This window comes from Ixodes scapularis, unplaced genomic scaffold, assembly GCF_016920785.2.
Source record: "Ixodes scapularis isolate PalLabHiFi unplaced genomic scaffold, ASM1692078v2 PGA_scaffold1__304_contigs__length_218370807, whole genome shotgun sequence".
In the NCBI taxonomy this organism is placed as follows: Eukaryota; Metazoa; Arthropoda; class Arachnida; order Ixodida; family Ixodidae; genus Ixodes; species Ixodes scapularis.
The window spans coordinates 139173318-139461675 of NW_024609846.1; the positions used below are offsets into that span (position 1 = coordinate 139173318).

Below are 288358 nucleotides of genomic sequence, written 5' to 3' on the forward strand. Positions count from 1 at the left end.
GATGAGTGTGGTCGCTTCATTTCGAGTGATTTCTTTTTGTTTAACCGTGACTGGCGGGTGATATGCGTGTACGCGCCCAACAGGGCTAGCGAAAGAAAAGTTTTTTGTTTTTTTTTAACATGTTTACAGTGCGACAAGGTTTTCGTAGTAATAGGGAACTTTAATTGCGTCTGCAGCCCGAAAGACAGAGTACCGCCCAGAAAAAATCGCGATAACAGCGCGGAGGTGCTAACCGAAGCGTTGGAACAGCATTTCCTGGAAGATGTAGCGCGCCCCAGGGCGAGACGAAACAGGCTCCAGTTTACATATTTTCAAGGGGCGTCCCATTCGCGATTATACCGAATTTACGTCTCCACCGTAGCTATCAGCAGTACGACAGATTATTTCTAGACACCGCTTTTTTATACCGATCACTGCCTAGTGAGCGTGACGCTGGGAAAAAAGGAACCGCGCAGAAAGAAATTTAATTGGCAGCTCTGGAAAATAAACAACACTTTGCTGAAAAACAATGATTTTGCCAAGGCCGTTTTAGAAATATTAAAAAAAAATAATCGCGATGCAAGAGAGCTGTTTTCTCGAAAAGTGGGAATATTTTAAAGAAGCAAAGCAAGCCGCAATCGAAAGGTCGTCTCAATTAAAGCGCGAGGCGCGCCGCGAGGAGAACGAATTACAGAAGTATTGGCGCGAACTTTTCAGCATTGAAAGTGCTAACTCGGCCACGATGGGGGAGGAAATAAAGGAAGTTAGAACGAAACTAGATGGCTTTCACCAACAGCGCTACCGGGGAGCAGTTGTGCGAGCGCGGGCAGAGAAGATTTTGTTAGGCGAACAGCTCACGCGGAGGGCTTTGGCCGATAAAAAGAAATACGCGACAACAAAAAAGATTCTCGCTATTTATCATGAAGGCGTTACGAGCAGCGATAAGGATTTTATTGAACACGTTTTTGTGGGTTATTACTCGGAGCTATTTGGCGGCGTAAATAAGTCTTTAAGGAAAGCTGACCTCGAAACGTTGTTGGAAAGAATCCCTAGGCTCGCTGACGACAAAAAAAGAGTGGTTGGAAGAGCCGGTGACGCTCGAAGAGATTGAGCGCGCCGTACACGGTTTGTCGTCCCACAAGACGCCGGGGCCTGACGGCCTTACCGCTCATTCACGCTGGAAGCAAGATCCGCGTTCGCAAATCGGTGGCGAGCGCGGTTTTATAAAGATCCAGTGCAATTGCACGCGACCTTGATGTCAACGACTGCGCGTGCAATTGTACTGGATCTTTATACAACCGCGTTTGTAACCGCTTTGCGAACGCGGATCCGCTTCGAGTGTGAATGAGCGGCTAGTGGAGAGTTTTATAAAACATTCAAGGATCCGTTGTCCTCTTTCATTTTAGAAGTGGTTCGCGAGGCTTACTCTTTCAATGCGTTACCGCCTTCCATTTTACAAACGCACACCGTTCTCATCCCAAAGACGCCTGACACGATACAGGCGAGATGCGTCACCGAATGTCGACCAATCACTTTGTGCAACGGTGATTATAAAATATTTGCGCGAGTTTCGACCAGCAGATTGCAGCATGTTGTCAGAGAGCTAGTTGGTGAACACCAAACCTGTGGGATCCGGGGACGATCCATTCAAACAAACATTCATATTGCAAGTACTATTTTAGAATCTGTCGAAAACGAAGCAGGCCAAGTAGCCATAATCCAAATCGATTTGCAGAAAACATTCGACCGCGTGTAGCATGATGTGCTTTGGGCTGTTTTAAAGCGGGTAAATGTAGGTAATATTATTTCTGACGGGATCTGTAAGGCGTACAGTGGGTGCACCACCAAGTTAGTACTGAATCATTCTTTAACATCGAAAATACCCGTATCGGCCTCTGTGAGGCAGGGTTGTCCCTTGTCCCCGTTGTTGTTCGCTTTGTATTTGGAGCCCTTATGTTTAAGCATAATTCAAAGCAAGAATGTGAGAGGTTTTTTAATGGTTTCTGTAGAAACAAAAGTTTTGTCTTACGCGGACGATATCGCGCTGTTTTGTGCCGACAAAAAGAGTGTCGTAGAAGCTCTAAGACTTTGCATGTCTTTCTGCGCCGCAACAGGGGCTGCGGTTAATCTAGACAAATGTGTTGGTCTATGGGTGGCCAAGATGCGGCTCGCGAGCCTCATGCGGCTCTTCGCGTGTTAAAGTGCGGCTCGCGGCCCCCTCCCCTTCCACTCCCCCCCCCCCCCCCCCCCCCTTTCCGCCTCCCTCCCGGTCACGTCAGCACTTCCCGAAAAGGAGAAATGGAACGCGTTTTAAATCGAAAGCAAGTTGCGGTTTGGTAGTCTTGTGCTACTGCTACCTTAGGTGCAGTTGGACAGCTTTTGACTCGGATAGGTTTAAAGTAGTCAGAGTTTCGTTTATTGCTGTAGAAAAAAGTTTAAGCCCCCCCCCCCCCCCCCCCCTGCGGCTCTTGGGAGTCGCGTGGTTTTGTTTTCGGCTCTTAGGCCGCGTCAGCCTGGCCACCCCTGGTTTATGGCATGGGGCGTGGGCTACAACACCAGAAGTGTACGAAGGGATACGATGAGACACTACCCCGTGCAAATACCTCGGGGCCCGGTTGCAGCACATGAAAAGCACAACACCCTGCTGGGAGTGTGTAGTACAGAAACTTAGGAAAAGCACATCCATTTAGCGCAAACGCAATTTGTCTATTTTCGCTCGTGTAACCGTATGTAATGTGTTTTTAACTGCCAAGCTATGGTATGCCCTCCAAGTCTTATGGTGTACGCGAAGCTGCATCAAGAAGATGCGTCGAGTCTTCGCGCTCTTTGTTTGGTTGTCGGAGAGCGAACCGGATGTGCCGAGACACTCTTTTTCGCCGTGTCTCCAAAGGAGGGGTAGGGCTCGCCCATTTCTTTGTTTGAAAGCCCTGTTTCTCGTTTTCTTTTCTTACGCGATCAACAGAATCCACTGTTGCAGGTTATGATCCAAACACGCTTAGCTCAATTTATGATGTCCTTCCTTGTGTCTTCAGAGGTGGGTCCGCCCGCAAAAATGGATGGGCTTATAAAAGAAGTTGTAGACTCCTTTCAATTTTTGGTAGTCAGATTTTCAATGGACTATTTGTCGAGTGTAACGCGCAAAAGATTGACTCGCGACTTTCTTGACGTACTTTTTCCGGTGCCACTTTACCGATTGCCGTATGTGGCAGGTCCTGGACAGGATGTCCTGGCCCGTGTGAAGAAAATGTGTGAGCCGCCGGCGGGTAAAAACGTTTTTCTTCCGTTCACATACTGCCACCTTGCCAGTGAAGGTATGGCTTCAGGAGCGGGGCATGTACGTTCCTTGGGGTGTCAATTGTTTGTTGTGTCGACAGCCTGAGACTACTGAGCACGCGTTCCTGCATTGCTGGGAAGCGGTCTTCTTTTGGGATGTCTTACAACGGACGCTGAAAAAAAGATATGTGCATTGATGAATACACCATTCGTTTTCTTCCCGTGGAGAAAGGTGAAACTGTGGCTTACGATCTGTTTATGGCCCTTGGATTGTACGGTTTGTGGAGTTCCCGTATGGCGGTGCGGCATGCCGTAGTCCGTCCAAAGTCAGCGCGTTTGTTTTTTATTGAAGTTGTTTTGCAGGTCAAGAGTATTTTAGAAAGGAGTGAGACCCCGCCCGAGTGGGTCGGCCTGTTAGATGGCTTAATAAGTATGAAGGCCTATTAAGCGCCACGTGCCCCCAATGAGGGCACGTGGCACTTTAGCCCCAGTTTCTTGTGAGTGTTTTGTGTGTATTGCGTGTTTTGTGCAAAATGACGAAAAAAAATTTGAGTGTAGCGTAAGCAAGCGGTCCTGAGTTCGAACCCCCATGCAAGCGTACGTTTTTTTTTTTTTTTTTTTTTTAAAGTGGGTCGATCCTGGAGGCAGTGCAATCGATGTGGGCACGGACGCCGGACGGACAAGGCTAGACCCTAAGGAACATCACCACTAAAACCAAATAAAACTCTTTCACTAACTAAAATAATCAGTCTGCTTTGTTCTACTCTGGTGGGGCTTTATAAAATAAGTGTTTAATAAAGCTCTACTTCAAATTTATTGGGTTTTTTTTTTCTTCTGCATTGTTTTCAGTGATTGGACGCATTTCATTTCATTTCATTTATTGTTCCCTCAAAGCGCCCGGAGGCATTACATGAGGGGGGGAGAGACAAAAGAAAAAGATCGCTGCAAAAACAAGAAAACACTAACATTGAAAACAGCACGCGACAGATCGCGCACACATACACAGCATACTATATACACAACAGCTACACACCAGAAAGCGTATAAAATTAAACTGACTTAAATAATTCTTCACACACACTCCTAAACTGTGCACAGTCTGAGATATCAACCACACTTTCAGGGAGGTCATTCCATTCATGAATAGCCAAGATCAAGGGCGACTCTGAAAAATGCTTAGTGCGACGTAAGGGTAGCCTAATTTTATAACGGTGATCATGCCGAGGAAAAATCCTATGGGGTGGAAGTAAAAGTTGACTTTTAAGGTCAGCGTTGTAATAATACACGCGATGAAGAAAAGCCAGTCGTGATACTTTGCGTCTATTACATAAAGGAACAAGGTCAGCTCTTGTTTTTAGTGCTGTCACACTCGACGTAAAAGAATAATCTCTAAGAATAAAACGTACGGCTCTGTTCTGAACAGACTCTATTTTTTTAATTAAATAATCTTGCCATGGGCTCCAAATAATGCTCGCATATTCTAGTTTTGAAAGAATAAAAGATTTGTAAGCTAACAATCGAACGTCACTTGGTGCTAAGAACAAGTTCCTCCTAAGATCCCCTAGAGATCGATTCGCTTTGCTCACAATATGATGAATATGCATTTTCCAGTCGAGATTATCCGTTAAAAATAGTCCGAGGTATTTGTAATGAGTTACATTTTCAAGAATTGCGCCATTAACTTTATAATCAAAGGCAGACTTAGACTTAATTGTAGCAAAAGTAAGAAGCTTGGTCTTTGTAATATTGATATCCATTTGCCATTTAACGCACCATAACCATAGCGAATCAAGGTCACGCTGGAGGGCGAAGCTATCTTCGTTCGAGATAATGCGCCTATATATTAGGGATGCCGCGAACTTTTTTCGAATCGAAGTTTCGATGATCGAATCAAGCGGTTCGAAAGGTTCGAACGATTTCGATTTTTCGAATTGTCTATATCGTAAAATTCGACGGAGGTCAAATTTTCGAACTTGTTAAGCTAAGAAGTTCGACGCTTTTCGAACCGTCGAACTTATTACGCTAAAAAATTCGATCTTTTTCGAACTTTCGAACTTATTGCGCTGCAAGGTTCGATGCTTGTCGAACTTTCGAACTTGACTGACCAAAAAATTCGATAAATTTCGAACTTTCGAACTTATTTATCAAGAAAATTCGAAAAGTGTCGAACTTTCGAATTCTGAAAAGTCAGAAGTTCGACGAACTTCGAACTTATAGGGTAAAAGTTCGACGTTCGTCGAACTTCGAAAGACCGGCGGACGGTTTCATTTGATTTCAAGTAGTGGGGTACATTCGTAATTTTTTTTCTCGAACTTTTACACGCGGTGCTGCGTTCCTTACGAAAGACGATGTCATTTATTTTAATGTTCTGGCATGCTTAATTTTAAAGAAATAAATCCCCGAAGGGGCGAGGACGGACGACGGGTTTTTGACGATTATCGTTTGTGCCAGATTTAAAGCACGCTGCAGCCGGAGCTATTTATGGTAGATATGTTATACTTTTTTTAAGAATGATCTATGTATAGCGTAGGTAAGTGCCGTCTTAAGATGTGATTATTGTTATTCAACGTGAGTTTCGAAGAAATGCCCAAACATGTCTATCGGCACAGGTGTTTAGGTCGAAAAGACAGCTTTGAACTTCCGAACCACTAAGCATGTGACGAGCAGTGCCTTCTGACAACGAGTTTCTAACAATGACCATCTACGCAACCTTTTATGCAGTGAAGAGCTACAGTAGCTATACATATGCATAAATAATTTCAGATTAAAATAAGCTCGACCACGCCCTCTTTCCCCGTATTGTTTTCTTTAACAGTCCGAAATACTTGCAAGGGGGAGAAGGAGGCTGAAGCCCCCCCCCCCCCCCCCCCCCCTAACCTCTTTCCCCCCGTTTTTCCTCTTCCAACGCCACTTGTATGGTAGAACGCTCCTCGACCTCGAGTTGTGTCGGCTTTTGTGCTTTTTGCGAGGCGATTCCTCCGTCCCAGAAAATAAACCTCCAGTACAATTATAAACTTCACCGGATCGGATTACTACCAGCGTGCAAGGGGTGGCGAGCTAGTTTGCCAGGTCGCTTCAAGGTTTCTGTGAGCCTCAAACTCTTGCTCGCTCCTGGCCGTTTCGAACTGGATGAGTCTCGTAAAACAGTGTGTTCGTGCAATCACTACTGCGTGATAAAGACCCCCCCCCCCTCCCCCCGGGGGGCTGGCGGTCACAATTCTGCACTGGCAAATATTCTAGCACGTCCGGGACACTCGTCGTCTCATTTAATCGCCTTACCAACTTCGCAGAATCTAGATATCACACCCTAACTTTTCTAAACTTGATTTTGTGAAAACGAGTGAGTCGTGAAAACGTTATTTGAAACTGAAACTGTAGAAAAACTTGAAAATCGGACTTCAAACTTTGAAAACTTGGATTAAAAAAAATTCAAAATCTTCAAAGTTTTTTTGTTTTTTTTTTTGAATTTAGCGTTAAAATAGAATCGAAACTTTCGAACTTTTCGAACTTTATGCCAAAAGAAATTCGAAATCTTCGAATTGTTCGAACTTCATGTCTATAAAAATTCGAAGCGTTCGAAGTTTTCGAATTTTTGTTACAAAGAATTTCGAAATCTTCGAATTTATCGAACCTGAAGTAAAAATATATTCGAAATATTCGAATTCGAAATTTTAGAAACCGTGAAAGCTTCGAAATTTTCGAATTCGAAACTCCGCTGTGGACAAAAGTTGCGAATTTTTCGAAATCGAACCTCGGTCGGTACGAAAATATCGAAATTTTTCGAAATCGAACATCAGTTCGCTTCTCAAATATCGAAACCTTTCGAAATCGAACCTAGGGTGGTTCGCGACATCCCTACTATATATTACGCAGTCGTCAGCGTATAGCCGAATTTTTGAACAAATTAAGTTAGGTAGATCATTCATGTAAATTAAAAAGAGAAGAGGGCCGAGGACGTACGGAGCCTTGCGGGACACCGGATTTTACTGAGATACTTCGAGATGGGTCGTTATGGATCGAGACTGATTGAGTTCTTTCAGAGAGGATTTCTTTGATCCAGTCTACAAGAGACTGATGCATATTAAGTGACTTAAGTTTACTTATCAAACGCTGGTGCGGGACCCGATCAAACACTTTCGAAAGATCGATAAAGATAGCGTCAGTATGTGTTTGTGAATGAATGTTGTCATGGATATCAGTGATAAATTCAAATCACTGAGTTTCACATGACTTCTCTTTACGGAAGCCGTGTTGGTTAGAAAAAAAGAAATTAATTTTTGTAAGGTAATTCACAATATGGCTGTAGATCACATGTTCCAGAAGTTTACAGGGTATGCTAGTTAGGGAAATGGGACGGTAGTTATTGGCGGACGTAGCATCACCGGATTTAAAAATAGGGGTAACTTTTGCATGTTTCCAGTCCTTAGGTAAGTATCCTTGGTCCAGACTTTGTTGAAATAAAAGTTGCAGAAGAATACTCGAGACCGGCAACGCGAGTTTGAGCAGTTTAGACGTAAGTCCGTCACTACCCGGGCTAGTTGAATTGGAAAGTATGAGGATAAGCTGCCTTATCCCATCAGAATCAACAAAGATGCGATCAAGGAAAGAATTATTATAAATGTTATCACAGGCAGGTAAAGGAAATGACTCATCAGTGAAAACCCCTCCAAAGAATTGTTTAAAAGTAATCGCACTTTCTAAATCGGACAACGTATCCCCATGGATGTCAGAAAGACCGCTCGGGGCATTTTGACTTTTCGGAGGGCTGATGATTTTCCAAAATTTTTAAGGATTTGAACTTAGTAGTTGTTTCAGAGTGCCACCAAAGAATCGTTGTTTGGCATCTTCAATTGCCTGCTTACAGAGTTTAGAATGGTTTAAATATTTGTCCCAAGAGGTCGTACTATTATGCTTCTTTGCACTTAAAAAAAGTCGTTTTTTGGTGTTAAGGAGGCCTTTTAGTTACCTCGAAAACCATGGCTTTTGTGTATTGGATGGTATTTTGATTTTAGGCACAAATAGATGCATAAGCTCTAAAAGCCTGTCCTTGATTAGAGTCCAGTTATCTTCAACTGATCTGAGACTAAAAGAACCCTGAAATTCGATAAGGAATGGCTCGAGTGCCGAAGTAATCTCCTATAGGTTTGCCCTGGCATAATCAAAAATGACTTTATGCTCGCAACACTTTTTGTGAACAGCAATGTTAGCGTCGATCACTACCATTCGGTGATCACTGATAGCGTCAACAGCATTTACAGATAAAATTAACTCCGGAATAGACGTAAAAAATAAATCAAGAATCGCATTGTTTCGCGTAGGCACCAAGACAACCTGGTCAAGAGAACAAGATTTACAAATATCAATGAAGTCCCTACACTGCGAAGAACTTCTGCAACTACTCTCAGGCACACAATCAATCCAGTCAATTCCGGGATAATTGAAATCCCCACCAAGAAATACAAGACACTGCGGGTAACGTAGTGTAACAAAATTCAAAACTTTATACAATTCCTGGAGAAACACAGCTTGCGAGTCTGGAGGCCTATAACAAACTCCAGCTAAGATATGAGAAAATGCACACTTAACTTTGACAAAGCATACCTCAATATCGGCATCTAGTTCCACAACTACCGAGGAGAAACACTTTTGGATTGCAACAAGAACACCACCTCCCCTAGACAATGAACGACCTTTTCTATGGATGGTAAAATCACTGTGAATTAAAAGTTCTTCATTAGGTATACTACTAGAGAGCCATGTTTCGCTTCCCAAAATGGCGTGGGGGCTGCATGCTTCAATAGTGCTACTCAACTCATCTTGTTTTAACAACAAGCTTCTAAAATTAGCAACAAGGAAAGTTAACTGATTGACCTCACTTTCTGTGGTAGACCGTCATTCTCGTTCTTGAGAGATTGGGAGCTCAGGGTTGGAGGGAGCGTTTTGCAATTCAACCACCAGGTTCAAAGTGGAGTCGTAAACAAACACTTTGTCGTCGATGAACAGTTTGTCGAAACCAAATCGAACTTTTTTCTGCGCATCACGATGCGGTTTTCCGAATTCTCTGAGTTTCCTACGAGCCTCCTGAATACGTGGCGAGAAATCGTCGTCAATCTATACTTTTAAGGATGGAACATTCCTTAAGGCCGGGGCCTTACTAAGCACTTCTTGTTTTTTTCTTAAAACTTTGGAACTTAACAACAATCATATGGTGAAACCTTCACGTTTCCTACCTATACGATGTGCCCTTTCAATTTCACCCGGGTCAACGTTTAGGTAAGTTTTAACAAAGTCAATCACTATCTGTTCAGTACGATTCAAAGTCTCACCGTGTTCCTCCGGAATTCTTTTGAAGATAAGATTATTTCGTCGAGAGCGATTATCCAGAGCATCTACGTGCCGCGCTACCATGTCAACATTATCACAGGTTAGAGATAATTTCCGTAAATTGCTTTCCAGTGAGCTTATATCCTGTTCCATTGAAATCACGTCCTCCTGGCAGCTCGATTGAGCGTCCACTTTTTTTTCAAGTTCCGTCACCCTTCCTCTTAGGCTCGAAATGCCGGCTTGAATAGCATTTAATTTGTCCGTATTGTCTTTCTGATAGCTTTCGGTATTCTGCAGGAGCCTGTCTAGAATGGTCTGGAGCTTTTCGAGCTGCGTGGGATCGGTTTTAGGTCCAGGATTAGTCTCGACACCACCCGCAAGAATCAGTAGAGCGCAAACGCACACTGAGACGAATACCAGGCGGAACTTTGGCAAAGACAAGTTCAGAGTGGGTAACAACAATCGATGCCGTCCTTTAGTGGAACGAGATCAAAAAAAACGTCCAATGCGAGCACGATAGGCAGCAAGGCAGATGCCCATGCTCACAAAGTAGACGTACACGATACACTCGCGCTGGGATTTGCGGCCAGAGTAACACAGCTAAGTGAAAACGGTGCAGTGTTCTTACCTGCGAGACGAAACAGACGAGCGATAAGCTTTTCAGCCAAGAAGGCCGCAAATCCCAACGGAGTGCAGCTCAACCGCCCGTTTTATAGCGCCGACCAAAGCGAAGCTCGCTGGTGTCGCCGCCGTGTAGCAGATTTCACGACGCAAGATGGCGAAGTCGGAAACTTGAGCGGCGGTGAAACGATGTATGAACCATGCAGGAGTGATAGCCGTCGTGCTCTGCTTTGCTGATCAAATCGGGCGGACGAAAAGCTGCGAGACGAAGCAGACGAGCGATAAGCTTTTCAGCCAAGAAGGCCGAAACAATTTTTTTTAAATTTAAACATGAAAGATAAACCAATCTTTCATGTTTAAATATACATATAGTGATTAAGAAGCACTATTATATAGCTACAGAGATTTAAATAAAATGATTCTGATTTAACTGAAATCATTCTGATATCAGTTCTGAATCAATACATAAAAACGTATTGATTAAAATGTCAAGACATTTTTATTTCATTTAAATCCAATAAATCGTGTTTAGTTTTTTTTCAATAATGTTTCCAATACTAAATATAATAAACCTTGTATGAAAAAATTGCCCTGTTTTGACCTAACAACACGCCACCGCACAATCACGGAACCTTTAGTAAATCTGTAAAGAGTAAATTGCCTGGTATGGTTGCTGGAATACAAAACCTTTTTACTTTTCCGGGATAGCGTGTAACCAAGGTGCATCACGTATCTCAATGAACGGCTGTAAAAATTTGCAGTAGTTCATCTTACTGGTCCTCCCTCAGAACTACGTCCAAGATGAAGACAGACGCGTGGAAAAGAGGAGATATCTTAATTTTCACTCGATCAAGCGTTTGCAAATTATTTATCGCTTCAAAATTATATATGCGTGCTTCACGTGATTTATTTCACTCAAACCAACAAAAACTTTTCAATAGAATGTCGGCCATAATTATATGGTGCTCAACTTGGGAGCATATTAGAAGGGATAATATTTCCCTCCCTCTCCTGCACAGCGATTTGGGATTGTGTCACATCCTTGAACGCCAGTTGATTTTCCCTTTCTTTTTTAAATAGTCACATTTTCCTTAAAGTCAGGCTTCAATCAAATCTTGCTGAGTTGAAGCGATCTTATGGTTTAAAACGGCTGAACTTTCCAGGGTAAGCCTTGGGAGCTTTTCAAGGGGGGTTTTCTTAAAGCTCGGTTTTCGCTGAAATACTTGTTTAGTGTATCAAGAAAGACGTTGTCAAGGAGCATTACAGGAAGCAGTTTTTTTCTGCCACTTTATCAACTCGATTTACCCTCAACGATGCTTTCAAAAAAGACAGGAGAATGGCGGTTACCCCTCTACCATGATGTTATTCTTCAAACTACGCTCTTCTTGGCGCTTTAATACGCTTGGTGCACTCAAATATTTTAACAGTGATGCTCGGCCCTCAGGAAATAGCCTAATTGTGTATAGTGCTCACCAAACATATCCGAAACACACGAACAGTGTCTTATCTCGATGGAGCGCTATCCTGGCGTTAGCGTAAGAACTTGTCTGTGCCGTAGCGCTCAACGGAGTAGCCCTAGAGCGGATATTTTGCCGGTCGGTCCATCTATACTTTTTTGCCATTTCTTTGCACGAAGATTCATAGGAAACCTTCAAAACAGACAGTGACTGTATGATTTAATCAGTATGTATTTTGTGCTTCTGTTAAATGAGGCAAAAATCCTAGATATCCTCATAAACAAAATTCATGTTCTGAAATAATTAAAAGCGCAAAAAAAAAAAACACCGTCGAGGAAGATACACGTACAACATAGACTGGCGCTATGTGTCTCTTCCTCGTCCATGTTTTCTGCACTTTTACGTCATCCAGGTTATAATGAACCAACTAGCCCAATCCCAAAGTTTTAAATTTAACGTATTGTCGCCGGTTCAGTGATTTCGGTCTTGAGGGATCGTCCTTCTCGGCTCGAACTGTTCCACCGAGAGCTAGGTTGTGGAGCAGCTCTTCGGCTGCTAGGATAGCGCTCCCATCAGATAAGAGGCCGTTTGTGTGTTCCGGGTGAGTTTGGTAGGCACTGTAAGCTGACGACTGAAGCATATTTTGAGGGCTACGGCAAAGATTTTGTTCAAAGACTTTGAAAGAAATCAAAAGAAAAGAGAATGCACAATTTTTTAACTCGGTAAATAAACGAGATCATGGTTGCATTAACATAAAATTCAAAAACACGATACTGCAACGAGCTAGCGAGCTTAAAGTTTTTGCTGTACGCTCGTAGTGAACTGCAATCTCTCGAAACTGTCACAAGGGAACACAGACAGATCACAATTAACCCCAAAAAAACGATAATCTACAATTTTCAGGTCAGTAAATAAAGCAGATCTTGGTCGCATTAACGCAGATTCGAAAACAAAACACTATAACTAGGGAGTGAGCGAAATACGTCTTGGTATATGCCTGCTTAGTGAATAACAATCATAGAGAGTACCCATATTACCAGGTTATAAATGACCTACGTAAAAATAGTGATATTATAATTTTAAGAACATTATCCAGCCAAACATTAAAACATGGCCTCTATGTTTCGAAAACGAATTTTGACTCCTTCCACGAGGGTTACTAACTTGTCCCGAAACAGCAGTGTACGTTCCCTTCAGTGGCGGTCTTTTGTTGTATTTCTTGGCCACCTGACGTAGCCCGTCGACGTACAAGGAAGGTTAGACACCTCGGGATTGCCTTATGTTTCCTGGCGCGTTTATGGATGTGACAGGATTCCGCGGAAAACCTCTTCCGGGTACCAGGCACACGTTCTCGAAGTCGATGCGATTGTCGAGGACCTCGCAGTGTTCGGCGACAGCACGGCTCTCAAGGTCGAACGTGCGCACGTCGTTGTTGTCGTTTTTTTTTTAGCTGGCGTTGTTTTTTCTGGGACTCCGGTTTTATTATTTTCTTTCTTTTCTTCAATGCAGGAAGCAGAGCACTCTGCAACGCGAGGAATTTTGTAGATAACTCCTCGTGCTTTTTTTCCTTCGGGAGGGCGGGAGGGAATCTTCCGGTCCTGGCATGAATCTTCGTAGTGTTCAACACTGGTTTCTTGACCTAACCGAAGTCTTCCACTTTTTTTTTTTTTTCAATACGCGCGCTAGCGATTCGCCGGTGTCCTTTCTGCAGGGTGTTCTGCGAAGGGAAGGGGTCGCTCATGGCGTCTGGCGGCTTCTCACCGGCGCAGCCTTTACCAAATTTCGCGTTAAGACCGAATGCAGCCGAGGCTACCATCGGACTAAGCCAATCGTGCAGCACCAAAAACTGCATCGCTATGGCGCTTGTCGTTTTTGCATGTTTGCTTTCACCGGAATTGGTTGGCATACTTTATGTTCCTCTCACCATATGCGCATTCTTCTACTGTACGTGCGAACGCGATCGCTCTACATGTATCACCTAGATGAAAGGCCCCGTTCACACGCTAACGCGCTTCACTACGTTTGATCACGTTGTCGGGACTTAACGTCCCCAAGGCTTGTCCTCTCTTTCACCCAGCTCCTCCCGTGGCAGCGTCCGGCCGCGGATCGCACGGTCCGAGTTTGATTCGCACTGAGCCTCTCGGTACATCTTGCATGTTACGAATTATCGAGAGTACGTATAATTAATTATAACTAAGAATGCCTTCTCTCTGAACGCTTGTGCATTGCCTACTGTGGGCTGTGTATTCTTTGCGTTGCCCCGGCCCGCGTGGAACTCTTTTTCGTCACATTCGAGCAGGACACTTTTTGCGCAAAGTCCAACCCATTAACAGTCTGTGTTAATTGTTTTTGAAAGAAAGCCTTAAATTTTTACATTTCTAGACACTTTGAAGCCGTATTTAGTCTGTATGTTCGAACGGCGAACGCTGGCGTCCGGCGTTTGGCATTCGTGTTCGAATGCCTTCGAGCAGCGAGTACAATTCAAGACGGGAACGCGACAGAACAGCACACGACAAAACAGCACTCAACAAAACAGCACGGTCAAAACAGCACGCGACAAAACAGCACGCGTCAAAATAGCACGCGACAAAGCAGCACAGCGACAAAACGGCACAGCGACAGAAGAGCACGTGCCAAAACAGCACGGCGTCAAAACAGCACAACGACAAAACAGCACGCATGTAGCAACTTCGAGCGCGCTCTTCACCTCTCTCCGCGGGAATAATTTCGAACCTCCTTGACCCTTTCGCTAAGTTATAAGGAATAATTTGCCTATTTCAGTGCTTACCAAACTCCGCAACCCGGAGCCCACCTCCACAAAATATAGAATATCGCGTCACGACCCCGCTTGAGCTTTTCACGAGTCTACAAGACTGAGTTTCAATGAGTACTAGTAGCAGTCCACATAATAAAATATATGCTGAAGCTAAAATTCATAACGAAGAACAAGAACTACTGATGGCAGCATTGCTTCCCCCACTGAATCTGTCGGACCCGCAAACCTCCTTTTGCAGCGAAGTTGTAGTTGGTACGTCTGTCGGATTTTTCCTTGTCGTTGATAGTAAGCAGAAAAAAAAGGTCAAAGGTCAAATGTACCCACAACATCATTTGCCGTGATGTTCAACAGCTTCGCTGGCCAAACATGTCGCAAAGGACGAGTTTCAATCAAGTTTCGTGTCTTCATTCAAATGTAGTAGGGATGAGTGTATCTTATTTGGCAACCTTTTCGTTTTACAGCCGCAATTAACTGTAAGCCTGATGGACGATTACATTTATAGTGGAAGGTGCGAAGTGAGTGAAGACATATGTCTGACAGCTCCTTAAAGTTAGAGATTAATCGTACGCGGTTTACCTGCAATAAATTACTTATTGAATCAATCGCAAGCCGTGCGATTGATTCATGTATTGTAGGCAACATCACCAGCAAACTTCTGCGTCAAAATTAGCAGTACTGCGCGAGAAATAGCCAGAATACGTATTACCGCGCGCGTACTCCGCTCACAAAAGCACGGATTCGACAAATTGGCCGTCGGCGAGTTGGCTTTCGACGAGTTGGCCTAGATCCTCCATTCCTTTACAGTGCCTACCTTGAGACATGCGTTTTTTAACTCCATGCTTTGCCGGCTTACACGGAATAAAACTGGCAAAAGTATGCCGGATTCGTTTTTTCCAAATTCGATTTTAACTGAAAAAGGTCAGTATTTTCGAGGGCGTTTGGGGAGGTGGGTAGGGGGAGGGTGGGGGTGACTTATTACTGACCGTATGACAACTTCCTTTCGCAGTTTTCATCTTGTCTCCGAAGTCGGTTCAACTTTCAACAAAAGCTACAGGGGCGCAGCGGTCTTCAAAACGAAATCTGGGTTTTCCCCTGATAGGTATTTTTGTGCCGAATTCTTTGGTCAAAGAAGATAGTTTAATCGTGAAATGAACAATGGAAATCAAAGGCGTCCGTAAATGCCGCACATTTCTTAATACCCCTAGCATCTGTCTACACTCTAAAAAAAGCCCGTGCGTCCACTTTCCCGCAAAAAACCCTCGGAGAGCCATTTACCGCAACTTACGGATGCAGCTCAGCGAATGGCAATGCCGAAACATATGTTTAGACCAAAAAACGCAGTCTGAGTTCTGACATTAAGCAATGCAAGCGTGACGTTTTGCATTGCTTAATGTCACAACTCAGACTGCGTTTTTTGGTCTAAACATATGTTTCGGCATTGCCATTCGCTGAGCTGCATCCGTAAGTTGCGGTAAATGGCTCTCCGAGGGTTTTTTGCGGGAAAGTGGACGCACGGGCTTTTTTTAGATTGTATTACACTCTAAAAAATGCCTGCGCGTCTACTTACGTGCAAAACACTCGAAGAGCCAATCTCTGCGATCTACGAAATCAGCTCAGCTAGTGATGAGGCGGAACATCCGTTTAGACCTCAAAATTTAGCCTGCCCTGTGGCATGACGCAATACAAGCATGACACTTTGCATTGCGTAATGCCACAGCGCAGACTACATTTTTAGGTCTAAGCGGATATTCCGCCTCATCATTCGCTGAGCTGATTTTGTAGATCTCAGAGACTGGCTCTTTGAGTGTTTTTCGGATAAGTAGACGCGCAAAAATTTCTTAGACTTAGAGTGTAGAGGAGGGCGTAAATACGATTATTCTATTGTCGTTTCTGTGGTCGGCGCAAATTTACCACCTCTCGCAGTCGTGAAAATGGCGAAGAAACGCATTGAGTACAATGCTTGCCTTTCTGGATTTTGATATTTGCCTCTCCGACCGAAGTGGTAGTGAAGCTCATGTTCGCTCTGTGTACAAACGCGAGCACACGACGATGATGTCAGATCACGATAGGGCCCCAGTGCGCCTTGCAGAACAGGTCGCGTCGGCTGCCACAGACAGCAACAAATAAAAAAGAACAGTACTTCGTTTACTCACTATACATTCTAAATAAACGCTTTTATGTATTGCATTTTCGTCAGTATACTGGATTTCGTCAATAAACCGAAAAGAATTGAGAAGTTTATAAGTCTACAAATATTCACCGCAATACACCGAAAACTTCTGTATGGAATAAAAACCGAAAAAATACGCCGAATCTTAAAATAATAAACACCTAAAACGCCAAACCTTAGCTATATTTTTAATGTCCTGTTTTGACGCTGTGCTGTTTTGTCGCTGCGCTGTTTTGACGTTGTGCTGTTTTGACGCCGTGCTGTTTTGGCACGTGCTTTTCTGTCGCTGTGCCGTTTTGACGCTGTGCTGTTTTGTCGCGTGATATTTTGACGCGTGCTGTTTTGTCGCCGAGCTGTTTTGACGCTGTGCTGTTTTGACGCGTGCTGTTTTTATCGTGCTGTTTTGTCGCGTGCTGTTCCGTCATGGTGCCATTCAAGACAGCTAGCTTCAAGTCTACTCACTAGTCATTTCAACCAGAGCTCGGTGTTCCGACGTCTTCGAGCGCTCTCGACTCCTCCTCTCCCTCAGTTTGTACCCACGTAGCTAGGCTGTCATGCGTGTTTTATGGCATGCGGCTGAGCCGGCAGTTTAAACTTGCACAGGGATGCAAGCAAATTTATGTGACAAAAGAAATGTTTTTTTTATTATTTTTTTATTTTTAATGGCTTCCTAATAACTGTGATGTCCTTTATCTCGGAGAGCAAGTCGTATGCTTCTTACGCAGGGGTTGCGGTGACGTCAAAATGACGCCGAGCTCTAAGATTGGCTCTGATTAAAGAATAGTGGGTAGACCCCAATGCTCTGATGCATCAAAGTCTACCCACTATTTTTTTTTTTCGATCAACTACTAAGAGCTAGGCGTTCTGACATCATCGGGCAACCCCTGTGCAAGAAGCAGACGAACTTGCGCTCCGCATAGTAAATGACGGCGATGAACCGCGCTATTAAATGTGATCAGATTGTTCACGAGTCTCTCAGAGCTCAATCCGACGTGTGCGAATGCCGCATTAAAATACGTCCGCTAACCCTCTGCGTGGCGAATTCATAATTTTTGGCTATGGTGCCTGGAACGCACCTCTGACTGGTATGTTTACCCCGGCCTCAAAAGTGGTCCCTCGATGTCCGCCTGATGACCCCCGTCGATATATTGTCATACTCTCGCCTGTCGCCATCCTGCTGGTGTCACAACAGCGGGGGCTGATGTTGCAGGCGCCCGTTGTGCTGCAAGCCGCTCTCCAGCCCACGGAAGCTTCGGCAGCCGGGAAATTCCGTGACGACAACGACATTCCCGTTCGCTCGTACTTTAGGCCCAGGATCGCGACATCCAACGACATGACATGCCGGCTTCTGTAACATTGTTCGTTGCTACTTCGGTACTTTTCTTTTTTTATTTAGGGGCGGAATTTGACACTGAACACATTCGTTGAAGTTACATTCCAGGAAACATAGTTTGGGCTCCACTTTATGCGTTTCCTATAGTTCACAATAATACTTCGTCGATTATTTCAATAAAAGAAAAATAATCTTGTACCAAGGTTAGTAATCTAATCTAACTCGCCACAGGCAGTGATTAGAGGTGACCTTGGTAAACCGAAGTTCTTTGTTCTCGACCTTGGTAAACCGAGGTGCTTTATTTCAAATGTAGCAGAGAACGCATCGCGCTAAAGCCGACCAATAACGTTGCGGTGAAGCCAGCGTTACTCAGAAAAATACTGAAAGTCATGGCAGAAAGCGACTTGTGTATGTGGTCGTCCCGAGAATACAGAAAAAAGAGAAACGAGTCACCGAAAAGAATATACCCAATTATTTTAAACTGTGTAAAAGGATCATTGAAAAATATATTTTAAAAAATATTACCTTAAATATAATTTAAAAAATTCATTTTTACAAGTTTAGGGAAATAAAGCAGTTCATTTTAATCGTTGTGTCGGGAATACAGCAAGAAAAGTCGACCAATATTTATATTCGGTGATAGCCAATCTTATGAACGGTCAATATAAAAAATTAAACAAATATAAAAATTATCTTTCTTTAATTACTCTCAAAAAGCTGACATGTCGAGATTTCTGACAAGCCTGCAGCAGAATATATATATATATATATATATATATATATATTAGATGCTGACACAAACAATGTATCATAATAGCTTATATTTTCAATATGATGGTAATTGTCTCAAGTGATAGAGCTTAATCGTAATGATTGCTTTTTTTTAAATAATTAAGGTGCCTTTACTAGACGTAGCCCGTAATAGTCCCCGCTGTATAAGGGCACCATTTGGTAAATAATAAGCACATTTGTAATCGAATCGAAATGACATTTGCAATCAAATCGAATTGTCACGTCACGTGGGATTTAACCACGTGAGATTGCATGGTGTGTGAAATAATTTTTTTTTCTTTTTTTTCTTCTTTTTTTTTATGTATGATGCTTTCTTTTCCCAAAATATAAAGTGCTTCAGTTATGTGCTTTTTTTTCTTGAGGGACAATTTGCTTCAAGCATGCTCTTGGGTTGGGCTTTGTTCTTGTTTTCAAAAGCTCACGGATGTATTCTTTGTGACCGTTTCCACTTTATAAAGCTTTTTTATACAAAATGATTTGCTTTCATATGAAATGCTGAAATTATCTATAATTCAGGTCTGGTTTAGGTTCTGGCCCGCATCGTTGAATTATATATGTAACACAGTAAGTTTTTACTTATTGTAAATAATGGCATGCGTTTCCGCGTGTTATTACTCTACAGTTTGTATCCTACGCCATCTAAAGCCAGCGACATAAGCCAAATGAAAAAAAAGTAGCTGCAGCATCTATTTGGCACTTCAGCACTTAAGCACGACACTTAAGCCATCTTGATGCCTCTAATCCTGGTTGCCAGTTATCTGAAACTTCATCTAAAATTGCAGGAAAAGCTTTCCCGTTCTCTCTAGAAATGTTGCGACAGTCCGCGATACAGCAAAACGATATCGCCCGAGTCTCCTGGCGCCGTATCTGAAGGTCAAGACGTGGCGTTTCTTGAAGGTAACCACCTCCGATTGCGCCCGATCTGCACTTTGCACCGAATGTACCAAGGGAAGTCTGTAGATGATTGGTGGATTTATATTAACAACTAGTGATGTAATTTCTGCGTATAGTCACTTTTGGATAGAACAGTGCATAGACTCTGGTCGTCCTATACCAACGTTACTAGAACACTCAGTTGGGAAACTCTCCTTTGAAACTTCGGCCGCTGGCGTCCACCGAGACCGAGCTAAATACGATAACAGCGCCACCCTTTAGCGACGAATTGCAACATGAAAGTTTCCTTATATGGTTACTGCCAGAGTCACTAAATTTTCCCGTAATACCGAAACTCACACACTCAAAATGCCAAAATAGCGGCTCAATCTTTTTTTTTTTTTTAGTGTGGTTGTATTGAGTTTTTAGAAAGCATATTTTTGCGTAACAACAAACGGAAAAAATCTTTTTGTCGGAACTTTTATTGGAGAGCAGTACAAAGTAACGGGCATGTGATGTTTTCTCAAATCTTTAGTTTACAAGGTTTTGCGACACCATTAATATTGTTCTTGTACGGCCATGCCTTTTCGGTGATTACAGATAGCGCGTCCCGACCTGGGCGCGTCCTATCTTCGGTAGTAATTCACGGCGCATCCGCTCAGGGGTCGGGGCTTGGCATCCCTGAAACACCTTCCACTGTATACGCCTCGGCGCCAAAATGGACGATTAGAGCCAAAATAGAACCGTCAAAGCGGACGCTATTGAATGCGATAATCCCGAACCAATAGAAGCAGTCGTGCAGTTCCCCGAGTGGTCGCTGCGGGAAAAATGGCTGCGTTGGGATCGACATTGGCTCGGTTCTCGAGTACGGATCGGTGTCACTTTTTTCAAAGCAGGCTCTATGGCAGCTTCCACACTGAGTTGTTCTAGTAGCGTTGCTTGATACAAAGAGAATAGTCTCCAAGATCCAATCCAATCCAATTCACTAGGTAAAAAAGATGGCGGCGCCCACAGGATAATCGGCGAATGGGTTTCGATACTTGAGGTACAGCCTATTGAGCGGCTGTAGCAGTATTGAAGTGGATGTGCCTAAATATATTTAGCGAAAAATCTACCGGCAAACGCAGTAAAAGTACAGGGAGCTCTCGAGAAAAGAGAGCCGTGCTTTTCGGCCCCGATAAATAAACTAAGCATCACGGAAAGCTCAAATTCTGTGAGAATGCGACGCAAGCAGTTTGGATTGAACGCGAAATTTTGGTAACATGACGTCCCAGGAGCAAAAAATACTTGAAAAAAACGAAAATACGAAACTTTTTTTATATTTTTCGACGCGTACCTAAGCCTAATATTGTCAAAACAAATAATTATACAGTGAACACTTGAACGATTTATATCAGTGAAAAACACTTAGCAACGAGAAAAAAACTGTTACTTCTTGCTGATCAGTTTTTTGTTTTGTTTTCACTCAAATGGGTGTTACAGGGGCCCACAATGTCGCTTCTTCTTTTGACGATATATGCTTAGGTGGACATTGGCTCAAACATTTTTTTTCTCAGTTATCTTTTGATGAAAGTAACATCATATTCTCTCACTTTCGCGTTCTTTCCCAACCGCTAGCGCCACGTTCTCACGGAGTTCGAGCTTTCTGCAATGTATAGTTTATTCATCGGGGCCTAGGAACACAGTTCTATTTCCTCGAGAACTCCCTGTATTGCGCCCTCTTTTCGCACCTCCAGGTTTTGGCCGCTGGCCGTGCTACAAAATCTTAGACCATCGCGAGTGAACGACATTTTTATTGCTTTGTGCTCTGACCATGTAATGCTGCCATGGCTCTGTGCTAATACGCCCAAATGCGAAACTCGATAAATAAATACGCCCTACATGAAAGCAATAAACTCCACATAGAGCGCGAAACAGTGTCGCTGTATACTTAGCAGTCGGCTTGGTGCCACCCTTCTACTATATAAATTTGTCATCTGCAAACTGACCGAGAATCATAGTTGAAGACCCGGGCGTGCATATTCAAAATGAAGTGAGGAACAAACTTACACGAGACAGCGCGCAAAAGCAAACATTTCCAAAGTGAGCACACAGAATCATGGAGGCGGCGCTTTTTGACCGGTTTTCTACTCGTTTACCCCTTCCTTGACATGCATTGATATTTACTTAGTAGACTTTTCTCTCGTTTCCTGAATTCGGCTGCGTAAGATCTTGGATGCAAAATATATTTCTGTGAGGCATTAACGTGGAGTGTGTCCCCGAAAAAAAAAAAAAAAAAAGTACAGTTAATTGGCACCGAAAGAATTATTCCGGATTTTTTTTTTTAATATGTGGATATTAATAGAGAAGTTTGCATTGTCTTGACATATGCGGTTACTCCGTACCAATCGAAAAAAAAAAACTGTATTTACCAAAGTAAATGTGTATTCTGAGCACTAAAAAAACACGAGAATTTATCTATGCATAATAAGGGTAACGAACGTGTTGAGAAATAAAAAAAAAAAGTCGCTAGCAAAATGCCGCCGTAGCACTGTCAATGCCAAGAGCTTGTGCCTGGAGACGTGTTCCCTCGCGCTCAGGAACAAAAAAGAAACAGAAGTGCCGGGAAAAAACTTATCAGATGTCATCACCCTAAGCAAAGTGCAGATATGAAGGCACCCGAGCCTGACGTGTCGTTACCTAAAGCTTAAAGGCAGAGCCAGCTGGATATGTCTTGGAAAGCTGAGCGAGCACCTGTAGCCGAACTCGGTGACGAGTTTCTGTGCCAACGCAGTCAAAGATAGAGGAGAGCGTGCGCTCGCGCAACTTGAGCGCCGATTAAAGCACCGCACGCGCTCTTCGAAAGACCACATAAAGAAGATGACCAAAAGATCAGGGCTGACTGGAACTTGGATTGCGCTAGTCAATAGGATGTCCAACACTTTTATTTCCGTTAGGTCTAGACGCCACGCTGGAGCTCGCAATGAAAATAACAAAGACTACCTCGAAAGCTAGGCAGTATTCTTAGTCCTGTTCCAATGCATGCACTTTTTTTCTATCCTGATATATCCTTGAATCATAAGGACAGATATTACTTTACTTTTTAATGGGTCAGCATTAGAACGCTCGTTTTTGAAAAAACCTGCCGGTTTCGGTCCGTTTGTCACCACCTTGCGCGACGTCGCGAGGAGAGTGGGGCGGTGAGGAGGTATCGTGTTGACAGATTCATTGTCTTACTACGGCGACGGGGAGGAAGCGAGAAGGTGACGCGTGCTGACGTCAGCGCTTCGGACCCGTACGAGCGTCGCACAGCTAGCACGGAGCCAGATATGAGTAGGCGCCGCGCCGCTTTGGAATACGGCCCAGCTCAGTTGCCGCTCTGATGATGGACATGGTGCTTTCCACGAGTGATATGGCTGAACCTATTTAAGAGTGACGACAGAAGAAAGCCGAGGCCACGCGTTTAATGAATAGAATCCTATGGAAATGCTAACGCATTTCCATCGGATGGATCCCCTTGATCGTCGAACCAATTTATTTATTAACACGACCAGCACGAGGAGCGTTCATAAAGTTTGTGTTATTTGCGGCAAATAAAGAAAGTATCGCCAAAGTTTGCGTTGCGGGACAAGCCCACGTCCCCGTAGTTTCGAAGCACGTTAAAAATGTTTATCTCACAATGCCCAATAATTTGCCCAGGATAAAGGTCCCTTCCCTTTGTCATCCGACCCCACGACTGCTGCCGCCCGTGCATAAACGAAGGTGACGATTAATGATTTTGGAACTGCAATATGGTCTGCTCCTGACTAAGTATGCATGTAAGGGCATAACCTGTCAGGAGCACATTATTCTGGTCCGTTCCCACGAGAAAATATTTTACCGGGACTTTCTGACTAGGTTGCAGCAGGTCATTAAAAGTGCGTTTACTCCACCACAACGCTCCGGTGACGCAAGCGGCTGCTTTAGTCTACAATCAAGTCTACAAAGTCTGTCTTGGTTTCCGTATTCACCCGCCCTGGCACCCGGTGAACTCTGCCTTCTTCCTAACACGAACAACTTATTTAGGCGCAAATGTATTCAGGGCGATGACAAGGTGATTGATTATCAAGGGGGAACACTCCCTCGTACCCCAAATCTAAACTTCTACAATCAGCCGCCAGCTTATCAGTTGGCATATGTCTGTCGCCTCGTGTAGTGTATATGTGGAGACAGACTAATCTCACCATCGACACTTGGGATCGCAGCTATATCTTTTTTCATGGTAGTGATTCAGACGTTATGAACACCCCTCGTACATGTGCCGGAGCTAAATGCGAAAGTAACAAGTTGACCAATTTTACGATCTTTTATTTAAATATATTTTCTCGTTTTCTTCTTCTTTCAAGGGCGGCTACGAGCATGAAAGAAAATTCAGCAGGCATGCGTACAAAACAGAACGGTAACCGATTTCGTGTACAAGTTCGGTGAATGAACCGTGATCTAGCGCGAGCAATAGCAAGCACATCGGAATATCCGCGGAGAAGATAGACTGGATAGTGCGCCGCCTCGGGACAGCATGCATGCATCTATAGACTAACCAAAAAAATTTTTTTTCTTTCGTGGCTTTTTTGTTGTTTGTGTTCTAATCCTCAGTGTGACCGAAAACCGCCGAGCATTCATAACTGCTTTGCGCGACTCATATCGTCGAAGCCAAATCAAAGAAAGCGCAGTCTCTCAACGCACCCGCCGAGAGTTCGCCTCCTCTGCGAGCAGAACCAATTTAGGACAAAATCTCAAGAAACAAATGTAAAAAAAAAAAAAAAAGAAAACAAAATGAACGTACGTCACGTCGTACTCGGTTGAAACAGATATCGATAAAAAAGAAACTCTGGCAGCAGCAGGAGCGGCGTTCAGAGCGCTCTGCGGTGCGTACAGGTCCGACGTGAGTGAGGCAGGTATAAGGCAATCGAAGGCACCTCGGCGTTCGTCCTCCTCCTCCGTAACAGGTTTGCCTTCTCGGCCGGACGCCCTCCCCAACCCTCTCTCCCCGCGAGGAAACCGGACCGACCGAACCAACGCTCACTCCTCCGCGTGTCCCCGCAGCCGCGGCGACGAGAACGCCGAAAAACGTATCCGCCGAGGCAGGGGCGCGGCAGTCTTGAGGCCCGCGCCTGCGCGCGACATCGAACGCCGAGGCAAAGGGGCGCCCAAAGTTGGTGCGCTTCGTCAGGTGCCCAGTTGCACCGATCGCCGCCGGAAAACGTGTGCTGTCCCCAGCTCCGCTTTTCTTCAGTGAGAATTGTGACCAATCATCGCTAACGGTTCGTTCGACCACAGTGCTGGAGTGAACGTCGCTTCTTGGATTTGCCTTCGCGAGCATCGGACGCATCGAAAATTCCCCGTAGTCGGCGGCGTCGCTCTTTCGAAGAAAAGCCGCTCGGTGAGTCCTCGTTGCTACTCCGGCGTAGATCCTTAGCATTTCTGAATGGGCCGGGCGACAGCCGCGGCCGCGCGGATACTCCTCCTACGAGGAACCCATGTGCATGCGAATGCATAGGTGGATTCTTTTTCTCCATGCATCTGCTTCTCCCTCGTGTGTGTTCTTTCCCGTATAGGGTTCGAACCAAAATGTTAAAAAGTTGTGCAGGAAGCAGGCTCGAACGAAGTCAAAACTGAAGTTGGTAGACATAGGAAGCTATCCAGATAGGCAGAGATCCGTTCACAGATTCAGTTCGTATTTTCTCTTTCTCGGTGCAATCAAGAAACAACGTTACGTTCATATATCACGTCGCGGGCAAGCAACATCGCTTGACCGATACACGGTCAAGCGATATCGTGTAAACCTGTTCCACAAACTCGTTGTCTTGCGGGCTATTTAAATATGGCGTTTATGCCGATTGCCTTCGGGCGAGCAGCGAATCAGCTTAAGATCCCGGCTAAGCGTGTGCCAAAAAGGCGTGCGCTCGTTCTGCCGTTCGCTCATTTCGTAAACTACCATCGCATTTCTATGACAACATTATTTAGCGAAGTGTCTGTCGTCGAGAACGTCTTATCGAGAACATCGAGATGGAGCAGGAGATTGCCGCGCAAAAGAGATGCGGGGAAGGAGCTTTCCGCGCGGCGACGATCGCGAATCGAAACTTGGGGACAACAGCCGATTACTTATGTCGCTAATAATGTCACTGAGAACGCACGCACAGCTTAGCACATATATGTCGACTGTTCTTTTCGACAACATGGGCATCCTATGTTTGTACCAATACTCGAGGATTTAAGGATTCATTCAGAAGTTGGGAAGCTTGTAACAGGTGTCGTGCCCAAAGCATCACGCGTATACAAATGCCAGCGATCGCGTCAGCGTCCCACACAATCGCCGAGGCACCTGCATCTTTGCATTGAAAAACCTGCCTATTTTGCCGCATCCCGGCCCAGAAACATAAATGGGGACGCAATAATAACCCAATAACAAAAATATTTGCGCAAGAAAAAAGAAACAACGGTTTTGCCGTTTTCGTGGAAGAGTTGGCAGCTCACGCAGCCTCCACAAGGGGTACTCGGTTCGAACCGCGCCATACGAGTTTTATCCACTTTCGGGTGCCTTTCTAAGACACTCCAGTTGTATCTCAAAACTGACTGCCGGTTTTTGTCTAGAATTTTCTAACATAACCTGTATAAAAGCAACCGTAGCAGGCAACATCGAGTAAATTGGCTTTTCGTCATCGTTGTAAGATGCATGGTTCCCTTTGTGTTTTGGCTCCCCCGTGATCCCCCATGAAACATTTGTCTTTGCAGTCCCATCTACTGATTTTTTTTATTATTCTTGACATAACATCGCCAGAGCTGCGCGTTGACGAATCGAACGTAAATGGTTGATTGAGCGTTATAGCCAGAGAAACTCAACTGCTCATAGAGAAAGGTGATTCGACAAAGAATCAGCGACATTCGACCTCACGTTCGCATTAAAGATCTCCTTGAATTTGGCTAGAAGAACGGGAAAAGCTCGTTTAAGTAGTCCTTGTGCTAAAACCTTTTAACTAGTTCTAGTACTAGTAAAAAGCTTTGGTTACAGCTTTCCTTAATGTGTGATTGCCACCAGGTTCCAACGAGAAGTGCTATTCAATTTTCAGTTATTACCGTACTGTGCCAGGAAAACCAGAATACTAGACACAGTGGTTTCATGACACTCCTCCTCAATGGCGGCTTGGAAGCAATTATGCTGGAATGCACTTCCGACGGAACCTTTTCCAGTCGACTGAAACAACCGTATGCATGTAATTTGCTGCGAGTTTCACGTGGTAGCCAATGTTTTCCCGGAAAAAGACAGGCCATACTTAAAAAAAAAAAATAAACCTAGAGGCAAGAGAAACAAAAATGAGCACAAACACAACGCCTCAATGACTGACTTTAAAACGGTGTCGTGGGTGTTTTGTTTTTTTTCTTTTTCTCTAGTTTTGTGGGGTTTTTTTTTTTTTTTTTCTTTTCAGTATGACCCTGCCCTCACTACAGGCACTGTATCCACGATACACCACGTTCTGAGAGCTAAATGTTGCCGAACATATTCATTATAAATTCCAGTGCTTCACAGATGACAACTGGCAGCAGCGCGCAAAAACACGAGGACAAAGGGGTACGAGACGAGCGCCGAAGTCAGCGCTCCTCTTGTGCATTCCTCCCTTTGTCCTTGTGGTCTTGCGCGCTGCTACCAGTTGTAATGATGAACCAGCTCCCCGGCATCGCCATATTGATCTTTCACAGATAGTTTCCGGTCCTTGTTACATCGAATGTCTCACTTAATACCTTTTGTTGAAAACAAAACAAAAAATTTCGCAAAATAGCACGCGGGAGCAACACGCATAGCCCACAAGAGCATATATATTCGCCAATTCATTGCGTACACAACGTTACAATTAAAAGTCTTTTAAAACACTTTAATAAAACAATGTAGCGTTCATACAAAACATATATCGTCGCGTGCGCGACATTCAAATAGTGTGTGCATATACTCAACAGCTATAGTACAGCGAAAGCTTTGCAACAGGGCACATATTCATTTTCAGTTCCTTTACATGGACAACGTCTAACTTTTCAACAATACCAATAAATCTATTTTATAGTCCACAGGTGATAGCCTGGCCAGAACGGGGTCAGATCCTGTGTACACCAGTCGTTTTTTTAAGTCCTACTGGTGCGGAACTTGACAAGAATAGCTGGTCTAATTATAACGTTACGTAAGTTGGATGTTCGTCGTTAAGTCTTTACTTTGTCTGCTGCGACAACTTGATATTTTTTTCAATATCGTAACTGACTTACGCAGCTTCTTTCTATTAAATGTCAGATCAAGGGCAGGGTCACGCCCACACAAGAGGTAAAAGGGTGGAGTGCGAACTGCATCGCATTATCCGATCTTATAGCCCCCACGTAAGGCAGTGTATTGGAACACTTTCCTTCAGATGCAGGATGATAAGCGGTTGATTGTTGCCGGACGTACACCGCTCTACTTAATATAGGTTTGTAACTAGTGCAAGGGGGCCCCCGGGCTTGAGGATAATTCTCCTCTTAATGTCAATGAACCTCGTCATAGTGGAAGTCTTGATTTTAAAGGGAACCTGAAACACTTCTGGGAAGAAACGCGGTAGAGGTGAATTCGGGCGTATTTTTATCCCGTGAATCTGAAATCACGTTCGTTTACCCCGAAAAACCTCTGATCAGTCCTGACGTCACACTCGGATCTTTGGACCGTCAAGCGCGTGTAGCTCGTGTGCACAGCGCGTGCAATTGCAAGGTTGCCAGGTATATTCCTTCGCACAATCGTGACGTTTCTTTCCGACCTTTTTTTTTTATAAAAATAGCAGGAGTGCGCGCGCTTAGCTTTACAGGCGCTGAAGATGCGCGAGAGCAGAGATTGTGTAAACTCCTATGCTCTGTTTCATGCTTAGCGTGTAACGCTCTCAACGCTACTGGCGCGACAGCGTGGCTTTATCTATGGTGTTGTTTGCGCGAGAATGCGTGCAAATTATCAACGAGATCATGCCCCACGCTCGCGCTAGTAGATTTGACAGCGTTGCACACTAAGTATGAAACAGAGTATAATGTGATGTTACGTCCTGGGATGGAGGGGCTTCAGCGGTACACTCTAAAAAAAGTCTGTGCGTCTACTTTCACGCACAAAAATCGGAGAGCCAATCGGCGCAACTTACGGAGGCAGCTCAGCAAACGACGATGCCGAAACATATGTTTAGACCAAAAAACGCAGTCTGAGTTGTGACATTAAGCAATGCAAAACGTCACGCTTGCATTGCTTAATGTCACAACTCAGACTGCGCTTTTTGGTCTAAACATATGTTTCGGCATCGTCGTTTGCTGAGCTGCCTCCGTAAGTTGCGCCGATTGGCTCTCCGATTTTTGTGCGTGAAAGTAGACGCACAGACTTTTTTTAGTGCACTATGAAAGTTAATTTATGCAGCCTCCGTGCACCAAATTGAAAACAAAAATCTCGATATTCGTAATCCTGGAGGCCAATTTAGGTGGCTTTCCTCAAACTCAGGACCGCTTCAGTTTCCCTTCAAGCAGAGCTTTTGACACAAAACTATTGGTTGAATAGTCTACGGCTACTATAAGAATCTTGTACAGCTAGGTCATCGGGAAAATCCAAATTTGTCGAGTTTGACTGTAATATGCTTACATTTTCTGCAGGGGTCCGTAAGGGGACCTTGAAGTCATTTTAACACGTTAACAAATGCCAAAAGTATTTACTAACCGTTGGACGTCTAGGCCAGTCTAAACCATAAATAGTTGCTATAAATATCGCCTTGGTGCTTGAAAAGAAATAATCATCTCTTAATGGGAATTGAAAATGGAGATACCTCTCAATTTGCACTTTGAAATATGAAAACAAATACTGTACGAAAATTGTGTCCCGATAAAAGCAAAGTTTTCTTTTGGAATACTATCGTAATACCTTTTTATGGTTTACCTCAGATGGTAACTCACACCATACACCGCCCACTCGCCATTTGTCCGCGAAATCATGCCGACTACCAAGCGAACATAAATTGAGCTCTGCCTAAATGTGTCCTACTAAGAGAAAACATCACCCTGACTGAAACCCGCACGTTAAGGAATGGTAATTATTTCCGGTACTTTGACATATTTTTTCGGGTTCAATAATGGACTTTATAAATTATAATTCGCCGATTCTATCAATGTGACGAATAATGGCGGTGTAACCCCAAGTGGTGAATTAGGAAGCACGAGCTACCAACCTTCACAAGCCACTCGTCATGCACCGTTCTTCAAACTTTGCTAACAACCGCTGGTATTCTGTTCACATGCGAGCAAGATACCTACGCTGGTGATGCTCTCAAGGACAGCCCTTTGCTGCTCAAATTGGGAGCTTTTAATAAAGCAAGATACTATAATTTATATTAGTGTATTGATATCTATGTTTGGTATAACTTGTTTTATAACTAAATCTAATAATCATCAAGCAAGAAAGATGTATATAAGGCTGAACAGAAGCAAAAATAAGTGCTCTTTTCACCAACTCGGAGCGTAGTATATAGTATAGTACCCATGTACGCTCGAAACTAGAATTTGCATCTGTAGTCTGGAACTGCATATCTATAACAGCAAGTGAAAGTATAGAACATGTACAAAAGCGATTTGTGCGCATCATTTACGACCGATATTTTGGAAGAAAGTGTTTTTATGAATATAATTCGATTTTAGCAAAATTAACATTGGGCACCTTAGGTAAAAGAAGGTCCATTCGGGATGTTCAGTTTTTACATAGGCTAATTCATAATGCAATAGACAGCCCTACTCTCCTCACCTGTGTTCACTTTCGAATACCACTTAGAACGAACTCTAGAAATCCTAGAGTCTTTTACCCAGACCTCATTCGAAACGCATCACCGGTTTCGCGTATCCAACATGTTTTAAACACGCAATTTAGTGACGTCGATATTTTTAGTACAAACCTGTCTTTTGGAGAATGATCATTTTGATGCATGTGTTTTTAATTAACATATATACACGTTTGTGTGCTTGCATGTTTTTTTTTCTTTTTTTTTTCACAACTCTTTATTTTGTTTACTCTGTATTTTGGGTGTATTTCAATTGTGTGTGCTTAACCCAGTAGGCTTTCGAGCTGTTGGTTAGCACAAGAGAAAAATAAACATTGATTGATTGATTGTAGAGCTCGCTTTCTAGATTCAACTTAGTTTGCCAGCTGCGTAACGCCTTAATGCAACAAAATTAAAACGGGAAAAAAAAATGAAAAGCAAGCAATTTAATGTTCAATTGCATTTAAGTCAAAACGCGAAACAGTAAACTAAATATTTTTTAACTAGTTAAATAATCATTCTGTATTCGTCTATTCGGCTAGGTTTACATCAATAGGAAGGTGTTAACTAAACTTTGCAATACGTTTACAGTGACTCTTTATTCCGCATTGTTATCAATGATGTCAAATCTATCTATTAATCTGCCAGGTTGAAAAATACATCTAGTGGTAATCACTATTTTCTAGCTACAATGATTTAATTAAAATTATCTTACTTAAATAAAACTAATCTAAAAAAACACAACTAAATCTGACTTGTTTAATTTGAAACATATATTATATTTCTTTTCTTCTTTTTTCTTACTCTTGTTCGTGTTTTGCATGACATAGGGTGACAAGGTTTTGTTTCACCAGACATATGGAAGTTGGAGATGTTTGTTGGCAGGTGGAACGTAAGGAACTTTGAAGTGCAGTTTCTACAAAACATAGTTTGGGTGACTTAGAAATTCAATGAATAGAGACTTGAGCCTATTTACTAAGACGGTTTCAATTCGAAAATATTTGTTGTGCCGGTCAGTGGCACAAAACAATCCATCACACACACTAATCATTGTAACTCCGTGAAGGGCAACAACATTTCAGATCGCCAGCACTTCTTTGTTTTTAGGTTGAAAAACTTCAGAAAAGATTTCGGATAAACCCAGCAACGGCTTGCGACCACCCTGCGTTCCAGCACTCCACACGGCCACGTAAACTACTTAAGCCTGATTAAAATGTTGTGATTATGCTTGTGCTTTCGCAGCTGCGACGTTCAGAATTGCGCATTCCACTACGCTTTTTCTGTCGCATGAGCCGCGTCGCAACTGCGAAATCGCAAGCGAAATTGCAACTTGTAAATCGGGCTTTACAAGCAACAAGTTTAACATACATAAGCAGAAACAGCAAATACAAACACCCTAAGGCCGACACGAGATCGATATCACGACTTTGTTGAGTGCTCCATTGCCAAATATGCTTGGAAATTAAAGGCGCTCATTTGCTAAGAACTGCCTATGCAATAAAAGGCTATACCTCTATCTCACGTAAATTTCAAGGGCCTTTGAAGTCTTACGTAATTTTAATTAAAAGTTCTTACATCGTGCCGTATGCTAGCTGAAGCCGGCATTCGTGCCAAGTGACATTTACTATCAAGGGGGTTTTGGAAACTCCTTCATCCATTTACGAGAGTATACAAGTGGATACTTTAAGTTCCCAGTTTATGTGCGTCGGGTGAATGAGCATCAAAGGAGAAAGCATAGCTATATCTCACAAAATATTGTCCTACACCCATCTACAAGCTTTAAGACGTACCTGAGAAAAGAGCAGTTGAAACATTACCGTTTGTACAAAATAAAGTCGCTCTGCATCTGAGGTTTTGCAACACTGGTTCAGGATCTAGATGAGAAATTTAGCCTTTGCAGCATCACCACCAGCCTGGGGTCTTGAACATGCACCATGCTGTAGCGATATACATACGCAAACGCAAGCGGGTACGACGATCATTCAGATTGAAATGGGCAGAGGTATTTCTTCAAGACGTGTTGTCTTGAAAACCTTTGGCACTTACCCAACGAAGGGATCGGTGCAGAAAGACGTAGATGGCGAAGTCATATCCAACGTTGTCAGATCAACAGGTGACGATGAATGTCTCGCCGCCATTTCGAAATTGGGCGTGAACTCAAGCAAAGGGATGCTTCAAATCAGATGAATTATACAGTAGAGATCTGGGCGCTTTATGTACTTTCTACGTATTTGTAGAAGCTGCTATTTCACAATCGTCCCTTCGCCGCCGGCGTACGAGGTATCAGCCACTTGCCATTCTTCGACGCTCTGGCCCTCTTGAATCGTAAAAAAAAATAATAATAATATTGTACTATTGATAACTCGGGAATCGTCGTTGTGTTACTGCCGTTAAAGCAATGTCAGTTGAAAATGTCGTATGAGAGCAGAATCGTGATTGATAATTACTAATCTCAAAAGCCTTCGCTTTTCTAGATTCGTAGATTAAAATTGCAAAACGTTCGTTTTTTTTGTTTTTTTTTTTGGTTTTAAAGTTTGGTTTTACATATATTTGTTTTTATCATGCATGGGCCACACTTGCTTCTTTACTTTGTATAACTTCGTTCTCGTTTATGTACAGTGCTATTCCTTTTTGTGATGTTGCCAAGGGGTCCCTTCAACTTGCATAAAAAAAATATGATTTTACTTGACTTTGTTAAATGTCCGTAAAACGGTAATCACACACATGCTTATTCTTGCTCGTTCATATTTTATGAAACAAACATATAGTCTCTCGGGGTTTGAGGAATTTATTTTTTGGTACGGGCAAACATTATCCGACATTGCCGCAAACACAACTTCCGCCATAGCTGTTTGAATGGTCATATTGTGGCTTCGCCGCACTGCACCGCAGCACCCTCTAAGGCATTTGTCCACCTTTTTTTACATCTTCCAAGAAATAAAAGGTATTCCGTACAGCAGCACTTTCCGTTACAAATATGATCAGTGTATTACTCGAAATAAGGGTGCTAAAAGCGCGTCCCCATGGGTGTAAATCTGCGTGCCACCCTTTTTATACACGGGTGTTAACATTTTAATGCCTAAGACGTCTCTAAACGTTTTCGAACTGCGTCGCGTCGTGGGTGAAGCCTACGGGGTCGTCAGAAATGTAAAAGGGGCGACGGGCAAGGAATGCGATGTAAAGGGCACCAACCGAGAAGCCCAAAGTTGGGTCTCAATGCTGGTAGGATCGCCTTTGGAGATTTGTGGACGGAGCTGAATTCCTGTCCCCAGAGGCGAAGCTTGTCTGCATAGACCAGCTGAGCTGGCGTACGTACAATCGATGTCCGTACGTTTCACGCGTTGCGCGGAGGTCGAGAAGCAGCATATGATGTAGGGCGCTCATGTGGACGCGACCGTCGTGAGCCTTGACTGAAGCATTGAGGGTGCGGTGAAAATACCTGACGACCCCGCTGCTGATGGAATGGTACACAGTCGTACAAACTTCAATGGTTCTGAAAGGTGTGGCAAGTTATCGAGACAAGCCAGGCTCGACAGTAACGACACTTCTGTCACCTTGGTGCTCAAAATCATTATTTTCAAGTATTTGAGGCTACCTCTGAAATCGCAGGAGACACAGTTCCGTACGTCATAAATATTAAAGCAGTCTACGATAGAAGAAACTAATATTACCTTAGCTTTCTGACATCATACCTGAGGCTAAAAAAATATCTCATCATTTAATTTTAATTATTAACAATTTTGACCGCTTTCCTGCGCTAAGCTCAAGAATGGCCTTGCCCACAACAAAGTACCTCTATCCATGATTACAGACGACGGAACTCTAAAACAGGCATCCAACCAGTGGCTTAGGTTTTCGCCTTCGTTTCAACAGTGACGTGTGATGTTGGTATCGCTTCCGGCCAGCGGGTAAACATGTCAGTGCATGTCAGCAGGTATTTGCGCCCGTCAAATGGTAGCAGCGGACACACAGCGATCAGATGGGTTGTGATCAAAAATAATTACGTTCCCATAATTGAAGATGAAAGATATTGTAGTCTTTATTGATACTTGGTTAAACAATCTGCTCCTTTCAGAGGCATTGTTTCGCTCGGATTCCAGGATCTGCCAGAGCAGTTGCAACGTGATTTCAAGATATGTAGAATACGTTATAAACAAGTAATATTGAGAAATAGCGCGATGAAACAACAATGTTAACGATCATGTTGATAAATCTAGAGGGCCATCGGTGGTTAACGGACCGCAACTTGGAGTGTGTGGAGCGAAAACTCGCGCTGCAGAACCCAGGGATCCATGGGCTCAATTATCACCCTCGCTCGTTTCAATATGGATGAGCATCGCACCGGCTTGCGGTTGTGTATCAGCACTGCGCAACGTGCGTTAAATACCCGAGGCCAACAGTGACGCCGCACTCGCTAGGTTTCTCCTCTGCAGCGGAAATACCAGACAACCATTAGGGCTGACTAGCTTCCCTTGTCTAAACACACACACACAACAACGTTTATATAAAAAGGGAGTTTCAAACGGTTGCTGCGTGTGAACGTGGAAGACCCGTGTCGCAGGAGTTACATGACGTTGGGAGAAGTTTCTCCGTGCGGAGCCTGTCTTAGCAGATATTGAAAAAGAAAAAAAGGGCTATTCACTATTATGAGCTTCCAATTATAAAAGACCCCTGAAAAGAAAAAAGAATTTTTTTTTTAACACTTTGGGTGGGACACACGCGAGGAAAGTAAGTTTTACGAGAAAAAAAAACGTTTTAGAGCAATATTGACGGCGAGAGATTTATTTGAAATTCTGCGCTCGAAGTCCATGGCGTCACGGGTCATTCCGGAATGACCATCTCGGTCGTGAAGGCGAAGCCGATCCACCTCTCCTCCAAGCGCCAGAAATGCCGAGAGAGAACACAAGTGGAAAGGAGGTGAATGCCGACTAAATCGCGTCTCGCGCCCTTATTGCTCTAAAAAATTTAAAAAATAAATAAAAATATTTTTCGTCAAATTATGTTGTTTTTTTTTTTTTTCATGCATGTTCAAACTAGACTGTCATTTTTTTTTTCATGGGCTTTTTTAAGGGGCGATGCAACGATTTTTGTACTTTGCGCAAATACCGCTAAAAACGGATCTCTGGGGGTGACCCCCCCCCCCCCCCCCCCCCCCCCCTCGAAACGAAATCCTGGCTACGTGTCTGCTTGACGTTAATGGCCTGTAAAACAACCGCTAGTTTTTCACCCCACGCAGTCAAAGTCGCAAAAAAAAATTAAAGAAAAACCACCAGCGTTCACCTCCTCAACTCGCAGCCAGAACAAGCGGCCACGTGATCTGGAGCCGATTATATGCCGTCAATGTTGATCATGGCCACGCGCTGGGGTTGGCAAGGCACAGGACACGCGCCTAGTTCCAGACATTGTTACGGTTCGGCTATTGTCGTCATTGCAGCGATTAGACACGGGCCGAATTCTTCTCGATATATCGGTTATCACGAGCCCAAATCGAGTGCCCAAGCAATGCTAGGGTCCAAGCAACCCATGAGCCGCGTTCAAATATCGTCACTGGGCGGTACTGCGACCGCCCAGCAACGTCATCAGGTTTCGCGAAGGAGAGATTGAATGAAAACGCTCGCTTTTTTTCATTGAAATGAGACCGCAGCAAAGGCATTTCTTGGCCAGTGGCGTTGCGTGCGAATATCCTTGAGTCCCACGTGCCAGTAAGCTCGTGTAAAGTGAAAAACATCCCAAGCGAATATCGTCGCCACTGATCATTTCAAATAGAGCTCGTCGTTCTGACGTTCCCGCGCGCTCCGGTTTCCTCATTTCCCTCAGTTTCTATGCGATATGACAACTATACAGCAGCCGGCTACGCGGCTTGTGAAACAATTGAAGCAGGAAACAACGGGAGCTGTTGCATTAATATGCACATTTAAAATAAGTGTACACGTTTACGGAAAGCTTCATTTTTTTTATTAAACAGCGAATAGTGTCAACTGTGCGTACTCAGCGACTTTCAAAAAAAAAAATGAAAACGCACGCCAGGACTTTTTTTTCTCGCTAATAACACTATTTGTTATGACGGTGATTAGGCGCTGTAGCCTTCACACTCTAAAGAAATGGTATCAGCTTGCAGCCTTTGGTCTCATATAATGCACACCAAAACTCCAGTTCCACCTACCGCGCCCTATAGTCGAACAGACGGCCCCAAATACTGCGAGTGGCTTGATAACGGTGCGATATAACTTATTAAATAGCTAAAGTACGTATCAAAGACCACAGAAAGAAAGCACTGAGGGTTTTCAATAGGCCCAAGAAGACCCAGACTTTTGTTTATATAACCAGTAACACGTACACTATACTCGGCGACAACTTTTTTTGGCAATGCAGTGGAGGGTACAGGCACGTGTTCCCTATCCAATTTTGAGCGCTGGATAAGGCTGTGCGCAGGCTCTCCTCAACTTCGACTGTATTGCCAAGAAAAGTTGTCGCCGAGTATAGCTATTTGAATAAGTTGTACCACACAGCTATTAAGCCGCTCGTAAAAATTGGTACATTCCCTTTGACGTCAGTGCGCTGTACGTCAAACTGAAGTTTTGGGGTGTCTTATATGGGACAAGAGGTGTAAGAATACACCCGTTTTTTATTGTTTTTTTCTAAGATTGCACCATTTGATCAAGTTGTGCTAAAACAAACCACATGTGTCACAATTTTTGAAAGTGAACTTGTGCACCAAGTTAAGCTTTCTCCAATGAACCTCTTGCGGTCATCGGTAGCCGTTTTATCGAGAAAGGGGACGTTCCATCGAACACAATGTTGACGAACGCCGTTCCATGCATCGAGCTGCTCCCGTTTCATAAAACATTTTTATCGCTACTTCTTCTTTTAACGCCACTGTGATGGCGCATTATGAAAACGTGTAGAATGCCTGGCTACACAAAGATTTTTTTTTTTTTTTTTTTGCAGGGTGATGTTAGATTTTACAGTTCCTTGCCCATTTTTTTTAAATATACGCGCATTGCGCCACGATGGGTGAGCGCGTACCTTTTACTTGCCCATTGGTACCGTTCTACAGCCCGAAGGCTCTTTCCATGCTTGCTGAAACCCGCGTTTGTGAATCTCAATGTAACGAAGGATATCTCCACCCTGGGGCATGCAAACATACGCTTAGTTGAGGCAGGCAGCAGCTGTGTCCAGGCCTAGAAATGGCCCATTCCTTGTTCCCATTATTTATCCTATAATGCCCTGCAAATAATAAATTATGTATTGCCACGGTCACCATTGAAATCGTCGACCAGATTCCCTCAATTCCGAGTATGGGTTACCTCCACGAATCTCCAGCGGAAAAAATAACGAAAAAAGGAAACGACGTATGATATCTTTTGACCTCTCGTCCTATTTTCCGGCTTTTGTGGATCTCTTTTTTTTTTTTTTTCTACGGTTGCCCGTGGCGATTGGTGCCATCTTTTGGTCCGGATTGATTCCAATTCAGCTACGCAGTTACGTATCTAAAGCTGTGGCGTATCCTTTGACGTGACTGTGAAGCGCTTGTCGACCTCTGCGAAAGCAAATTGAAATCTAGTTCAATCTTATGTGCGGAATTCAAGTAATCAAAATACAGATGGCCAACTTTGTTGGTGCCAGTTATTCTAGTTTCTGTAAACCGTTTTCTGTCTCTCGAGGTAATATATAGTATGTTGCTTCTTTTAAGTTACTAAATAACACTCCAAAACAGCTTCAAAGGGCACTCAATAAAAATACTTCGATCAAAAGGAGTTCGATGAAACGGCTTCGATAAAACAGTGTTTGAGGAAATGGCGTTTGATGAAATGTCTTTTCCCATTTGGCGCCAACTGCCCGTTGATCTCTCCCATCCACTCTCTCACCCCTGTATTGTTTCGCCGATATTTTTGCTAAAACATAAACGGCAGAGCAGAGCTTTAGTAGATCGTTCCGTTATCTCCAGTAACGATCTCCCCACGCCTTTGCGTATGCATCGTAGCTGTTGAGTCCCCAGCACGCTGTAAGATAGACAGTGGTCCCCGCGGTTTAGGGGGACGTGGTGATCGAACGAACATTCCAACCGAACTTCGCAGGTCAAAACTTTTAATGATGGCGTAAGAGAATATAATAACGAAAATGCTGAGTTATGATAACTGAGGACACAAAGAGAGAAGTTTAAAGAAATCGGTTGAATGCCACAGTATCGGTTCAGGTAATTGTCCCCCCCCCCCCCCCCCCCCCAATCGCGGTACTTTACATTTCGTTTAGTAAGTATAGAACGTTTTCAAGTTACGTCAGTCTGCCATTTTGTTGTTATACGTCAGCACAATAAAACCTATAAGCTTCTATGTACTACATACTACGTACTTGATAGTGTTTGGAGCATCAAGTTGAAACACTTGCCTTTGGCACGCTCTAAAGTCACCGCATAGTGTGCTCCAATGACTTCAGCACGCTCCACATAGGCTGCTCAGAAGAACAAAATGGCGGACTTAGTGACGTCAATAAAAAACATCCTATAGGTGGATTCTCAAGGAACTCGAGTATTACCAACTGCTTGGAATTTGCATTTCTGCCTTCTGAGCAATTGACCGTGTTTTGGTTATCTGCCTTGCAAGCTACGCGCTCCAGGATAAACGAATACCCTATAGATATTCTGCGCATTACTGCTTGCCTTCTTGTGTAGGACGATGAAAATGTAGTCGTTCGACGGGGGCTATCTCCGGCACAACCCACTTCTAATTTGTACGCTGGTCGTTACACAACGTGGCCGACGAAAACGGCGGAAGTATAACCATGGTAACGAGGTTGACGACGCTGGTTTGACTGCCACTGGTATACCAAAAAGTGGGACCGCTCTAAGCGATGCGCGCAAATAAAGGCACCCGAAGGCTGGTTCAAACATTTTCGTTTGAGTGTATCAACCGCGTTACGAGCTTCCTCAGTGGCTCCGAAGCAAAGCGGCGGTCTACGGATCCCCAGTTGATGGCTTCGAATCTCGGCCGAGGTGCCCGCAATCTGACGGAGGTTCATTGCGGAGAAGGCGACGTGTAAACCGAGATTTCGGTTCAGCGTCAAAAGATCCCCAGGTGGTCCAAATTAATCCTCAGTCGTTCGCTGCGGTGAGCCAGATACTGCCCGCCTTTTGGCGCGCAAAAAGCCCCAAATATGAAGTGCGTTACGAGAGTGTTGCTATGGCAGTGGAAGTTCACGCGACGTGTTGTCGTGGAATTCATGAAGCAGTGTTGGAATAACGCGTTACTACTAGTTAGGACGTTACAGGCAACTGGTTCCTATTTTTCAGTAACGCGCTGATACGTTGTATTTCTAAATGAATAAGAATAAATTGTTTGCGTTACTATTTTACTGTGTCGTTTATCAAACTATTTTAGTCGCTAATCGTCACACTGAGTCAATCTTGTTTTTTGTTTTGTTTTTGCTTAAAAAGAAATTGTTCAAATTCTGTAAACTGCGCAGAAAAGTGAAGATTATATTTAACATGATGGACTATAACCCTGAGACTAGGAAGAAACAAAGCAAAGTGAATCTAATTAGAATGTAGACAAGAAAATAATAAATTTCTATAAGTTGAATAAACAAATGAATGAAATCATGAAATATACGATATAAAGATATGACATAAAATGGCCCCCTAAATTGCAATTCTTATCAGTGCTCGTATGTGCGGCTCATCCCTACCAGATAATATCGAAATCTAAGGTAACGCTCGTTAGATCTTCGAAGTAACGATAGCGTTACGGTAGCAGTAAACGAACAAAATCGCGAATGACATATGTAAAGAAATGACATGAAATAGCCCTGTCAAGTTTAATTGTTATTAATGTTCGTATCCACGGCTTATCGCTACCATATATAATACTAATATATAAAGTAACGTTCGTTAGCTTTTGCAAGTAACGGTAACGGTATTTCACTACGCTCTCCGAAGAGTTTTTCTTCCTTGTATGACGGTCCTGACACATTGGATATACATCAACTGTCTAGAGACATGATCGGAGCATGAAACACATAAGCTTCCAACCTGCTTGGGCGTGTCCGCAGATACTTTTGACACCATGTTTGTCGGGAACATCGTGTCTCTTGTACGTTGTACGAGCAGTAGTTGGCCGGCCATCGTCGGCGTTTTCTACAGCAGCAGAGACTCGGCGGACGACGGGCACGGGGCAGGCCGCACACCGGCGACCGCGAGTTCCTGTTTGGCAGCGCACGGAGGCCTTCTCTTTGTTTTCCGTCGGAAGCCGGTGTTCCCGCTTAAGAGCAAGGCCGTCCAGGTACGGGTAGTGCGAGGAGGGGAGAGGAGGCGGCCCGCCCGCTTTGTGGGTCGCGCTGCGTGGGGGTATCCGCCGCACCCGAACCTCAAAAGGAAGCGCGCCGCTTTCTCGGATCCCGAACACTTTCGCTCGACGCCCACATTAAGCGCCCGCGACGTTGTGGAGTCCAGATATGGCGCGTCACTGATTTTGTCACACTCACTTCCTCCGCGGGACCACTGGCGGGCGCAACCACTGGCGGGCGCAGGACGCGACGAGAACAGCCGCGCCACTATACTGAATTTCTGGCGCCACCTTGAGAAGGCCAGCGCGGATTGGACACGATTAGTGCGACAGCGTTCGGCTGACACCGTGTATCCAACCAGCGAGAAGACGAGCCGTACCCGAATGATGACACAGCGGTGTGTCCAACCCATACGCCGGCCGTGTTAGCCTACTTCCGATCGGCCCTTTTCAAAAGTCCGCACCAACGCCTGCCCGCCATTGCTCGATCACGTACTCTGAGCATGGATTGGACACGAGGCCTGGGTGGTCAGCGTTCGGCGCGAACTCGGCTCAGCTCGCATTGGATGCGAGTGTAACGTCAGCGTTCGGCGAAGACTCGGATCCAATCACGCGCTTTGTGTCGAAGCAATGGCGGCTGCCAGCTTTGCTCGGTGTACTGTTGGAAAGGGACTATTGGAGCCGAGAATTCGGCACTGTAATTTTGTTATCTAGGTGCTGTCTTTTTATGAATAATACTAATATTTATTTGAGGATTTTTGTAGGTTGGTTACAAGCGCAGATGTAAAACCGCAACAAGATACAAAGAATGGCGTGGGTACATTAAAAGCTTTTGAACCTCGCTGATAAAACTTGAGAGCGGGTTAGTGTGGACAACATGTTTTGGCTAACTGTTCCGTTCATCAACACGTTGTTCACTGATTAATACATTAGTTTTAACGTTGGTAGCTTAGCTCTGTTCCTTAGTAGCTCGATACCCAGATTCTGACTGAGTTCTGGGGGTGTGTCACGCGGGCTAAATTTATTGACTAAAACCTGACAGCAAGCTCCTGTATCTTTTCTAAGCAGGGCTAGCGTATTCATGCACTGCCAGAATTGGGGTTGCATGGGCTAGAAGTTTAGTGTCGCGCGATGTATAAATTTAGCCGTCTTCCTATACGCCATAATTTTGTTTGTGCTTTTTTTTTTTTTTTTTTGCAGGGGCATCGGTGTGCACGGTCCAGTTAATCTCGCTTGAGAGTAACCGGTTTTTCGGTTGTAAATCATGTGATAGGACTGAGGTCTCCACGTTTGTGTTTATTTTAGACCTTATTCATGGAAAAGCCGGGAGAACCATTCCTGCGACACAAAGGGAGGAAATATTCCTCTCACGTCTCTTCGTTATTTGTTGTTTTGAAGGCGCACCAGTTATTGTGTAAGGTATTTGTTTGAACAGAGGGAAGTTATAATCGGCACGAAAAGCGTTCTGTGTTTCTTCTCTAGATGAGAAATTGATTAAAGTGCAGTAAAACTGCTAGCCTTGCGCCTTTAAAGAGTTTTAGTAAATACTTCCTATACCTCCGATGAAGATATCATGCATGCGCAAAGGCATCAGTAACTTTCGAGAATGGCTATCGTACTTTTCATAACTATCTAATTCTTCGGTAATGTGTATCACGCAGTAGTGATAACACAACCGCACGCCGGTACGATGCTCACCCAGCTCGAAACGGGCAGGAGTGGGGATTGAAATCAGGATATCAGGGTTCGGCAAAGGAAGATTTCGCTCCACGTGCTCTGAGCTGTGGTGCGCTCACACACTCGGCAACCGATCCGTCCCTTTAGTTCTTGACCTTGATCAAGGAAGCAAGGATTTAATCTTCCAGTCGTTCAGGTTAGCTCTGTTACCTAATGGTCTATTTTATCGTGTGTGGTCATTGCACCTCGAACTTTCGCTGAGTGCCTCAAGGTGTTTAAAGGGATACTGAACCGAAATTTGAATTTCGTAAAATAAGGCTCTAGAAGCGTTGAACGGGACTCTACGAACTCCGAAACATTGCTCGTACATCGATATCTCAAACGGATGGCTGCACTTTTCGAAAAGAAGGGCGCAATCAAGCGAGGCCTCTGACATCACTGTCCTCCGGGAGAATTTGAGAATGAGGGGGAGCAGCCTCGCTTCTTTCCTCCTCATTTCGGTTCACCAGCTCGACACGGGACGTAGTGAGGAGGAGAGGGAATAAGAATCGTGACGTCCCTTGCCTTGTCGGCCTCGTCGGCCGGGTTCAGTCGGGCGCTTCTTTTCTAAAAATATGGCGATCCGTTAGAGATATCGCTGTATGAGTGATGTTTTTGGGTTTTGCATCGTCCCGCCTATCTGTCTAGCCTTGTTTTGTGAGTTCGAAATTTCGGTTCAGTATCCCTTTAAGCCAAATTTTTATGGTTCCCTATGAAAGTGTTTTATTAAACTCCGCTTTATTGAAAAAAAGTGGAAGTTTCATCCAATGCTATTTTATTACATGAGCTTTCTTTTTATCGTCATTTCCTTTTTTTAAAGTCACTTCTAAACATGAAGGGTGCCCTCCAACACTCGATTCTTTCCCAGCGTGATACAACTCTACCATTTTTTTCGCCCTTTCCTTTCCTGTGGTTTGAAAATCCTGGTGAGAGCTTGCATCTTTGGTTCGTTCGCTGATAGTGGTTTACCTTTCAACGTTTATTTATGTCCTCTGTGGGACGCGTTTGTACAACTCAATGCAATCGGAAATGTCTCGACGCTGATCGAGGCACGTAAACATCCGCTTAGCTGAGGCGCACGGCGTTCGCTTTCATATTTGAGGAAGCGTCTTTTTAATAGCTAATGGCCAAGCCTAGAAATTAGGGCTGGACATTTGATCGATTAACCTACCGATTAATCGATTAATGCTTTAATCTCGATTAATATTTTTAACCGGTTAATCAATAATATTTTAACGAACCAAAATAAAGTAAAAAGAAAGCGCTTTCACCACGCAGACAAGGACGGGAACACCTCTATGAAGGGCAAACTTTAGGTCAAAATTTAGCCTAAAGTAAACTGTAGGGGGAAGATTTGTAATTCCTGACAAGGTGCAGAAAGTTACACGCCTCCCGGCCACTTCAATAGCGTATGAGGGTTCGTTTAGCGCAGCAGAGACAGACTATAGTGTGAACAATCAAAGGAGGTTGCTCTTGCCGGATAATATCACCGAACCTTTTGCCTCATGCAGCTGAAGTAATAATGTGTCAGTGACTTCGAACTGTTCTTAACTACACATCAAGGTTGGTTAATAATAAAACTTGTGTATTAGGCCCTTTACCTCATGTTCAGCAAGGGCAAAAACAGAAAACAAATATTATTTTTTGACTTATTAAAAATATTATGCATGGCAATTAACAAGACCGATTAATCGATTAATTAATCGATTAAAAGGTGGCGATTAATCGGGTTAAAACTTTTAATCGACGCCCAGCCCTACTAGAAATGTCCCCTACCTTGTTTTATTATATCTTAATTAATACGCTCAAAAGAAGAAAAAACTAATATAGCCAAGCTTATCAGTGAAATCGTCGACCATTGCATCTATACTCAGTATGGTGTAATCTCTTGAAGCCCTCAGTATAAAAATAAAAAAGATCGAAAGTGCGGTTTGATATTTGTTGACTTTAGTCTTCCGGCTTTCGTACCGATCTTTTTCTCCACGGTTACGCGTGAAGGTTGGTGGCATCTTTCATCTAGGTTGTTTCCATTTCAGCTACATTGTTACGTAGCTGATGCTGCGACACGTCATGCGGTCATGACAAGCACGTGTTTGTCACTCTCTACCGAAGCCCAATAAACTCTGCTTGCGGAGTTGCAGACTTCAAGTGATCAAAGTATATATATATATATATATATATATATATATATATATATATATATATATATATATGTGTGTATATATGTGTGCAATTTCAGTTGTGCCATCTATTTTATTTGCATTAACCTATTTACTGTCTCGAGCGAATAAAAAGTAACATAAACACGGTTATCTATCTTAAAATACTAAGGAACTATCCAACGCTGCTTCAAATTATATTCAATGAAACGGTGTCGATAATATGGCATTCCATGAAACACCATTCGATAAAAAGGCGATTGATAACATTTTTGGTTCCAGACATTTCGCCTTAACGCCAGGTGGTTCACATATCCGGCAAACTAGACAAAAAGAAACGACACGATATACGGAAGAAACCAAACAAGAATAAGTGATAGTCGCCATTTAAATATGAACACCTTCCTGTGGCGCGGCGACAGGAAAACGAAGTTTTCCTGCATACCGGAAGTTCCGTGAATCGTGATAGCGACGCCCGCGTGGAGAATTTCTTGTTTCCCTTCATACAATGTTTCACTCGCTTCAGGTTGTAATGTCTTCCTTTTTTTTTCCTACCGCATGTCGGATATGTGCTAAGGTAGCGAGTTGAGCGAGTGGATGAACGGTATACAAGATGAAAACAGCCCAAACGACGAAGACGACACTGAGCCTTCATGAATATTGGAGTTGGGAATATGCCTTCGAGAGGGCATTCTTACAGTCACTTTGCTTCCTGAGAGCCAAGCTGTAGGAAGGCAATTTCATGCTGTTTAGGTCTTTCAGTGAGTTCGAACTATAATTGCTTGGCTCAAAACCCCAAACGTCACGACGAAATACTGAACATGTAAAAATATTTACATTCCTTTTATCGGATGACTTTTGCTAATAGCCGTTTAAACATTAGATGCTCCAAATAATTAAATGGTATTGGTAAAAAAAAAACTGAAAGTACGATTCTTGACTTTTTGAAAAGTGCGTCCGAAACAGCCGGGTCATTACCAACTTGAAATTACGTATACACTATGAAAAAGCAAAAATTGAGTGTGCACTAGGTATCAAAGCTAATTTAAAATTCACTATACTCGTTGTCGCATAAAAAATTATGTTTTTCGCCTGATACATGCTCTGCACGAAGTAGTTCTTACAAGTTTTTTTTTTTTTTTTAAGTTTAAAGAAGAAACTAGTTTTTTTTTTTTTTTTTCCTGTTTTTTTTTTTTTTTTTGGCGTTTCAAACGTGTACGTCTTGATAAAATAACGGCGAGCTAATTTTAAAATTCACCCGCGTATATCCTAATTCCCACATCGAGGAGTAAATCACTAATGCTCTGAAAGAAGCCGGCCTTTTTTTTCGATACGGCTATTGAGTTACATACGAGTATAGTTACGCGCTGCGTTACCAAAGGCACAAGGGCGAGAATAGCGTTTTCAGCCGTTGAAGAGCAGGGAAAGGAGGAACTCCCCTCTTGCCCGGACCCTCCTTTCTGTACCCCGTCCCCACTTTGCCTTTCTCCCCCTCGAAGATTAGCCCGTCAATCGAAATTCCTACAAAAGCGGCTCTGCTACCCCCTTGACTGGCTGCGCCCAACTAGATAGATGCAGCATCGGTTCAGCATGATGCGATCTTGAGAAAGCTATTTCCTTACAATTGGACACCCTTGCATTCAGGTAACGGGGCTAATCTGCCACGGAGACTAGTTTTATACCCTAGGGTTTTTAACACTCCTCAGACGTGTACAGAAGTCATAACGCCAGGTTTTTTTCTTGCTATCTCGCAACTCTTCGACTGCCATGAGGTTTACTCATTCTGCAGTAAATGCCGGTCTTCGTTCCGACCGTCTCGTATCAAAATGCAACCAAAAAGAATCACCAATGTCGTGTTCGCGCTAACTGTATTGACAAGTATCCTTTGGTGTCCAGGGCTTTTGTGTCTGAATATTCAACGAGTCCAAACGTGCAACGGGATGAAAGGTCCACTAATACACATTCAAATTCGTTGGACCTTCGAGCTCGTTAGATCTTCCGAGGCCTCGTCTGTTACGTAATATATTAAATAATCAAACGCTTTTTTTTCTTTCTTCTTTTTTTTTCTGGGAGGGGGGGGGGGGGGGAGGGGGGAGCATACCGAGTTTAGTTGAATTCATTGTTAAGCGTCGAAGAAGGACAACTAAGGAAACAGAGTGTAGGGACAGCTTAGGAAACGGCTGATCATGCTCAGGCATCTTGAGTAGTGATTCGCTCTTTTGTGCTGTGATCGGCTATTCCCGCAATCTGATTGGCTGTGGATGAATGATAAGACAATTGTGAGTCGCCACGCCCCGCCTTTTTCGCTCGCGATGTCATTGATTCATTGATCCAAGACACGTTTTAATCCACGCATTACGCACATGTGGACACTGTTGTGGCCTCGTGAAGGGACGACTACAGCTGTGTATTCGAGGCGCATAGAGTGTCAATCTCCATTTACCTGTCCATTCAATCGTTATATATCACGCTAAACTTGCACCAGCTTTCCTACAACCTACTGCTTTTTTTTCCTTTTTTTTCTTTTTTTTTTTTTTTTTGTAGACAACGCCAGCAATTGCGTATTTGTGCTAAGAGTGTCGCACTGTGTACAGCTAGGCGGAGCGCAAGTTCGTCTGCCACTTTTGCAGGGGTTGATAACGTCAGAACGCTGAGCTCTGATTGGCTCTGATTGAGAGATAGAGGGTAGACCTCGAGGCAGCTTGCTTCGAGGTCTACCCGCTATCGTTCAATCAGAGCCAATCAGAACTCGGCGTTCTGACGTCATCAACCCCTGCAAAAGTAGCAGACGAACTTGCGCTCCGCATAGGAACGCTTAAACCGCGGTCCCACTGCCAATGCGTCATACAAAAGAAAGTCTGTAGACGCTGTCTGACGCGCGTTTCTTCTTCATGGCGGTCCAGTCACATTGGTTGTGCAAAGGCTGTTTATAAACAAGTTCGAAGCACACATATGTACTAAGCAAACATGTTTCGACGAACGATGTTTGGTGCGTAGGCGCAGATAATTTTGTCATAGTGTCTGCAGTGAACATCGTGCATTTACTTTGGTACGATGTCCGAGCTAGGTGACTGTGGCTTTAGGCAGTCTCGTGACTAGACCTAGTCTAAAGATAAGCTAGTCATAACCAAAAGCTTCACTCGGGTATCTGGCTATCTTAAAGACCGACCGACCAGTTCGCGCTTTCCACTTTTCCCCCGCTTCCTCCTCTTTCCCCTTCTACCCTGCCCACCGTTGCATGTTTCCTCCTCCCCCACGATGAGGACTATCTTCTGCCTTGCAGAACCTCGTGTCTGGTCGTTGGCCTTTAAGGTTCACGACGTTCCACCCGAGAGTGCTGTGGCCTCCCGTTGCGAACGTTCGTCAAACGAGGAATCGAAACTACAGCCAAAAGCACACTAAAGGGTCTTACGGGAAACACATACACGCGGCCCGATGCTTTCCTCAAATCGAGCCATTTTTTTCCCCCAGGTGAGTCGGACAAAAGCGTCACTTGATTTCGTTTCCGTGCTCGAGTGTACACGACGTAACACCGTTCTAGTCGCAGACAGAGTAAGAAATGCAGAACTGACTAGCTACCTCCATGCTTCTTGCTTCATGATTCATTCGTCAACGTTCTTATGGTCCAATACAGCAATCTAATAGTTTAAAGAGCGATGATAAGAGTATCAAAACTCAAGTTGCCATGCAATATTTTTTTTTTTTTTTTAGGGCTGTTAGTGGGTATATGCGAAACTGGGAATGGCTATTTTTGTTTTACTTTTTTTTTTTTTTAGGGAGCGGGTGTAGTGTGGTCGAAAGGGCCTATTTGGGGTATCAACCTACGTGGTAAACGTTCGTGCCTACCAATATCCTTTAGAAGTAAATTACTCAAAAGTGACGACGATGTGTTCACGTTAACCGTGTCGCGCAGTGTTCGAAGCTCTCGTGGCCGTTTCGCCTTCTCCCCGCAAAAAGCTCGACAAAAGTTTGAAAATTGCTGCTTACACTTAAAACACTTCTTTTTTTTTAACTTACAAACACGTTACGTCACAAAAACAAATCGGGCTTTCGAGGAAACGCCAAGGATATTGCCCATACAATAGAAGAGGCAATTCAAGCAACGACTTTAAATAATTCCTGAATGGTCACTCTCTTTTCCCTGCCTTATAACATAGGGCGACATATATAGAGGCGACATGACGGTCGGCTTGTCGGCTGACCAGAATAATAAAATAATCTTTGTGCTAAACAAAAACCTCTAGAAACCCGTGTTTTTTTATTTTGTTCCCCATGACCGCGGCGAGTACGTTTATAAGTCTGCAAACCGATCACCTTACCGTAGCGGAGGTCCAACGGAAGGTCAGACAAGTTTCGCGGGCCGTTTCGACCCTCAAACACCCTCTACCCACGCCGTCGTGGGTGCCGTGGGCCGTACCTGGCGGCCGGAACACCCACACCTGAAACAACTGCTCCTTTAGAAGCAATTAAGAATTCATTATATTTCGAAGTCCACAGTTCCCAACACTGATCTCTATGACAATTGCTGGATCGCGTTTGCCCGCTCCGCGAATGCGGTCACTGGCGGCCATCTTTAGGTAGAGTTATATCACCTCTAGCCAATGTAAGCTGCTGCAGCCGCTATCATCCATCCATGGCAGATAGCGTTTTGGCAGGTGGGTTGGCAGGCCGCGGTCAAACTAGCGTGGGTGATATTGCGTGCTTGATTAAAATTATTTGAGGAAACATCTTTTTAAAACCCGGCGTGAACAGTAGTCCAGCTTTTGAGGACCTGGTAAAAGTTTCACAAGGTCGCAGCACCGGGAGAAAAGCTGCACAGCACGTATCGAAAGTCGCATCGAAAGAAGCATCGAAAGCAGACGACGGTACGGAGTCTGCTTTTGATGCGAGCTGCGCTGCTTTCACCCGGTGGTGCGCTTTCGTAGAACTTTTGCCGGGTCCTCAAAGATGAGGCTACCGTTCACGCCGAGTTTCAAGAATCTGCTTCGTCGAACAACTTCAATCAAGCACGAAATGTCACCCACGGTACAGTGTACTAGATCTACGGCTATTTTATGGCAGCCTGCCGCCATTGCGCTGTCCGCCATATTACTATGATGGCTAGAGATGATATAACTCTACCTAAAGATGGCCGCCAGTGACCGCATTCCGGTCCATAGGAGGAGCTGGTCAAACGCGATCCAGCAAATAGACATAGAGATCAGTGGTTCCCAATATTAAACATTCCACTTATATTAAACATTCCACTCTCCTAGCTGGAGATGCAGAAAGGTCTACATCTTCCGTCTAGTTAAACATTGAGACTTATTAGACATTCTATCTAGGTCTTTGTGTATATTTATGTAATCAGGCTCTGGCTACGACATTTATATTTCATCTGGTTGTGCTTATAACGAAAGGACTATTTTTTCACCAAGTGGCTCCGCGCACGCTCCAGCCTACTCTTAGTTGCCATGCCCATCTATGAACTCGATGGGGTGCCAGCGATCATTTCCACATTACTCCGTACCCCACCCGAGAAAATCGACAATTTCAGAATAGTCGGCAGCAACACTTACAGTCCCCGAAATAGCTTGAGGAGTACCACCATTGCGACGTTCCGAGCCGCTCGAGACACCCCAAAGCGCTGGAGTCCCGTATTTTAAAATTCCCTAATGTCCTCGTGGCACTTTTCCACAGTCTACGTGGATAGCCATTCACTGCAAAAGCCGGAGGCAGCGAAGCAAACAAAAAAACGTGCACACAAACGCAATTGGCGTTTGGACATCGATGGCGCGAGGCTTTCAGTTCACTGTCCTTGAATAGATATCGTATTTCTGGGACATTTTCTTTAGCTGGTCATCATAGGGTCATCTAGAGCGACTGGTTAAAAAACGCCAATGGTAGAGAAGTGCGCTTGGCCACACTTCTGTACGGCACGGAAGTTGCACGGTCCGCTCCTTGCGCACATCGTGTCTTTGTTTATACCATCCAAATCCATACACGTGCTTTTTTCTTTCCCCCAGATCCGAACCAAAGACGGCCAGCCCTTGACTGTCTCGTCATCGTGCGTTCTTTAAGCCTTCTCTCTATGTCGCTCGTTGATTGTCGTACCCTTCCTTGCGTTTGTTCCGACGCGCCAGAGACGCGTTTTAAAACACTCGCTCGCCGTATAGTCAACGCGGGTCGCAGCGACTCCGAAGCACTCTAATATCGTTCCGCAGACAACGAGATTGCGGCACTGGCCAATAAGAACGCCAAACGACGAATTTCGAAGCAAGATTCGCGAACACATAGCCTCCTATATACTGACAAAGCCTGGCAGATCGCCACGAGAAGCGGCCGCCGAAAAGGAAAAGGTGGAGCGGCAGACAACGGATGAAAGAAGAGCAACGTGACTGGCGCCCCGCTGTGGCGAGACGCCGAAACAACACGTCTCTTGAGCGAACAAGTGTGTTTCGGGTCCTCGCCGCGGCAAAAGCTGTGTGTTGACGTCCAAGTTCCCTGAGAAATGGATCTTTGATGCTCTGTGCTACCAGATCCTCGCAGTCCAAATCTGCGACCGGGCACTCCATGGCTCCGTCGTCGAACTGCCAGGCTTTGTGAGTAGAGAGAAGGCTTTGCTCGGTTGGCCACGAAGCGATAAGAAAATGCTTGGGAATCGCCAGTTTCTTGAGCAGACTCTATGGCGAGAAAGTGTTCTAACGTGCGTCTCTGGCTCGTCGAAAGGAAGGCAGGGACACGCCAACCAAACGGTCCCGTATATAGCGAACATGCGATCACGATGCAGCCAAACTCGCGCCGCGATTGGTCAAGGCCGGATGGAATCAAACGCACGTGCGCGCTTTTGGGGGTGAACAAACGCAGGAGATGCGAAATGATAAGACGATCTCGCACGCCATGTGGCGACAACGCAATGACGCCACGACTGCAGGCTATTAACCGAAGAAGCTTCCATACAACGCAGAAATCGGAACTTCATTTTTTTCTTTTGTTTAAGGGAGGGCGGGGCGGCTTAATTCGGCAGGTTTGGGCAACTGAGTATATATATATATACATTAAACGATACAAGGAAATCATCCGGAAACCGTAGCCCACGAGGTCCTCCTGTAACACGTAAATGAACGTCAGTGCCCGAGAACAGTAAACCGAGCTCTGCCGATAGCGCTGATCCCGACATATGCGGGCACGATTCAATCTTTACCGCTCTGCACCGATTATCTCTATTTGTTTTCATTATGGCAACCAAGTACCCTGGGGCGGGAGGGGAGCTCGGCTTTACGAGGCTGTAATTCACGTTTTACTGACCGAGAAAAATCACGTCACGGAAGTCCGGTGCGCTCGGGGGAACCTGTAATGCAAATGACGCGATCCGTGAGAAGATTGCGCCGAAGGAACGCCAACAAAGGGAAGTATAGAAACACGGACGAAACTGATTTTGATCGTGATAGGCCGTCAGCTGAGAGAGCTTGTCTGATAATGTCGAACCCCGTCGAAGGGCATGTCGCCATGCATTTGTCCCGGGTTTTTCTCGCCGTTTTATTCGGTTTTGGGACGAAGCGCCGGTCATTAATCTGGGTGAAGATTCGGTAGCCTCTCTATTTCTCTTTCTCTCTCTGCGTCTGTGTGTGTGTGCGCGTGTTTGCTAGCGCGAGCGCGTGTGTGTGCCTGCGTTTGTACGTATTTTCTTATGATATAATATAGTATTAAAAAAACGCGCAAAGCTAACTTTGACTTGTGGCTTTCCTGTAGCAGTCATGAAGCCAGACTCGCTAAACAATCTGACGACAAAATACGTGCGTACGACAAACCCTAAAACCAAATCCGTATTCACAAAGCGAAATTATCGTGACTTTTGCCTAGGTTACGATGAAATCCTGCGACAGCTTCAGAAATGTCGTAAGCATTTTTTAACGATTAAATCACCATGGCGGATAACACCACTCGATTTTCTTCGTCGAAAACGCCGTGGTTGAGTCTGGGCTGGGTGGAAATGCATGCCGCTGCCGCCGCACAACCGCGTCGGCTTCGTCGTTCCCATGGATGCTTTAGTGTCCCGGGACTCAGCTTATTTTGATGATCTAACCCTCGGCTCCTAGCTGGGCTGGTCGTCGTTTTAATCCTTCCGACCGTGCCGCTGCGGCTGTCATACTTGTTGCATTCGCAAAGATTCCTTTTCAAGTTCGTATAAACATGCAGCTTGACGGAGTTTTGCTTCGACAAAGTTCTTTGTGGGATTTTTTTATGATTTTTAATTTGGACTTTCCTATGCTGGCGTTTTTACCGACTGGATCGCCAAACAGACAGAAAGAGTTGATACCTCGTCTTCTTGCCACAAAATATAAGGGTGCGAATTGCGTCACACTCGAGGGTGACAAAAAAGCATCACAGACAGGCTAAGGCAACATCGAGCGTACACAGCCCAGAGTATACAATGCCTAGTCATCCAAAGCGAAGGCATTCTTAGTCGTGGTTAAACATACGCACTTATAATTAGGTGTAATTAATTGTAACAAGCGAGATTTACCAAGCGGCTCAGTTGGAAGTCGAAACCCGGACCGGGCGATCCGCAGCTCGAAGCATTTTCTCGGCACCAGAAGGGGGGATAAAAGAGAGGGTAAAGCGAAGGATTAACTATGGTTCACGGGAGCCTGCTTGAACAAAGGACCGTCGGCTCGCGCAGCAGCTGGCTCCCGAATGACGAAGCGTAGCTAAGCGTAGCTAACGTCCCAACATCGAGGGACTTTAAGCGTAGCTCGTTTGAAGCGCCATCTAGATTTTCGTTTCTAAACTGTGTTCTGGAGAGTACGTAAAGGCGCCACGCTGTACTTCAAAACCAACGTTACATAAACACTCAGTTGGGAAACTCACCGTTGAAATCCGGACCGCTGGCGTCCACCAAGACCAAACTAGGGACGGTAACGGCGCCACCCTTTATCGACGAGTCAGAACATAAAAGTTGCTTTATATAGCTACTGCCAGATGGCCCCGCGAGATGGCGCCACCGGCTGTTGCGCGACTCGACCTGAACCGATATGTGCAGCCGTGCAGTTCACGGAGTGGCAGCTGCGGGAGAAATGGCGGGGATTAAGTTTAGTTTGGTTCTCAAGTACGGACCGGAACCTCTTTTTCAAAGCAGGCTCCTATGGCATTTTCCCAAATGAGTATTCTAGTAACGTTGTGCAAGACATATGTATTCCAAGAAATACACTGCAGTTACCATGGCGACCGCCATCAAAACGGTGGCGCGTCGAAAGACGGGAGGCGAGCCGTAGGGGAAGAGAGGGGGGGGGGGGGGGGGGTTTAATGCTTGTAGAAGCAGCATCTTAGGGCATTTCCGTAACTGAACTAATCTAGTAACGCTAATAAGAACGCATCAAAGAATAGCCCAGCAGGCGTAGAACATCACTGTAAAAACTCCGTGAGTGTGCGCGTCCATGCGTTCCAACTACGGAAGAACCGTCGGCGCCAATGCCATGGAATTTGCGCGGAGTAAAGCATATTCCCTAGTAAAGTACTTGTAGAACCCGGGGAAAAATATCATAAAGCGTACTCCTCACACCCTCCCTTTCTGAATAAATTCAAACTTGTCTCAGTGATTCTGATAAGACCGGTGAGCACATGAGTGTGTCATGTTTGCAACGTATTGAAAACCACCCAAAGCTCCGCGTAACCATAACGACCGCACAATGCGCGGACAACATATTATGTGCTATTGAGTTTTGTGAGAATGACCAAGAACAGTTTATTTTGGTTTGAGTCTCTGCGAGAAACAAAAGCTGCGGCTTCACTTGAAGAGGGGACGGACGGCATGCGGCAAACCCATGCAAGGTAATCTTTTACTTCTCTTCAACTAGCCCCACGCGGCAGTTCATGTATCATTACTCTGCCTCACATTTTAACTCAGCGCTCGAAGCAGTCTATGTGCTTGTCGACTTCTAGTCGCGAGGACAAACCAAAGTGGCAAGCTCCAACAGGCCGTGCTGGAAATCACGGGAACTGAACTCCATGCTGTCGTGTTTCCAGTTAATTTATTTTCCCTCTGTTTCGATTTTCGATTGATTTTCCCTCGGTGTTTGTGGTTTCAAAAGTGACAAATGGACTTGAACCCAATGCGAGCAAATTACAGTAACGCAGAAAATGTACTGCTTTTTCCCCCTACGCTATGAACTCTAATGCTTTAGAGTAGTCAATAAATGGCACTATATCTAAATGTTCTAATTGCCTATAACTTAAGCTAGAATTTTCACACTGGGTAGGTTATGGTCCAAGCGCCTTGAAAATTGTGATCGCTGCAAAGGATTCTGATACACCACACCCCCGAAACGAAGCTAACGGCGTGTAAATCTCTAATATGTCCTTTACTAGAATGTGTTGACATCTTTTAGAATCCTCGTTCACAATCGTTTACAGACGAGTTCGATGGGGCTCAAAAATAATTTTGTAGGTATATTTATAATTTCCTATGACAAAAAAAAATTACATATTTCACCGCTGTACAGCGTGTCTCGACTGCCTGAGTTGTCGTGTGGAAGGAAAGTAAAGCGCTTAAATTTTTACATAGCATAATTCACAACAAAATTTGTTTAAAGTTTGACGACTTTCTTCAGTAACGTGAGCCGTGACACAAGTCAAAAGCATAAGAAACTAATTAATGAGTTTCGTTGCAGGAAAGACGTTATAAAGTATTCATTTTTTTTTCGCCTACAGTTCGCGAGTGGAACGAGCGTCCCCACAGTGTTACTCTGCGGGTTGCCCCTGTCACATATAAGTGCAGGCGAACCTAACTCGGATGCATCCATCTGAAAGACGCAATACTAACGGTATTGTCTCTTCTCCTACATTTTCTAGTGCAATTGGTGAACTTTTCTTCATTAGTATGGACTCCAAAGACTAAACTGCCTACTCGTTTTACTGGATGTTTATGTGTATTTATTTACTTTGCTGACTTTTTTTGTTGTTGTTCTGTCTACACCATACCTTGACCTTCGAGAGGTTAACGGCAGTATCTTCAACAGCAATAAAGAAGAAGCAAAGAGCGAACGTTGCGGCTCCCGTGAGTCAGAGAGAAGGAGAGAAACCATGTGACAACTCTTTGCAGGAAAAGTGCACCCCGACGGTACGTAATCACGTGACGCGCTCCGATGCTCTGAGTAATCCGCTAGGACTATGCGGAGAGCAAATTTGTCTGCTTGTTGCACACGAGTTGCGGTGATGTCAGACCGACGGCGAGTTGATTGGCTTTGATTGAAAGGATAGTGAGTAGACCTCAACGCTATATGCCTTTGAATCTACCCCCTTTTTTTTTTAATCAGCCAGTAAGAGCTTGGCGTTCTGGCATCCTCAAGACCCCTGTGCAAGAAGCAGACAAACTTGCGCTCCGCAAAGCATTCCCCGTTTACGAAACCACGCTAAAACAGAGCAGCACTTCTGTGAAGGACTCACAGTGTTGCCGCGCTACTAAGACTTCACGCATGCGCGTTTGAGTGCGATCAAGTGTGTTCTGTTGGCACGTGACTATTTACGACGACCACACAGGCGCCATCTATGAAGAAGCTCTGGAACACTTTTAATCTGCACCTGCGTGTCCTCACCTTGTACGCGTCATTCTTTCGCCGTAGGCTCTAAATAATTCTGACAATGTTATAGGTGATGATTTCTCGTAGATGGTGCGTAGATTTCATCTCTGAAATACTAAGAAACCTTCAAGCTATAGTTATACATAGAGCGGATCGATGTATTCCACGGCTACACGGTAGATGACGCCAACAGTCATAAGAGGTCGTGATCATCATCGTCATCATCACCATCTTTATTTTCTATTGGATACGGTCGATCACAATGAAACGCAGATGTCTGAACCAGCCTTTAGATGCGCGAACCACCGCACTTCTCCTTTTTCTAATTTGTGTCTTCTCGTAGAGGGATGATAGAAAGTTAGAAACGCGGGCACTTAAGTCAACTTCGCTTTAGAAAATCAACAAGCCATTATTTGAAACGTGTCGAGTAAATATTGATAGTCCGTCGCCCAGGAAGTTTTCTAATTAGGTTACAAGATACACATAAAAAGTATTGGATTAATTACTAAGTTAGAAAAAATAGCGATTTCGTGACTTGTGACGGTTTACATCCACGTCTGCAGAAAAGTTTAGTCATCAAGTTTCCTTTCTTTGTCTCACTTTTTTATTAGCAATCCGCGCGCACGGAGGCACATTACCGAAAATACTAGCAGACAAATGCTCCGGGGTATATACAACGCGCTCGAAAAAATGGCTTCCGGCGAAAAATTCTTTCAATGTTAGGGAAATGTATTCACGATTTTTGATACAAGAAAATATTAATAAATGTAATTCACATAAAGTAAACCTTAGCCAAAGTATCTTGAGTAGAGCATCTTGATTATAGAGTATCTCGAGTATAGTATTTTGAGTATGGGGTATTTTGCGCATAGAACACCTTTGCTAAAGTATCTTGAGTAGAGCATCTTGAGTATACAATATCGTGATTACAGCGTGCCCTTATAGTGTATCTTTGGTATGGTAGCTTTATTAGGGTACTTCGAGTGTCGAGAGATTTGAGTATTGAGCAGAGTATAGGTCGGATCGGCAATACTTCCTTGCCGTCTCGTTCCCAACGAGCACATCTACACGACTAAAGGCTCATGGCTCTCGCACACGGGAGGCGCACCTCTTCCCTCAGTGAAGTTCGGAACGTTTAGGTTGCATAACGTTGTGGACTGCGCGCCACACCGCTCATTCCTTTGTCCTCGACCTCCCGGCATCATCGTATCGGAGATCGTTCCTCTCGGGGCTCAGCTGGGTTTCTCTTTCGAATTATTTTGCCTCGTGGCCGGTTGGTAACGCGCTGCCGTGGACAAAAACTCTCCCTGCCAGTGTGTCGCCACGCCCGTGTGGCGAGACCCGGGCTTCGTCGATATCCCATTGGCCGGCCGCACCTTTGAGCAGGGTAAGCACGCGCGTGACTCGGAGAACTGGGTCTGCGATTAGCGAGGTTCACCCGGGTCCCGTCGAAACGATTTCACGCTTTGCCGTCCGTGCGCCGACGTCTTCCGAACGCGTCGATTTCAAGACGCCTGGCGGATGCAGGCGATCGCTGTAGGCTCCGCCAACGTATAATGACAATAATTTAGAGAACAAATATACAGCGAACAACCAGCGAACTTGGCCAACATAAGTTATAATATTCCAAGCCCCTGCACTAAAACTTTACGTCATCACAGTGAAAACAAGCGTAGGCACAAACGGGAAAAAAAAAAAAAAAATCTGTGTTAGCCTCCGGCTGGTTCTCGCGCCTAATCAGTGCGTCAAAGGACGCTGGGTTCCAGGCTCGGGGCCAATTGCTGAGCTTGTGCCATGCTAGAGTGGTGATGTTCCATGGAGGAAGTGGAGGCTGTTCAAATAAATGCATTATTTAAGTTGTGTGGACTTCACTCGGCGGCACGTTCGCTTTGCGCCTGCCGCAACAACGTCTGTTGTTAAGCCACACGTGGAGCGACCGCCGCCGGTCAAAATTTGTCATTCGTTCGCAGCATACTCGCTCTATGAAATTCAGCCTTTGTGGGTGCAACGTTGCGCGCGCACAGCGGACGCTCAGTGGAGTCGCTCCAAGGGCGTTCACAGAACGTGTATGCTTCACGAAAATAAAATCTTCTATGCCTTGGGTTGTACGGGTGGCAAACCATGAAGTGTGCATTCCTGTTTCGTGTATGCTTCGGGTAATACGCACTTCTCAAATCAAATGATCACCAGAACTTATTGCCGGCAGTTCTTCATTCATAACAGGCGTGTTTGTGAGACGCCATGTTTTGTGCGGTCAACTAGCCGGTAATCAGGCACTCCTTTTAACGTATCTTATATAGTCTACAGCAGAGCTCTTAGAATAGTTATTCTCTTCCATGTCCTTCTCCTCATTAAGCGGATTGCTGAATAGCATATTTCCTCATAGCCGTTCTAGTCACAACAAAACTGGCCACAACAGACCGTTTCGATATTGAAGCGGTGCTGCAAAGGTTTGCTCGCAGTTACAAAATAACGCGTCGGCTCTTTAGAGCTAGGGGACAACGTTACTACGTTTGTTCAGCTCGAGACTGAATTCCGACTTTGTCTCAAGATACTTAACTCCTCCATGACCCTAAGGACGCCCAGTTTTCTAGCAAAACATCGGCTGCCACTCTGAGGATTCCAAAAGACGCACTTAGTATGCAGAAGTGCTGGTCGAAGTTGACCCTAGTTTACCATACGATAGGGGACAGACATCGTTACCTCTTTCCTTTTTCTACGACTGTAAACTTTTCCTATTGAGGAGACATTTTACGCTCCCTATCTTTTGTCTACAACCACCGTAGCCCCATAATTAGAAACGGTCTCCGATTTTTCTTCAACTCTTACGTTTCCCTATTGAGACATTGTCTGTCCCCTCCTTAGTATGATTCCGGAAGGTTCAGTTTCCAAGTCCTTCCTACCAGCTGCGACTATCTTCGAGGTTTCTTCTCACTCGGTTTCGGCCAGACAACTTTCTCGGGGCGTATCGTGACGTGCCCGTGAATCTCGGTCGGACCGCTGGTGAAGGGTCCGTTGTGCAGCTGCTGGAAACCGGGGAGAGGGCGGCCGTGGCTGGGCGTGCGGGAAGGCGAGTGCGGCTTCATTAGCATGGCCTCGATTTGGAGGGCTGCTGGGGCCGTCGACGGCAGGCCTTTTCGCAAGAGTTCTTTGTTGGCATTCCTTTGTCTTAGACCGAAGTCCTTAAGTCACGTCGCGGCCGAGGGGAGATCCGAACGGTACACACGTGCCGACACGTGTCGCGAGTCCCTCGAGCTTATTCTTCTCGGCGGGCATTCGCCACGAAGGTATAGCGTCAAAAGAAAGCGAGCAGGGTGATTTCAAATAAACAATATGGGGAAGGGGGAAAAAAATCTTTCTCCCCTCCCTTCCCCTTTCCGCCGCTATCCCCCCCCCCCCCCCCCCCCCCACACACACACACAGACACACATCTCCCGAATAGTTCCGACGTCTTTCGGGCCTGTGCATATGAAATAAGGCACATACGGCAGGTAAACAAAAAAAAAAATCACAACGACAGAACATAAAAAAAAAAAACACATAATCACAAACGGTGCCGAGGAAGGCTGCGGAAAGGCAATTCTAGCTTAGCAATTGCCTGATGTCCGACAGTGGGGTATGCCTGCTGTATTTTGATGATCGACACACAATGAGACGTAAAATGGTTGCGTTAATAGATAATGACGTAGCGCAGCCTTATGACATATCGTACGAAAGAAACAAAGTCGGGATACTTATCTCGGACGGCAAAGGTCAGGCAAGCTTAGGGTCGTTTCCGCTGCTGTCACGCTAGACGTGCCGTGAAAGTTCGGTGATGGCCAACTTTCCGATGCATTCCCTGGAATAAAACATTTTGAAGGAAATATCAAAATTCTAAATTATTTGCGTTCTAAGATACCCAGGCCATTATAGTCCTCGGGTACATTACAATCTTTTGTGAAAAAAAAATATATAGAAATTTATCATTTTGTGAATGCGGCCTATAGGAATCAACGCCAATAGCTTTGTAGAGCCGTCATCTAAAATATTCCCGAGGAACATTGCATCGCTTGTTGTTATTCCGATAAAATTCTTATTTTAGTGCATTAAGCAGAGAAGCGCCGAGAGAGGAAGGTCCAAGAAAGTGGGGGATGAGCATGAAACGAACATAACGGTTCGACAATGAGAAGCTGTAAAGCTGAACATAGAAAGGAAGAATATCAGAAAAGACAACCGACCGCTGAACTACCAACTATTTTATTGAATCCTCTTTTTCCACTATCGTTTTTCCTTTAATTTTGCTTTCCCTTCATTAATCATTGTTGGCCCCTTCCTTTTGAATGTCGCTAATTCTCTTGCTCAGTAGATATAGGAGGAAGGGGAGGACAAAAAGATTAATGGAAAACAGTTGAAGAAAATAAGCAACGTTAGTAGAAGAGAATAAAATACTTGGTAGTCCAGCGGTCGGCTGTCTTTTCTTATACACTTCCTTCCTATGTTCAGCTGGTTCCACCCGGAAAGCAATATGGCAAGTCGGTTTTGAATTATAAAGGTTATATTATATGATTCCGCGCAACAACACACACCATTAGGATACGCTCGCTTCAAATGCTTTTCTTTTTGCCCATGTCTAGTTATTCGGTGGCTGAAGTTGCGACTATGACACCAGATAATCTCGTCACACGTTAGGGAATTAATTACATTGCGTGTATGTACATACTTCAAGAAGTTAGTGGGCCCCAATGAGCTAAGGGCGTCTCTGCCGTAGATGAGGAATTTAGCCAGTGCCGTACCACTGCTGGCCCGAGGACTTCAACACGCATCACGGAGCTTGTTACACGACCGCATGCTCATCCAAATCAAAACGGGCTGGGGTGTCTGCTAAAGATTTCGCACGCAAGTTTTTGAGCAAACCCAGAAAAACAAAATGATACCTAGCGAACACATTTCGGCCAGAAAAAAAAAAAACAGTAGCTATCTTCTACAACACTTTGATACAAAACAAAAAGGTCATTGTGGACTGCCTATTACGCCAGTTACGCAACTTGTAAATGATTCATTTTGCTCGAGTTTGAGGTGCCACGGAGGATTTATAATCGGAGCCTGTGTGGCCAATCCACACCAACAATAATTCATCAAATATGGGTGATCAATAAAACAACACACAATTCCGGACACATTTTGTTTTTCCTGCACGTGTTGTATTCCACAACGAAAAGGAGAAAATAAATATATAATAGAGCACTTAATTTAATTCAATGTTTGCATAAATGTGCGATTATAGACATTTTCACACTCCGTCGCACGGGCGTTGCCATTTTGAAATAACATGACTCGGCCGCCACGCGGTGGCGCTTCAACTCGTCGGTCCGCTCTTCCCTCTGCGCCTTGGCGAAGCCATTGTATTCGTGTTTTTCTGATCGCGTTTCATGCCTTTTTTTTTGTATTACACTGTGAAATGTCGTCTGTTGTTTATATTTGCTGTGCATAACTTCTGCAGTTAATTTTACGGCATGTTTTGACTATTTTCACCGTTGGTGGGCCGGATACATCTGAGGAGGTTAGAGGGGCACATGAATCAGTACTGACGCAGATTGTGTATGTAGGCGACTCTGGGCCAGCACGAGGGTTGAAAGGTCACCTACTTACATAAGTTACGTTTGCTCAGGAATAATCATCGTGTGAAGTCACTATGTGTGCTTCCTGAAAACATAGTGCTTCGCCCTCATGAGAAATCCAAAAACAGTTACTTTTGATTATATATATATATATATATATATATATATATATATATATATATATATATATATATATATTTATATATATATATATATATATATATATATATATATATATATATATATATATATATATATATATATATATATATATATATATATATATATATATATACTCAACAAAATATTAGCCCTTAAAGGAGTTAGCCGAGGAGGTTGCCAAAAAAGAGATCAATGAAACGTTTCGGGCCTGGTAGGCTCTTCGTCAGTCTTCTCACTTGACTGACGAAGAGCCTACCAGGCCCGAAACGTTTCATTGATCTTTTTTTTGGCAACCTCCTCGGCTAACTCCTTTAAGGGCTAATATTGTGTTGAGCATATTTCTCTCGAGTGCCGTCTTTTGTTCCCAAATGCTGTTCTATATTTATATATATATATATATATATATATATATATATATATAGACCTCTCTATATAAATAGATCTCTCTAGATGTTTATATTTATATATATATATATATAAAGAGAGAGAGAGAGAATATGTAAGGTAGCCGACGAATCTTTAACTTGTATTTTCCTCATGCTCGGAGTAGTGGTAACCAAAACATAAGATGATTTGTTTCTTTACAATATTACACCTAAATGCGTTAGATGTTTATCGTGTTTGCGACAAAAACATTCGCTGCATCGGTTTATTTATAGATTCAAAGGAGCTACACCTACAACTCGGTCACACGTCCACGATCATTCATGTGCTTTAATTATTTTTTAGGATATTAAAATTTAATTAAAGAAATTAATTTTCACAAAAAGTTGGAACTTCCCGTGTGAAATAGACTGTCACAGACAAATTGAGAGCGCCTAAAGCCCAATGTAACGGGAAAAAGAAACAAAAAAAAAAAAAAACGTCTGTGTGGAAATTACTTGTACAACGTTGTTCTCAATGCCGGGTAGGGATTTACTTTCAGCAGATTTCGATGCCGAAATATAAAAAGCGCATCAGTCCAAGTAAATAAAGATTTGTCTACAATTGTCAATAAAGTAATGCTCGGCGTTTGCTGGAGGTCAGCTCTCTTGCGCCGGCATTCGACGAACTGAAGCGACGACTCCAGGCGCCTCCGGTTCTTGGACATTTCGATCAGGATGCGGACACCGAGATTCACACTGACGCAAGTAACGCAGGACTTGGCGCGTTACTAGTTCAAGTACAAGAAGGCACCGAACGAGTCATCGCCTACGCAAGTCGGACACTGTCCAAGGCAGAGAGAAATTACTCCACGACTGAGAAAGAATGCCTTGCGGTCGTCTGGGCAATCACGAAGTTTCGTCCGTACTTGTACGGAAGCCCGTTCCGCGTAGTCACGGACCACCACTCGCTCTGCTGGCTTGCGAACCTCAAGGACCCGTCAGGACGCCTCGCTCGATGGAGCCTCCGGCTAAAAGAGTTCAACATGACTGTGGTTTACAAGTCAGGACACAAGCACAGCGACGCTGACTGCCTGTCCAGGGCCCCTGTCGAAACACCTCACAAAAGGTGCAGCCGTTGGCCACGTCGAGGATCTCCGAAACTCCGCCGAAATCGCCGCCATAACTGATGAATTCTCGCCACCTCAGCAAGACGGTACGTCGCCAGCGCAACTCGACATCGACCCTAAGCTTCCGGACCCGAAACGACGGCAGCTGATTAACCTCCTCGCCGAATACCGAGACTGACTCCGCTCGCCTTGCGGAATCCCTATGTGCCCTCGCGGGTTTCTGGATCGTTCGGCGTAGAAGTTTCGCGCGTGGAACATTCTAACCTCGAATCAGCAAGACGGTTCTCGAATTCACCAGAACCTTACATTACAGTGTCAACAAAAATGCGTCTCCGCGGCCAGGAATCGAACCCTGGCTTTCAGCGTGGGAAGCAAGCGCGATAACCGTTAGGCCACGCGCGCGCTGCCTGCTTGGCCAGCTGCACGCGCGGCAATATTTTCTAGTCTGCAATTCCCTCAAAGTAAACAAGCCTAGACAATATCACTTGATTCCTAGATTATCTGTGTCATTATGAAGCCTTTTCGAGCCTGCTAAATTATCAAATATTTGGTGTCCGCGAAAATAAGACATTGAGCAGTAAACTTGCGAGTTCATCTGTTTTTCCCAATTCAGCACATTGTCCATCAAGGTTGTCGACCTGCTCTTTCACTATGGCCGATATTAACGACGAACATGGCCAGATCCATGATGAGGTGTGCGTAAAAATAGTCCTATTTTTTTACGCGAAACCACTACGTAGTTCTCTCTTACAGTGGCTGTATCACTGTCCCATTGGTTGTGTGCCACAAGTATAAATAACATATTCGTATCACAAAATTAAGCGAAAATAAAAACACACCACCAGAGCTGCGACCGCGCTGAAACCGAAACCAACCAGATGGAAACAAGCCCGTGGCTACAGGTACTTCAACGCCCCCTATCCATAGGCCAGGTAACTACTGAGATGAAAAGCCCGAGAAACTGAGGGAGAGGAGGAGATTACAGGACGCGGAAACGCCGAGCTCTGATTAGAATGATTAGTTGGTAGGCCTAAGGCCTTTGTCTCCACTGCGCTCGTCGAGCGATTTACAACGCGGAACTCCAGCGTCTGGAATTTGGCGGCGTTCAGCATTTGGCTCACGAATTCGAACGCGTTCAACGAATGCAGTGGAGACAGAGGCAGCTAGCCTGAGATTTACCCACTAACCATTCCAATCAGAGCACGGCATTCTGACGTCCTCGCGCGCTGTGGTCTCCTCCTCTCCCCGAATTTCTCGGCGCATAAGAAGGATTACGCAGGCCGACGTTGGTCCGTCCCATCTTGGCCAGGACCTATTTTGTATTCGCTGTCGTTGGACGAACTTAGTTTCTGTTTAAAAAAAAATGTCCCCCCAACTCTACACTGAGCGCTAGCGCTTGACCTATTGGTAATACGTAAACATGTTGCGAGATTGTGGGATTAGCGTCTATCAACACCCGGCTATCCGACCTTGCAATCCTTGACAGCACCGGGCCGCTGCTGGTTGACATTCTTTTCCTTTTTCCGAAAGAATGCATGGTTAGCTGATTCAATCGAGGCTAGTGTAATTACGTTAAGCCAACACGTTCGAACAACTATACATCGTTTCAACATGCAAGTAACGTGCATTCGCTGTACTTGATTGGTGTAGCCAATGATAGAACACGTACAGAAAAGCGACGAACGCCACGAAGTTCCTCTTTTGACCCTGCTTTATCAGCCCCATCGGCTTGCAGCGTTGATTGTGCTCTGACTTCGTGAGGTGAAACGACGTATTAGCTTCAGCACAGCTTCCGAGACAACGCAAGTTGTCCAAAGGTGTGCGCAGAGCTGACTGAATGCGGCGAACCCAGGGTAGACTGAATGACTCTCAATAACAATAGCCCACCCCCTGCCCGGAACGGCAAGGTTGGGAGCCGGATGTTGATGGCCGCTAATCTCGCTACCAGTATAGCCGCTTAGAATGGCTCTTCTCGTCGACGCCATCACGCGAGCACGTAGACCGAGGCCGCACGCACCTCTGGCTTCGTTGGCTTTGTCCACGTCTGTAAGGCCATTGCTATTAAACCGATATATAATTGCATGATGTAATGTAAATTTCGGAAGAGTGGGAAGAATCTTTCAGGTATGGTGGAGAGCTAGCTGCAGTGCCTTCAAATTGTTAACCAATAAACTTTTTTTTTTCGTCAAATCCGTGACAAAATTTTTTCCTTTTTTTCAATACGGGGTGCCACACCTAACATTACTAGGAAGGAAGCCCATTTTTCAAACGTTCATCAAGCAACACTGGTGCTTTTTCTGCAAAGCTTGTGATCGGCTCCGAGTTTAGCCCGATTACTTACGCAGCCCCCCTGTTCAATACGTTCAAACCCGTGTACGCGGCGATCACTGCCGAATGCTTAAAGAGACACTGACACTACCCCCCCCCCCCCCCCCCCCCCGCCCACTTTTTTTAATGTTTTCCCAGGTGATTTAGTATGGTGTCAGAAGACTACCCAATCAACATTTTGCTACAGCGTCACGTATATTTTTAATAAGGTAAAAAAAGGCAACTGCTAGAAACCGAAACCGAAACTGGACTGTGGAAGGAGAAGAAATATAGGGGACGAGAAAGTTACCGGAAGTCACGTGGCTGTGCAACTTTTTATTTCAATCAACGTATTTGTAGTTTTTTAGAAGCCACAAAACATGAGTATCATGTTTTTGTCTATTTTTAGTATTCTGTGTGTGCCTTCGATGGCCCCCGACTTTGAACCAATCATAAACAGAAAAGGCCTAGTGACTTGCGCTTTTGGGGCTGCTTGATTGGTCCCCTTTCCTCGTAGCGTCTGCTGCGTCTGGACTTAAGCTGAAAGGAAGTATAGTGAAAGGAACTTAACAAAAAAAAGAATGACTTTCTTTCTTACTTATATGATAGGTTCATTAAAATAAACGCCACAGGCTCCAACAATACCATTTCTTGAGATGGAGGATTGGACGAGTTGGCTATTCATTTCATACTTATAATTCACAGCGCAGAAAAAGACAATTCACACTGAAATGAGTGGTTCCTTTTGAAGTTTTGACTAGTGTGGTTAATTCAGTGGGAGTTGTTCTTATGCTCCGTGAATTATAACCATTTCTACGTTTGAGGGATATTGGGCCTATACTTCGTCTCACCTTAGCATCAACTAACTGCGAAGGCTGTGCAAGCACGAGCGGGTACCTTTGACTCCCTTGACAGCAGCACTCGTTGCACGAGCGCTCATGCAGCCCCCGAGGCTTCATCAAGAGCGGAAAGCTCGCGCTTTGAGCATGCACGTAACAATAGCCCATGCTAAGAATAGACGAAGCATAGATGAACCTCGCGAGAGCAATTTGTTTTTCTTGTCCTTTGATCCAAGAAAACGTCTCATGCTCAAGCCTCCGCACCTTTTCACCACGGTTGTTGTCACGTTCACACGAAGTTCGAACTCTATACGATGCGCAGTTTATATGGGGAAAAAAAAGAACAAGATTGTTTTATACATATTTTTTATTTGGAACTCTAACTTTTTGTGTCGTCAGGGCCGTAAACTCTACCCAAGCTCCGTTTTACCACAAGAGGGAGCGCGGTCAAAGGACAAAAAGCGCACACGCACACACAAAAATTAAAGGCCACGGCGCGCCTTTTGCCCTTGATTTCTGTAGCCGATCAAAACATCGTACTAAAAAAAAGTGAAAGTCGTTTACCACTCCCTGTAACGCCGAATTGGAGCGCAGCTCTTGAGGAGGAGGAGGGGAGGGTACTGGGGGCCACGTGTTCTCGGGGGGGGGGGGGGTCACGTGACCCCCCCCCCCGAGGGCACGTGACCTTGGTGGGGTCACGTGGGGGCAAACACGTGCCCCCTCAGAGCTCACGTGACCTCGGGAGGGGGTCACGTGACCTCGGGGTGTCACGTGACTCGGGAAATATTGAAATATTGAAATATTGAAAATTTCAATATTTCAAAATTTTTCCGCTAGATTTACCGGGGAAAGTTTTTCCGCTAGATTTAGCGGGGAAAGTTTTCCGCTAGATTTAGCGGGGAACTTTTTTCCGCTAGGTTTAGCGGGGAAATTTTTTCCGCTAGGTTTAGCGGGGAAATTTTTCCGCTAGATTTAGCGGGGAAATTTTTTCCGCTAGATATAGCGGGGAAAGTTTTCCGCTAGATTTAGCGGGGAAATTTTTTCCGCTAGATTTAGCGGGGAAATTTTTTCCGCTAGATTTAGCGGGGAAAGTTTTCCGCTAGATTTAGCGGGGAAATTTTTTCCGCTAGATTTGACGGGGAAATTTTTCCGCTAGATCTAGCAGGGAAATGTTTTCCGCTAGATTTAGCGGGGAAATTTTTTCCGCTAGATTAAGCGGAGAATTTTTTTCCGCTAGATTTAACGGGTAAATGTTTCCGCTAGATTTAGCGGGGAAATTTTTTCCGCTAGATTTAGCGGGGAAATATTTTCCGCCAGATTTAGCGGGGAAATTGTTTCCGCTAGATTTAGCGGGGAAATTTTTCCGCTAAATTTAGCGGGGAAATTTTTTCCGCTAGATTTAGCGGGGAAATTTTCCGCTAGATTTAGCGGGGAAATTTTCCGCTAGATTTAGCGGGGAAATTTACCCATAATGCATCGCGCGGTCACGCCGACGGCGACGCCAACGGCGACGGCGACGGCGACGCCGCTCAAGCCGGAAACGGGCGCCTAAGAGCTGCGCTCTAAAAAATGAAAGCTGCTTACAACTCCCTGTAACGCCGAATTAGAGCGCAGCTCTTGAGGAGGAGGAGGGAAGGGCACTGGGGGGGGGTTAAACTAACCAGGGGGGGGGTCACGTGACCTTGGGGGGTCACGTGACCTTGGGGGTCACGTGACCCCCAATGCCGATGATGTCATCACTGACGTAACTGATGACGTCATCAGTGACGATGACGATGCGGGTACCGATGACGTCATTAGTGACGTCACTGATGACTTCACCAGTGATGATGACGATGACGATGCGAATCTCGGTGACGTCATCAGTGACGTCACTGATGACGTCATCAGTGATGATGACGATGACGATGCGGATGTCGGTAACGTCATCAGTGATGATGACGATGCGGATGCCGGTGACGTCATCAGTGATGATGACGATGCGGATGCCGGTGACGTCATCAGTGACGATGACGATGTGGATGCCGGTGACATCAGTGACGTCACTGATGACGTCATCAGTGATGATGACGATGACGATGCGGATGTCGGTAACGTCATCAGTGATGATGACGATGACGATGCGGATGCCGGTGACGTCATCAGTGATGATGACGATGACGATGTGGATGCCGGTGACGTCATCAGTGATGATGACGATGACGATGTGGATGCCGGTGACGTCATCAGTGATGATGACGTCATCAGTGATGATGACGACGATGCGGGCACGTGACCTCGGGGGGGTCACGTGCCCCCCACGAGGTCACGTGACCCCGGTGGGGGGCTCGCGCGGTGCATTATGGGACATTTCCCATGATGCACCGGGGTCACGTGACTTCAGGGGGGTCACGTGCCCCCCCATGAGGTCACGTGACCCCGGTGGGGGGCTCGCGCGGTGCATTATGGGACATTTCCCATGATGCACCGCGCGGTTACGCCGACGCCGACGGCGACGCCGACGCCGCTCAAGCCGGAAACGGGCCCCTAAGAGCTGCGCTCCCTGTAACGCCGAATCAGAGCGCAGCTCGTGAGGAGGAGGGGGGAAGGGTATTGAGGGTGACGTGTTCTCGGGGGGGGGGGGTCACGTGACGTCGGGGGGGGCGGGTCACGTGACCTGGGGGAGGGGTCACGTGACCCCCCCCCCCGAAATCCTGTCACCTTGGTGGGCTCACGTGAACCCCGCCCCTGAGGTCACGTGACCTCGGGGAGGGGGGTCACGCAACCTGGGGCGTGTCACATGACCTCGGGGGGTCACGTGACCTTGGGGAGGGGGATCACGTGACCCCCCAGAGAAATTTTTCTGCTGCATTTAGCGGGGAAATATTTCCGCTGGATTTTAGCGGGGAAATTTTTCCGCTAGATTTAGCGGGAAATTTGCCCATAATGCACCGCGTGGTTACGCCGACACCAACGGCGACGCCGACGCCACTCAAGCCGGAAACGGGCGCCTAAGAGCTGCGCTCTAAAACAAGAGACGCGACGTTGCGTTTTTGGCGCGGGTTGATTGGGCTCATCGGCTCCTAACGTCGGGCTGCGCCCTGCCTTAAGGTGAAACAAAGTATAGTTATTACAGCGCATAATTACAAATTAAAAACCTGAAGATAAGGAAACAAACACGAGATACACACCATCACCCCAAAGGTTTTCATTTGGTTCCTTGCCCTAATATTTGGTGATATTTGTTTTCTTGTCTAGAGGGTTTCAATTTTTAATTTTGATTGTTCACCAGCTCACCTGCGTCATTATTAGAGCGCGCCCGGAGGTATCGCATTTAGTTGTGCAGTAGAGAGAGTTCCGCGTTGCCTGCGTTCCCTCCGAGGGCTCAGTGTCCGAGCCCCGTTCTTTGATTCTTTTCAGGAGCCGCGGGCGGCGTGAGCGCGATGCCCTCCGAGCGCAGTGACAGCAGCGGCGGACATGGCCACCGGACTCCGGATGCGGGCAAGATGGTCACGCGCAGGTTCATCTCGGACCCGGCCACACTCAACGTGAGCCTCCCTTTCTCTATGCTAACGCCCAATCCACCGGGAGTCTACCAACACCAGCTTAAAGAAGACGACGTATTACGTCATCCTTAGTGGGTACCTGACTCGTCTCAAGCGACGGGCACGCTGAAACTCGATGCGAATACGCGCAAAGCGGCAGTCGCGAAAGTCTTGTGGCATTGCCGCGTTTACTAGGGTCGCGGTTCCCTTCTAGTATTGCGGAAAGCGACCGTCGTTCTTGCAGGAGAAGCGACGGGCACGACGACAGCAGCATCCTCAGCAGCTCGGAAGCATTAGAGGTATTATAATGTACGCTAGATGTTCAGCTGACGGTGTGCTGTTGCAAATTGTACCAGACAGCGAAGTCGCAAATGAACTGCCGCTAATGCATTCCTATTGGAAAAAGACGGGTACATTATTTCTTTCAGCTTAATTATAAAAGGAAATATCACGCATAGATCTAACGTAAAAAAAATAGTTGAATGTTTCTCCATAATGCAAATTAGAACACTGGTACAACAATGTCCTTCGTTAAAATTCGTGGCATTAAGCAAGGTGTTAAAATAGCTTCACTCGTGCATTCATGCGCATTGTTGGACACTGTTTGCGCGAATACGGCGTCGGTACATTTTTCTGCGGGGGAGAGTTACCTGCCAAACGAACGAAGGGCATCAAGAAAATCAAGAGAGACGGCCAAAACTACGCATTAACACTGATCAGTAACCCACCGGTCGTATAGACCAGGGGTGGCCAAACCGCGGCTCCCGAGCCGCATGCGGCTCTTCGCTGGTCCAAGTGCGGCTCGCGGATCCCTCGTAAGCGGACCCCCCCCCCCCCCCCTTCCTCCCCCCTGCCCCCTGCCCCGTTTATGCGTTTCCCCAGGAAAAAAAGACGGGATTTCAGGCAGAATAAAGTACGGCTCGCGGTTTGGCTACTTTATTACGTATTACTTCATTACTTAAGAGTGCACAAGGCAGTACTGCCGTACAGCCTTGTGCACTCATACGTACAGTCAGACTCTAAACAAAAATTAAAATTGCCCCCCCCCCCCCCCTTCCCGGCTCTTAGAAGTTTCGTGGTTTCGTGTGCGGCTCTTAGGCCGGGTGGTATAGACGATCACAATAAAGTGAAAGGGAGCACTTATTGTCCGATGGGCAATAAAGCAGTTTCGCGTTATTCTGCCTGCTCATGCCTATGTGCCAAGGTGCTTGTTCTAGCGTTCAAAACAATATCCGCACGTTCGATTTTTTTTTTTTTTTAATAGGGAGAATTTAGAAATCAGGTATCGTCAAAACTGGTCGCCACATGAAACAATAAAAGAAAAGCCCTTTGTCACCCACTTACTCTTTACGTTTTTGGTGTTTTTAACAGCTCGCAAAGTTGCACGATTGGGGTTATTTTTCTATACACCAACTCATGTTTACAAACAAACCGTAGTGCCCCTAGCGGACGCCACCGGCGCCGCGCATGCGCGATGGGGGTGTGGGCAAAAAGCTCGCCGTCGCCCATAAACAAACCATTGGAACGCGATGTTGTCGGCGTCCGTGTGAGTCCCCCTGCCCTTTTTTGCGTTCGAATCGGTGATTCTACGTCTTCTTGGCGATGTCTGACTACTTGAGCGGCGTCACCGAAATTACCGAGGCTCGTTACACCGCAAAACTTCGCGTGAATAATGTGACATGTGGCGATTCATTCCGCGTGGACGCGGCAGTATGTACGCTACAGCCCGATTCGCATGATGAGATTTCGTTCGCAATTTTCAGTCGCGACGCCGCTCGGGCTGCAAAAGCGTGAACCGTAGCTGAGATGGTCGACGTTGATACTGAAAATCGCAAGCAGAATCGGACCAAGTGAATTAGGCATAACAACTCGGTGATGGCCACTGGTAACAATGAGCAACATCTCCTTGTATCTACTGTTTACATCCAGCCTGCTTACCAACCTTCAAACCTTAGTCTTTTGAGGCCTGCACTTACTTCTTATCGCAAGTACCGGGCCAACAATTGGTCTACGGGCCGGCGTCGTGAGAGCAGACGACAAGCGGAAACGTTTGAAACAGCAGACGACAGTTCGAACGATCCGGCCGCCGTTTGAGATTGAAGACACACTGAACGTAGTCCGCACGTGGTTCGCACAACTTGACGGTTTTCCGGCGTTCATGTTGGAAGAAAACAAATAAATCTGATGACCACAAGCATCCGTGAATTCAATCCAAAGTGCTTCCCGTCTTAGCAATCGTAGTCCGACGGCGTCTGCTTTTCCCTTTTCACGGCACATATCCAGATTCTCGGACGAACCGAGCACGTGAAAACTGACCTTCAAACTTTTCTCCACACTTTTGGTACGGCCCCAGTTCCGGCGTTTTGACGAGAAGGCAGGTTTTTGTCTGGTTCCTTTCAAAACAACGCAGGAACACACGTCTGGCATGGGGACTTCTGCCCACAGCCCCAGACCGGAAGTGCGACCGACGCGCCACCACCGCGCCGTGACGTAACAGAGATGAGTTCGTGTATATTGACGGGGCTGCCACATTGGCAACATATTATCGTCACTAGAATGCTGGCGCACCTTGAACACACTCTACATCTCTTTGGATTGTTACTTTGCTTATAGGCCCGTAGCTCTCAAGTTTTGAGCAGCCCTCCAGGCGAGCAAAATAGAATATTTGGCTCGCGTTTCGAACGTGCGTCATTACGCTTCCCCACTAGAGTTTTTTATACTCCGTTCCATTCTAACCGCCGCGCCAGCGTAGCAGAGGCTACAAGAGCGAGCTCCGATCTTGCATTGTCTTTTCCAAGCACGCGCGCTCGTGCAGTGCAAGCATCGTTCAGGGGAACATGTTTTTGCAAGTAGCTTCAGCTTCACTATCACGTAAAATGAAACATACGGGCTCACGAAAGCGATTAAAGAACGCCATAAAATAATAAAGCTGAATGGGACGCTGAGTCCGCGAGCTGCACAATTCTTTTTTTTTTTTATTTTAGTTTTTCTTTTTTTAGACGTTTTGTTATCGCGCGTCTACAGATGCTGACAGATGCTTGCATTCGAACGTTGCACGTGCAAAATCGAACGTTACAGCGCCGCCTGGATTGTGCTGCCAGCATAACATGGTCGCGTCTTGCAGACGCGCTCACGCCCCCTGCCCGAGAGCAACGGGTCTATATTCGTCGCTTGTCCTTACACGTCAGCTGTGGAACGCACGTCCGAGCCAGAAATATCGCGAAGATCGTTCACTGTTGAAGGAAAATACTGTAAATCAAGCAAACACTTATACAATGTTAATAAAGGTACATTCTATTCGCTACGGCCCGAAATGACAATGGTAGTCCCTGTTATCCTCCGGCGAAGAGACAAAGTGCTCGCGCGTTTCCATATGCGGGTAGAAACATAGAGGAGACCAGAGTGCGAGGGGGCATCAGAACAGCGCGCTCTGGTTGGAATGATTAGATGCAATTCTATCTTTCTTTTCCTCTAGTCACAATTCGGACAGATTGGAACGTTGAAAGCCGGCATTCGGCGTTCGCGTTCGAACGCGTTCAAGTAGTGAGTAGATCCTTGCACCTACCCACTGATCATTCCAGCCAGAGCTCGGCGCTCTGGAATCCCCGCCCGATCTCATCTCACCCTCTACCTCAATTTCTGTCGCTATAGGAATGCGCAGGGACACCGCAAAGGTGGGCTGGTTGCTGTCTGCTTCGATTTGCATCCCGGAAGTCGGGTACACACTGGCGCCAGTTGAACATCTAGCGTACATGGTAACAGCTCCATGCTCGGAAGGTGTCTGCTCCTGTCGCCTGCTGTGTCGGTGTTCCAAAACATCGCCGGTGTTATATATAAAAAAAGGAAAAAGCATTACATTGTTGGTACAAGCAATGTCCCACTAACACGTTTTTTTTTTTTTTTTAATGTATTAATTACCGGTTTTGTGCGCCGGATTTTTTTTTTTTTTTTTGCTTCGAACACGAGTTTGAGGTATCAAACTTCCAAAACTGTCTAATTCGATTACAGGCAAACAATGAACATCAGCCGTTGGAACGTTGCTGTAGTAAAACAACATGCCCGTTAACATTGTTGAACGTGTACTGTATTTTCCCACTAATATGTTTCAATCGGGAACTATGCTTTGTTCCATCATATGTCCGACCTCAGTCGAAGGAACGAACACATACAACACCGAACAAACACGCTAAAAGCACAAGTCACTTGAACTTCTTCGTACATGATTGATTTAGCGACGATTGAACGCGCACAGAATCATAGCGAACACCATGACGTTACGTTTTTGACGCAGCTTCGATTGGTCTCGTTAACTCGTAGCGTCGGCTACGTTTTCACTTAGAAGTGGAACAAAGTATAGTGTGGATGTCCAGACGATGTGACAATGTTAGGTGCTGAAAGTCACGAGAGAAAAAACTGAAAGACGTTTACAATTCTCTGTAATGCCAAATTATAGAGCGCAGCTCTTGAGGAGGAAGAGGGGAGGGTATGCCCCTCCTCCCCTTACGTACCCTCCTCTCTTCCTATTCTGCTCCCCTCGCATTTAGCGGTAAATTTTCGCAAAATTTTCCGCTAAATTTAGTGGGAAAATTTTTCCGCTAAATGTACCGGAGAAACCTTTCCTCTAAATCTGGCAGGGAAGTTTTTCCGCTAAATTTAGCGGGGAAATTTTTTTCGATAAATTTAGCGGCTAAAATTCCCCTCTAAATTTCACGAAAAAATGTTTCCGCTATTTTTTTTTTTTTTCATAATGCAACGCGCGGTTACGTGAGCTTGCCTTTTCTCAAAATGCAATGCGCGCGGTTACGCCGACGGCGACGCCGCTCAAGCCGGAAACGGGCGAATAAGAGCTGCGATCTAAAGGATTGCAAAAAAATAGTGAGGTTGCGGTTACTGTGATAAGACGGAACCGGGGCCATTTTACTCCCAATGAGATCACTCGATTATCACGCCTGCCACATGTGTGCAGACCGTAGATAAATGTACCGCGGTGCCGCTCGCGTCAAACTTTTACCGCCTCCCACCAGCCTGCTCGAGTCGAGTTTCACCGCTTTTCACCGGAGTGCTAGGAGCAGCGGCTGACAAGGCGGAGAGTCCGGGTAAGCGCGATTCGCTTGAAAACTGTGCTCAATACTATTACAGATCGACCTCCCTCGACCTCGATTGCAGTTTGACCTATAAGAGAAGTCGGAAGTTTCCCAATATTTCTCATTAGCCACAGATGCACGAATTCGGCCATCACGCATTGAATCGAGATGTGACGACTGTAACTGGGTAGAAAAAGCAGAGGGACTGGACGAGCGTGAATGCTCCGCTCTCGATTCGACGCGTCGCATCCAAGTAAACGCAGCCGCAACGAAGCCCGCCTGTTCGGGCGGACTTCGTTTTCGCTCTACAGGCTGTCTCAAACAGCGGCCAGGCTCTTTAAATCAACCGCAAAAATCTGCTGCTTAACCGATCGCGCTACGATTTTGTGCAGCGTTGCCCACAGGTGGTGCATTTTTTTTATAAAATGTCCGACACACTATGCACATGAGCCCTCCAGCAATGCCTCCTTTGTGGCTCAGCGACCTGGTAGCGGAGACGGTGCGCCAGCAGCTGGGCATCGGGGTTCATGAACCCATGAAGTAGTAGAGCGGCAGCGCGGCTCCAACAAAGGCGTACTGAAACGTGGAGCTGCGAGGAGGAAACGGAAGAAGCATCACAGGAGCATGACAGTGACAGTAGGGTTTCTCAACCTGCAAGGAGCACTACGGGAGCAAAAGTGGGAGGAACTCTTCAACCAATTGGAGTCTGAAGGAATGGCCATCTTTGGGGTGGCCGAAACGCACCTTAGAGACTTAGAGGAGCCCCCGGTGCGCCCGGGTTGGCACTGGGCTGGGTGCAACCGCCAAGAGGGTTAACGAAGAGGTGGTGGTGTTGGGGTTTTATGGCGGGACACGACAGTGTGGCTCAGGACGCTCGACGAGTGCAGAGATCACATCTGGGTGGAGGGAGAGTTGCTGCAAACCCAAGTGTCTGTGTGTATTGTCTATCTCTCGGTGGGGAGTGCGCGCGACGAAGAGAACGAAGCTACTATGGCGTGTGTCTCCAAAGATATTAAGGCACTGGAGAAAGGCAGGAATGTCTTAATCATGGGGGACTTTAACGGCCATCTCCATGAACTTTACAGATGGGAAGATGCTAACGGGCGTCGGCTACTGAATCTAGCGAACGAGTTTCAACTTGAACTAGTTAACTTACGGGCATCATGCAAGGGTCAATACACGTGGTATGCCAGAGGAAGCAGAACCTGCATAGATTACGCGTTGGTGTCTTCGCGCCTTGGTAAGAGCCAAGTTGGTGTTTACATTGATGAGGAAGGCGAGCACAGCGTCGGCAGCGACCACAATTGCCTGCGACTGGACTTCAGTAAAAACACATGGACAAAGGCGAAAACTTGTCCTCAGTACAAGAGACGAACACATCTGGCTCAGAAGGAGGTGGAAAGGGTCACGAAGAAATTTGAAAGAACCAACATAAGGATACAAGCGTCCGGTTACAGACAGTACATCACAGAGCCCAAGCGTATCATCAAGCAACATGCACCCAGGCAGCCCAGTGGACGGAGAGTGAGGAAGAGGTGGTGGGACACAGAGGTTAAAGAAGCTATACTGGCTAGACAGAAAGCCAACAGGAACATCGACAATCGCTCCGAACTGAATCTGGGAGTGAGGTTGCTAGAAGATGGACCATGTACCACAACTGCAAGTGCTATGCTAAACGACTAGCCCAAGAGAAGATGAGAACAGCGGATCTGGAGACCGTCCGAGATATTAGATCTAGCGGAAGGGACGCAGCGAGAAAGTTCTGGAAGTACCTTGGATCGCTGGAGGGAAAGGACCAAGATGTTACCATAATTGGCGAGAGCACGGGGAATCCGCTAGAAGACCTTGGAACCCACCTCACCAAGTACCTGACGGAGACATTTGCTCCTGAGGAGGTGTCCACACCACAAGAAGGCCGACTTGCCCCGGATCAATCGGACTCCAACCAAGTGGGGGACATCGGCCGAGTGATGGTTGTGCGTGTATTGGCACGCTTGAAAGGGGCTACCTCCCAGGGATTGGACGGGGTCCCGGCGAGCGTTCTCAAGTCCTTGGGAAAAAGATGCAGTGGAGCAGCTGGCGGATATTTTTGGAGCAATCTTATGGGGAGAGGAACCTGTGCCCCAAGACTGGAGGGTCGGCCGCGTGGTTCTGATCCCGAAAAGAGGGGGCGACAAACAGTTCCTCAAGGATTATCGGCCCCTGACCGTGACCTCTACGGTATACCGCACCTTCGCACACATTATCAAGGAACATATGGCAGCATGGGCTGAAGAGAACGAACTGCTCACCGAACTTCAGGGCGGATTTCGGAGGGGTCGAAGGTTGGAAGACAACCTGTTCACTCTCACGCAGTGTATTGAAATTACCGGAAAACAGGAAAGAAGACTGCTATGCTGCATTCTAGATGTCGCAAAAGCATATGACAATGTGCCGCACGCTCAACTCGTGCGACGTTTGGAGGAGCTCCACCTTCCTCATCGGTGGCTAGCTGTCATACGGCGCCTATACTCACGCAATACAGTAATGACACAACTGAAGGGAGTCGACTCAGAGCAAGTCACAGTGACGAGGGGTCTCCGACAGGGATGCCCATTCTCCCCGCTTCTTTATATTCTGTATATGTCAGGGTTGGAGGAACGCCTGATCGAGTCGGAGGTGGGTTTTTCCCTGACACACATGGAAGGAGGCGCAGAGGTGAAGTGGATGCTGCCGGGCCTCACCTATGCGGACGATATTGTATTGACGGCGGAGACGGTGGAGGACCTGCAGCGTCTAATATGTATATGTGAGACGGAGGCGGCTACGTTGGGCCTTCGGTTCAACGCCAGAAATTCGGCACTCCTTCAATTAGCCGGGTCCGATGAGGCTAAATTAAACAGTCTGGTGCTGAACGGCGAGCAAGCACAGGTACAGGAGTCGTACAAATACCTGGTAGTTGTACTGACCAACAAGCCGGAGTACTTGTCCGATCATTATACCCACCTCCGACAGGCAGCCGTGCGAGGTACGAATATACTCCGAAAACGCAAATCTTTGGAGTTGCAATCGTTTTCTGGTGACTCGCGAACTCTGGAAGGCGGTTGTGGTGCCTGGACTAACCTTCGCCAACGCGGTTCTTTGTGTCCCTGGCACAGTGCGGGAAGTAATAGAACGTCGCCAACGAGAGGTCGGGAGGCAGGCTCTGGGCTGTCACGGAATAGTGGCCACCGAAGCTGTCCAGGGAGATCTTGGGTGGTCGTCGTTTGAGGCCAGGGAGGCGACCAGTAAGATAACCTACGACAGTCGTCTTCGTCTCATGAACCGCGGCCTGGGCCAAGAGACTCTTCGTCTACACATATCTCACGGGAATGCAGACTGGCTGGAGGAAGCGGCTCTATCAGTTAGAGAAGAAATACGGCTTCTTTTCAACCCCTGTAACTATTACATCAGACAGGAAGTGGGAAATGGAGATTCGAAACAGGGTGAGAGAGGAGGAGGCAGCTCGGTGGGCAGAAACGGCGAAGTCCAAGTCGACGCTATATATGTACCATCGATATAAGCACAAAATTTCGGCAGAGACTAGGCTATACGACAACAGCCTGGGCAGCCGGCTCCTCTTTGAGTCACGCGCAGGAGGGCTGCGAACGCAGATGTATCGCCGTCGCTTCGACCAGACGATGGAATCTACAGCATGCCGTGTGTGTGGTCAGGCGGATGAGACAATTGAACACCTTGTGCTGTCGTGCACCTGTCTGCAACCAGTTCAACCGGCGGAGTGTGGACAGGCAACCCTGGAGCTCGCACTGGCAGAAGCACTCGGCTTTGGGTCTGCTTCCAGCTCAGTGGCAGACTCTGCGGGTGGGACTAACGGCAACAACAACACCGATGCTACACCGAGAACCAACGGAGGGTGGCGTGAGCAGGTGGAAGCCATGAAAAGAAGATTAGAGAAGTGGTGGGTGCTAGTTCACCAACGGGGATAACCGAATCCCCACTGGCTAGGTCCCAAACTCTACGGGACCGCCCGATTCAAAAGGAAACAGCCGCAAACCATCATCATCATCATCATATGCAATGAGTGAACTTACCTGAGAAAAAAAGAAAAAAAAGACAAAGGCTACACTCCTATGGAAAAGCAGCGAGGCCACCGGTCTTCAAACAATAGGGTGCCCTATTGTTTGAACACCGGTGGCTTCGTTTCCATGGAAGCAAAGCCTTTTTCTTTTTTTTTACTTCCGGATCCCAGATTCAACCCCACCTCTGCCCGCTTCGATCTGGATGAACATCGTACCGGCGTGCGGTCGTGTATCACTACTGCGTGATGCACGTTAAAGACACAAGAATAGCGGTTGTACCGCACTGGCTAAATTTCTCATCTACAGCTGGGACACTCGTCGCCCGTTGAGGCTGACTAAGTTGTAGCCTGTATATAGACATGCACACACCCCAATTTTTTTACGATTATAGCTTCTCGCGAAATGGTTGCCACGTCAGTTGACTGCTGAAGTAAGAGACCGTCGCGTCAAAGCCTACGAGGAACCGTCGCGTCATTTCCAGGTCATGAATGATAGATTTCTGGAAATAATTGTCGGAAAAGCTGAAACCTGGGTGCACTGTCAACAACATGAAACAGAAACATTGGGAAAGGAATGGCGTCATAGGGGTGGTTCGTCGCGATGGGAGGCAAGCATTTCCGCAGCGATCAAGAGGGAAAAATCGCGGTGCTGGACTGGCTACAAATACAACCCAAAAAATTATTCTCACGAGATATCCATATGCTCTTCCGAAGCGGTAGGATACACGCATTGCACGTCATGGGAACTGCGTCAAAAAATTACATATGGATAAGTTTTCTTTATTTCCTCATTTGCCTCATTATATATTTTTAAAGTTTTCTTTTGGATGATTTGAATCATTTGAATCACCCTCGTAGTTCAAAAAACGTTCGCAGTGATGTGATTGGCCAAAGTAATTTTGCAGCACCTTTTGGTACAGCCTAAAGTTCGTTACTGAGCAGCAAAAAGCACGTTTGGGGTACATGCACACATTTATTCTTGATTCATACCACTGCGAACATTATAGCTTAAGACTCGCGTGTTGGCCTATTCAACTAAAAAGCATGCCGGCTCTACATTCACACTTCTGTACAATATTTTGTTAGCTTCAACTGCACGGCGGGCTTCATTCCCTCACACTCATACAGCGTGAACGAAATGGATTGAAGACACTTTAAACTGACCGCATAAAACGGTTTGTTAACTCAACACGCTGGGGTTTACTACAAAGGTGCTCGAAGCTGGTACCTTCATTAATTGAGAGTGTGAATACATAAAACCTTCAGAGTAAAAAAAAAAAAAAAATAGAAAATGGTTTTGTTTATGAAAAAATTATCGCTAAGCCTTTTATCTCAAAATCATCAGAACATCGTTGTGGGCTACTCTGGCGTTTACTACAATTAAAAAATTTGTGAAATGAAAAAAAAAAAGAATTTGCTTATTTATTATTTACTTTATTTGGCCCAAATAAGCGCCAGAATCACAGATATTATTTATTTAGTGTACATGCAAAATATAGGAAAAACATAGTCTCTGATTTTTTTATTTTTTTTTTTATTTACTCAGATGAGCCAATTTTTCCACAAGTTTAGCTAAAGCTTCCACCAACTTCAGGCACCTTTTTAGTGATCCCAGAGCGATAAGTTAAGAAACCGATTTATGCGGTCAGTTTAAAGTGCGTTCAATCCATTTCGCTTACGCTTCAGATGTTTAATTGCACATAGAGGCACTAAGCATTGCAACAAGATGCTGACTGACGAAGGACGGTATGGACTGCTGTAAAAGGTTGTTTTACGTATGAAGTAAAATTTAAATGTAATAGTATAGTCCACTGAAATAATGCTTGAATACTCTTGGACACATAAATTGATATTTCATTCAAGTTCTAAAGCTGATATCCTTAATTCAGGTTTTAAAAAAACGTTTTATAAACAGAAATGGCATTTTTGTATGTGGAACATGATAACAAAGATTGGCATGTTAACGATAAGTATGCCTTCTTCAAAGAGGTAGAGGGCCTTCTTAAACAATTGAGCCAAATTCGGTAAGGTTATTCCCAAGCTCTCTTCCACTGCTTGAACTAAATTAGTTTTCCTTTATTACATTGACTCTGCTTCGAACGTATAAACTCCTTATAAAGATGACAAACAATAAAAATTGAACTCATAGAGCAGTTCATATAAATTTCCTCGGGAGTACCATTGCAAAATCTAGAATTTAGAAAAAGATAACGCCCAAATTTGGCTGCTCTTATATGTTATAGCCGCAGTTTTATTCATGAAATTTTAGTGCAGCTAAGAGCTCTTGAATTAACGCTACCCAAGTTCCTTTTCTTTTATATATATAAACCCGACACTGCTTGTTTAAAGTCCCGCTCTGGGGGAATGCTTTCCCTTTAGCACACGGGTGCGCTGCAGCGAAAAAAGGTAAGCGAAATCGCGTTGCTCACTTCGCGATTGTCGCTTCACTGCAGTACACAAGAGTGCGGGGAGAAGTGCACTCAACAAGGCTAACTTACACGCCAGAGCAGACTACGAACGTAAGAGATATTGCGAAAGTTCCGAGTACCGTCAGTGTTTGACACTGACAGGGAGATAAAATAGAATAGTACGTTATTTGCGGCTATAATCAAAAGCTCTGAAAGTTCCAGCAAACCTACCTGAACGATCCGGACGTGAAGCAGGGCCTGACCCATTATATTTTCAGTATTAATAAAGGGTCATCACGTTTATGCGTAATGTTTGCGCGAAGTCTCCACATATAAGTTAATAATAATTGTGTTGTGTGTATGTTTATAGAGTCGGAAGTTAATCAACTTTAATGAGTGTCTGGTGTCTCAGGAGTAGACGATAAATTTACTTAGTGCAGTCCAACTGCTAGCCTGGAGTCTTTAACGTGCACCACGCAGTAGTGATACACGACTGCACGCCGGTACGGTGCTCACGTTTTGGCTAAATCATCATCATCATCATCATCATCATTTATTATCCCTGGGGGCCCGTCGGGCATTATACAAGGGAGTGGAAATAAAACAAAAAGTAGAACACTAAACACAAATACTACACTGCAAGCTAGTTAGCTACGTTAAATAGAAAAAGGGTAATGTAGCAAGATGGCACAGGGTAAGACATGCCGCAACGACCCTTTGGTCGTTGCGGCATGTCTAGTCTTAGATATAATCGCAATGTTTTTTTTTTTGTTTTTTTTACAAAAAGTTTTTGTTTGTTAAGAAAAGGTAATTGTTTATAAGACTATAAGCCTCGTGTGTTGCTCACATGCCCGATGTTAGGGCCGGGCATCTCGGAGCACGTAAAGTGAAAGCCCGCCCTGCAAAACCTAAGGATGCTGGGCAGAATATCCGTCCCTATCCGTTTTCATCTGGATGAGCATCCGGCCGGCGCGCGTCACGTAAAACTACGAGGTGGTGCTCGTTAAAGATACCAGGCTGGCAGTCGTACTGCACTAGATACATTTTTCGTATACAGAGAACGACCCCTTGGGGTAGACTAACCTGCCGTTCTCTAGACTTACAACTAATTACTTTTGTATATAAAAAAGAAGACAAAGATAACGTTAAGTCACATTTTACAGCAGGGTGTCTCGATGCGAGTTGAAACAATGTGTACATCAATCAGTGAAAACGTATTTTCCTTCTGAATTGCATACCTTAACACTACCTGTTAAAATGGTGGCTTAAGAGAGTGGGGTTTTCTGGTCTTATAGGTCGATCAACTGCCGGGCCTCAACAGGCCAGAAACCGGCGAACATTGCTTCAGTTACTGTAATGACGCAGTTCCTTATTTTTAAAATGTTCTCTATCTCTAACAAACCCCCGAAAAAAAGTCATTGTACTTCACGAAACGCGTGCATACGATTACTTTCCGTTTGGGAAGCACAATCTCATTGCTTATACTTTATTCGTGGGTATTGGTCGCTTATGGGAGTCTCTCACTATACGTGTGGAAATGCTGAACAGCCACGTACGACGGGCACGTTAACTCGAACGCAGCTTGAGTGATTGGTTTAGAGCAGTAACCTTAAACGCACAAAGACGACGAGCCCCATGACGATACATTTTTGGCGCTGCCCGATTAGCTCCATCGGATCATCCACGTTAACCAATAAGAAGCGCACTCGAGGCACGACTACCTTTGCAAGATTGGTTTGTTACTGTCGGGCTGGCATATAGATCAAAAATGGGCGTGTCTGCTTCGTTATATGGCACGAGTGCATCTGTAGCCGTGGATACACGGATGCGACCGTAGCGCATCGAATCGAGATACGACGATTGTGATTGGTCAGAAGAGGACGAAGCAGAGGGACTGGGCGCGTACATGTGATTGATTCCCTCTCAATTCGATGTGGCTATACTGTCACTTCCATGTAAACGCAGATTGTATTGTTTTTGTGTACTTTGCGACTGGAGTATTGTGTTGTCGTATGATTCCTCGTGCGGAGTGAAGTGAGGCAAACTATGGATTTTGGAGTTGATTGAGTTGGCATGCACAGTGTTAGGACGTTGCGTTCGCGCTCTATACCAGGTGTCAGAGACCAAAAAAAAAATATATCGGTAGTCGTGAGTGTTAGCGTACCACAGCTCGGAGCACGTAGAGCGAAAAACCGCCCCGCCGAGCCCGAGGATCATTTCTCGGTTTAATATCCGTCTCTGCCCACTTGGGTACATGTGCCCGATCGTCGTAGCAGCATGTGCAGTCGTTATAATCGGTGCTGCGTGATCTATACATTGAAGGACGGCCAGATCAACAGTGTCGAACTGCGCTGGCTAAATATCTTATTTACAGCATGTAACGATGCCGCAATTAATCGAGGCTTCACCAACCTCGCTTCGTTTATTGATGACGAGATGGGACTATGTAGCCTCCTGAGACCCCAGAAAAAAATATTTTGGAACCAAATGTTTTTACTGAACTCTGTTGAGTACATGGCCCACACATTTTCACGCGCGTTATAACTTTTTATCACACTTGTGATAAATGTGCAACAGATAGCATACCAGGACTAAGTTGATATAAAAAACGTGGGTACATGATAAAAAAGACTGCCTCAAAACGTTTCCCGTGAAGCATAAATTAACATGTTTCTCTCGTCAATTGCACGAATGCGGGTTCCTCGACTATGGTAGTATAGCTTACTTCTAGTGAGAGTTCTTGAAACAGTTTCGAGCGACCGTCAGGCACAAAAATACCTGGCAGGTGCAGCAACGAAACTTTGTTCTCTGCGAACAACCAGGATTTCTGCACTTGCTGGCAGATTTCTGGTCAACGAGTTCAGGAATGTGGGAAGCAGCTAAGCAGCGTACCGACGGTGATGGCAGGGGCACTACTGCAGGCTTTCGAACTTGCCATGTGACACACTCGTCAACACAGAGGGCTTTTGTTTTCTCTGCAGGTAGGAGGTAGTGCGACAGCTGAAACTTGAAGTCCAACAGTTGCATGACCTTCTTTCTTGGAGTGTGTAGTTTAAATTGGTCCGCTTTGTTGAGGAGCCAGGAGTTGACAACTCCTACATCGATCATGAAGATGATGGTCCGAACAGTTTATTTCCTTGTCCGCGTTGTCGTTGGATCGAAACTTTACATTCTGTCACTCAAGTCGACACCTCTCATGAAAGTGTTGTACTGAGCAACAATTGCTGGTCTAGTGACTTTGATTTGCTTTCTGTCTTTCTTTGAGAAGCGTGTCCATTCCTCAGTTGGTTGTATGCCAACATGGGTGGATGCCAACATGATCGGCTTGTTACCATACCACTTCGCGATCGCAATATTTGACGAAGTCCCCACACACTGCGAAAGGGCGCCGCGTCCTTAGGCACGCACGTTTTGGTCACTTTAAAATTTCAGTGACTTCGCCAGCCTCGAATTCATGATAGTTCAAGCGCCTCTCATTTTCTTTTCAGCTAACGATTCAAGAAGGGGAATGCTCGTGAAGTAACGGTCGAAAAACAAAGACGTTCCTTCAGACAAGCTTTCGGTCAGCTTCAAAACTACTGAAGCACCGATGCCGTGCTTTTAGTCTTGCCCAAGGCTACCTTTCCCGGAAATATGTCGAAGTCTAGGATCAGCCCTTCGGGGCTAGCCAGAACAAAGTTCTTGAGGGCAGTGGGATTAGGCTTGACAGGTACAAATCGCTTGATGGAGCAGTGGCCTGTAAATGGAATTATCTGTTCATCAGTGCACACGTTTGGGAGGCGCGGCAGACTCAGACAAGCCATTCTGATGATATCAAGCAGTGGGCGGACCTTCCACAGTAGGTCGACCTTTTTTCCTTCGTCGGTTACTGCAAGATCGTTTACGACCTTCAGGCTGGATCGCAACTGAAAGTAGCGGTTTCTTGTGATTCTATCGACAATCGCAGGAACGCTGGTTTCTTGACTCCGGTAAAGTCTCACTCGAAGGTACCCCAGGCAGCACATGAGCAGTGTTGCACCAAGAAGCACTTTCATTTCCCCGGGAAAAGAATTGAGTGATCGTCCAGTGCGTTGAAGGAAGGTTACTTCTGTCATTTCGTGCAAGGGCTCAAGAGCGTGGTCATTGATGTACCTGGTGAAATGGTCGTTTGCTTGCCAACCTTCCCTTTCATCTGCTGTAGGAGGTGATGGCTGTGGAAGATTGGGCAGGAGAGACCAGTAGTCCTCTTTCAACAACCATTTTTCTCGAGCGACTGGTAACTGCTGGGATGGCATATCGGTTTCGACATCAGTGTCAGGCTCGTAGCGGGTAGCGTCGCCATCTGCATCTGTAAGAAATATCACATTCTTTACTTAAAAACTGTATATAAATTCAAAAGAGCTTATGCAATACAAGAAAATATACTCGCAAACCTGCGAGGGATGCGCAGTTCTGGTTGTCATCAACGGCATCTTCCGTGTCGGGGAGCTCCAAATCAGAATCGTCACCGTTTGACGAAATCTTTTCCAGGAGAGCAGCAGCTGAGGATTCATCAGGATCCAAAAAAGTGAAGTGTTTATGTTCATTTTACCTGATAATGACAGGAAGGCCAATCTGACGCTTAGGCACAACATGAATGTCAACAATGAACGTGGTTCCCATGTGCAACACATTGAACACTGAAGTTAAAGCGGGAATGTTGCAAAAAATAAAGCCATCGATATCCAACCACCCACATCAGAGATGATAGGGACCTTTTATGAGTCCTAAAAACGCAAGGTTAAGCGAAAGGCTACTATTTTACAAAGTCCACAAGCTACTTACCTTGGTGTCGACGATAGACCGACTTCGCCGAGAAAGTCGCCATTTTTGTTGTTCGATTCCAACAATGCCTGCGCCTCTACTTGAATGACGCGCCACCAGACGGCGGCGCCTGAATGTACTCTTCAATGCACAGGCGGCCTTCCTTGTGTTTTTTCTGGAATCCCAATTACTGGGACTGAGAACCTCAATGTGCAATGAATTGTACGCGGGGTCTCAGGAGGATATGGGGGCGCTTTATCCCGCTTGTTTTACACGGCGCTCGATGTTTACCCAGTGCAATTGACATGTCAACTGGATTTGTTTCGTCATCTGTGCCGATCAAATGTGGGGCAGAGGTTAAGCAAAAATGCTGCTTCAGCGTTTGATAGGGACTTGTGTTCGTTCCATTGGTACTTTGCTATGATTTGAAGGCCGACCTACAGAATCATCTTCTACCGGGCAAAAAAACCGGTTCCTAGTTTCCTTCTATCTATTCACTCTCGCCCTCTTCCCTCCCCGCCCCCCCCCCCCCCCCCTCAACAAGAACGGGTCTCCGAGCTACTCTTCGCAGAAAGAAGGATGGTCTCGCTCTTTCTCACATGAAAAGGAAAAATTGAAGGAGAGTTTCCTTCTTTATGCTTGTTCGTCGGCCTTTAACACGAGACGCAGCCCACCGCTGACGAAGCGTCCGACTACGTCAGCCGACCGTTGCGTCAGAAATATGAACTTATAATTTATGTTGTTGTTGTTGTTGTCGTCGTTGTTTTGTGGTTTTAATCCTCAATCTAGACTCTAGGGACGCGACGGTTGGATCTTCTTCCCTGTACAACCAACGTCTAATTTCCCCTTATTTACGGTTGGTAGCTTTGGTCGCCGTAAAATATGAAACGTGCACCATATAGTGCTACTCGTCATTGATCACCCTGAATTCAGAAAGCATGAAGGCTGGTTCACATATCTGCGTTGATTGCGTTCGCATGCTACCGAAACTACCGTAACGGCAAAGTCACCGGGACAAGTGTTCGCCGTACACAGCATGGCGAGCGATGCAAGGGGCAGCTACGCGAAGTAATCTATCAGTCAAGGTTTTTGGCGGTAATTTGGTCGTAAAGATCGTTTCGGTTGCATGCGAACGCAACAGTCGCAAATGTGTGAACCAGCCTTAACCGTTCGCAGTCTCCTCTTGTTCGGCTGAAATATAGATATTTCCAATGTTTACAAAATCACAGTCCAGCTTGCGATCTTCACAGCCGTGGGGCCCTATGTTGCGCTTTTTGGACTCCCACGGCGACTAGGGCGAAGGAAGTGACGTCAACAACGCAGCAAACGCAGATTAGATGCTGATTGGTGAGAGTCGCTGATGACGAATTTCCGCAGAAGGAAACAAAGAAAAAGTGAGCTTTGTTTTCTTCTGCCGAAATTCGTTATCAGCGACTCTCACCAATCAACATCCAATCTGCGTTTGCTGCGTTGTTGACGTCACTTCCTTCTCCCTAGTCGCCGTGGGAGTCCAAAAAGCGCAACATAGGGTCCCAGCACGTGCGTGTTCGTCACTTCGGGAAGCGAGCAAAGCACGCGCCATACGCACGGACACTCAAGATGGCACCGGCCACACGCTCCGTTTTGGAAAGGTCTATAGGACGCTGATTTTGCATTGGCGTGCTGATGATGACCAGTATTATTGTTATTATTATTATTATTATTGCTACTATTATTATTGACAAAAAATAAAGCATACTAATTATTACTCTAAATCTCTTTCGCTTTACAGGATTCCGACGCCATATCGAACACGAAACACGGTAAGTTCAACGGCCGTTTTATCAAACCGCTCGATTGTGTTTGCAGACCCGCACGGTGGCACTCTTTTGTCAGTACCATCAATCTTGACAGTGTGACATTTATCCGTATTCGGTCACCGAAAGCAGAACTAATCCAAGTTCACCTACATTTGGAAAACTGACCAATTTTGGAAAACGACACTTTTGGTCGACGTCGACAATAGGCCTATAGAAAGAAAACAAAAACAGGAAAACTATTTTATCCCCACGAGGAGGGGACAACTGCGTGTTACTACAGCCCGGAGGTGAAACCCGACTGAAGCATTGTTCACATGGTGCTATTTTACATGCGATTTCGCAGTCACAACGTCGCTAACGCGAAAAAAAAATTGGGAGAAGTTGCGGTGCCCGACGTCGCAGCTGCGAATAGACTTCTTGCTATGTTACCAAAGCTCAAGGAGCATGCGCGAGTGAAGTTGCACGCGCTACGCGTACTGCATTCTGCGGCAGTAACTCTTCCGAAGTAAAAATCCAAAATAAATGGCACTTTGCACGCGCGTTCATCAGCGTCTTAATTTTGCTTGCTCACTTCGAAATTCGAATAATTAATATAGATAAGCCGAAAGCGTGCAGCGAGTGTACCTACGTTCCCAGCATTCTTTTTGATGCTTGGTTAATTTAGCAAAAGGTCTATTCGCGAGCAAAATCGCACCGTGCGAATCGGCCTCAAGGCGGAAAACGCTATTCGGCTGGCATTGACTCAGCCGCATCGGGCTACATTTTGATAGTATCCAAAAGGCCGCGAGGCAGGAGAGGAACGTCAGAACGTATTTGAAGAAATCCTGGTTTATCGGAGGAAATGAGAGCAGACAGTCCACTTTCACGGTGTTGATTTTAGAAGGCAATTACCCCAAGCCTCCGTCGTGCGTTTTAGACACCACCAAACATGTTACTCGCAGCTGATGATCATTTCGCGACGTCGCACGTACGAACCACGGTCGCCTCCGCGCGCAGCCTCTTGCTGCTCTTGTTCAGAGCCTAGGGAGTGATAGGCAATTTTCGGCCCTTCAATGCAAAACGTAATGAAGATAAACTGATCTGCAGGCTTGTGAGGGAAGAGAAATTCACTTCAATCTTTCGCCTCCTTCCCAGACTATGCCATAGCACAAATAATATTTTTGTTTGGCGAGACTAGCGACCCAGGTGCGTGCCTCGGATTCTCTGTTGTGCTTTTCAATCTGCAGAACTTTAATAACAATAGTTGGAAATAAGAACTGAACGCAGAAGGCTGATTTTGTCCAGTGCCTAATATTTCGACGAGTCTTACGCGAAAAGCATGTTTTAGCTCAACATTTGGGCTTAATGTCTTTTTCTTCGAAGCAACATGCGCTGAAATGCACGTCGGTAACATGAGCCGATGTCCTGGAAATGCAAGATAGATATTCCTAACGAAAGTGAATAAGAAAAATCTAGAGAAAGCTCATTGTTGTTGGAAACCAGAATGGGATTCTTGCGAGCCAAGATGTACAGGGATAAATACTATAAACGACTTAATTTTCGCGGGCTCCAATATTCGCGAATCGGGCCAAAGCAGAAAATTTGAAATTATTTGCGGGTTCTAATTTTCGCGAATCGAGTGTAGCTTCCGTCGCGTTCACATATTGCCCGAATTATTCGCGGGACATATTTTTCGCGTTTGTAGGCGATTCGCGAAATTCGCGAAAATTAGGTCCCCGTAAAAATTTAGTCGTTTACAGTATCAGGATACAAATAGAGTGTGGGGAGTGTGTGGAGAGAAGAAGGCGGCTGGACACTTGACGCTCCACTTATTGTAAAGGGCGTCTCCGCAGTTGGCGAAGGCGAGAATGAGCTGCTAAGGGCATTGAAAGTAAGGGAGGCAGACTAACCTAGGGTAATTTCAATAATTTCATTTATTATACCTTTAAACCGCCCTTGGGGCTTTACATAAGGGGAGGCAAATAAAATACGACAAATTCAAACCACTCAAAAAGAAACAAAATGTTGCTATGTGTTTAAAAAAGCTGCAAGTACGGCTCTGAAGTCAGATGATTCTTGAATCGTGACGAAGTTATCAGGAAGAGAATTCCATTCAGAAATTGACGATTGAAACGGTAAAAATTTGAAAGAGGCTTGTTCTTGGTGTGACCAATTGAAGTTTTTGAGAACTGCCAGTGCGAGGGGATATTTGGAATGCAGCCGGGCAATACAAATCTCTCTTTGATGGGGAATGGTAATACAAGGTGCGTAGTGAGGCAAATCTCAGGTGTTTCCTTCTCTCCCCGAGAAGAGCAACACCAAATTTGGGCTTCAGTTTGGTGACTGGAGAACGCGGGATGCGGCTTCAATACAGACGCCGTGTACAAATCAAACCGTATACGAAAGCGAAAAAATACGTCACCGGAAATGGGCAAAACGCCATCGCCATCGTTACTAGTCCGTCCGGAACCGGCATCCGCTCGAAGGTTTGGTGTCAACCGACTCAACGAGTCGGCGAGATCCTCGCAGCCGGGCGCTGTTCCGGCGCGCTCGATCAGGAGGACGCTAACGCGAGCGTGTAAAACACCGCGTTCGCATTTCCGACAAACCCGCCAGCACAGCGTGTCCATCGGCGGAGCCACCGGGTGATAAAGGGTCCTTGAGGCGCGGGCCACGGAGGCGTGGCTCCGACAGGTAGACGTACCTGAGCAGGAAACGCCGATGACATTGTTGTCGCATGATTGCATACAATTGCAATTACCCGCCAGTGCGTGACTCCCGCCAAGCACGTTCGCGCGCGCGTCTGTCGGGAGTGTGCGACAGGGCAGGTGACGGGGGCTTGTATACCGATTCACACTGGCTTATTTTTCAGAGGAATGGACGACGTCCAAGAAGGTGGTCAACCACAAGACCCGCCAGGTAAGCTTGACATCGAGGCCGACTCGCTGGAAGGAACAGCTTAACTTATCCTAACTTGAAGTATACCGCGCCCCCGTGGGCCAACTATACAGAGCGAGCGGAACGAAGCGTTTCGTTGGACGGCTCTCCACAGGAGTGAACTCCGACGGTAGTCTGTGTTCGGGCGCTCTCATTTGCCTCGCAGGCGCCTCGGCTTGCGATGTTTATAAATTTATGTTTGAGCCCCTGAGAACTTCAGAAACAAAGGGCGTGCCTCTTTTATTCGCCACGGCCTGCGTTTCTTTATAAAGCTGTCGGCGACTACGGTATCTATTGGTCTTCCTGAAGGCCTGGATAAAACTCCCTCAATCGACACCAAGATCGTCTCTAACATGAATTGCTCGACGTTATGGCCAAAATTTTACATTTTAGACGATCCGAAGGTCACTTTTACGAGTCGTTCTCAAAACGATCTAAGCTAAAATGAAAGATGGTGAACATGAGCGGATATAGAAACTACCGTCTCTCTTTGGAATTTTCAATACGTGTTCGACTTGCGCTGAAGTCACATTAGCTGCCATTATATGGTGGCTTTGTTGCCCAAAGCGTACCTACTGCTGCGTACATTTTACCCGGCGAAATTCGGATTTCTCAGCAAAGAAAGTACGAATGGAGAAGTAAGAGTAGTGGCACATTCTAGCTGGTGAATGGTCATGCCTATAAAATCCCTTGTTTCGGGGGCTTAGAAGTAGGAGTTACGGTTTTCACAGTGCAGTGACGTCACGTTCAAACGCATGTATACTGCAAGTTGAACCGACAATATGCGAGTGCAAGTTCCGCATTAGCCACGATTGGGAATTCATGCTGTAACACTCAAAGTGAAAGACACGTGTTAGAAAGGGCCCTTCGGTGACACCACCAGCTTCCGTTCAAAGATCTCGCATATTCAGAACCTCTGTACGCTAGCTAGTCTATTTACACCGCTGCAATTTTTTTTTTTTTTTTTTTTTTTCACTTTTGGGTCGAGCGGCGACGGTAGCTGTCTCCGTTCGGGTTTCAGAGGATTAGCCAGGAGCATAAACTTCTTCCAGCACAGAGAGTTTCAGAAACGCAAGACGTGCACCCTGTCCCGAGTGTGATATCAAAAATTTTTAGGGAACCGTTTTTGAACATACGATACGGTACGATGGGCCCTCCGGTAAGAACTGAGCACGTGCGAGTCTCCTGCGGTAGCACACGCGCAGTTTGTACCGAAGGGTCCATCGAACCGTATCGGATGAGCAAAAACGGTTCCCTAAAACTCCCTAGTATCGGATGTGCAAAAACGGTTCTCTAAAACTCCCTAATATCGGATGTGCAAAAACGGTTTCCTTAAACTCCCTAGTATCGGATGTGCAAAAACGGTTCCCTAAAACTCCCTAATATCGGAGGTGCAAAAATGGATTCCTAAAACTCCCTGTAGTATCGGATGTGCAGAGCCGGTTACCTAAAACTTCCTAATATCGGATGTGCAAAAGCGGTTCCCTAAAACTCTCTAGTATCGGATGTGCAAAAACGGTTCCCTAAAACTCTCTAATCTCGGATGTGCAAATACGGTTCTCTAAAACTCCCTAGTATCGGAAGTGCAAAAGCGGTTCCCTAGAACTCCCTAATATCGGATGTGCAAAAACGGTTCCCTAAAATTTCCCAATATCGGATGTGCAAAAAAGGTTCCCTAAACCTCCCTAGTATCGAATGTGCGAAAACGGTTCCCTAAAACTCCCTAGTATCGGATGTGCCAGAATGGTTCCCTAAAACTCCCTAGAATCAGATGTGCAAACACGGTTTCCTAAATCTCCCAAGTATGGGATGTGCAAAAACGGTCCATCGTCCGTAGCCAAAGGTATTGCGGCGTTATCCGACGAGAACGCCGAGGAACTAATCACGAAGCGGACACATAATGCGTTTATTAAGCTCTCAGTGGGAGGAAAGTATCAAGCCACGAAATATTTAAAGGGGCACTGAAGTCGATTCTGAGATCGTCCTTTTTGTGGTGACAACTCAATCTAGACGCTCTAAGTATCCCTACAAACCCGAAATCACAATCGTGCGCAGATTATTTTTTCGTTAAAATCGTGTTCAAAGATCGCGACACGCCCTTTTTTGGGAAGAATTTTCTTCCGAGTGAAGTGGTCGACGAAGGGCGCTTGTCGGCGAGTTGCAAGCGATGGCTTCGCCCGCGGTGAAAAAGAGGAGTCTTATCTGATTGTGTACTGATGTCTACCTATCAGATTCTCTTCGAAACGAGTTCTAATGAAATCATTCGGTATCTGCGCGTATTGTAGGGCTCTCCTTGGTCCACACAGTGTAGTCCGCGAGAAAAAAGGGTCCATATGTTTTCCTCTTGCCCAGAGAGGAATAGGCGGTTTTGTAATATAGGACTTGGTAAATATGAGAACTAACACATTTTAAAGAATATAAGATTATAATCGACCTTTTTTAAGAATGACTTCAGTGCCCTTTTAAGGTTTACCAATATCTGCCTGCATCGAGATACATGTTCAGCTAATAGCGGAAACCTAGGGTGGCGTACGCACCGCACTTGCGACTGTTAATAGGGACTTTTAGCAAACCGTTACCGTGTTCCGCGTGCCGCACTAGCGGACCCTTTGAAGCGTGCTTTTAAGCACGCTCGCCCGGGTCATACCGTGACCGCGAAGGCGCGCTTAAAAAGCATGATTCAAAGGCACCGGTAGTGCGATACGCGGAACACGGTAACGGTTTGCTAAGAGTCCCTATTACTGTATTAATATTAAACAAAGGGTTCTGTTCCTATGGCTTTCGTTCGACGGGTCAATGCTAGATCGTTGCTCATATTATTTTGAAAGGTCCGCATGGTTGCATTGACGCTTTCGAATGACCTTTCGCGAGGGTTCATTTTATTTCATTTATTAGCCATTCTAAAGTGGGGTGGCAGGGACAAAAGGTACTTAAATAGCACCTGATCAAGGTCCCAAGTCTCATACAGGTTTCAGATCGGCAACACACATAAAAGCAAAAAAAAAAACAAAAAAAAAACAAGGTTGTTCACACATATTTATGCAATATATTATTCATGCTTCAAAAAATAAGAGTTAATTCTTTTTTTGAACATATCAATTGAATTTCCTCCTTCAGCTATTTCCAGAATCGGAGGATACATGTTTAGAAGTTGGGGAATTTGCTGTGTTAATGTTTGTTCACCATTGCTCCGTACGTGTTTGAACTCTAGCATAATCCAGATGTCTTAGGTTGCAGTGAGTTTCTCTTCAGAAAAATCGGGTATGAGACGACTCCGTGTCAGTTTTGAGATAATGAAATATGACTTTTGTAAGGTTGAGCGTTATTAACTGTTGTATAATAAACCGCGGTGTTTTCTTCTTTTTTTTTAAATAAGCAGATGTGTGATTGTTATAACTTAAACACTCGATGCATTGGATCACTTTTTTCTGTAGCACTAGTAGCTTGTCAAGGTTATTTTTAGTTGTCGTACCCCAAACGATTAAGTAAATGAGAGTGAACAAGTGCAATAATTGGCACTTAAGCCACGTTGGTAATAAATATCTTAACTTGTGTTTTGCGCCAATTGATCTGGAGAATGTTATGGAAAACTTGGGCACATGAATTGTGCAGTACAGGTGTTCATGAAACCATACACACAGGAACTTTAATGATTCAACCTTCTCCAATTTGTAGGAGTTAAACAAGCTGTGCGTACCTGTACCTTTGTACCGGATATATTTCGCGTCGTCCACATTCAACTTCGAGAAGAAAAAAGTAAACTCCAGGTTATTTTAATGATAATGGGCCAATAATAAGTGTACCGATGAGGTCAATGCCTATCAAAAGATCGTTTGCTCGAAACAACACATGACCGACTTTCTAGAGTAAAGACTAAATGCCGTTAATCCACGGGTCTCTGGCCACAACTTGCAGTCGCCACTGATCGAAACGAGGCCACAAAAGCGTGCGACCGAGCGTGAAGCCCGCGCCACCCTCCGGCGGCAGGCAGAAACGCGGGCCCGGCGTGGTGAGCCGGTGGCGAGTGTGACGGCCATCGGCGTACGGTTGATCGACCCTCGCGTGATGACGGCGTTCGCTTTCAAGACGATTCGCCCGCGGGCTCGCGCTGCACGCACGCTTCGCATGATTGCAGAGTCAACGACACAGTTCGGCAGTATCGATGACTTCGAGCCCGTTTCGCGAGGCTGCCTTGTGATTTTCGGTCTCGTGCAGCAGAAAGCGCGACGCCCACTTCGGCTGCCGTTATTTTCTTAAAGGGGCACTGAAGTCGATTTTGAGATCGTCCTTTTGTGGTGATAACTCAATCTAGACGCTATAAATATCCCAACAAACCCGAAGCAAGCCCGTTAGCAGGCAACGAATAAGCATCCAAAGCACATGGATGACATACTTAGCGACAAAAATGCAGAGCAAATTGCTAGGCAATTTCGTAGCACGTGAAACGTGTTGCGTCTGCGCTCTCGGCGTTGTTCATCGATTATTTTAGCGGCTGACTTAATTAACACGTAGCACGTATGCACTCGATAGCAATTCCCGGAATGGAGTTACCGGCGATAACTCGGGTCTTAATGACGTGTGACAGTGTGTCAAGTTGCTATCTATCGGGCGGCATGCAGAGCGGATGGGCTGCAAAGCTTTCCCGCCAAATGACACCTCATCTCACGACGATGTGTCGTGACATGGTTCGCTTCCGGCTTGCGACAAGAGCGGACGGAAAATGCAGCGCTCTGATAAAAGCGCGTTATCGGCTCCTGCGAGCCGAGGAACCAACGATGCCGCGGGCAGTGGTAACGATGAATATCGTGTTCTGTTGCCCCGTTTTCCCAACGGAAAGATGTGCATGAACTCCGTTTTTTTTTTTTTACACGCCGACCTTTCTGGAAGACCGTACCGAGCCGTCGACTTCCGCGACGGCTTAAAAGACATCGTGGATTCCAACGACATGGTGTCACTCGGCCAATATCAGAGGATGGTGACGTTAACAAGCATGGCAGTCACGGAAAAGCTGAAGGCGGCCGGGCAGCTCAAGGTGAAAGGAAAGAAGTGCCTTGTGATTGACCCTCAGTCCAAGGACGTGAAGATGAAACTGCTCTGGCTGCCGACATACCTGGAGGACAGGCGGGTCGTTGAAGCCCTGGAACCCTACGGCCGGGTACAAACCAGCACGAGAGAGAAGTGGCGAGTCCCGGGCATGGAAAACATGGAAACCCTCAACAGGGAAGTATCTCTCACCTTACACGACACGGTGACCTCCGGAGACCTCCCTCACCTGATCAAGGTCTTCGGAGTGCAGTCTCTTCTTCTGGTGCCAGGCAGGCCACCGCTCTGCCTCCGGTGTAAGAAGGTGGCCATATTTGGAGGCAGTGCCGTGCCCCGAAGTGTGCTCGATGCAACCGTTTCGGCCATGAGAGCAGCGACTGCTTTTCAACGTACGCCACTGCGCTGAAAGGCTCCGGGGAGGACACCCGGAAATCACGATAATTCAGTGGACATCTCGGAGGTTGTAGACGTGACTGGCAACATCCCTTTAATGGAGCGCTCCAGCGGTGCTTCCCCGAGTCCTGAGTGCTCAAAGCCAACCGGCGAAGAGTCGCCTGGGGAACCGGCCAGCACCACCGCGTTGTCTGTGAAGCCTGACACCAACCCGAGCGACGGCGGTGAAAACTCGGTGTCGGGTAAAGTACAGGTGTCGATGGCAGCAGCTCCCAAGGACCGCCAAGCGAGCCTCAGAGTACAGGACCAGCGCGACGACGTCCAAGAACCCTCTGACATGGACACCAACATGGCGAAGGAAGGCAAGCGAAAGCGCGGGGAACCGCCCAGCACTTATGAGAGTAAGCGGCTGAACGCAAAGCCGCGCGCTGCGCAAAAGTGCCCCTTGCCTTAAAGAATGATCGTGGCTTACGCTTCGCTACTCTAAACGTTAGAGGGCTTAATTCCAGGAAGCGATAGTACCAATTACGGCGTTTACTCGAGCATACAGAAATTGATATCTTGGCACTGCAGGAAACAAAACTGTCTACCGAGGAGCAGGTTGAGCGCGCTTTGCAGTCCTTTCTGTACATTTATGACGTTTGTGTAACCCATGTAGTAGGCCTTTGAGGGGTGTGTTTTCTTTTCATCAAAAAATCCGTAAATATGTCACAGGTAGCGATCACAAGTGACCTTTGCGGTCGTTTTGTTCTTTGTGACTTCGTAGTGTCAGAATCGAGGTGGAGGGTGATTTGTGTCTATGCTCCGAATTGTGTAAATGAACGAGTAGCATTTTTTAATCATCTTCGGTCGTATGCTGTGTGCGATAGGCGGGTGGTTATCCTCGGAGATTTCAACTCGGTTTGCGACACGGCTGACTGAGCGCCGTCTAGAAGTCGCCTTGACAAAAGCGAGCAGGTATTACTGGATGTGATAGAAGGCGACTTAATTGATGTAGCTTCTTTTCAACCGAAGGGTAGGAACTTACTTTTCACGCATTTTCAACAAGCTTCACACGCGCGGCCAGATAGAATTTACTGCTCCTTAGATCTCATTAACCAACTAAGTGCTTATGTTGTCAACCCAGTGTTTTTCTCCGACCACTGGATGGTCGCTACAATGATTGGGCAAAAGCCGCGAAGAGAAAAGCCAATTAATTGGAAATTATGGAAGCTTAATGCTCAGCTTCTCAAAGACGAAGTTTTTGTGGCGGATACAGGAATGTTGATCCAAGAATTATCCACCCAAAAAGGCCGTTTTCACACGACGTGGGAGCGTTTTAAAGAAGACGTTAAGCAGCTGGCGATCGAAAGATCTAGCATTCTTAGCTTTTATAAGTTGAAAATGGAAAGAAAGCTTCAGAGTGACTTGCGCATTTTATACGAGTACAAAAGTAAATTCCCAGGACAGGGATCTGAAGATATAGCTTGCGTTAATGCCCAGCTTGATAGCCTTTATCAAGAGCATTATCAAGGGGCGGTCGTACGTGCTCGAGCTGAAAAATTTCTTCTAGGAGAGCAACCAACAAGAAAAGCGCTGGAAGACGAAAAATGCCATACTTTAAAAAAGGAAATTTTAGAAATAGAGCATAACCGCAGAATATACACAGATAAACAAGAGATATATAACATTTTCCTTGAGCATTATCGCTCACTTTTTTGCCTAAAAACGGCTCCGCAAGACATGGAAGGACTCGCGAAACTGATCGCATTGCTACCCAGGCTAACAGAAAAGCAGATTGAGACGCTCGAGGAAACCATCACTTTAGCAGAAATCGAGGCCGCGGTTGATGCCCTACCTCAAGGAAAAACGCCGGGACCGGATGGTATTATATCAGAGTTTTATAAATTACACAAATATGCAATTTGTACAATACTACAAAAAGTGATCCAAGACTCATATGATACCAACGGGTTGCCCCCTTCCTTTCTGCGAGCTCACACCGTTCTCATTCCCAAAAGCAAAGATCCCAGCACACTTCGCCGCGTAGAAGGCTACCGCCCTATAACTTAGTGCAACGTTGATTATAAAATCTTCGCAAAGGTTTTAGCAAACCGGCTGCAGACAGTTATTCAGGAGCTGGTTGGAGACCATCAAACATGTGGGATTAGAGGAAGGGCCATACAAACCAATGTGCATGTAGCCCGCTCTGTATTAGAAAACGTATCTAGAAAAGGAGACCAAGTGGCAATGCTTCAAGTTGACCTTGAAAAAGCTTTTGACCGCGTTCAACATCAGGTGCTTTTTAAGGTTGTGTCACATGTTGGTGTTGAAAAAATAATCTCACAGGGGGTTAAGATGTCCTATACGGACTGTCACACAAGCTTAATAGTAAACAATACTGTGTTGGAAAGCATCCCAGTGAATTCTTCGGTACAGCAGAGGTGTCCCTTGTCCCCCTTACTCTTTGCCCTCTACCTGGAGCCGCTTTGTCAAAGTATTATTCAAAGTAATAAGATCAACGGTTACAGCTTGCGGAGCGCGGAAACCAAAGTTTTGGCCTACGCGGACGACATCGCTTACTTGTGCAAGGACAAAGAAAGTATCCGCCATGCTGTTGCGCTTACGCGCGATTTTTTGCGCGGCCACTGGAGCAGAGGTGAACTGGCAAAAGTGCCGGGGTTTCAGGCACGGCTCGTGGGCCGCAACGCCAGCCAAGTACGAAGACATTGAATGGAGTTGCACACCGTGTAACTACCTTGGAGTGCTCCTGCAGCATTACAGGAACAGCACGACCTACTGGTCCGAAGTGGCGACTGACCTCGACAAACGCACAAAGAGCTGGGCACACCGGGATGTGTCGATCTTTACACGGTCGACCATGTGTAATATATTCCCCGTGGCCAAACTCTGGTACGTTCTGCAGGTTCTCCATTGTGCAAGGTGCAACATTCAGAAGTTTCATCGCATATTTGCCGTTTTTATCTGGAAATCCACCTGGGAGCTCATGCGGCGGGAAAACCTCTTCCGTCGCATATCGGACGGCGGTGTTGGTCTTCCGCACTTATTCGTTCGACAGTTGGTATCCAGGTTTCTTTTTCTGAGGGATCAAGAAACTCCTTTGATCCGTGAAACGATTCAGGATGCACTGGCATGCTTTCTTCCAACATTTGTTCTATCATCAGTCGGAGACGCGGACCGACCCACGAGACTAGTGGGCTATCTGAAAGAAGTTGTAAACACTTTTAACTTTTTAGTAGTTAGGTTCTCCAGGGAATACCTTGCAAGTGTTACGAGGAAAAAGCTTTCCCGAGACCTTGTGGACGTTCTTTTTCCAACTCCAATTTATCGAACTGTGTTCAGTTACAGTCCCGGCCAAGATGTATTGTGCCGGGTTAAAAAGATGGGCGTCCCGCCAGCGGTCAGAACGTTTTTCTTTAAGCTGCACTTTTCTGTACTTCCTACCAAAGTCTGGTTAAAAGAAAAAGGTATTTTTGTTCCATAAACAGAGAACTGCTTGTTGTGCAAAGCGCCAGAAACTGTGGAGCATATTTTTATTGATTGTTGGGACGCCTTTCTTTTTTGGGATGTCCTGCAGCGCACGATTAGAAAAGACCTAGACATTTCCGCGCATTCAATTCGTTTTCTGCCTGTCGCGCCGGGTGACACTGTCCCCTATGATCTAATCATGCTCTTAGGTTTATATGGCATCTGGAAATCTCGAATGGATGTAAGAAACGCTATTCACTCACCAAGGACTGTACGTCTGCATTTTATTCAGTTAGTAGCGCAAGTCAAGAGTGTCTACGACATTTCAGACCATGTGCCCGACTGGATGCCTTTATTAGGAAGATTGATAGAACTCGAGGAATTTTAGGATGCTGATGCGGGCAACGCCCTTTGTGCCCTAAATTGTGTGCTGTAATCGCGTTGTTACTTTCCATGCAATAAAGAAAAAAAATGTGTCGTGACATGCTGGAAAGACACTCGCTTGATAATCTGAATGGTGTAGGTTCGACTTTCGCCTTGCGCCAACGCTCTTTTACTGTTTCTACTTTGCTTTTTGCATTTATTAAAGACTCGCCAACAATCTGGGCCTCCGGGATCACAGATGGCTGCCTAGAACTACCGTTCCGATGCGGCCGAAGTGCGTGGGGAGATACCCCCCATACCCTGAAAACACTCCATACAAACTCTACGCGCTTAAGCACGTTGTTTCTTAGTGGTTCGCCTCGCATACCAGGACTGCATGGCAGATGAGCTTGCTTTCATATTTGTTCTTTGCTAGAGTAACTGGACCACTCTTGTCATGTGCAGGTCTGTTACTTGCTTACAGTAGAATGGTCGGCAGTCTCGATGCAAATGTCCACAACGAAACACCTTCCGCTAGTTTGTTAGGGGAGGTGAAGGGAAAGAGAAGCTCGAGGACAGGACGGTTCCGGTTCAAAGTAACGACACTTCAGTCATGAATGGATGGAAGGGTGGGTGGTAACGGCTGTACCCTTTATAACGGGCGGCAGCTATCGCCACCTAGCCTAGAAACCACCTGTTGCTTAAAGCCAATATTGTCAGTTAAGCTTTAATCTTAAGTCATAGGAAACGCTTTTACTTTTTTTCAAAGCTGTTACAAACAGTCCACGACAGAGCTAAACGATATGGCCCGAGCTATCCAAGACCGTTATTAAAAGCACCAAAATGGCGGCGCCCACAAGAGGATCGGGGCATGGAGTACAGGTGTTCTAAGCGCAGCTCTAGTGACTCTAGGCAACTGTATGGTCAAAATAATAAACCTGTGTCGCAGCCTGTGTCATTTTCTGTGCGCTAGCAGGTTACACACATACCTTAGAGTGCATCGACGACACTTGAGTATTCCCCTTGGTTTGTTCCACAGACGGAAACGAGGGTGCAGCGTCAGCTTGTCCTCGAGGATGGCAAGGTGGTGGCGGACACTGGGCCACAGATCACCACCCGCACTACCGTGGACAACAAGATGGAGGAAAGCGAAGACACCCAGGTACGCCGGTTGGGTCATCATCTCACATTAGGCTCCGCTCGTTTAATTCCTTCTTGCCCGAATGTTTTGTTTTCGGGTAACTTCAATGACAATGACGAATAACTTTCAGAAAATTACTAAGGGAGCGGGGCTGATTCTCTCTCTCAGTATGGATTGCTTTCATGTGTCAATTTTCGTGGCTCGTCGTCGGCAGGATGAGCCTTTGGGAGACCAAATTAAACATGACGGCTACCAGACTTCCCTTGAAGCTTCTACGAGGTCCTTTGATAGCAGCGCCGTCGGAAGTCTTTGGAGGATCGGGGAGGATTTCCCTCCCCTTTTTCCCGAATTCGAAGTTATACTTCGTTGCATACGTCAAAAAAAAAATTGAAAGACGTTCACAAATCCCTGTAATGCAAAATTAGAGCGCAGCTCTTGAGATATTTTGATTTAGCGATATATTGTGGTTACGCACCCTCCTCCTCCTCTCCGCTCCTCCCCCTCCTGCGTACCCTCCCATCCTCCTCCTCCTCCACACCCTCCCCTCCTCCCACAGTTTCCCCGCTAAATTTAGCTGAAGAATTCACACCACGTGACCTCAACACCAATTCAGTTTCGCCACTAAATTTAGAGGGCAAAATGACGTCACATGACTTGGTGTCGCGTCACCTATGGACAAATTCAGTTTCTCCACCATATTTAGCAGGAAAATTGACGTCACATGACCTCAACACTAATTCAATTCCCCGCTAGATTTAGCGAGGAAATGCAGTTTTGCTGCATTTCCTGCAGCAAAACTGCATTTTTAGCAGGAACTGAATTTGTCCGCTAGATTTAGCGGACAAATTCAGTTCCTGCGCCAGATTTAGCAAGAAAATTGACGTCACGTGACCTCAACACCAATTCAATTCCCCGAAATAAGCGGGGAATTTTCCCGTTAACTCTAGCGGGGAAAATGAGTTTGTCCACTAGATGTTGCGGAGATACCGAATTTCCCCGCTAAATTTATCGAGGAATTGAATTGGTGTAGAGGTCACGTGACGTCAATTTCCTGCTAAATGTAGCGCGGTTACACCGACGCCGACGCCGCGAAACACGGAAACGGGCGCCTAAGAGCTGCGCTCTAAAAAGCAGCGCAAGCTCTTCTCGCAAAGCCCTCCCTTCTTTCCACTTTATCAGGGCGAACGCCTTCGCCCTGCTAAAGTGGGGAGGGAGGTAGGCTTTGCGCGAGGAGCTTGTCCTGCTTTTCTCAACCTGCAAAACAGACAAAAACAAGTAATCGTGAAATATCAAAAATTCTGCGGGGGTGATATCCTTTCCTCGTCTTTTGACGCCCCTGATGGTTATTGAAAAGCTGGGCTCACGAAGTCTTCCCAACGTCGTCGACTCTTCTCTTTCTTATTTTTTTTAAGATTACGGCGATATGAAAGTTGGCAAATGAGCCACAGAGAAAGTGTCGTGAAAACATCCACCTGCGATTTTTGCCTAGCCGCAAAGCCGCGTGCGTTTTAATTCGTGTTCACGAGCTGAGCTGTCAAGGGGCCCGCAGACCTGCGTGCCCTAACGTCGGACCGATGAGCGCTTGTCCAGAGTCGTGGTGTCCATCCGTGTGCAGCACAAGAAGAGCGGCGACGACTCGGTCCCGGACGGCTACGTCCCGGTGCCGGGCTCCGAGCGGGTCGTGTGTGAGAAGACTGAGTCCCACCAGGTCATGAAGGAGACCAAGGAGGAGAACATGAAGATGCACGACGAGAACTACAAGGAGCTCAGAGGACCCGTGAGTCTCGAAAGAGATCTTTTTTACAGTCATCCTCGCCATTCTAAGTTCTCCGAGAGTGTGCACGCCCGCTAACCATTTACTGTGGGACGGAGTCAGCGCGAGCAAGACATCAGTGCGTTGAGACATTTTACCTAGAGAGGGTATTCACGAGTACCATATTTTTCTGCTTAAATGCCGGCGACCAAACTTGAGACTCTGCAAGGCAGAAGATCTTCCTCGCCATGGGAAGGAGGAAACAGGTGACGGCGGACAGTGTAGAAGGGGGGAAAGAAGGAAGCGAGGGAAAAGCGGAAAGCACGAAGTGGTTGTCGGTCTTTAAACTGGTGTGCCCGGCATGAGCGCTCTGAACTCCGCGTTAACTAATTTGTGCTACGTTATCAAAGCTAGCCTAGCTTCGGCAGTGTTCCAACGCGTCTCCTTCGCACGACAGCGAGTGCAAATGAGACGCAAGACCAAGCTACATGCTCCCGCAGCAGTGCGCGGCTGCAGCAGTGTAGAAGCTGCGCTAACCTTGACATCGTATACAACGTTGACGCCGAGTATGAGTGCAACTGTTAGAATCAAGCCAGAAAAACTGACATTAAGAAATGAATTTGAAAACATGTATTCTCTATTGAAGTTTGTCCACAGGTTACCAGTACTTTATCATGTATAATAACCGTGTAAGAAACACGACAAAAATAGGAAAGCACACGACTAACAAGCGCTATATATTCGATTACTGTCCTTTTTTTTTGTGCGTTTGTAAATCATGATAAAATACAACTGGCCTAACTTTTAACTCGTATGCAACAGTGTTTCACATGTAGACAAGGCTACAATGCGAAATGAACTTGTGATTTGTAAGTGTTTTCCCGGGTGAAAGCTAAGGAGAGCATAATTTAGGCATATCATTAAACTTCTTTCAAATATAACAGATAATACTTCATGCCCGACCACGCGCCACCGATAACCGCGGTAGTTCGCGCGCCACTTACTCATAAATAGCGATGCTCCGAATGCTATATCTCGGTTCTTTGAATGGTCACCATTGACCCACGATCATCGTACAATAAACTAGTCGTTCCTTGGGAACCTGCTTGTTTCATACGCAATACCCGAGCGTACGCCTGTCTTGAAATCTCGGAAAATTAAAAGCTGCTATACAAATTTCAATGAAAGCTAGCAGAGCGGGGTTAGACAACAAATCCGATGTAGGTTAAAATCGTCAGCAGGCTGTACCCATCTCTTATCTCCTTGAAATTGGAATCCGAAAAAGGCGGTCTGTCCAAAACATCACTTTCACGCTTGCCTTTTCTCCATTTCTCGTTGCGGCGCACTACTTCCCGTGCTGTACTTGTCATTTCCGCCTTGCGTGCCAGCAAATCTCTTGATTTTCATACAGCATTGTCTAGCACGGCTGTAAATGTAAGTTACTTTTTTTTTCTTTTTTTTTTCTGCACTGCATTATATACAATATTAGTTTTACTAATCTGTACGCAATCAATAAACCTGGATGGATGGATGGATGTTAATGGCTATACCCTTCGTAACGGCCGGGACCTTGCGCCACCTAGCCTAGGTCTAAAAAGACAAACATATGATTTCTCCCTAAGCCGTAAATGTAGAGAGTTTGGCCATTCGTTGGGAAGTATAGGAGACAAATGAGGAGGCGCCATTGGCCGAAAGCGGGCTGGGCGTGTTCCAGGGCGTCTTCAGAAATTCGAATGTGACCAAACAGAAGCCGGAAATATTACCCTGGCGGTGGTCGCGAGAAACAAACCTGACAACTGCATTGGAGTAACTGTCAATGGCTGAAAATATGGTACACGTGATGTTTCAATCACGTTAATCCAAAATGATGGTGGAAGAGTGCGACTAGCGGAACGTTCGACATGATCCGTACGCCAAGCGCCCAGGGCCGGGAATCTGCCGTCCGAACGGTCACACTCTGTCCGCGCAAAACAGAGTTTCGCGGCGCATTTGTTTCTTACATCTTTCTGCATGATCATGATCAAAACAACACGTGCACCCTATTTTCAACCACGAAGAGTTACTACACTTCACTCTTACGCGTTTATTAAAACCATATACGAACATAGACTTTTGATCAGAACTGTTTGCCGCTACCACCGCTAGGGGATTCTTTTCGGCTTCTGGTTGGTCAAGAGAGCATGCCAAGCCCTCTTTCCGACTCTGCCGCACGCCCTGACTCTGCCCGCGCCTCCCATTGATTAAACTCTCTCAATACACGGCTCTGATTCCTGCCCCCAAACTATTACCAGGCAGTGTGGGATATCACCATATGCAAAATGCACAGTGCCATCTAGTAGTGCACCGGGAACTACGTCCGCCATGTTGGTAGCGGCGAGAAAACTAAATCAGCGACCGGAATGGCGTAGAACACATCTACACAAGCCGCCACGCCTCCTGTGGCAGGTGTGATGCCAACGCAATGCTGCTGCGCTCCGCTTTGTAAGCAGCAAGTGACCACAGATCCTTGCGGAAACAAAGTTCATACTTTTTTGTTGTTGTTGCTGATTTACGCAGCTTTTGACAATAAAAAGCGTAGACAACCGCAAGAACCGTGCGGACGTTCTCATATGACGCATACTAACCTACAACTATTAAACTGAGTTTTACCGGATTAATTTCTGAAGTTCCATTCCTTTCTGGTACACGTAGTAGCGTTTGGCCTGCGTTTTTTTTTTTTTTTTTTTTTTTTTCATGATGCGAAAGCAGCTTTGTGTATGTAAACATGACCCCTAAAACCAATCAATAAAAAGTTGGTTAACGGAATCTAGTTAATAAGCCTACGTACCATGACGATTTTCCTTTCATCTAATGTCCGCCGAGCCCGATGAACACTAGGTGAAAACGGCACTCATCTTTCTTCCCCTTTTTCTAAAAAAAAAAGAAAGAATTGTTCGACGATTAAAATCGCACACCCAAACAGTACATTGTAAGAGCTATAGTACACTATCGATGATATATTCTCGGTTAATACGTTTTCCCAGGTGTTACGTTCACGAACGTCGGTCCCGTCGATAACCCATAGAAACATCAGTATACATTTTCTGTTTGTAGCGTTTGACTTCTCGGTTGCTAGATGAAGAATCTACCATACGACACCGCCGGCGCGACGCGTTCGTAGCTAAAAAAGCCAGAGTATTAGGCCGCCCTCCCCGCTCCTCTTTTTTGCCCCCGCACCGCGCTTCTTGCCGGCTTTTGTTCGGGCGGGCAAGACCCTGAACCAGACTGGGAAGTAAGTGAAGCTCGAGGCTTTCTTAACGGTACCTTGTTGACTTGGTTCCCCTAGTCGTGCTAGTTTCATTTTGCTTGGAGTCGGAACCCATTCAGAATTGCGCCATCGCGAGCGGCGCGCGCTCGTGGCGAGCACAACGATCTTCACCGCATCGCACCGGCGTGCTAGGAGCAGCGGCTGACACGGGGCAGAATCTAGTAGTTAGATCGATCTCGGCTCAGAAAGTTTACTCACTTGTAAAAATCGACATTCTTGGGTTATGATTATTGATCGACACCTAATTTTAAATGACATTTCCCTAGAAAAGCGTAACCCATATTTGAAGAAATTACTTTTTTTTTTTCAGAGTTGTGAAAGTTAACGTCGAATGAAGTGCCGTGTAGACGCCCGTTCAGACGCTTGCCACCTCTTGAGTAGCCGTAGAAAAACTCGGCTGTCCCGTAAAGTTCCTATTTTTTGTTCGCGCATCATTCTTTCTTCTCTGGCACGAATAACTTTTGTGGATGTCATAAGCGACCCTTTATCATATGTAGTAAGTAAATTTGACCTCGAAATGACCGCAAAGCCTTCGCTCTAGTCAAATGCAGTTCTAGGATCACCGCCCTTCTTTTATAAAGTGTTATCCGTTACTTTTTTTCCGAAACATACTTTTTTTTTATTGCAGTACAAGGAGAAGTGTATCAGTAAGGATCTACTTAGCTTTCTTCATACTAAGCATTTGTCCGTGTAAAACTTCATACTCCGACTTTCATGGAACCACGTCTCTAGTATTCATATCTGATGGTGTCGCACTTAGAGGTCCCGTGACAATGTGAACGTTCTAGGATTTCACTAAGAGGTAATTATTTGCATCCTTAGAATTTACCGTTTTTGTTTGTATTGCTATATACCATTTCCCCTCTGGAATGCCCTCGGGCCCAAAGGGTACCTGGAATTAATAAGTAAATCAACACTTTGCCACGAATCTTGTCTTGCTAGTTAGGCGCTTGGTGCGAGGTCCAAATAAGCAGCGAGAGCGGGCTGCAATCTCGAACTGAATCTATCCAGGAAGAGATCCATCGGATGGCGGTCATGGTCCCCAACGAGTCTCCGCTGGTGGGCATCGGACGGTTCCCAGGGAAGCTGACCCACTACAGCAGTCGCTCCAAGAAGGTCACCGACAAAGACGAAGTCAAGGAGATCTCCGAGAAGAAGAACGGAGAAGTCACCACGCAAACCACCAGAACGCATCACCATGAGGAGATGGATGACGATGAGGTAAGTTGCCCCAGCTGGCTACTTTTAGTGGGGGTTACTCTAAAATTATTTAACGCAAAAAAAAAAAAAGTTTTATTTTGGTGTTTTTTACTTGTCAGCAAGAAAAAAAAACACAGTTTCCCGTTTACAAGCTTTTTACCACAGAAATAAAGGCCACAGGCGCCGGCAATGTAATTTCTTGGTTTGATGAATATTAGGCTTGGGTGGACGTCGGCTGATGAGGAATTTGTTTTTCTATTTTCTTTGATCCAGGTAAGGCCAGCTCCTCAAACTTTCGCATTCTAGCGCACAACAGCTAGCGACACATTTATACAGAATTTCAGTTTTTAGTGATGCATATAGTTTATTTATGCGAAAAAAAATAGGTTTTATTTTTTTTTTTACGGACCCGGTAGATCTGTTCGTTCGTACTTCTCAATGTGAAATCACCCAATATTATATATATTTTTTTAATTGAGCAGAGCAGCCGTCTTTGGTGCTTACGGTTGTGGCTGTTGAAGATTTCTTTAGATGAGTGACCATTCAGAAAAAGACAAAGGTGGTTTTATAGTAGAGATATGGCCGTGGCAGTGGAGAAGGGCCGTTTCCAAGAGGTTCGATGCACCCCAGAAACTCTAGAATTGTCCTAGGCGTGACCGAATCAGCCCCAATTATTAAAGGAACACTGATAGGGTATTTATGCTCGTCGAGGTTTTTTGTTCTACGTGCCATCTGAGAGTCCAACTACCCAGAAAGGAATTTGCGGCTCGAAATTCGGTTTCTTTCCGCCCGAAAACTGCCGGTGGAGAACTGTCCGGCTTGAGTCGCACTCACTCTCTTCTCCGTGGTCACGGACCGTTTTCTAAGGTTAAGACACAACCACCATATATAATCAAAGTCGTAGGTCATCGAAGGCACGCACACAATATTAGAAATAGAAAAGAAATATGATACTAATTTTGTGGGGCTTCTAAAAATCTGCAAATGCGTTGTTTGGGGAAAAAACTATCACAGCCACGTGACTTCGGCCACCTCTCTCCTCCTCTATTTTTCTTCTTCCTCCCCAGTCCAGTTTCAGTTTCGAACAGTTGCGTGTTTTTTTTTTTTTTTTTCACTTTATTAAAAATATACGTGACGTAGTAGCAAAATATTGATTGAGTAGTCTTCTGACATCATAATAAATCGCCTGGCAAAAAAAAAAATAAAAAAAAAATTTTGGGCGTTGTCAGTGTCCCTTTAAAAACAAACATTCGGCAACTAAAAGCAATTATTGCAGAATAGAAAATAATGCGGCTTTACATCAGAGAGCGACCAAGGGATCTTTGGAGCAGTGCTCCGAAAATCTCTTGGGAAAGGGACCACAAAGGTTTCAAGAGCTCTTAGCGCTCCGGCGGTCATAATTGGAGACATCTGCTGAAGAAAAAAAAATTACTTGGCATGCCAATAACATATTTACAGAGTGTCTCCAATGTAAACATGTTTACGTTGGAGACACTGTAAATTCTCTCTGAGTCACTAATTTTACAGGCAATTACCACGCATTCAGTGCGAGCATTGAATCATGGCAGATTAAGGGAAAGCGGATGGAAAGTGCGGGAATCGCTCCTTAGGAAATTATCCGAAGTTTGTGTTAATCAGAATTCTGTGTGAATTTCTATGACTCTTGAAAGTGCTGTTTTGCGGGCCATCGTTTCAGGTGCCAGAAGACGAAGCTGAAGGCAAGGACCTGCCTGCCGTCGAGAGAGAAACCAAGCGCAACTTCGAGTACTTGCACGACGGAGCAGACTTCAAGGTGCCCGACCGAATGCGCAAGCAGAAGGATCTGCTCTACCTGCAAGCCACATCCCCCGAGAGGCACGACCCAGTCACACGCAAGGCCCTCAGCGTCGAGGAGGAGGAGGAGATCCGCAACAGTGTGACCAACCGCTGGCTGGAGGACCACTTCGGGTCTGACACCTCGGACGAGGACGCCCAGAGGCCCAAGCACGGTGGGAACGTCATCAACATCAAGATGACGGATGTCAAGAGGACACCCTCACCTCCTCTGAAGGAAGCCAGAGATTCGCCAAGCCCGATTTATGCCAAACCTTACATGAAAACGCCGTCTCCAGCGCCATCCCCAAAGCCGTTTGCAGATTCAACCTTGCAAAGCAACAAGTCGTACCAGAACGTGTCCTACTACAGGGAGCAGAAGAGCGACGAGTCACATCGAAACCGTGCGCCCCTTGGCAGCAACTGGAAGTCAAGTCCTTCTCTCTACCACAATATTGACCGCGCGTCCCCAAGAACTAGAGGAGTTGACTCGTACCGCGATGTCGAGAATAGCTACAGGCCCGTTGAGAAGTCATTCATCGTGGATAACAACATCTTCACCAAGGAAGACCGCAAGCTCAATGACAGCAGGAGGGTCGTCAGCGAATACAGCAGGAAGACCGACTCTTCATTCCAGGAATCTGCAAAGCCTGCCCAGAGGCCCGTACAGAGGTCTCAGTCGAGCAGAGTGGTAGAAAAGCACGTGCAGTCCGGCGCTCCCTTGTGGAGTGCCTACACACTCCCTCGCGATCCCGGGGCTCACAGAACCACCACCCGGATCGAACGCTCCACCACCAAGACCAGCCGCGGCGTCCAGGCAGACCTCGAGGACGAACCAATCGTGCCGATGGCCCGCCACACCGTCCACGCCGTGCGCGAGACGCAGAGCTTGCCCAGGCACCGGCACACCCACGGCAGTCACCACCACCACCGGCACCGCACCCACGAGGAACACACCCATTCGCGCCACAGGGACAAGAGCCCCGTCGAGTCCAATTTTTCTACCGCGTCCCGCCCCTCCAAGACCTTCTACTTCGGCGACAAGACGGACACTAGCTACAACAGCCCCCGGCACAGGGACAACTACTTCAACACCATCGAGAAGGACCGCTACGTCCAGCCGCCCAGGCGGTTCCGTTCGGACCGCGACCGCTACTACTCCGTGGAGGACCTGGCTACCCGGTCCTACTCGGCCACCCCAACGTCTAAGAAGCCCAGCTTCATCGACAGGCAGCGCTACTTCCCGGCCACACCCCCGGTGAGTCCGCCACCGCGGCTGATCAAGATGACCAACGGGCGGTCGACGTCGCCTTCGCCTCCGGAGTCCCCCCGCCCCAGCGGCCTGCTGCTGCCGCCGCCGTCGCCCTACGCCTCACTGCAACGCCGCAGCGCGTCGCCCGTCGTCGACCTGCCCTCCTTTACGCCGCTCCAGAGTCCCGTGGAGATCAAGCAGTCCCTGTCGAGCCGCTACACGACACGGCAGCGCCGTTCCGACACCCCGGTGGAGTACTACGGCTCAAGCAAGCCCGCCGGGGACAAGTCAGGCTACAAGAAGAGCAGCTCTGCTCAAGCTGGGGATTGGGGGAGCCGTTAAAGGCCAGAACGCTTTCCGTTCCTAAGCTGCACACACAGAGGGGTCGCTCGGACGGGGCATCTCAGGTCAGCAGAGAGGGAAGTAGGAATGCTTTCCTGGTCGAGGGATTGAAAATGAGGGATTGCATGGGGAACCCTTAGATCGGTAAGTTGCGAAACAATGAAGCTCTCAAGCATTCCAACTAAACGAAAAGATCGTTTTCGAGGGAAGTTATGCCAAGAGGTTATGCCGGAGTGTAACATTGTAAACGCTGATGCAGCTCGAGTACAGGAAACCACCTTTAGTAACATACATTTGCTCGCCGAGGTTCGGCATTGCGGTACTACCACTACAACAACCTAGGGTTCTGCAACTAGGCAGAGGAATTCAACTGCAATGCTACAAGCTGGTCATGTTAGCGCTTCATATCTCAAGATGTTTCGAGCTTGGTGATCTAGAACTTGTAAACTCTGGTTTTAAAGATGTATGCCTGTTAAGGAGCGAGTGAGGCCTCATGGTGTTGTGTCACGCGTCAAAACCTTGCGAGGCTCACCACCCCGCCAAGCAATGCCTAAGGCAAACCAGTGTAGAATAGGTCTAGAATGTCATATAAATTATCCTATAGTTGCCGACAGTTTAAGAAATGTAGGGCTTATAATGTTCATGCGTCTTGCTTTGTGAGGCGTTCTTATCGGCCGCAGTTCCGTTGGTACCAGAGCTGTAACTAGGGGTGTCGCGAACCGGTCGAGGTTAGAGTTCGACCAAATTCGACTTTTTCTAACTTCTGAAAAATCGACAAAGGTTCGACTCAGGTTTGACTGCTATGCGCATGCACAACAGGCTGGCCAGTTGGCTTTGGATTGAATGGTGATGGCTAAGGAATAAATTAAGGGCAGCACTGATTGGTTATTTCAGTTAATACAGTACAAAAAATTAAGTTATGAACTTCGTCAGTGATGAGAATTAGTTTCTTTTAATTGCAACTGTTCATAAAATTAAAATAACCCTTTGCATAAAAAAAAATTTCTCCAAACCTAGACATGCTTGTAGCAAGGTCTGGCCATACTGTCCACAAAGTTGAACCGGTCAAATCTGGCTAAAAGTTTAAAAGTTTGTCAAACCGGTTCAAAGCAGTCGAAAACCAAACATTCTACCTAAAAATCCGGTTCGACAAAAGCTTGCAACACCCCTAGCTGTAACGAGATGGATTTGCAATGCCCTGGACGGACGGATGCTAACGGCCATTTATAAAGGGCGGTAGCTTGCGCTACCTAGCCCAGCATTTTTTAGCTGTCGATGACTACTATAGAGCAACATATTTTGTGTCAAACGGTTCGCTCTTTAAAAATACACTGCCCAAGCTGTCGAGGAAACAAGAGAAGGACACCTTAAGGGTCCCTGAAATCAATTTCAAGGAGCAACATGCGTCCCTTAGAGTACATGTTGCTCATGGATCAAAGAACAAGCTCCCAAAATAAGCATACTACTTTGTTTTTTTTTCCCCAATTAAGCCAGCCTGCTGTCGTCATATGAATATATGGCATGGTGACAAGTGCACGCACCACCGCGGGTCTAGATATGTTGTGTGCAAACGAAAGAACACAAAAAGCGAAACAAAAAACAAACGTACAGCAAAGACGATAATCCCTCAACCGGTTCTCCCTTTCCTCAAGAGTAATCGAGCAGTGCGATGTCAGCCAAGTGGCTTGGAAAGGCCCACGACTCGCCCTCGTCTTCGGCAGATCAAACATTCGCCTGTAATATCATACAATTTAACTTTTGCATTTGCTAGTAAACTGGATCTGTCTTTACATCCTATAGATGCATTTGCAAGTACGGCCTCTGGGCGCCGCCACCCTGCTGCTAGTGTGGGTAGATCGTCCGATAGTCAAGCATCTCTGAAGTGTACCCGAGGTTTCCAGACTGGTGCCCAAGGCATTTTCCATTCACGGTGGCCAGACTAGCTCTCGAAGTGCGGCTGCTTGCAAACGTCTATTCAATACAAAGTTTGGGAATTTCATTTCTTGTTGCATGTTAGCACTATATTCATAGAATAGTTTCTGTAGATATCTGGAAGCAGCCCAAACATGACTGCCGGGTCCCTTTAACTAATTGAACTTTCGCTCAAATTTTAACTTGTTTCAGACCAACTGTTCAATCAGTTCCTTTTTACTAGCCAATAGAATTTTACACCCTTTACAACCCAAAAATATTATGTGGTTGGGACGTTTGTGGTGGATCTTTGGGTTGAGCGTGCATTTGTCAGTGCTTGGGGGCCTGTCCAATTTTAGGACGTTTAAGACTAGAGAGAGGACCAACTTGCTGTGCACAAAACAGGCCCTTGGCACGCCAAAGTCATACTGTTTTGCTCAGCGATAAAATGCAGAGAGGCTATGACCATAAGCTGCCGGCCTCTAAATGCACCTGCTGCCTGCCCTTTAAAGCTAGCCCTGCCAAGAAATGTGCATCTTTTGCACATTCTCTTAGTACATCCCTCGTTTTAGACAGAAGGTCCCCACATTTAAGTCCAGTCAACATGTGGCCTAGACCTGTCAGCGAGTATAGAGGTGAATAATGTATAAATGAACAACTCGCCGCAAACTGCATTCGGGTTTCCACGACATCACACGAGGGAAATCTAACAAACTAAATGAGGCGTCTGTTACGTCCTAACTTCAATCGAGAATGGTGTATCCGGATTTAGATGGCTAGGAAGCGTCCGACCTTACGTGATACTGCATGAGTAGACACGATCAGTATCTCAAGACTCGTGGCATCAGCCACACAGTGCCAAGCACTGGACAGTGTCGCACACGCGAATGCGTAACAAAAGCAGGATGAGACATTTCTAAGGCATTGAAAGCAGTGAATTCAGAAAGATACCTAGCTGCCCCAAGCTACGGTAGATACCCGCCCCCTTGTGCAACGTGAAACTAATGATGTAATGCTGTCATGCGACAAGAGGCAGAGGAGGTGGTCAGACTCACCTCTACAATGCCATCGTCTGCGGAACTCGATGCTAACCCAGGTGGCTTTTCTGGATTGCCCTTTCTAGGGACGCGGCTTGAGCTTGGAAGTTCCGACCGGGTTACAGAGAGAAATGTGAATGCCGTGGCTGGAAGCCTTTCCGCGAGCCGTGTCGTTGCAGGCTCGCGTTGAGACAGAACAAAGAACGGACCGATGTCTGATGCATGCACTTAGGGTAGCGACTGGTATGTACTAAGTTAGGACTTCTTAACCGGAAAGTTGGCAGGTCAGAAGCCTTCGCTGGAGCGATCCCGACTTGGAGCAGATTGCACCCAGTGAGGGATTCCACTTGTCACCTCTCCCCTCATTGAATGAAAGGTGCATTAAAAGTATGCCCCTGACAAGTCAAGAGTGTTTTGTAGAATAATTTCTCCTCAAGACCAAGTGCATTTTGAAAGCATGTTACGCAAATGTTAGTGAAACAAAACCAGTGCCATTGAGTTGAAAGGATACTTAAGGTTGCAAATAAATATGCCTGTACTAATAAAAGAACCTTTGTCAAGAATGTCTAGGTCAACTAGAAGCTCGCTTTATTAACTGTGTTCCTGTACCAAACTGAAGATTGATATACAAAGGTGCTGCAAAGTTCCTTTCATTTGGTGTATATACTAATGCATGTATTGGGTCAACAAAGTTGGCTATAAAAGCTGACCCATTTCTATTTTTTGTCACAATAAAAACAAATGCATTATATAGTGCGGCAAATTAAAATTACACGGCAGTGTCTTGCGTCCGACTTATTTATAAGAGTGTGTTTGTGCACTACAGTCAGACCCGTTTATAACAAACAGCATGAAACGCTACGATCAGTTTGATATAGCAGGTAGTTCGATATAACAAAAACAATTTACAACGAACTTCCATGATGCATTCGTTGTAAGGCGAGAGCCTTCTCTTTCTTTCTCATCTTTTCACTTCTGCCTTGTAACAACGTGCTGGAAAGCTTTTTTTTTTCATACATGCAGTTTTTTTTTTAGCTGATCTCCTGAATCGCTTTTCTTCGCTCACTTTTGCTCGCAACTAGAGCTTTTGGAATTTTTTTTTCTTTCTTACTTTTTTGGGGGGGAAGGGAGAGGCTTGAAGATGATTGTTTGCGCGTTTTTGGAAGCCTTCGCTGGTGAAACAAGTTCGATATAACCAATATGTTGTTCGTTATAAAAAGTATGTTTTACATGCATTTTTATTTAAATTTTCTGCGAGTTCGATATTGACAATAATTCGCTGTATGTGGGTTCGTTCTAAACGGGTTTCACTGTACGCATGGTGTATCTTGCTGTGGTTGGTAACAATGTTTAAGTAAACATGAGTCATCTAATGTAACAAGCAGGTCTGTCCTCAACTCAGCTTTAATCAGTTTTATTTCCTCACTTCAACACTGCAATGGTTTGTGTACAACAGACTAAAGGGTTTCTTCTTACACCACTGACCATGAATGACTGGGGGAATTATGCCCACAGAAGCCTTATGCACCATTGTCTTTTTGCTAACCTTGGTATGCACTGTACCTTAGCCATAAAACACACGTCTCTCACTTGTATTGATTACTTACTATGACTGAAAAGGGATTCAAACACTGCAATAGCAAACAAAATTTATATCACAAAAGATGGCAGTGCTTTTTCCGAGAAGTCAACAGCAAGCCAAATAATGTTCTAATGCAGACAACCAACGGCTGTAGGAACTTTGTAGCTCTCGTCGTAACATTGTTTTCATCAAATTTTAGACTGCGAGTATGCTAAACTTCTAGCTTCTTGTTACACATCGTTAAAGACAGCAATTCTGGGCTTAGTCACATTTTCCTGCAAGCACTCAATCCCTGCTTCAAAAGCTTGCGGACCTTTAGTACGAAGTTAAACTGGAAAAGATTTTCTAATACAAAAAGAACGCCATGTAAAGTCCAGCTCCGAAAACTGGGTCTGTTCCAAAAGTGCTGCGTCTATACACAACCATAGTTTACATCGGGGCGACTGCTCAGACAAATCGTCTTGTGGGGGTCTATAATTGAAAAGAAGGAGCTGAGGTTCTACAAGGGGGAAAACCACAGGAGGTGCTCCAACCAGTAGGACCTTACTGGCGAGCGTTAATGATCTCGACAAACTCTGGCTTCAGTGAGGCTCCTCCCACCAGGAATCCGTCTACGTCGGGCTTCTTGGCTAGCTCCTGGCAGTTGGCCGCAGTCACCGATCCTGAGAAGGACAATTGGTGGCGGTCAGGTATGGCCCACTTAGGAAGGCATACGTACACAACCAACATGACAGACAAGGATCCACTTTACAATGAACTTTGTTCGGGTCTCCAATCTTTAAGACCACATACCGTAAAATACCGGGCAAGCGCCCACTCAAAATTTTGAGATAATCATGAAAAAAATGGGGGATGGGCGCTTGTCCGGTCATCAATTCTACACATAAATGCACTGTGCATATTTTCGCAGATCTTACAAATTTGGGCATGGGCGCTTAATGTGGTATGGGTGGATGCACGGTATTCTACAGTATACAGTTCTTTTTTTATGCTTTGCAAATTTGTTTAAAAAAGCCGTGAAAGTTACACTTATGTGGTTTGTGCAGGTGAGTTATACGACCAGAGGGACATTATGTGGGTGGTTAATCTTGGTGATAAGTCGACTGATTAACTAAAATTTGTTCAATTAACTTTTAATTAGTGAAAGTAGACATGGTTTTAATTAGAAATTTACTGAGCATCATCGAAAACCACTAAATCGACTCTTTCTAGAACGACTTGAAGCTCGTGGGAAAAAAGTCAAAAGTCAAATTTGGGGGTTTTACGTGCCAAACCAACGACGGGCATCTGGCACGCCCCAGCGGAGGACTGAGGATTAATTTGGACCACCTGGGGATCTTTTGACGTGCAACCGAAAGCTCGGTTACACGGCACCTTCTCCGCAATAAGCCTCCGTCAGATTGCGGGCACCTCGGAAGCTCGTGGGAAACTCGGGGGCGCGCCAAAGTGACCACTCGTGAAGCAGGTGCAAAGCTAGCAGTGGCGGAGCGCGGATGATAATCGATTTAGTGGTTTTCGATGACACTCAGTAAGTTTCTAATTGGAACCATGTCTACTTTCATTAATTAAAGGTTAATTAAATGAATTTTAATTAATCAGTCGACTTATCACCAAGATTAATCAACCATATAATGTCCCCTGGCCGTATAACTCACCTGCAGAAACTGCCTAAGTGTAACTTTCAGGGCTTTTTTTAAACAAATCTATAAAGCTTAAAAAAAAACAAAAAAACACCCTGAATACTGTAAATGATTATTTTTGCGGGCTCAACAATTTCGGGGCACACAATTTTGCAATTTGGTTTGACATGCTACATTTTTGTTGTCATAAGATGACATATTCGCATCATAAACTTTTTGCAATATGTTCTGGGTCACAAAATTTGCGAAAATTGGGACCACATAAAATTTGTTTATAAAAAGAACTACTCATCCTACGTTGCTCAGATTTCCTTCTACCCACCACCTTTCTGGAGATGACATGCCGTCGAGTGCCACGGAGTAACAGTCGTTCAATGAAGACATTTTTAATGACAACCCAGCGAACATGAGGCAAGGACTGTCAATGTGCAGAGAAGGAAAGCACACAGGTTCGCAAAATCTGGTTTCGTCGATACGAGGCGAAATAAAAGGCCCTTTTGTGTCCACCCCTGGCAGACTAAGGACGAGGCAGAAAAGGCAATCGCACTTGTGTGGGAAACATTCACCAATGCCAGCAGCGAACTAAGATACCGTGCAGTCAAGCCAACTTATTAAGAACACGGAAGTAGCGAGACATTGGACAGAACAAATTAGAACTGCTCATTTCATGCCCCTGGTTATACTCTTTCAACACGATCCGAGCCCTTTCTGAAGACAAAAATTCCACACTGGGCCTCAGATATAACAAGAATAAATTAGAAAAAAGCTGGGAAAATCATTGCCAAAAAGGGTCCAAAGTTCTTGTGTACAGTGTGCAGCGCACATGCGTGAAGCTTCACTTTGCACCGGTGTGCTAGCGGCAGCACCCGACTCTGGGGAACGACTGGACTAGCTCGACGGGCTCGGACATTTTGCGCGCTCTTATAGTAGCGGTATTCGCAGAAAGGAGGAATCCAACGGATTCCTTCTTCGTGCAACGAAAACTTTAGGCTCTTGCGACATGGCGTCGCGACGTCTGCTCCGTGGCAGAGGGAGGAAAGAATGCTGGGCGACAAAAAGAAGTCCGGTTTGGCGGCGGATCGTTACGTGTTTGGCGTTACGTGTAGAGACCACGAAATTCATGTGCAGCAGTGTCAAGAGTGTTAACAGCGGACCTGAACTGCAACTGCCGAACCAAATGTTCCGTGGAGTTAGTGGTAAGTTAGTGTAGTGGAGTTAGTGGTACTAACTCCAATAACTCGCGGTTACGCTTTTTGTGGCTTCACTTAAATCTGAAAACCTTGCTTAAAAACATTTCACGTTAAAAATAAAAAAAATCAACCAATACAGTAGTTCTTCATTGAAAGTCCACTCGAAGTAAATTGATCCGAGAGTTGCTTCCTGTCACATCTATGGCATTATGCCCCAAAAGCATTGTATTCTTTTTGTTGTTGTTTTTTTTTCAAATCACAGATTTCTTTATCACGGTCCCACGAACAACATATGAACAAGGTTCTACTACAGTGTAATCTCGTTAATTCAAACTCTTAATTGAAACTCGCAGATAATTCAAACTAACATGCAGGTCCCATTTTATGTGTTTCAAGGAAGGAAACTCCCGGTAATTCAGACTTTGCATTATTCAAACAAAGTTCTGGTCCCCCCCGGGTTCAAATTAACAAGGTTCCACTGTATATACACTTTTCTGTACATAAGGAAGCATGTGTTCACCAAGGGAGGTACTGCGCACGACAAACACCAGCTCTGCGGGAGATAAGGTGCCAGAAGCGCGCATTGGTCCAAAGCTTTGGTAAAGGGAAACTGAAGCGGTTCCGTATTTGAAGAAAAACACCTAAATCGTCTTCATCTGGCCTCGAAGATCACAAATTATTTTTTAGCTTAGCGCACGGAGGCTGCAGAAATTAATTTTCAAAGTACCACTGAAAATTCCTTCCCGGGGCGTGACGTCACATTAGGAGTTTTCGGAATCTCCGCTCTCAGGCATCTTCAGCGCCTGTCAAGGCTATCCACGCGCACTCCCCCTATTTTTAGAAAGGTCAGAAGAACACGTCATGACTGGTGTCAGTGCGGAAAAGTATATACCTGGCAAGCTTGGCATTGCAGGCACTGCCCACACGAGCGACACGCACTTGGGGGCCCAAAAATCTTAGTATGACATCACAACTGGTGGAGGTTTTTCGCGTTTAGTTAAATCTTCGGGGAAAACTAATGTCATATTCAGATTCACGAAATAAAAATACGCCAGAATTCACCTCCAACTCGTTTTTTTGAAGATGGGTTTCAGCTTTTTTTTAAGAGCATGTGGACCCCAATCTGTTTCCTCACTTTCAGAACACAGATGGCTTTCAAGATGGGGCCCGGTCGTCGACTCGTAGCATAGTCGATAAGTCGCTAACTCAACCACGATTGTGCAAGCTGGTCTGCGGTCTCTTAAAAAAATGCGTTTTTTATGAAAAAAAAAAAGCGGACCCCTCAAATGCACGGGAGACCTTTCTTCCTCTCTATTATGCATGTTTGCTGTTTGGTGTGGATTCAAGTGCAACGTGATCTTGGTGCACGCAGGGTGGGGATAAAGCATGTCATAGACCACGCACGTATCATGCGGGGGCAGAGATCGCAGCCACCACACCAGGCAGTTATGCGGGTGGCACTGGTGGCTGTTCAAAGGTAGGGTACCTGCATATCTGTCCGAGAGAGCTGGAAGACATCTCTTTTTGTATTGAGGGCGACTCGGCAAAAAGAAAGATTATTGAGCCGTAAAATGTTACCAGTCACAAAGAGTTGCGTGCGCATGAGGACACTACTCGAAGGCTTCGACACTTTCTGGCCCATCGCACGCAATCCGTGGGCAGGCAATCGTGAATTTTACCAGTTTGGGCATGAGCTTTGGAGTTGCAGAATAGCTGCTGCACGATTTTCCAGAGAAGAAAAAATAAAAGGGTTGTTCCTCCTTTTACGACGTTAGTCTTTTATGAACTCCAGTGATGTACAGTGTTGCATTTTCTGATTCACACTTAGCAGCAAGCGATTGCGAGACAGTTAGGTATTTTATTTTGGTCACTAGCTACTATGCGCTGAATGAGGACATATAGCTCCTTGTGTTCATGATCTTGCTCCTTGAACTGTGTCAAAAGGGTGCAGAAACAAGTTATTTTGGAATGGTCAAAGGTGTCTTCCAAAACCAAGTTATGGATTTTTTGCAGAAGTTCTGGCGTGGTAGCTGTTTTTGGACGTCCTAAACATGGTTCATCACTTGTACCTGTACAACCATGCTTGAATTTGGAAACCCAGAAAATCACGGTGGAAAACGAAGGTGATGAGTCCCCAAAAACATCATTCAACCTGGATTTGATTCCCCCCCCCCCCCCCCCCAATCACAGTTTTTCACTCCAAATAAACAAATTTGGTGACCGGTTGAATTTCTCTTTTATTAATCATTGAAAATGTTGATGGTTGCTCGACTATAATGCTTCTCAAAGCCAGACTTTTTTTGAGATACAGTGTAGACCGCATATAACGTATGTCGCGGGAGTCACGAAAATCCGCACTATAAGCGGTACCGCGTTATAACCGAAACATCAATTTTTCAGGCCAAAATACATGCCATGTGACAACTTACCTTTGTAAAAGAATTTATTTTATGTTAGATGAAAAATAAAGCTTAGTTTGAGGAAAGTCTTTATTTCACCAGACTAGTACACTTCTCTCTCAAGTGTGTCACACATTTTGAAAGAAATGAGCGGCTTTTGCCTGGCGCAGCCTCTTAGCGGCGCCGCGGGTTGCGGACGGATGTTGCGAGCGTTCAGGATTGCTAACCCTAATCACTTTTCTCCGGAGATGAAAACGCGTGAAAATTCGGATCCTTCATACGGTACGCGCCAGTAATACCTTGAACTTGAGCACACGCATGAAATGCGCCAAATAAGAAATCCGGGCGATGTTCGAGAACACAAATGCATAGAAATCACCACTGTAGTCGAAGTAAACAAACACGACGACACGGGCGTTTCTGCCGTCTTGAGAGCGCCGCCACGACATCGCCGCTCGAGTAGGTGGATCTTCCCTTCCAGTACGTGCTGGGTTATTATAGCGACACACAACGAAAATTCACAGTCAAGGATAGCGCTTTTACGCGGAACGATGAGATGAACGCCGTCTACGACGACGATCACAACGTTGATCACAACCGACGCCATGCTCGCGGATAGAAGCAGCCGGCCCGCGACGGGCATGCAACGCGCGCGAACACTTCTCTGCGGTTGTTGGTTTCCAACGCAGCGGAGGGACGCACACACGTGAACGCGTGCGTCCCTCCGTCGCTAGGGCAACTGAAGCCTCTCTCTTCGCTTCTCCCGCTTCTTCGAGCACCCTCCTTGCCCCGCGAGTGCCGCTTGCGCAACGCTTGCGGCTCGCGCCGTCAGCGCCGTTATCTAGTGTCGCACAGGCAAGCGTGCTCGCTGCTCCGGTCGTCGGCGCGGTCGGCGGGCTGTGCCAGAAACCGCACCATAACCGGTATTTCCCTTCGCGCGCCTGCGTTTTAAGCGGTATGTAATTACATGGAGTTCTATGGGAGGCAAACCGGTGGTTTAAAAAAACCGCGTTATACCCGGTCCTGCACTATAAGCGGTTACGTTGTAAGTGGTCTATACTGTATCAATCTGATATTTTGGACATTTCATATGAAAGGGTGGCCAACACAGCTACATAAAAATATTTTGGAAAAACAAGCCCCCTCATGGCGATTTCTGAAACTTTTTAATCTAAAATGGTACAACACCAGGCATGCTGTCCCGTAAAAAAATCCCACAGAGGCTTGAAACTTGGGGACAGCTCTAGTACTTGGAGAGAACAAACAGCGTTGGCCAGACAGGTTTCATCAAACGCCCCACTATATGCTGCAGCCATGTGCTGCTGCAAGCAGATAAAGAGGCAGTGTTTGGCCTTTTTTTAGCGTCAACTGAGGAAGCATCGGCATTCTTTAGCTTTCTCGGGTGCCTTGGCTGCGACACTTTCTTTGACAGGTAGCCCGGAGCATTCGGAAACAGAGCGGGCTCAGCGCCCGGAAAGAGCTCCAGCTTGTTACGGGGACCTCTTCTTTGTTTATAATGTGAACAGAGTGTCGTGTTACAAACGATGGCTCAAAATGAAGTTCACACATCAAGCATATTTCGTCCAGGAGCTTATCCTTGCGATGCAAATTCTGTCCCCAAACTTTTTTCTGTTCAGATTCTGAGAACAGTGACGGCTGCTCACCTTACCACCACTGATAGCCTGACTGGCACCCCAAAGCGAAACAGTGGCAATGCCGTCGTAGATTTGGCATCTAAGTCGGCATGACACTTCATTGGCCACAAATGACAGCAAACACGGGGTAAAGGTAATTTCAGAACGGGAGCCACTTCGCGCTGCCATACGGCCAAACCGCAAGCCGAACCCGCTCGCCGAAGGCCTTTGGAACGCTCGGAACCGGTCAGATCCTCCAGTGCATACGACCGCAGCGCCGCCGCGTACATCCGGGACCTTTCTATGCTCGCTGCTCGTCGGTGCCTGACCCCACTACACCTTTCTAGTTTGTGCCGTCTATTCCACCGCTTGGTGGCGGGCATGTCAACGGGTCATTTCTTGTTTCCGTACTTTCTAAACTGCATTTGTTTCTTTTCTCATCTAAAATACTGAACAAAAGCTACTTTCACAACTAATTGAAACGGTTTGCGCCACTTATAATTTGTATTTCGACTAAAAAAAAAAAAAAAAGCTCTTAGTGGCTCTGATTAGTCATAAGGCAGATGCTGACCAGGACCGACAACGTCACGATTTCGTCACATACCGCACACTTTCGGTACCGCGGGTCACCCCCGTCAGTGGAGGAGGTTTCCACGTCGTCCGGTTAAAATATGACTCACTGATATTTCATTACTCTCTCCGTGCTTGCTGGCTTGCCCGAACCCCAAGAGACGTGGAAACCGCAAAAAAGGTAGACGCTTAATTTAATAGGATTGCAGGGCCCCTTTAAAGTGCCACTGAAAAGTAAAAAAATGTTTTTTTTTTTTTTAAAGTCTGGTTGGGACACGCGTGTCAAAAAATTAATTTTATGCAAACATTTTTTTTAGAGCATTGATGGCAGCATGAGACGCGATTAATCGGTAGTCACCTCCATTTCACTTGTTTCTCTCTTGGCATTTTGGGCCTTGTGGAGGAGACAAGGATCAGCTTGGCCATTACGCTGAGGTGGAGAGAATGTACACAACCATCCCATTGAGGTGGAAAGAGTGTGTGACCATTCCGTGACGTCATAGACTTTGTGAACAGAATTTGAAATGAATCTCGCGCCACCATATCTCTAAAAAAAAAAGTTTTTACTTATAAAAGTACTTTTAGTTTGCAAGTGCATGTGCCAACCCGACTGTTTAAAAAAACCTATTTTTTTCTTTTTACTGGCCCTTTCAAGGGACACTGACAGCCCCCAAAAGTATTTCCTTATTTTTTGTTACGCGATTCATTATGGAGTCAGAAGACTGCCCAATCAATACTTTGCTACAGCTTCACATATATTTTTCATAAAGTAAAAAAACGCAACTGCTCAGATCCGAAACCGGAACTGGACTGGGGAGGAAGAAATAGAGGAGTAGAAAGTTACCAGAAATTAGGTGGCTGTGTAACCTTGTTTTTTTTGTGTTTTGATTAACATTTTTGAAATTTTCTAGAAGCCAGAAAAAATGGGTGTGATATGTTTTCTATTTTTAGTATTGAGCGTGCCCTCGATAACCCACGACTTTGATTATCTTTGGTGGTTGTGCTTAAACCATAGAAACGGCACGTGACTACGGAGAGAGTGAGCGTGACTCAAAATGGCCAGTTCTCAATTGGTGGTTTTAGGGTGGAAATAAAACTAATTTTGAGCAGCAAGTTGTGTTCTGTGTAGCTGGGCTCTCAAATGTCATGTACTAGTAAAATCCTTGGCAAGCATAAATATCCTGTCAGTGTTCTTCTAAAGCACATATGCAAAGAAAAACAAAACGTTTTGTTTTAGACAATTTGGATAAAAAAAGAATATCAAAAATTACATTTATAACGAAACATATTTTTTTTAGAGCTATATTTTTGGTGTGAAACGCATTTGAAGTTGGCGCCCACAGATAAGTGGCCGTTATAGACAAGTGACTGGCCATTAGAGTCACGTGGTGCTTGCACACTTTGGGGAGCTTCCTACGGGCTTTAAAAGTTACTTATTAATCTTCATTTTAAGTGCAACGAAAAAAGAGGAAGATCAATAAGTAACTTTTAGAGCCCATAAGAACCTCCCCAAAGAGCACAAGCGCCACGTGATATAGACCGGTGCGCCGGTCAGAAAACGACGGCAGCGGCGGCGACGTGGAAAAACGCGTTCAACCGGCGGCATGCCACGCTCAGCATGCGGCGGCGAAGTGGGTGTTCTGGGGAGGAAAAAATAGAGGAAAAGAAAGTTATCGAAAGTTACGTGGCTGTGTAACCTTCTTTTTTTTTTTTTTTTTTCAATCAATGTATTTGCAACTTTCTAGAAGTCACAAACAATGGGTGTCATATTTTCAGTCTATTTTTAGCACTGAGTGTGCCTTCGTATTGAGTGTGCCCGGCAGCGGTAGTGACTACAGCGCAACTAGCGGCGGCGCAGCACGGCCATGCATAGGGCTACCATGTGGGTAGCGGTGGCTCCTGCGGGCGCCAACTGCAAATTCGTTTCGCGCCTTAAATATACCTCTACAAGTTTTTTTTCATTGTCAATTTATTTTATAGCATTCTTTTCCCATCCAGGGTGTGTAAAAAGTAGGGTTGCCACCTGCCCAGTTTTTGATCGGCCCGGCCAATTTTTTTGACAGCAGGCCGGTTGCCGGTCTGGAGGTAAACCGGCCGTTATTGGCCGGTTCTTTGACAGGCATCGAAGCTCAATTGCTTTTAGCTTATTTTTTTTGGCGTTTTTTAAGCAACAATTTAACAACACAACAATAAATATTTATCGACAAAAAAAAAGTTTAAAATTACACAAACACTGTGAGGACATGAGATTAGAGAAAGTATGCGTGCGAGCGCGGCAGAACTCCCCGAGACGAAGGGGGGTGGGGGGAAGAGGGGTACAGTCAACACAGAACGAAACGACCACCAAGAGCGCGGTGGAAAGCTGGAAAGCAGAAAAATGAGGGAAAGCGAGAAGACGCCAGCGGGCAACTCGGAGGTAGGCCCTCCCGATAGCTGAGCCTTCTCGGAGATGTTGGCTTTCTTAACGATTGTCTTGTCGGTATCTTGACAAGGACACGCACAGCGCTTCATCTGTCCACTGTGACGGGCGGCGTATGAGCTTTCACCCAGCTTTCCCCTTCCACTACACATGGTGTAATATTATTGTTGTTACTTTAGATCCTCGTCGTTTTTTCCCCTGCCTCTTCGTTCTCCATTTAATTGTTTAAGTGCCAAGACCAGAGAAAGGCGCCGACGATGTCTAGGAAGAGCTGAGCGTCTCTCGCAGCTGTTGTCACTTTGTTAGCTGCCGTGTCCCAAAAGTAACCTTCCCTTCCCTTCAAACTTCTATAGTTGTTTTAGGGGCAAAGCTCCTTAGGGTCTAGCCTTGTCCGTCCGGCATCCCTGCTCACATCGATCTTGCTGGTGCTCGTGCTCGTGACCTCACATGCTCACATGCTCGTGTAGGGCAGAAAAAAGAAAAAATGTTTGCGCAGTCGACAGGATTCGAACCTGTGCGGGGAGACCCCAATGTATTTCTAGTCCATCGCCTTAACCACTCGGCCACAGCTGCGGGACGAGTAGGGGGTTTTGAGATGTGGTAGTAACTCAAGAGCTGGGGATGTCATGGATGAAACATTGCATGTAGCCGCTCAACATCTATACAGGAGAGGGCGCTGCAGTCAAATGCGTATATAATTGCGTTAAACTTTGCATGCATTGGCTCAACGTTTATAGACGACAGGGTGCTGCGGTCAAATGCTCAAATGCGTATACAGTATAGACCACTTACAACGTAACCGCTTATAGTGCAGGACCGGGTATAACGCGGCTTTTTTAAACCACCGGCTCGCCTCCCATAGACCTCTATGTAATTGCATACCGCTTAAAATGCAGGCGCGCGAAGGGAAATACCGGTTATAGTGCGATTTCTGGAGCAGCCCGCCGACCGCGCCGACTACACCCACGCAGCGAGCACACTTCCCCGTGCGACACTAGATAACGGCACAAGCTGCAAGCGGCAATAGCGGAGCAAGGAGGTTGCTCGAAGAAGTGGGGAGAAGCGATAAGGGAGGCTTCAGTTGCCATAGCGATGGAGGGACGCACGCATGTGTCATTCACGTGCATGCTGTGCGTCCCTCCGCTGCATTGGAAACAACCGCAACGACAGACCAATCGCAGGTCGAGGAGAAGTGTTCGCGCGCGTTGCATGACGGTTGCGGGCCGGCTGCTTCTATCTGCAAACATGGCGTCGGTTGTGAATCTTGTGATCGTCGAGGTAGACGGCGTGGTGGACGCTCATCGTTCCCCGTAAAAGCGCTATCCTTGACTGTGAATTTTCTTTGTGTGTCGCTATGATAACCCAGCACGTAGTAGAAGGAAAGATCCACCTATTCGTGCGGCGATGTCGGCGGCACTCTCAAGACGGCAGAAACTCCCGTGTCGTCGTGTTTGTTTACTTCGACTACAGTGGTGCTTTCTAAGCATTTGTGTTTTCGAACATCGCCCGGATTTCTTATTTGGAGCATTTCATGCCTCTGCTCAAGTTGAAGGTATTACTGGCACGTACCATATAAAGGATGCGAATTGTCACGCGTTTTCATCGCCGAAGAAAAGTGATTAGGGTTAGCAATCCTGAACGCTCGCAACGTCCGTCTGCAACCCGCGACGCCGTTAAAAGGCTGCGCCAGGCAAAGGTCACTCATTTCTTTCAAAATGTGTGACACACTTGAGAGAGAAGTGTACTAGTCTGGTGAAGTAAAGACTTTCCTTAAGCTAAGCTTCTTTTACAAAGGTAAGTTGTCTGACGGCATGTATTTTGGCCTGAAAAATTGATGTTTTGGTTATAACGCGGTACCGCTTATAGTGCGGATTTTCGCGACTCCCACGACATACGTTATATGCGGTCCTACACTGTATAACCACGTTCCATACCACACATTCTCTTTCTGACATGGATGAAAATGAACGAAAGGCTCGGCATGCTGCGGCTAAGCGTCTACGCAGACAAGCACCACCAGAGCTTCTCCCCAATCAACATCATTCACCACGTGGAAATGCGGTCATTTCTTGTTTTTCTTTTGTTCTCACTATTCATTCCCCTTCGGAAAGCTTTGCACGAGCATTAGGGGATATTCAAAGTTAATGGCTTGAGTCCCAAGCCAGACACGCGCCGACGATGTCTAGGAAGGGATGTGCAGCTCTCGCAGCTTGGGTTACTTGGTGGCCTGGGTGCGTTCCAAAGTGACAGAGAGTGCTGATTTATTGTCTGTGCTACCGTGCACTGCCAGTGGAGCCATCGCAGAGGATCAAAGGAAGACGCTGGCATTGTTGTTTTTTCGGCACTCTTTCAGAGCATCGATATGGGCTGCTATGTCCAGGCTTGCTTTCTAACTATTTCCAAATGGCTGCCATAAATTAATTACGTGCCGAGAGACGTGTCTGTCTTTTTTCCAAAGGGACGCTAAACACAGAGGAAGTTTGAGGCGGAACCGAGGGCACAGCTCTCCGTTTTCTGCTATATCCTATTGGAGATTGGGTCTTGAAGGGCAGTACCGTGCGCTGCGATGCAATTGGTTTGTACAGAGGCGTCCCTGACGTCAATCACCAAAACTTCCACGCTATTCGACAACCACTTTTTATGTTGTGCCCATAAATACTGGAAGCAAGGTCCCTTCAAGTATACTGATCATTGGGAGAGCGAAGATCTGCATCAGTGGTTACATGCTTCCTTTGCTTGCATCATGAGCGCCAATTCTCCGCCTTCGAAACAGCGAAAATTACGTCAGTGCGTGTTCCCGAAAGACTGGAGATCTTAACCCGAGTACGAGAGTCGGCTCCTGCCCGTGGACGACGATGCCACCGCTGCAAGATGTACTTTATGCGCAAGCACGTTTACGGTGAAATTTGATGGCGTCAGCGCTGCCAAGCATCACGCGTCAACGCAGAAACATAAGCAGAAGAGCCTCGCCTCGAAACAATCGGCTGTGCTCACGAAGTTCTTCACTCCAGCGACTTCTAGTGCAGAAGATAACGTGACTGCTGCAGAACTGGGCACCATATTCCACGGCATGAAGCACAACTACAGTTACCTGTCAATGGATTGTGGCAGCAAGTTAGCGTCAAAAGTCTTCCCAGATTCAGACGTCGCTTGCAGAAAGAGATTTGGAAGAACGAAGATGGAACACCTCGCGAAAGATGTGCTGGCGCCTTACACAGTGGAGTGCATAGTCAAGAAACTTCGCCCAGTAGGCCGCAACTTCCCGTTTGCTCCCTCCACAGACGCTTCCAACAAGGGAAGTAGAAAACTTTTCCCTATCGCCGTGCACTTCTACGACGTGAATGGCGCCGGAATAACGGACGTGAGCAGGCAGACGAGACTTGCGGCGGCATCTGCAAACTCTTGGCAACAAGTTTGGAAAAGATGGGTCTTCCTTTAGAGCGAGCTGTAGCATATAGCGCGGATAACGCTTCTGTGAATTATGGGAAACACAACTTCGTTTTCCAGAAGATGCAAAAAGATCAGCCGCACTTGTTGAAGGCCAATTGTAATTGCCATGTACTGCACAACGCTGCCAAGCACGCAGTGAAGTCTTTAAAGTTTGATGTGGAAACCCTTGTACTAAAGGTCTTCGAAGAGTTTTCTTCTAGTTCGAAATGTGTACAGGAATTGAAAAAGTTTTTTCACTTCTGTGATCAGGAATATAGCAAAGTGCTGGGTCATATTTCTGTCCGTTGGTTAAGCTTGTTTATGGCCTTAAACAGACTGATTAAGAACTGGGCTCCCATCAAGTCCTACTTACTGAGTCAGGGCAAGGAGGAGTGTGAAAAAATAATCTCGATATTTATTGGCAACCAAGCCGATGGACTTTCAGAGTGCATCACGCTTCCGGAGTGCTATCTGCTGCACTCGTTTCTGGCAATGTTTCATTCAACGATCCTCACCCTCGAAATGAGTCATCTTGAGCCGACAGAACATTACGTTGTAATGACTAAGCTCAGGAAGCAGCTGATTAACCGGAAGGATGATATGTTCTTTGGTGTCAAGGCTAATCAGGGACTTGACACCCTTCCGGGCGGACAGGCTGCAACGCTGGACTTCGTGAATGTTTATGACAGGGCCTGCGTACCTTGGAAAGTGGTTTGACTTCGAAAATTCTCCATTTAAGAGGCATGACAAATTTGATCTGTGCAAAGGTACACCCAGCATGTCAGTTGTAATGAATGCGGGAGAGCTTTTTGGCATTTACTTTGAGGAGGAAGGCGATGAATTGTACTCAGAGCTTTGTCTTTTGAGAGATGCTCTCCCTGGGCTTCTAGGACATGATGAGAAATCTATCTCGATCTGGCTCAAATTCTTGAAAGAGGTCAGGTGCCCCCATTTGCAGAACCTAATGGAGCATGTTTTCTCCATTCCCTGCAGCAACGCGTTTGTGGAACGTGTCCATAGCGTAATGGGAAACTTGTGGACGGATGAGAGAAATCAGCTAAGCGTCCCAATGGTTAAAGCGGAGCTCTGTGTGCGGTATATTTGGTGTACAGCTGTGAAGACTTTCTAAAGATGGCAAGAGAAAACAAGCAGCTCATCTGAGCAGCTAAGTCAAATTCGAAATATACATTCAAGTTCCGCACATAGAAAAAGGCGAGCATATAAAATGTTACCTTTTTTGTTTTTCTGCGTTGTTTTGTGTATTGCATATCATTGCGCGTCTATGTATATATGATAATATCCGATACATTGTGGCATAAGCACTGTATACTTTTTAACGGACGTAATATGCCCCTGGTTTGGTGGATTTAGTCGCGAAGAGCATTTTACGGACGAAGTACGTGCGGTTACTTTTCATGCCGCACATGGGGAGCCAGTAATTGCAATTTCTCGAAAGGGGCCTGCAAGTGGCGAGGCAGCATGTTACCTTTTTTTGTGTTGGTAGTACGCTGTTTTTACGGCTGTCATAAGCAGTTATGATAATTTTGTATTTTTGTATCTGTAGTATGTTGTTTCTGTCACAAGACGTTATGTGAATTTTGTATTTTCTTTAAAATAGATTAAGAAATGTTTTATTTCAAAGAGGCGCTTTTGATTATTTGATCACATAGAGTATTCTTCCCTTTGTACATAGCAAATGTGTGCATGTGGTTTTCTGTCGTACTGCCAAACTGGAGACAGAAACCGGACTTTGTCAAGCTGCCTCTGGCAGCTTTTTGTTTGGGGGCACCGTTGGCTCAAGGCCATAAATCATAAATAAAGTTGATTTGATTTGAAGAGACGTGATCTACTTGTTCAAAACCCCAAGCTGGCGACTTTAGAAAAAATATGGATTTGCACTCAGTCTACATGAGCATACCGTAATATCCCGAGTCATCGCCCACCCCCCTACCGCCTGAAATTCATTAAAAAAGTGGGGTGGGCCATGTCTCGGTGGGTGAGCACAAACACTTGAAAAAAAGCGGAAAAAACCGCCTATTTTTTTCTGCGTATCTTGCGCTGATGCACAAGAGATACATCAAACTCAAAACTCGATTTAGTTTCATTGTTTTATAGAAAAAAATGCTCACGAAAGAATATTTTACTATAGCGAAGTTCGTTGCTTGCATACGCGCTAGAAACACCGCCGATCTGCATATAGCGCGAACGTTTGTTCCGTGAAAGAATGTCACCACTATGTTCTCCTAGTTAGTAAAAAAAAAAAAGAAAGAAAAGTCTACAAGAAAATAGGAAAACCGACAAGGCGCAACGAGCGAGCGAGCGAGCGGACCAAAGAAGCGACCAAGAGCAATGCTGGGAACGCGGGAAAGCCGGCGGTCGCGTTGGCAAATACTTTGGCGTCGGGCCAAGTCGGGCGCCTTGTCAATTGCAAGCTCTTGCGCAACTTTCTTGTTTGGTGCGTACATACGTGCGTCCGTGCACGGCGGGCTATCAATGCACGGTTCGGACGCTCTGCAAACGTGTGTGTTGGGCGTTCCAGCAAAGCTTTATTTACGCGTTAGCTTTGCCTAAAATATTGCACAACCGCGGTCGCGACGGGCGGGAAGAAGGAGCGGGTTCGCGGTGACCTTACTTCGGCGGTGACAGACTTTGACCTAACATTCCGCGGTTACATTAACAAACTCTTATTTTGTTATCTCCATCGTTTTCTTTTCGCACGGATACACGACCGCTTTGGGGTCGCTCACGGAGGAAATGCGTAAACAAAAAGAAGTGTCTTTCCCTTCGTTTTACTTTGTCACGGACGTCCTCCAACTGTAAGGTCCGCGGCCGCGTCATTCGGGTAGGATGAGTGTTCGCGGATCGCAGAGTTCGCGCTGAGGTATTTGAAGGGGTGGGCGATGACTCGGTGTTTTTTCGGAAATCGATATTGGCCCAAAAAATGGGGTGGGCGATGGCTCGGGGATGGGCGATGACTCGGGATATTACGTTAATGCTTTCTGAGAGCGACGACAAAAACCTCAGTCACTTTTAGTACAAATGTTATTCCATTCACTGATATTTTTATGCCAACCAGCAGACTAATTGGTTCTCTATCAGCTGTGCGTGGCAAATTAGTCAGAAATGCCTTTATTTTTCACTAAAGAGGGCATATAATTGCACACGGTACTATTGAGCTCAGTGCTGTGTATTTGTGCACATGTACATTATACTAATTCCTCTCCAGGGAATCATTCGTTACAATAAATTGCAGTGCCTGTCAAAGACGAACATGGCATCTTCCTTTCAACACAATTTCAATATAGCCCGCCCCCGCCCGCCCGCCCGCCCCCCCCCCCCTGTGCGAAGGGCCGTTTTTTTTCTGGGAAAGGTAGCAATTCTATTAAAAAGGGCAACTCCGATTCATTTCACATATTAAGAAAACAATGCAATCCTCTCTAGGATTGCCTAGAAAGACCACACACCGAATAGTTAGATCTAATTCCACCTTAAAAATGATGAAACTGGTGAACATTATTACGGTCAGTGCGCAGGCAAGCTGGTGGAAGTTTCCCAAGTTTATTTTAACCCAAGACCGGGGTAGAAAGAGGAAATTTTGTTACAGTTGAAGAGAAAGTAAGAGGGACAGACAGCGTCTGTCCCTTTTATTTTCACTTCAACTGTAACAAAATTCTATAAATTAGATACAGCTTAAGTACAACATGAGCGTGTTGGTAACAGTAGTTAAACATGAGGAAGATGCATCTTCCACATATTTAATTAGATACAACGTCTCTAATTTATAGAATTGTTAACCCAAGTGGTATGTTTTGTACAAGTGGTCTACAAAACACAACAAAGAAACGCACTCGAAATGTTGCGTTTTTTAGACTACTTGCTCAACTTGCAAGTTGCATAACACGCGACGTCGCCCCCCCGCAGAGCACGGGAACGTTTCAATGCCGGTTTTGGCATAACCTTCATTTGCAGTTTTCTCGATAGCTATATCTTGAATTAGATAAAATAAATAGCGTGCCGCGAAGGGCGCAGCCCGGGTATTCCGAAAATGTGTTAAGTTTGGGGAGATCGGAAAACAGTCAGAGCTAAACGGGCAAGCTTGCTCGGGCGCGCTCCGAGGCAGGTTTAAGTTTAGATTTTCTCCCTGCCTCTCCCAACTGGTGCGACGATTTTACTTTTATGTGCAAAGCAATACTTCGTTTCAAGATAACACTGGTTGACGACACGTGGAAAGTTTTGTTCAGGGGACTTCTGTCTCGGTTTGCTCCTTCGATGTTCCGAAAAGGCGAATCTATGGTGCTCAACCTCGCGCTTCATGGCAATTCCCAAGAGCTCGAAATTCGTAATAAGCTAATTTATTAAGAAAAAAATAAATAAGAGAGTCCCAGTTCTGAAAAAAGGAAAACGTCGGCCAAGGCCACTCGAAAAGTGTGACCCCAGGGTGCGAGGCCGGGGTGGCACTTTGCGTGGTACCGCCTTGAAAAGTACAATTTTTGAGGACGTGGATCGGCGTGTCTTTGATAAATAAATGTACTTCACAAGGCACGCTGCAGTTATTTTGCATGGAACCAAAATTTGCGTTCGACATGCGGGGGAAAATTCCCGGTACTCGGAAGGTTAAAGACCGAAGACCAGTTCGCGCTTTCCACTTTTCTCTCGCTTCTTCCTCTCCTCCCTTATACCCTGTCCACCGTTTCCCGTTTCCTCTCCCCCATGGTGAGGAGGATCTTCTGTCTTGCAGAATCTCGAGTCTGGTCGTCGGCCTCTGAGCAAACATACTGTGGCTGTGCCTCTGACTTGTTTCAGAACAGTTCGCGCTTTCCACTTTTCTCTCGCTTCTTCCTCTCCTCCCTTATACCCTGTCCACCGTTTCCCGTTTCCTCTCCCCCATGGTGAGGAGGATCTTCTGTCTTGCAGAATCTCGAGTCTGGTCGTCGGCCTCTGAGCAAACATACTGTGGCTGTGCCTCTGACTTGTTTCAGAACCGCCCAATGGGGATGACGCTTCCTTGGAGTCTCTCACCTCCGTACTGGATTCGAACTTTCTTTGCCACGTCGGGGGACACGTTCTTGCTCAGCCACTGCCTCAGCTGTGCATGCACTTCTTGGGCCTGGCAGGAAAGAGATCGAGAGCAAGCCATGAAGGCGGACAATGACAACAGAGAATGCAGGGTGTTTAGTCCCTTTCAAGCGGTGCAAGGATCGAGTAGTTAAATGGGGAACCTGCGCAACAAACTTGTTTTACCCCAATAGACTATGTTTTCGATTAGGTCACGTTTAGAAGGCAGAAAGTCCATCATAGAGAACTACAGTTTTTTATTAACTCATTTGTTCACCACAAAACAGGGGAGATCACCTTTCTGCACCAAAAGACAGCATAAATTGAAGACAGTCAAAAGTGAAAAAATGCCGTAGCTAATATTGAATAACCAGGAGCCGCTTTACTTTACTAATGTTTTCATTGTATACCTCAATCTGAGCTTGCTGTTGATGCTGACATGTCAAAGGTACGTAAGATTGCATTCTAGTTTTTTTTTTATAGTTGTTTCTGTTTTTGGTTTTTCATGACCAACACTTACTGACATTTATAGTATTTTTTTTTACCAAATGAATGAAGTGTTTATTTTCAATTATTTCTTTGACTTGTTTTTCTTGTTTTATTTTAATTGTATAATTCTTTGGAGAATCTGTTACTATGTAACTATTTAGAGCTGCTAATCTTTAGGGGGCAAAGGCTTTGTCAGGCACCACGCCTTTATCTCTGCCCCTACGCGGCAAACCTACAAAATAAATATATTTAAAAAAATAACAATGACTGCAGTCTCTTACTTCATTACAATAGATTTTAACCACAACTCTCCTAGGCCCTGAAGGTATTAAAATAAATAAATATGTAAACAAACCTTGAGCTAAAGGAGGTAACCAGAATACACAAAAATCTCGTACTAAAGGTGATGTCTGGCGTAATTTTCTTTCTTCCACGTCGCGCCATGTTTAGACCGAACTCACCCACGCAAAACCTGCTGGCCTACGAGTTATGGTAAGGCGACGAGAAATCTTGCTCAAAAGATTGTGAAGCTCGCCGTGAAGCGGACCACGTGACACCTCCCGATGAAGCATTAAAAGGAGGCGACGTGGGAAGAGAAGTTGGGGGAGCACATTTGTCAGGCGGTGGTTGAGTACTTCAGAATCTAAAGGGCTCACTGGTTGAGTCAATATGCTCTGTTCTGCTCATTTCTCCATTTCCAATGCCCCGTTTTCAAAGGAGCCACGAAGTTACTTCTTCCCTTCAGCCAACTATTGTTCACAATAAACACACGACATGGATAAACTGTAGAAAGGAAATCGCTTTGCACTGGCATGCCTGACGAGGAGGAGCAACTGTGTTAGGTTGATTGGGTCAGCAATTTTCCCAACACGGTCAGCATTCTTTGGTCAGGAGTATGGCTCGACCCTTAATTTCAGACAACAGTTTTGAAGAAAAAAATTTAACGAATAATTTTTAAATAAAAAAGTTGGCAGGAACTTTTATCTCCAAAAATTCTATAGAGCATGCAATGCAGTACTATTTAAGGGGCGATCGTTTACATTTCTAGAGGAGACGTCAAGCAGACGTTTTGGCTAAATTCACCTGAAAAATTCACCCCGCTAAATTCACCTGAAAAATTCGCAATCATGTGACATCAATGTCCCCAATAAATTAGGCGGCAAAATTCACGGACAGGAAGTCTGATTTCTAGGATTGAGGTCTCCACATAAAGGGACCATGAAATGATTTTAAAATCGAGTTTCATCCACCGCACGTCGTAAAAGGTGTGAAAAGAAACACAAAAACACAAAAATAGGGAGCCAAAAAAAATTATTGGCTATAGAACTTTAAAAAAAAAACTGGACTCTTTTGCGCCTTCCTTCCTTCGCCTGTTCACTACGATGCATCCGCGGAAATGGAGCACGTCAGCCAAATCCAGGTCGCCTATTGGGTAAGAGCCTACCTCACCAGCACCGCGATCGTAAACAATAAATAGCCGGCGAATGTTTCCTAAAAGTTTTGTTAAATAATATTCAGATCCACATTTTGTAGCATAATTAGAGATGTGTGGCGAAAATTGCCAAATTTGATAATGCTGAGAGCCAAGCGCCATCTATCGTGTGGTAAACGAAGCAACTACTGCGCGTGCGCAGTAGGGCAGGGCCGACAGTTACTTGGGTGGCGGCGACCGACAAACGTTTATTTTCTTTGTTTTCCTTCCTCTCAAAACTCTGACTGACTGAACGTTTATTTTTCTACGTGTTCTTCCCGCGCGTGCCGACTTCAAGCAGCAAGAAAACAGTACTTAAAACAGACCACGACGAACAAGAACGCTGGATCCACCGACTCCGACGAAGCGAGCTGCTCAGAATATAGGCCTAGCAGGCATTCCGACTCGGCGCTGCGTTGCTTCGTCGCAAGACCGTCTGCCTACGACCGGCTGGCGTGCTAAATGGAATATGCCCGCGCGACCCTTGTGGACCCTTCCCGTATTATAGTTTGATCGCTGACCTCAAGTCTAGATTAAGAGGTGAGGTCAATCTCTTCCCCTTGTTTTCCGAGGCAGTGTTGACGAACACTCGTAGAAAAGGGACTCTCGTCGATTCTATCTTCTTGTTTTGTGTGATATAGAGCTGAAATAAACGCCGTATGGATTACCTTCGTAATACGGTATGTACACTTTGTTATTGGTATGCCATTTTTATTCTGACAGACTGCACGTCACTGTCGAGCTATAACAGTTCGTGGGAGGTATACGTACAACCCCGGTCCAACCTTTCTTTGCCGAGTGTCGCGTCAGTATCGAGTTGCAATCGTAAAAGAACGGTCCCGAAGCGCTTACAAACAGCGCGAATACAGCACTTCCATCAAGCGCGCGCGTCCGCTCCGAGTGTAAACAGGTATTTACGTGGCTCTTGCTGACACTCGTAGTTCAAACGTATCTTTTTTAACGTCGGCTCGCTCCTGCATCTCCGAGGCCGCGAAAAACGCCATCTACGTCGCTTTGCAAACGACTGACACGGGCCGGCCCTTCTGCCAACAATGACGGGGTGGTTGACTTCTGGAGTCTTCACCGGAAGACTCGCTGCACTTCCCAACAGGCATACCGGCATATGGGACTAGTCCCATGCTGTCGCTGTAGCGCAACATATCTCATTGAATTTCGCTCAGCTGCGATGCGGCGATGAGAGGCGGCGATGAGAGGCGCCGATTTAGGAAATACGTCGGTGACATCAGCGCAGTAAAACCTACCGGCGCACCCCAACTCGTTGCCGCTAACACTCCCATTCTCCTACTGCCGAGAGAACTTCCGGTTCCGGAAACGGCCTACGTCACGGCTTGTTTTGCGGTCAGTTGGAGAGAATGAAAAAGTCAATATTTCAATAATTTTTTGTGTAGAAGTGAATAAACCGAGACGAAAACGGGTGCCTGTTCGGCATTCAGTGAACATTGACGGTTTAATGTAAAAGTTATCTGGAAAAAGTAAAAAGGTCATTTCATGGTCCCTTTAAAAGCATTTCATGCTTTAGTACACTAGTTACGGCACAACACTAAGATATCCTCACAACACTGAAAGTCGGCAGGAAATGTACTCATATTCACTTTGAGGACCGTAGTAATCAAAGTTCAGCTTTTCACGTAGCATTACTAATCTCCACCTTTAAAAGGTGAATTAAGATATGTATGTAGGTGCATCTTAGATTAGCTTTACGTTATTTTATCAAGACATACACATCTCAAACGCCAAAACCACCATTTCTTTCTTCGACAATCGAACCTTGCAAAAACTACTTCACACGGCGCACAAACAATGTGCAAAACTTCCTCTTTTTCTTTTTTGACAATGAGTATACATAGTGAGAGTGAAAGTTGCTTCCTCAGTGAGATTTGCTTCCTGCACTTCCTCTAGGTCCAACAAGTGCCACCGAGTTGTTACGTTTTCCCATATCACGCGTGCCCTTCGTTGAGGTTCACCGAGAAACGTATCAACTAGGGTTCAACCAGGGACCACAGAGAAATTCTCAACAGCCAAGGAACCTGCCTGTTCGGGGGAAGCAGTCTTGCCCGTTCCAATGGCCCAGACCGGCTCGTAGGCCAGCACCACCCGGTTCCAGTCCGTGACCTTGGCTGAAACAGGGCCAGAAACACCAGACTTCATGATCCCAGCTCAAGTGCAATGACTACTTACAATCACGGAGAGGGGCGCCGCACGTGGCACATGAGTACACAGTGATGCAAGTTCTGTCGAACAACGCGCATGATAGGCAAATTGGCTCGCGATCCACCGCGCGTGGAATGCGATGCACCAGGTGCGGTACGCACCGATTAGCCGACTGCTCAACAGTCGTTTGATAGAACCGAGATGAAATTGCCCGTCTGACGGGGGCATTACACTTGCACCAGCTTTGTGCAGGACCAGCCGCCAGGTGCGCGCTTTAAGAGCAAACGACGCCAAACGGTCGTGGACTACAGCCATTCGTAGGTTGGACCACCCTTGAATCAGCCTAAAAGTAAAAGGCTGAAACAGCCGAGTTAGGAACTAAACATGTGAACCTTTGTGCGGGTAACTTTGCAGCAATGATAAATTATCATCTTGCCCCTCCTGAGCCTCAGCAAAGCTGGGTTCTTTTAAAGTTCATGCATACGGCAGCCTTAGCTGCCAAAGTAGCATCGCGCTTTTCTCATTGGCCAGAAATTACCTCGAGAGTTACCGTAAAGATATTCCGCGATTCAATAAGTTTTCACGACAACGAACTGAAGACGCCTCCAACTTCAGTGCACAAATTTTGTCGTAGGCTTCATCCTTCAACTGCTTCTCCACCTAAGTACAACAATCCACACCTACCACAAAATCCCGTAAGGACGCCCACCCTAAATGAAGAGAGAAATTGGGAAAAACATGGGGTGGGCTATCTTTGGGGATGCGACAGCAAAAATGTATAAAAAAGGCGGTAAGACACTGGGCTATCTGCTACAAACCACAGAAAATGGGAACTGATACCGCGGATTGCGGACATGGCAAATTTGGGTTTTATGACGCGACAAACACGCGGTAATTTGCTACGACATCCTGTGTCATTAGTATAAGAAGTTGCGGACGCAGCAGATTCGCTTTAGGTGTTTGCACGATTCTAACGCGCAGGCAGATTCAGCTTTCAGATAACCAAAAAGTAAATTGTAGCCAATTCTACCACACAGGTAAAATTATGAAGATTCAACACATACCTCATAGAACAGACTTTATAAAACGAACACCGACACAAAAATAAATGCTGTGCACTAGTCGCTGTTGTTAGAGTCTGACGATGGTTCTTCTCCGTTCACAAAGAGGTAATCCCTGTTTTCGTCTAAAGCGTATTAAGTGCTGCGCTTCTTGCGCATGTTCGAGTGCGCGACCGTCGCCATTGGGAGGGTCGTCTTCCAAACAACACCTTGTGAGCTCGTCGGGTCGCTGGGATAGCGAGGCCCCGCAATGCTGCTTCTTTTTTTTTTTTTTCATTTAAATAAAACCTTTCGGTGGATTTTTTATTTTCATCTTAAAATGGCGGACATGACTCTGTAGATGGGAGAATGTGTGCGATACGAATACCAAAATGGCAAATGAAAAAATACAGTTAAGATGGTGATGGGGCTAACTATGATATACCAAGTATTCCGTTTTTCTAAAGTTTCAGTTTTTGGTTTCGATTGTAACGCACATGTAGCTTTGGGCAGCAATTTTGGCAGAAAGAAGTGTACATTAGAACCATGGAAACACAGTACACGGTGCGAAGGCCACGCGGCAACCTGCCGCGAACTTGCACGCAACGGGAACCGATGTCGCGTGCACAGATTGCAGACGAAAAACGCAGGAACCCACTACGAACGCGCATGCCACAGGAACAAATACCGCGGATCGTGGACACAGCAGACTCGTATTTTCTGATGCAATAAACACGCGTGATCAAGTTGCACATCCCATGAACCAATATTTCATGGGCAGATCATGGACAAAAATGCGTGAACCCGCTAGAAACTCCCTGGTTAGACGTACCAAAACTGCAGATCGCGCAGTTGATATGATTCCCGTGGGACATTGCTTGATGTCCGACAAGAGTTGCGGGTGGGCGATACTTCAAAATTTTCACATTTTAGATATTTAGCCAGAAAGAGAAGATGGGCGATATCACGGGGGAGAGTGCCCTCACGGGATTTTACGGTATATTCACACCATCACACCAGATCCCACATGACTGGATGAGGGGAGTGCAGTCGCTAGCCATCCCGCTTCCACGGTGACTTTCGAGCCCACAAGTGGAGACCACCATTGGCGCTTCTAGTGGCACGCGCCAAGTACCTTCAACCGGTGTCCTCACTCCGGCTGCTAGAGCCACAGTACCACAACTGCCCCATCCCGGGCCAAGACGTGCAGAGTGCTCCAAAGAGAGCCGAAGAAGGCGAGAGACCTGCAATGGCCGCTGTCTGCCGGTAGACCACCTCCTCCGTCTTTCCGGCCTCCCGCTCCTCCAGCAGCTCACCGATGCAGGCAATGACGTTCAGGCCGGACTCCAGGGCATGATGCACCTTGTCTCCAATCAGCTGCGCCAAGGGCATGCCGGGCTTAGACAAAGAACTGTTACGGAAATAAACAATGTCATACATTTCTTTACTAAAATTCTAGACAGTAGAGGGCAAATCGACACTATTTTTTTACATTTTAAGAAGGCCCTCAATAAAGTAGAGCATAGAAACTTATTGTGCTAATTACAACCTATGTCAAAGAATGAAATATAGTAAGGATAGACCGAGGCAGTTCTTTCCCATAAAATGTAGTTAATTCTGCCACAAGGCTTAGTTCCAAGACCTTTTTGCTCATTTTTAAAAATGATCTGAAAAAGGGCATGGCGATGCATGCAAGGCTGTTTGCGTGTCGTTGTATTTTGTACACTAAAGTAAGAACTGCATCTGACCAAAAAAATCTAAGTGCCTGTCCTGTCTACATAAAGTTCATGCATGGTGCAGGAAATGAAAAATGTCTCTTTATATAGGAAAAAAATGTCTATGCCATTACAGTCCTTATGATGTTCTTTTGGAAAGAGAATAGATAATTACAAATACCTAGGTGTTACTATGACAAGCAATTTTCGATGGAATGTACATGAAACAAATGTCGCTGAAAATCCAATACAAGACTGGCCTTTTTTTACGGCAGTCTTTAAAATTAGCAACCACGTACTGATACAGTGTAGACCACATATAACGTATGTCGCGGGAGTCGCGAAAATCCGCACTATAAGCGGTACCGCACTATAACCAAAACATCAATTTTTCAGGCCAAAATACGTGCCATGAGACAACTTACCTTTCTAGAAGAATTTATTTCTATGTTAGATGAAAAATAAAGCTTAGTTTGAGGAAAGTCTTTATTTCACCAGACTAGTACAGTTCTGTCTCAAGTGTGTCACACATTTTGAAAGAAATGAGCGGCTTTTGCCTGGCGCAGCCTTTTAACGGCGTCGCGGGTTGCGGACGGACGTTACGAGCGTTCAGGAGTGCTAACCCTAATCACTTTTCTCCGGAGATGAAAACGCGCAAAAATTCGCATCCTTCATATGGTACGCGCCAGTAATACCTTGAACTTGAGCACACGCATGAAATGCGCCAAATAAGAAATCCGGGCGATGTTCGAGAACACAAATGCTTAGAAATCACCACTGTAGTCGAAGTAAACAAACACCACGACACGGGCGTTTCTGCCGTCTTGAGAGCGCCGCCACGACATCGCCGCACGAGCAGGTGGATCTTCCCTTCTAGTACGTGCTGGGTTATCATAGCGACACACAGCGAAAATTCGCAGTCAAGGATAGCGCTTTTACGCGGAACGATGAAATGAACGTCGTCTACGACGACGATCACAACCGACGCCATGTTTGCGGATAAGAAGCAGCCGGCTCGCGACCAGCATGCAACGCGCGCGAACACTTCTCCTCAACCTGCGATTGGTCTGTCGTTGCGGTTGTTTGTTTCCAACGCAGCGGAGGGACGCACGCACGTGAACAACAAGTGCGTGCGTCCCTTTGTCACTATGGCAACTGAAGCCTCTCTCTTCGCTTCTCCACGCTAGTTCAAGCAACCTCCTTGCCCCGCGAGTGCCGCTTGCTTGAGGGTAGGGAGGCTTGCGGCTCGCGCCGTCAGCGCCGTTATCTAGTGTCGCACAGGGAAGCGTGCTCGCTGCTCCGGTCGTCGGCTGTGCCAGAAACCGCACTATAACCGGTATTTCCCTTTGCGCGCCTGCATTTTAAGCGGTATGTAATTACATGGAGTTCTATGGGAGGCGAACCGGTGGTTTAAAAAAGCCGCGTTATACCCGGTCCTGCACTATAAGCGGTTACGTTGTAAGTGGTCTATACTGTAGTAAACTGCTTGCTGGGACTCCCACACAAAGAAGTCTCGTCCTTGGTCTCAAAATGGTGCAATGACTAGCCTTACGTTTTATTGTTTCCAGGTATCATAGATTAGATTCGCCAACACAGCTGAACGCTCTACCTAATCTTCACTCCCTCGAGTATAGACAGAAAAACAAACACTCGAAGCTTCTTTTCCGATTCACTCTTCATTGACCTATCAACTTAAGTAATCTTTCATCAGGTGCGTATCACTCATAACAAGCACTAACATCAGTTGCAAGAATTTCGCATTTCATAATGCTTTTTTATTCTTCTCATGCGAGAATGGAATGTATTACCAGTTCATGTTGTTTCACTCAATGATTCCAAGCTGTTTTCATCCAGTTTTGAAACAGCCCTACTTTTGTACATGATAATATATAACCTTTCTCGTATACTCCCGTCCCCTGCCTTGTTAAGGCTGTAGATCTAGACGCAATCATTTCATAGTCCATCACACAAAGCACACATCGAGCACAGATGAACTCCGAAGCGCAACTTTTGCACACGGTGCTCCAACAGCGACATCACGCTGATGACGTATGATGCCGCTTGATGACACATTTTTACGGCCACAAATTCGGTCACAACGTCGACAACGCTAGTTTTTCACGTAATGTGACAAGTGAGATTGACCTAGAGGTCTAGGACATCTTCTAGGACATTTGCAAGGACGACACCAAGGTAATGAGATAAGTAGGGTCGCCCATTGAGCGGTCCATCGCTCAATTGCATTCTTATGATTGTTTTCTCCTTATTTTCGCTCAATGGGAAAAGCAAGGCCTTAGTAAGCTGGTCACATAAATCTAATTAAATTTAATCCTCTTAAATGCTATGTACCTCACTAAATAGCATCGTTGACAGAAACCAACACTTTACCCATTTTATTTTCGTATGACGCGTAGTTCGTACGCAAGTATTCTGCCCGACGTACGGGGAAACACTTGCCATAATGAGACGTTCGTTGGCAAAGAATGCCGCACTTACTACGGGCCAGCCCTTACCTCGTCGGACTCCTTGAACACGTTCCTCCTTTCCGAATGACCGAGAATCACCCAAGTTGCACCGCAGTCTTTAATCATGGCAGGACTGAAAAAGCAATAGGGTTAAACTCGTAAGACAAGGGTCGCAAAATTCCCCTCCGTGACAAGGAGACATCCGCATGAATGAAGCGGTTAATTGTTACATTCAGTTTTAGGATGACTTGGTAAACCGTGGCGCCCGCGACCCAGTAAGGGCGTCGGAGTGAGGCACGCCACGACACTCCTAAGTCGAGGCCACGGAGGCCCCGTCACCGCCACAACACCAGTGCCGTCCACGAAGAGAAGCAGTTCTAGGATTCTTGTTCTTTTAGTAGTGTTGTGGTCAGACATCTCTGACCAGAACACTACACGACACTGAAGGAAGACGAAGGCATCTTACTTTTCAACAATACTTAATGTGGATCAACACTTTTTCGAGAAGAATGTGACTTTTCAACGATGTCTGAACAATCGCAGCCGTGTAATCGACAGCTTACGCTCAAAACATTGCGCTGGCATTAGCACGCCGCCGCAGATTCCTGTGTAAATTGAGTACATGGTTGTCTCATTAATTGTTCTTGAAGAGCTTGCTACTCTAGTGGACGGCAATGTTACGGCGGTGGGCGTTCATCCGAAGTTGGTTGGTTTTGCAGCAGACGACTCTTGGCCAGCTAACGACAGTCAACCTTCCAGGCCTCACATCTGGCGCAGCAACACGAATGCTCCCGTGACACAAGGGCGCGTGCCTCACTCCAACGCTCTTATTAATCCCTTAAGTGCCAGTTTTTTTTCTTCTTTTTTTCTAAAGTATGCTATATATTTTTTTGAGGAATTTTATTCCTCTAGTATCGCAGGTGAACTTTCAAAATTTTATTGCGTAAAAATCTGAGGCGGCAAAAAAAAGGTGCCAACTAAAACGAGTGTTGACATCTATGATCAGCGCCGCAAACTATTCAGACGAACTAGGCTCGTCCTTGGAATTGAGGGCTACCGAAAAAACCAATTGACGAGCTGAGCTCGTCCACAGCATTCTTAACGAGAAAGTGACCACAGTTCGCCAAGTTATCGTGCCTCCACAGTTCGGAAAGTTATCGTGAAACAGAGTACAGACTCACAACTGTCACAGAGAACTGGACCGTAACAGCCAGCAAACTCGATGCACGCGAAGCAGAACAATGGGAACGAGCAGGCCAGTGCAAGCCGGTGCCCTCGTAAGTCTGTGTAAGGACATAAAAAATCGTATGCCTCTTGCCTAAGCTCTTGGCTGAACGTTTATATATTTTCTCCGACGTTTCGAATGCTGGCAAGAAATGCGAGGCTTTGACATGTGGCAGGACTATGCGAAGAACAACATGGGAAAGGAGCGTGGGAATGGTGCGCTAAAATATGCCAAGTAACTATGCCATGGTCATTTTACCAAAAATGTTCTAAAGGTGCTGAAAAACATTCGTGACTTCCAGAAATAAAAAAAAATGTGTGTATCACGGGAGAGGCTCATTGCCAACACATAGTACCTGTGGCTATTTAAAAAAGAAGCTATATGCAACACTGGTCATAACATTCTGAGCCACCTCAAAGAATGTGCACATTAGTCGGAGCTTCCAAGAAGTGTTTTCCCGCTGGTTGATTTTGACCCCACAAGAGGAAGCCTTGAGGAAGGCGGCGCTGATAGCGGTAAGTCGTCTGCAATCCTGCACAGTCTCAGATTCTGAAGCAAGTGTATCGTCGAAGAACTGCACAGTGGCCTTTTGCTCGTGTCTACAAGACATAAGAACTCACCACCAGCAGGTCAGTGGAAACAGGAGCTCTGTTACAAGTACCATGCCTGACTCTGCTTCGTTCACCCCATTGCAGGTTTGTGAGAATTATTCTTTGTATTCTAAGTGATCCAACAACCTGTCTCAGAGCATACCCATGGCCTTATTACTGAAACCCGTGGACGCGGAGACATATTCAACCCTGCGTACTGAACCACGACATTAACAACTAAAAGATATGTTTTCCCTTCCAGAGAAAATGGGCGTATTCGTCGAGACTGGACAAGGAACAGCAATCTCTCCCCATGTCGCAAAATTTGAGCTGCTCTGCCTTCTCTCTAAAGATTGCCAGTTTCCACTTTCGTTTTACCCATCCCATTATGCTTCTGCAAGACTTCTCGATTCAAGGGCACCTCCGCAGCCCACCAACTTACATGGCCTGCACTGATGTCACATCAGCTGTCATCGTTGTGATCTTGCTATTAAGTGCGTACCTTCTGCACACTCCTTTACATCACCAAATTTGTTCTCCTCGTCAAGAATAAGTAGGAATCACTACCAGCATTGTGTGATCACATCTACTGCAAGCCATATATACATAGCTTCCGATGGCGTCAAATCAGCAGCCCTTACAATAGGGTGTTTTCACTGAGATAATTTTGCCCCTCATTTTATTGTTAAGAGTTGTTTGGTGCGTGCTGAAAGCAAGCATTGTGAAGATTTGCATGACACCCTCTAATCGGGAGTGCAGAAAAGCTTGTAAGTTTCATCACACCTTTTTTTTTTTTTTTTAGTTATGATAAATAAAACATTTTCTGACTCACTCACTCTTAAAGGGCAACTCCGGCCAAAACTCAAAATAAAATCAATTACTGGTATTGCTGCAGTGACACAAAATACGACCCCAGCCAAAATATTACGTCCGTGGGACGCCGCATTCTCAACTAATGCCGATAATAAAAATGCGACCTGCCACGAGCCGCTGCTCCTTAGCGGGCGGCCAGCGGGTTACCGATCGCTAAAGCAACATTGGGTCGTGACGTCAGTGTCGTTCTCTTTTTTTTTCCTCCGGCCCGGGTGTTGCGCGGAATGCGCTTCTTTGAGCTGCTACCACCGCTACTTCAGCTTGTGATTGGCGTGTTTAGTCGTTGCTTTTATCCGTAGCCCGTGTAGCTTCGGTATAGCCTTTTGTTTCTTTGCTTGTGAGGACTCCAAGACTCGTTTTAGCGAGCAACTCGGTGCGCCCAAGACTGCCCAGATGTCCCTCGAAAGATGCCGAGTGCAACTTGTAGCGCTGTGGGCTGCTCAAACAGGCCGCTGCGCAGACACGGAGGTGCTCTTTCACAAGTTTCCAACGGACCGGAAATTGGAGAAGGTGTGGGTGAACGCTGCTCGACGAATGGACTTTGGACTTAGGCTTTTACGCGCCCGAGGAAAGAAAAACAAAAAAACTGATGTGTACAGCCCAGAACACATGTGTTCGGGCGCCGCGACCCGCGCCGGAGAGCCTCAAAGCTTCTTGAGTAGAACGCAGACTGACCCGCAGCGCAAAATCGAGAGGGCCCCCAGTACTGTACGTTAATGGCAGCGCGGCGTAGCACAACGCCGCTCGATCCACGGAGCCCCGATGACAATTTAGGCCTAGCGACGAGTACGGAAGACCGCACACACGGCGACAGCTGCCGAGTACGGCACCGAACGAGTTCACTCGTTTTCCAGTTGCTAGCTTTTGGTATACAAGCGACGAGTATGGCATAGCGCACGCACAGTGGCGGCTGCCGAGTACGGCACCGCACGAGTTCACGGGCTTTCCAGTCGCTAGCTTTTGTGATACGCACTAACTCTTGCTACATATGCTGGATAACTACTATGTATACAGAATTAAAACAAAATCAGCTTACCTCCTATCTTTAGACGGCTAGCGCAACAGAGATAGGTTTCGCTCGGCCTGCATACTCGTTGAACGAGAACGATCCTGACGTCACGTTCACATAGCGGCTGATATCCTGTGTTGCCGGGGCCTCAAGCGGCTAGTTTCGGTTTTGTTGGCCGCGCCCCAAACAGAACTTTGAGGCGTCGATATCTTTAAAACTACGCACAATACCGCGAAAAAAATTACACCCTGCAATTCAGGGACGCTGACTGCACTAAAAACAGTCATAATCCCAAAATCAAAAGTATGGACCGGAGTTGCCCTTTAACAAAAAGGCGGATTGACGTTTTGTGAAAACACCCTATACATAGCTTGCAAACAATGCCATTGCTGGGTACTGATGGTTATTTGTAGTTAGTGGCTTCCTCGAACTACAATTTCTGTGGTGTGAAACTAACACAGCAAACGAAACGTTTGCGGCACAAAAAAGACTGCCATAGTCAGAAGTGACGTCACACGCAAGGTATCTATAGTCTTGCTGATGAGCGTATACCTTCTACAGCATCAGTTTCGCACTGCCGAATTTCCTCTGCTTATGAAGAACAAGTAGGCATGACCACCTACATGGCGGGATGACATCGCATGCAAGCCATGTCTCGTGGACAACCTTCCTGGCAACATAAGGGTCTGTTATACTTTGACGATGAGCGCAGCAAATGTGGTGTGGCGCAGAACTTGGCTTTTCATTGGCTGGGAAGTAGGAACTCGGTATCTACAATTAATCTGCACTTGTGTGCACTGCACTACGCCGCACTTGCTACGCTCGACGTCGGAGTATAGACGCTTTACACACGCGCCAAATTACAGCCGCCATTGCTGACCTTCTCTTGTCTTACCGAGATACCGAACAACTGAAACGGTAGTTGACGATCCCCTACAAGTGCCGATGCTTTAGAAAAGGACACAGTTGAATCTAAAGTCACAATAACCTGGCCTGCTATGGTAATGATGAAGTGAAACAAACGGAATAAGAGGAAACAAAAACTGAAGGTCAGTTATGGCGGCGTCCATGCACAGCTGCTGCAAAGCGTCTATGACAGAGCCTATGCCGAGAGCAAGTCGTCTGCTTCTTTTGCGGGGGTCAACGTTATTAGATTAGCTCAGTTATGGAACTGCTCATAGACGCTGCATGCACGAGCAGTACCCCCCTCACTCACCACGACTCGCCTCCCGTCGTCTGATGCGCCGGACGGCTGCTACGGTAACTGCAGTGCATTCTATGGAATATGTACGCTTTGAAGTGCAGCGTCTATATGGCGTTTCACCGTACTCTATGAAACACACAGTTCGTAAAGGAAAATCTAGATGGCGATTTGAACGACATGAGGCGTACTGAAGTGAGTGAGGGGGGTACCCCCTTCTGCGGGTGTTCCACAACTGAGATAATCTAGTAACGTTGGCGGGGATGGAGGTGACGTCAGAATGATGCCGAGTTCTGATCGACTTTGACTGGAAGGATATAGTGGGTAGACCCCAATGCTAGATGCCTTGAGGTCTACGCACTACTTTTTACTATCAGTCAATAAGAGCTCGGCTTTCTGACATCATCACAACCCCTGTGCAAGAAGCAGACGAACTTGCACTCAGCATAGCCATCACCACCACTGACCACACCAACCCCTCCCCTCCCCGGGGGCTGTAACGCCCGTGGGAGCAGGGACGGCGCCAGGGGGAGGCGAGGGGTGGCGGGCGCCTCCCCTAAAATTTCGTCTGCCACCCCAAGGTGAAGCAGCTTTGTACGCAAATAATTGCCTGCGACGTCGGCTTCAAGACCCAGTGTAACGAGTGCCCAGCCTTTAGAGCCGTTCATGCCTTTTATTCTTTCTTTTTTCTACTAACTTCCATTCACGGGAAGGCGTACCGCGGGCGAGTAAGCTATCAAGCGCTTTAGATAAAGCAGCTCCCCTTTGTGACGCCTACTGGCTATCCTCTCCATATTCCGCTCTGTGGTGCTTATCTTCAGCGGAGACCGGAGACGTGAACGAAGGCGAGCTTAGTTACAGTCAGGGTCATGGGGCATCCCGAAAAGGGAAGCAAAACCTTCTTGTGAGACTGAGCACAGGTGGCAGAGGTCCCTGCTGGCTGTGATACGCCCCCCCCCCCCCCCCCCCCCCCCCCCCCATCTTCCTGCTCGTGTCTCCGCATTTCCCTTTTCAATGAGCACACCGCATAAGCTATCTTTGACAAGCCCGTGGGTGATAGCACCTCAAAGCAACTCACTCCCCCCCCCCCCCCCCCCCCCCCCCCCCCCCCCCCCCGGCCCCATTTGTTTTGCCTCCCCGCTGCCCCCCCCATTATAAAAATCCTGGCGCCGTCCCTGCGTGGGAAATGAAAAACACTGACGGCGCCTCTCGAGACCTGAGCGCAGATCCAAAATCTGCGTCCGATCAAGCGGATATCTGCATGCAGAACACATCGTCAATACCAGCCCACCTGATCTCGCCGGTGAAAGCGCCTTTTTCGACCTTGTAGCAGTTCTGCGCCGACACGGCGATGGCGGCCGGCAGGATCCTCCGGACGTAGTCCAGATACGGGGCCGGACAGCCGAGGACCACCTCTGCGCCAGGGAGAGCGTCGGCACTGCCCATGGCAAGTGCGCCTTCGACTCACCGGTGTTGGGGTCCAGCTTGGCCGTCTTCAGCATATCGCAGATCTCCTTAATGCTGCTCTTGTTTCCGTTCATTTTCCAGTTCCCACCGACGCAGAACTTTCGGCCGGACATGGCTGGCGTCGTGCAAGTCAGCAAGTGCAAAGAAGGAAATACACCCGAGAGTTCAAATGGCTCCGCGCTGATCGGTGACCTCTGCGAGTCCTGAAACCGACCTTCGTGACGACTTCCGACCTCTGCCCCAACGCCCGAACGTCCTCTGCCCGATCGTGGATCGGGAGCCCGACGGTGGCACCACCGGCGGCCATTGCTTGACACGAGGCAATATAATGCAAGATAAAAATTAAATTTTTGAAGCTTATATGAAATGTCTTGTAAATAAAGTTTTATGTTGTTTTGCACGAATAGTAAGACAGATTTTTTTTTTCGTCGGTAACTGCTGAGAAGGTTATTAAATTACACAAACAGCGAGCCAATCTTTGTCGTCTGCTGCCATTGATGCAGTTCATCTGCTCGACTGTTTCGAATCGTTGTCGCAATGGTTCAAAACAACCGTTTTTCGCTTAACTCGCAACACGAACACAGTTTCATATGGAATGTCTTAAAAAGAGAAGTTACTTTAGCGAGCAAGAGTAGACTTTCCGTCAGAAATCGTCTACCTTGACGTGGAAACGAAAATGATTATAGAAATAAGCATGTTATCGAAGCAAACCTTTCTGGCTGCTTGCATGATGTCGTGACCCCCACAGGTTGCTCCTGGGGATCATTGAGGAAGTCAACGGATTATAGAAAAGCAATTTCGGCAATTTCTTCAATAAAACTTCACTGTAAAAGGTATTGACATCACAACACATTTTTTTTTTTCTCTTCCCAGAAAACTTCCCAGACGTTTGGTTGTCAAAAAAAAAAAAAAATACAAATCAGAAAAAACTCACTTTTTTTTCTTTCTTTTTTTTTTTTCATCTACCCTGACGGCGGCGGCGGCGCGCTACGCGCCGCCGCCGCCGTCAGGGTGGGGGCGCCACCTTTTTTGGGGGTAGTAGCAGACGACGCGCCGCGCGTAAAGCAATCGAAAGCAACTGAACGTAGCGTTTTTTAAAGGACTTGAATAGACCGATCTCACTAAGCGTTCGAAGCATGCGTGACGCCATCATAACTTTAGTTCACGGCAAACAGACGGCCGTACATGCGGGGTCTCGTGCTGTCTGGTGCTCACAAGCCCAGAACTCTAGCATGGTTATTGCTGGAGAGATTGCGTAGTCAAGCTAGTCAAGCCTTGGCAATGCAGTGGAAGGTACGTCCCGCGTCCCCTCTCCCATTTTGAGTGTACGCAGGCTCTCCTCCTCTCCCCGGAAATGGGGGAGGAGGAAATCCTGCGTACACTCAAAATGGGAGAGGAGACGCGGGCCTGTACCTTCCACTGCATTGCCAAAAAAAGTTGTCGCCGAGTATAGGTAGATCAACTCAGTTATGGAACTTCCCATAGACGCTGTACATTGGAGGGGGTCGAAACCGTGTCCGATTCTTTTGCGGCGAGGTGGCACTGCCGGCGCATTAATCCGCGCATTTTTGTCTGCTACTGCTCCGCGGCTGCCAACCGCTGCAACTGTTTACGAGTCCCAACCCGACTCCTCGGCGACCAGCAAGGTTTACGGTTGGTTTTTGCGCTTTCGCCAGTAAAAATACAACTTGAGCATGATAAGCGATAGGACTATGATGGCATACGCTTTGTATTATTTCAAAACAGCGCAAAGCGTTTCGATCGAACAACCCAAATTCGTCGGCGCCACAATCCGGTGGCTACAATCAGGGCAAGTTTGTACATACTGTAATAGTAGATGTGCCGTCTTACCAAGGCAATTCCATTGCTGGCCGTGATCTCAGCACACCGATACGAGCGTAAATATCTGAACGCTTCGATTGCGTTGGGGGCATTGCTTTCGTTCTGTCGCCGTAGTCGTCTTCACAGCAGACGACACTTGGAATGTGGTTCAGAGTCAACAGGAACACAGATTCAATGTTTTATTGGTTAAAAAGAAGTATCGGAATTTCTCATATGGGACTACCAACCGCAGCAGAAACAATTTGAAAGTCTTCTGCTACTGTCAGAAAAAGCCCAGGCGAAAACTTTTAACTGGGACCAGTTGGCACCTCAACTGGTTTCAGCTGGGACTAACTGGTACCAACTGGGAATCAACTGGGACCAATAGGAGTCCAACTAGGACCAGCTGAGGGGTCAACTGGTTTGAACCATTCCCAGTTGGGAGTCAACAGGCTTGACTCCCAGTTGGGAATGGAGTGAACTGGGACCAGTTAAAGAAGTAACTGGTTGGAGCGATTCCCAGTCGGACTTCAAATGCCTTTCCCCCCGGTCCCAGTTCACACGGGACAACGTTACTAAAGCACTCAGTTGGGAAACTCCCATAAAGACAGCTTTGAAGAAGTGGCCCCAATCTGTCTCCGAGCACCGAGCTAATGACGAACACGACGCCACCATTTCTCCCGCAGCGGCCTCTCGAAGAACTGCACGTCACATCTATTTTGGCTTTGAGAACAGATACTGCGGTAGAGGTTACAGGGGTGCCACCCCCGTCTCCCCAGCGGACGCGCCGCGATCAACTACCGACGTTAAAATGCACATAGGTCAGGACGTGCTACCTGAAAGGCCCGCTGAGGCATGGTTGTATGAAAACAATATTAATTGTTCCGCAAAACCTTGCGAACTAAAGATGATAAAAACATCACGCGCCCATCATTTGGTACTAAACTCCAATAAATTTCATACAAAAAGAGTCTTTTCCGTTTGTTTTTACGCGAAAACAGGCTTTCAAAAAGCTCGAAGTGACCATAGTACAGACAAACGAAAAAGAGTGGCGCTGTTGTCGCATTTAGCTCGGTCTCGGTGGAAGCCAGCGGCCCAGGTTTCGATGGCGAGTTTCCCAACTGAGTGTTTTAGTAACGTTGACACGGGGCAACAATTTTGACAAGTTGGGGGTGTATCGACCTTTGCTAATGAAGAAAACTACAAATACTTACATTTTTAGAATTTTAATTACTGGGTACATTTATATATTTATAAAAATAATAAAAAACCTTAAATAATTTCTTTTAATTAGAATATATAATTAGTGAAAAAATGTGTTTACCTAAATGAACATTTAGTGCATTATTAAAGTATATTAAAACATTTATTTAAATACATAGAGTTTTTTTTTTCTTTTAATAAATAAATTTATCTTTTGGCCAATCAGAGCTAGCCGGCCGCCGTGGCACGGCTGCGTATTTTCGGCACCGATTTAAAGTACAAGGGGCGTGGCCACTGACGTTACGGACGTCAAAATAAGTTATTTTGACGTCCGTGATGTCACAGTAATTTATATCTGCTCGATTTTTTTTTTTTTTTTTGACAAAAAAAAAAAATGGCGTGCAACGTCGGTCGGGCGCTCGGCGACTCGGCGGTGTCCGCACTGGTGTGTGTTGTCGACGTGCAGCCTGTACTCGTCGCGTTCTCAGGAACATCAGTGGGTAAGCGTCTTTCATTTTCTACAAGCGAGAGCACTTCAACCCGTCGAAACACACTCCAAGTGTGTTAGTGCTACACGGGAAGTGTCACTCCAAAATAATGGCAATAACGATGGGTAAGTAATGGGCACGCAAAATATTAGAGTACATGCGCATTTTCTCATAAATAACTTCGTCGTCTTATTAGAAACACGTTACCACACATTGTTGCGCTAAGTCACGAGCTTTAATCCAAATTTAAATCGAATTTGATCATTACGATCAGCCATTACAAGCTGTGAATGGGCGCCGCCATAACTGACTTTCAGTTTTTCTTTCCCCTTATTACGTTTACTTCACTTCATTATTACCATAGCAGGCTAGGTCTTTGCCATCCTGGATTTTATTCTGTCTTTCTCCCCAGCATTGGCCTTTGTGGAGGCTCGTCCACACCAATTTCAGTGGCTCGGTATCTCGGTAAAACAAGAGAAGCTCAGCAACGGCGGCTGCATTCTGGCACGTGTGTAAAGCGTCTATACTCTGTTTCATCTTATGATGTACCGCAGAAAAGGCTACAAGCGTGAGCTCCTTGCTCTAGGGCACATCAAGGCGGCACAAGCTCTCGTGCGTTTAGAGTAGCTCCCAACGCTATGAGCTCGCGCTTCTAGCCTTGTCTGCGGTACAACATAAAGAGAAAGGGAGTTTAGATCGAAACGAGCAGAAGTAGGGATTGAACCCCAAAAATTGGGTTGTGTGTGTGTTTATATAGAACTTGGTCTGCCTCACAGGGGCGACGAGTCTCCCAGCTGTAGATGAGAAATTTAGCCAGTGCGGTACAGCCGTTAGCCTGGGGTCTTTAACGTGCATCACGCAGTAGTGATACACATACATGGGTAAATTACTTTCAAAATGTAATTTAATTACAATTACAATTACTTAGCTTCCAAAGTAGTTTAACTACAATTACAATTACTACTTCGCAAAAGTAGTTCATTGCAATTACAAATTACTTTTTAAAAGTAATGCAATTACTTTACAATTACTTATTTCTGAGATTTACCCACCTTGGGCCATATAACTGTAAACGAGTTATATGGCCGCTGTATAAATGTATGCATTCTACTTTCCTTTTATGAAATTTGTTAAATGGATTATAGAACTTAATAGTTTGGAGTAATGAACTCCTGCGTTCTTATATTCTCAAAAAATAGAAAAATAAATGGCGACAAAATCCACAGGTGCGAGTTGAATCTCAGAGCTTATGCAAATGGTATCCAAGTCAAACCAACAAAAAATAAACTTAAAATAATACAAGGAAACAAATATGCGACAGTACTGGTATCATGAAACTCACGTAAAAATGGCTAATAAGAGATACTTGTAAATGACGTCAAACATTTAAATATACGACAACTTACGAAAACATTTCAGCCACGATGATTCGCTGCCTCTCCCTATCTGTGGACTTGTAACATGTCGGATGTGGGTAACCGTAGTACGCGAACTGTGGTCGCTTCCACAAAACTAGTGTTGCAATAGCAGCAACTCTATTGCCAGGGATTCTGGGTTAATTCAGTGCACGGTAACACCCAAAAAGCTCCTGAGGTAGATAATAAATTTAGGATCGTCATGTAGCCAATCATTAGGATAGCAATGATTGTATCGATGTTTATGCGTCTCATAAAAAAAGACCGATTTGAATTTAGCATGGCAAGAACAACCTCGAAAAATTATGACACACTGTAAACGACTTCATTTTCGCGAATTTCGCGAATCGCCTACAATTCGCGAAAAATAAGTCCCGCGAGCAATTCCGGTAATTTGTGAACACATTAGAATCTATATTGCGACCCCACCGCGTCGCGAAAATTAGAATCCACGAATTATTTCAAAACTGCGGCCTCTTAGACGCCTCAATTTCATGAGTTACTTGAGCGTGTTTCAGCTGGAAGATATAGACAAGCCATTATTATTTTTTTTTATAACTAAGTATTATTGAAAGTGACAAAAAAGTTGCCTACCTACAAATGTTTCCTTCCGCAAATTGGAGGTCGCCTTTCGGTTTGTTGAATTTGCTTTCAGAGACGGTGCGGAGAGTTTGCACCTCACGATTATATTTTTTACATTGCTGCTAATCCGTTTAAAGAATTTTTGTAACAATGCCCCGGCAGCCTTTCCTTTTCCATTGTAGATAAGACTGTTGCAGGTTCTCAGTGCAAAGCAGCAGTGCGCGCCTCAGGACGGTTCCACAGGCGCAGGACGAGAGGACAACGCGTGGAGGGTCACGATAGAGGTGTAAAAACAAAGTGCCAAGCCAAGCCCTCAGTTAAGTATTTAGGAGTCCTGCTTATTAATTAACGTGTTTTCTTTTGGTTAGGAAAGTTTATCTTTCTAGGGTTGCGTCGGCATTGTGTTTCTTTAGCTTTCTACGTTTGGGTCGGCGGGGCCAGAGCGGCTGCGACGCGGGAGCGGTCCCCCCTGCGGTCGTTAAGAAGCGTCTCGGGTTTCGGGGGTCTGCTCGGACCGGGACCGAAAGAGCCCGCGCTGGAAGATGCTTGTGGCTTATAGCCGAATGTGCGTGTATGCAGGGGGTTTTGCCGCTTTGTATAAAATTGTCGCTTTTTGCCCGATGCAATAACTTAGCGGTTGGCGCCAGTCAGGCTGGGAAAATTGCAGAGAACAACTCTACGAGGAATTTAGGTTTGACCGTTAGGGCGCCAGGATGACAGCTCGCCGACCATTGGAGAACAGTGTACCACGTGTGAGTGGCGGAATTTGAAGAGATTGGTCGGTTCCTGAGGGGAAAGGAGGCCCCTACGGACCTACAAAAAGAGCGCGGAGAGGATTTTGAGGGATTCGGACTTTGGATTTGATGGAGAGAAATTGGGGACGGGGGTCGAGACTTTAGACGAGGCAGGATGGTTTCCCAAGTTGGGACTTGTAACTAGAGTGTAAATAAATGCACATAGTTCTATTCAAGCAGCGAGTCGACCCGTCACTCAGCGACGTTCGTGCCACCACGCTCCAGACCATCGAAGCGGAACCTGCCTCCCCCACACCACCGGGAGGACTTTAACTCCCTCTGTATATAAAAAAGAAGCCTTCAACGAACAACAAATGTAAAGACAAGCACCCTACAGTCTAAGGCCGCGGTTTGTAAGTTTTGGAATCCCATCCAATCATGCTGACAAACGGTTGAAAGGGTTAGGTAGAGCGAACTCTAAATAATGAAGATTTATACAAAAAGGTAGACGAGGATTGGGAGAAGGAAGAGCAGTGTAGCAACAACAGCTGGAAGTAAGGCCTGCAGGGTGAGTCGTGTTAATGAGACCTGCTGCTTCTTTGCTTCTTCGCCTCGATGTTAAAAAGTAGCACGACTTACTGTTAGTGGTACCAACACACGAGATAGAGGAGAAGGGCGTGAAAAACTCATAAAGAAAAGAGAATAATTTCATGAACAAAAAAGACCCCACACTTGACTGAAATATGTAAGCGAATATGCTAGCGGCGAAGACGAGTAAGGAGAACCTCGAACCTCCTCGCCTCGACGCGATGATGTGATCGGAGCCAATTAGCTCGACTTCGACCCTCGATGCCCCCGTGTGGGAATGAGAAATAAGAAAGACCCCTAGAAACAGGAGAAACAGGAAGCGAACGAGACGAAGAGTCAGATTCAACTACGACAGGAACGAAAACGGACGCAAATGTAGCCCTCATTTATCAAATTATTTTTCAAATTCTTCATTAAATCGTTTTACAGACTACAAAATCCTTCATTCCATTCTATCCCAGCCTCTTTTTCCCATCCCTCTTTTCCCTTTTTTGAGCAGGTTGGGAGACACTCTCTCCCCTGTCGCTTTGGCTGTGCTGTCGTTCCGTGGCCAGGGGGGAAAAACGCCGCCTCCGCAAAATCTTGCAAAAGTAATTGTAATTGTGCCTGAAATTTAGCAATTACTGACGCTAGAAAGTAATTAAATTACAATTACAATTCCTTTTAGCCAAAAGTAATTATTGCAATTACAAATTACCAGGAAAAGTAATTAAATTACAGTAATTCAATTACTGTAATTGAATTACTACCCAAGTATGGTGATACACGACCGCACGCCGGTACGATGCTCATCCAGATCGAAACAGGCAGGGGTGGGGCTCGAACCCAGGATCCCTGGGTTCTGCAGCGCGAGCTTTCGCTCCACGTGCTCCGAGCTGGTGTGCGCGAGCCCACTCGGTCACTCGCCACTCGCCACAATAAAACATCATGGAGTGTGTGGAGGACGAGCAGGAGGGCGATATCCGCGATGTTGGACAGTGGAAGCGCGTGGTTGGGGCACTTTTCTTCGTGAGAGCCCAATGCCTTTCAGATAAGAAGCAGCTGGACCTGGATGCCGACACACAAGCAAGAATTTCAAGTGACATCGATCAGCAGCTGCAGGCCAATGCCTTCACCATAGCCGCTCTCATGACCGACAACCTACCCGTGATCAGTCGAGAACGGTTGACTTTCCAGAGGAACGAACGGTAGTTCGAAGACACCTTGCCCCATTCGGGCGAGTTCTATTTCAAGCAAGCCGTTCGTGTCTCTCCTGCCACCTTCAGATTCCTGGTGGAGTCTTGCAGGTGCCTCCTGGCTGTCGCTGGCCGTCACGCAGGGGCCAAGGCTGGAAACTAAATTAGCCGCTTGTTTTTCTATACTTTCATGCCAACAGGAAACAAGTGCGCATTTAGTATTACTCCTATCAAAATAATACTAATTTTACGCAGCGTTAATTTCATCTATTATTTTTACTCCTTGAACACTGCTATCGAGATTACACACTCGGTCTACCGGAGCGAGCGTAGTGTGCTCCCCGAACTCACTTCATTGGAAGTGTGTTCTTCGGGCAGGGCTGGGGATTGAGCTCAGAATCACCGGGTTCTCCAGCGCGAGCTTTCTCTCCACGTAAACCGATCTGGTGGGCGCTAGCCCACTCGGCCACCGATACCCCTTAATAATGACACGTTAAAAAAATTAGACGTTTACAATTCTCCGTAATGCCGAAGTCGAGCGCAGCTCTTGAGGAGAAGGGAGGAAGGGTACGAAGGGGAGGGTATGCCACCTGCTCCCCCTCCGTACCGTCCCAGCCTCATCTCCTATTCCCATCCCACTTAGCTTAAAAATTTTGCTGAATTTCCCGCTAAATTTAGCCGGGAAATTTTCCCGCTGAATTGACGTGTGACGCCATAACACGTCATCTAAAATTTTAAGTGTGACGTCACGTGACGTCACACGGGTAAAATTTTCCTCCAAATTTAGCGGAAAAATTTTCCGCCAAACTTAGCAAAAACTTTTACGTCAAAATTTAGCGGAAAAATTTTAACCTCGTGACGTCATAAGTGATGACACGTGACGTCACGTGTGACGTCACTTCGGGAAACAGTCCTTAATGCAACCCGCGGTTACGCCGACGCCGCTCAACTCAGAAACGGGTGCCTAGAAGCTGTGCTCTAAAACAATGTTACATTAATGAACGATTTTTATGTCAATTGGATGATTCTGATCCATCATCGCAAGCCAAGATGAAGAACGAAGCATATCCAATTTTGGCGTCCCGCTTCGTTCCTCGGAAGTCTACGACGATGCCCTAACACTGCCTATTCATATCATAATTATCGTGTTGTCTCGAATAAATACATGCTAAAACAAAGGTAGGCTTTATCATTCTCTGCTAACCAAGACAGCCGTGAATGACTGACTTCGTCGTCGTCTTTTATCAATTGACCGCTGCGCTAATTTTGATTCAGATCAGCCTAGACTCCAAGTTCACCCCACTATTTTTTTGCAATGCCACTTTCCACATGTAGTCTCGTTCACGAATTTCGTTTTCTATATAAAATAAAACTTACGCCACGCTTTTGGTTTCTGTGTTGTTATGTTTTACTCTTGAAACACTCCTAATGATGCCACGCACTCGATCGAGCGAAGTGAGTTCGTCAAACTCACTCGAAGCCAAGTGTGTTCCTCAGGAAGGAGCCGTGTGGCACACTACAGAAGTGACACTAAGGGCGAAGTGCACTCACTTATAGTGACACTAAACTAGCCCGTCTGACGGGGGTATAATACCCCTGTCAGGACGGGCTAGTCTAGTGTCACTACAAGCGAGTGCGCTTCAACCCGTCGAAACACATTCCAAGTCTGTTGGTGCTAGACGGGAAAACTTAGTGTCATTCCGAAAAGATGGCAATGACGATGGGTAAATAATGGGCAGGCAAAATATTAGAGTGCATACGCATTTTTTTCATAAATAACTTCGGCGTCTTATTAAAAACATGTTACCACACATTGTTGCGCTAAGTCACGAGCTTTAATCCAAATTTAAATCCAATTTAATAATTGGGGTTAGGGGGATATTTATACAGCGTGTAGTTGGTCTGCCATTAAAGTTGCGACGAGTCACACGCTGTAGATGAGCAATTTAGCCAGTGCAGTACAACCGCTAACCTAACGTGCACCACGCAGTAGTGGTACACGACCGCACGCCGGTACGATGCTCATCCAGATCGAAACGGGCAGGGGTGGGGCTCGAACCCAGGATCCCTGGGTTCTGCAGCGCCAGCTTTCGCTCCACGCGCGTCGAGCTGTGTGTGCGCTTCAGCCATTACAAGCCAGTGATACACGTCCGCTCGCCGCTACGATGCTCATCCAGATCGAAACGAGCAGGCGTAGGGATTCAACTGAGGAGGTTATAAGTACTAGGAGGGGGCATGTTGCAATATTGGTGAAGCCTAGTCATAAAAAGTTTAAACGATTTTGTGCCCAGCGTGACCGCGGATCTCTCTGGCGATTGGTGCGCGTGACATGTCACGTGTGAGATGGATGGTTGATTGTAGAAGGACTCCTTGCATGGCTTGCGCGCGCTCCGTCCGGTAGGTTTTATCAGAACTAAGGCTAGACTGTGGTGTATTCTAGTACCCCATAGCAAGACAAAGGCTAGCTACGGTCACGTGATGTGGTCACGTTGGCGTGGTAAGTGAGGAGAGTAGGAACATGAGAAAGAGGCGAGGCGTCAAGGGAGCATGGCTTGTGGAGGCTACGTGGCCGACGTCATGCCCTCTTCTACCCTTCTATCCTCCTTGGATTCAACCCAGGATTCCTGGGTTCTGCAACGGGAGCTTTCGCTTCACGTGCTCCGAGCTTGTGTGTGCGAGCCCACTCGCCACTCGGCACAACGAAACATCATGAAGTGTGTGGAGGACGAGCTGGAGAGCGATATCCGCGGTACTGGACAGTGGAAGCGCGTGGTTGGGGCACTTCTTTCCGTAAGAGCCGAACGCCTTTCAGATGAGAGGCAGCTGGACCTGGATGCCGACGCACAGGCAAGAATTTCAAGTGACATCGATCAGCAGCTGCAGGCCGATGCCTTCACCATGGGCGCTCTCATGACCGACAACCTACCCGTGATCAATCGAGAACGGTGGACTTTCCAGAGGAACGAACGGTGGTTCGAAGACACCTTGCGCCATTTGGGCGAGTTCCATTTCAAGCTAGCCTTTCGCGTCGCTCCTGCCACCTTCAGAATCCTGGTGGAGTCTTGCAGGTGCCTCCTGGCCGTCGCTGGCCATCGCGCAGGCGCCAAGGCTGGAAACTAGTTTAGCCGCTTGTTTTTCTACAAGGCACTACTTTCCCGCCAACAGAAAACAAGTGCGCATCTAATATTACTCCTATCAAAATAATACTAATTTTACGCGGCGTTAATTTCTTCTATTATTTTTACTCCTTGAACACTGCTATCGAGATCACACACTCGGTCTACCGAAGCGAGCGTAGTGTGCTCCCCGAACTCACTTCATTGGAAGTGTGTTCTTCGGGCAGGGCTGGGGATTGAGCTCAGGATCACTGGGTTCTCCAGCACGAGCTTTCTCTCCCGTACTCCGATCTGGTGGGCGCTAGCCCACTCGGCCACCGATACCCCTTAATAAAGACACGATAAAAAAGTGTCCCATGTTACAATTCTCCGTAATGCCGAATGGGAGCGTAGCTTTTGAGGAGGAGGGGGAAGGGTACAAAGGGGAGTGTATGCAGCTGCTACCCCACCGTACCCTTCCATCCTCCTCTCCTGTTCGCATCCCACTTAGCGTAAAACGTTCGGTAAATTTCCCGCTAATTTAAGCAAGAAATTTTCCCGGTGAATTGACGTGTGACGCCAGATGACATGTCACCTGAAATTTTAAGTGTTACGTCACGTGACGTCACACGGGTAAAATTTTTCCTCTAAATTTAGCAGAAAAAATTTCCACCAGACTTAGTAAATGCTTTAACCGCAAAATTTAGCGGGGAAATTTTACCCTCGTGACGTCTCACGTGATGACCCACGTGACGTCACACTTGATGACCCAGTTGGCTTCACGTGTGACGTCATTTTGGGAAACAGCCCTTAATGCAACGCGCGGTTACGCCGACGCTGCTCAACTCAGAAACGGGTTCCTAGGAGCTGTGCTCTAAAACAACGTTACATTAATTAACGATTTTTACGCCAATCGAATGATTCTGATCGACCATCGCAAGCCAATATAAAGAACGAAGCATATCCAACTTTGGCGTTCTGCTTCGTTCCATGGAAGTCTACAAGGAGGCCCTGAAATTGCCTAATTAAATCATAATTATCCTGTTGTCTCGAATAGTTACATGCTGAAACAAAAGTACGCTCCGTCATCCTCTGCTAACCAAGGTAGCCGTTGAATGACTGATTTTGTCGTCGTCTTCTATCGATTCGCGCTGCGCTAATCTTGGTTCAGATCAGCCTAAACTCCAAGTCCACCCCACTATTTTTTGCAATGCCACTCTTCTACATGTCCTCTCTCTCACGACTTTCTCTTTCTTTATAAAATAAAACTTGCGCCACCCTTTTGGTTTCTGTGTTGCTATGTTTTACTGTTGAAACACTCCTGTTGATCGCACGCACTCGATCGAGCGAAGCGAGTTCGTCAAACTCACTCGAAGCCAAGTGTGTTCCTCAGGAAGGAGCCGTGTGTCACACTAGAGAAATGACACTAACGGCGTAGTGCACTCGCTTGTAGTAACACTAAACTAGCCCGTCTGACAGGGGTATAAGTTATGCTATTTGGAAAAGTCAAGAAAGCCACAGGACTGTCTGGCCTTAGAACCCTTTGAATGTCATGTAGGTGAGTAGAGGGAGCACTCTCTCTGAGTGCCGGCTGGCTGTTAGTGGCGATCATCCATTTATCTAACCTGCTCCGTTTCTGCGCCGACATAATCGCCTCAAGTAGCGTTATCTGTGAAGAATTTGCTATATTGAGTGAGCTGAATGTGCAGCACACCCTTAGAAAGCTTGCATGATGATGGTGAGTCATCCAAATGATGTGATGTCTTTAAGCTGTAGGTGAGCAATCTAGCTATATCAAAGTGACCCTTAGCATGTAGTCTTAAATGTGCATCATGCAGTGGTGATACACGAACGTGTGCAGATGCAGTGAGTGGAATAGGCAGGTACGTGGTTTGAATCCAAGATCCATATGTGCTCTGCAGAGCGAGCTTTCGCTCTACATGCTCCTAGCTGCGACGCCTTAGCGCACAGGCTAGAGTGCCTCAATGTTCTTCTGTTTAGGGTGATGCCACCTTTTGTAGTACCCGATGCCGACAGCACGCGCTCACGAGCAAAATACAAAGAAATCAACGAAAACAAAATGTCGCCATAATAGTCAGCGCCGCGAACGTTGCACGAACGCGTGCAGGGACACACTCTTTCACGCGCTTCTAAGGAAGAAAAGGGGGGGGGGGGGGGCATGGGACAAAATGGCGAGATGCCACAACCTTAAGCAAAGTGCACATGAAGGCAACCTAGCGCAGGCAGGCTTACTGTATAGACGCTTTACACACGTGCCAAATTACAGCCGCCATTGCTGACCTTCTCTTGTCTTACCGAGATGCCGAGCAACTGAAACGGTAGTTGACGATCCTCTACAAAGGCCGATGCTTTAGAAAAGGACACAGTTGAATCTAATATGGCAAAAACCTGGCCTGCTATGGTAATGATGAAGTGAAATAAACGAAATAAGAGGAAACAAAAAACTGAAGGTCAGTTATGGCGGCGTCCATGCACAGCTGCTGCAAAGCGTCTATAAACACACACCTTCAATGGGACCTTTCTTAAGAGCGCGAGCCCATCGCTCTCGTGCGTTCCTGCCTTGCATGCGCGCTCGTGCAGTCCATGTAATGTTCCAGGCTACATGCTCGCAAAACGAAGAGATGAAAATAATAAGAGACTGTCTGCCCTTTTCGACTTCGCTTTGCAGGCGCGTATTATTTTCGGATATACGCTCACGCTTGTGGCGCTTTGCTCGCACTAATGTTAAAACAACATTAATATGGTTTAAAAAAAGCGGCCAAGTAAGTTTTCCTTTCGTCAAAACCGCTGACTAATTTTGCAGCTAATTTGTTCGGCGGACGTTGCTAACGCTGGGTCTGCCACGTTCTCAGAATTTCGTATCCTGTCACCACCACTGGCATCATATTCTGGCGGATTATTCATTAAACACGTCCTTAATGAAAAGGCCCTTTGGTTGACAAGACCTCGAGGTCTTTTAGCGTTCTGCGATGCGTAGTTATGCGCGCCAAAAAACATGGTTCCGTTTTCTCAATCACCACGAGGTTCGAAGTAAACCAGCCGACAAAACCAGTGCCTACATGCAGCAAGCCCAAAGTAACGTCAAAGTTGTATTTTAGTGGTGGGCTTTACATCGCGAGAGTTGAAGGCATAGCTCCGTTTATGTAAGAAACTGCGTAGAACGTTATTCAGCATCTCAAAACGACAGGCGCCAATCGGGACGAGAGTCGCTTTTGCACTCCGACCGAGGATGTTGTCCTCATTGTTTCGCAGAAACAGAGCTACACTTCGATATTTAACAACGTAAACTGAACCACCAAATAACATCTTATTAGGAATGAGCTCGCTACGCGCCAACACCGATTGTTAAAACAGTAACCAAAAATAACTTACCTCATTGTAGTCTTTGAGATACTTCTTATATGGACCTGTCTTTCTGTGGCGGTTCATTTCTTTGCGTTCGTCAAAACGGCGAATAACAAGTGCGGACTAAATATAAGTTTATGAAGTTTCAGCGTTTCAGTCAACGTCGGTTTTAAGCACGCGCGTTTGGCTCATTTGGAGTTTCAGCAGTTTCAGTTCACATTCAGTATCAACGTGGCTCAGAGTTGCTCCGATATATATATATATATTATATAAGGTTTTAATAGAAAATATACGTGTAATTAGGAAAAAAGGTCCAACGCCATTAGGAATAAAATGAAACAATAAAATATTTGCAACGAAATAAAGATAACAACTGGGCCAACGCACCATCAATCAAAAACACAAATTGACACCCGCCCCCCCCCCCCCCCCCCCCAAAAAAAAAAGGAAAAATATTGCGAGGAGTCAATTTTTTTTGGTAGGCTATTCCATTCGTTTACAGTTCTAAAAAAAATGCTTATTCACATATATTTATTTTGCTCCTGTACTCGCCGACTTTAAAAAATTATCGCCACGGGGCGACACATAAGTTGAATATTTTAAGTATTGTTCCTTATGAATGCCATTTCGGACAAGGATATGTTGTAAGACAATCTCAGATACTCCTGCCGGTCAGCAAGCAACATAGCCACCCCAACTCCTTACAAAAAGCAGATGAGCTTTTACAAAATCATAGTTACCCGACACATACCGCGCTGCTGGTCTTTGTGTACGCTCTATCTCATCCATATTTGGCCTGGTGTGAAGGTCCAACGCGGTGCAAGCATACTCTAAAATCAGACGTATGTTCATCACATACAACGTTTCTTTAAGTTTTACGGGTGATTGGCTAAAGTTGCGTTTAAGAAAGTTTAATGTGCGGCTAACCTTTGAAAATATATAATTTACATGTGCGTTCCAAAATAACTAGCCGAAAGAAAAAAAAAACGAAATACATTTATTTGTGTACAACAGACAAACTTTACTACCGAGGAAATGATTTATGTTCAGAGGTCGCAGTTTGTTTATAAACCTTACAAAATTACACTTGTTGAAGTTGAGAGGCATTTTTCATGTTTGATACCAAAATAAAATCGAATCAAGGACATTTTGGAAAAGCTCGGAATCCGCTTCACATGAGACGTCACGGTAAACACAGCAATCACCGGCATCTTTCCGCATCGTTTTTGTTTTGACATTTTGTTTCATTTTGGCTTTCTTTACCCCTCCCCTCTACAATGCTTCGGCGCTTGAGGGTACGTGCAATAAATAAATAAAAGCTAAATAAATAAATATAGTTTTAGTTGTCTAAACACTTTCGCAGCAATATCGTTTATAAGGATAAAAAAAAGTAGGGTATCGAAAACGTATCCTTGCGGCACACCCGACAACTCTGCAATATCTGACGAACCTACACCGTCCAGAACCCCCCTTTGCTTTCTTCCAACTCGACAGGCTTCGATCTATTTTAAGAGTGCACCTGGAATATGAACGGTAAATAAGTTTTGCAAAACCAGAGAGTGTGATAGAGAATCAAAATTTTACGGTAGTCGAAAAAACACAATCAACCTGATGGTCGCTGTGTATAGAAGTAGCAATGTCAGGCGGAAATTCCATCAATTATGTATCGCACGAAAATCCCGTCCTGAATTCATGTTGCCTTGGGTTTCAAAATGTTTGCTTGTAGATGGCTGATTAGGCTAAAGTAAATTACGTGCTCTAACGTTTTACAGGAAACACTCGTTAATTAGATGGGCCTGTATTTATAAGTTTTGGTTTTGTCCCTATTTTTGTGCATAGAAACTACATTTGCATTTTTCTATCAAGAGCTAACTCAGCCTGTTCAAGGGACTTGCTAAACAGCACAGTTAAGCATGTAGCATCGGAAGCGGCACAGTTTTTCAAGATGTAATTTTAGATGCGATCTGGTCCTCGCGCTGAATTTATCTTGACTTTGTGTAACCACAATGTGATGCCATGTTCCGAAATATCTACGTTTTTCATGTGCGAAATCCCACTGTAATTTTGGAAACCCTTAACTATACTGACCGGCTTTTTGAATACCATTTGGAAATATAAATTGAAGCTTTCAGCTTTGCCTTCTAAGTTTGAGCAATAATATCATCTTTCACGTCAAAAACTGTGACACCAGGATTTTTCTTGTTTTTTATAGATATTTCGACACTTGCTTGGCGTTCCGTTTCAGTTTTTTCAGATAATGCTTCTTCATAAATATACTGTCACTTGCGCATTTCTTTTGTTATTATAGATAGTTTTTTCATCGAAGATGGATACGAGGGGTGCTCAATAAGTTTTGCCTCCTAGGCTATGACCTCTTTATTGAGTGATGGAATTGAAAGAAGTTACATTCAAAATAATGCCTGGAAGATTCTTTTTCGCAGGAGCACATCAATCTTCAATGTAGTACCCACCGGCGGCGATATACTTCCGTTCCCTTTCCACTACCCTTCGCATCCCGTCGTACATGACCGAGGGAAGTTGTTGACGATACCAACACCGAGCTTGAGGAGCTGCAGTTCCAAAATGTCTTGCCTCATTCACCTTACAGCGCGGACCTCGCGGCATCAAACTTTTGTTTGTTTGTCGGGATAAAGAATCATCTGAAGTGTACACTGTTTGCGTCTGACTACGAGGTTAGTGATGCAGTGCGCCCTTGGTGTCGTCAGCAGTCTCCCTCAGTCATCTACGACGGCATGCGTAGAGTAGTGCACAGATAGCGGAAGTGCATCGCCGCCGGTGGGGTTGTGTGCTCCTCAAAATATAAAGGTTACAAACTTTCGTTCGAATGTAACGTATTTTCTTTCTATCAACGAATAAAAACGTTACAGCTCATAAGGCGAAAGTTAGTGATGACTCATCGTACTATATCCCGTTCTGCAGAGGCTGACCGAGACATTTATTTTTTATAAATAAGGAAGACCAAGCCATAGAAATCAGCGTATTAGATTGTTTTGCTGTTATATTTTCATCAAATTTTTTATGAGCATCGCGGATTTTTAGTTAAAAAATTAGGATCTCTAGTGACATTCTTCATGTATGAGGACACTCCGCTTGTGCGCCAATATCCTGCGACTTCTCCCAGGCTTTCGTTTCTGAGGCACACCCTTGTACCATCTTCTAGCTCAAGAGCAAACAATGCCACGCCCAACTGGAGGTCAGGATACCGCTTCGTGCTCAAGCAGATCTGAAATCAACCAACAGCACCATCACTGTAACAGCGCACGCCAACACTCACGGACTACACTTTCAAACAAAGCCTAGGAGATAAATTTGTTTCTTTGATTCAATAAGTGTTATTTTTTCTTCCTCTAAACGTTTACAAAGACTTGATAAACCTTTTTATCAAAGTGTCTAAGAATCCAGGAGGCCGCCAAGAACATGGGGACACAAGCTACACGCGCTCATCTACGAAGTCACTTACAGCGCAAGAAACGTGTTAGTGGGCCTTCTATTTTGCGAATACACAAACTCTACCACCTGTCGACCATTCCGCACAAGAAACAAGACACGGTGACACATACCACTGTTACACAACAATCCCCATCCAACATACTTCGCCGCAATGTCAGGTTGACATGTCTGACTTAAATGACCACATGCAGGAGGTGGCGGTAGTCCAGACGCAAATTGGCTAGTCCAAAATTATACTAATCACCGCATATTTCAGACCGGGCTCGCAACGCTTCAACGTGGGTTGCGTTAAGAGCACACACAAAGATTACCCGACAGCCAATGTGCTAGTGGGCGGCCATTGTAACGCCCCACATAAAATATCGGATTACTCCAGACTCCAAGCAAGGAAGAGAGCTGATCCAACTATTCCACGTCAACGAACTGCACATCTTGAAAAATGTGCAGACACCAACGCAACTCGGTCAACAACCGACAGAACAAGACACTACTCCTGACCTCAGCTGGGCAACACCGAAACTGAACGCAATAAAGACACTGGTCGTTGACCCTATGGAGCGACCGATTCCCCATAATAATCACTCTCCTGTATCCGCAACAAGTCCAACGCCGGAATGGAACAGAAGATATCACAAGGTGGGACGCCTCTAGAGAAAACACGCTTGATTTTGAGATACCGACAAATGCAGCGGGTCTCAATTAGGTCCATAAGACGTCAAATAGACCACACAAACATAGATCTTTGGAAGCAACTCACCTAGGCCAGACGTGCATCTGCTCAACCTCTGGCAATCGTGCATCGAGGCCATTCGGAAATACCAGACCGGTGGGAAAGCACCGTGGGCTAAGATACACCTCAGCGCATCTACCGCAAAAACGAGAATCTCCGCCCAAGAACTGAGTGCCGAAGACTGGGTCAGACTTAGCAACACACTCAACGAGGAAATGCACACACCTCAAGAATGGAACACTTTGGATAGCGTGAAGGAAAAAAGAAAAGCCAAAAGAGCTGACAAGACACCGCATTAAATCTCAAACTAACACAACACAAACTCGCTCAACATGTAGTAGAGTTTTTTTTCCCTCAGTCTGACACACTATCCTCATAAACATAAATCACACAAAGCAAGATGGCGCCTTTACCACACAGGCGATGGATCTATCATTCAAGCTTCACGAAATGGATATAGCTCGTTTTTGTAGCACTGTAAAGAGCACAGCGGAACCAAATAGAATCTCGTATCAAATGCTCCGCAACTTATATGAGGAGTACACAAAAGCTCTACTCGACGTTATCAACGACATCTGGCAGCAAGAACATCCGCTGGAATAGAAAACATCTTCAATCATTTAAATAGCCAAGCCGTTCAAGCCCCCCAAGCAACTCAGAAATCTAATCTCTCAAATCTCACATTTGAAAAATAACAGAGAGGATGGTGCATTGCAGTATAGAATGGCATCTCGATAATGGACAATACCTGAACTACACACAGACGGCATTAAGGCCCCATCTCAGCAGCCGAGATACGATGCTACGACTATACGAGGAAGTCATCAAGCAGCCAAGCTGCGTGGAGACTCACATGATGGCGGGAATCTACAGAAGGAAGGCCTTGGACGGAATCCCCACGATACCATTATTTATTCAGTAGAATGGGTGAACATAAGGTGAATAAGACTACGCTAAAAGTCTCTCTTAGTAACAGGATATACAAGGTCAAAGTTGGGGAACTTCTTGGGCCGAGTACTCCCAACTTTATTGCAGTCCCGCAGGCGGCTGTCCTGTCCACAACAATATTTAATTGTAATGGCTGGTTGTTATTACACTATAATTGTCATTAAACTACAAATTCGGGCATTACTGGTTGTCATTTGTAATCATTAGAACTGCCCCTATGACTCTACTAAAAAAAAATACTCCTTTTGGAAACATTGAATGCTAGATTGCCAGAATAACAGATGCAAAATCGGTCGTCAGGATGGCAAGTCAATATGATTGGTATGGTCATTGGACCTTTTACAAGAAAATATCACACAAAATCGACATTCTTTAAAAGATAACCGCCCACCTCCATCTGTCTTTTCTTGTTGAATGCTTCCTGTGTGCGTTGAGTATGCTGCCTTCAATGCGTAAAGAGGGTAGGAACGGAATCTTTACGTCTTCGCCCATCTTCTCTGTGATTCACACCTTGTCTTCATGAGCATTGTTTGAGAAATGGGCTAACACTGTGCTCTTAAGCAAAAACATTGTCTTCATTGTGGAGACCCACCGCTTGCAGATTTCGGGGTCGGGAGGAAGCACGTGTAAATAAAATCGCGAGCCACGACAAGCAGCGTTCGAACAGCCGACGACAACGTACAGTGGCCTAGCTAAATTTGTTTTTTTTTGGAGGGAAGGGGGGGGGGGGTGAGCTTTTTAAGCTTTTTCCCTGGTTACGCCACTGGCTACGCAAGACTTCGCCATCGCCTAGCCACCACACTGAAAGCTGCCGGAGGACATGCAAGTATCACCGACACGAGGGCGAGCCATAAAACACAAATATAAACTCCGGTCAAGTACACACTAAGAGCGAACGGGCCAACCGCAACTACTGATCGTGAGAACTCTACGGAAACCTGAGAACCCCGAGGAAACGCAGAGGTGAGGGCGGTAGGGAGCTCTCCTCCAGATGACGTCGCCGAGACGACGCTCTTTCTCTATCTCTCTTTGATATCCTCCTTTCACCCGGTCGGAGGAGGGCAGGGCTTCAAATCTATCTTAAAATTGTTTTTAGGGCACCACAGTGAATGAAATCCAAAATAGTTTTGATATTCCTGATCCTAGTAACGAAATACAGACGTTACAAGTGTTTTTCTAAGTACAGAACCTCTTCAGTTTTTTTTTAAATATTTCCCATGTTCTTTTCACATAAAAGTTATAAGGGTTTTCGGACTAATTAATGTATCTAAAATTGCAATCAGAATGAAAGGGCAGATGAGCTAGGAAAATTTCATACCAATCAGAACATTAATAAAAAAAGAAAACCTGGAAGTATTTGTAGCACTCACCTTCGTATTGATAGTTGCGGGGCTGTCGTAAGCGACGCTGTAGAACGCAGATAAGTTAACACCCAGCATCACATACGCGTCCGGAACGACGCTGCCGCGATATATTTCGTTGTATTGGCACATCTGCGTGTAGAAAAAAATGAGACACATGTATTTTTTCGTGAAGAGAAGACAACTTTCTTCAGAGGCAACCGCAGCAGCTGAGAGTAGTTCAACAATGTGTGTTCATTTTGAGACATTCTGAAGATAATTCTGGAGGTGTGGTCGTAGGGATTCACGGTGTTAAGTGCCTAGGATATATTGGGCCAGATATCAGGGTATTCGTCTCTGCCCACTAGAGCACTGCAGCAGTCTAACTTTCGGGTCCCTACTCGGGAGGTCACGTTGACTCTAAGCCTTATCCGATACGGTCCGGGCCCGATGGGATGCCTGATTCGGCCAGACCCGAACGGGATCCAGCTGGAGGCGCTTCAACAATGGGTGATATTCAAGTAGCACCCAATGGGCTCTAAAACGGGGGCCGACGTGGGTCCTCCTTGGGCAGCAGACGTGAGTTCCACGCCGGTTTTGAAAGTGGAGCCCGTGTGGGACCCATTTGGGCAGCCTACATGGGGTGCTTTCGGGGGAACCACAAGGAATCTTATTGGGAAGCAAACATGGGCTCCTCCCGTGGCACCCACAGCGGGCCTACTTGGGCAACCGACATGAGCCTCTCTCGTGGGCCCAAAGGGGGAGTAGGAGCGCAGCCCACAAGGGCTCCCTTCATAAGACCCAGACTGAGCCTACGTGCGCAGCCCACATGAGGTACATGAGGGAACTTCATCCAGTTCGGGGTCACTTCATCATTCCCCAGATGATTTGAGATATTTTAATATTTCATCAGTCCCCACACAACCTGGGATCTATTATCATTCTCCTACAATGTCAATTTTTGCTTTAAATTCCAAATTGGGCATGCCGGGCTTTCTCCATGTGACTACGAAAAACCAAATCCCACCATTTTTATACTTACATAAATGTGCCTGGCTTGACCTATCAGTAAAACCCACCTCAACGCAAACTCTGCCCCCGCATAGCCGAAGTGTTACTCATGGGGGCATTGCACTGGCAGTCCAAGTTATGCATGCCAACGCGCGGCTCCCGTGGAGCCCTCCTGCGTGCTAAATTGCCCCCCCTCTCCCCCTCCCCCCTCCATAGCCGAGGTTCCCAACATTCCCAACTTGGACACGCAGTCCAAGTTGGGAATGCTCAAGCGTTGCCCCCATGTAGCCCACCTCAGTGTCAAGTCTGACTCCGCAGAGCAGAAGTGGGACCCACACTCTAAAAAAAAAGGGAGTCGAAGGGAGTCGAGCAGGTGCTCAGCACCCCTCACGAGGAGCAGCACCCCTTCCTGGCGCACCTCCTCTCTTATTACGAGGGAATGAGCTGGGGAAGGGAGCAGAGGGGTGCTAAACAAGAACCTTGGAGAACTCCCGTCACGCCAACAATGAAGCAAGAGGGACGCCGGCTCCCCATTGGTTGGTTCTTCTCCTCCTTTCTGCACTTCCAGACGAGCTTCGAACGCCTGCCCACAGGTGGCGTGACCCCTGAACTGTCCCGAAAGATTTCGCGACCTGGCAAAAGATGGCGCTACCATCGTTCCTCCGACTTGATCTCCATCCTTTCATGGGAAAAGCCTTTTTATACAAAGGGGGTGGGCGCCTGCGTTATTCTGTTTGTGAGTCCTTGAGCCTATACGTTTTAGCCGAGCTGCTGAAGGACCACCTAGTAATGTCAAGAAGGATGAAAATAATAACGTTGTGAGTATTTGATACAAGATAAAGAAAGGGGTAGTCTGTTTGAGCTTGCAACGCCACAATCGCTTATTTAAATGTTTGTTGGAACGCGTTTCTTCGATGGTAATTACATATTTAATAAATGCCTAATAAAGTAAGTTTGAACGTATAAAGTGTTCTATTATATTTTTTACATAACTTATAACGACCACCTCTCGATGTAGTACAAATGTAATAGACAATGTGAAGAAGTGCAGACATAACTTTATTTACCCCCTAAACAAGCCCTTCATACATGCTCACTCGCAGATCTACATGCAAAAAAGTGGTCCCGGATTAGATAGCGCATAAATAAAATAAAACTTCGCACCCCGGGGACACATGCGTCCCGAGATACATGTCTAGTCGTTGGCATGAGGCTTCTTTCCCAGGCTCAGGTAGTTCGAACAAGTCTGTTTCAGCAACCTTAAACGAATGAGCATGGCTACAAAACTCTTGTACCCGCACCGTCTTCAAGACAAGAGCGACTCTTTCAGTTGCTGCTTAAATCTGCGCCACCCGCGCAAAGATTGGCGGTTCACCCTTGTGAATTACGAGAATAACTTCCGCTTTGTGCGGGCCGGATACCAGCTCATACAAAGTTATATTATTTATCCAGCTAATATTTATTCATTTTTATTATTGTTAATTATCTAGTTATTTATAAGAAATGTTTATGGTCACCAATGAACGTGGGGGCTTGCTATTGCATTTCCTATTTATATCACATCTGCTTCACAATTAATAGTTTTCTACTAATATTGTCACGAATGACAAGGTAAAACAAAGAATAACTGGGGAAACTGAAAAGTTTAATGGGATGAACTTGTGCCCGAAAATAAAAAGGGAACAGAAGAAAGCAGAACGTCGCGGGCGTCGAAGTGGGAGTGACAGCAGAGCCGAACGCTGGGGCGAAAACTGATCCCGGATCGTCACGCGGAGCGCCTTTTATACCGGCGTGGGTTTCTGGAACATTCCAGAAACCCACGCCGACATGAAATGCTCGTATTCCATCCCTATACCCTGCGGCGCAGGGACAAACGAGGCGCTGCCTCAATGATCATTTCTGAGAACGTGACAATGACGTAGGGAAAGCTGCAGCCCACGCCGCGGAGCAAAATTACCCCCCCATTGTCAAGCACGTTTCGGAATGTGGAACCTGCTCGGACGACTTCCCCTCGAGCACCAGGATCGGTGGACACAGATCGAGGAGAGGAAGTGAAAATATTGAGGTGTTTATCATGTACCCCCTCCCATCAGTGTATCTCGAAAAGAGATTAACTTTCTTAGCCCGGAGCCGGAGCTCGTCGCCGCCGTCGCCGCCGTCTCCCGATCCATGACGTCCGTAAACCGGTCAGCCTTGGGGATGCCCCCCTAACCCACCCGTACTGACCTGACCCTTCCACTTCTTCCCTTCTCTACCACTCCCCTCTCCTTTTCGTCTGCAAGTACAGGCATCAAGGTGAATAAATGTTGCCGGTAATGGGAGCCGTGTTTGACCGTCCATTTATTTCATGTTTCAATCATATCTTAATAGTTTTCTACGCCTGTAAATATATCTCCCATTTCCGCTTATAAAAATTATGCACCCGGCAGAAATTTTCATTATCAGTCTCCCTCAGGTCGTATTCAGAACTACATCAATCATCTAGAATTTTGGTTTTGACTTATGTATTTCAACAAATATTTCAGCCTATTTAAAAAAAGTGCTTGCGATATGTGTGTAGCTAATAGTTATGCCCTGTCATTTTCAAGTTTGCACTTTGGAAAAGGATTAAACGAAAGAAATCAATTTTGGTTTTTATTGTTTTTGTGTATGGCTACTAACATGTGTGCCAATGGAAAGGCGTCGGCCATTATTGACACTTTCAATGAAGAAATGAAATTAAATACGGTTTCCGTCCCAAACGGACGTCAACCACCCATCTGGGACCTGTTTCAATCAGACAAAAAATAGCTTGGTACTTCCCACGCACCCCCCCCCCCCCCCCCCCCCGGATATTCACGATACAGGCAACTCGGCAATATACGTAAACAATTGATAACATTACACAGTGTTTATAAGTTTAATAATGACTCAACGTTGGCTGCTTTGAGTCATGTTTCGCCTGATTACCCTGCTCAAATTGTTCGTCTCTGGCCAAACGTGTTTGCAAAAGCTAATCACAGAGTCACCTATTTTGAAAAGGAAGGCTGCAGGTTCAGTCCCTTTGCATAAACGGCTTGATTTCAAGTCAGCTCAAAACACTAAAAAGCCATTTCCTGTGCTGATGGCAACACAATTGCGACGGGATCGCGTGCACACCCCACGCATTGTAGTTCATATGATTTCTTTATCCCTATCGTTGTACCTTTTTTTTTCTTTGCGAATTTTCGATAAGTACCTTTATATTCCAAAAGCCGGGGGGAAGTCATGTTTCAAAAAGTTTACTCCGGCTCAAAGGGGCTGTGCAACGACATTGGGTAGGAATATTTCTTACTTTACACCAGCTTCCTGGCACTAGTGGGACCCAAGAATACTCGAGCGCAACACCACTGACCAAGAAGCGTCCTCGTCGCGGCGGAATTTAAGCAATGAAAGCGGAGCTTTTATTTCAGTCTCTCCTTTCAAAGCCGCCTCTTGCTCCTTCGCGAAATTTGATGACGGAGCTGTGGGGACAATGGCAACAGTACGATCCCCGGGAATACGTCATCGAGCTTTGCGGTGACGATATTCAAATGCTGCTCAAACAGTGGACGCGAAGGCTGCGTACGCATTCGATCTGGGCTCGTGACAATCGATGCCTCGACATACATTCGGGTAGTGGCCCGTGTCCAATCGCTGCAACGACGACAATAGCCGAGCCATAACAATGTCTGGAACTCAGCGCGTGTCCTGTGCTTTGCCAACCCCAGCGCGTGGCTATGATCAACATTGGCGGCATATAATCGGCTCCAGATCACGTGGCCGCTTGTTGTGGCTGCGAGTTCAGGGGGTGAGCGGTGCTCGTTTTTCTTTAATTCTTTTCTGGAACATCTACTGCGTGGGGTGAAAAACGAACGCGTGTTTCATAGTTCATTAACGTCAGGGATCTCTTTTAAAGGAGCGATGCAACAATTTTTGTACTTTGCGCAAATACCGCTTAAAACGGATCCCTAACGTTAATGACCTATGAAACACGCGTTCGTTTTTCACCCCACGCAATAGAAGTCCCAGAAAAAAATTGAAGACAAACGAGCAGCGTTCTCCCCCTCAACTCGCAGCCAGAACAAGCGGCCACGTGATCTGAAGCCGATTATATGCCGCCACTGTTGATCATAGCCACGCGCTGGGGTTGGCAAAGCGCAGGACACGCGCTGAGTTCCAGACATTGTTATGGCTCGGCTGTTGTCGTCGTTGCAGCGATTGGACACGGGTCACTACCCGAATGCTTCTCGAGGTAGCAATTATCACGAGCCCAAGTCGAGTGCCCACGCAATGCTCGGGTCCAATCTATGAACAGCATTCAAATATCGTCACTTGGGTGTACTGCGATCCCCACGGTACGTCATCAAATTTTGCAAAGGAGAGATTGAATAAGAATGATCGCTTTTGTCCTTGAAATTACACCGCAACAAAGGAGTTTCTTGGCCACTGGCGTTGCGTGCGAGTATCCTTGAGTCCCAGGTGTGCCAGTAAGCTCGTGTCAAGTGAAAAACATTCCAATTGGATATCGTTGCACCGCTCCTTTAAGCCGTATTTGCGCAAAGTAAAAAAAATTGTTGCATCGCAACACAGATCAGTATGCACTGGCTACGATGGAGATGGGCCAGCCAGTACGTCTAACCGTCCGTCGAACAAAGCCGGCGGTACAATGTCTTACCGAGACGTCCTTTAGTCTTTAAAGGGGTCATGAAACGATTTTCCTACTTCTTCCTCCTTAGCTTTAATCCTCAACTCAAATGCGAATTGTGAAATCACGTGGTCGTGACATTCCTTCGGCACCGGTGCGATGACTCCTAGCTTCCACCGTGCTTTTTATGCACACCATAGAACTTGTCATTCCCCAGTGACGATAAGTTCCGTCAGGGCACTCATTGGCCACGAACGCGAATCCAAATATTCGTCAACGAATTGATTGTTGACGAGCGCATACGTCCGAGTGACGCAGTTCTCGTGTCCAATGCGTGAGCTGGGCTCTGCTGACATCAGTTTGGCGCCGGTGACGCGCTTTTGGAACCGCGGATGTATCATAGTGAAAAGGCGGAGAGCTTTCGAAGGCAAGAAGGTACAAAATAGTCCGCTATATTTTCAAATGTTCGTACCGAAAAGCTGGCTTTTGACTTTCTAGCCTCTTTCTTTTGGCCAACAAAACGATATGCGATTAGTAAAGTCTCAATTTAAACTCATTCATTCCAACCCAAAATTCGTTTCATGGGCCCTTTAACGCCCGCAAAGGGTCAACAAGGTGCCTTTCAGACCTCGCCTTTAGATCAAAGCTCAAAGAGACAAAGTGCAAACTATCATTCGAAACCTTGTACATTTTCGCGTTTTCATCTTTCCGGTCTAACAAGACAGTGCCTTTACATTTATCGGCGAATAGGATCACGATAGATCTGTCCAATTTGAGATCACTCAACGCATGCGCGCTCACCACCACTCAGGTTCGTACGAGCGTTTCTGGCGTCCGACAGGGCTGACAATCGGCTCTGCGCCGATGGGCACGAGAGAGATATCAAATGTGACGCAATCTCTCCTGAGCCTCCACAACGATATCCCGTTTCTGAACTTTTTTTTTTTTTTTTTTGAGCTGCAGCAAAATTCCGGACCTTTCATAATAAACTCACGTGACCTAGAGACAGCTTCTTGGAAGGCAAATTGTGCACAGCTGCCACATCGTCGAGTCGTAGCGAGCGATCAGGAAAAAAAAGAAGAGTTTCTGGCGGTAGTTGTGTGTTAGCGTTTTCCTTTCTAGGTCTCCATCTTGTTTCTGTGCTCTGATGATGTAACAAAAATTGTTGGGACGAAGCTTGTTTCAGAGACAACCAGACGGGGATATTTTTGGCGGGTAGACTGGTTACCCCTCCATCCTTGCCAGAGTGTGCTGAAAACGCCACCCGTATAAGTGGCAAAACATCTATGAGCTTTCTTTTTTTTTTTTTTCTGTTTGGGAACCGATATTTTCTCTTTCACGTGTCCCAGTCCCCGAAGTGCTATTTTCAATAAATAACAAATTTCTCAATGTTACGGACTCAAAGAATTGGACGCATTCTTTCTTTCTCATTTGACAGTGTTGGTACCACCACGAGTTACAGGACGGGTGTTCGTCCTAAGCTTATCCACCTGTCGTTGACTTTAATGCAACGCTTCTGTACTCGTTTTGTAAGGCATAAAACTGAATTTGAGCTACAAATCGCAGTTGTGGCAGTGCCTAGCTTTTGTTTTAAAACAACTTTAAATCCATTTTACCGCTAGGCCGCCACGCTCGATCACCACGCTCGGGTGCCACGTTCGAGCGTCACAGACTTGATTCTTTTTCTTCGAGTAATTGCAAACAACTCGTCTAATAATTACTCTTGAGAAGCTGCCTCCTTCTTCTGCAGTTATCACAAGAGCCTCATCCAAGGGCCTGTAAAACTGAACGCTTTGCCCGCACCTCATTTAGAACCAAAATAACTGTAAACATCTTTAAATAGCGGACTCCTCATTTAAAAAAAAAAAGTTTACACTTGTCTTAATCATTCTGATGAACTCGAGGAGGTATAGAATGCGCTGTAAATTATCTAGACACATGTCGTGCACGGCAGGTACCCCGCGACACAGTGATAACAAGCTTGACAAATCCTAGCAGATCAGCAAATTTAACCAATTCCAGCAAATAATGGCTCTCGCAACATAACACGTACAGCCTGTGCCTTGCTCATTCACAACACATTTCGTGCCTCTCTGAGATTATTAGCATAATCAGAGCAGTGTTGTACGGAACGGCGTTCCAAAGAACGGTGTTCCTGGAACGCGTTCCTTTTAGGAGGAACGAAGGAACGCCGCCGCCGCATCTTGCATCGGTGGAACTGGAACTCGTTACACTTTTACAAAAGCTAAGAAAAGAACGGCGTTCCTTTTTTTTTTTTTTGTCCAGTGGGGTAATTTTCATTTCATTTCAAAGAAGAGACCGGGATCTCGTTTACTTTTTGGTTACTTATCTTAGGGTTTAATTTGTGTGGTCCTCGCTTTTTAACAGTCGGGTGCAGGAGAGCTAGTGGACATTGATACTTTTCTAGGTGCCCGAGACCTTGGTACAAAAAGCAAAACTTTTAGTCGAAGGAAAAGCCACAGCAACAGGCAAGTGTCAAACTCGGTTACTTTCTTTGCTTCCACGAATCCTCATACACCCAGAAACCTAAGGCCGACCACATTCATCATTGAACTTCCACAAAAAGACATACAGTTCCAACAAAAGAACAGGTTACCATGACATCGAACACACCCTTGTATCCCGAACATTTGTCACTTAAAATATACACAAAAGTAACCTTTCTTCATTGTTCCTTTTGTCCCCAGCTTTAAACTGAACAACGAATCCAGCCTTTACGAAGAGGGACTTGTATTTTTCAAGACTGACCTTCGAAAAGCCCTACTCTTTTCTTCACTTGCTCGTCCTGCGTGAACAGCAACGTCGAGAAAAAACTGTTGTTAAGTTCGAACAAGGGACTTCGTTAGATTGAAACTTGTGAGGCTGCTGAAAACGGTCGTGGCAGTGTGGGGTAACAGCACATTTGGCTAGTCTGAATCGCCCACCACAAAGATGAATATGACTAAAAGCTGATATTTTTAAAGGTGAATATATCAACGAACGAAACCCTGCTTCCTCTTGTTTTCTTCTCCTGGTGCCCTTCCATCACGGCATTCAGATTCGTTTGCTCCTATTTAATGGGATAGATAAGAAAAAAAAAACACTTTCCTCGATCTAAATAGATGTGGTAATCATCAAAATACAAATGTAACGTATATGTAACGATACGTTCAATTTTTTTAATGTAACGGGAACGAGTTTCTTTTTTACAAATGGAACTTGTAACGGGAACGCGTTCCAAAAGTCGGAAGGAACGAGCTTTCGTTCCTTCTTTTGAGGAACGTGTACAACACTGAATCAGAACATTTAATAAATTGTTTCGCAAACCAACTCACTGATTAGTGTATCTACTTGTCTATTAAAAAGACGCGATCGATCAATAAGGTTAATCTTTACCAATGTGTAGTTTTTCCAGGATTGTGACAGCCACGCTAATCCCACAGAGGCGGCTTTGAGGCGCTTGCTGGCTGCTTCAACGAAATAGAAAAATAAACAACCTCATTCAATGACTGCCCGATCACTTGTCACACTTTTTGTGACTTGTCGCCGGCTCCTAGAAACCTTTCGACCATTCTGTGGAAGGGACAGTTCCCAATGTCCCCCTTTGATTTATTTAAAATCGAAATCCCGTCTTTTTGAATAAGTTCTTAACTCGTACCCACAACAGATATATAATTAGATTATTACTATTTCTTATATAGGGCGTAACCTTTTACCTCTCACAAAAAACATTTTTATTATCCACAATACAATCCCTGTTCATTTTTCAGCAATGGTCAACCGGAAGAGATCAAAGTCCCGACGTATGGGAAATTAGCTCTTAGCATCAGTTGAAATTGAAATTCTACAGCAGCTCACGAACTTTTCAAACATAGACGAAATATTTAGGTAGCTCCTGTTTCAACCTTTCCGTCCCAGCAGTAAGTGATTACGGTCGGAATTCAGGGGAAACAGCGCCGAGACCCCGAGGCCTTCACGAGCAAAAATGTCCGGACATCGGGAGGGCACCCCTCCGGATTCCCGAAGTAAGGTAGTGCACAAAGTAAGTTGTGGAGAGGAGACTCGACGCCACTTAAATCGGTGAGACGGGTAGACGAAGAATCGCCCGTCTCAAGGAACACAAAAGAGAGAGACGCTGCCAATTCGACACGCGCCACAAGGGCGAATCCCAGCTTGTCGGTAATTGCTGCCATCTGGACGACGGACTCCACGGCGTGCAATGTCAACCGCGTCCCCCTACCGGACGTATACGGGGATAATTTGGATGGGTAGACCGGTTGGCCCTCTCCATCGCGGCCAGTGTGTTAAGCCTTAGTAAACGTTTTGAAATACATTTGAACTGAACCAACGCACATGCCAAGTTCTTTGCATGTGTGCGGATACGCCTGGACAGTGCTGTATGTATGACACGATGAGCGAAACAGCTACTTGCTTTGTAACCTATACAACTTCAACTAAGAAGATCATAGTAGAAGATATGCGCAAGGAGAGCGATGTTCACCACGCGCTTCTAGCGTCACCGTTCAAGGACCTCGTGAACGAGGGGCTGCTCATTCAGGCAAGTTACTATATTTCATATCCTGTCTCTGAAAACTTCGTTTAACGGTCAGCAGTTTGCTTATGCTTAGTTTTGAGTTTTGTTCGCGCTTTTCTCAGAAACCCACCAAAGGGGCCATAGCCAAGTTATGTCAAAATGACTGCTGGGTCTGTCGATCGGTCGTACGTTGAATCGAGAGCGTACTTAAAGTCCTAATCACCCGCAAAAAAAAAAAAAAAAAAAAAATGGTAGAGGTCTATGCCACGCACGCTCTGCTTCCACCAACTGACGAAGTAACATTGCTAATATTTAGAATTATGCATGATAAACATAGTAATTGTTTCCTTAAGTTTGCCTTCCTCTGCGTTTATTAATAAAACAGGCAAGAAATATTTTTAGTTAACATTTTTCCCAATTTTGTCTAATTAAATAATCTTATAGAGGCGTTAATTAAACTTGGTCAGTTATGAATTGCCAACTATTTTGCAATTAACGTGCGATTTGATTATATCAACACAGTAGTAGAAAGTAAAGAAGTCAGCAACGCGATACGAAACTTTACATCCGGCGATCGCGTCCCGTTTTGCCGAACGACTTCGTCCTGCTTTGGAACCAAAATTATTAGGTTCAGATAACAAGATATCCGGCTATTCAATTCTGACTTAAAGTGAGGTAGGGTAGACTCGTTCAAAATAAAGCAGCGCAGTTTTATGGGTTTACTATTTAACTTCAAAATCTCTACAGTTTCACTATTATGCCCAGAGACGTCGTCCATAAGGTTTTTCTTTTTTCATTCATGCATTCATTAATTTATTAATTTTATTTTCGACTGTTTGTTCAAATACAGGCGCTAAGGGCGTGAACAAATGACTGACAGTTGATGGTTTGACGAGGCCAACGTCATTTTATGGCAAACGGTAAACAAAAGCAAAACGCGAAAGAGCTCTTTCTAAGTACAGCTTTACCGAAGCTTATATTTCCCTTTGCGCATGTTGAACACGTTACCGCAGCCAAACAATGCTAAAAAAGTTTAAAATTTCAGATAAGCTAATGTACAACGTGTATTCAAAGTGTTTAAAATTAAATTTTACAGATTAAAAAAAGTTTAGGACAGAAACTGAAAATAGGTTTTGAAATCTAGCTAGGTTATACTCCTTGGCGGACACTATGTGCAAGTTTAACCGTAACTGTTAATTTTCTAATTAACAAAAAATAATAACACATTTATGAATTAGTGTAATTAAGGTATAAGTTTATATTGGGAACTTGAAGCCGGCCTGTGTTCCGATATATCCACCTTTTAATTTAGCACTCAATCCTCCTAACTCAATCCCGCAGTGCACGCTTACAAAACCGCGAATATCAGCGCAAGAGCTGTCGTTTTGCACGACATTCCTCATGACAACGGAGCGGAGCTGGTAACAGCTGCGAGCGAGGGCAAAACTTATCAGTTCCGCCGCGTTGTGATACGGAATGTGCACGTAACGACGACGTCACAGCGGAGAAGGCTTTTGCGCTGATCTGCGGGGTTTTGTATGAGACTACGAGAGGTAGGTGAGAAATTCATTAAACGATTTAAAACAATTTTGAAGAAACATGACCGCGACATGACGCGATGGAGACAGAGGGGCAAGTAAAGGGCAAGGCGGACTAGATCTTGAACACATAGTAATAAAAAAAAAACTGTTGCTAATTGCTAGCTACTTTTATTTTAGAACCAGTGTATGAAACCAAAGTTTAATCTGAAATTGTGTAAAAACCTGATGTCGCCCTATGAAGGATTTGTTTAAAACATATTGCATAAGCGCAGTACAAGGCTAGGGAGCGGAAGCACACCCTAGTATAGTTATGACTTTGATGTGCAAGCTTCCGTTTGCTAATCGTATACTTCAAATAGCCTGCAGCACGTAGTTCTTAAATGTTCAGAAGTGCTGGAAAGATAGTAGTGACTTATTTTGTGAAATGCTTATAACCGCGTTTTATTGTTTCAGGTCAAAGATAAGGATCTAGGTTTGTTCGTCGACGCGGAGGGAAGTGTCGAGCCAAACGACATTTGGAACCTGGCTTTGAACCCACTTGTCGGTGAAGGCCAGAGGAGCCAACACAAATCAACTGTTGAAAATGACCTCCTACAACCTCAAATAAACGCTTTTGTAATTTTTTATATATGTTGTCATAATAAAGATTTCAACCATAATTACCTATTTTGTGCATCTTCCTTTCAGCGATGCAAATACCGAGAGCATTAACTGGTGCCTTGGAACGCACCCCTTCTTTACTAAGAAATCTTGTAGCAGAGCCAGCTTCAAAGAAATGTGAGCTGTTGTTTGGGGCATTTGCTTCCCAAAAAGGCTTCCCCCAAAAAGTTTCATCTGACCCCCCGTTTTGTAATGCTAGCATCAACAAACACCGAAAAAAAGCGAAGTCATTGAACTCTCCGGTACTTGAAAATGGTGCCAAGGAACCCCTTATGGGACGAGAGTCCTCTGAATCTCAGGGGGTTGCAAAGGGTGCTTGTGAGCACCGTTGTACGAGCGTGTCTATTAAGTATCCAGGGGAGTTAAAGGAATCCTCAATTTATAAGAGTTTTGCAGCTCCCATGGTGTTGCGAAGCCGCACTGGACTGGGGAGTCTTGCGAGTCCCTAGGAGTAGTAAATGGCGCAATATATCTCCCACAAAATTGGGAGTCATGTGAATACCTGGGAGTTGAAAGGAGCATTAAACAACACCGATAAAAAGACGGGTCACGTGAACCCCCGGGAGTTATAAGGAGTGCCAGACAACACCCCTGTTTAGTGGGATAACTTGACTCCCTAGGTGTTACTTAACGAATTAAGCAGCACCCTTAGTGAGGGGTGTCAGATGAGCACAAGGGGATTCAGATAAGGAGCTAAATGACCCCTGCAAAACGGGGTGTACTATAGCTCTCCGATTTAGGGGGATAACATGACTCGCCCGGGGAGTTATTTCTGAGACATCGCTTGACTCCCCTGAAGGGAGTACCCGTGTACACCCTTTTTTTTAGAGTGCAGGGGGGCATTGCATGGTTAGCCCAAGTTGAGCATGCCCACGCGTTGCCAAGGTAGGACCCAAAGGGGTACTGCGTGGGCAGAGAAAGAGAGTGAAAAATTGGTTTATTCGGAAGGAGAAGAGGTTATCCCGCGAAGGTTGGCAGGCTGACTACTTCACACTTAGGGGAGGGAAAATGGAAGGTATAGAATATATAGAGAGAGAGATTGAAAAAAAAAGAAAAAAGAAAAATGTATGTACACATATATATATACATACTTATTTACATTTATCTATGCACATATATACATGTGTATACATATACACATATATATACACACACACACCTATGTGCATATATATATATACATACACGCACATACATATACATACATATGCATAAAGGAAAAGAAAATTCTGTACGTTAATGTTTGTTCATGTAAAAGTATGCCCTGGATTTAGAGCATTCGGTCGAGTTTTCGTTTTCTGAAGAAAGCGGATGACGGAGGTCGTTGATTTGACCCTTTCCGATGCTGAGTCCCATGGTCCGAGCAGGTGAGTCAGGGAAAGAGCTTCTCCGTTGGGAAGATGGAGAGAGTTTGCCAGTTCATTTCGTTGGCTTGTGTATAAGCTACACTGGCACAGGACATGTTCGAGTGTGTGTATGACGGCACAGTTCTCACAGAGAGGAGAGTCTAGCTGGCCGATGAGGTTGAGATAGAATCCCGTTGAAGCTACGTTGAGTTGTATTCGGTGTAGCGTAGTTTCAGTCCGGCGTTTAAGGCCGCGGGGTTAACGAAAGACAATGAAAGGGTCAATGCTGTGCAGGTGTCTATAACAATAAAGCGGATTTGCCCAGAGGGAACTTATCATAGTTTTAGCAACGCAGTTGATTCTGGCCCTATCATCTGTTCGTGAAAATGGGATTTTTAAACCAGAATTACGTCGGTGAGCATCCTTGGCAGCTAAATCAGCCCTTTCATTGCCTTGGATACCACAGTGGCTTGGAATTCATTGTAGTATCAAACTATGCCCATTTTCGATAGCCTCCTGGTGAAGTTTCAAAATTTGGTGAACAAGCTGTGCATTCACGTTCTTGTTTTTGTGGATTCGAGGCTCTGAAGAGCTGCCCTAGAATCGGTAAAAATTAACCAATCTCGTGAGTCGCATGCAGAAATGAAGCCAAGTGCTTCTCGAATTGCTACTAATTCTGCTGCTGTTGATGATGTCGTGTGACCCAATTTTCTATGAAGTCTCTCATTGATTAATGGTATTACGAATCTGTAAATGTATAGACATGTGTTCGCGAACGGTGATGAACACTAATTATTTCCAAAGAGTGTTGCCTCAATACGGTTAACGGAATGCGTTTTTTTTAATGTAGCCCTGGAATATTTGTCTTTATATTAATTACTGGATAGGTTCATGGGGGAGATGAAGAGAACTCTGCTGGCTCGAAATCTCGTGGAGTGTCTAAGCTGCCAGAATGAATAACTTGAGCAAATCCAGACGCACTTCTGCTATCTGCTATATCTGCAAGATAGTGATCTTTATGTCTGGTAAGATGACGAAGGTGTGTTCGAAGGGTCTCTTGCAGTCTAAGGACATCTTTGGGAATAGCGCCTGCTTCAGCTACAGTTCCAACATTGGAAGTACATTTTGGGAGTCCCAGACAGGCACGTAGGGCTTGAACCTGCATACTCTCCAGCGCTCTTATATTTGTGCGGCACATCCCATGAAGTACGGGCAGACTGTATCGCATAATGCCACAAAAAGAGCGTTATATAGTTGGATAAGTGAAGCTACAGATGCACCCCACGTAGTTCCACTTATGAATCGTAATAGCTGGGTAATGCTAATAACCTTTGTTTTCAGTCGCCTAACGTGTGGTGTCCACGTTAAACCTTTGTCTAGGATAAGACCAAGAAGTCTGTGAGTTTGGGCATATGATATAGGGTGAGCATCAATAGTGAGCTGATGCCTAAGCGTACTTTTTCGTGTAAAAGCTATAGCTGCGAATTTTGATGGGCATAGCGATAGTCCACGGCATTTTAAGTAATTTGAAATTATCTCAAGTGCTTTCTGTAAGCGAATCACATTAAATCGCTGCGTGATTGATGAGGTCCATATGCAGATATCATCCGCGTAGAGAGTTATTCTGACGTTTCGAGGAAGTTTGTTTACAAGTCCTATGAGGGTGATATTGAAAAGTGTGGGACTGAGAACACCACCCTGTGGCACGCCACGAGCAACAATATACTCAGCTGTTTTCCTTTCTGTCGTCACCATATGTACTGTTCTGTTTTCAAGATAGTCTAAAATGCACGCATACAGACGTCCTCCTATCCCGGCATAGCAGAGTGCGTTGCGGATAGCCTTGTGGCTTACAGAGTCAAAAGCGCCCTTAATATCGAGGAACACTGCAGTGGTGATTCTTCGAGATTTCTTTTGTATTTCGATGCTAGTTGTGAGGTCAATCATATTCTCAAGAGAGTTGCGTCTGTGTCGGAAACCGGCCCTAACCTTGGGGTATATGTTATACTGCCCAAGTATGCCCAAGTATGTTAGAAGTTGCCCCAGCATACTTTGCCCGCGTGGGGTCCACGTGGCCCCATATGGTGTGCTTCCTGGGTAACACATGTCTCCGACTTAGGCCTGGCCGGGGCTTGAGAGCAGTGCGTATGTACCCGACCAGCACTTTCGGGTTCGTCCGATCAACTCGTAACTGAGACTGCGGTGAAAGCTACGTCCCCCTTAAACGAGTCACACGCCTCTTTTTCCCCACGCCATCTCGCTCTCGCACCCATGCGCAGAGAGCCGGGTAGGGTAATGAAAGGGAGGCAGCTGATCGATCCGGCATGCACACAGCTCACACCACAGTCTCAGCTTACGTGTGAGCGGTGTATAGTCTTCACTTTCTGCCTCGATGGTGTCGCCACACTATTGATGTCGTTGTGTTTAGAGCAGTTGATGCATGAGCATTGGCTGAGAAAGTGACGAGTCCACAGAAAGAAAACCCTCGGTGTATCGCTTTTTACGTGACATTGACGTCATGTGACACCATGACGTGAAGTTACGCCATGAGGTCACGTCACGTGAGATGGTCGCGTCCTGGTATCAGGTGACTCGGTCCGACGTTGCCTGACACTGACGTTATGGTCCCACGTGACACCATCACTTGGCATCGTGACGTCACGGTACAACGTGATGTCACGTTACGCAGTGACGTCACGTCACCTGACACCATGGCACTTGGTCATGTGACGTAAGATTACGCCACAACGTGAAGTCCCGTGAACTGACATCGCTCAACGTTGTCATGTGAGGTTAGGTTGTCACGTAACGCTGTGGCGTAACGTGTTTCCGGAAAGGTCTATCAGTGAGCGAAGAATATAAGTAGCTTATAATTCGGCGATTTTAATCCAAAAATGGACAGTGCGGAGGGCAAGTTTTAAAAACCCGCAGCAAATTTGTCATTTTGAAAATCTGATGTATTCGGAAAGGTAACGGTTACTTTTCCAAGTAACGGCCAATTACTTTTTTTCTCGAGCAATCAAGCAATCTAATTAAGTACATTTCAACCAAGAGTAATTGTAATTGCAATCGATTACATTTTCCGAGTAACATGTACAATACTGGCGCAGGCACACCGTCGGCCAAGGAAGCTAGAACCTGCTGGCTTTATTGAGCTGCAGTGACCTAATATTGACTTCGCCAAAACTCCTTTCTCCCAAGCTCGCTCGAAAGCTCTTTTTTTATATCCTTCCGAATGCGGACATTGTTTCATCATTAAAACCCACCGACCCAGTTTTCGGCCAGGTGGTGCCAATTATTAAACTGGATTATGTTTCTGGAATCTTGGCTTCGATGCGTCAAGAAGGGTGCGAGCTGGTGCAGAAGCGGGGCGAAGGAATTAATTTTGAAAGCGGTTTCGCGGACACTCTCCTGCGTTTCCATCTTGACCTTCCTAATGGTTTTCACAGATTGAAGGTCCATGTGCTCCTCCTCGCCTCTGCCTGTGGGGACAAAGCACTGGCTGTCGGATGTTGACCAGCAAGAGAGACCGCTGTGCCTGAATCGATGTTTCTCATGAGTGTGCAGGCTTGTCTATAAATCGCGCACTTATCAACAAGTCTGGCTGTCTCATCAACTTCTAGTTCGGCTGTTAGGGATATTCAATTCTGGAATATAGGTGTAAATTTCCCCAAATCGCGATGGGGCATATCACGAACTTATTCCGGAATCGGGTCGACCCTACTACCAAATTAAAGCACGGTAGGTTCCCTTTCTACAATACGTGAGTTCCCTTTGTTGCTGAGATCGTTCAGTACCCAATAGTTTGCCTACACCAAAATATTTGAATGTAAACTTCGATTCCAGGGACTAAGGCGCTTTTTGAAAGTTACAAAAATCACATCAAAAGTGTTAGTTTTAGATAAATTATCACAAGTGTAGCACCCCCTTTTGACTTTTTGCTTTTATATTACCAGCTTTTAGCATAATCGCCAAGTAGCCTCGAGAGTAATTCAATTACTTTATGAAGGTTTTTGTACCGTACTCAATATAGCTCGTGGAAAAAGAGTAACTTGAATACTACTCTAAATACATTTTCAAATGAGTGCTTAGAATCTTTTCTTAGTTACTTTTGTTGAGCATTTGGCATAAAACAAAGCTAGCCTTATTCATGCACAATAAAATCGGAGTGTGTTAGCGTTGATGCGTGTATATTTGTGCCGCATATTAGCGTTGTGTTCCTGCCCTGCCATCGAAACGTGTGTAGTCATAGTGAAGAATCGTATGAGGAATCAAGAATATTATATTCCTGCTCTTTGCTTCGAGATTAATTCCTCGTCCTTTGAATTGCATCATGCCGGTGTCGCATTAATCTTCGACAAAGCGATAATACTAGGCTCGGGACTCGCCACGCCCGGCCTGTCTTTAGCTGTTGGACTCACCTTATGGTGTTAATGCCTTTGGTTATTTTTTTTCTTGTCGATGTTTTGATTTTAGCGGACGCACCACGTGTGAACATTGGCAGCGACCTTTGTCTTTGAAGTGACATAATGCATGCAATGCTGCCATTGAAAAGGGATCGTTTTGACTCTGTGGAAAACATGGAACAGTCGTTCCGGAAGCGAACAACTGATATTTTTTTCTTAATTTCGGGGAAACTGATGTGGTGTGCCATGTGACAAGGCAGAGAAGAGAGGGAAATAAGGTAAATGGGAAGGGAGGGCACTGTAGGAAATTGAGGAAATGAAAAGGGGAAAAAAGGGGGACGGGAGAGGCGACTCGAGTGTCACGTGATGCGAATTTCACAGCTAAATTCAGCAGTGAAACTGGATTCGTTTGTCCGGTGACAGGGGAGGGGTAAAACGGAGGAAGGGAAGGCGGGAAGGGATAGGAGGGCACCGTGGAAGAAAGGGGAAAGGAGAGGGGGGGAGCAAGCGGTAGAAAATTACAGGCAGGTGGGGAAGGACGAGAGATAAAGACTAAAAAGGTGTTGGAAGGCGCACGGGGAGGACACCCTAGGAGGCGCGTATTGGCAGAGGAAATTTGTGTCATGTGACGGATGGAACTTTTTCGTTTATCCTCTTCTTCAGCCACGCATTTGTCAAATTCGGCATGCGGGATGACTAAAGGCAAGGCAATACAACCTGGAACAAGTTCCAGGTTGTATTGCCATGAGAACAATACAACCTGGAATACAACCTGGAAAAGGCAAAACATGAATTATTACAGTCGCGATTACAACGCGAGATTTTTTCAGTGGTGTGGCTAGACCGAAACGATATTTTTGACGATCCGGAAGCTCCGCAATTCAAAGTGGCGTGGACCGTGTAGAAAAGGTATGCATGTGTCCGCTAAATATAGCGGGGAAAGTATATTTGTGTAGAAGTCACGTGGCGTCGTCTCGACAACGTCCCCGTTAAACGTAACAGGAAAACTGATTTCCTTTTTAGGTCACGTCAATCTTTCTGCTATATGTACCGGGTAAACTGTATTGACGTCAAGGTCGTGTAACGTCGATGTTCCCACTTAGTAATCGTAAAAAAAACAGCGCACAAAAAGTTACTTCAGATTACCATGAACCAACTTGCCTACATCACAACTCTAATCCCACTCGGTGCTTGGGTCACGTGACGCTATATCAATTGAAGTTTATCTTCCCCGCCAGATTTGGCGGATAATGCACAGACGGCCGGCCGAGCGGACTGATGAATTGATAAATGGGACGGATGGACAGACGGAGAGAACTTAAAATCGCAAAAAGGGGTTTATTAAAAAAAAAAAAGAAAAAGATTATGCCAAAAAAAAATTGAAAATACAATCATGGCATTCACCATTTGGACTTTTGGCCGAGCTCACAAGCCAACCGTTGAATTGTGGTGCTTAAAATTAAACACCCTCACAAATGAGCAGGTCGCTTACCGTGCGCATAGAAAATATTTCAATGCGCGAGCAGGGCTCTCCGAGTTGGTAGTTCTGCTGGGTTTCTCGATGCGGCGGCCAGGACCAAACAGTGCCCATTGAAAACGACACCATGAGCGATCGCCGGCTGAATTGAGCCTGGTGACTCTGCACATAGTCCAGAGATTCCACCTGCGTTAATACAATAAAATTAAAATTAACCTTTGTGAAATTATGCTCCAATCACTTCGACGCCTCCATAAGCCACTTTTTCCCGTCTCATGTCCTATGAATTTCTTTATTTGCATCATATTCTAGAATCAAAATACAAAAGTTCTTTAAGCGACAAAGCAGTAGCTGAGGCACGCTATGCCATCTGTTAAAGGTTGGTTAATAAGTTTTTGCTTTACCTATATTATTATCCTTACGTGCTGTTGCCGCTGCTGTTTCCTTTTCCATTTGCCGACAAATAAAAAAATACATGTCCGAAATGTACAGAAGAATCTTTGTACACCGAATTAAGACTGATATGTACAGAGCGTAATAACTATGTTGCTCCGGTGTAACGGGCGTAACTTTCAGACCAGAGGGCAACGCTTTGCGCAAGTCATGGCGATATCCAACATGTAAAAATATAACCCGGAGCACTCGAAGTAGCAAAGAAGATAAAGAACCTGCGTTGCCGTCACGTTCGCAGCTATCGATGCTAAACTGGTGAATTTACTCAGTATAAAAGCAACTGTCGATGCAATCCAGACGTCTATGCAAGCGCTGTCAGAAAACTATGATGCCGTATTAAAACAAGTCGAAGGTCAAGGAATAGAGACCAAACAAATAAAAAACACTAGTAAGCTCTTAAAAAAGAAAAAAAAAAACTAAAGCTGATGTGAAAAACAAATTGAAGCAAGAAACAAACAATTTTGAATAGACGAACAGCATAAAAATCTTGACACTCACGGAATTCCGATGAATATAAAAGGGACCGGTTGGTAAAAATAAATGAAGTAGCAAAAACACTCGAAATTCCGGATGTGACATGCAACCAGGTCGCTGTCAATATTCACAGGCTAGCATTCAAACCTTATAAAAACCCAGGCACCATTGTCCGGGTTGTTCACAATAATAACACAAATCATTGCATGGAAAAATGTTCAATTCTGGAGAAACTGAAAAGTAATGTTTACGTCCAAGATAACCTAATCAAACAGGAAGAAGTGTTTTTTTTGGAAAGTGAGGGAGTGGGCCAACAAAATAAGCTGCAAGTACGTCTTCCTTTACCTTTTTTGTACGCATTGTACACAGCTCAAAAATATGTCGGCACGCACCCTAAAGGACCAAATCATCTTTACTAAGAAAAGCTAGATTTGAGTGAAATCGTTGAATTTTTGTAGGTTATGTTCTTACTCAGTTATCTTGTGGATGTATAAAGTAATTGAAGTACCTTGTATTTTCTAAAATTTCTGTGGACATTTTCGTTGCAATTTTAGCTTGTGATGACAAGGGCCCAATCTTCAGCAGCACTGTTCTTTATTGCAGTTGGAAATAAAGCTACTAATATTTACTCCTCCGTTTTGATTAATTTATCCTTCATCCGAGCGTCCGATCTAACATTATGTGAGAACGCCTGTGCAACAAAGCAAAGCAACGATCAGCCCCCATGAGTTACCTTCCAAAAACTAAAGTGAGTTTCCAAGCTCTGGGTGTCACGTCAAGCAGTCACCAAGGCGGTAGTAGGCGCTCACTAGTCTCGCGTGGGCACCTTCTGCTGCTTTCCAAATGTATACAATAATTATAAGCTTGGTGAAACAGTGTCTGCCCTTTTGATAGTTCCGCTATCATTGAAGGCAATCTTAATCTGCCGAACACGATTTGTGCCAATGCCTCCAGCATTAATCCTCCTCGTTTGTATAAATGTTAAGGACTTGATTGTTTAGTTTACGCTTGGTTGTCATATTTTTCACAAAACAGCAACAAATTTTGAATTTTTTATTGACCAATAACCCCAGTGTTTTTTTTATATCAATGGCACTGTTATTCCAGGTGTAAGGGCACAGCGCCGTTCTGGCTGACTTATTACAGAATAGGACGAAACCGTTTCCGATGGCTCCGCAAAAGGTTATGTTTTGTGGGCCAGGTGATTGCAACATCATTTCCTGAGAACTTTTTGCGCTACTTTCCCTGCTTTATAATCTACAGCGTAGAAAGTGATATTGACAATTAATGTAAACCTTTCATGTAAAAAATTAAGGAGCTGGCCGAATGTCACATACAACAAAGAATTCTCCAGGGAAACAAACAACATAATCCTTCGATTACTGATCCTATATGAAAACAAATGAAACGTAAGAAACAATGTTCAATTCCGTCTGGCGCTACAGGACAAACTTCAAAAAGGTATCAGAACACATAAAGAATCCTAGAGACTTATGGAAATATTGTCACGAATGGCAATTGATGAGGTGACTAATGGACAGACAGAATATAAACGTTTAACTCGGCGAACCTTTGCCAAACAAAACGATATCTCTAGCGGATCGCCGTATGTTTTGGAAAAGTGCGCGATTGATCACGGCCGACGAGACGAGTCACGTCACGATGTTTCATACCCTCGCCTCCTCACTTCGTCCCGACGAGCTGGTGAACCAAAGCAACACCTCCCAGAGAAGAAGTCCGCTGCGCTCTTCTCGTGACGTCGCAACGGAAGGCCATCGGGGGCGCGCGTCGAAGCGAAGGCAACGCGCGTGCATCGACCGTCGTAACGCGCTTTTAGTCACATACGCGTGTCTTATTAGCTAAAATGAAAGCTGCTCATAGTAACGGGTCCAGAAAAAATTTAATTACACGTGCAAAATATTACACCGCTAAATGGCACAAGGCATGCGCATAAGACGTCTATGGGGAAATGTGATTGTTTTAACTCGAAAACATCGAGTCACGCAATTATTGTTGTAGGATTGCATATTTTATACCGAAATACTTCGACAAAATGGCGAGACACGCAGTGATTGGACACAGCAAAAGAGATCACAGTTAAAAATCAGGTGGACGTAGTCAGCGCGGACACGGCAAGACAAGTGTCACAAATTACGATCATGGAAGCGATTTTATCCCGTGCAGTCACTGAATTCTTGCGTTGTTCCCTGGCCACATGGCAAATTTAATGTAATTTCGATCGAATGACATTATGGGGTCGACAAATCAGCTTGTGACGCTCGTATAATCACTCGAGACTGCGAGCGGATTAAATCCCGTATTACTGAATGAAAATATATGAACGTTTCCGTGTGGCAGGGGTACTAAACTTACAACTTAATCAAATAATTTACTTTTCCCTATGGGCTCGAGCTGCCTTAGAACAAAATATAACTTATTTTGTATGCAATACTAATATTACCTAAATACTGTCACAAAGGAACAAACGAGGAAACAAAGAATAACTGGGGAAATTGAAACGTTTAATGGCGGCGAACTTGTGCCCAAAAATAAAAAGGGAACAGAATAAAGTAGAGCGTCGCGGGCGTCGAAGTCGGCGTGGCAGCAGAGTCGAACGCTGGAGCGAGACTGACTGTGGCTCGCCACGCGGAGCCCCTTATGTACATGCGTGGGCTTCTGGAATAATCGGCGTAGAATGTTCGACGCGCAGAACCCTCCATTCGGACCTCGAACAAGCACCACGATTCTCGAATTTACCAAAAAACTAAATTGCAGGAATAACAAAAGATGCGTCCCTCCTGGGAATCGAAGCCTGGCCTTTCGCGTGGGAGGAAGGCACGATAACCGTTAAGCCACGCGCGCGCTGCCTACTTGGCCGGTTGCGCGAGCGGCACTACTCCCCCCTTTAAGAAGTGCATCGCACCGATGCAGCACAAAACAAAACAAAGCAAACAAAAAGAACGGTAAACTAAAGAGTCATTTGGAACACATAAGGTCAACTGTCCTATCGAGCGTAGTACGACTTCATGCGCACGACGTGGACGACTTCTGGTCGTGGAGGGGGGCGTGAAGTCCGTGTTCCGTCGGGCATCACCTCGTAGTTCAGATCTCCGAGTCGACGAAGCACTTTGTAGGGTCCGAAGTAGCGCTTCAGGAGTTTCTCGCTGAGACCACGGCGGCGGATCGGTGTCCACACCCACAGCCTGTCTCCGGGCTGGAAGTGGACGTCCTGACGACGAAGGTTGTAGCGGCCAGTGTCGACACGTTGTTGGCCTTGAATCCGCAGTCTGGCGAGCTGACGGACTTCTTCTGCCCGTTGAGCAATCACCTGGGCGTCGTCGCTTCAATCGTCAGTTGGTACATTGGGCACCATTGCATCCAGCATGGTCGTTACCTTCCGACCATGTACCAGCTGGAAGGGTGTAACTCCTGTGGTCTCTTGAACTATCGTGTCGTAGACAAACGTGACGTAGGGTAAGACCCCGTCCCTCGTCTTGTGCTCCACGTCGACGTACATGGCTACCCTGTCTGCGATGGTCTCGTTTAGCCGTTCCGCCAGCCCGTTCGTCTGTGGATGGTACGCCGTCTTTCGACGATGGCTGGTGTGGCTGAGCCGGATGATCTCCTGAGTGAGCTGTGCCAAAAACGACGACCTTCGGTTAGTAATCAGTACTTCGGGGGCACCGTGCCTGGCGAGGATGAATTTAAGAAAGAACTTGGCGGCTTCCCTGCAGTGCCCGATGGAAGAGGTTTAGTTTCGGCATAACTTGTGAGATAATCGGTCGCAGCGATGATCCACCGGTTTCCTTGCGTTGATGGTGGGAACGGTCCAAGCAAGGACATTCCAACCTGCTTGAACAGTGCAGTAATGAGAGTGATCGGTTGCAGGAGTCCCGCCAGCTTCGCGAGCGGTTCCTTGCGTAGTTGGCATTCGCGGCGCGATCGGACGTAGAGGGACAGTCGTCGGGGGCTTGGGCCTGTAGTATTTTTGTTGAATCCGTGCAAGTGTTCTCCTATAGTGCAGGTGCCCCGCCGTCGGATCGTCATGACACGCTTGGAAGACTTCCGCTCGAGGACTCGCAGTAATAACCAATAGCCACGTCGAGTTGGTACCGCCGGAGGTTTCTACGTACAGCGCACTTTCTCGAACAGCGAACGTTATCAGGGCTCGTGCGAAGACACGTGCAATTGAACTCCCTCATTTCTCCAGATGCTCGATGTGTGAACACAGCCAGGATCGCGTGACAAAAACGTCGTCGTCGTCGCTGTCGTCGGTGCGTTCAAACGCCAACCCGACGGGTTCGCTTGACAAACAATCGGCGTCGCTGTGCTTGCGGCCGGGCTCGTAGACCAGACTCACGTCGAATTTTTGAAGTCAAAAACTTCAGCGCGCAGGACGTTCTAAAGGATTCTTTAGGTTGACGAGCCAACAAATCGAGTGATTTTCTATGACCACTCGAAACGGGCTTCTGTACAGGTATGAACGGAACTTGCCTATCACTCAGTTGAGAGCTAGGTATTCCTTCTAGGTCATTGGGTAATTTCCCTCTGCCTTGGAGAGCGTCCGACTGGCGTAGGCAATTACTCTTTCTGTGCCGTCCTGCAGTTGAACGAGCACCGCGCCGAGTCCTGTATTACTTGAGTCTGTGTGAATTTCCGTGGGTGGAAATTGGTCAAAGTGGCCTAGAATCGGCGGCGTCTGGAGTCTTCCTTTGGGCTCCTCAGAGGTCTGTCGTCGTTGTTCGGTTCACTCGAGCTTTACGGCATCCTTCGTAAAGTATGTCAGGTATTTCAGCGGCACAAAGAGTTTGCTGAAGTCTCGAACGAAGCGTAAAGCTCAAGAAATCTTCGGACGGCCTTCTTGTCCGTTACGGCGGACGGCTACGGTTATGGTGGACGGCTTCGCAGGGTCAGGCCGTACACCTTCGCTACTCACGGCATGGCCTAGAGACGTCAGTTCACCCTAGACGAACCGGCTTTTTGTTTGCAGCTTGAGAGTCAGTCTGGCGGTTTTGATGACTAAAAGCACAGCCCGAAGTCACCTCAAATGTTCGTTACAGTCACTTCAATATACCATGACGTCGTCGATGTAGGCGAGGGAGCTTTGCCATTTAAGGCCAGCCAATACGATGTTTATAACATGTTGAAATGTTGCCGGTGCTGTGCATAGTCCGAAAAGCATTATTTTAAATTCGCTCAGTCCGCTCAGCATAACGAAGGCTGCCTTTCGCGATCTTAGTCGTCGACATCGATCTGCCAGTAGCCTTTCTTCTATAGTCCATTGACGAAAAATATCGGACGTGGCGCAGCCGATCTATATTGTGTCATCGATTCGAGGAAGCGGGTGGGCATATTGCTCCGTCACGGCATTTAGTCGACGGTAGACCACGCAGAAACTCAGTGTAATTCCGCTCTTTTTCTTTACAAGAACAACTAGGGAGACCCATGGACAACTTAAAGGTTGGATAACGTCGTCGTCGAGCATTTTCTTGACCTGTTCTTGTATCACCTCCCTCCCTTAAAAATAGAAAAACGGTATGTCGACTGGTGGTGTGGCAGTGTGTCGTTGTTAGTAACGATGCAAGACGTCGGCGTAGTGCGTTCTGTTGTTTCGCCGATGCCTCGGGGCGGTGGTCCGAAGTTAGTTACTCGTCTGTCGGGACGATGTGTAGTTTGTAATTTTCTTTTTCATCAATGCAGTTATCTGTTATATGTTTATACGCTCCATCTAGGGCGGAGGAAAGGCATTTTTTTTAAAGACATTAGGCATTATTGTAACTGCCAGCGGTTGGTCATTTTACTTAGAGATTTCAATTGCATGTTTCCCAGTGTGTGATGAGCCAAACTCAACCACCTTTACTGACGCGAGCCGAGCACAGTGTGTTTAAACAATATACTTAGTGATTTTTGCTTGGAAGATGTTGGAAAATCTATTTGTGATGGGTGAGGTGTTATCTTCCCTCATTTTTAGGAGGTTAGCCATGCTCGGTTAGGCGGAGCGTATGTGCCTTCAGATTTAGTACCACTGTGTCACGATTGCCAAGTTTGTCACGTGTCGTTCAGTGACCATTGTCTGGATAAGTTTTGTATCCGAGGTAAAAAACGAAAGTATAAAAGTTTTCAGGTGGGAATTTGGGTAACTTAACGCAAAAGTACTAGGGATTTGTGGCCGAACTGGCCGAAAGGCTAATTGTGAGTTTGCTTCGTTTTGTAGTCATTCGACGCTAATCATCGACTTGTTTGGGAAATCATCTTTAGTGCCGCCAGCTGTGCTTCGCAACGGGCCGAGTAGGAGCACCAATTATTGGTTTCCTCGCACCAAGCCATCAACCGAGGATTGGAACTTTCATCAGTGAGTCAGCACTGACGGCGCCGGTGGTCTGCATCGGTACTACATAAAGGGCGTCCATGTTTCACGCCATTGAAATTTGCAGCCGTACTGGCCGAATAGCTTATCGCGAATTTCCTTTGTTTTGCAGGTATGAACTACGCATTACATTCTTTGTTCCATAACAACCAGGTCGCAAATTCAGGAGTGTCAGTTAGGTTGAACCCAGTTTCTGTTAGCACGATCATCGGCGTTGACCTTTAACGAGCACGCATTGGCCTTTCGTTCGCTCTCAAGCCCCCATGAATGTAATACGACCGTTGCTGTTACCTAGACTCTAACTGAGCACCCCCAGAAGCCGTATTATGTTTGTACTGGTGTGCTTGTGCTCACTGCTAGTGCCCTCCGGAGACGTGGAACAAAATCTCGGGTCGCATAGTGAAAGACTCGACAAACATCAAGCATGTCTTGACAAACTCCTATTGTACACCAATAGCAAAAAAAAAAAAAAAAAATCTTGCAAAAGCTTGAGGTGATTTGTACCGGTATAGCGAACCTAACGTCAAGGGCCACCCAATTTGAAACGAAGGTGGAAAAATAGGGCACTGTCATGAAAAACTAATGGCTATGAGAGTCGACATATGCTCGCTGGAAACAAATCTGCATCTGTGAATTGTCTTCTACGTGTCAAAATCTCGGCGAAACATCGATACAAATTTACGCAGAAATGACCTTATTTTCAAGGGCATCCCTGGGTACCTGGGGAAACCTGGAAACAGACTGAATAGATTGTGTCAAACTTCATTCAGATTAACCTGAAAATCACCGCTGTTGAAATCGAACGGCTTACTATACAGGAACAAATAAAACTGCATAATTGTGCCAACTTTTCAGAACAAAAAAAAAAGAAGAAAAAAGCAGTTCTAAATTACGCGCATTCATTGAGAAACCTGACTTTCACGAAGGCAGAGATTGAAGAGGATTTCTCTCCAGCTATATGGGAGACCAGGACAAAACTTCGGGAATTCGGAAAGCCTAGCTTGTATTGTGCAAGCGCTAGGCAGCCTCATGTCTAGCGCGGCAAGTCACGCAGATGTGAAGCATCCCCGCATGGCACGCGTTGCGCTCAAGTGACAGACGGACACGAGCTCGGACCGAACAGCTCGAGACCTGCGGTGACCAGCTTAGCAGCAGGACGGTCATTTCGAACAAGCTCCTTTGTTTAGTTTTTTTTTTTTAAATTCTGGTGATAAAGAGTGTTCTGTTTTTAAAACAGCAAACGTCTTCCTGCCGACCACAAATTGGTGACTCCAGTGTGATAAACGAAAGATGCCCACTTTCCTGAGGGGAGAGACGACTGTGTGTTGCATGAAGTGCATAAACGATCGGCTTGTGGTCGGTGAGGATGTGGGATACCCGACCCTTAGGTAGTGCCGTAATGTTTGATGGAAGTGGGCGGATGCCCTTGGGCGTCGATGTGGTGGCCAAAACACTCCAGCTCGGAAACGCCAAACTCGCGTTCGGCCCTGTTGATGATGACTCCGCACTCCGCCAGGCGCTGGAACAAGATCGGCGTCAGTGCTGGACACCAGGATGTCGTTGACGTACGCGAAGCAAAAAGTCAGCCAACGGTTGACGCTGTCGATGAACTTTTGAAATATCTGGGCAGAGTTACAAAGGCCAAAGGGGATCCTGACATACATTACCATACCAAAATGTGGGATGATGGTTGTCTTCGGTATGCTGGATGCCTCCACGGGGATCTGGTGGTATGCTTTGACCAGGTAAACTTTTGAAAAATGGCCGTCCCTTCCAACGATGCTGGTAAATTCGTGATGTGCGGTAGAGGATAGCGGTTTTGAACGGTCAAGTTATTCAGTGCGCGGTAGTCACCGCAAGGCGACCAATCGCCTGGGGATTTCTTTTGCACCTTAAATATGGAAAGGTGATGTCCATTGATTCGACGAAGACCTGATGATACCGGGCTTAAGCATATGCTTGAACTCAGCCTTCGCAATCATGAGCCGATCTTCCAGGAGTCGTCGAGGGCGAGCATGGGTGGGGGGAGGCGGGGCAGACATCATGATGTAATGTGTGACGTGTAACCGTGGGGAACCACTGCAGATCTTGAACCTTGTTGTTGGTGGAGTGCAACGTTGCGGGAGCGTGGTGAGGTGAGTGCTATGGCGTGGACTACTAAGTTAGTCGTGGAGACCACAAGGTGCAACCGCTGCATGTCTACATAAATATTGAAGTGTCGAAGCAAATCGGCCCCTAGGATTGAATACGTTACGCCGGAAACCAGGAGGATGCACTGTAAATGTCGCCTTAGTGTGAGCGCCCGTGGTGAACCAGACCTGTGGGTCCGAAGACCATCCACTGCTGCACCAAGGAATTCAGTAACCAGTTCTGTTCGCCATGACGAATTGTGGAGAACGTGCTGCTGTGAAATTATCAGCTATCCGCCTCCGCCTGCCTCGATACTGACCAGCGGATCCACAAATCTAATTCGCTCAGGTAGAAAGTGAGCTTGCTGCCTTTAGAATAGCCCCACTAACAGCACCGTCTCTGCCAACCACTGAGCGCCAGAACCACCGCTCCGTCTCTTGAGCCACACGTCACCCTAGAGACTCCTCTAATTGGGAAGGAGCTCTTATAGCGTCCGAGCGCTAGGCAGCTTCATGCCTGGCGCTAGCGGATGTGACGCGTCGTGGCGTGCTACACGCGGTGCTCAAGCGACATACGGACACAAACTCGGACCGTATAGCTCGAGACCTGCTTTCACCATCTTGGCAGCAGGGCGGTCATTTTCTGATACTCCTCCGTTTACTTTTTTTTAATTTTTCTAAACTTTTATTGTTGGATTAAGGATTGTTTTGTTTTTAAAGCAGCAAACGTCTTCCTGCCGATCACAGCCGCACCGTGCAGCTCAAAACCGTGTGCTCCTTAGTTATATTAGGCTGTTCTTCAGTGACCATGCATTTTGTTATGATACCGTATCTAACAGAGTTATCGAATTGCAAAAACATTCAGCAGCGAGTGCTAGTACAGAACAAGAATGACGATGCGACAGGGAAAGCACTGATAGCAGTGCAGTTTTTCGTGTCGCGAACTTTCGTAGCTTGCTATCAAAACAAGATGAACTGTACAACTTGATTGAGGCGTGCACTCCACATGTCACCCTGGAAACGAAAATTTGGGTCTCCTATGACCTGGATTTTACATTTTAAAGAAAATACAGGAGGCGAGTTAGGAGGTGGCGACGTTGTAGCTATCGAAAATTGTTTCGTTTTTACACCCATTTTGTTGGATTCTAAACTTATAATTTGTATCGTTCGTGCAAAGTTCACATTTTGATGTCATGATTGGCATAGATTATAGGCCACTTGACGCACCTGCTGCGTTCGTTTGAGGAGTTGGATGTGGCTATTGATTATATCACTCTTCAATATCCCCGGCCTCCAGCGTTTCTCGAAGGAGGGTTTAATTTTCCGTGTATACTTAGAATTTTTGCGAAGCAAATGCTGACCACAGAAATGTTCCGCAATGTCAAGACTTGTATTTGTGTAGATATAGTTGCCTTAAACAGGTGGTGCTTACGCCGACTCGTGGGAGTTCTATTCTTGATTTATTTTTGACTACCCTATTGGAGAATGTTAAATCTGTGTGCTTACTTGAGAAAATAAGTGATCACAATATCGTTTTAGTAAACGTCTATTTAGCAATATCAAATTGCATTCGTAATACAAAAAATAATAGGACTATACAAAAGCCAAAACAACTCAGATTTATGATGCCTTGGAAGTTTTTTTATTGCATATTGAAAGGGAACACAACTGAAGGTCCATTGATGAGAACTGGATCTTAGTTAAAGAGGCTTCATTAAGACTTCAAGGTTTAGTTGTTCATAAATTGAAGTTTCTTTAGAACGCTAAGAATCCGTGGTTGTCTAGGTCACTAAATAGGATTCTGAATAAAGAATGGTTCTTTGCGAAAGCGAAGCTGTATAACAATGCGCAATTATGGCACCGTAACTTTCATCGCTCGTTGCTATTTAGAACGAAAGTAAGAGTTACAAAGAAAATCTTTTAAAGTGAAGCATAAAGATAAATTGAAAACTAATCTAAGAAAATTTTGGCACCTAATTCAATCACAAAAATCGCCACGTAGCCCCTACGGGCCTCATGATAGTCAAGGCAATACCTTGTCTTATTCACCTTAGGTGTTACGTGCTTGGAGAGTGGCGTCCCAGCAAACCCCATCCCCGCGGGCCCCTATACTCCAACTCATGTTTACAAACAAGCCGGAGCGGCCCTAGCGGACGCCACCGGCGTTGCGCATGCGCGATGGAGTGTGGGCAAGAAGTTCGCCGTCGCCCATAAACAAACCATTGAAATGCGATGTTGTCGGCGTCGGTGTGAATCCCCCTACCCTTTTTCGAGTTCGAATTGTTGGTTCTAAGTCTTCCTGGCAATGTCTGACTACTTGAGCGGCCTCAGCGAAATTACCGAGGCTCGTTACACCGCAAAACTTCGCGTGAATAATGTGACATGCGGCGATTCATTCCGCGTGGACGTCGCAGAATGTACGCTAAAGCCTGATTCGCATGATGAGATTTCGCTCGCAATTTTCAGTCGTGACGTTTCTCGGGCTGCAAAAGCCCGAGTGAACCGTAGCTGAGTTGGTCGACGTCGATACCAAAAATCGCAAGCAGAATCGGGCCAAGTGAATTAGGCATAACCAGTTGGTGATGGTCGCTGGGGACAATGATCAACATCTCCTTGTATCCATTGTTTACATCGAGCCTGCTTACCAATCTTCAAACTTTAGTCTTCCGAGGCCTGCACTTACTTCTTATCGCAAGTACCGGGCCAACATTTGGTCTACGGCCGTTGTCGTCTAAACGAGCAGATGACAAGCAGAAATGTTTTAAAGAGCAGACGACAGTTCGAACGATCAGGCGGCCGTTTGAACTTGAAGACGCACTGAACGTAGTCCGCAGGTGGTCCGCACAACTTGACGGTTTTCCGGCGTTCATGTTGGAACAAAGCAAATAAATCTGATTACCACAAGTATCCGTGAATGCAACCCAAAGTGCTTCCCGCCCAAGCAATCGTGGTCCGACGGCGTCTGAGTTTCTCTTTTCACGGCTTATATCCACGTTCTCGGACGAACCGAGCACGTGAAACCTGACCTTCAAACCTTTTTCGAGTTTTTTTGGTACAGCACTAGTCGCGGCGTTTTGACGAGAAGGCAGGTTTTTGTCTGGTTCCTTTCAAAACAACGCAGGAATACACGTCTCGCATGGGGACTTCTGCCCACAGCCCCAGACCGGAAGTGCGCCCGACGCGCCACCACCGCGCCGTGACGTAACAGAGATGAGTTCGTGTATACCGACCCGCAGGGGGCACGTTCTTTAGTAGGTGTTTGGTGAGTGGCATCACCACGAATCTGGAGTCATATGGGCTCATACACTCATGCCTGGCTGTGCGTGGCTTAATCAATGTCCCGGAAGAGGAGACCCTTGTAGTTGAGTTAAGCCGGGGTACGTTTGGACCCTCCGGGGCCCCCCGGTTGAGACTATACCCAAATACGATATAGCTTCGCCAATACTGGAAACTCCTCCGAAAACACATAGGAGCGGCGGCGAACGTGACAGTGGCGCCTCTAGCGGACTCGGAGTCTACGGAAGCAGTCGTCGCAATGGAAAAGTATAGGCTCCGCGACGTCCTCGAGCTTTACAAGCCCGGTATCGTCAACCTAACAGCAGAAACAATTTATTACGGTCCGTTCGCTTGCAAAGCGGAATCCACTGATCGCAACTGCAACGACAATTGAATAACAACGCGCGCATAAACAAAGATAGAGCAGTTTATTTAGCGGTCTCAAACGCCTCTCAGGGGATCACACGCGTTTGAAACGCGTCTGGTAAGCGGAAAAAAGGCGTTTAGCTACTCGAACTACGTCGTAATCGTTAAAACATGCAAAAACGACATGTTAATATTACCAGAGCAAGCGCACGAGCTGCTGGAGCATAAAAACAAAACAAAAAGCAAGGATAAAAATGAACGTGCACACACTTAACGAACTTTGCAGAAAAAATGGTGTCGCCATTCCCGACGAAAATAAGAAAAAACGGGAAAGAGAAGCGAACAACGGCGAATAAGACAAAGAAGCCAGCGAAAAACTATTTCAACGACGACGATCGTTGCGGCGCTTATAGAAAAAAAGAAAGAAAAATGGAAAGCAGCAAATGAATAGCTAGTGGTCGCCACCGGTGTTGAGTTCACGACAAACAAAGCGGAAGCAACAGACGAAACTAATGAAAAAAGAAGAAAGCGTCCCTTTTTTTCTTCAGTTGCTTGTTGTACATTTCTTTATTTGCTTTCGTGGCGTAGGTACGAACTAAAAACAAAACAGGGGAAATAAATAACGTAGTGCAGCTCACACTGCCCGGTAAAAAAGAGTCGCAGAAATGTTTTGGTCGCAGGCAGCAATCTTCTATATGTGCTAGCAGTGAGTAACTTTTTTTTGCTTTCGAATTTCTTTTTCCAGTGACTTTGGCGGTTTGTTCGTTCGCTCGCTTGACGAAGCAGTTTAAAAGTGCATTCAAGTACATGTTGACGTAGGTGTCCGTAGGTTGACGTAGGAAGCTGAAGAAAGATTTTCCACCACATCGCACAAACTTGTTCTTGCAATGGTAGGAACCACATCGCACAAACTTGTTCTTGAATGCGGCCGGTTGATCAACAAACGATGACCCGTAGCAGACGTGCCGGCCGGAGTACACAAATAAAATTCGAATAAATATGGGTAACGAGCTTGCGCTTCTTAATATATTTAATAAATATCAAGAAGCACGTATGACGATTTTGGATTAGAAATTCAATTGAAGGCGAAAATAGGAGGTTATCGCAGACGACAGTGGAAGAAAACAACAACAACAACAACAGCAAAGTCGCAGACGGCCCTCAAAATGCCCGGGCCTGGCGTAGCAGACGAACCGGGGGTAGTAAGCGCTGAAGCGAAGGAAAGGGAGTAAAAACTAAGCCAAACAAAGCAAGGATACGCAATTGTTTACACGTCGGGCAAAAGCAAAAAAAAAAAAAAAAAAGCAAAAAGAAAACAAAAAATATACACAGCAACATATAAGCAGGAGGATGAAACAACGCGGCAGAGTGGCGTCGCCTCAAAAATATAAAAGAAAGAAGACTCAAAAATGGAAAGGGTGGAGACGGTTCAACTTGGTTCAACGGGTGTCGGCCTTTATCGTAGAAGTAAATAAGCAGCGAAGCAGAAGATGTTGGTCGTCCCCGCGCTAACAATCGGAATTTGTGCACTGTAAATAACGTGACTGAAATCATCTTTTTTCGCGGGGCTACGACGCTCTCCCATTCTTTCTTTGCAAGCGCGAGAAGTCTGCTTTTTTCGTAACTCCGCTTTTGTTGATCTATAATCGCGTCAGATTTGCATATGCACAATGCCTTCTTTCGGAGCATACTGACATCGCCGTAACGTACGTGGTTCGAAATTGACTTCTGCTTCTTCATCCGGAGACGATCTTAACGGGATTAGCCAGCTCGCCTGTTCGACGAAACGGTTATAAGCAAGACACTCATAAGAAATGGGAATTGCAACGACAAAACGAATTGACTGATAAGAATTCCAATAAAGTTGAAACGAAGCTATGTTCTGAAATGTTTGTACGTTTCCCTTTTTCACGAAACAGCGCAAAGGCATACATTCGTGTTTTGCTTGGCTTACATAAGTTGTGACAGAATGTTTTCTTCGGGAGAACTCCGAAATTGCACCCAGAAAGCTGTAACATCTTTTCCACGCGAAGAGAATGTCCTTCACTCATGATCTGGCACCCATTTTTTAACTTTCAAAGCAGCGAATGTCCGTGACAATTTTTTTTCGTTGGTCACCTCGCACGGAGATAGGCAAAACCAATGCATTTTGGAGAATTTGTCTGCCAGCGGAGACTCCGAGCTCGCCAGGGGCGCTGCAATCACTTTTCGCCCGTTTTCCGCGGGAGTTGCCAGTATTGGCTTCCACGGTATTTGCTATACCGCTTCGGCTCCTGCTTCTTGCAGAGCGGTGTCTTGGCTTGGCCCGACCAGGATGATATAGTCATTCGCCTTATCTACTCTCTTCTTTCTACTTGCACTAATCCTTCTACCTCTTTCTCTTTTGGTCTGCACTCTTTTCCTTCCTGTATCGCTCTCTTAGGCGGAAAGGGCCAACCTTGGGTAGAAGCAGGTCATGTCCCTGTAGCCAGAATGGGATATAGTGCCTGGGCATCACTGACGGAGTAATTGTGCCAGCCAAGCCATTCTCGTTATGGCACAATTCCTATCCCCTTGTTGGGCTTTGTGGTGGGCGGTGCACCCGGGCATTGAACTTTTTTCCATTTGTATAAGTTCTCACGCAAAAAACCTTTCGCAGTCACCCACCGACAAGGAGCCGCATGAGTTCAAGACGCGATCAGGATACCATCACCCCCGCTAAGTTTCCAAAGTTTTGGTTTTTTTAACTTCAAAAGTGGCAAACAGCTCTCGAAATTGTCGTCGTCCCTTTTCGCAAAAACACTCGAAGGTGTCGTCGGTAAGGGATTCAAGGCCAAAAAAATGTGATCTGGAGACCTACTTCTAAAAATCGAATCGCGCCAGCAGGGTGCTTTACTCCTTGCTTTAAATTTTGTATCCGGCCACAAAGTCACAGTCACACCTTATCGCACCTTGGATTCCATCCAAGGAGTTATCTTCGAGGATGACCATCTCTAGACTTCCTGCAGTGGAATAATTGAGGGCTGTCTTGATTAAGGCGTTATTGCTGCAAGCCGCATCTCCCTGCGTCGTGACGGGCAGAAACGTAAAACTAAGCAAATAGTTTTAACTTTCGAGTGCAACGGCACTTTCCGAGGCGGTAAAGGCAGGTTACCCGCACTGCAGGGTTCGGACTTAAGTCCTCAACCCTCGGAGGCTGTTTAAACTGCCAGAGATTCGGCTACGGCTCTCAGAAATGACGTGGTAAAGCCACTTGTTCCAAGTGGGGTAAAAATGACCATTCTGGAGACTCTTCCTCCAACGAAGCCCATTTTGTGAACTGTAGTGATCCGCACCGAGCATACTCCCGATCCTGCAACATGAGGAAAGAAGAGAAAGAGGTGCTTATCTTGAAGGTAAAAGACAAACAAAAACAAATTTCTCTTACCTGGAAGCGCGCCGTCGCTTTGCGATCTTGCGTAAGAATGGTTATGAGCAGGAGGTGCAACAGCGACCTGTACCACTGAAGCTGTCAGTGGCAACCCAAGCGTCCTCTGAACTATGGGAAGCCACTAGAGTCCCCCAAGGCCAAGGTGAAGATTCAGCTTCTAGGGAGTGAAATCTCCGCTGGTCGGTGTACAGACCAATCAAGCCGAAGTGCGAACACTCGCGATCCTGCGGGACAACAGGCTCTGCCTTTTTATGAAGAGGGTAAGCAGGCTGTTTCCCTAACTCAGGATGGACCGTCGGCTACGGCAACCGTCCCTCCTGTGCGGTTGTCTTCTAGGGTGAAGGGTCCAATATCTCACCCACGCTCCCTCAATAGACCTTCATCATCGAAGGAGTGGTTTGGCTATCGTGTCGCACTTGCAACGCCTAAGGCGCAGGAACGGGTTGACTTGGGCGACGCCCCGCCCAGTACCTCTTCCGCCCCATTGGCTGGTGCTTGTCGTGGGCGGGGCATGGCCCCCGTTCCCCGAACCTACCGAAGCCTGCAGCAAAGGCTTCTCTCCAAGAAGCAGAGGCAATGAATGAGAGGCCAGAAGTCCCCAAACATACGTCTGACCAAGACAACATGTAGTGGCAGACGTATTAGAGTAAACAAAAGAACAAAAAACCCGTAATCTACCAAAGTAATGTTGATAGGTTGTACCACTGTACGGCAGATTCGTGACTTTTTTTATATTTCCTTTCCTAGTCTTACTGGTTTAGCAACCTTTCAAATCTTTTTTAAGAGGATTGGCTAAATTTCATTTTATGGAGTGTAACGGCCACTGTGTTTTACGTAATTGTGACAATGTTGGTTTGTTTTTGTACGAATTACATCCTATAGCTCTCTTTACAAAATGCGCACATCAATGATCATCATAAGTCAGTATTGCGCCGTCATCAAGTTTTTAGAAGACGTCGCCATGCATTATATATATCTGGTATGGTCGTCCAAATGTGGTCGTTCAGAATGGCTTAGCCTGCTCTCAGGTCCCTCTTATTACGAGTTTCGAGGTTGTGGCAATACGCCTTCTTTTGAACCGCCTTATTACTGCTGTTCCTATTTATATTCCATCAAACATTCCACTGAATTTTTATAAACGATTGGTTACACAGATTCTTTACCAGTTTTTAATTTATTTTAGGTTATTTCAATGATCATCATCCCTTATAAGGTAGCGCTCATCAAGGCTCACGTGGCGGGGTCCTTGAGCGGTTTTTATTATCATATGAGTTGTGCCTTATGGACAGTAGAATACCAACATTTTGAGTAAAGTCGCAACCCATCTACATCTATAGGCTCTTCTATCTCATCGGCCGGCCCGGTGTTTTTTTTTTATTCACGTGGAAAGGTTTAAATAATTCATTCGTAGCGACCACTTTCCAGTCGTCCTGGAGAGTCAGGCTCCTATTCCAAGCCTCATAAAACGCAATCCTCATTGGAAACTGGAAACGGCAGACTGTGGTCTTTTTAGCCTAAACTCGGAGTTCAAACCGTGTGCATAATTGCCACTAACACATGATGAAGCGACGGCACATATTACAGAGCACATAAAAAATGCTGTCTTTAGATCCATCCCTCAGTCTTCCTGTAACATCGCCAAAAATGTAAGTCATGGTAGTCTCAAGAAAGTTCCACCATCAAGAAGAGGATATGTCTTGGGGTATATTTCGGTGACCTCCAACATTTGTGAATTTAACTGAGTGTCTGTAAAATAGGGCTGAAGCTCGTTCAACTAGGAAGTGGGTGAAGAGGAAGTCTTGGAAAGGTAATTGGTCCTCAATCAGCAGCTACATCCTAGCAAAAGAGGCGTAAGAACGACTTAACAAAGTCGAAGGCAAATATCGCCGCTTTACAGTTCCTCACTTTCTGTTTGTGAACTCGTTACACCACCAGACTAATGTGTTGGGTGAACATTTGGCAGTCATTTCTAACTCCTTCCATTACTCTTCAGAGGTCTTGAAGTTTAAGACAAAGGCGGAAAGAAGGAAATTCACCGTACAAATAACCATTTATAATGACCGAGCTCGAAACTGCTCTTAATGTCCAGAAGCACTGATCGCCAGGTCCTTATCGAAAAGATTACGAGATGAACAGGCAGTCATTGGAGGAATCACTGGCTGCCCTTCCCACTTACCATTGAATCTCCACAGACAGCTTGGTGTATAAACTGGCAAATATGTGTCAATACATCGAAAAGTAACGTCATTCTCTACAAAACAAGTTAATAGATCTCTTCACTATAAACTTTTCAACTCAAATCTTGAAAAGATTAGTACGTATTAATATATTTATTTCGTTCTAACTGAGAAACTTGAATGGAAAGCGCACATTGATTACGTTATGGGTAAAGCAATCCGCTAGCTAGGGTACTTGAAAATAAACCTATCTTTGGCTTCTCCTGAAGTTTGGATGATTGCTTACAAATTACTTGTTAGATCCGAAGTTGAATATGCTGGCGTAATATAAAAACCGTGGCAATAAAACCTGGCTCAAAAAATGGAGGCGTTAAAAACATTAATCCCTTTGTTTCATTTACGAAGACTGAACTTGCACAACTAGCATAACGGCTTTGAAAGCACGGGCAGGCTTGCAGTCCCTGAGCAGTACACGCAAACAGTCAAAATTACCATTTTTACACAAAATTTATTATGCCAATACCGAACTTTAAAAAAAAAAATAAACGCTTGCTTCCACCGTACCGCATATTTACTAGAATTTATTATACTTACCAGACGAGATTATCACTTAGTTATACGAAACAATTTTCCGAATTTGCCCCTGCAGTTACAGTTCGAGACTAGAACAGTTTACCCGAGTGCATCGCCGGTCAGGCGGGCCTCGCTCTTTTCCAGGTCACATGCGAATCTCTGTTCAATGACTAGAAGCGTGATACAACGAATGCGCCTTTTTACCCTGCTGCGGCTGTTTACCCGACTGTTTTTGTTTTGTGGAAATTGTCACCTTTTGTTGAATGCTTGCTTTTTTTTCTTCTTTTTTATTATGTGTCTCTTGATTACACTTTAGTGTGATGTCAGTTTTGAAATTTGCTCCTGATGTGATGCCCTCAGGGCGATTTGAGGTAAATAAAGTAACAGAAATGAGATGAAAGAAAAACATTTTACGTCACAAGTTCAGGCCTTAAGGGAACGTATGGAAAAGGGGGAAAGAACAAAGGGGTATGTCTTGCGATGGAAAGCTTTTAAGCAGGACGTTAAGGGGATGGCGCTCGAGAGAGCTACTGTAATAAAAAACGATTGGGGAAAAATGGAAGCGCTAATTCGTTCTAACTTGTAGATGCGGCTAAAATAAAAACGTCAAGTACAGTGCGCTTTCAGGGATGCCACATTAACCTTTATGAAAAAGCACCCGCTGCTATACTCCGTTTCACCTTATGTTGTACCGTAGAGAAAGCTAGAAGCGCGAGCTCATAGCCTTGGGAGCTGCTCTTAACGCACGAGAGCTTGTGCCGCCGAGATGTGCCCTAGAGCAAGGAGCTCGCGCCTGTAGCCTTTCCTGCGGTACATCATAAGGTGAAACAGAGTATAGACAGAAACCGTTTTTAAGGGGCACTTGTGCGAGCTAGAGCAGATAGGCTTATGAATTGGAAGGTGCCCAGAAAGCGAGCTTAACGATCTGAATAAAAGATACACCGGCAGAATAAAATTGCCGAAGTTGAACGGGATGGGACAGTCACGAGCGAAAAAGCAGAAATCGTACGGGTATTCTTTGATTAATACAGAGCTCTGTTTGTGTATAACCGTGTAAACATCGAGCGGTCTAAAAAAAACATTTGTTGCCTTTGATGCCCCGGTTAGATGATGAGCCTAAATTATTCTTAGACAGGTCTATCACAATCGTAGAAGTGCTGATAGCAACTGAGGTTCTTAAGCGGGAAAGTTCCCTGGGCCGCGCTAAGTGCTGAGTTTTACAAAGATCTGAAACATTCACTGTCGTTTCTTTTTAACCTAAGTATTTAGTGAGGTCTTTGATCCCAATGTCCTTCCCCCGGTTTTTTTATCGTCCCACACCATCCACATTCCTAAAACAAATGATATAGCTTAACTCTCTCAAGTTACACCTGATCAACCAATCAGTTTAACCGATGCCGATTATATAATGTTTACAAAGATTTTGGCCTCGGGGATGCAAGGTGTTATTACCCGAATAGTTGGACGCCAACAAATATGTGGCATAGAAGGCAGAACTATTTTTATGAGTATTCAGACAGCGCAAAATCTCCAGAAGATGTGTGCTGCATTGCATAGCCGTGTATTCATGCTTTAAGTAGACCTCCAAAATCGTTTGACAGCGTACCGGATGATATTCGTTTATTCGTTCTGGATTATGTTAATGTAAGGTCAGTTACTTTAGAAAGGCTGTGCATGACATTCAACGGCTGCACGACAAGGCTGTTTGTAAATAGGTCCGTAGGAGAACGCATCCGTGTTCAGCGTTCTGTTTCACAGGGATGTCCCTTGTCACCCCTTCCTTTTTGTATTTGTATAGAATAATTTTAAGTGTTTTTAAGTGATTTAAAAAAGAAACAAAAGCAACTAATACTTAAGTTTAAATCGCATTCTCCAAAGGTTCGTGTTTTGGTGAATGAAGATGACATTGCATTGTTTTGTTCAAACCAAGGCACTGCCGTCGAGGTTGTCAATACTTTTAAGCTTGTTCACGATGTTAGTGGAAGTGCGGTTAACTGGGAGAAATATCTTGTTTTCTGGCATAGGGAGTGGTTTTCAGCACTAGCATGTTGACGAATGTCAAGTGGGTAACCACTTCAATTAAAATGAAAAAATAAGAAATGCCTAGAGATTGATATATTTAGCATAACTACAGTCGGCGTAAACTATTTCGTGCTCCAGTGGAAAGGCTAGCGTTGCTTTCGCAGTGCTCCAACCCGTCTACTTCGAACGCGAGCAGTGCGAATGAGAAGAGAGACGAAGCCAAGTCCTCGGCTCTGGCATAAGATGGGCTGAAGAACTATGGAGGCGGCGCCAGCCTTGACAACGTAGCTTAAAACAGTTGACGGAGAGTAGTGATTCCCGACGACAACCGCGTGTGATAGTAACTGTGACGTACTCGAAGAACCGCTCACCGCGTGCAATGCATCCTTCAATTATCTACTATTTGCTTGTAGAAATTAGATTCGTGAATCCATATAAAAGCCATTGTAGAAAAATGCGGCTCAAGACAAATTTAGAAATTATAGAACGGGTGAAGGAAGCTGGGTGGTTTTACTCGGGAAACTTACACAGCACAAAACATGAAGTCAGATCACCTCGCGGTCTGTCAATAAGAGACAGATAGAATTTTAGCTGAGTTTGATTCAGAAACCAAAGTGATTCAGTATTATATTCTGCCTCGTGACATGTGGTCACTTGCAACTGGAATATGATCAAAACGAAAATTACATGGCCGTTGAAGAGAGACATCCTCATTTCTCGACCGGAGAAAAGATCGGTAATGTAGAGTACGCTGTCAACACCACCTCGATCAATCAAGGCCTGCGAACGACCTCCCCTTCCACCATAGAACGTCACCACTGTCTGATGGAACAAGTGAACCCGAGCCCGCGGCCGGACGTCCTTCAATTCGTTGATTGGACACGAGGCCCCTCCGAGCACTGACGCAGCACTCAATTCCAATCTGCGTATTCGCTCAATCTCACCGTGATGACGTCAGAGTTTTGGGTGCACAGGCTATGATTTTTCTAGGTGATTTCGGCCCTGTACGATAAAGTCTCGTATTTATATTCGGCTGCCAAAACATAGGAACTCCTGTAACATTTCAGCGTTTAGCTTCAAGAGGCCGGAGTTCCTCACCATTGACGTTTCGTTGACGTTCCAAGAGCGCAGGAAGACGTTCGGACCCGTGATTTTGCACGTTTCACCAACGATCCTATCTTCTATATGTGTCCTGATTATGATGGCATCTATGGGAGCAGTTCTGAAGAAATGAAACAAAACGGTCGGTAGTATTAAAGGAGAGAAATCACAGGCGAGTCATGTGTTCAATGTTCCGTCACACAGTGCCGTGTTGAACGGTTTTTGATTACTCTTGAAAGGCTGACGACACTCACTGGGGTACATTTTATGCAGATTTGAATTCTTACTTAAAGGAGCGGTGTCAAATTTCCAGACTTTGGCCAACTAACTGCGGAAATTAATCTGTGACACACATAGAATGAAGCACAGAAAACCGTATTTTCTAGCTAAGGTCAGTTTTTGCGTTAAAAAATGAAACAAATCGAAGTTTCAAGTGCCTATCAGCTCTCCCCGTTGCCTTTCGAGTACGCACTCCGGGGGATCACGTGGATTCCCCTTGGGTTCTCTCTTCAGAGGCCCCAGCCGCTTTCTCCTCAATTATCGACTTTCAAAGGATTAGCATTGTCGTAGGTCGCGGCGAGCGATCGACACAAAAGACGGCTCACCACGGGGTTAACGGCGAGTGTACCAGCGGAGGGGGGCAGGTTTTGTTAATTATGGGACGTTTCCCATGATGACGTCACTCGTGGCCGTCGTGACGCCACTCGTGACTCCCGTGACGTCACACATGACATCACGTGTGACGTCATATGGAACATTTCCCATAATGCAACGCGCGGTTACGCCGACAACGACGGCGACGGCGACGCCGCTTAACCACGAAACAGGCGCCTAATAGCTGCACTCTAAAAGTTATTGAAGCGTGACCGACTTCGGAATACTTCTGCACGCGTGCTCCGCAAGTCACAACAGTGAAAAAAAAAAAAAAAGAATACAGGAGAAGAAGACGGGAGAACTCCCTGGCGCTTCTAGAAGGCTTTGTCTGCTGCGAAAGTTCGAAAACAACAACAAAAAACAAAACAAAACTGGCAGAAACGGCGGATGTGCGACGCTGACACGGCGTTGCATGTCTCAAAGCCGGAGACTGATGGGTTTGATTAATCCATCAATAGGCCTGTGGATATTTTATCGTCTGAAATACCTCAGGGGGAGCAAACAAGCCAAAAAACATTTTCTGGCACATTAAATTCGAACCCCCCTCTCTCCTCATGCCCTGCTCCGAATTTCTCAGTTAAATTTCACAATGACGTATCATGAATTTCGATGGCAGATTAGGAGTGTTTTCCAAAATCTGCGAAACAGGCAAAAATTGGCTCCGTTGAAGCATATCTGAATCAAACAGCGGAAGATGGACTCGTGATTTTGAAGCGACTGCTGGAGACGGTCTCCCGTTCAAGAAGACAGCTGATCCAACTTGACAAGCCGACTGATATTTTAAAGGACCAGTCACTATAGTTCCTCTGTCCATCTTCGGAAGGAGTAGGCGACACAGGCTGGACACATTATCCGTAACATGGAGTTCATATAACAGGTAATGAGGACGACTTCCACGTCCACCACCGCCCTATTCCATACGGCCACCTGGGAGAGGCGGGAACCAGGGTTGTAAAAGTTTCTTCAAAAATGTACCTAAGATACAGTTACAGTTACTCATACGAAAATGTACCTAGGTGCGTATCTAGCTACTCGCTTAAAAATGTACCTAGGTACAGGTACAGTTACTTCAAAGGTACTTTTTATTTTCACGTCAAGTATTTTTCTCAGATTTGTGACATTATTATTAGAAGTAAATCCTTTACCTTTGTATACTGGGATGTACACAAAAACAAGTTTGATAAACATGCTTTATTGGTGTCAATGGGCCCGCCCTGTTCCCGCCCTGTTCCCGTGCCTAGCTACCAGCCAAGTCAAAGCTAGCGCGAACCCAATGCTCTGTGCATTCCTCGCGCGTAGGCTCGTGCAGAGTGGGCACCGTTATGGGCGCCATGCGCGCGCTTGTAGCTTCCGCTGCGCTCGCACTGAAGCTGAAACGAAGTATAGTTGAGTTGCACCAAACTCTGGATGTAGTGCTGTTAAGGTTTCACCGTCCTTTTCGGAGCACAAAGCACTGCGCGACTCGCGCGACTGTGGCGTCTGCTCCGCGGGTGTCGCTTCTCTGCAGTGCGTCGGTGCATGCCAAGGAGCGCACTCAACGGGTTAACTCGCCGTGATCCGATTTAGACTTCGCCAGCACATCGAAAATTAATCGGAATTTTTGAAGCGAATATCAGATACCGCAATATTTGAAGCTGCTGCCCAAAAAACAACTCTAATCTGAACTGAAACATTCCACAACAGTGAGGGTCGTTAGATGCTGCCGCAGATACCTTAAAAGAAGTGCAGGCTGATAAAACTAAATATCCTGTACCATCAGAACTCAGTGTGACATATTTAATTGTATTTTTTTATCTGAAGAGCAGATAAACTTTATTTAAAAAAATATTTTTTTTTGTGTTTACTTTGTTGAATTTTATATATCCTGTCTTAAAAAGGCGACAGGCGCTGTGTTCCAATAATAGAGATGGGCTTTATATAGCAATGCAGCCTTATTTTGTTTTCAATATGCCAACATATGCCGGACCCTGCTCCAAAAGGGACACTACCTGCTCCAAAACAGCATTTTCCTTGCTACAAGGCTTGCTCCAAAAGGGCAATTGGCACTTCCGTCACTGTGTAAGGTTTGTTATGCTCCGTACTATAGTCGGTTACAAGTCAAGAAGGTAGGAGAAGCTCCTCCCACAAGTGTGATGCGCCCGTTTCAAATCTCTCCGCAGTCGAAAGAAGAGTTCACTGGAAACGCTCCTTGTTCCGCTTCAATGGATTCCCACTTGTCTCCGATCCCACTTTTTAAGAAAGCGACCTTTGTATTCATCGTAGAGGGAAGGGAACCGAGCCCCTGAAAGCAGCCTTTGTATCCATCGGGGGGGAAGCTAATCCCCGAAAGTCGCATTTGTTTCCGTCGGCGGGGCAGAACTCTAATCTCCCTCTCTTGGCTTCCACAATGCTAAGTCAAAGTCGAAAGATAAAGCAAATATGTACAGAAAGGCAAGACCCTCCTCGCGCGTTGGCCGCGACGTCACGGAAACGGTGGGACGCTATTGGATGCGGAGGTGGCGGAGGGATATGTGATTCCCTTTGAGGGGCATTTGCCGCTACCTTCTTGACCTGTAACTGACTATAGAGTGCCATCATGTGCGCTTCGCATAGAGTGATGCCAACTGCCTGTTTCCCTTTCCCACACCCTCTTCCACCGCCGTTTTGTTTCTCTCATTGTTTCACCTTGCGCCGGAAAGTGGCCTTTGTGTCCATCGGTAATCCCATCCAAGGGGGAAAATGCTAATCCTCCCTCCGTGGTTTCCACAACGCTGCTCCGAACTTCTGAGATAAGGTGCTTGTTTCCGGGAGGGTTATAAGCCCCACGGATTATCGCCGAGGAACAAAATGGCTGATGATTTGTCGGCGAGTGATATTACAAAGGGTGGCATCACCCTAGGAAAGCGCACATGAAGGCTCCCTACTCCGTACTGTGTGCGTTTACGTCCGTCAGTCGGACAAGAGATTGACATTGCGTCGCACGTCAGGGTAGCAACTTTTCGTGCGTACAATACGCCTGCTGCTGATTTCTCGTTGTTCTAAACTGCGGATGTTCGGTAACTGAGACTTAGAACTTTGCAGGACCCCCTCGAAACCGTTGTTTAAAGCCTGTCCCTGCGTCAACTCATTCTTCGTTTTCGACGTGTTTCGACTAATTTACCACTCAGAGTTCAGCTATTATATATGACGAAGTAGAGATCCCTCGGTAGAACAACAGAAGCTTTATTTTCGACGTTTCAACCGGAGTCCGGTCTTCGTCAGGAATGGGTAACAAGAAAAGGTTTGGTCATACTTATACAAAATTGCGGTGCAAGTTCACTTTTCAGGGCGTCTGGAGCGACGGTAAGAAGTCGTTACAAAGATGTCCAGGTGCGCTAGGTAAACTAGGCTTCCGAGAAAATAAACCGACCCACAACAATTATCTGTAAGCTGCCTTGTCATTGGTCATTTAGATATTGTCTTCATTTTAGTTTTACTGGTAGCAACCACTTTTTCCCTTTTTAATGCCCGCAGGTCCGGAATTTTCCGCCGGTGTTGACCATCTTTGGCGTCTGGCAGAAATATCGTTTTCGTCTCAAGTGCTAATGCTGAAACCTAGTTGGACTAGTGTCCTGCGCCGCTGAGCTGTTCTGATACGGTGCAATAATTTGCTTATTCCAGAGGTCTCAGAAGGAAGCACTAAAGAGTGTCGACAAGAGCAAGACGAATGAAGCACAGGGCCTCCACAACATAGAATAGCAGCAGTCCAGCAATCAGTGGCAGACTACATCAGGAGCTCGAAGTCCCCGTTCGGCCGCAGTACGAGTACTTAGATTATCTGCCCTTGATGTTTGTATCCTTCTACTGCTGCATTAAGTTTTGACAACGAAGCCTGCCAGTTTTGTTGTGCTTAATTATGTGAAATGAACATTTACATATCTAAGGTCTCCCAATACTATTTTCCGCACGTATTTATAACTGTGACTCTGGAAGTAGTATTTGTAGGGGGTGTTTTAGAAACCAGGAGGGAGTTTCTTCAGGCGTAGCATTTTCAGTTTTGTAAAGTGCAAAATTTGAGCTCGATTTATTGCGTGGAAATACTACGTGATGTCAAATTGCTTTACGACTGTAATTATAATTTATTTTCAGTTGTATGTTACATTGTATTTTCTACGATTTTTACGAAGTGAATAGAAAAGTACCTGTAAAAAGTAACTTCACTAAGTTACAAGTTACTAGAAAATGTACCTAAGATACAGATACAGATACTGAGAAATGAAAGTACCTTGGTTTGTACCTCAGGTACAACAAAAGTACCTAGTTACCGATTTACAGTTACTTGTACCTAGGTACTTTACAACCCTGGCGGGAACCCACAGCGATCCCCATCGGTGAAGTTCAGGTTGCATCGTTTGCATTGTCGTTGCTGAGTCTTTTCTTGCTTTATTGCACACAAAAAAAAGAGAGAGAGAAAACGACGGCGGCATGCAGTGTCAAAAGGTATGCACCAGGTGCAGGAACATAAACACGCCATCTGCTTCCTTCGGGATTCTATCGTTCATTTTCTTTATCTTTCTCTGATGATCACAGATGTTAGCGCTTATAATCTGCCACGCTCAAGACCCGCTGTGCACTAGGTAGGACCGTTCGAGCAGCCACAATTCCGCGTAAAGAACCGATGCGTCCGAACAGATCCGTCTCGACGGCTCGCACAGTCCTGCGACCTCATCCCGCGTGCTCACGGACGAGTTAAAGGAAGTGACGTAGCCTGCATCTTTCGACTTCCGGCAAGCTCCGTCAAATTCCTTGAACCAACTAAAATGGGGTTGGAGTGCTCCATGGGGCGGAAGCTGGAGCAAGTCTACAAAGTGAAAAACGCCAACTTGACCCCGATCTACTCGCGGAAGATGCGCGCTCCAAATAGATACTTTTGGAGCACTCAAATTTTGCGAGCGGAGCTGACCTGGAGATAGAGAAGTTTTGTTTCATCAATTTAAAAGTGTCGCAGCTGGCGTGTCTGCGAGAAATTAAGCTCTCACATTGAGGAAACTGTTGGATTACTTTGCCCGTCAGCACGAGAGAAACATGTTTTCGAGCACCTGTCACAATGAGGCTACAGTAACTGTAGCGCAATACGCTCTTGTCGACCGGCAAACGTGTTCCCAGACTTGTTCTCCAACATTAGAAGAACATTCTGTCACACTTCGCTTATTGTACGGCGTCCCTGGAAATGTGCCTCTACAAAGTATGAGTGTGTCGATGTGAAGATAATTACCTCGGGGGGAACATTCACCACTGCCAACGATTGCAAAAATTTACCTAGAAAATATTCTCCGCTCATTTAAAAAAAAAAAAAAAAAAAAACGAAGAGAGATCTAAATATTTTGATTTGTTGACTTACCCTAACCGAAGGAGACAAGATGACTGATATTTTCATGGTTTACCCCAGCGCATGGAGCCATTTTGCTCTTCATAAATTTGCAATTTCCCAGTACACAAAATACTTTGAAGTAAATACTTCAAAATATTTTCTGTAGCGTCGTGCTGAACTGTAATCATTTAAAGACACGGTCTCACTGATTCTAGCAATTTCGGGACTTTTTGGCCGTTTGTGACTTCTTTCATTCTGAATACTTTCCTGAATGATTGGTGTCATATTATGGTGCGACCTTACCGTAGGTAAGAGTGATTCTAAAACAACTGAGTGTGTTGGCATCGCCTTTCAGGCCTGTACACCATCGCAACTAATCGTGTGTAGTTGCATTTTTATAAGCTGGAGCATTTTTCTATAGCCTGAAATTGGCAAATCCTTGGCCTTTCCCTTGTTTCTCTCTGCGCGAGCTTTCTATGGAACGCGCCTCAGCTTCGCCAGGTTCCGTGCAAAGCAGCTGCCTACGCTATGAGCTAATGTCTCCAGCAAATCTGGTAAGAACAAAACGCGCAAATCGTACTGAGCTCATGGCGTGTCACAATCTTGGCAAAACAACAGACTCGTCAAAAATGATGCGATTGCCGCTGTACAATTAGCACCCCGAGAATTTTGGAGGCCGATTCCGCATATATCAATGTGGTCAGCTTTGTATGACGGGTCGGCCGTTTGGTCGTGTATGTGTTTGAGCCTTTATGAATTTCCCCAAAAAACTAGACGGCGTGATAGACGTGGATCCCAAAATTATAGCCTGAGAAATTAAATACCTAAAAAATAAACAAATAAACTAGTTTGTTCTGATCAGGTGTCTCATTTAGGTCCCTGGGGTGTTTATCTTATTCGAAACTATGGGACTGGAAAAAAAAAAAAAGAAAGGATTGTCAGGTGTACACATCTAGTTTGGGGTACACTTAAAGTTGTACTGGTATCGAAGTTTTACGCTTAATACATGACAAAAGTAACAACAAGTTTAGAATTTACTCAGCATTAAATGATTAGAACTAATTTTAGTACGAATTATGTGATAAATGAAATAACTCGCCACTCAAAGATTCTGGTTCTGTGGATAGGTATTGCACTGCGCAAGCAATATAGTAGTCTTAATTTGGTGATTTATGCGGGCAAACTGTAGTCAGTGACAGGTTACGAGTACACGGGAAGCTCCTCCCACCCCTTTGCACTTTAGCAGAGCAAACACTATAGAGAAGGCGACCTCCTCCCCAGCGTTCGCTTTGCTAAACTGAAACGAGGTGAGAGGACCTTCCCCTCAACACTTAACTCTTTACCAGCTATAGTAGTGCGCAAAAATAAAAGTATGCAAAGGCTGCAGTGTGATGTTGTATAAAACATGATGAATGTATGCACATCGCACGCTGATGAACACAGCTACGTGTTACAGTAGTCTTGAGTGAATTGAAAGTGAATGGTGCATTGAAAAGGTGAACCTTCTACAAGTACCGCTCAGGCTCTAATACTCGAGTTCTCATAGTACTTCATTGCCTTCAGGCTTGGTGTAATTTGTGTCCTGATTGCTTAGAAATAACAAGACCAAATACTCACTCTAGGTCGATTGAAGAACTCCACCTGCTGACAGCTACTAATTATCTCTGCGCCGATAAGGAATATTCATTGGCTGCATAGGGATTGCGGAAAGACGCGTGCTGATAGCCGTTCAAAGTATAGAGCTCGCTTTTATAGCTTTTGCTCCGCTCAAAGCCAAATGTATTTAGTCACGAAATACTATCACACTTAAATCACAATTGTAATAACTCCTCTGATTTCTTGTTTTCTTGAATTAACCGTGCCTTTATTCGTTAGTGCGCCATTTTAGTCATATATTCCACGAAGTAAGACAGCCATGACCTGTTTCGCCGTAAGTAAGCGCTATTGTTGGGCAGTATCGCGATACAAATGTATGGCGATAGTATTTCTGAAATACTTTTGGTATTTATATTTTTATATCGCGATACATTTTTGATACAGTATCTGTATTTGAGTATCATAATACATTTTTGGTGTATTCCTTGCGTCGCGATGCAATTCTGGGCAAATGTATCTCGTTACAATGTTCCAGAAACCAGCTTCCCCCAAACGGAAGCCCAAGATGCTGTTTCCTTTGTGCTTTCGTGCTTCAGAGTGGTAGATGGTACAGTAAATGGCGACTTTTGGGATTTTGTTATCAAGCAGACCAAGCTTTGTTTCGAACATTATGGCCCCGACACTGGTGAGTCCCTTTCCTATTTCCCAAAGATAACTTATGTCTTCCGGGGTGCTTCAGTTGGGCAACCATGTTTGTCGAATCAAAACGTTGAAGCACAGTGGGTAGAAGCTTTATAACTGAACATTGCACTCTACGCCCCATTTACTAGGACGAGACTAAAGTTATTTTACTTTCAATCATCATATAAAAGAATATCACTTCATTCAAAGGCGATATCTTGAAGTGACTACAGAAAAGGCATCGACATGGGACGCGGATATTGACCTACCGGGTATATTTGGATATTGCCTTGTGTGAAAAGCAGAGTCAGCGGCGTGCCCGGCTCCCACGCCGCTGGCTGGAGTTTGATCGCAGCCAGCGCTTGTCCTTTTTATATATATATTGTTTGCATGACTATAATTTTCCAGATGACCCGAGAATCTTATATTCCTAACGAGCGTACTAGATAACAGAAATAATAAAACATAAAGAGAACAAAACTCAAACGAATACATTTTATGAACTTGCAACACAGTTCATTCCATGGAGTGCGAGCGCCCCTTTTCCCTGCTCATTCTTTGGGGAAGGGGGAAAAAACAAAGTCAGATCGGGGAAATCAGAACAAAGAAGAAATGAAGGGTAAAAGAGGCCGAGAGATGTGTCGACCGGCTGGGGACGGGTCGCTCACCAAGGTCGTTTATACACCCCGAACAACTCCAGCCGTGGGCAATCCATCTCTCTATGAGAGGGTGCTAACGAGGCGGAAGAGACATTGACGCTGGAGCTTTTTAGTGCAAATAATTCGATTAAGTCCCTCCCGAATCTCTAAGGAGGGCGCCCGAGCACTTGCGCTTTTGTTTTTTTAAATTAGGCGCACATCCTCCGCATGTTCGGCGATGTGCCGCTATCGGGTGCACCGAATTCTCGTTGGAATCAGCGACCTCTGGGAAGAGCTTTCTCAGGCGGTCATTTAGGCACTGTCCCTTTGTACGATACCTTCTCCGCAAGAAAAAGGAATGGACTAGATTCCCTCTCTCCGGCAGGGAACGAACTGTTTTTCATATTTTTGGGGACAGAGGTTTAGAAGGGGAGGAGAATTGACCTGCTGGCACATCTACTTGAGTTTGAACCTGCACTTGAACACGACTCATACATCGGAACGCGAGGAGAGCGCCTTGAGGCGATGTGAAGTCCTGTGCGTCTACGGAATGGGTGCGAATTGTTTCCGGCGGGCTTGAGGTGTGGATGGAGGTGTGTTGCAGGAGGTGATAAACCTGTTTAGAGTATCTTCCAGGCCTTCTGGATAGCCCACTTCCCTCAGCCTATTTATCTGTAGGCTAATGCTGTGTGTTTCAAGATCAGGGCAGTCTTCAGGAGGGACTTAACCAGGCCTAGCTTGGCTATTGTTGGTGGGTGCTGGTGAAGGGGAGAACTGGTTCCTCTGATCTCTGGTTGAACTGTCAGCACCTCCCCCTCCTCCTCGTCCTCCTCCCTCCCCCCCCCCCCCCCCCCCCCCCCCCGGTTCGGTTCGGAGACTAGGGTGTAGTTCGAGGAATTGAGGGAATTGAATCCAGTGCAATTGCACGCGCACTTTATGTCATCGAGTGCGCATGCAATTGCACTGGATCTTTATACAACCGCGTTCGTAACCGCTTTGCGAACGCCGATCCACTTCCAGTGTGATTGAGCGGTTAGAGAGTTTTTGTAGACCGCGTTTTTCCCTCCGCTGAGCCCTCCGCAACAAAGAAGCCGCTACTGCGCCTGCGCGCCAATGGCCTTCACTGTTGAGTTCCGGCATCGTAGCAGTTTGCGTATAGTGTTGCGGGACGGCAAAAACGATCTAGGAACGATTCCTATTAAGAAGTTTTAGAATAGCGTACGCAAACGCATTGCGTAAGCAAAAAATAGCTTCGTCACTGCTGCGCACACACCGAACGCGCTAACCGCGTTTTGCGCTTTGAGGGTGAGAGTAAGGACGAGAAGATCGGTAACAGCGAGGATTTGTTAGGTAGTTTGGTTTGCTTTACGCATGGCGTTTAGCACAGACAGCAGTTTGAAACGGTTAACTCCGTTCGTTTCCGCCCAGAAAGGTTGTTTAAAAAAACACAGGGAAAAGTGTGTTACATGTCCTTCAGGTATAGTCTACAAGATCCCTTTTGATTTTGGTTTGTGCTATATAGGTCAAACGAAGCTTTCTCCTAATGGTAGACTAGACGAACATAAACGATGTGTCAAAAACAAGGATCCATATTCCGAGGTATCCAAGCATATGCAGGAGTGAAGGAATTGCGTGCCTTTATGGAGCTCGACAACCAGAATTGTAACAAAAAAGCGACCACAAGCGCCTGCTGAAAGAGTCAATCGCAATAACGAAGCATGGAAATGCAGTGAACAAGCCTTCATTGTCTTTAGACGCGGAATTGAAAATTGTCTAAAATCTCTAATGGTATTGTTAACATTATTTCCTTTTTGTGTGTGTGTGTAGTCTTACAGCTGGCTTTCTCAGTGAAAGGTCCAGTGCAATCTATAGTTTTTCCAGCGTGTTTTTTTAGTGATGTGTCATCTTTGGTTCTGTCAGTTCTTTTGTTGGTTTGACCCCATTGTTAGACCGTCCGGTGTCGTGTCTTTTGTGGAGAGAGGTGATGTGAAGAAGGGGTTCCCTTTCCTTTTTTTCTTTTTTCAACCCTAAATGAAGGGATCTTACATCAGTAAAGGTTTAGCTGTGTTTAAGACATTCTCCTTCTCTTCCGTGTCGTCCTCTATCATTACCGCAGTCTCGGGATTTTCACTAAAATGTAAAATATTGTTTAGATATTTTAGTTTTATCAATGTGTCGGGACAACCACTCAGACGGGATACGGTCTATTCGTCACATGCGCACTCGTCACAGGACGATTGTTCACAGGATGATTCGTCACACAGGAACATTCGTCATAAGATGACTCGTCACGCGGCCAACTGGTGCTACAATAGTTCGTCCCCCCAAAAATGTATTGTTCAATTTTGTTCAGGCGGACAAAGTGGCTCACCTCATATCAGGCGAAGAATTTGTAACAAACGTTGTAGCTTCTGGTTCGGTCCCGAACATTGGATGTTGGTTCGTCCTGACAAAGTGGATCACATCTTATCTTAGCATGTCTTTCGCTTCTCAAGGTAGAAGAATTTGTAACAGACGTTTTAGCTTCTGGGTCTGTCCCGAACGGTGAATGCGGAGGCCATATAAAAGCGACTACATTTGATCTCAGACTACATTCAAAAGGATGAAGGTGACCGGAACAAAGAGAGGTGGAGCCATGCAGCTGTACGAGGGGTACGCGTACACATGCAGCAGAAAAAAGTCCGATACTTATTGGTTTTCTCGAGGAGGCGTATGCAAGGCAAAGGAAAAACTGATTTGGCTGCCAGTCGGATTGTTGCTCGTTCAAGCCAGCAACCTAAATCAACCTGCTGAAGAGTCGTAATATGAGGAACAGTAAAGCGGGTGAGTATTGTAAGATTAGTTTTTCGAACCATTGGTTTATGCCACAGGGGGAAGTCGTGAAGCTCCTCATCAGGGAATGTGGGCAGTTGTTGAAATTTACAATTTACTATCATCCCCTGCCCGATCAATGTTACCAGTTGCCCGCATGACGAGCCGTACTGTGACAAATGTTCCTATGTGACGAATCGTCCTGTGACGAGTGCGCATGTGACGAATCGTCCTCATCCCCACTCAGACTACGAGGGGCTATTGTCAAGCGGTTCGTCAAGCGACCAAGCGGTTCCGTCTGATACATGCTGTTTTCCAATTTACTTCTTTTTCAGAACCTCTTAAATAAACACAAAAAAAGCACTGCTTAAAAAAAACTTAAAATAAAAACAACGCGTTGTCTGCTTGAAGATAACGGGCACGTGGCAAGCATGGAGTGAAATAGACCCTCGATTGACCGGTTGGCAGCATCTATCAAAGTCTACAACTCTTTTAATGATTACGACGGCGCTTGCCATGGTGTGAATTGCACATACAAAATTAATCCTCAAGGATTTGGTGTTTGCACAAAACTTTTGCTCCGGCTCTGTAGTCCGGAATGTTTGCGTTGAAAAGAAATATCAACCCCTGCAACGTCCATCCCAAGTAACACAAATTGGGTTCAGAAACGGTTGTTCAAGTGGGTCCCCCTTTATCGCCAACCTGGGTGCTACGTTGGTTTTTGCGAGTCGGGCCCAAGCGGGCCCCACAAGGGATGCCTTGGGTGACCCACAGGGAGCCGACGTGGGCAGCCGACATGGGCTGCCTTCTTGGGACCCACGGTGGGTCCTCTTCGGCAGTCCAAAAGTACCCTTCTGGTGGGGCCCACAGGGGGACCTAGGTGGCCGGCCCACCAGGGCCACCCTGGTAGGGTCCACAGGGGCCGTACATTGGCAGCCCATGTGAGGTCATCCCGGGAACGTCATCACGTTGGGGATGATTTTATCATCACTTTAGGGTGTGGAGCATACCTGTACGTCCGAAATTGAGTATGCCTCACTTTACCCGTGTGCCAACTAGAAACTTCATTACAATTTTGATACATTTTAATGGATTAATAGTACGTTTTGTACGAGACCACCAAAGCTGGGGCATTTCAAGTGTACGAAATGGAACAAGAAACTGTGCAGATTTTCATATCAAATCTTATCGGACAGGTAATCGGGACACATAACCAACCTTAGTCGGCTACAGGCACCGGGGTCTAGAACAGATAGCGAAATCCCGACGAGCGAGTCTGTAATTCACCGTCATATTTAAAGGGATACTTCAACAAAATTTGAAATATACCCGTCATGTTAAGAAATAGGCTAAATATAATCCACGATATGCGTAAATGACAATCGCACGTCTGTAATTTGAGCCTGACGGCTGCATTTTTTGTTATGAACGCCCCACTCTGGCAAGGGACGGAAAGACGCAGGGGAGACATGTCACATTCGGCGCAATCGTGACGTAGGTTGTCTCGGGATGAGCAAAGCTGCTGCGAGGCTGACGTCGTCAGAATTCCCTAGCCGTTCCAGACACCGAAGCAGTCGAAGCCCGCCAGCGATCCGGCTGCCAAAAGTAACCGAAAAGCTACTTTTATACGAAACTTGAGTGACGGATTAATCATCTATAATCTTGTAGGCTAGATTAGCGACGTCAGGGACACACAAAGAAGAGTCCCGGTGAGAGGTGAGTCCCTCCCTTCTCTCCTCACTTGTGCTGACTGGAGAGCTCTCGGGACTACGTGAGGTTCAAAGCATGTATGGTTTTAGGGAAGACAGGTTCCTAGACGGGCATTACAAACGAGGCTTTTGCTACATCCACCAGGTGGTCCTTGCTAATCGTTTATTTCGTTTTAAAATTTCTTTTCGTGTCTTTGTTTAGCAAGATATTTGTGTGTCCGATGCGATACTGTTCCTTTGGACTCGTATATACCAAAAAATAAGCGCCGGAATTTCGTTGTATCTCTTTACTACTCTACGTAAAAAAAAAAAAAAGAATCCTTCCACGTACCACTGCCTTTTGTACATACACCCTGAGTTGTAAGTTACTAATAAAAATTTGCAAGACTACAACATTTTTTTCAGGTTTGAAATCATATCAAGGTGACTTCCCATATTCAGTTTCCAGAACACGCAGAACATATTTTCAATATCAGCGTAAAGTGCCAATTTGGGAACTGCACAGGTAGTTCAAGATCGACATGCCACGTTATACGCCTTTGGAGCCCCCATCCGTGCTGAAATTGTCCGCGTACAGCCAAGGTGTGACCCACGAAGGCATTGAATGGACAGTCCAAGTTGGGCTCACCTTGCAATGCGCCCATGGAGACAACAATTGTGCTAACTCTGTCCCCGTGAAGCCGAGGTGGAACCCACGTGAGCATTGCATGAGCAGCCGAATTGGGCATGCCCTCGTGAAGCCGACCTTTATGCTAAATATGGCCCCGCAGAGCCGTAGTGGAGTCCACGGGTCCATTGCATGGGTGTCCCAAAATAGCACTTACGCAAGCGTTGTACAGGTAGCCCAAGTTTAGAATGCCCACGCGTTGCCAAAGCGGGACCCACTGGAGTACTTCGTCCTGAATGAAGCGGGCGTGCCCTCAGTTTGCACAAACTTTGCCTTCGCAATCGAAGGTGGGACCCACAGAGGTATTGCAGGGGCTGCCCCAGTCCACTTTGCCCACGTCGGGCGCCCTTCAAGCCGAGGTGTAATTTATATGTATGTGGCGCGGACACAAGAACGTCGATTTGACACAGATTGGTCATTTAGCAACTATGCAAGTTGTTTGTCACCGAAAAAAGAAAATCCTGAGAAACTACCGGACAGGCAAAAGGTAAGAGCGTCAAACCGCAAACATTTTCTGCGAATAAAATTGGACTTCCCTGGTAGGCGAGAACTTCTACTCTTATCCAATGTCCACGCCAGTGGTGCCACAAGGGGAGTGGGGACCGCCCCGGGTGCTGCGCTTCGGGGGTGTCGCGACAGGCCAAGAGAGGAGGAGGTGTGTTCGCGGCAGGCGACGGCCCCGGGGGGGGGGGGGGGGGGGGGGGCGCTGCGGGCCACCGTTTGCCGCTGACCCTGGTAACGCCACTGGTCCACGCAATGGTTTGCACTAAAAACGAGAGATTAATTTACGATGTAGTTTTTAGAACTTCAAGAGTTGGCGTATATTTCTAGAAAACGTCTGCTCCGGTTCTCTCGTCTGCGCTATCCGTGTTAAGGAGTATTGTTAACCCCTGTACCGTCAATCTTTCTAAACCAACGGAACATATTTTAGCCAACGGAGCTAAGTTTTGAGTAAACATCAAACCCTCCTGAATTGATATATATATATTTTTTTGCGCTTTACGTTGTGTCAAGTAACCTGTCTGTCCCTGCAGAAAAAGCCGCTCTACTTTCGTCATCATTGAAAATAATGTCAGATTTTGTAGATTCGTTATACAGATGCGACCACTCAAATTTTACTAAAATCACGGCGATAAAGACTTAGGAAGACGAGAAGTAGCTTGCGCTATTATAATTCCATAAGTCAGACCGATTTGCTGTATCGCCGAAACTTTAGTTTTGGAAGAGATAAAACATAGCCTTTTCGGTTGTGCTAGAGAGAGATATAGGTTCTTTATTATGGAGAGATACCAACGTCTCCATAATAAAGAAGTTATTTCTCTCCGTAGAGCTTTTGACGGCAGTTTGAAGCAATCCGAATTAAAAATTGTGAAAATTTTGAAAGATGCAAATGTTTTGGGCCACAAAGATCAACGGGGTCTCGAAAATAGGTTTTCCACTAATTTTTTTCTTTTGTGAAATACAACAAAGGAGACCTAACACCCCCCCCCCCCTCCCCCCCCTTCGTGGTCGTAAATGATAATGACGCTTTGCAGGAAATCTTGGCTTTAATTTTGCAGAACGCTCTTACAAAGAGTTACAGCTCTTTGAGACAATTCTGGAATAGGTGACTTAACGAAGTATTTTTCAAAAAATGCGCAGACGATGCATTGGTGGGTTTTACAGACTAGTAAAAGTTTGAGTTAGAGATAGCTTCTGAATTAAAGTTACCTATAGAAGAACGAAGAACGGTTACATTGAATACCTAAATTGTAAGCTCAAAACGGATCCAGGCCTTTGTTGGGTGTATGGCAAATCCGCGGCAAAACCACTTCTTCCCTTCGTTAGCTTCCTCTCTAAGCATGTAAAAATATGGCTAATTTGAAATCTAACAGCAGTATAAAAATGTTTTCATTGAATAGTTCCATCTCACCATAATTTTAAGGAGAATCTTAGAAATGCACGATTTATTAGGGAATATATTTTAAGGCAGTTCCTCTGTGTGGTATCTTCAAAAAACTATTCAGGAAAGTAATAAACCTTCTAAGCGGGTACTTGTTTCTTACTTCCATAAAATTTCCCAGAGTAGTAAAGCAGTAAACCACAGGTTTAATATTGATTATATTATTAATTGTCACTGCCTTTTGCAAGGCCAATAAGCTGAGCCGCATAAACCTGCTCGTATCAACAAGTAACATTTCTGTGAAGAAACACACAAAGAAAGGTGTAGAATGGACATCAGGCTTCATATAGAAGATACCCCTCGGTTGTGGCCTGTGATCTATTGAACAAACTAAACTTGGTATAAATGAGCCCTTGACAACATATGTAGAATAAATAAAGACCGTTACTCGGGAGTGCCCAAAAATCTAACTGAAATAAACAATTTTGTGCCATTGTAGGGTTCTACCTCCGTAGAGTCCGCGAAAACAAATGATCGCAAGCCCCTGCTAAAAAAGTAGTTAACAATGCTTAATCACGGGAACGTATTTAGCAAACCTTCGTTTAGATTGAACTTTGAACTACGAGAGTTTGCTGGGTTTTGAAAGGTGGTGACCTTCACGGCGCGTTTGTTAATTGTGGTCTGAGAAGCTAGAATGGCATGCTCTGCGATCTGCCTTGTGATACCGAGCTATAGTTGTGCCAGTGTAGAAGGTGGAAGAAAAGTGCAGTTAGCGAAGGTTAGTGGATAAGAGAGGAGGTGGGTACCGCGACGTTTTCTGTGTTATTGGTGTGTTACTAAATTTTGCATTTTAAACTGTGGAAAGAAGGTGTCTCCCTTTCTGGTTTATTTTCTCTTTGTCATGGTGTCCATTCAAACTCGTTTTAAAAAACAATTTATCACCTGTGTTGAGGCATTTCAAGGTACGCGTTTTTTATCTGGAGTCTAAGAACGTACCGAAGAAGTTCTTCCAGGTAGTCGTAGGCTTTGCCTGTTGTGGGTGCAAAAAGGCCGACTCCGAGGATGATGTATCCACATTTATGAACGTCCCCGGCTCTGTTCACCTCTTGGAGGTCTCTCAGTCTCTACACCAAATGTTAACATAAAAACGAATAATTGCATTGTGAGTATTCTACCTATGAATCATACACATATAGTAAAAGTTGCCTTTTAATTAGTAGAGGTGAAAGCACATTGGTAACCTTTAAGCCAATGGAGGCCCCTTGAAATACATTTATTTCACTCGTGTGAGCCTCTGATTAATTACTGCTAGCTTAAAATATACCTAGTAATTATTAATAAAACTATAATCTTGTTTGTTCATTCTTACCTATCACACCTCATGAATTCGAATGGTAGAAGTCAAATCTGAAAGTTTGGCCCGTAATTTTGTATTTCGTTTGGTCTTCCCTTTTTCCATATACTTATGTGTCATCCCCCCCCCCTCCCCCCACCTTTCTCGATAGTCTCATCTCTCCTTCCACTCCTCTGGTTTTTTTTCTCTGGATTCTACTACTGTCGTAATTCGTTCTTTTCTTTTCTCACAGGTCCGTTGGGACACACGACCAGTCTATAGTGCGGTAGTCTTACGAGGGCTTTAATAGAAGGAAATTAGGCTTGTCCAGTTCTTTGGTGGATCTGCTCATATCTATACGCTTGAGGATGATTATTAGACAGTTCATGTTTATGTTTTGCAACCACTAGTGGGCACAGAGTGTGTTACGCTTAACTGCTGACTAGAAGACGCGTGGAAGCGTGCAACTTACCCGTCTGTTTATTCATTTCTAAGCGTAGGGTGAACATAGCACTTTAGCATTGAGCTAATTGGTTGCTTGTGTTTACTTAAGGTTATACCATCACCACTGTCACAACTTGGATTGCGGTGGTTATACTAAAATACAAAAAGAGTCCAGTCGGCTCAGTGGAATTGCCCTTGTTTTCGCTTTATAAGGACGGCAGACGGAAGAAGTGATCACATTTAACAGTGACCTATAGCCTTTTATAAGTCACGTTTGACCCAACGACGAATAAATATGAAAATTCTGTCATTAATTGGTAAGAATAGGTCGATAGTAAGGTCGCGTCTTTGGCCAAAATTGCTTCAACGAGCTTGGGCGCGTTCATTGACAGCACGTATGACCAGCCACCAGCCACGAATATTCCCCGAGCGGAGGCCATGTGCATAACTTATGTTCTCCAATCATGATTTTAGGTAAGTATGTATTTAAGGAATATATTTCAGCAAGCCAGAGTTGAAATTTCCGAATCTTCCTAACTGAAAGGGCAACGTCATCTTCAGCAACTTGAAGCTGGTCCTGGTCAGGATAACCTTAAACCATAAAACACACATTTATACGGCATTGGTATTGTTTTTGGTATATTTCAGATCCGACTACAAATATTTCTACGTGCATCGCCAAGCTAGCGCGTGTTTGGCCGAATGGATACTGCGCTTGAGTGTCGCGCGGAAGCTCTAGGTTCGATTCCAGTCAGCGGGATATCCTTTTATTTATTCTTTCAACTTGGTGTTCTCGTAAGTTCAATAGCATTCTTGTCTGACCGAGTCCGAATGTTCTACGCGCCGAAAGATTTACGCCAAATGTTCCAGAAACGCACGAGAGTATAGACCCTTTCTCCAAGGGCGCCGCCATCTTGGATTGTCGTCACTTCCAGTATGGGCGAAAACATTGTTTTGCCGTCGCCACGCCAGTAAAAGACACTTAGGATATAAGCGTAACCGCCAAACATTATCGTTTTGCCTCTCCTTTATTTTTTTAGTAGTTACAGGTTGAAACGCTTTAGTATTTTTTCGTCGCCCATACGGGGTACGCCTATAAGGTGGCTTGGGATGAGAGTACACAGAAAAGGTCTATATAAGGGACTCCGCATGGAAAGCGGGTCAGCCTCGCTCCGGCGCTCGATCCTGTTGTTTATTGCCGACATCGACGCCTGCGACGTTAACTTACTCCTATTTTGTTTTGTACACAGTTGGCCCCACTAAACGTTTATTTTCGCAGTTATTCTTCCCCTCATCATTTGTCATTTGTGACATTTTGGTGGAGGTGTTGGGTAGTGCATCTTATGCCCGTAAAGCTACCCCTCCGAAGACATCCCGGCCAAGTGAGGTGCTTAGTCCCGGAAGGCTACCCTTCGTCGAAAACGCCGAAGCCCGAGCAAGCCGTCGCATTCAGGGACTGCCCCCAGAGTTCGGTCAACTGCAAGAACTATCGAAGAAAGACAAGTCGACCATGAACAGCCAGTCCTCGTAAACTCCGGTACCCCTTTCGTAGTTTTCCTTCAAGCCTGTCGCTTCATGTACACCGACACCCTTCAATGGCGACGCCCATGAAGAAGTGGACGATTGGCTTCATCACTAGGAACGCGTGGCTGGGCGCAACGGAAGGACAGCTGAACAGTGCCTGCAAAACCTCTACTTTTCCTTAGAAAGAACTGCGAGGCTTTGGTTTGAGAATCATGAGGCTTCCCTTACGTCGTGAAATACCTGCAAGGCCGAACTCAAGAGGACGTTTGCGAACCAACGACGACGACAGCGAGTGGAAGACCTTCTGCAAGTAAGGACCCAAGGCCCCAACGAAACCGTCACCAGCTTCGTTGAAGGCGTACTTCGCCTGAGCAGCCGCGCCGACCCACAGACCACTAACGAGAAAAAGCTGTGTATCCTGATGAGAGGCGTGAAGAGTTGCATCTTCGGCGGCCTTGTTCGCAACTCACCAACTAGTGTCGACCAATCTGTTGCCGAGGCAACAAACATCGAGCGTGCATTGTCAGTCCGAGCCAGCCACCATAACCGACTCGCCGGCACGAGAAAGTGTCCTGGACGTCGTTAGAGCTCCGGAACATACTATCCGCTGCTGATCGCCCCGCTTAGATTTTCATTACCGAGGTTGTCCGAGAAGAGGTTCAGCGAGCCTTCCAGCCAGAAGCACCCGTCACCATGCCAGAACCGGTCGAGCCCTTTCTAACCTACACCGCAGTAGCCCAGAGAGCGGTGTCAGCTGCCCGACATTATTCGACGCCACTTCGACATCACCTACCAGCGCCGCAGACTTTCCGACGTCGGGGAGGACGGCCGCAACTCGTCCGCACCGAATATCTAGCGCCTAGGAAGACGGCGTTGAGGCGCATGGCCGATCGACGACCACAGTGTTATCACTGAGACGAAGACGATCACGTCTACCGGAGGTGCCCGTACCGAGAAATGGGCCTGCGAGATTTTGCGCCGAGCGACCCGCGACCCCGCCTCGGGGAGCGACCAAAGGTCATGGAGAAGTACCTCTGACGACCCCTGTCCCCGCTGCCGACTCCACCCCGAGGTTCATGTTCGCCATCGCCTCGCCTCGACGTGCGCTCTCGGCCTTCCGCCGCTCTCGACGGGACAGCCTGTTCCCCCTCTCTCGTTAGGAAAACGAAGTGCGGCAACGCCTGAAAGTGGCGTTGCCGAAGACGACCGAAGTAAAGGGCCTCCAAGAACGCTGGAGCGCACCCACTCTCTCGTCGCCACGCATCGCAATGGTGCCCAACAACCTAAACGTTGTTATCAACGGCCACGACGCATCGGCACTCGTGGACACCGGAGCAGACTACAGAGTCTTGAGTGGGAGGCTCTCTCGCGGCCTGAGGAAAGTGACAGTACCGTGTGTTGGACCTCAAATGCGGACTACCGGAAGACACCTCATTACACCAGTCGGGAGATGCACTTCTCGCGTCGAGATCCACGGTGAGACGCGCCCTGTGAAGTTCGTTGTTCTGCAAGACTGTGCGAGGGACGTTATCCTCAGAAGGAACGTTCTCTGCGAGTATGGCGCCGTCATCGATCTCGGGACAAAGCAGTTGACGCTGCGAAATCCTGTTCTGCCGCCGGTGGAGATCAACGCAACGTGAACCGCGATCAGAGTTATTGCCGACCATGCGAACCGGCCGCAGCGGTCGAGTGTTTTGGAATCGTCATAACCGACGCAGCTATGCAAAGTCAAGCTCTTCTGGAAGGCAGCGTCCAACTGCACCTTCAAAGAAGAATTGGCGTCGCACGAGGCGTAACGGATCTCCAAGAAGAACGTACAACTGTTCTCGTAACAAACTTTCGAGAGGAGCCGCAGCAGCTAACTAAGGGTACTACCGTGGGCCCCGCCAAGGAGCTTTGGGCGTCAGCCGTGGTCACCGCAATATCTGAGGAGACGTCATCTCAACAGAAGAGTTCGTCGCCACCGCAACTTGTTATCGACCCCGAGCTCCCAGCTACGAAGCGCCGGCAACTGGTTTATCTCCACGCTGAACACAGTGACTGTTTTGCCACGTCGTCAGAAGTTCGCCAAACACCAATGGCGAAACATCGGATTTTTACAAACGACGTGGTCCTTTTTCAGCAGTCGCCGTATTGAGTCTTCTTAAAGGAAAGGAAGGTGAATCAAGATCAAGTCCAGGAAATGCTCAACGACGGAACCCTGAGGACGGAACCTTGAGGTTCTGTGTTAACTATCGTCGAATGAACGCAGTGACTAAGAAGGACGTCTATACGCCCCCCGCATCGACGATACGTTAGACCGAGTTTACCACTCCCGATATTTTTTTCTCGACGGACCTGAAGAGTGGCTTCTGGCAGATTGAAGTCGACGAACGCCACCGAAGGAAAACTACCTTCGTCACCCCCGACGGACTGTACGAGTTCAAATTGATGCCATTCGGACTTTGCACAGTACCAGCCACCTTAGAACGTGTCGTGGACACCGTGCTGGCAGGTCTGAAATGGCAGAGCTGCCTCGTCTACCTGGACGATGTCGTGGTGCTTTTACAGTGTTTCGACGAACACCTGAAACGACTTCAAGTCGTGCTTCAAGCCATCAAGACCGCCGGCCTGTCATTCAAGCGAACAAGGTGTCACTTCGCATACAACGAACTAAAGTTCCTTGGCCACGTCGTGAACAACAAAAGTGTCTTCCATGACCCCGAGAATACATATCATGGCTGCATTTACGCCGCCATCTGACAAGAAGGTTGCGGAAAAACTTCTCGGACTCTGTGCCTACTACAGTCGGTTTGATCGGGACTTGGCCAAGCTGTCCGCACCGCTTACGCACCTCACCAAGGACGCCGTAAAGTTTGAGTGGACAGAAGAACGCCAACGGTCATTCGATGAGCTGAAACGAAGACTCCAGACGCCCACGATTCTTGGCTATTTCTACCTGTTCGTGGAAAAACAGAGATCCACATGGACGCCAGCAACAGCGGAGTTGGCACGGTACTAGCCTAAAGGCAAGACGGGGCAGACCGAGTCATCGCATATGCGAGTCGGGCGCTGTCTAAGGTGGAGAGAAACTACTCAACTACTTAAAAGGACTGCCTCGCTGTCGTCTGAGCAATAAAAAAGTTCTACCCGTATTTGTATGTAAGACCTATTCGCGTAGTCACAGACCACAACTGACTCTGCTGGCTCGCGAATCTGAAGGACCCCTCCGAACGCCTCGCCCGGTGGAGCGCACGACTGCAGGAGTTCGACATGACTGTGTTGTACAAGTCCGGCAGGAGACACAATGACGCCGACTGCCTGTCAAGGGCCCCAGTCGAGACCGGTCCTTCCTGCACCAAGGACGACGACGATGAGTGTTTCCTCGGCGCTCGGGATGTCAACGACATGGCTGCACTGCAACGAGACGACCCTGAGCTGCGAGCACTCATCGAGCACCCAGAGGGACACGAAAGCGCTGTTCCCCACGTTTTTGTACGAACACTGCAAAACTTCTCCACCGAATAAGGTGTGCTAAACAAGGTGGACTTCAGCGACACCAACACGGCGTGGGTGTTGGTGATCCCTTCCAGTCTTCAAGAGAAAACATTTCATGCCTGCCACGTGCACCCGACGGCGGGACACTTCGGCTACAGCAGGACTCTTGCCAAGATACTCGAAAAGTACTACTGGCCCAAACTTGCGAAAACAGTCCACCACTATACCTGACCTTGCCACGAGTGTCAACGACGGAAGACCACCGACAAGACCGGCAGCATTTCGTCAGCCTATTGCGCCGCCATCCGCCCCATTCCATCAAATCGGAACGGATTTCCTTGGACTATTCAAACCATCGACGCAAGGAAACCAATAGATAATCGTCGCAACATATTATCTCACACGTTACGCCGGGACGAAAGCCCTTACATCAGGTACAGCTGTTGAAGTCGCCAATTTTTTCATCGAGTCCATTGTCCTCCGGCACGGCGCCCCCGAAGTCCTCATTACAGACCGTGGATCATCGCTCAGGATTCAGCTGATGCAAGAAATCTTTCGTCTCAGTGGCACCGGCCACCGTCGAACCATTGCGTACCATCCGCGGACTAACAGAAAGGCTAAACAAAACTATCGCCGAATTGATCTCTACTTTTCTCGACGTAGAGCACAAGACGTGGGACGAGATGTTACCCTATGTGGCTTTTGCATACAACACGGCAGTGCAAGAGATCACAGGATTAACCTCGTTTCAGCTGCAACATGGCCGAAAAGTAACGATCATGCTCGACGAGATGCTGCCCCACGAACCAGATGACGATGGGAGCCAAGCCGCCTAGGTTGTTGCTCAACGAGCTAAAGAAGTTCGCCAACTCGCCCGACTCCGCATTCAAGATCAACAACGTGCCGACGCTACCCGGTACATCCTTCGTCAGATCGACGTTCGCTTCAAGACGGAGACCGTGTGTGGGTCTGGACCCAGATAGGACGACTCCTGAAGCGCTACTTCTAACCCTACAAATGGCTTCGTCGACTCGGGGATCGGAACTACGATGGGATGTCCGACGGAACACGGACTTCATCGCGCCACCCTCCACGAGCGGAAGTCGTCCACGTTGTGCTCCTCAAGCCGTACTATGATCGATAGGACTGTGAACTTCGTTTTTGTACTACGCTCGATAGGACTGTTTTACAGGCCTCCGTAGTTTGGCATTATTTTTTAATTGTTCTTCTGATTCATTTTCCAACAAGTTGCATTGAGACGATGATCTTCTAAAAAGGGGGGAGTGATGCCACTCGTGTTGCCGACCGAACGTTTGCGTGGGCTGTTTCTGTGCTTGGCTGTCGCGCGCGCGGAAGGTTCAGGTTTGATTCCGGTGTGCGGGATGTCCTTTTATTTATTCTTTCAGGTTGGCGTTCTCGTAAGTTCGAGAACCTTCTCGTCCGATCAGGTTCCGAATGTTCTACGCGCCAAAAGTTTTACGTCGAATCTTCCAGAAACCCACGAGGTACAAAGGGACTCCGCGTGGCGAGCGGAGTCAGTCTCGCTCCAGCGCTCGATCCTGCTGTTTCGCCGACATCAAGGGCTGCGATGCTAACTTATTTCTATTTTGTTTTGGGCACAGGTTCGCCGCATTGAAAGTTTAGTTTCTCAGTTATTCTTCGCCTCATCATTGGTCATTCGTGACAATATCTATTCACCAAAGTTTTCCTACAAATGGGGCAAGCTGGCTTTTACCTTGAAAAGTGTATCGTAGTCCTGGAAGGTACTTCTGTTGGTTACGAGAGCGTCGTGCATTTGTAACTTGAGCAGTCCGTAATGCCGGATGTTCGTGTTCCATAAGTAGCTAAATGTGCTCAATCCAGCGGCAACGTTTAGGTCGTTGTAGGCTTCAAGGATATTGCTGCGAGAAATGACACATATGCATGAACTCTAGTTCAACAATACTCAATTCAATTGCCGCTTCAAGAGAATCCTTCTCATTAAAAAAATATATAGATGAAAGTCCACTGGAAATATAACGCTACTTAATTAAGAACTTAATACCTGCAATATATCAGAAAAAAAAAAAAACCTCAAACAAAGCAACTCTTACATTACCATTTATCTAAAGACATAAACCCCTCACGTATATCGGGTGTTTCAATGAAGGCTTTAAAAGATTCCTTATAATAAAGTGATTAAGAAAAAAAGAAGGGGAAACACTTTTCGGGGACAGAGTTCTAACCACAGTGGACGTCAAGCAAAGGAAAAAAGAAACTAATTAACGAAGTCGTTAACTAAATAACCTAATTACATTTTTAATTATTATATATAAATATCGTTTCCGAGAGAATCTTGCAAGCATCTAAGAAAAAACACTAAATCCAATCATTTTGGAAATATATCGCAAGCCACAGGCAAAACGTTACGTCGTTCCGAAAGAGAAAAACGCTCGATTTGGACACATTTTTAGGTTTCGATTACTCTCGGAGCATATCTTTCTGCACGGGGTCCTGATCCCCAGTGGCCGAGACGTGTGTAGTCGCGAAGGGACTTTAGTATAGGGAGATAGTAGAGTAAAACGAGCTAACTGTTTAACGAGGACTACACAAGTTTAAAGACCAAAGATAACAAGGCGGACCGAAAGACGTGTTTTCTTTACGAGCCTCAGACGAAGACTACCCATCGGCGATTTGTCTTGACGTAGGCGAGGGGGAATGCATTAAGCCGTCTGGCTCTTGAGCCGACGGTTCCCCGACGCTCGGCCACCGAGTTTTCCCCCTCCAGAATGTGCGGTGCCGGGTTTCACCCCTACGGTCGCCGTCCGCTTGCGCGGTCTTCGTCGCAGGACCGTCCGCTTTCGGGAGCTTGTCTCCACGTGCCGCCACAGGTGCAACGCACTTTCGCCATACTTCCCTGCATCTCGCAAGTGAGGCGAGGCGGTGGCTTCGCGCCTCAGCCATCAGGGAGCAAGACCGCGGGCGCAACGATACGCTCCGATAAGAAATGGAAACCTAGAAACACGTCCAAAGTGATTTTTTTTTTTTTCTGAACGCTATAAATGTTGTTTTTGGCTTTCTAAAATGAGTTGATTTGGCAGTGTTCGATGACGCTTAGTAATTTCCTTAATAAAAGCACATGTCTATTTTCACCAAATAAAAGGTTAATTAGTAACATTTAGTAAATTGTCTAGATAATTATTATGTTTTTAGAAATTCTTGACCCTTGTCGCGGCTGACAGGTTGTTCCGAGAACAAGTTTTGTTTTTGGTCAATTACCACCTTCGCTGAAAAATTCGGTACAAGAACTTAAAAAAAACATGAAGAAGACACTTTACACTGCTTACGTGTAGGAATGCGAACGCATTCCTACAGAAGAACATTTTTACAAGCAGCGCGCCACGTTTTCCTATCGCACACGGCGCTCCGGCGGTCATATCGTGCTCCCCCACTGCGCAGGCGCGACGAACCCCACCGGCTCCACGCCTCCCATGACGAGGCATCTGCGTACCTGTGCTTTTGGCCAATGGGAATTTAACTGCCGTTTCGATGCCTACACACGGTTACAGACAACGCCGGCTTCGCTCCATGGAACAGTTAATGCTTTCGCCATAAGCGTACAGGGTCACTCAAGTCACCAGGCTCGATATAAAATAGACTGTAAAAATGGACGCCTGCACGTAGCGATCTAAAATTTTTGTCAAAGGTGTATTTCACAGGTCTTTTTTTTTTCTTGTAAAATTACAAAGCGTAGCTCCCTTTCTGTAAACAAATAGGGCCAAGAAGCCTGCCAGGGTAAGCGGCGGGCGGCGACGCAGACGACAAAGTCGAGTGGCGGGGCGCGCTTGTCGCTCGTATTTATAGATGGCGCTACCTCCTTATCGCGACTAGCTCCCTATGGGAGCCAGAGTTGCGCGTCTGTTTTCCACGCGCCGCCGGGCCGCTATTCGCCGAGATACAAACACGTGAGGAGCAGGGTCCAGTGCCATGCAGGAAAACAGACGTTGCACGCGCCCCGGTGTACGCTCCCCTGCTTTTGAGCGCGGCGCCGCTATTCTCCGAATTCACTCACGTGAGGAACAGGATCAACATGCCATGCAGGAAAGGCGGCGCTACGGGGATGAACACGCAAAACTGGCTCCAGTAGGGAGCCTATACAGGACCTCTAATCGAGACGGATGTCGATCGCCGTGGTTTATTAAAGTGAACATAATTTTTTTTATAATGTACCTTTGGTTAAAAAACAAATGCAGACAATAAAAGCAAAATTTCTAGTAAAAAAAAACAACGCGTCTGCATAACGACGGTGCCTTTGCTGCCAACGGATTTCGTCTGCGAGTCGTGGGCTTTCTTTCGCTGGTCACTGCACCTTGCGAAGCTGCTCCCGACGTCATCTATCAAGACGCGCGCCAAACGCACCCCGCATCTCGGCTTGGTCGTCTGCGTCGCCACCCGCCCTTAACCTTGGCAAGTTTCTTGGCCCTATTTTTTTTACAGAAAGGGCGCTACGCTCTCTAATTTTACAAGTAAAAACCGACTTGTGAATTGCACCTTTGACGAAAAGTTTATTATGCTACGTACAGGCGTCGATTTTTACGGTCCATTTTAAATCGAGCCTGGTGACTCGGGACACTCTATACAGTGTAGCGCTTTTTTGCACTCAGAGTCGGTTAAAACTTTAAAATAAGATTAAACTAATATTCAGGGATTTATTTGTCACTAGGAAATGCTCTCCTGCTTTAGCTTTGTACGAGGCAAATATTTTATATTTGTGCTTAAAGGTCCAGTGACAACCCAATTATTGATATTTTTGGTCTCAAACGGTTCAGACGTGCCCGACTAACCACTTTTCACACCGACAAGGTAAGGCGCAAGGAAGGGATGTGAGGGTTTGCTGTCCAATTGAACTGTTTCCAGCCTTTCCACCACATCAGATAAATTTAGCGTTCTCTACTCTGGACAGCAAAGCGTTTAACGAGAGACTATTATTAAAAACAGAATTATTCGCCGCCAAATCCATATTAGTTGTACCACCTGAGCACCTCTCCCTTCCTCCACCGGGGAGCTAATGTCGACACGCCGCTTCGCAAGAGCCTGGTGCTTTGGTAGCGTGATGCGCGCGCCGGGGAGAAATCCTCGGCACTAATCTATCGTACGAATACTGGTTTAAGAAACCCGAGAGTGTTGTCTGGCTGCACGTTGAGAAAGTTAACGCAATTGGGATTTCTTTGTGTTCCCTGCACTCGTTTATTCCTTGATCTAAGAAAAAAAAAAAAGAAAGATCTCGAACTTCATACGTTTTGAACAACAGCATTTCTAGAAACTAAAAAAAAAAATTTGTTTGTCCTTTGATATGCAATTTAATTGACGATGTGACCACACATCATCTCAAATTTGGGCTAACATTCATTTGCATTCTTTTTAGAGACAACAGGTTAAAGCACTGTTGGCTCGGAACCTCCCCAGTCAAATGTCCCTGGTATCCACGTATAGCCAAAATAGTACCCGTGGTCAATTCCTATTCCGAATTGGGTGGTTCCGCTGTCCCTCCGGACAAATCCAAGAAACCACTGCCACCCGGCTGAGCTGCGGTTGAGAAAGGTGCCCCTTTCAGAGTTGTAGAAGAAGTCCCAGAAAATGATGTCGCAGAGGCCTTTCGGCGGCCCCGCGGCATACTTCTCGAAGAAAGTCCCAAAAGTACATAAAATTGTCTTCTTGGGCAGTGTCCCTGCAAAATAAAATGCTATATTAGGAACCGAACTGAACAAGTGGTACCCTTTTTTTTTTAATCCGGGAGAGGCAGAACGCGAGAAAAACGGTAAGCCTAAGTGTCAGTTAGTGCCAAGGTACTTTTCTTTGGATTTTTCGTGCCTCTTCCCCGGTTCGCCACACCATTGCCGAAATGCCCGAGATGAGCCAAAGATGCCGCGTATCAATCGAACAAGCAGCAGGGAAGACTAATTCAGCGTTTGACATTTTAAGCTCAAAGTTGAAAGGTGGAAACAGGACAACCAGAAGTGAAGCATAATGGTGCCATTTCCTTGAGAACAGCGGTACAAAGAAGCTAGGCGACTACCGAAAAGCGAAGTAGTAAAGCCTCCCTGTGGTACTTGCTTGGCAACTTAAAGGGGCCATGAAACGAATTTTGGGTTTGGATGAATGATTTTAAATTGGGACTTTACTAATCGCATATCGTTTAGTTGTCCAAAAGAAAGAGGCTAGAAAGTCAAAAGCCAGCTTTTCGGTACGAACATTTGAAAATATAGCGGACTATTTTGTACCTTCTTGCCTTCGAAAGCTCTCCGCCTTTTCACTATGATACATCCGCGGTTCCAAAAGCGCGTCACCGGCGCCAAACTGACGTCAGCAGAGCCCAGCTTACGCATTGGACGCGAGAACTGCGTCACTCGGACGTATGCGCTCGTCAACAATCAATCCGTCGAGGAATAATTGGATTCGCGTTCGTGGCCAATGAGTGCCCTGACGGAACCTATTGTCACTGGGGAATGACAAGTTCTATGGTGTGCATAAAAAGCACGGTGGAACCTAGGAGTCACCGCACCGGTGCCGAAGGAATGTCACGACCACGTGATTTCACAATTCGCATTTGAGTTGAGGATTAAAGCTAAGGAGGAAGAAGTAGGAAAATCGTTTCATGACCCCTTTAAGGTGGGAAAACTCATGCTAGCAAAATAATTATCATGCTTGGTTATACTGTCACGAATGACAATGAGGCGCCGAAAACTGAAAAAAAAAACTAAACGTTTAATGGGGCGAACTTGTGCCCAACACGAAATGAAGAAAGTTTAGCGTCGCAGGCCTCATTGGCGACGTGACAGCAAAATCAGTCGCTGGGGCGAGACTGGTTCCGGTTCGCCACGCGGAGCACCAAACGTACAAGTCGAGGGCATCTGGAACAATCGGCGAAGAATGTTCGGCGCGTAGAGCATTCGGACCTCAAAAAAAGCCAACAGGGTTCTCGAATTTACCTGAATGTGCCACTTAAAGAAACAACAAAAAACTGCGTCCGCTCCGAGGCATTGAACCTGGAGCATCTGCACTACGGCCAGGCACAGTAACCATTCGGCCACGTACGCGCCGCTCGGCGACGCGCGTGGCAATACCTCAAAACGTCGGGGATTTCAGAGGCATAAACTGCAAGACAGAAAATAAATATTGGCACAAAAAACCGTACAGATTGCGTACGTGCTGAAAAAAAAAATTCGATTTTACGAGGAAGTATTAGCGACATTATTAGAAAAAATACTGAAGGATGTTAACACGCGTCGTTCCAGTGGTTTCCAATCTTGGAAAAGGGAAGGGAATCATGGAAAGATTGGGAGGATGATAAGGCAAATTGTGAACGGTACAAGGAGCGATAGAAATTAATGAAATACAAACACACACGAACAGTCATATAAGAAATTGTGCAGTTTGATACTTTAGCCCCTTGTTCCATGGGAAAAACACCAGCCGTCGGATGGCCCAAAATGCGTGCTTTTTGTGTAAGGTGTTTAAAAACTTTAGGCTCTAGAAAAAAGCAGTCAATAGCGTTAAGTCCTTATTTTGAACTCGTTTCGTTCATGTTCTGGCCATTAAAAAGCACGGCGGACAAGCGAACGCTCCTGATGTTGCCACACCAATGACTCCTTCCGCACGCTTGTGTCCGCCTTGTATGGCCACCGATAATCAATAGACACGCCGGAAAACGCAACGTTTGAAGCCAGCTATAACCGCGTCATCTTCCGAACGCCGTCTGCTATCAACCATAGAGTTGTTATAGTGTATGCTAGAGGTTCAACTGCCGCTAGTGTGTTGTGGCGAATTGAGGCAGAGAGCAACCAGGCGGAAATTAACTTCCGGTAATTAATTTTTATAGAAACAAGTGAGTGCATTTTCTTCGTAAGATTGATTATAAGAGGAAATTTCACGAATAATTTGTACCTAATAGGTAGACAGGAATATTTCTCAGTCAAGCAGACAAAATATTTCGTCAGTTACGACGTTTTTATTCAAAATTCATGGCATTAAAAACGGTCCTAAACCGCCTTCGAAGATGCATGTATGTGCATTGCCGGATACTGTTAGCGCGAACACAGCGTCGTCGCCTTTCAGCATGCAGGATATACGTGCCAAACGAACAAAGGACATGCAGAAAACCAAGAGACACGCAAACCCTACGCAGTAACATTGGATCAGTAACTCCTTGTACATGGAGACGACCAAAATAAATTGAAGGCCACGAAATTTCGCTTAATTTGCAAAAAAATAAGTACTGCTTTTTTCTGCACATGAATATGCGCGAAGATGCTTGTTTTGTTCACACAACGTCACCGCAGGCTCAAAATCTTCGAAAATAGGAAGAAGCAAGAGAACAGGTGCCCGATAAAAGCTGCCCGACATTGGAAATAATATTAAAAAAAACACCTCTCATGGCCGACACACTCATTCTTTACATACAGAATGTTCTTTAACCGCTTGTGAAGATACATGGTGGAGTCATTTTCATATTGTGACAGGACGGGCATGTAAGCAATATATGAGCTCAACTGGAATGCTGGCGAATCTTGAAAACACTCTAAATTTCGTTCTATTGTCATTCTTCCTAGAATCGTCGCTCGTTCTTACATAGGCGCTATAGAAAAGATTTTTGGGCCTGAAATATAGCAAAGTTTAACATCGTTCAGTGGGAAAAGCAACAAAAAAAAAAACTGTAACTAAAGCAATTACACTTTTATAATGCTAAGAAAGGTACATACCTTTCGGTACGACCCAAATAACAACAGTTACATATACCATTTACCGGCGAAGATAAAGAAAATTGCGCGCACATTTTTTTCTCTTTATTGGACAATGTGGAGAGCAAGTCGAATGCTTCTTTCGCAGGAGTTGTGGTTACGTCCGAACGACGCCGAGCTTCTATTGGCTTATTGAAAAATGGTGGCGGGAACCTCAAAGCATTGAGATCTACCCATTATTTTCTTCAGTCAGCCAATAAGCGCTCGGCGTCGTACTGATGCCACCGCAACTCCTGTGCAAGAAGCAGACGACCTGCACTCCGGATAGCACCAGTTCAACCTACACAGTACCTTATAACAACTCTAGGTTACCAACGCGGCAGCGCTTGCTTGGGCTCCAAGCTAGGCTCAAGCCGACCACACTCTGCGCCAACACCCCCCGCTTCGATCGGAGAAACTTTAATATAATCTTAGGCCCGAGCGTGCACGAAACAACGTCAGAACCGCCAAGGGTTCGGCAGGCGACCGCATTCCGCTTTCAGCGTTGACCTCGCCAACGGCGCGTTTGACTTTAGCTAGCGTTGACGCGTTGACGTTAGCAGACGACACTCGGCAGATGGCGTCTCCGGTGGCTGGCTTCAGACGCTTCGTTCGCGCGTTCCTCTGTACAGAAGACACTTCGTTACCATAGTTACGCCGGCCATAGCAGACGGACTTTATTATGCGGAAGGAGACGGCGGGGTGGCGAGATAAGGTGCGTACTTGGGTTCTTTCGCCATGAGTCTCGATAGGCGTAACGGGAACAAAAAGAGCTCGAAAGAAGGACATAACGCAAATGGCTGATTCTCTCCAGCGACTAATATATTGGCGATCGTTACACGAAAAGTAGGCTTTCAGCTCGCAACTTGGATAAAGCTTTATGCACTGCAACATGGGGCTAAACTACCCATGTGCCATAAATTGAGCAGTCCTCTGACAATGCACAGTCCAAACGATAGCTGTGCCATGACACGGCGAAGTCGTTGGGTATAGGCGTCACGTTCAGGCACCTTGGGCTGCATGATCAAAAGCGTTTGGAACAGAATACACATCTCACCATTTTGTTCCCAACGAATTTGTTTCTTTTAAAGCGATATTTAATATGGGCTCTACGCACCACTGGAAATGGCGTGTGTTGTTGATCTGATAGTTGGCGATGTATGGCGTCCGTCGTCAATGACGCCAGTACCTCGAAAAAGATCGGCCGCCGACTGCGGGAATTGAAACTTTCTCCGCTGCGTGCAAAGAGGAGGCGTTACCACAGAGCCTCGTCACACCACTAACAACTCGGTGTGCGCTTAGGGTTTTCGTATAATACCCATTGACCCATGCAAGCGCTCCCTGGGAATAAATATTAGCTGATAACGAAATTCCGTTGTAGCACAGACAATGCCAAAAACTCGTGACGGGAGACGCGCGTTCAAGCGCTCAGAAACAAAAACAAAATGTGTTCGAAAAACAAAATGGTCACATGTCTATTTGTTTCTTGTTATCGCCTATATCTTTTGTCCCTTTTCTAGAGAACGTGTGCAGTGTGCACCAGGTACCGCACAAACCTTCAGTATAAATATGCTGTAAACACCCTGGGCGTATCTCTGTGGTAACGCGTCCGTTTCGCACGCAGCGAACCCAGGTGCCACTCCTGCGCGTGGCGGGTATTTTTTATATTTTTTTCGGTTTTGACAACAATGAAGATGGACACACAAGCGCCTTACTACGCATACTACAACGTCTACAAGGCCCGTCATTTCCAGTGGGGGAAAAAAGCCCATAAGAGCGATCGATGTAATATCCTGAGGAAGGCGAATTGGTCAGTGGCACGAACGACCACCTCACACAAAGCATAATGCGATGGCCCGGCCTTCATAAATCCCCTTTTTGCGCTATCATCGCCAACTTTCCTCTGCCTCGGCTACAAACCATCATCATAACATTATTCCAGGATTTGCTGGGAAGATTTTCCTTTCGACCAGTAGAGTGGTTAAGGAAACAAAAAAGAACTCTTATTGAAACAAACTGCCGGGTAAGACGGACGTCAGAGAAAGCACAACATATATTAAGTAGCTAAATAAATAAATTAACTTAATAAAAATCTTTTTAAGCAGTGAAAATTAACATATGATTTTATTTATACTCTGTTCACCTTTCAGCTGAGACTAGAAGCTCCAGCTATAGCGCGAGCTCGCTGGCTTCCACACTGCTTTAGTTGTTAATGCCTGCGGGTTCACAATTGCGTTAGCAAGGGCAGAAAGCTCGCGCTGAAGGTGGAGCTTCCAGTCTTAGCTTAAATGGGCAGTGCAACGGTTTTAATGTTGAAATAATTGCCAGTTTGCATTTTTTTATATTGTTTATACAAGCTCAAGTGACCAAAAAGGCGTCACCTTCCCCCCCCCCCCCCAAAAAAAAAAAAAAAAGAACGGCTATTCTGCTGTGTAATCGCAAGGCAAAAAACGAATTATTTTCCGATCTGCAGCCGCCAATGGCGGTTACGGGAACTAAACTGACGGCGTCTCTGGGGGATACGAAGTCAACAAACCCTGTCCCCCTCCGCTGCTACACTCGCCGTCTGCCCCGAAATTGGCTTGCTCTTTATGTTTATACAGCCTTGATGGAGATGCGCCTCAACGGGTAATCGGTCTCTTAGCTGTAGATGAGAAATTTGGCCAGTGCGGTACAACCGCTAACCTGGGATTTTTAACGTGCATCACGCAGTAGTGATCACACGAACGCGTGCCGGTACGAAACTCATCCAGACCGAAACGGGCGGGGGCGGCGGGGATCGAACCCAGGAGGTTCCCAGCGCAAGCTTTCGCTCCACGCCGTCTGCCCCGTGGCGAACCGTCCTTTGTGTCCATCGCTCGCCGCGACCTTCGACGAGGCTAATCCTTTGAAAGTCCACAATCGCAGAGGAAGCGGCTGGGGTCTCTGAAGAGAGGGCCCAAGGGGAAACCACGTGAACCCCCAGAGACGTCACTCGAAAGTCGGCGTGGAGAGCTGAGAGGCACTTCGACCTTCGATTTGTTTAATTCTTTTTAAGATAAGAACTAGCGCTCGCAAGAAAATGCGGCTTTTGGTTTTTCGTTCCATAGGTGACGCAGATACATTTCCGCAGTTAATTGGCCAAAGTCTGAAAATCGTTGCACTGCCCCTTTAAGGGTGAACGGTGTATAGAAATTTGGTGAGAGTCTTTGAAATGTTCTATACTCCGGTTCAGTTTAAGTGTGAGCGTGGCAGAAGTTACAAGAGCGAGCTCCGGCATAGCATCCCCTATACTAACGAAGCCTGGCAGATCGCCGCAAGAAACAGCCGCCGAAATTGAAAAGTTAGAGCGGCAGACAATGAATGAGAGAGCCACGTGACGTGCGTCCCACTGCGGCGAGACGCCGAATTATACTTCTCCCGAGCGATAGAATATATCTGCTCGTGTTTCTCGCGTTCCTCGCGCTACCCCTTCGATTCTCGTCGGGTTCGAAAACCACGTTTCTGGTCCTCGCCACTCCAAACGTTGTGCACTGACGACAAGGTTTTCTGAGAAATGCTCTGGGCTACCAGATCCTCGCGCTCCAAATCTGAGACCGGGCACCCTATGGCTCCGTCGTCGATCTGCAAGGCTTTGTGACTATAGAGGAGGCCATGGCTTTGGGCTTTCAGCGTCCCTGCCAAGCACGCGTACTCGTGCAATGCAGGCACTATTCAGTGCCACATAATCACGCTTGTAGCTTGGCCTCGCTTATGCTTAAAGGGATATGAAAACAAAAAGGCGAGAGCGAGAGTTTTATACCCCGCGCTTCAAAGTCGGCCAGACAGAAGTTCAAAGCATATCGCGCTTGTGACGACAATAGTTCTGGCACGGTCAAGGGTAAAGTAGTTGTGAGCCTTGCCGCTTGGTGGTGTCAGCCCGTGACAAGCTCGCCCAGTTGTAATGTCCAATGACTGTACGCCTTATGGCCTATAAAAAGCTTGCTCATAACATCATTTGCGGCGACACCGGTATTTTATGTGCCACGAGCCTTTGCTTCACCGTGTTAGTTTCACACCGCAGAATTAGTGGCTCGAGAAAATCAATAAATAGAAATAACCGTCAGTACCCAGCAACGGCGTATGGTTGGCCTGACAGAGGTCCTCGCATCCTGAGATCACGCTCCTACCTAACGTCTGCAAAGAGCGGCGATCTTGATGGTGTGGAATGTACGTTGGAGAAGTACTGTGGAGCTGAGACTGCAGCCAAGTCCACAACCACGAGAGTGCGAGGCCGCTGCTTTAAAGGCACCATGAAGAACATTTAAAGTTGGGATAAATGATTTTAAAATGAGACTTTACTAATCGCATATCATTTAGTGGGTCAAAATAAAGAGGGTAGAAAGTCAAAAGCCAGCTTTTCGGTACGAACATTTGAGAATATAGCGGACTATTTCGTACCTTCTTTCCATTGAAAGCTCTCCTCCTTTTCACTATGATACATCCGCGGCACCCAAAGTGCGTCAGCGGTGCCAAAATGAGGTCAGCCGACCCTAGCTCCCGCATTGGACACGAGAACTAGGTCGCTCGGACGTATGCCCTCGTCAATGATCAATCCGTCGAACAATATTTGGATTCGCATTCGTGGCCAATCAGTGCACCCTGAGGGAAATTATCATCACTTGCGAATGACAAGTTCTATGGTGTGCTTAAAAACGCAATGGAAGCTTGGAGTCGTCGCACAGGTGCCCAAGAATGTCACGATGACGTGATTTTTTAATTCGCCTTTGAGTTGAGGATTAAAGCTAGGGAAAAAGTAGGAAAACCGCGTAGGAAAACAGCCACCAGGCGCAATTTTTAAATCTGTTCCTTTGTTTTAAAATTTGTTTTCTTGACTTCTTTACTGCAGCTTGTAAACACTAGTCTAGGCTACTGTTTCTGGCATGAACCACATCTAAACAATGAGATACAAGGGCAGAAATTTTGTTTCCGTACCCTTTTAGTTGCAAGAAGACCTTAAGAACAAAAGAACGTGTGAAGCTTGGATGTGCGCTAAATTGTCCACCTCTGCAGCAGAAACAAAGCTGGCAATGCGGAAACGCGGAAAATTAGAATATCATTCGTGTTTTTCAGTATGCCACACACATTATTCCGAGTATGCTACTATCGCCAAGAAATTTCTACAATACCATGCAAGACCCTGAGTCAAAACGACCGGGCTTGCTTTTTGAGTATCATATGGAAATTGAAAATGTGGGTTTCTTTTACTGCAACAGATTTTTATATGTCCCATTTTCCAGTTGAATGAATTTAATTAATTGAAATGAATTGCCGCAACCTCAGTTGCCGTCAATGATCTGTTCAACGTAACAGTTAAAGCAGCACGAAGGTAGTTGGGCGTGACACGTCGAACTGTCACGTTTGCCAAGTTGGTCATTAGGACGGCTCTCAAAACCCCTTTCGAAAGACTGCCCTCTGCAGGCAGAAGTTGAATCTATGCATCATGGCCAACTAAAACCACAATGTCAGGATACACCTTAAGCATTCGGTCGAATTCAGTGCAAAAACAGATCCACAGAAAAAGGTGATTATCGCAGTGACGTTGGACTTTCGACGCTGGTTGATTGTCTCGTCGGCTCCTGTCGTTGGCCGCGCTCCGACGATCAATATCTTATTGAATTACTTGCACGTTCCATGATGTCAGTTCTTCCGCCATTGTGCAGTGATTCCGACTAGTCACTGAATGTTGTCAGAGTACCGAAACTCGCAAGCTTCGCTTCAGAACCGAGTCGCGGCGAAGCAGTCGCGATCCCCAACATAGTACTGCTCTGTGCGGTCGACCCAAAGCGCGTACAGTGTAGAATTCATGGTCGTGTGAGCCCTTCAATCCACGTTCCTGGCGTGTGGCGACACTAGATTGTTTTTATTGAAGTTCTTTCCTTTGTTCCTAGCGGTGCGTGACTTTCTCCTCGCTGTCTCGTCTTTCTCTCTCTCTGTCGCCTCGAAGCACAACGAAGTAGACTGTTAGGCTTAGTGTCTGAGGCGTTGAGCTTGAAACGCAGCACAAGCACCACCGGAGCAAGAAAACTAGCCGGCAAACTTCTTTGACAAACCAGATTAGCGGCTACTTCGTAGAAAACAAATTACAAAAAAAATCAACGCTGCTTTCGTTTGGCTTTAACTGATGGATGCCCAGATGTCCCACCAGAGCGCACCCGCCGTAGCCGTGGTAACGCAGGAATGTTTTATCGACGTTTTTTTGTTTTTGTTTCTCTTCTGCGGTTATCTCCATACTGGCCGACGGATAACTTCCGCCATGGGTTAAACAAGCCAATCATAACTGCATAATGCGGGGATTTACTTCCGGTAAGAGGACTGAAGGGAATTCGGTACTCTAGGATTATTCAGTGACTCTAGCTCCGACCATTCAATGACCGGCCCGGAGTTTTTCGAAAGGGGTCTATAGCTGTCCGTACTGCAGCTCCATCTGGTATCCATATCTGGGCAAATGAACCTGATTGTAGGTCTGCGCCAAGGCTTCCCCCTCTCTCCAACCCTGTTCGACATCTACATCAACGATCTCATACTGGAGCTGCAAGCGAAAAAGCAGGGTGTTCCTTTCACAACCATTACCACCAATAATGACATGGAAAGAACTTATATTCCAGTAATGGCCTTTGCTGATGACATACTCCTGTTATCACAGAGTGAAACTCACCTTCAAGACATGCTCAATATCTGCACTTGAATTGGGAATGAAGAGGGACTGAAATCCAGTAAGGAAAAGTCAAAGTGGATAGCTATAATTTTCACAAGCCTAATCACAGGTTTAGAGTACAGGACGTGGAAGTAGAACATACCAAGGAGTACAAGTACCTGGGAGTGACTCTTCAAGAAGGCCAGCAATACTTAGAACAGCATGTTGTGAATTGTAAATTGGAATCCTCCTCACGGGAAATAGCCGCACAGGGCTCGTGTAAATATGTGGTTAACGAGAACGAGGAAGACGAAGGAACGGTTTGAAAAAAGGCAGATCGAAGAAGATGTACGGAACGACTGCGATGACCGACACCCGTAGATTAACTTCGCCATCTAAATAGTAAATTCATTTTGTCGCTTACCGTAAGTCTTTGACGTTCAATTACTGCAACAACTGAATGGTGCCGAAACCCGGGACTTCAAGCCAGGAACGACCCTCAGCGAAACGAAGTCAGTTGCTGAGCAGCGAACGAGTGAACGCCATGGACTAACCTCGAACGAAATATGGATCGACATCGGAACAAGTAAGCAACTCTATTACCCGAAGCTTACCAACCTCTCAATTTATTCAAACATGGAAAGGTGCGAACGAAAAGGACTGCTCGCAGAGCACAAAACACCCGAATTGTTAGAGAGGCCACCGCTATTCTCAACACTGCGGATGTAATTCAAATCGAGGCCATAGCAAGAAAGCTTGAGGTAAATTATGAAGAACTCAAGAAGCTGAACACCGAGCTCGAGCCCTTCATTGCCGATGGAGATCTTGAGCACGAATACCAGTCGGTAATTGAGTACGAGGAAGAAACGACCCACACCTTGAGCATGCTTCAAAGTCGAGCAGTGCAACTACGTTCTGGTGAACCAGCGCGACCATCAACATTGGCAATTGCCTCACGAAGCGAAGAACGAAGACGGACTGGTATTAAACTACCGAAGTTGCAGCTGCAATCCTTTAAGGGCGAGCTTGCTGAGTGGCAGCCATTTTGGCAACAATTCAAGCGTGCCATTCACGAAAACGGAGAGCTGTCAAGCGGCGAGAAGTTTCAATACTTAAGGACGCTGGTTAGTGGACCCGCCAAGGCATCTATCGATGGTCTCCAAGTGACTGATGCGTGCTACAACGACGCAATTGAAATCTTAACTAGACAGTTTGGAGACTACAGGCGAATCCAGCAAGACCACCTTACAAAGCTTCGAACGCTTCCGAGTGTCACCTACTCAAACGACACCAAGGGTTTGAGGAGACTTTACGATCAGGTGCAAACCCACATCCGCGGTCTTCATGAACTTGGTGTCAGCTCAGACAGCTACTCGACCATGCTGATGGACATTGTCATCAAGGCTCTTCCATCTGAGATAGTGGTGGATTTCTACCGACGTGCTGGCCATTCTGAAAGGAAGACCGTCCATCCGTATGAGGGAGACGTGGCTGCACATTCATCTCCACCCACATTACAAGCAGAAGAGCTGGGGTCAATCTCAGGTACTTCCAGAACTGCTGAGCTGTACGCCAGACCAACACATCGAAATGAGGACGCTCAACTGAACAGCAGAAGGGCGGAGGGAGATTCGCAACAGTTGCTTGAATATCTGCTAATCGAGATCGAGAGTAGAGAAAGATCTGGTGTCAGAGATGATCGTCCACCGAGAACAAATCGAGAGCAACTACATCAACGAGCTCATCTTCCGAATTCTGCGGTTCTCCATGCCAAAGCTCAAGATAACAAGGAGGAGTGCATTTTTTGCAAAACTACAGGACAAAGCACGGAAAACTGCACCAGTAGCATCTCTCTAATGGAGAAGAAGAAGAAACTTTCAGGAGAGATGCGATGTTTCCGGTGCACCCTAAGAGGGCATAGGTCAAAGGACTGTCACAGGAAATTGTCTTGCACTTCCTGTGCGGGGCGACACGTAACATCCATGTGCGATCCGACCTGGAAACCTTCAGCGAACACTAGTGCAACACAAACAATGACAACTAGTGTTCAAAGCGCTGGCATTGGTAGCACTGGGATTTCGATAGACGACGACGTCTTACTTCAGACCTCTCGAACCTGGGTGGTCGAGGATGGGAATACTGTCTACGCACGTGCCATCTTAGACGGTGGAAGTCAGCGAACGTTTATACGAGAAGACGTTTCTCGCAAGCTGAGTCTTAAGGTGCTAGGAGAGACCAGACTACGCTTGAACACGTTTGGAAGTTCTACTTCACTGCCGAAAAAACGAAGGCTGGTTCAAGTGAAGCTGCGTAGTCAGTACAACAACGAAGAATGCAGTGTTGAAGCGGTAGAAATCCCATTTATATGCGAGGACATTGTTCAGGTACCTGTAAACCATGAGTTTGTCCGCAGCATTGAGGAAGACGGAGGCTGCATCGCTGACAAGCTCCTCTTCCCCGGCGTTTCTACCGAACCAGGCATGAGCCTGCTTATTGGGAGAGACCAAATGTGGAAAGTCGCCAGTGAGCCGGTGCGACGTTGTGAAAGCAACTGCAGCCTGATGGCTTCAGACACAACTTTTGGGTGGACTTTCAAGGCCCTACATCACTTCAGAGTTCCTTAACCTGCAGTACAAACAAGGGGGGCTCTAATAAAAAAGACGACGACACCGAGAAAACCACCGCCAAGACGAAGCATAAACGTTCCGTCGGATCCCCGATTTCCGTAAACCTGCAGTGGCAAGAGAACGACCACGAGTACGAAGAACGAATTCAAGGAGACCTCACTTGCTTCGGAAAGTACACTTGCAAGGATATAGGCGGCAGCCTCAAGTGCAGTCACCCGCCGCATTCGCAGCGCTCCCCGAAATTAACCAATCAAAGGAACGACCGGCAGTGTCAGCTGTCTTCGTCAAAACGCTCTGACATCGATGGGGGCCAGAGGCTGGATGTTTCAAGCGAATCTGACAGTGTTGGGCCCGAGGTTCAAATCAGACTGAATAAGACTTCCGACAGCCGCTCGCAATCAAAGAAGTCGAGAGTATCCGACACGTGGCAGTCTTCGAACATGGTTGTGTCGTGCGCTCACAATAATTTTGAGAAAGCGAATGTCAGCGAAGAGGACAACGGCGAGCGTAATTTGCAGTCCGACAGTGTGTTTTGCAATCAGACGTCGACCAGGAAGTTTCTCAAACGAAAGAGAACAAACCGAAGAGTGGCCGACAAAGAGCTCTTCGCTTACTCCGTGGTAGTTGTAGTTGCCGTCGTCTCACTTACGCTGGCCGTCGCTCTGAGCAGTCGAGGAATACATGGGTTAGGACTAGACCATCATCTCGTCTTCAACCTTTCCAACCTGAAGGCTATGAAGGAAGATCCAACCTTTCGGCATGCTGCACCCACGAGACGCAGGGACGCGCGTTACTTGACCAGTGGGCGAATGTTTCTAAAAATTCTCGGACTGAACTACTTCCACCGTGCGTGCCGCAATTTCTACAAGTTTGACTGCAAACGTTTGCCAGTACGTCCAGCGACTACATCGCAAGACAATTTGATAGAAGGGCTGCTCGCTGTCGTCAAATCAGAAGACAAATACCCGGAGCTGAACACGGCGCGGAGGTTGTACAAAGAATGTCTTCAGAAAGATGTGATCGCGGAACAGGGCGGGGACACGCTGGCAGAGCTTCATACTGACCCCGGACTCCATGGCTTATAGAACGTGCTGAAAGACAAGAATGCAAGAATACTACCGAATAACGAATACAGTGTAAATTCATTGTTGACCGAGCTGCCCGGTGGGGTTTGTTTTGGGAGCGTATGGTGTGGGGGGGAGCGCTGCCAAAACATGCCTCGGAAAGTTCTTAGAAGAAATTGCTGCAGTTTTGAAGAGCTTACCACTATACTCCATGAGATTGAGGCAGTTGTTAACTCACGACCCCTCTCATTTCTGCAAGCCTCTCCCGACGAGCCCGAAGCGTTGACCCCGGAGCATTTTTTTACTGGAAAGCGACCGACAGCTCTTCCAACTGCGGGTGCTGAGAAATTCCAAACCTCTACGAGAGAAAATGTAACCCGGCGTTAAAGAAAGCATCAACAACTGCTAGACCACTTTTGGCAGCGGTGGCGAAAAGAATACTTGCTCCAGCTGCGATCAGCACACGAAACAACTTGTCACCGAAACAGCCAGAAGGCGATCCGGTTCTAGTTGAGGAAAACAAAACGCCCAGACACCTGTGGCGGACTGGACGAATTGGGCAGGTATTCTACGGCCGGGATAGTATAGTGTGATCCTGCGCTGTGAACGTGCCAGGCGGACAAGTGCTGAAAAGACCCGTGCAACTTTTATATACCCTAGAGCTTTATGTTGAATGAGCGATCTAAAAACACTCATTTGGGGGCAGTGTGTTGTGAATTGTAAATTGGAATCCTCCTCACGGGAAACAGCCGCACAGGGCTCGTGTAAATATGTGGTTAACGAGAACGAGGAAGACGAAGGAACGGTTTGAAAAAAGGCAGATCGAAGAAGAAGATGTACGGAACGACTGCGATGACCGACACCCATAGATTAACTTCGCCATCTAAATAGTAAATTCATTTTGTCGCTTACCGTAAGTCTTTGACGTTCAATTACTGCAACACAGCACGAAAGGAACACCCTAAAAACCTCTAACATCCGAAGAGGTCACCTGTGGAACATGGCAGTCTTCCTATAACCCATACACCCTTGCGATGACACTGTGGAAGAGTGTAGCAGTACCGGCGGTCACCTACCCTAACGTCGCAGTGGTCTTCCAGCAGTCCTCCCTGAAGACATTCGACCGCCATCAAGTAAAAATCGGTATGTGGGCACTGTTCGGAAACGGAGCAACTGCAAACCTGGCCGTCACGGGAGAAATGACCTGGTCGACATTCAAGCAACGGGATGCAAGGGCCAAGCTTGGATACCTCGGGCGCCTGATCAACATGCCAGATGAAACGTACGCCAAAAGGGCATTCCACTACGTTAGATACCGCAGCAGCCAAACGAACTGGTCAAACACCATCGCCAGGGTCGACTCTGTGTACAGCAAAGGGACAAAGCGACATGAGGTCACATCGAAGAAAGGATGGTTCAAGGCTGTGACAAAGAGGTGAACGCAATCGAACCTGAGGCCTGGAAACAGGCGGTGATGAAAAAGCAGAGCCTCCGGAGCATCTACGCGCTTCACAGGTCAGAGTCGTCTCCCTGCACGCACTACCGAGGGGTAGTGCGTGCAGGGAGACGCTTAACTGTTCCAGACACGGGTAGAAGCGCTGATGACAAACTGCCGACGTGCCCAACACTTCGGATACACCGACACGGCCTGTCCTCTGTGCGGGCAGTCAAGCGAGGACGTCCTGAAGGTTATAATGCAATTAAATGCAAAGGTGCAAGCGAGCTGGACAACAATGAAGAAAATAAGCCCTGGAGAAGGGGAACAAGAGGGACAAAGGACAAACACAAATCTCCAAACACAGCTAGGTGACCCGTTTGCTCTACTGATGTCTAACCCCTGGTTAGCTCAATTGGTAGAGCGCTCCACCTGTAATGGAGAGGTCCCGGGTTCGATACCCGGACCAGGCGGATTTTTTCGGTCGCGCACCAGTCACCTAGCTGTGTTTGGAGTTTTGTGTTTGTCCTGAAGGTGCTGTTGTGGTGCCCTGCCCTAGACCACTGCCGACCGCCCTGGGTGACCAGCGAAGAGAGGATTCCCGAAATGCTGGGATTCGGGCAAGGGGTCTGTGGTACACTAGCAACCGAGCGCCTTCTCGTTGAGTGGGAGAGACTGCGTGTGATCGCCAATCAGTGAAAGTGTCCCAAAAGTGGGAAAAGCTACAACAAACCAAGAAACTGAAACTTTTACCTGTGTCGGTGACCCCCCCCCCCCCCCTTCCCCCTGTCTCAAAAGGGGTTAGGTACCGCCAACTAACTAGCTAACTAACCAACATTACAACAGGCCTTAGAGGGCGATAGGAGCACTCAAAGTTAAATATCTGCCGCCTGAGGGCCATATAACGTTTGGTGGGGGCGCAGAAATGCTTAGGGGCGTGTAGTGACGTGATTTGATCACAAAGCGAGATCGGCTGGTTAGCAGCGTCTGCTGGGCTCCCCCGTACACTGGAGCATAGAAGGCGACATGGCACTCTACAGCTGTGCGCCGAACTTAACCGGCATTACTGCAAATGATTGAAAACATCGCACGTTTGGAGGCATGCCAGTCGCTCAAAGAAAGCCACTGACACAGGAATGCAGCAGATGTCTCTGATACTCACAAGGAGGTGGCGTTGTTATAGTCGTTGCCATTGTTGTTGTTGTATGCTCTGCCGTTGTGGTTGTCGTTGACTTTACATTTGACGCTGTTGTAGTCGTTGCCATTGTTGTTGTAGGCTTTACCGTTGCCGTTGTTGTTGTCTTTGCCGTTATCATTGCTGCAGACTCTTCCACTGTCGTCGTTGAAGTATGTGTGGTTGTTCTAGCCTTTGCCGTTGTAGTTTTTGAAGTCTTTTTTGTTGTATTCTTTTTCGCTGTTGTAGTTCTTGTCGCTGTAGTCGTGTGTGCCGTTGTTGTTGAAGTTCTTATCACTGGTTTGCGTAGAGGGTCTATCGATTCAGAAATGTCACCCTCAGTCGTGCCGTCTGCTCCTACAGTGCCAGTCACGCGGTGGAAGTTGTAAAGAAACAAATTACTACACTCAAGGCTGGCACAGCGTTCACTAAAACTTCAACTTGGAGTAATTATTTGCTCCATGTTATACAAACCCTACCAGATCTTGAAAAAAAAATAAACTACCACTGATGAAAGGCACAGACGATCCAAGACGCCCATTAAAGGCATTAAAATAAAAGTAAGGAGTTTTAGAAATAAAATGAACTGAGGCATTTGAGAATACTACAGTGAGCCCCGTTTTAACAGCGTATTTTCACTGGAGGTTGAACAACGTGCACAAAGCGGTTGCGAACGCGGTTGCTTAAGATCGAATTAAGTTTCACGCGCGTTTGATGATCAAAGCTAGCAAATCCGCCTCGCGGTTGCGATTCGAAGGGCACTGTGAATGCAACTTAATTGAGTTCTCGCGTTTAAGCGGGTTTTAAGAAAGACTGCAAGTAAACATTGCAAGAAAATCTAAGCATCATGCCTTATGTTCGTGCCCAATGGCCAGGCCTAGGAAGTATGTTTTTCTTCATAAGCTAATACTCCTGGTATGCTCCTGTTACACGGGCCGTTTCAACGATCATCGAGCTAGACTAAGTTGTCCAGTGTTGAACGGTGCACACACGCTAAACAAATGGTGTAGCCATTACACCCTTTGTCACATATAATACACTCCAAAACTTCAGTTCGAAGTACAGTCACCTCAGCCTCCTCTGAAATAAATTCCTGGCTTCGCAACTGCGGAGAATGGTTCCGTCTGAGTCATGAACAGTGGGGTCTTACTTAAAGCTGTAGAATCAGTAGGATTGTTTCTCAGTTTGATGATTACAAGGCTGGTACGGAACATACACTCTATTGCGAGCCTGAAAAACGACGTTTGGGATCTCGAACCGGTCATGTTAGAGTAACAATAATCGCTATTTTATTACATTGCACGTTAACTGCAAAACCAGGAAGAAGTCTCGAAGCTCCTTTGATATCATCTTCTAAACAGATGCTTTTGTGGTTGTATTTTTAGCAGATCTCCATACGTGTAATGATTTTCGTCAAACAGTATTCGTACAGCAAGGAAATACAATTCGTTTTAGAGCGCAGCTCTTAGGCGCCCGCTTCCGGCTTCAGCGGCGTCGCCGTCGCCGTCGGCGTAACTGCGCTGTGCATAATGAAACGCGTCACGTCACTGATGACGTCATCGTCATCGTCACCGTAATCACCCCTGATGACGTCATCAGTGACGTCACTGATGACGTCATCGGCATCGTCACTGATGACGTCATCAGTGGCGTCATTGATGACGTCCTCGACATCCTCATCGTTATCGCCATCGTCCCTGATGACGTCATCAGTGACGTCACTGATGACGTCATCGGCATCCACATCGTCATTAGTGACGTCACTGATGACGTCATCATCATCATCGTCGCGTGACCTTATAGGGGTCACGTGACCCCCTCCTCCTCCTTCTCCACCTTCCCCTCCTACTCAAGAGCTCCGCTCTAATCCGGCGCTACAGGGCATTCATTTTTTATAAACTGGATTACTTTTCCTAAGCCCGCCATGTTTCAAATAAATACAAAATCAAAATCGTATCATTGTGCAAACGATTCAAACCATTGCTGAGGGCATACTTTAGACATTCCCTCTGCGTTCGTCATGCGTCCGTCGTCTGCAACAGGAATCTCAAGACGTCTAAATAAACAGAAGTGTCCGTCGCAAATACTTCAAAAACAGCCAGTTTTCGGGAGATGTCTGTCGTGGTAAATGTGAAATCTATGCTTTCTTCATCTATTATTGTATGTGTTGAAATTCTACGTCCGTTATTTGAACGATCGTTCTTTTGTAGCAGGCTCGAGTGTGTCATGTCTTCGTCCATTGCAGCGCCCCTAGCAACGGTTTCTCTTGAGCTCTGACATCACACTGCCGGCGTCCATTCACACAAGACAAGTTTTGTGCTTCCAGGGTGTACTTACTTCGGTTACACCCTAAGTCCAGGCGCAGCCGGCTCTTCGAGCTGATGGGACCAATCAGACAGTGTAAAAAAAAAAAAATAAAAAACAACACCATAATGGTGTTCGTCAAATTCCTGTGAAGTGTTTTATCATCGCTGAACGAACCATAAACAAAATTCCGAGGACACTTAAGCACCTCTTATAAGTTGTGAATGCGAAATCAACCATCCATCTCACACGTGACATGTCACGCGCACCAATCGCCAGAGAGATCTGCGGTCACGCTGGGCACAAACTCGTTTAAACTTTTTATGACTAGGCTTGAAAGCATGAATGTCGTTCTTCCGCTCGCTTAGTTCGTCTGCAGTGTACTGTCGTGAACGGCCACGGTTCGCTGCTGGCGAGGTTGCAACCTCTGACGATATAGATGTCCCAGCGCTGCCATGTTCCACGGCGCAGAGAGGAGCAGAAGTGGCTGTAGCTAAAGCCCCTTGACGAAAGCCTTTTATAGAGCGCAGCTCTTAGGTGCCCGTGTCCGGCTTGAGCAGCTTCGGCGTTGCCGTCGCCGTCGCAGTCGGCGTAACCGCGCGCTACATGATGGGTAAATTTCCCCGCTAAACTTAGCGGAAAATTTTCCCGCTAAAATTAGCGGAAACATTTACCCCCTAAATCTAGCGGAAAATTTTCCCCGCTAAATTTAGCGGAAAATTTTCCCCGCTAAGCTTAGCGGAAAATTTTACCCGCTAAATGTAGCGGAAAATTTTACCCGCTAAATCTAGCGGAAAATTTTCCCAGCTAAATCTAGTTAAACATTTTCCCCGCTAAATTTAGCGAAAAATTTTCCCCGCTGAATCTAGCAGAACATTTTGCTGCTAAGTCTAGCGGAAAATTTTTCCAGCGAAATTTAGCGCGAAATTTCCCCGCCATATCTAGCGGAATATTTCCCCGCTAAATATAGGGAAAAAGATTTCCACGCTATATTTAGCAGGGCATTTTTTCCGCTAAATTTAGCGGAAAATTTTTCCCTAAATGGGGGCCAGAAGGAGAGGAGGAGGGGCATAGTTCCCTCTCCGTACCTTCCCCTCCTCCTCCACAAGAGCTGCGCTCTAACTCGGCGTTACAGGGAGTTGTAAACGGCTTTATTTTTTACAAGTACCGCCAACAATAGTTGTGGAAACGCGCAGGACACGTGCCACGAGCACGTGCTCTGCCGCCATTCCCTTCCAAGGGCCATTCAATTCAGTGTTGCACCGCCATCTGCTTCCAAAGGCCGCTCGAGACACAGGCCTCGCGCACTGGCGCATTTGAGACTTGCAAGACAAAAGCAAACACATTGAGGGGATTCAGCCGCCGACCCCCACCTCGTGAAGCGGCCGAAGCACACCCCCTCCCCTCCGGCAACGCCTGACACGAGATCGGCGGCCGAGAGCGCGCACTCGTGAAGCGGCCGCCAATGGCTATTGAGGAGCCGTTTTGCTCAGTCAGTGAGAGAATGGGCATTTATTTTGGCATTTTTGTAGCATTAGCTACACTGGCCGAGGTTGACCAGTTACGTGTGGCTCTCATAATGAGCCGTGCTCATTATGAAAGCCCCGCGAAGCCGCCGCCGCCGCCGCCGCCGCCGCCGCCGCCGCCGCGCGCTCCGCCGCCGCGCGCTCCGCCGCCGCGCGCTCCGCCGCCGCGCGCTCCGCCGCCGCGCGCTCCGCCGCCGCGCGCTCCGCCGCCGCGCGCTCCGCCGCCGCGCGCTCCGCCGCCGCGCGCTCCGCCGCCGCGCGCTCCGCCGCCGCGCGCTCCGCCGCCGCGCGCTCCGCCGCCGCGCGCTCCGCCGCCGCGCGCTCCGCCGCCGCGCGCTCCGCCGCCGCGCGCTCCGCCGCCGCGCGCTCCGCCGCCGCGCGCTCCGCCGCCGCGCGCTCCGCCGCCGCGCGCTCCGCCGCCGCGCGCTCCGCCGCCGCGCGCTCCGCCGCCGCGCGCTCCGCCGCCGCGCGCTCCGCCGCCGCGCGCTCCGCCGCCGCGCGCTCCGCCGCCGCGCGCTCCGCCGCCGCGCGCTCCGCCGCCGCGCGCTCCGCCGCCGCGCGCTCCGCCGCCCCGCGCTCCGCCGCCGCGCGCTCCGCCGCCGCGCGCTCCGCCGCCGCGCGCTCCGCCGCCGCGCGCTCCGCCGCCGCGCGCTCCGCCGCCGCGCGCTCCGCCGCCGCCGCGCCCGCCTCGCCCGCCTCGACGGTCTGCGCATTCCAGAGGACTGGCATCATAGCCGCGGCAGACGCACTGGCGCCGCCGCGTGCCCAGCTGTGCGCCTCCGTTGCGCAGTAGCCAAGTCTGACGCTGCACCGGAGCCGCTTCATAGCGCCTCTCATTTTGTGCGCATAAGCTCACGCTACGTATATCCTGGCATAGCCGAGCTAAGCCACCGCAATTTTTTTTTTCAGTTACAGACACCGCCGGCTCTGCTCCATGGGATAGTTAATGAGTATCCTCGGCTGCGCCTGGACTTATACGGAAACGAAGTATAGAATAATCACGACAGATGTAGTTGTTTTTCTACGCCCTTCCACTCAGAAACATCTGCCCTAGTTTGATGAGCGGATGTGCCTAGTCTGCCACGGCACCCTTTTAACTGCTCGCTTAACCAGCCCTTTCATTATGTTAGAATGTGTTCCTTAAAATTGTCAGAAAAAGAGCACTCCGTGCTCCAATAGCAAGCGATCAAAAACCTTTTTCTTTGCAAAAGCAGGGATTACGGGCTGAATTTGAGGTCCTCCCTACTTGCTTATGGCGAAGGGGGCCCCCATCTGTGATCGTCCAGTCACACAATTGCGGGATTGTATTGCTATAGCCAAACATGCCTCAAGAACTGAGGCACCGTGGGCCATTAGAGTCGGTCATTCGACCGATAAAACACATACTTTGTTCATATCCGGCAACCGCTTCTTCGCGCTCTTAAAACAGTAATATGGGCATTTTTTGTGCTTTGATTCTTGTTTCCACTCACCGAGGCTCAGTAACAAGACTAGACCAATTCCTGATGCAGCCAGGAAGCCGGTGCAGATAACCACAGCAAATAAGGATTGGAGGGGACTGGAACAAAATAATATTAATTGTAAAGCTCCGTTATGCTGACAGAAACCAGTGAGAAAGAATGCGCTGAGTGCAAAAACGCCTCGCAGAAATCGACGCCAACTGACTGGAGGTCACATGACGCGGTCAAGTAACGTGGAATCAATTTCCCCGCGAAATGTTGGGGCAAAGCGACTCCATCCACGTGACATCACTTATCACTAAAGTTAGCGGGTAAATTTATACCACGTGACTTGATGTTACACGACGTGATCATATGATATTTGTTTTGTCCTCTAAAACTCAGCGGGAAAAGTGGAACGTGACTAATTTTCCCGCTAAAATTGGCAAGGAAATGGACGTGACGGATCCTTGTATAACCCCTCCGTGACTTGTTTGTTTTTCTGATTGTTTCTGATCACAATATTTGTTTTATAAAATTGGATTGAAAAAAAAACATACCGTTTTAAAAACATTTAACTATCAAGTTCCTCCAATGATTGCTTAGTTTTCCTAGTACAAAGAGACAATCTGGTTACGTTGGGCATATCATTGTAAGGTTATTCGGACAATCGTGCTCTGAGTTTTCATCTGAAATGATGCCAAGTCATTGATTGACAGATCTAGTAATTAAAAATATAAATCAAATCGGCCTACCTAAAGCAGAACACAAACCATCGTTAATATTAAAGCAAATAACGGATTTAACAGAACCCCTAAATCTCCAGAAATCTGTCCATTCGTCCATCCGTCTGTGCATTTTCTGGCAAAACCTAACGGGCATTTTAACTGCACCTAACCTAAGTGACCGTTCGATTTCCCCGGCAATTGTAAGTGGGGGAGGGGGGAGAGGAATTGACATCTTGTAACCTTCAGGTCGAATCTGTTTCGACGCTACATATTGCAGGGAAATTGACACCGCGTTACCTGCACACCAGTTCAGTTTCCCATCTAAATTTAACGAAGAATCTGACTTAATGGGACCTACACCAATGTAGTTCCACCGCTTTGTTTTACGTGGAAATTGACGTCATGTGATCTACACAGGAGTACATTTCAGACCCTAAATTATGATGAGTTGCCATCACGTCCCCTACACTTCAGTTTCCTCGGTAAATTTAGGGGGTTGCTGAACGTCACGTGATTTGCTGTCACGTCACCTAGACGATTCAGTTTCCAAGCTAAACTTAGCGGGGAAAATGACGTCACGTGCCCTATGCACCAAGTTCGTTTTCTCCTATATTTGGCAGGGAAATTGATATTACGTGACACCTTGCCAATTCAGATTTTCCCGCTAATTGTGGCGGGGAAATTGACAAAAGAGGCAGGTTCATCTCCGCTCGCCGAAGCGACTGTTGAATATCTACTAAACATATTTAAAGTATCGCTCCTCTAATAATCAATTAATCTGAAGTTTTGCAGGTAAATATAAGGATTCTTCGACACTTGATATCCAAGTATTGGAACCTAAAACAAACTACAAGATTTTCTATTAGCGTAACAATATGAAAGTTATTGGCTGGTATAACTCTTTTTATAAATTAGCTGTTGATAAACACTTCTACATATTTTTCCCTATGAGCAATGCAGGATCAATGAAAGACTTTATTTCCCGCAGACGGGATCGCTGAAGAAACTATGTTTCTCACATATAAATTCGACTACATCAAAAACTCGTGTTCTCCATGCACCATTAGCGCTGGAATGAAATACTGGAAGACAAAATGTCGCAAAATAAAAATAGAAATACTTTTCAGTCCTTGGTCAGTTGTTAACATAGCATATGCAATGCGTTTCCTTTTAATTCGAACAGGTTTGCTTAGAAAAATAAAAGGATGAACGCTAAACGAGAGCAGTCTTCACCGTGTACAGGGTGTCACAAAAAAAAAAAAATTTACATGGTCTTTTTTAGCGCAAAAATAAACTAGGCATCGCCGAACGCCCATTCTCCGCCCCAAGGTAAAGCTAGAGGTCACAACCAGATGCCAAAGTTTCATCCCGATCTGATAATTCAATCAAAAGTTATAAGTGATTTTTTGAAAATTCTGATGGGAAAATGGAGCCCATTTTCGCCCGTTTTCGGTTTCTGGTGCCATAGAGCACCTTGTGTTCGAAACCTCCGTCGGCCGCCATTTTCCCATTGAAATTTAATGAAAATCAGTTATAACTTGTGATTAAGTTATCGGATCAGGCTGAAACTTTGGCATCTGGTTGTGAACTTTAGCTCTACCTCTGCGCGGAGAATGAGCGTTCGGCGATGCCTAGTTTATTTTTGCGGTAAAAAAGATTGTGCAATTTTTTTTTTTTGTGACACCCCTTACTTATAAGGATAGGGGGTCATTATATGAGAGGATAGTCGTCATGAAAAGTTGGCGAATTAAGTAAGATGTGTTATTTAACTCCTTAATTATTGGCTTCAGGGGCAATGTTGCAATAGCAGTATTTGCAAAAATTACTAGACTGTAGAACAATTAGGATATTTTCCGAAAACGTAATGGTTTATTAGATATTGACCATCAATTCTCGCGGTTTTTCGCCCAACTTAAAAATTGTCGCAAGGTTCGCTTACAATGATGCTAAGAGGGACGCAGTCGCGTCAGTGACCTCCTCACTCTTGTAGTCGGCGTATCCACGAATGACAAGCTGCCGAGGTAGTGACGACATCATGGGAACATCTACGCCACTCTTCTAAATGTGAATGCGGGTAGGGCTTGCGGCGCTCCTTGGCGCGCAATTTTCAAATCATGTTAAAACATTGATCAAATAATATCTTACAAATGCTACGACAATTTCGCAAAATATTTTAATTCTTGTAGCCTCCAATAGTAATTTCCGTCAATGTTGTTACGAATGAAACTTGATTAGGCGACGAATGACTGAACTAAACCTTTAATGGGGCACAGCTGTGACGAAAACGAGATAGAAGACTATCGTCGCAGGTGTCGATGGCGGCGTAACATCGGGATCGAGCGCTGGGGCGAGTCCGATACCTGCTCACCACACGGAGCCCCTTTCGTACACGCGTGGGCTTCTGGAACACTCAGCGTAGAAGGTGCGGCGCGTAGACCACTCGGTCCTTGAATAAATTACAGGTTTCTCAATTTCGCCAGAACGCGTCATTTACAGAAATAACAAAATGGTGCGTACACTTTCAGGCATCAAACCTCGTCCTTTTACGAGGGAGCGAAGCACGATAACCATTCGGCCACCGATGCTTTCTTTTTTATTTTATTTCATAAGATAAAAACAAGATTTACATCACATGAAATGTGGGGCGTATATGTGTCCCTCGAACTTTTTTCGGAGACATCTGTCTAAATTGGCAGCATGTTTTCTATTGCTCTGAACAATTCGGTTTACTCGGTTACCAACTTTGAAGCTATGTAAACATTCTTGAGTTTCGCGATAAAATGCACAAAGTACTCCCTAACCTCTTTGGCGTCAGGTTCCGCATGCCTCACTTCCATCTGCTGTACAATTCCAGGAGCATAGATATATCATGACGCACACAGTTGTCATTTCCAATAAGAGATCGTATTTTATAGGGGCTTACGTAGAAGTCCTTTCTTAAGGTGCGCAGAAGTATGTCTAAAAAAAATGGGCATCCCAACAAAGAATGAAAACATGGTCGATTGTTTCTGGATGCTTGCAAAAGAGGTAATAAGCCGACTACGGGATAAAGATGCACAGGAAAATGCCCGCACTGTATGGAGACGTTTTCGGACATCTTCTACATGGTCTGGGAATGCCAATTAACCTCGAATCTCTTCCCAAAACCCAACCCCACTTGGGAGGACTGGGAGGCAGCCCTGCTCGGCTGCTCCGAAGTGGCGAGCCATGAGACCCTGGTCGACCGAGCCCTAGCCGCGGCGGTCGCCAATGGGCTCCTTTACTGAGGAGCCCACCTAGTGTTTGTGAGAGATGCCCCCCCCCCCCCCCCCCCAGGCCACCTCAAAGTTCCTCCCTGTAATATACCTGTCATTAAGGTTTTCAGACAGACGGAGAGACCAGCATCCGCCCTTCCTGGACGCCCGCCCTTGGAGCCGTCGTTGCCCCTGTTTCGGTGGTGTTTGCCCCTTCGTGGTCGTGAGACGAGCGTGCCTCGCCCACAACGGAGTGCGTGGAAGCTTCCTTCACTTTTCGGCGTTTGGTCTTCCTCTGGAGTCTTCGCTGTCGGACCTGCTGGTTCCACCATCAACACCTTGGCAAAATTTTCCGCCTCGTCCGCTTCCACTAAAAAAATTCAGAGGACTCTTCGTCCATCTGGCCCCCCATCACTGTCCCATATGTCTTCACACATGCGTTCCTCTCGTAACCGAAGCGGTGGCATTCCGCACAGCGTGGAACCCTGCATTCCCTGCTGATGTGCCCGGTTCGCTTGCATCAAAGACGTAGCGGCGCTCTTCCCGGAATGACTACTAGGATGAAAAGTTATCATCCAGATATAGTTCATCTGCAACGCACCGATGACCGCTACTTCCATGGTGATGCCACATCTTTCCAGGTCGTGCTTTAATCCTGGACGCGGTAGGACCGGCCCTTTAGGTCACAATACAGAAACACAGAATTCTTGGAGGCGTTACCATTTGGCAGCGAAGGCAGTACAATCATGTAAAACTCGGTCAACGTAATCTGAGAACCACGTCCAGTTACGGTCGATGACGCTGATCATTGGAAGTTCGTGATTCAGGCGACCGTTCTGCTCCAAAGCCGGAAGTAGGATCCGGCCACGGCTGCGCTAGCTCGGAGACGCGCGTGGCAATATATAAATTTCAACATGATCCGATATAAAGCCAATAATTTAGAAGTTAAATAACCCCTGCCGTAACCCTTCAGGACGAGTATAGCTCGTCTGCTTTCCCCGGTTCACGCACTCAACCGTTTTGGACGAACCAGGCTCGCGTATGGCTTAGTTTGCGGCTCTGCCAATAAATGGCAGCACTGAAGTTTTTTTTGTGTGTGACGAAAAACTTAGTTATGACTGCAAAAAATATAATTTAGACAATAACTAAGCATTTCAGGGTTAAAAATAGCCCACAACTAAAAATGGTTAACGCAGTTAAGAAATTTAGTTGAGGATCTAATTTACCATAGTAGTAGTAAACGTTGACACAATCATCCCAATAACCTATCAATATGAAAACATGTATTTCGGATGAGACGGCATGTTTCTGATATCGATATGCTTTTGATACCCAACCTTCGGGTATCTAGTTTCAGATATCGATGTTTTATTTCGCCCTTGATCCTATGTATTCCGATATCTCACTGGCTAACTGCTCGCGAGCTGCTAGGTGGGACGTAAGTCACCTCGCCAGCTCATCCTATCCTAACCTGTTCAAATATCAGAAGCTTGCGTTTCTGATATCTGAAACAGTTTTTGCTTTTCGACAATTGGTTATTGATCAATAAATTGCTTATTGACGGCTGATCCATCATCGTGCGATAGCCCATCATCTGTCGATAGTCGATCGTCGGTCAATGAATGGACCCTTTCGCCAATGTCTGTGACGTCAAGTCATGCGACATCTGTAAATTTTAATATTGCTCCGAAAATAATTTTGGCTATTGTTCCTCGGCTGGCGTCGAAACAGCGACCTTTTGTTCAGTAGTACGACGCGGTGTGTGATGTGCGCGGCTGAGAGCCATCACCGGGCTACAGATGTTTTCGCCATGACGTGGCCCCGCGTGCCAGGAGGTGTACCGTCGACGGCCGGAGAAAAGGCACGAGCGAAAAAGAACGAAAAGAGGTAGAAGCGGCCGGAGGAGCTGGCTGACCGTTGAGTTCGTCCCGGTTCGACTAGGCCGGGAACTCAAGAATGCGCTGGCCTGGCCACCGCTCCCGCTGAGTGCGTCCTGGTTCCACAAGGCCGGGAACTCAGAGACTCGGCAGCCTGCCCTCCGCCCTAGCTTGGTTCGTCCGGACTTCTGAAGACCCGGAACCCAACACTTCGCCCGCTCAGCCATCTCCACCTTCGCAAAGACAGAAGACCCCAAGACCCCACGTATGACGAACATTTTTTATTGGCATTAAGAACTGTGGAAGCCGCGTGTGTAACATCTACTGATATCGCTGTTCTAAATAGTTTTGTAGAACCTTTGCTAATACCATTGCTGTAAATTTTTTTCTTTATATCTTCTTTGTTTAAACAATTCTCAAAGCCAACGGTCTCGTTCTCATTATTTATGACACGACATCCCCACGAACCTACGACACGGTGCCTCGCCGCTGTGGAAGGAACTGTCTCTGCCATGCTTAGACGTCATGTGTAATGGTGGGAAGTGCGTGAACTCGCCGCTCTATTAGGCTATATGAAGTTGAGATTATAGATTATGATATTTCGACAAGGTGGCGCTTGAAATATACTCGTGGGAAAGTGTTGGCACACGGTGCTGGATGGCGCTATGTGCAATTTGGAATTATAGTGCCTTCATTCACACGCGCGCTTTTGCTTGGGTGGTAACATCTCAGCCATTTTTCCGCCCAATCGTTTTTTTTAATGCATTTTGAAGTGCGCGCATTCCGGTGTCACTCTGCTCGAGCACGTAGCTTTGGTTCATGCACAGCCGCCATTTTACCGCCCAAGTCACGCACCAAGTGCGCGAGAGCGTCACACGCTGGCACATTCAAGGCAACAATAGATGTCCTCACCCTGAGACAGACAGACATGCAGGCACCCTATTTGGAATATCTAATGATATTTCCACAACGTGTCACTTCAAATGTACTCGTAAGAATGTGTGAGGACACGTCGCTAGATGTCGCCATGTCCAGTTTGAAACAGCTAGTGATATTCCCACAAAACGTCGCGAGTCGCGCCTTATCTCATCGGTTACCTTCAATCTATTGACTATTTCACAAGGTGTCGTAAGTCCCAGGCAACGAACGCACTCCGTCATTCGTGTGGTGAAGACCGAGCTGTCGAGATGTTTGCGAGCGGATGTTAGACCACTTGCACGGGAGAACACACTCGTTGGAACGAGATAGAAGTCTGCGCTGGAGAACGCAAGACAAGCAACGACTTCATTGTACCTGCACTGGAACGGCTCATCGACCTGATTGTGTTCGGAAAGTTCCCTCCCTACGAAGGGGACCCAGTTGTGTTCCGGGTAGTTTCCTGCGTCTACGAGCACTACAAGTGTAAGGACAAGGAGTGGCCAACGCACGAGGGTCCTTTCACGTGCTCCTCGGAATGGGTGAGCCATTATTTTCCAGAGTGGCCGAAGCGGAAAATTCGGACGTGGTGTAGTTCTTCTCGGACAGAGTGCATATTATCAGGCGGTCAATGCAGTGCAAGTATCACATAGACGCAGCCTACGTGCATCCGCTGGCCTCGGATGTTCTTCGCTACAGGCTGGTCACTGCGGATAGCGTGGGCTCGTGGAAATAAATTAACAACGCTACTTATATGTCTTTCTTTCTTTTCGTCCGACCCGATAGAAGAGATCGGACCTCCCCATCAGTCCGGTCAGTCTCATGTTGACCGAGTTTACGATCGGTCTTTAGAATGAACGATCAAGTTTATCTGCATCTCTTCTCGAATGCCTTCACTGAAATATTTCAGATACTACTTTAACTAAGTTTAAGGTACAGTTGTCCAACCCATCTCATTAAATGAACCGTATGAAGTCGGCGTAGAGGTCATATGTTTTCTATTTAGCATCAAGAGTGTGACGTGGCCATCTAACGAGATCTATTTGGTCAGACCAACGGCCGCCGGGAAAGTAGAATCCAACACAATATTCGAAAAAACAGTTAGGGCGCAGGCGAGCTGGTGTAAGTTTACCATTTTTTAGACCACCTGCGACTGGGTGGAACAAACACGACGACGTCTCATCTGAGACGTCGTCATGTTTGTTCCACCCAGTCTCAGGTGGTCTAAAAAATGGTAAACAATATTCGAATTCTTGCAAAACAAGAAGTTCTCTCGTTAGTGAGAAGTGGGTTATGAGAACTGTTTGGTACCATCGCGAGCCTCGATCGAAAAGAAAGCCATTATTCAAGAATCTTACACAGAAACAATGGTTCGCAGATGTCGTCACTTTTAGGCAAAAAGCTCGGCCTTTCGAAACAAGTATTTGAAATAGGTGAGCTTACGGTAAGCCGTCCCGTTGAGGAAGAGACGTTCGATGAGGAAGTTGAGATAGAGCTGACAAGGGTTAAACACGTCATGGCACAGGACCGAATCGAGGTCCTCGAGGGCTTCTACGAATTGACAGAACACCTCATTGACGCGATAAACGGTGCATACCTATCTACGAATTGAGAGAACACCTCATTGACGCGATAAATGGTGCATACCTATCTAAAAGGTGCATACTATCTGAGACTTTGTGTTTGTCCGTCCCTTTTTGTCCCAGTCTCGGGGTTTTTGTCGAAATGTTTAACCACCACCAGCTGGTTTGCGCCCTTACCTTTTGCATACTATCTACATGACGATTTTTGACGATTCTAGGATACTGAAATCTGCTGTACAAGTGCAAAGTTTTCTGTGAAAATTAAATTACGACCACGTTCGGACCGATTGCTGTAAATTGCCTGAGTTTAGGTTTTTGCAGAGTTTACGCTAATGCGTTCTCGGAAACGCTAACGACAGGTCGTAGTACTGGCGCGGATTTTCAATCGTCTTTAGGCAGATTGAGTTTATAAAGAGATTTTACAGGTTCTTCTGAAAAGTGTTTGTAGCTTGCCCGCGCAAATTGTGAATAAAGTCAGCAGTTTTTTTTTTTAGACAGGCTTGCTGGGAAAATTGCAGGACGCGATAAATCATCTTCAACTTTAACCTTAGTGGCAGGTACAACTTTAGGTTACGGAAATCAATAAATTAATTACGTTTGGGAAATAGGTTTAAAAGAAGCTTACGTTCAGACTCTCTCTCGGGTGGATACATTTTCTTTTACTAGCGCCTTTTGATAACGCAAAAAAAAATATTCGAAAGAAACCCCTCGTTTTTCCGGACCCGAAGAAAAGGATGCATGCGAGTCGTGTAGTTCCTGCAGGTTATCTAGGTCTAGCTCCAAAATGTAACCAGTGGGTGAGTTGTCTGAAAGCTGACCAGGCTGAAGGGCATCGATTTCCTCCCGGTCGAGCGATCGGATGTCGCCGTATGGAAGCGGTTTACTCATCGTTGAAGCGTAAAGACCGTTCACATCGAGGTCTAATATTTGAGAAGCTTCTTTGTTAGGATCGAACGAGTCGTTAGTTGGAACAGTAGCTCTCGCATGTAGAACTGCACATTGCACGATTTCACTTCGCAAATTTGATTCAATAAAAAGATAGGCGTTGACGTCGTCTAAAACGACGCCATAAAACGAATCATTAGAATACAGAACGAGCTGGGTACGTGGCTCTCGTAAACGTGACTCGTGTTTTCCGGTTTCAGGATGGCCTAGAAGTCGTAGCCGCAGAAGTATGGAAAAGGCTTCATGGGGTGTGTGCTACGGAATTAATGCGCGTCACCTTTCTTAGTAAGACCGTTAGGAATGGCTTTTTTTTTTTCTTTAAACAACGCGAAATGCCTGGTTGGTGAAGACTGAAAACGAAAGCCCATCATGCATCTCTCACAGCGAAATTGGTAGCTAGCACTATTTTCGAAAAGCCAGACGAAGATGGTGTTGAGGACGAAGTGATCGTCGATCAAAAGCAAAATGACATGCTTTTCAAACTCGTGACCGTTGATTTTGAAAGGATACACGAACGTTTTTTTTTTGTTTCTTGTTCGTAGCCATACACGTTGATGGACACGTGATATTTTACTTTCGAAAGTCTCTACATCTTCTGAAAACGCCACTGGATAGTTTATAGGAAACGAATATTTGCTCAGATGAACCCTGTATGAGAAAGCTCTCGTTTTACGTTAAGCGGGATGCAGCCCCACAAGCACGAAAAAGGGGAAGCATTTCTTTTTTGGATTCCCTCATTTGCTCCTTCAGATTCAAAAGACACTGTTCGTTTGCCAGTTCCTTCGGCAAAGTGAAACTCGGGCATCCGACCGTCTGGGGAACAAAACGCCCAACTGTGATGCCACATTGGTGAATGGCGACGAACGCGAAACCCGACTTACATTCCTGATACTGATCAAGGAGGGCGTTTATCTCCACGCCGGCAACTTGCAGGGCGCTGACGATGTTTTCCTCGGCCCAGATCGTGTGATCGGAAGAGCGAAAGTAAGGCACGCTAAAGTCAAATTCGCCCTTGGAGGTGGGTCGTGTCAGTCCTGCAACTAACATAAAAAAAAAAAGAAAGAACGCAGCGGCATTTTGTAACGTTTAAAAACATTCGACATTACATTGGAGTTATGACGGAACAGAGTAAAGACGTAGTGAACCTCTTTATTGCGCTCGTGCGGATGCATATCATAGCGCACCGTAAAGTTTCGAAAAGCGCGGAGGTGCTCACAATATAAAATTGAATCTTGATAACGAACATTATGTATTGGAGCCAGATGAACTTGTGATGCCTCTGCCTTAAGATATTGCTACACCTTACCTTCGTCACACAAATGAAAGACTATCATTTCCGAGAAGAACACCTAAATATTTGACTTCGAGAACACAATGACGGGGGCCGCCCGTCACCCTTGCCTTTATGCAGAACTGATTCCATCATGTGACGCATTCTTTCAAGCTGTTCGTCACTGAGCTCTTAAAAGTGTTTAGGAGACAATACCCTGGCAATTTCGTCGGCCAGCTGGAGGGATACAAAGACGGACGGCCCATAACGTGGATCTAAACGTCCAATGGCTGACACAGGCAGCTTGAAATCAGTCACAATGAGATTCATCTTAACAAAGTTTGACGACACTCGCAGGAAGTTAAGCTTGAGCAGGAGGTTCTTCATTATTGGGTTGGCGGCAGCAGTGGGCTCGTGTAATGAAAATGTATGTTAAAAATAAGCGTGTTTGAAATATGTTTTCTCACTTCACGTGTAGTGGCACGCTCTGAAGAGACAGCGAATGTCCGTCAGTTCTATAGCGCAGAGGTGCTCTCGAAATAAATAAAATCTCGATAGTGAACATTATGTGTTCGAGCCAGATGAACTAGTAATGCCTCTGCGTTGATATATTTTTTTATCACGCCTACGTCGCACAAATGACAGGTTACCGTTTCCGAGAAAAACACCTAAATATTCGTCTTCGCGAATACAATGACCGGTGATTATAAAGGCTGTCACAGCCTCCACAATTAAGAATTTGACACCATGCATTGTACTTGATCTCTGCTGCTTGCGCTCTTCGCTCTAAAGCAATCTGTTTACTAGCTGGCGAACGGTTGCGTGTGTCAAGCGGAAATTCGACACCAGCGGGTCGGTTGCTTGCGAGTTTATCACTATGATGAGCCGGCGCAAGCAAGAACGGCAGGCAGGACAAGAACCGACGAGGCGCGAAAAGTCACTTGGAAGTCGGAAGCTGGAACGGTACCGGGGACTGGAGTGGCGGGAATGCTACCGAGAACCCCAGCGTCTGGAACGGTACAGCAGTGGCAGGAATGGCACCGGGTACCACAGGGATGGTACTGGGTACAACAAGAGGGGGAAGGGCATCGGGTACCACCGGGACATGGACAGCACCATGCACTACAGGAACATGAGCTGCAGAAGCCGCAGGACGATGGGCGTCGCCTGGCACCACAGGAAATGGGGCGGCGCCAGGGCCGCAGGATGGTGGACGACGCCATGCATCACTGAAACATGGACTGGACCGGGTGCCACCGCGGGGTGGACGAAGTCTTTGGCCGTCGGGACAGGAACAGCATCAGGGGTTGCAAGAACAGGAACGGCAGCGCGGGCCTTAAGAACAAGAACGGCAGCAGGGGCCGCAAAAGCAGGAGTGACACTGGGGGCCGCAGCACGCCCAATCGTAGGTGTCGGACCCTCAGGTGGCACCTAGCCCAGACTTATAGCTGGAGCCCCGTTTACCGGTTTGGGGAACATATCGTCATCAATAAGCCACAAAGGCTTAGTTGTGGAGGTTTCAATGTTGTACGTGTCATCTTGGCTGCATTCCATGTGGTTCCGTCATCTAGTCTATATGTGGCTGGTCCTACTTGTTCGTGTATGCGTTGCGGTGGAGCATATGTGTTGCACATTTTTGCTGTAAGGTTGGGTTTGAACACCTTCACTGATTGACCAGGAGCAGAAGCGGGGTGGTTAACTGCTCGTCTGGCATCTGAATACTTTTTCATTTTTGTTTGATACTCTTTGACTCTATCAGGAAGTTCTCCCTGAATGAAACGTGGAGGGAGGCGGACTCAGGGTCACTCACCCTTGGAGATGCAGTCGCGTTCGGTGAATGCGACCATGTAGAAGAAATGCTGGTGTTTCTCCTGTCGCTGCATAACGAGCACTTCGGTAAGCACCGAGATGTTCCGTAATGGCTTCAGAAAGCGGACAATGTTGGACAAAACCCAACTGAATGACAGTCTTAAGGACTCGATTGAACCGCTTTACCTGTCCTTTAGCTTGGGGATGGTAGAGGGATGACTTTGCATGCTTGATGCCACGTGTCTTCAAGAAATCGCTGAACTCCTTTGAAATAAATTCCTCCCGCACGACGTCCCGGATAATCTCGCGGAGTCCGGGCTGTTGCAGTTGGAAGTCGAGAGGGCCGCGACGCCGGGAAGTCGCTGGTAATGGGAGGCCCGTGCTTGAAGGGCACGTTCGATGTTTGTTGCCTCCGTGATGAAGTCATGGACGGTGATAGGCGGGTTCCGCACAAGGCCTCCGAAGATGGTCTCTTTCACCCCTCGCCTCAGGAAACGCAGCTTCTTTTCGTCAGGAGCGTTTGGGTCGGCGCGGTTCATGAGGCGGAGAACGTTTTCTACGAAACTTGTGACGCTCTCGTTTGGCCCTTGGCTTCTTGCTTGAAAAAGTTCTTCGGCCCGCTGACATCGCTGATGGCTGGCAAAAGTACGTCGAAGCTCCGCCTGGAAGTCTTGCCACGACGAAATTGACGCTTCGTGGTTCTCAAACCAGGTGCGTGCAGTGCCTTCCAGAGCGAAGTAGACATTTTGCAGGCTCTGCTCAGGACCCCATCCGTTGAACCGTGCGACACGTTCGTACTGGCCCAACCAGTCGTCCACATCTTCATGAAAATTGCCACTGAAATTCGGCGGCGTCCTTGGTGGGGCCTGCACGTATACAATGGACGTCGGTGGCGTTCCGTCTGGCTGCGACGTGGTGCTCATCGTCGGCTTCGACCCCTTCTTTGTCCTGTCCGGCAGTGGTCCAAGTTCCGGGGGTAGGCCGAGGTAGCGGCGACTTGATCGGGTCTCGGTCCTCTCTTCGTTGGGTCCTCGGAGGCTCGGGATCGGACTTGCACTGCGGGCCCTTGGAGGGGAACGTTGCACGGGCATGCGGTACCCCGCACCTCCACCAAAATGTCACGGGTGGTGAACAAAAGAACAATAACTACACAGAAAGAAATAAACGTTTAATGTGGCGAACTTGTGCCAAAAATCAACGGGTACAAAAGATAATAACAGAGCGTCGCGGGCGTCGAAGTTGGCGTAGCAGCAGAGTCGAACGCTGGCGTAGAAGGTTCGGCGCGTAGAACATTCTAACCTCGAATCAGCAGGACGCTTCTCGAATTCACCAGAACATCACATTACAGTGTCAACAAAAATGTGCAGCCGCGGCCAGGAATCGAACCCTGGCCTTCTGCGTGTAAGGCAAGCGCGATAACCGTTAGGCCACGCGCGCGCTGCCTACTTGGCCAGCTGCGCGCGCGGCTTACGTCGTCGACATGGTGAGAAAATGGTCGTTCTCGGTTCCTTCCACGAAGCTGAGTTCCAATGTGTTTTCATCTCCGAAACAAGGCCTGTATAATCGAGAAGATTTTGAGAAAACTACGTGCAACTAGTTTCCAGTACCTCGCGAAATGGAGAGGCTACGATTCCTCTCACAACAGTTGTGTTAGGAAAGGTAAATTAAAAAAAAAAAAAAAAAACAGAATTAAAAATGTACGCGATCATGTTATTCACACTGCATTGAGTCTTTTCAATACACTCTGGAGATTTGCATAACAAACACACACACACGTACACACAGACACTTAAAGTGTTTTTTACTCTTTATTCCAAAAGACTAAGAGGCGCAACGGTACCTCGTGACCAAAATTTATCCCGTACATCAAGGGTTTCCCTCCGACCCAATTGTCTGATTTGATACACATTGAATGGACACCGACGGAGATACATCCACTCACATATACTGCAAGTGCCTTTATACTGTAGGTCATGTTTCCGCAAGACGTGAACGTCGGCCTTGTTAAGAGATTGTTTTATTTAGGTTGCGATTCTGCTTTTTGTCCAAGATTATGCCAATACTTTCAAGATAATACACTTTCTTCCAGGCACGTATTGCCAAAAGAGTCATAACATCGATGAACTTTCATGTCTTCATTCGAGCTTGTCTCGAGTGTGCATTTGCTGTACGGGTTTGTTTGAGACGAGTCCGTCGAAAATGATGTAGATGACTGGAAGGGAAAGCATGATGACAGCTATTTGATGCCTGATGTCGTGTCGCTTTCAAAACTAATGGCGGAGCCTTTACGGAGAATATATACATTGCCACGCGCGTCTGCAAGCAAGCACGCCCGTGGCCGAATGGTTATCGTCCTTTGCTCCTACTCACAGGGCTCGAGGTTCAATGCCTGGGAGCGGACGCGTCTTTTTGTTATGTCTGCAAATGTGGCGTCCTGGTTAATGAGTGAACATTATCGTTTATTCTAGTTCCAAATGCTCTACGCGTCAAACCTTTTGCGCCGATTATTCTAGAAGCCCACGTGTGTACGTAAGGGGCTTCGCGCAGCGAGCCAAAGGCTGTCGTGCCCCGGCGTACGATCCTGCTGTTTCGATGCCTGCAACGCTAGCCTTGTACTATTTTGTTTTGGGCACAAGTTCGCCCCGTTAAACGTTTAGTTTGCTTCAGTTTTCATCGCCTCATCTATTGCCATTTGTGACAATATAGAGCGAGAAATGACTTACGCTGATTGCTAAAGCGGCGACACACAAATGACGCGATTAGTCGCGCTACTCACGACATCTTGGTGGAATATATTCAAGTGTTCTAAACCGGACATGCCGACATCCAGCTGCGTGTCTTTACACTTTTCCACGAGTAAATCTTAAGTTACACATTGTGTGAATATCACCAACTATTCCAAATTGAAAACTGCTATATCCAGAGACATGTCCCCACACTTTCCAATGATTACTCCTCAAGCTACATACACCTTGTGGGAATATCACCAGATATTCCAAAGTGCACATAGTGCCATCCGGCGGCATGTCCCAATACTTTTATCGCGAGTAGATCTCAAGCTCCAACTTGTACAAGTATCACCAACTATAATATGAGCTTGACATAGCGTAAAAGAGAGGCGAGTCGACGCACTTCCCACGACTGCACACGAAGTCCAAGCACCACAGAGACAGTTGTATTCGTAGCGGAGAGCCCAAAAAAGAAAGTGCCCGTAGAGGGGAGGTACCGCGTCGGACTACTGTACGAAAGGTCACTAGTTCGGTTGTTACAAGTGTTTTCGGAGGAATAACAAGATTCACAGATGTCACGTGACATGACGTCACAGGCATTGGCAAATGGGTCCATCCGATAATCGATCATCGTCGATAATCAATCATCGGTCGATGATCAATTTATTCATCGATTATGAATTCTCTATTATTAATATCAATACTTTTCAGAAATCTGAAACATATGTTTCTAACATCTTAATAGGTTAGGGTAGTCTAGCGAGGTCGCTCCTAGCAGCGCGCGACCACTTAGTTGGCCAGTTAGATATCCGGATAGATAGGATCGATATCGAAAAAAATATCGATATCCGAAAGTAGATACACAAAGGTTGGATATCAAAAACATAAGTTCTCATCGGAAACACATGTTTTCATATTGATTGGTTGTTGCGCTGATCTTGTAGACATTTACTACTACATACCGTGATAAATATTCTATCAACTAGTGTCCACCTAATTCAATAAATGTGAGGAGAAGACAGCACTTGTCTAACTCTTACCCCCTTGAAAAATCTGTTCGAATTAGTATCAAACACCCTGTACTGTAAACGACTTAATTTTCGCTAGGGCCTAGTTTTCTCGAACTTCGCGAATCGCCTACAATTCGCGAAAGATAGGTCTCGCGAAATATTCCGGTAAAATATAAACACATTGGAGCCAAAATTGAGATCCCACCCAGTCGCGAAAATTTGAATTCTCTAGTTATACCGGAACTTCCTCTTGGACCTAAATCGAAAAATATTGAGCCCGCGAAAAATAAGCCGTTTACAGTTTCTTATATAGAGGGTGGTTCAATTCACCAGGCTTGATCTAAAATGGACCGTAAAACTCGATGCCTGCACGTAGCAATCTAAACTTTTCGTCAAAGGTGTATTTCAGAGGACGGTTTTTTCTTGTAAAATTACAAAGCGTAGCTCTGTTTCTGTGAAAACAATAAGCCCAAGAAACTTGCCAGGGTCGGCGGGCAGCAACGCAGACGACAGCGGTCCAGTAGCGGGGTGCGTTTGGCGTTCGTATTGATAGATGGCGCTACCTCCTAATCGCGACGGCTCGCGACCACCGTGGTTTATTAAAATGAATATAATCTGTTTGAAATGTACCTTCGGTTCAAAAATGATTGCGAACAATAAAAGCAAAACTTAAAGTAGAAAACGCGTCTGCATAACGGCGGTGCTTTTGCTGCCAACGGATTTCGGCTGCATGTCGTCTGCTATCTTTCGCTGGTCGGCTGCGCCTTCAGACGCTGCTCCCGACGCCATCTATCAATACGAACGGCAAATACAGCCCGCTACTGGACTTCGTCGTCTGGGTCACCGCCCGCCGTAGGCCCTGGCAAGTTTCTTGGTCCCATTTTTTACTAAAGGAGAACTACGCTTTGTAATTTTACAAGAAAAAACCGACCTGTCAAATATACCTTTGACGAAACGTTTTAGATGGCTACGTGCAGGAGTCGATTTTTACGGTCCATTTTAGATCGAGCCCGGAGACGTGAACCACCCTATATTGTCTATTTGTAATCTTCGTACAGACATCTGTTAAACTGTTGGGTGTTGCATCGAAATTTGTGTTTCGCTGTAGAGAGCGCGGGGTTTCTTAGATGCTCTTACGCGCCATTAACTTTTTTGCCACTCCCACGTTATGACGTCTAAGACAGCATTGTTGGGTCTATGAAGTAAACATAACCCCCCGCCCCCCCCAAAAAAAAAAAAAAAAATAACACATAATTACATATGTTGCAGGTTGCTCTAAAGGAAGTCGTAATGACCGGGCTCTCTATTTGCTTAGACATGGCAGAATGGCAATTAAGTTTGCGGGAAATCAGTCAAAAGAATCAATGCAATATGGACATCCTTAAAGACAGAATAGAGACGGTTTCTCTTTTTCAAGGGTCATCTGCGTTTGTACGTCGTAAGTAGGCACGGCTAGCAGAGGCTTGAGTGCGGGCTTTTTGAACTTACTTTTTTTCTAGAAAAGAACAATTTTATTCCATATCTAGTGCTTATTTGACTTCATTTTAAAATGCTTAAAAAAAATTAAGCTGCACATACGGTTTTTATCTGCCGAAGTTGTGTGATCGTAGTTGCAAACCGTGTGTACTCAGAGCATGGGAATGACAAACATTTCATTAAAAAACAACCTCTTCACAGTGTCACTGACGCATCGTAAACATTTGCCCATTTACTGGCGTGAAATGCAAGCCTTAAAATACTTTCGAATGATGACAAGTTCTTTGGTATGTTGGGGCATAGGCATTAAACTTTTACCCTCGGGGATAAATGTTTCGGTAAACTACCGAGGTGACATTAGCGTCCTTCAGCGGTTGACAGCGCAAAAATAGTTAAAAAATCACCGTGAGTTATGTTTTTAAACTATTACAACAATAAAAATGTATAACATCGAATGGTAATGATGTAAATTCAACGAGTGAATTACTCTTTCCAATGTACAGAAGAGTTCGTTTCCACCTCCCAATATTTTTTTAAAAGTCGCTTTTTTAAACTTGACATATAGTATCGAATGGTTGACACGTGCCCAAAGCAAGATATTTTTTCAGTCATGTCGACCATTCCATTAAGCGCTTTCTGGGAGGCACCATTTTGTTCGACCGAAGCGCCCTCTCCACACATCCGGGAAGTTCAGCGGGTTTGGCGGGGTAAAACGAGAGAGAGGGCACGCGCCCGACTCCGCTATAGTCAGTTACAGGTTAAGAAGGTAGCGGCAAATGCCCCTCAAAGGGAATCAGATATCCCTCCGCCACCTCCGCATCCAATAGCGTTTCACCGTTTCCGTGACGTCGCGGCCAGCGCGCGAGGAGGGTCTCGCCTATCTGTACATATTTGCTTTATCTTTCCACTTTGACTTAGCATTGTGGAAGCCACGAGAGGGAGATTAGAGTTCTCCCCCACCGACGGAAACAAATACGAGTTTCGGGAATTAGCTTCCCCCCCGATGGATACAAAGGCCACGTTCAGGGGCTCGGTTCCCTCTCCGATGAATACAAAGGTCGCTTTCTTAAAAAGTGGGATCGGAGACAAGTGGGAATCCATTGAAGCGGAACAAGGAGCGTTTCCAGTGAACTCTTCTTTCGACTGCGGAGAGATTTGAAACGGGCGTATCACACTTGTGGGAGGAGCTTCTCCTACCTTCTTGAATTACCGTTTTATCGTGGGTAGCGCCATTTTGAGAGCGAGAGTGAAAAGGGGAAAGGGCTACCGGTGCTTTCCTCCTTTCTAATTGTGTAGAAAGAGTGGAAGTCCCGGATGAGAGGCTTGGCCGGTGTTGGGCGTCTGCAGTGCCCCAACTTCGTTCGCGCTTTCTTCTACGTTTGAAACTCCCAAACTTAATTAGAGCCATGGTCTTCGATGGCGACAGTCCCCCGGTCATCGGGACACCATTGCTGGGTGATAGGGTGCACGAATAACGACAGAAAGCGTCGAATACTGTCCGAGGACCTATGTAGCTTGCATGGAATCCGGCAAGGCAAGTACGGCTGGAATGTTTTTTTAGCTCCATTGCTTTCCGCATGACTGGAAATGATGAACCATTTATACATTTTTCCTTGCAATGGGCCTATTTCAACGTAGCCGTTTTTAGTAGTAATCAACAAGCGATACACAAAACGGGAACCTCAATTAACTTTGTAAACGCACGGAGCTGCTACATATCGTCTTCCTGTGCTGTTTTTATCTTCGTGTCCCTGTTCTTATATTTCCTTGTGAATGAACGACGAAGACGCTCTAGATGTACTTTTATCGAACCGCAGAAAGCCTCGAAGGATCCACGAATTATTTTACTATTTGATGCAATATTTTGAGTACTCACCTCCAATTTCTATAGCTGGCACGTTCGATGCCGCTGTTCCCCCCGTCGCCACACTGGCGGATGCCATGACTCAAACAAAGAAACGTGCACACTGGCCTCGAAAACGCAGATTGCAACACACGAGATGTTCACTGCAGCGACTATCAAGCGCCTCAAAGCGCCTTAGTCAACGGAAACAACCCACCAGCGGCACTCCAAGGAGCGCTTTTGCCGGCTCTCTTTTTTTAATCGCGATCAAGAGATCGCGATTAAAAAAAAACAAAAAAAACAATAGAACTACGTTTTCAACAATTTCCAGCCTCACCCGGCGGCGGAAATAAGCCTTCAACTAAGCGTGGTAGATGATAAATCGATTCAGTCACCACTGCAAATTATCACTATTAAGATAAATTCAGTTAAGAAATTTTACAAGCTGAAACAGTAGTTATCATGAGAAAACTCGCACGCACATTGAGAGCGTACCCCATGTTCATCGGCGGTACAGCGTTCGGTGCGCGCTCCATTCACGAAATGTTCCGAGCGAAGTCGAGAGGATGGCGTTGAGGAAACGCCTTTTCGGTTTACGGACGCAATCCACTGCCCCCGGAGACAGGGTTCATGTGGAAAACGATGGAGTTCAAAGACATTGCAGCCGCTCTCGCCTTGCTGGATTCCTTGCAAGCTACATATGTCCTCGGACAGTATTCTATGCTTTCTGTTTTTATTCGTGCACCCTATGACCCAGCAATGGTGTCCCGATGACCGGGCGACTGTTGCCATCGAAGTCTCGGGCTTTAATTAAGTTTGCGAGTTTAAAACAGAAAAGAAAGTGCGAACGAAGCTCGCGCACAGCAGACACCCAACACCGGCGAAGCCTCTCATCCGGGACTTTCACTCTTTCTACACAATCAGAAAGGGGGAAAGCGCCGGTAGCCCTTTTCCCTTTTCTCTCTCGCCCTCTTTCAGCAAAACGGTCTATAGACCGTTCCATTAGGGTCATAGCAGAGAGGGTAAAAGAGAAAAAAAATGCACTCCCCCTCTCCCCCGCAAGCCGTCCACTCCGCCGAGTGGGCTGTAGCTAGCGTCCGACTGGCGTGCAAACTCTGTTTAAAATCGCGTTATTTTGGAACTTTCAAGCGCAGATGCGCAGATTTTAGTATGCCAGTTATCGTGTAATACTATGCTAGATAAAAAGACTCGCAGGGTCCAATTGCGCTGTTACCTGCGTGCAAATAAAGAACAAAAATAGGGAAAACTGTGTCAGATTGGCCGGTCTCTTTGGCGAAAAGAAAATCCGGTTGCTGTACCTTTTTTACTATACAAAAGTTCGTACTGGTGTAGGCCTTTAGCGACCATGAGTGGAAGTCTGAAATAAATAAAAACGTGCTCTCCTGCCGCAATACACGCAGTAGTTGAGGGTAGTACTGCCGGCTGACTCAACTGCTATTTAAGTAACGGAAAAAAGATATGCTAGTTTATCATTTAGCAAAATAGAACAACAGAGAACTATAGGCTGATTTTGGAGTAGCCACAACTATCCTAAGAACGCGAACCACTTCACAACGGCAGCCACGAGCGAGAGTTCGGTGTTCCGTACAGCCCGCCGATACAGCCCAAAGATGGAGAACGGCAACCTCCCGGTTTGTCGTCTGCTAGCGGAGTCGGCGGCGTGCCCTCTCTCTCGTTTTACCCCGCCGAACCCGCTGAACTTCCCGGATGTGTGGAGAGGGCGCTGCGGTCGAACAAAATGATGCCGGCCAGGGAGCGCTAAATGGAATGGTGCCGTTCTCCATCTTTTGGGCTGTATCGGCGGGCTCTACCGAACATCGAACTCTCGCTCGTGGCTGCCGTTGTGAAGTGGTTCGCGTTCTTAGAATAGTTGTGGCTACTCCAAAATCAGCCTATAGCTCTCTGTTGTTCTATTTTGCTAAATGATCAACTAGCATATCTTTTTTCCATTACTTAAATAGCAGTTGAGTCAGCCAGCAGTACTACCCTCAAGTACTGCGTGTATTGCGGCAGTAGAGCACGTTTTATTTATTATTTCAGACTTCCACTCATGGTCGCTAAAGGCCTACACAGTACGAACTTTGTATAGTAAAAAAGGTAGAGCAACCGGATTTACTTTTTGCCAAAGAGACGGGCCAATCTGACACAGTTTTCCCTATTTTTTTTTTATTTGCACGCAGGTAACAGCGCAATTGGGCCCTGTGTGTCTTTTTATCTAGCATAATATTACACGACAACTGGCATACCAAAATCTGCGCATCTGCGCTTGAAAGTTCCAAAATGACGCGATTTTAAACAGAGTTTGCACGCCAGCCGGACGCTAGCTACAGCTCACTCGGCGGATCGGACGACATGCGGGGTGCGAGGGGGAGTGCATTTTTTTTTCTTTTACCCTCTCCGCTATGACCCCAATGGAACGGTCTATAAAAAGTGCCAAAACGGAACGCTAAAAATATTTAGTATGGCGAAATAATCTTTTTAATTACTTTACTGTAGCTCAGAGTGACACTGTGACCGCACATACCAGAACCGGCGCGGGTCAAGTCTTTTCGAAGTTTTTTGCTGTCGTTTCTTTGAACTACTTGAACGGATAAAATAATATTTCAGGCAGGCGACGTTATGCTTAGACTTGATATTACGTAACTTAATGTTACTTCTAAGTTGTACTAGTTTTCTTTAAAGCGACCTCTTCTAGATACAATTGAAAATTGAATATAAATGTTCGGCTTGTGTTTTATGATTGGTGCTTTCATAGTCCAAGTGTTTTTGATAGTTTATATCTTTCAGTCGTTTCATATATATTATCTTTTTACTCCAATGATGCTATCTAAATAGATCTTTGTACACTATAGTCGTTGTAACATTAAAGGAAATAAATTAAGTTTAGCGCATTGATCAGGCTGCTCGAAGTACTTCTTGCAAGATTGGTAGTCGGGGGAAGCACAAAGCTTCAAGCGTCTGAAACATATACGTCTTGATAAGATGGCATATAGGCTATGTGCCGTCAATTAAAATATATGGGGGTGATTATTACATTAGCTTTAAGGTATAGTTACTCGAATATTTAACCACAAATATTTTAATTCACCGCTTAGAGGAGTCAGTTTGTAACGCTCAGCGAGAAGTAGAACCTTTTAGTATAATTTTTAGGTGAATACAAGCATAGGTTACTACAAGTTGTGATTAATACCTCCTGTTTTACATTCCAGTGATATTTTATGCACGCTTTTTTGCAAAAGATACCCCCTGCTATACTACCCCACCACAACGCAGGTTCTTAATTGAACGAAATCCTGCCTAAGTACAGCATAGCTGTTTAACCACGGGACATTTTACTTTTAGTGGGCGGAACAAAATTGCTTCAACAATTAGCAGTGTATTTGTGAAGGAAAAAAACCTGCGCTGCTCTTATACATACGCATGTTCACGCACTTGTGAAAGTGAATACTTGACAGGCATCATTCATATACTTAACACACGTTACGAGTGTTCTCTATTAACCTTCCGCCGTATAGGTGGATTCAGAAACTACGAGAAAGCTCAAGAAATTCATTTTAAACAGTTCTTCCGCCAATGACTCGTATTGTCCCTTGCCCTATCCTCATTTGGAAAGGCTGACCGGTGTCAACTGACTGTAAATAAATAAAAGGAAGCATTAACTAGAACAGAGAAATCTGCTTACCCGTCATTTCGGCTTCTTCGGCTGAAAATAATTTCAAAATAAGCTGTGTAAACCAAAGATGCTGCTAGAAAATAATAATCACTCTCTAGCCTAATAAACAAGGGCACCTTCAATTTTGTTAATAGAGACCTCCGACGCTATGTGGATCTCCTCAAACAAAACAGACAATTGAAATATTTTAGCTCTACTCTTCCCCCTGATCAAATTAGTAAAGCGAGATCATTAACCATCCCATGGAGCGGAGCCAGCGGCCTCTACAACCGCGAAAGAACACCAAAGAAAAGTCCATTCTCCCATTGGCTAAACGAAACCCAGCCATTGGCGGCTGCTTCACGAGAGCGCGCGCTCGGCCGCCGCTCTCATGTCTGGCCCATATCCTTCTCTATTCTCGCAAAGCATGGCAGTTCGACGACGGTATCATAGGGTTGCCGGTTGAAGATTTGGAGCGCCAGGATCTGGTAACACAGAACATCCAAGAGCTTTCTCGGAGAACCTGGACATCAGCGCAAATCTTTTGCAGCGGCGAGGGACTGAAACACACTCGTTCTCTGGAGAAGTGTGTTTCAGCGTCTCGCCGCAGCGGGGTGCCAGTCTCGTGGCTCTCTTCTCATCTTTTGTCTGCCGCAGCGCCTTTTCCATTTCGGCGGCCGCTTCTCGTGGCGATCTGCCAGGCATTGTCCGCATATAGGAGGCTATTGTTGTCAACGACGGGAGCCGTCGGCACGTGTGCGCGAGAACCGCGAACGCAGGCCGTAACCGGTCCACGCGATGTGGTATCATCGGCGTGTGACGTCAGCTAGATAGGCTGTGTGTGGACACGTAGAAGAAGAGGAGGTAGACTCGAGATGAACGAGATTCGGAAGGTAGGTACCCGTCTCGGTGACGAACGGGTATCGTCGAAATAAACCGCTTGTTTTTATAAGAAAACGGAAAACGAAACATCTGTGTGACTACAGAAAAGCTCAGAAGTGGGATCGAGAGGCCCCGACGTGAGAAGCCGTTCGGATTGAATGCTACAACGTAAGTAGCGCTCTACGAATTCTTGCTTTACCCGAGATCCTCGACGAGAGCTTCGTCCACGTAAATCCCGATGTCGAGAAGACGTAAGCTAACGACAGGAGGACAAGGGCAGGGGACCCCACGAGAGGATGATCCGACGACCACAGATATGCTTCGCAGTGCGGAGGTGCGTGACGGACACTCGGACCACGACAATCGCCAAGACGACGATTCGACGACGGAAGCCGGGGACACCGCGACGTCGAACGACCACGGCCTAGCTCCTGACGGTGCAACGTCCGGAGTCCTTGACTTTCAAGTGCTCATGCAAGCCGCGATACGAACTGCCGTACGCGAAGCCTTGGAAGGAGCGGCCCAGCTTTTCCAAACGACGCAGTCACCACAACGCCACCCACCAACGGGGGCTTCGAGCGCTATGGACGGACGGCTGGCTACGACGAGCGCCCAGTTGGTGCCAGTATATGATCCATCATCGGACACCCAGCTTACGGTGGAAGCGTGGCTCAACAAGGTTGACAATCTTGCTGCGGCCTATGAATGGAGTGATTGACAAACGACCTGCTTTGCTCTCACTAAGCTTCACGGCGTTGCAAAGACATGGTATGACGGTTTGACCTCTGTTCAACGAACCTGGCACGAGTGGAAAGTGGAAATGAAAAAGGCCTTTCCGTCGGCATCGAGTTTTCAACACGTCTTCAGGGACATGGAGAAAAGAAAGAAAGGGCGCCACGAGACCATCGAAGCGTACTTTTATGACAAGCTGGCGAAAGCACGACGCTGCAACCTGGATGACGGGACGTGCATCGAGTACCTGATCACTGGACTAGAAGACGAAGATTTAGTGCGGTCTCTGAGCGTGCGAGATTACGCCACCCCAGACGAGCTACTTCGGTGCATGAAGCGACTGCATGAACGAGTCGATGTGATCAAGCAGACTCGGGCCAAAACCCTCCATCAACCGCCGACTGGTCAACGTCAAAATCGCGGTTTAGACAACAACGAGCCGACGATCAGGGCTCCACGAAAAAGATGCAACGAAACAGGCGAGCCACTTTGTTTTAATTGCGCGACATACGGACATTTCTCGGCTGCATGCCCGAAACCTCAGAGAAAACCAAGATGCACCAATTGTGAGAAATCTGGTCACGAGACGAAAGGCTGCTTTCAAAAAAGAAACTCAACGAACACGAGTGACAAGAAAGCAAATGTTCTAACCCAACAAGGTAACAAGACGTGGGACTGCATGGCGCCAGACGAGAAGTATTTCATGCAGGCAATTCTAAACGACAGGCCAATCAAAGCTTTCGTCGACATGGGAAGCCAGTGCGTAACGTTACGAGAAAGCGAAGCGCAGCTGATGAACGTGACCTACGAACCGTTGAATCATCCATTCACAATCAACGGGTTTGGCTCTGGAAAAACGACGCCTTTAGGGAGTTTCCAAGCAACATTGACGGTCGACCAAGCCAAGGCCAACGTCAAGGTGTACGTGGTGCGCGACGCAGTGCAGATTGTTCCGCTGCTTGTCGGACAGCCTTTTACTGAACAACCGCATGTTACGGTGGTACGTCGCAAGAACACCCTACGCATTTTCGAAGAGCGTGACACGTCTGATGATGAGGACGGGACTTTGGCCAATCTGAAGATACCGGTCCTGCCTCCACGACGCGTAAGCCTATGGGTCAAAGAAGCGGTCGTAATCCCTCCAAGCTACGTCGGGATTATCGCGCTCCGCTCATGGAGAAGGGACACAGAAAACCCACGGAGACATCTTTATTGATAGCAGTATCCACGAATCGCGTGGGCATTACGTCCCGACCTGTGTTTTGAGA

General features: G+C 46.1%; 4 protein-coding genes and 2 pseudogenes across 4 annotated transcripts; 3 read left to right on the forward strand and 3 right to left on the reverse strand.

The window, feature by feature from the left end:
* Positions 1-24901: 24901 nt before the first annotated feature.
* Positions 24902-114874, forward strand: LOC8035387 (serine/arginine repetitive matrix protein 1). The gene is made up of 8 exons (XM_029975509.4): positions 24902-24996; positions 69910-70037; positions 88137-88167; positions 91016-91062; positions 101387-101509; positions 103104-103265; positions 107560-107769; positions 109445-114874. Exons 2-8 carry the CDS (start codon positions 69933-69935, stop codon positions 111152-111154), a joined length of 2388 nt encoding a protein of 795 aa, XP_029831369.1. The 5' UTR covers positions 24902-24996; positions 69910-69932; the 3' UTR covers positions 111155-114874.
* Positions 114875-115500: 626 nt separating this feature from the next.
* Positions 115501-150044, reverse strand: LOC8035390 (triosephosphate isomerase). The gene is made up of 7 exons (XM_040206050.3): positions 149739-150044; positions 149562-149685; positions 143421-143505; positions 140437-140569; positions 138033-138118; positions 133985-134072; positions 115501-116346 (listed from the first exon to the last, which is right to left on the reverse strand). Exons 1-7 carry the CDS (start codon positions 149848-149850, stop codon positions 116228-116230), a joined length of 747 nt encoding a protein of 248 aa, XP_040061984.3. The 5' UTR covers positions 149851-150044; the 3' UTR covers positions 115501-116227.
* A 30346-nt stretch (positions 150045-180390) lies between these two features.
* LOC121835836 lies at positions 180391-183135 on the forward strand. Its single transcript, XM_042290347.1, has 3 exons — positions 180391-180907; positions 182878-183039; positions 183112-183135. Exons 1-3 carry the CDS (start codon positions 180719-180721, stop codon positions 183133-183135), a joined length of 375 nt encoding a protein of 124 aa, XP_042146281.1. The 5' UTR covers positions 180391-180718.
* Positions 183136-183311: 176 nt separating this feature from the next.
* On the reverse strand, positions 183312-184898 carry LOC115316180 (annotated as a pseudogene).
* A 43059-nt stretch (positions 184899-227957) lies between these two features.
* LOC115316181 lies at positions 227958-242636 on the reverse strand. Its single transcript, XM_040219004.1, has 5 exons — positions 242618-242636; positions 240890-241112; positions 237141-237306; positions 229624-229751; positions 227958-227997 (listed from the first exon to the last, which is right to left on the reverse strand). The coding sequence occupies exons 1-5, from the start codon at positions 242634-242636 to the stop codon at positions 227958-227960; spliced, it is 576 nt and encodes a 191-aa protein (XP_040074938.1).
* A 12021-nt stretch (positions 242637-254657) lies between these two features.
* LOC120846526 lies at positions 254658-255184 on the forward strand (annotated as a pseudogene).
* The last annotated feature ends 33174 nt before the right edge of the window (positions 255185-288358 follow it).

Excerpts from the sequence above, each read along its gene's own strand:
- LOC8035387 (XM_029975509.4), top strand. The coding sequence starts at position 69,933 with ATGCCCTCCGAGCGCAGTGACAGCAGCGGCGGACATGGCCACCGGACT. Across the intron at positions 88,168-91,015 it reads CATATCGAACACGAAACACG|AGGAATGGACGACGTCCAAG; the intron begins GTAAGTTCAACG and ends CTTATTTTTCAG. Across the intron at positions 101,510-103,103 it reads AGGAAAGCGAAGACACCCAG|CACAAGAAGAGCGGCGACGA; the intron begins GTACGCCGGTTG and ends ATCCGTGTGCAG.
- LOC8035390 (XM_040206050.3), bottom strand. The coding sequence starts at position 149,850 with ATGTCCGGCCGAAAGTTCTGCGTCGGTGGGAACTGGAAAATGAACGGA. Across the intron at positions 149,686-149,738 it reads CAAGCTGGACCCCAACACCG|AGGTGGTCCTCGGCTGTCCG; the intron begins GTGAGTCGAAGG and ends TCCCTGGCGCAG. Across the intron at positions 116,347-133,984 it reads AGTTCGAATCCAGTACGGAG|GATCGGTGACTGCGGCCAAC; the intron begins GTGAGAGACTCC and ends TGTCCTTCTCAG.
- LOC121835836 (XM_042290347.1), top strand. The coding sequence starts at position 180,719 with ATGTGTGCGGATACGCCTGGACAGTGCTGTATGTATGACACGATGAGC. Across the intron at positions 180,908-182,877 it reads ACGAGGGGCTGCTCATTCAG|GTCAAAGATAAGGATCTAGG; the intron begins GCAAGTTACTAT and ends TTATTGTTTCAG. Across the intron at positions 183,040-183,111 it reads AACCTCAAATAAACGCTTTT|CGATGCAAATACCGAGAGCA; the intron begins GTAATTTTTTAT and ends TCTTCCTTTCAG.
- LOC115316181 (XM_040219004.1), bottom strand. Across the intron at positions 237,307-240,889 it reads GGAATAGGAATTGACCACGG|CAATATCCTTGAAGCCTACA; the intron begins GTACTATTTTGG and ends CATTTCTCGCAG. Across the intron at positions 227,998-229,623 it reads TACCTGGAAGAACTTCTTCG|CACAACCGAAAAGGCTATGT; the intron begins GTACGTTCTTAG and ends ATCTCTCTCTAG.